Genomic DNA, 248,656 nt, shown 5'->3' with positions numbered 1-248,656 from the left:
TCTCAAGTTGGGTATAGCTGAAATGCACCTCAGCATAATACAGAGCATATCTGAGAAGCCCACAACTAATATCATACTCAATGGTGAAAAGCTGAAAACTTTTCCTTTAAGATCAGGAATAAGAAAAGGATGCCTACGTTCACCATTTCTATTCAATATATGGAAGTTATAGCGGGAGGAATTACACAAGAAAAAAATAAAAGATATCCTAATCTGAAAGGAACATGTAAAATTGTTATTTGCAGATGATATGATCTTATATGTAGAAAATCCTAAAGGCTCAACTAAAAAACCTTTGGAATTAGTAAATGAATTCAGTAAAATTGCAGGATATGAAATCATTAAACAAAAACTAGTTGCATTTCTATACACTAACAATGAACTAGAAAAGAGAAATTAAAACAATCCCATCTATAACAGAATCAAAAAGAATAAATATTTAGGAATAAATTTTCTCAAATAAGTGAAAGATCTGTACACTGAAAAGTATAAAACATTGAGAAAAGAAATCAAAGACACAATTGAATGGAAAGATGTTTTCTATCATGGATTGCAAGAATGTATAATGTTAAAATGTCCATACTATCCAAAGCAGTCTACAGATTCAATGCAATCCCTCTAAAAATTTCAATGGCTCTTTTTCATGGAAATAGAAAAAGCAATCCTAAAATTTCTATGGATCCACAAAAGACCCTGAATTGCTATAGCAATCATAAACACAAAGAGTAAAGGTGGAGGCATCACACTTCCTGATTTCAACTATATTATAAAGCTATAGTAATCAAAACATTATGGTATTGGCATAAAAACAGACACAAGGACAAATGGAACAGAATCAAAGCCCGGAAATTAACCCATGAAGATATGGTCCATTAATTTTTGACAGAGGTACCAAAAATACACAATGGGGAAAGGATAGTCTCTTCAACAAATTGTGTGAAAACTCAAAATCCACATTCAAAAGAATGAAATTGGACCTCTATCTTACACCATACACAAAAATCAACTTGAAATGTATTAAAGACTTGAATGCAAGATCTGAAATCATAAAACTTCTAAAATAAAATATATGGGATGGTTCCTTGACATTTTTCTTGGCAATGATTTTTTTGGATATGACACCCAAAGCACAGGCAACAAAAGCAAAAGTAAACAAATGGAACTTACCAAACTAAAAAAGTTCTGTACAGTAAAGGAAACCATCAGCAAAGTACAAAGGCAACCTATGAAATGGGAGAAAATGTTTGCAAACTACATAATCAACATGAGATTAATATCCTAAATATTTCAGGAACTCAAGAGCAAAAACACCAAATAACTCAATTTAAAAAGGGGCAAAACCTGAAAAGACATTTTTCTAAAGATGACATACAGATGGCCAACAGGTATATGAAAAGATACTCAATGTCACTAATCACCATGGCAACGCAAATCAAAACTATAAAGAGATATCACCTAACCTGTTAGAATAACTATTATCAAAAAGCTAAGAAATAACAAGTGTTCGTGAGGATGTAGAGCAAGGGAGCCCTTGTACACTGTTAGTGGGAATGTAAACTGGTACAGCCACTATGGGAAACAGTATGAAGATTCCTCAAAAAATTAGAAATGAAACTACCATATGATCCAGCAATACCACTACTGAGTATATATCCAAAGGAAAGAAAACCACTAGCTTGAAGACATATCTGCACTCCCATGTTCCTTACAGCATTTTCACAAAAGCCAAGGTATACACTTAAAACAACTAGAGAAAGAAGAACAAACAAAACCTAAAGTCAGTGGAAGGAAAGAAATCATAAAGATCAGAGCAGAAATAAATGAAATACAAACGAAGAAAACAATGGCAAAGATCAGTAAAACTAAAAGCTGGTTCTTTGGGAAAATAAACAAAAGTGATAAACCCTTAGCCAGACTCATCAAGAAAAAAAGGGAGAGGACACAAATCAATAAAATTAGAAATGAAAAAGAAGTTACAGCAGACACCACAGAAATACAAAGCATCCTAAGAGACTACTACAAGCACCTCTATGCCAATAAAATGGACAACCACGAAGAAATGGACAAATTCTTGGAAAGGTACAATTTTCCAAGAGTGAACCAGGAAGAATTAGAAAATATAAACAGACCTATCACAAGTAATGAAATTGAAACCATAATTAAAAATCTTCCAACAAACAAAATCCCAGGACCAGATGGCTTCACAGGCAAATTCTATCAAACATCTAGAGAAGAGCTAACACCGATCCTTCTCAAACTCGTCCAATAAATTGCAGGGGAAGAAACACTCCCAAATTCATTCTATGAAGCCACCATCACCCTGATACCAAAACCACAAAAGATATCACAAAAAAAGAAAATTATAGGTCAATATCACTGATGAACACAGACGCAAAAATCCTGAACTAAATACTAGCAAACAGAATCCAATAGCACATTAAAAGGATCATACACCTTGATCAAGTGGGATTTATCCCAGGGATGCAAGCATTCTTCAATATACACAAATCAATCAATGTGATACACCACATTAACAAATTAAGGAATAAAACCCATATGATCATCTCAATAGATGCAGAAAAAACTTCTGACAAAATTCAACACCTATTTATGATAAAAACTCTCCAGAAAATGGGCATAGAGGGAACCTACCTCAACATAATAAAGGCCATATATGACAAACCCACAGCAAGCATCATACTCAGTGGTGAAAAACTGAAAGCATTTCTGCTAAGATCAGGAACAAGACTCTCACCCTCTTATTCAACATAGTTTTGGAAGTCCTAGCCACAGCAATCCAAGAAGAAAAAGAAATAAAAGGAATACAAATTGGAAAAGAAGTAAAACTGTCACTGTTTGCCAATGACATGTTACTATACATAGAAAATCCTAAAGATGCCACCAGAAATCTACTAGAACTAATCAGTGAATTTGGTAAGGTTGTAGGATACAAAATTAATGCACAGAAATCTCTTGCATTCCTATACACTAATGATGAAATTTCTGAAAGTGAAATTAAGGAAACACTCCCATCTACCATTGCAACAAAAAGAATAAAATACCTAGGAATAAACCTAAGGAGATGAAAGACTTGTACTCAGGAAACCATAAACACTGATGAAAGAAATCAAAGATGACATAAACAATGGAGAAATATACCATGTTCTTGGATGGGAAGAATCAATATTGTAAAAATGACTATACTACCCAAAGCAATCTACAGAATCAATGCAATCCCTTTCAAACTACCAATGGCATTCTTCACAGAATTAGAAAAAAAATTACAATTCATATGGAAACACAAAAGACCCCGAATAGCCAAAGCAATCTTGAGAAAGAAAAATGGAGTTGGAGGAATCAGACTCCCCAACCTCAAACTATACCACAAAGCTACAGTAATCAAGACAGTATGTTACTGGCACTAAAACAGAAATATAGATCAATGGTACAGGATAGAATGCCCAGAGATAAACCCACGCACATATGGGCACCTAATTTACGACAAAGGATGCAAGAACATACAATGGAGAAAAGACAGCCTCTTCAATAAGTGGTGCTGAGAAAACTGGACAGCTGCATGTAAAATAATGAAATTAGAACACTACCTAACACCATACACAAAAATAAACTCCAAATGGATTAAAGACTTAAATGTAAGACCAGACATTATAAAACTCTTAGAGGAAAACATAGGAAAAACACTCTTTGACATAAACCCCAGCAAGATCTTTTTTGACCCACCTCTAGAGTAATGGAAATAAAAACTAAAATAAACAAATGGGACTTAAAAGCATTTGCACAGCAAAGGAAACGGTAAACAAGACAACAAAAAGACAACTCTCAGAATGGGAGAAGATATTTGCAAATGAAACAATGGACAAAGGATTAATCTCCAAAATATACAAACAGCTCATGGAGCTCAATATCAAAAAAAACAAACAATCCAGTTAAAAAATGGGCTGAAGACTTAAATAGACATTTCACCAAGGACGATATACAGATGGCCAAGAGGCACATGAAAAAATGCTCAACATCACTAATTATTAGAGAAATGCAAATCAAAACTACAATGAGATATCACCTCACACTGGTCAGAATGGCAATTATCAACAAATCTAGAAACAATAAATGCTGGAAAGGGTATGGTGAAAAGGGCACCCTCTTGCAGTGTTGGTGGGAATGTAAATTGATACAACCTCTATGAAAAACAGTATGGAGATTCCTTAAAAAACTAAAAATAGAACTACCATATGACCCAGCAATCCCACTACTGGGCATATACCCTGAGAAAACCATAATTCAAAAAGAGATATGTACCACAATGTTCATTGCAGCACTATTTACAATAGCCAGGACATGGAAGCAACCTAAGTGTCCATCGACAGATGAATGGATAAAGAAGATGTGGCACATATATACAATGGAATATTACTCAGCCATAAAAAGAAACGAAATTGAGTTATTTGTAGTGAGGTGGATGGACCTAGAAACTGTCATACAGAGTGAAATAAGTCAGAAAGAGAAAAATAAATACCATATGCTAACACATATATATCTAATCTAAAAAATAAAATGGTACTGATGAACCTAGTTGCCAGGCAGGAATAAAAAGATAGACATAGAAAATGGACTTGAGGACATGGGGTGGGAGGGTGAAGCTGAGGCAAAGTGAGAGTAGCATCGACATACACGCACTACCGAATGTAAAATAGTTGGCTGGTGGGAAGCAGCAGCGTACCACAGGGAGATCGGCTTGGTGCTTTACGATGACCTAGAGGGGTGGGATAAGGAGGATGGGAGGAAGGCTCAAGAGGGAGGGGATATGGGGACATGTGTATGCATATGGCTGATTTGCTTTGTTGTGCAACAGAAACTAACACAGTATTGTGAAGCAATTATACTCCAATAAAAATCTGTTTAAAAAAAATAAGGACTGGCAGCTTCTGCTTCCTACCTCTTGAACAAACTTGCTTTTGGGAGCCTCTATTACCCTATAAGAAGTCTAGATCACTTGTTGGAGACACCAAATGAACAGACCACGTGGAGAAGCCATGAAATGAAGAGAGAATCTGAAACTACTTGGAGAGGGACAGAGGACCAGCTTTCCCAACAGTCAGTTGAGCCTCCTGATGACTCTGGCTACAGTCACTGTCTAACTGTAAACTCACTAGAGACCCCAAATGAAGCCAGCAGTAAAACCACCCAGCTGTGCCCAGTCAACCTACAGAATCATGAGAAATAATAAATTAGTGGTTGTTTTAAGCACTAAGTTTTGGAGTGGTTTGTTCCACTAAAATAGATAGCGTCACCCTATCTATTTTGATGTCACCCTAGCGTCACTCTCCCCTGTGACTTAGAGGATACCAGAAGGCTTCTCAGTCTCACAATGTCTGTAAAATTATTAGATGCCAAGTTCCCAGGGAAGGGAGTGCTTGAAAGGGGAAGGGAGAGGTGGGGGCTGGGACCATAAAGAGAAAGGCACTGAGAGAGAATTTCAACTGTTTGCCACTTTGGCCAGGGGCCAGTTCTAGCAAGAACAGCTGCATTTGGGCCAAGGGTTCCAACGCTCTGTATTACAGGTATTCACTTTCCTGTAGGTGAGCCTGTGTTTTGAAACAGTGTGCCATGTACTACCAGCTAGAATGAAGCCAAGGTTACATGTTCACCCATCCCATGGTTATTTTAGATCTGTTCTATTAATGATCCCTAACCCTGAACATCAATATATGCAATCAGTTCCAAGGGAGACCAGGCCAGATTCACAAGTCCAGCGGGACCACTGAAAACATGCTTACTTGTATCTTTACTCGTGGAGGGTCAGAAAAATCATTATCATGTCAGTAAGGTAGGGTATTTTAAGCACGTGTCATTTCACATAGCAAGACTTTTTCTCTCCACTGTCAAGAAAAACAAACCATTGAGAAATACTGTTTGTTTCCTATACTCTTAAATCATAGTTTTTTAAAAGAAAAATATAGGAATGAAAGTTATCTGGGTTTATAATGGTTTAAAAGAGTAATATCTCTTTTATTAATGTGTATAGGGTTTGAGAACTATAATGAAGAATGTGAACTACATGAATATTACTTTATATAGAATTTTTAATCAGTGAAAGATAAGCCTTTTCTTGTTGGTTCTTGATATTTTCCCATCTATACTCAAATTATTGCAGAGATAATAGTCATCATCTTACTTAGTGGTTATAAGAAGTTATAAAGGTTTCACATATAAAATTTTATTCTCTAATAGAAAAAAGAGAAATAGTGGAAAAATTTTAATATTTAAAATAGCTCTAAAATACATTGTCCACTCTAAATGGTTTGATATCTTTGAGTCCCTCCTATCTTTTAGAATTATCAATTCTGTTAAATATCACAGCCAAAGAGTTCCAGGCGAAGTGCAATGCTTTGATTCCATGTTTTAGGAATGATGCGTATAAACCTGGAAATGATTGGTGGGTTGAAAAAGTTCTTCGCATGTCCGTTGATATTATTATTTCCTTCAAAAATCTGAAAGCAAAATATGAGAAAATCTTTAAGGATGGCATAATGGGCATAAAATTCTTATACCTGAAAGTAACATAATATTGTATATCAACTGTATTTCAATTTTAAAAACATAATTTTTTATCCTTTTAGTTCAAACTGTGGGCATTAATGAACACATACAACATTATCACAAAGATGATCCTCAATCAATTATGAGCTCACACTCCAGACATACCTCTTTAGTGATATCACCTCATCAGTGATCTGAGTTGAAACAGGGAAAAATAAAGAAATCTGATATGGTGCTGTGGGGCAGCCGCAAAAGCATATCTGCCTTTAGCCCCTTTGTAGCTATGTGACTTTGAGCAAATTACTTATAGTCTCTGATTATCCATTTCCTTATTGGCAAAATGGGGATAATAAATTTTACCTCAGAGAAGTTGTTGTAAAGATTTTAAAGAGTATGTAAACATATGACAAGTCTTTATTAAGTGCCAGATAATGGGCACCAATAAATGGTTAGCTATTACTAACTTTTAAAATAAAATGCATCATGTATTTTTATTTATCCTTTTTGTCATATGCCCTATATCATCAACTAAATTGTGTTTTAGGTGTGTTTCTGTCATCCCCAGCAAGTTCCCCAAGATTTACACACATCAGAAGCTAAGTCACTATTTGTTTATAAAAATTATTTTTGCCCTACTATGAGGATATCTTGATACAGTGAGAAATAAACCAAACCAAACCTAACAAATAAACAACCCAGGGGTTTAGAGAGAAAGAGATTAAAATCCATTAACTGAGATTAAGTGCTGAGCCCATGATGAGCATAAATGTCCATCCCCTTCTCCTGTGTTGCCCCTCCTACTGGTTTCAGCCCAATTCCCATTCCTGGAATATTAGGTTCATCTCCTTAGCTTTGCCTCTGGTAGTATTTTAAAACCGTATAACTAAGGAATTTAGGAGTATAATGGAATAGTTCATCTTGCAGGAAATTAGTCTCCTCATCAGGAAGGATAACAATTGTTTGAATAACAATATGACACAGAAAGGTATATGGCCATGGGTATGTGATCAGCCATGAATAACAAGTACATCCAAGCTAATGCTAATATGGTAGAAGGTTTTCTAGACCCCTGTTACAGACTGTATGTTTGTATCCTTCCAAAATTCATATGTTCAAACCCTAATCCTCAATGGGATGATATGAGGAGGTGGGTCCTTTGGGAGATGATTAGGGCTAGGATTGGGGTAGGGCCCTCATGGCGTCTCTGTGTGTGCACGCACCAAGGAAGGCCATATGAAAGCACAACCAGGAAGACTGCCCTCACCAAAAACCCAACCACGCTGGCACCCTCATCTAGGATTCTAGCCTCCAGAACTGTGACAAATATGTGTTTTTTGTTTGTCACCCAGTCTATGGTAATTTGTAATACAGTCCAAGCAGGCTGAGACAACCCTTTTACCATCTTTCTCAATCAGAGCTAATTAAACTTCACACCACCCCCTGCTGTTTTGTCCTCATTCTTTTATAGGTGGCTCAGTCAAAGCAGAAAGATAGTGTGCATGGTCCCTGTCCCAAGACCAGCCACTTACAGAGCCAGGACTTAGAAGACTCAAAGAGTGACGCATGTCAGTGCATGCTTATTAAATACAAAGAACTATTTGCAAATTTGAGGTTCTGTTCTCATCATAGCAGTTTTCAAATTGTTTTCTTTTTGCCAAGATACCCCTGTACCTTGTCCACCAACGAGGATTTCTCTCTGTAAGGTTTCCATTCAACTCCCTGGTCACTGTACTGGATGGTGTAGCTCTTCACATACATTTCAGAGGACAGAGACTTGCAACCCTGTGTTACAATCGCTGTTATCTTCTTGATTTTGAGCAGATCAATTTGTAACCACTGATTGTTGTTGTTTGCCTATGAAAATGATTAGAACAATGCTTTTTTAGACCAAGATACTCAGAAATGCACTGAGCTGGAAGGATTTCTTTTCTGTCTCATCCCTGAGGATTCCCTTTCTCCTAGAATCCTTCCCTGTTCCTTCTTGTTTATTGTCAGCAGGTTTATAAACTTTTGGAATATTTCACACATTGTGCAACAGTTATTTGTTTACCTGTGTTCCTTACTCTTTGAGGGCAGGGACTTAGTTTTGTTTTCAGGTGTTCACCATGATGTATGGCACACAGAAGGTGCTCAACAAATAAATACATTTTATTTGAGAAAAAGTATTAAATTGCTAAATTACTAAATTAATTAATTAATTTAATACTAAACTATTAAATTGCTAAATTTTAAATATTTTTCTCTTAAGCAAGTTTATTTAAATGCTATGGTGATATTACTGAAGAGTTATCTGAGAAAGAATTAGATAGTATCCTCTCTCAATTTAACTTATTTTAGAAAAACCCCACTTTTCTTTCCATTGCTAATGTCCAATAGGGGAAGTAGTCCAATTTCTTCTTTTCTGATATTTCAAATAAATGTAATATCTGAGAGACCTAATAAAGCTACACCCAGGGCTGGGTATGGCATAGTAGTTGTCCTGTCTCTGGCCTAACAAAATGCCTAATTTGATGATAGGCTCTTGGAGAAAGAGGATCAGAAAGACTAATTGAGTTTTAGAGTAATCTGAGATTAATTTTCATCTTTGGGAGGTTTATCATGCCCCATAGTCTCATTCAATTCATATGAAATAATGAATATTGATATATTTTCTCAACATCACTTATATGTGCATGTCTGTATGTGTATACACATATGTATGTATATGTGTATACACATATGTATGTATATGTGTAGTCACATATGTATGTATATGTGTAGTCACATATGTATGTGAATTATAATGATCGTATTAGATAATTTTGGTTAATTTTATAACACCCTCTAGTGACATCTGGTGGTGTTTTAGTGTGTCTTCAAATCAAGGTTGTACGAGTGATACAGAATGCATATAGATAGCTAGGGGAGCTTTGTAGGTATAAATTTTTTTTGGAGGCATCAAAGAGGTAGAGGCACTTCAGTCCGTGTGCATACCTGCATATGTCTGGCTTAGATCTTCCACCTCTCTAAAGAAACCCTGTACATGACATTTCATACTATTGAAGGTTAAGTGAAACAAACAGTTTTGACCTAAAATTCCAGATTTAAAATGACAGCTTTAAAAATTAAAGTTAGACTTTTATCTTTGCAGCCTTTACTATATCACAAAACTAAGAGCAAATTATATATAGAGAAAAATTGTTTTAAAGGCTGTAAAATGGAGGGTTGGATGACAAGGTTACACCATGAACAGGTCTAAAGGGGCATCTGGGAAAGAACTGGTTGATACCCTCTAACTTTTTATTTTTGGCCGTGCTGCATGGCTTGAAGATCTTAGTTCCCCCACCAGGGATCAAACCCAGGAAACTGGCAGTGGAAGCGGAGTCCTAACCACTGGAACTCCAGGAAAATCCCTTTATTTTAGTTATATTTATTTTATTGTATTTATATTATAGAAATTAAATCAATATAATGTTACACAACATTATTACTTTTATTACTTTAACTTCTGTGGGTCTCAGTTCCCCCCTTTGCAAAATTGCAAAATGAGGTGCTTGGGTTGCTTCAAATGGTGCAAGGAGCATAGATTTGTCTATCGGGAAAGTGGGATCCCTGATTCCGCCACCAGGCTAACTAAAATTATTTAAGCTCTTTTGCGTTTGGACTTAAAAGGAAAATCTGGACCAGATGCTTTGTAAAACGCTTTGCCTTTCTAACATTCTGTGATTCTGTGTTTCTGTGATGGTCCAGAAATGAGTCTCAAGGCACAGACATAGTTGCCCAAGACTCTCTGTATTGGGCCCAGATAGTCTCTTCTATTTGCTCCCCTTGCATCACACCATTCCCTCCTCCTTTATCTGGTGGCCTGATTTAAGATTAGGACGTGGGATTCTATACAGAGTCCAGGGAATTGGAGTGTAGCTTCCTTAAGGGAGGGAGTTAGGAGGACAGAAAATAGGGAACCTGGATTAAGTTGATTGACTGGACTGTTCTGATTTCTGATGCCGTTCAGATTTTTCAGGTCAGTCAAATAATGAAATAAATATGAGTCAATTATTAACAGTTACCCTAGAACTAAGTTACCTTAATTACTCAATGGGCTAATATCAAGGGCAATATAACTCTCTGAGAGATGTTTACAAAACTTAGATCACAGATTTATAAACCTGGTTTTGCAGCATCTTATCAGGCTGCCAATAATCTAAAGGAATGTTACAAAGTTCTGAAAAAATGAGAACAAAAAACTTTAAATGACACTCTTAAGAAAATGAAAAATATTGCTAAATTCTGGAGAGAACAAAAAGAAGACAAGATGTTGCAAATCTAAGTCATTTATCCCTAATGGAAGTTGTCTCGATCAGGAGTTGGCAAACTACAGCCCAAGGCCAAACCTGGCCTACTGCCTGTTTTTGTAAATAAGGTTTTATTGGAACACAGCCATATTCATGCATTTACGTATTGTTGACGGCTGCTTCCCTGCAACAATGGCAGAGTTGAGTAGTTACGACAGAGAATGATGGCTCACAAAGGCTAAAATATTATCTGGCCCTTTGCAGAAAAATTTTGCCCACCCCTAGTCTAAATCAAGACCAAAGAGATGATAACTTCTCTCTGAGCCAAAGTTCAAGCTAAAGCTATCAAGACAACACACATCCTAGTTCTCAGACCTAGGATCATAATCTGCAGAAGCAGGAGATGATACTCTGGCTTCCCAGGGCCCCCATGTTCCCTGTAGTGAGGGCCTATGCTTTCTTCTGAAAGGCTGAGAGAATTCCATTTGCAGGGGACATTTCACCTTGGCTTGCCAGGCATTCACACGGCCCTGGGCATTAAGACGGGCACGGAAGGGTTCCCAGTAATCTCCCCACCAAGAGTTTTTAAGTGAGGAAGCTGTGATTTGCTTGTTTTCTATCTTTCCACTTTCCATACCCAGCGGTGTGGAGCATCCTGTCAAGAAAAAAGTAATGTGATTAGTTATATACCACTGATATTCCTTGCATGGCATTTTGTACTTCAGAGGAGACAAGAAATAATATTACTGCTAAGTAATGACAAAAACAACCATCACAGCAATGAACATTTATTGTCCAAGTGCTAAACCCTGTTTTCAGGCTTCACATGTATTACTTAATGCTCTTAAATATCTCCATTTTACAAACGAGAAAACAAAAGCACAGCAAGAAAAAGTAACTTGACTAAAATAACACTGCTAGAAGAATCAGAAACTAGCTTTGAGCCCAGGCAGTCTGACATCAAATACCATGTTCTAAACATCTAAACTCATTTCCCTCCTTCAGTGAGTCATGGAACCTCTGTTCTTTGCTTTGAGGTAGACAATACTCCTAAAGTATCTATGTATATAAAAACATACTCTATTTCTTCTAAGAAAAGCTACAAAGAAGAAGTTATAGGGGACCTTGGTAGTCACATTTAATATTTCATTTCCAACCCTTTGAGGGCGATTCATGTGATACACCCTTTAGAATTTTGCCAAGGTATGAATTTGAATGTCACAGGCAACAAAGCTGATCTGTGAGTGTAAGAAACATATCTAGTGAGTGAGCCCAGCTGACTGCCCATCCTCATCATCTTTGTGACACTTTGTTCTTGCTAGCAAATCATGCAGACATTTTCTTGAAGTGATACCTTACTTTCTTCATGAAAAAAAGGCTTCAAAGAAGAAAGCTTACTGCTAATACTAATTATATAAACATCAAGAAAGTGAAGAGATCTTAAAAAGTAATACTTCTTGTATAGAAAATAGAGGTTTTAAATAGACTAACATTGTTGAATGTCACATTTTAGGGTAGCTTGACTCTATGACCTGAACAAACTACCAGTTACATCACATACCATATGGAAAGAAAAACAATAATGACTTATAGAGCTGTTTCAAGTTTTCCTGCCTGATCAAAATTTGTAATTTATTTTTTGATGTGGACCATTTTTTTTTTTTGCATTGACTTTCTCCAAATTTTTTTTTTTTGGTGTTTATTGTGTTGATCTCTTTTTTTTTTTTTTTTTTTTTTTTTTAGTTTCTGCTTTATAACAAAGTGAATCAGTTATACATATACATCTGTTCCCATATCCCTTCCCTCTTGCGTCTCCCTCCCTCCCACCCTCCCTGATGTGGACCATTTTTAAAGTCTTTATTGAATTTGTTACCATACTGCTTCTGTTTTATGTTTTGGTTTTTTGGCCATGAGGCATGTGGGATCTTAACTCCCCACCAGGGATCGAACATGCACCCCCTGCATTGGAAGGCGAAGTCTTAACCACTGGACTGCCAGAGAAATCCCCCAAATTTGCATTTTATGTGGATGATGTTATATAGCATTGCTATCTGAACATTGGCAAAATGCCCATTTCCATATCCCTCATGAATATCAAGAGTTTATTGTACTGTTATCTGCTTACAAGTTTCTTATCAGCTGATAAGAAACTTACTCCAAGGTTCAGCTTTCTCCACTGTAAGCTGTGGTTTCTTCCTTCTACCCTGAGAGAAGGCACTGTAGCTCCCCAACAGATGTGCCACAGCAAGTTTTAGGTGTGCCTGTATGTGTGTGTGTGTGTGTGTGTGTGTATGTATATATATACACATACATACATACATATATACATATATATTGCTTAAATATGTCTTTATTATGCCTTCCTTGTTGAAGAATATTTTTGCTGGACAGGTGTGTCTGTATATTGATCTCCCTCCCCCCTCAGCCCTTGAGCAGCTAGGTGGTGCCTAGATCAGCCAAGCTCACGGTGGATTGCTTCATTCCTTTACCCCAGACTGTGAGACAGATATTATATTTTACATGTGCTTTGAAGTGAAAAAAATTGGAAAGCACCACTTTAAGAGTCAGAGAAGAAGAATAGTTGATAAAATCCTTAAGCATTTTGTTATATATAGTAGAATTTTATTATGGCCATTTATGATTATCTAGATTTATTTATACCACAGGTCACATTACATCCCCTGAAAAATAGAAGCTTACATAGAAAAGGCTTGGATACCTACATAAAGTGTGAAACAGAATACAGAGTTCAAGCAAGGTTTCAGAAAGTTGGGCGGCAGATTTATGTTTCAAAAACATTCACTGAACACCTAATATATGCCAGTAATGTTGCTAGATACTTTTATTACATTAAAGTCTGAGTGACCTGGCTGGAAGACTTTGGAAGAGTCAGACGTAGTTTGACTCTCAGTTCTTATTGAAAATGGGCTGATGGAGGTCATTCTTCGCTAGGGCCCCTCCTTAGAGGGTCAAGGCAGTATCCATATGATCCAGGAGTTCTTCAGAGAGCCTGCCCTCTGGCTGGTAGAACCAGTCTCAGTCTAGATCACAATGAGAGTTTACCTGAGTGGAACCTCTGTTTCACAAAGGTTTTTCTAGGAGCCTAAGTGAAGAGAACTAAAAATTCTACCCATTCTCCCATACCTCCCGAATCTTGATTTTCTGAGTGGCAGCTAGAAAACAATGCATCTATGTTCCTTACCGTTAACCTCGCAACCTTGCAGCTCCAGTCGAAGGGCAGGTTTGTTATAGGATTTAGTTGGAGAGATTCTAATATATCTAGCCACAACAGGTGGGTCAAACTGATTCTCTTTTATTGTAGAGGCATCTGAATTGCCATTAAAATACTAGAGGAAGAGAGGAAAATTTAGTTATATAACAATTCTCTATAAAGTGATTTTATAATAAAATTTTCATCCAATTTAATATTGTAATATTAAGTTTTCATGTAGCCTGAATCAAATTAATTTGGTCTTAAAAGATAACTGGGAATACTTCCTCTTCAGGAAGATGGTATAAGTACAACTGAAAACATAAAAAGACTCTGAAAAGTGGAGAAAAGGCAGACTAGCTAGGGTTCTCAGGACCCAAGGAACAATACAGTGGTGAGTCCCCTGGGTTTTCTTTTTACTGCATATACAGACTTATAAGTAAAGAAGCCAGGAACCAGAAAACATGAATAGGTGCAGACAAAAAAAAAAAAAAAAAAAGCCAGCAAAAGCCTTCTTTCTCTAGCCTCAGGACCAGAAAAGAGCAGTCTAACAAGACAGAAAACTTTTAGATAACAATTTTTCTACTTCAAGCCAAACATCATAGAATAGAAAACACTGTGGCCCCTTCCCTACCCACAGCAACAAAGGCCAACTGGGGAGCCTAGACTTCCATGCTCATGAGACTGTAAGGAGGCACCCCAACACCCTGACTGGGGTTGTGTCAGAGAAAGCCAAATAGAGACCCAGGATCTTCATCTCTTCCAGCTTCTAATAAGGCTCCCACTCCTGCAGGGTCAGTGGATACCATCCCATCCCCACCCCCAGCAGCAAAGAGGAGGGGTCCCAGCTCAGGTATCAACAGAGGAGGCCAAGTAGGGAATGGAATTTGACCTCTACCTGGCAGTAAAGAGGCTGTGCCCCATCCCATTTCCCTGCCAGAACAGTGTCAGGAAGAGCCAACTAAAACAAAAGAGTGGACATCACGAATATTGAAAACAGAAAAGCAATAGATAACAACAGTGAAACAAAGGGCTAGTTATTCGAAAAGATTTTTAAAAATTGGCAAATCTCTAGCAAGACTGACAAAGCAAAAAGAGAAGAGATGCAAAATATCAATATCATAAATGAAATAGGAAATATCACTACAGACCCTGCAGACATCAAAAGGATAATAAGAGAATACTACAAACAACCCTTACACATAAATTTAACAACTTAGAGGAAATGGACCAATTGACTGAAAAAACACAAACTATCCAAATTCACCCCATATGAAATAGGTAATTTGAAGAGCCTGTAACTATTAAAGAAATTGAATTTGTAATTTTAAAATTCCCAGAAAACAAATCTCCAGGTCCACCTGGTTTTGCTGGTGAATTATACCAAATGTTTAAAGAATTAACACCAATACTAGATTATCTCTTCCAGAAAACAGAATAGAAGAGCACACTACCTAATTTATTTTATGAAGCTAGTATTACTCTGATATTAAAACAAAAAAGACAGTATAAACAAATAAAACTACACACAAATATCCCTCATGAACATAGATGCAAAAATCTTTAAGCTATGGACTTGAACTGCAATTTGTGTACTGTCTCCAATACTGATTGGTAAGAACCATAATTTAAGATTTTCATGGTCTATTCTAAGGTATAGTGCAAATAATTTATTATTAGAAATAGCTAAATGATAATATTGAAGATAGTAACATAGTAAATGATTTACAGAAAAAATGAAACTGATTCAAGGTTATCAGTGTAATAATGGTGGGCTGACTCCTTGCATTCAGATAGCTTTCTTTGAAGAGGGGGGTGAGGGAGAAGGGGAAGAATTAGGGCTGGTATAATTGGGTCATTGGGAATAAACAGGCTGAGCCCCTGGACAATCCAACAGGGGAAAGTCACTCCTCAGGCATGACAGCAAAAAAAAAAAAATGTGAGAATCACACTGCCTCAGAGCATTACTGGTATTAACACTACTATCTCCTTCAGTTACACTGAAATAAAGAACAAAATAAAATGTAAGAGTTAGTAAAATCAAAACTCTTGGTGGACAGTTTTTAGCATGAGTTCTTTAAGGCACAAGACCAGATATTCTACCCTACTGCATATCATCTGCCAATCTGAGAAGTCTGGGTATTTAGTTTGATTATAAAGAGATTTTTTTTTCAAGTTTTATGAAGTTTTGAAATTTCAGAAGTCAAGCTTATCCCTTTAATTTGTAATATATAGACACGTCATTTTACCACTTTCCTCCATAAGACACTAAGAAAGCCATTTGTATTTATAACACCCAGAAAGGTATTTTTAAAAAAGATATAGTAACCCTAGGCTGTGGAAGAGACAACAATGCACACAGACCATCACGTTCCTAGTGCTGTTCCCTTTGAAGATCCGCCAGTTTGTCCGGTCAGAGCTGTAAGCCACGAAGAACTCGGTGGTGTAGTAAGGCTTCAGGTAGTGTTTGGCACCTTGGGTCTGGATCCCTGTGAACAGGACTTCCCTTCGCATGTCTACCTGCAATATAGAAAAGCCATTAAGCAGAACCATCCTTGTCAACAAGTCACACACTGCCTTAATTCATTGTACAACTAACCTTCTTTAGAAAAAAGAACCAACACCTAACAAACTAATAAAATGGCTAGGGGCAATCCGTATTTGAGCACAGGGTACCTGAACTTGAATCCAAACTCAACCACTAACTAGTGTATGTGACATTGGGAAGTTAGTTAATCCCTCTGTGCATTAGGGTTTTTTTTATCTGTAAAATGGGATATTACTAGAAATAACTTCATAGGGTTCATTTTGAGTATGGAAAGTACTTAGAATGGTGCCTAGCACCTAGTAATTTTCATTTCCCCTAACAACATTGCAAGAACAACAAGAAGAAATTATTAAATCACTGTCATTTTTATTATTACAGGGAATCCCCTGGCAGGCCAATGGTTAAGACTCTGCACTTGCACTACTGAGGGCCTGGGTTCAATCCCTGGTCAGGGAACTAATATCCCACAAGCCGTGCAGCGCTGCCAAAAAACAAAAACCAAAACAAAACCCCCCACATTTTTACTATTACAGTAGCAGTAAATATTATCAGGTTAATATATCAGGTTAATAAGATATACCTGGATCCAAGGTTTAGGGTTAAATTCTGTTGAAAGTTTTTCTGCGATCCAAGCATTATATGATCCACCATTGTTTAGTCTTGCTAATTTGGGTTCCCAATAACCTAAATCCAAAGGAAGAAAAAAATTTATTCTGAATTAAAAAAAAACAAAACACCATACAGCTAGCAATTTCTCAAGTGAGTTTAGTCCCAGTGGAAAACCAGATTCCTAAAGGAACTTCTGTTGCAATTAGGGGACCAGGTAGTTGACACGGGCCTCAGCTACTAAATCAGTCCCTGATTATGAAATCTTGGTTTCAGGCCTGTGCTTGGACAGCTGTCAACTACCACCCACCCCCTTAACTGCATATAGGTCATATTTATTTTTTCTCAGTTATGTTGATGTGGTTTCTGCCTAGTGTGCCTGCCTAACAGAAAAACATGGGAGGAATTTATGGGAGCCTCATGATCCCTTACAATTGATCTTTTGATGTTGGGAAGAGTTTGAGGCAGAGAGAGGAAACTTAGGAGGAGTTCCTGACGCACAGTGGGTGAACAAAAAGTTTCTTGAACAGATGCATGGTTGGTGCAGCAAAGGGCTCTATTAATGGGGACTGTAATACCTGGCCTATAAGACCCTGTGAATCTGGCTAGAATATTTCACAGGTTAGTTCCACTGACATCTTACATTCTACAAAAAACAGAGTAGTGAGTAATTTCTGCTTAGAAAATACATATAACAAAGTAAAAGTTCCACGGTTAGAGATTATACCTCTAGTGGGTCAGTAATTAGATATTTTACTGCTGTTTTACTATGTTGTGGTAGAGAAAAGCCTAGAGAGGAGCAATGGCCCATGGATTCAATAGGCAGCGTTGTCATGTACAGTTTTGCAGGCCGTATACAGCACAATTGTGGGAGGCGTCTTTTACAGGCTGTGATGCTACTACTTACCCCAAAACTCAGAAGCCTTGATCTGTGAGTCAGCTATGAGACCAGTGCTTAGTCCCATTGGCATTTTACAGTCTACAAAAAAATAGAACAATAAATAATTTTTGCTTAGAAAGTACATATAATAAAGTAAAATCTCTATGGCTATAGATTATACATCTAGTGGGTCAGTAATTAGATGTTTTCACCTACCTGTGTGGCACTGACTTAAATATGTCTGAATATAAAATCGTAAATGTACTAGCAAGAACTGGTTCTTTAATAGAAATTAAAATTAGTGACGCCCTAGTGGAAAACAACTTATCCTGAAGTGCAAATACTTTTTAAATTGATTTCCATCTGTTTGTATCTTAAAATAAGCCATTTTACAATATTAAGTAATATCCCTCATAAGACTATGTTCTCAAAAGTTGACCTGAAAGTTACAATGTTATTTATATACTGATCAAAGAAGGGAATACTAGCCACTGAACTATCTGGATGTTGACACAGTGCTTGGTACTCAACAGATGCTTAATAAATGCTGGCTGGCTGGCTGGTTGGATGGACAGACGGATGGACAGATGGAAACTGTGTTTCTCGAATACTGAAATGCCAAGTTCAGTGACTATCTCGGTCACAGTTGAATTCCTGGTTTCTCTCCCCTCCTCTACTCTGGGAGTCTGGAGAATTTCTTACGTTCACTTCCCCATGGATCACAGATCATGAAGGAGGATGCTTTATATTGGTTCCTCAAATGAGAGGAATGCCTTTGGTTTGAACCATTTGGCTTAAAACTGATGTTTGCAGTATAGTCAGACTATAGGTCAGAATAAAAGAAATTACTGCTACAGATTATGCCTCTGTTATGTCAGAGTTCTCAGAGTTGAATATTTCCAATCTAAAAATTGGTAATACTCTAGGGACAGGCACTCTCCCGCTAAAACAATAATGTGGCTCTTGGATGATACCTCTGTCTGTGATGAGAAATGGTGTTTGCATCCCTGCTCTCTGGTTTTCTCCAACTTCTGTGTCTAGGAGCCACCAGCCAGGTTTTGATGCCTTCATTTCAAGAGTTTTAAATGAACCTAAAAGAGGGAGTAAAGGACAACATTGCATACACAAAGATTAACAGGTTAACATTGGTTGACCACTACCAAAGAATCCTAAAATCCCTGAATTGCAAGTGGTTTAGAATATAACTTAAGAGTTACCCATTTCTCTTTAGGCAGGACTACAGGTGTAACAAAGAGATCAAAACAACAATGACAACACACACACAAACTTACTAAAAATAAATTGCCCTGGGACTTTAAAAAATCTCCAACACCCCTTACTAGAAAGAAACTTTCATTTATCTAAATATAATGTTACAAGTTAACCCATATATAATACAGCTTATCAAAGCAACCTTGAATGATGTCGTTGGGCCTCAAAAATACTGTACATGTTTCCTTTCTCTTTCTTCATTTCTCTAGTTTTTCTTTTTTATCTGAGAAAATTAAAATAAAACATCCTTCCCCCATGTTTCAATTTTTCTATAAAGTTTACATTTTAGAGTGAGATGTACAAAAATTGTTTCAGAAAATCACTGAAAGAATGAGATTTCTGAAACATCTGATTATCCATTCTGGTATTTAACATTACCTACCACCAGTTAATACTTAAATTCTGCTGACTATAATACGTGACCATTTCCTAGATTGTGAGTAAAAAGTAATAGCTGATGGTCATCCTCCTCAAACACGCTAAAAAAGACCTCCAGCTTTCTACTCTCTAATGCAGATATTAGGTATAAAGATTTAGGTGGGTCAGTGAACCCCAGCTTCTCGCACGCAGGCTCATGGAAAGGATGGCTCATCTGGTAACACTTGGTGAAAAGTTAGGAGTGAGTTTGACCTAATCCTTTCTGCCCCTGATTTTAACAGAGCGTGTCTTTATAGCTTTGTTAATGAGAAACTGGTATGTTTCAAACAAACGGACCCTCTTTACCCCATCCTTAACTAAATCGGGCCTGGGTGCCTACATCTGAGGCTGATTCACACAGCAACCTCCCCACCCAAAGTCCTGTCAAAGGACTGCCCTGACTAGCTTCTCAGATAGCATTTATGGAAGGTAGGCTGCTTGTTAAAAATGCAAAAATATGTTAAAAATCCTGGGCCCCTGCCCAAGTTCTATCAGATCAAAGTCTCTGAGAGCAAAATCTCCCCTTAGCATCTGCGTTTTAACCAGCTTTGTAAATTTGTATCATGCCCACTGCAGTTTGAGGATCAATGCCATCTAGCACTTACACCTCCACTCACACACCTACAATACACACCTACAAACAATTCACCGGCACATAAAAATCCTTTTTGATGATTGTAGTTTGTTTAAACCTTATCATTATTTTGCATATGAAAAGCTTTAAATATCTTTATTATTCTTTAGCTTTTATAATCATTAAAAAATATATTTTTCCCCTCATGAGTCAGTTTAAGATTCAGATTCCTACAGTCACTTGCCCAAAGATATCAGGGTGATAGAGTGAGGAGTAGAATTCAAGAACCCCGAAATCCTGGTAAGTTTCTGATCTCCACCCAACAGAAAGCTTTAGCTGCCTGAACCTCATGGGATTCATTTTGTAATCTGCTTTAGACCTGGCCTGCGTGACACATCATGGCTTGGAAGAATCTGCACTCGACAGAGCATCTCTATAGAAGAAAGCTGGGCTGCACATTTAGTCTGTGTGGTGCTACAAACCGTGCAGACATTTAGCTGACTCTTCTTTATTCTGCATGCAGGTTTAGAATATGGCTTTGCCCAGGATCCATGCCAGAGCCCATGCTTTAACCCCTTTGGAAGGAGATACACAAGGAGGGAATGAGGAAGAGTTACAGATGCTAAGATTGTCTGCTCTCGCCAGACAAAAGAGGTCCCTGCTCTCAGGGACCTCTTTTCATTGCTGAGATCTTTACCAGGCAGAAGAGGCCAGACCCCTAACTGGTGCTGTTGAGTGCCATTTTCCAGCAAGGTCTGGCCATGAAAGTGAACCACGTGAATGTCCCGGGAGCCGCCTACATTCAGCAGGTGCAACCTCACCCACTCTTGCTCGTACATTCTCAAGCCAGGCAAGTTGTAGATCATCCCATTAATGGCTGAAAGGACAGAGAGTTGGAATCAATCAAAAATCTGTGTACATCAGGAAAGAGGAAATATGAGGCCTCCCACTCACCACCCATCTTCTTTATTACTCTGCATGCCCAATCCCACCCAGACATAGTAAGGGGCCCCCCTATATGTCATAATATCAGTAAGAGGCTGAAACAGAGCCACCTTTTCCTTCTCACACCAGCCTACTGCAGAAGTGTAGGTGAGTACCCTTTCCAAGCAGTTTATCACTCTTTTCCCCAGATTTACACTTTTCCTGTTCTGTGCTTTATCCATTTATTCTTTATATTTATAGTATGAATTTTCCTAGGCTACAAAAAGGGTAAGGACTAATGTGGGAAGATAAATGAACTCTAGTCTTTAGAGGAAAGAGGGTAAGTGAGGGGATATGCAGTGTATCACCCTAAGGCCTCCTAAATTCAGAGATAGTTCCAGGCAAAATTAGGAAGTCGGTCTCTTTTTTAAAAAATAATAAGTTTATTTATTTATTTATTCTTGGCTGCATTGGGTCTTCATTGTTGGGTCTTCATTGCTGCACGCGGGCTTTCTCTAGTTGTGGCGAGCAGGGGCTACTCTTCATTGTGGTGCGTGGGCTTCTCATTGCAGTGGCTTCTCTTGTTGCAGAGCTCGGGCTCTAGGCGCGCAGGCTTCAGTAGTTGTGGCACGCAGCCTCAGTAGTTGTGGCGCATGGGCTTAGTTGCTCTGCGGCATGGGGGATCTTCCTGGACCATGGCTCGAATCCGTGTCCCCTGCATTGGCAGGCGGATTCTTAACCACTGCACCACCAGGGAAGCCCAGGAAGTTGGTCTTTATCTTTGTTATACCCACCAGCCTTAGACATTCATGTTTATTCTCTCGTTTGTCTGATTGCTCCTCTGACCCCTTCCCAGCTTGGATGTCTAGGGTTCTCAGACTTTATCAACTCTCTCCTTACTGAAATATGTGTGTTTTGAGCATCTGATAAACTTGATCACCTTAACAAATGAATACATTCAAAAATTTAATGATAAAGCTTAATGCTACCACCCACTTAATTGGGACTGAAGTGAGGGAAGTTTTGGTGGGGGTGGTGGCTGTTGTTTATTCTTCTAAAGTTAAAGGGACTCCTGTGGATTTTCAGGAACCAGGCAAGTGAATTTTTGGAGGGAGAAGAGTTGAGATCATTTTGGCTCTCTTAAAATTATATCAGATATGAAAGCACCTGTCTACGTACTCATAACACCAGCCTCACCTCCTCATCTTAGTTTCTGTGTAAGAAATAGATCTCCTAAAAGTAAAAGGTATCTCCAGTGGTTATTAGGTCAGCATTGCTAAACCATTACATCAGGATACAAAAGTGAAGACGCTCAACAGAGTAGGCACTCAGTAAACATTAGATAAATTGAGCTGAGTGAATAAAATTCATTCATTTGTTTACTAATCCAACACATATTTACTCAGTGCATACTGCAGAGGCCAGGCATAGGTGGTCTGCTTATCAAATACCCTGATAAGTTCTACAGTGGAAGATTACCAAATTACAGAGATTTAGACGACAGTACATTTAAAACTAAAACTATACTGGATGCATTTTACACTTTCTTTGAAGAATCAGGAAGCAGGGCCTCGAGGGTACTCAGCAAATAAAGGGCATAGCTAAGAAATGAGCCTGTGTGTTTCTGCAGTCTGTACTTCCCACTAGGTTGAGAGATTTTCAGAGGATGTGCTTCCTACCCCTGAGACCAAACACCCTGGGCTGAAAGGCCTAGAGATTATAGAAGAGAAAAGACAGCTCTGCTTGGAGTCTGTGGGGCAGCTCTCAATTGACTCTATTCCAGACTGCTTAATAGAATTTCTTAACCTTGTGTGATAAGCAGAGTCCAGAGGGTGGGGTTTTGGAGCAGACTGTAAATCATATTGTTTCCTTTCCTCTAGGCCAAAGTGTTTTTACAGGTGAGATCAGATTGTATTCCACACTTACAGAAGTTTAATAAGGAAAATAAGCTAAAAAAGGGTAGCCTGAGTATATAAGTGGGGTGGGAGAGGGAGCATAGACCGACTTAGCCTTGATGGACTGGCTGGGGAGAGGAGGTGGCAGTGAACTGGATATTGCTTATAATGTCTTTTTTTTTTTTTTTTTTTTTTTTTTTTTTATTCCTGAAGCCATAGCAGCTTTCTGCTTTCCTATTACACTGAATGACTGACCTATCACCCAAAGCACAGGATCTTCCTGATCAGAAGTCTCATAGAAATCACCTCCATTTATCAAACTCTGAAAACAGGGTCTTCATTTGTCTTCTGATCCCTAAGTCATTCTATTTGTTGTTCACCAAATCCTAAATTCTGCCTTTCTCTAAAACTGTAGTTCCGTTGCCAATTTACAGACAAAGTTCCTGAATGGACTTCAGAGGTGATATGCTTTCCCCTCTTTTCCCACCCAAATGCTTTCTCGGCACTCTTCTTCCATTAGCTGGCTACACAGTTTCCTGTATCATTTTCTCCACATATGCTTTGGGTGCCACCTGGGAACTGCTGAGAGCTACAAATATTACAGTCATTCTTATTTTGAAAGTACGTGTGGGCGATCACTTCTACATAAATAATTGATCTTTTAGAGATCAAGAAACAGTTTTATTAACTGTTTAAGTTACAGAATAACGCTAATTCCTTTCCAATTTTTGTTACCAACTGAAGCACACTGGCTTTTTTGTTGGTTTGCTTGGGTTGATTTTGCAGCAGCTTTTAGATTTCAGACTTTGTATACTCTATTTCACCTGCAGTGTCACCTGCCAGGTTACATCAGCCCTCTTAGACATTTAAGGACCTGGTGTCAGTTAGAGCTCCTGGTTCCACAGAAGCATCTCATGTCTAATTTTGGGAAGACCTATGGGCAGGAATCACTATCACCCAGTGATTAGGTTCAGAGACTAGATCAAAGTCAGAGGAAAATACCATGAAACTCATGGGAGTTTTTTACTTCTGAGGATGTGCGTCTCCAAGACCTCGTGGGCTTCTTTTCATAGTACCAGCTCTTCTTTTCATCAAAGACCATAAAAAGTAGGACAAATTCTCTCATGTCCACAGGCATGTTGGTCTCCTTATGAAGTGTTCCTTTTCGGCAGATCAGAAGGGGTCCTATCAAGCCTGAATGAATATCTTTTTCCTGGAAGACAGTAAGAGCAAATTGCATGTATTATCTCTTTCTCAAGATTTTCTTTGCCCTTCTGACAATCACTGATCATATTGAAAAGGAGATCTTCTCAGAGGCTCTGAATTTGAAGATTATAAATGAATAGCTTAATAAGCCTGGATATTGATCATCTAATTCTGTGATGCTCATAGTCCCTTCCTCTGATTAATCCTTTGTTTTGACATGGTAGTAATGATAATAATGATGATAATAATAGTGATACTATTATAAATACTATTTATTGAGCATCTACTATGTTAAATATTTTGCCTATAGTATCTTATTTAATTCTGACAACAATCCTATATGGTAAAAAATAAATTCATTTATTGAACAAATATTACCAAGTGCCTACTATATATGCTATATACTGTTACCACATTTTTAACTTTGGAAACTGAGGCTGAGAGAGCTCAAGTAACTTTCCTCAGGCTACACAGTCAGTGACAGGATAGGAATTGAAATCTAAGTCTATGCTCTCTACCATGCTCAAAATGAGGGACTCTTGATTTTGTAGTTCTTTTATTAAAAAAAAAGAAAAAGAAAAAAAAGGCAAAAGAAAGCTAGTACTTGTTCAAGGAAATTGCAGATAAACATCTTCTTCTGTAAAGGTAGTCACTCTAACTAGGGCCAACCTTTTAAGTATTCCTCTGAATACTTTACACTGAACAAATGCTTCTCACTGTCATCTGAAGCTCTGCATGGAGAGTCCCTGATTACGGTAGCTGTCGACTGTTGACCATGATCCTTACACATTCCTCATGGAAAGACAGATATTTACTGAGAAATAATTGTGACACTTCCATTTGATGGACGCAGTTTAAAAGTTTGAGGAAATGACAAAAACTTTCGATGGCTATGCTTACCGGGTTCACTGCCGAGTAGTAGGCCCAAGCCCGACAGGCAGAGCCAGGATTTTCTGGCCCTGATCGCTCAGTGGCGTGCCATACATATGTATAAGTGCTGTTGGGCTGAACAGCATTGTCTTCCTTAAACCATTCAGGAGAGTCATCTTCATAAGTCTTTCCCTCTGATGATTTTTCATAGGAAAGCCCATGGGCATGAAGAGAATATGGTCTGGATGCTAAGTTTTTAAAACGAACCTAAAAAAAAGAATGATTCACAAATGTATTTAAGTTTAATAAAGCCCAAAAAATGTCAGCATTATGGGTCAAAGTGGATGGCTATTAAATTGAACCTAAGATATATTGAATGCTTAGAATTGCAAAGTAACTTTCGTATATTACTTCATCTAACTTCACAACCATCCTATGAGATAGGACCTAAATAGTTTACTCCAGAAACACCAAAACAGGTTTGTTTTTAGGCTCAAAGCAAAAATGTTGACATTATCTACAAATGAAATGATACAGATTTGAAAATGAATGAGGCTTGGGTTTTACTCACAATAAGGTTTCAACCTACTGGCGTATAGAGAGACTGCACATGTGAATGCAAGTTAAAAATCTGGAGACAAAAGGTGCTGTAAACAAAGTATGAATGGGATTAGGTGGGAATGCCTGGGAGAAGCAATTCAGTTGAATGTTTAGGAGAGGTTGGGGGAATTAAAGAAAGTTTCTTAGGAGAAATGGAATTGGCCCGTATAGAATGAACAGGAGCTTAGCAGAAGGAGAAATAAAATTATGAGATCTTTTTTTTTTTCCTTGAAGAGTGGCAGATTACTTGGTAAGCAGTCTTTGAAAAGAAATGTAGTTATTTGTTAATTTTGAAAAGTAAATAAGCCACCATAGCTCTCTTGCCACTTTCATCTCTACAACCCTCTGGTGCTTGTGGAAATTCCTCTGATGATCTTAACAATGATCAAAAGATGACTTACTTGGATAACATCATCCACTTCAGCTCTAATGATAGGACCAAGTATGCCAAGATGCTCTTCATACTCTCCCCGAGGATCAAGCTTGTTAAAAGTGCTATCAAGGTACTTTCGAAAAACTACTTTCTTGTATATGGTGTCCTTTGAAACATCATCAGTGTCTTCACTGAAATGATACCAATAGCATTTGTTTAAAAGAACAAGTTAAAGACCATTCAAGAATTTAGGAAATTATCTCTGTTTCTGAATATAGTATATAGAGAAGATATTTGATAAATATTTGATGAACAAATGAATTAAAATATAAATAACTAAAACCACAAGCCAGTAAATATCCTTCAACTCCCAGCTCATACATCATTTCTTGGTATCTCCTCCTATGATCCTTCAGACTGGGTCAAATCTCTAGCATTCCTTACATTTCTATACTATTACTATAGTATATATAGTAAATCCCTGTAGTATTCTTATAATATTTCTATAGTATATATAGTAAATTATATATCATTTATTCATGAGATTATCTATTAATATCTGACTCTACCACTAGAGTGAAAGCCCCGTGAGGTTAGGGATTGTGCCTAGTTTGCTTATAATTTTTATTTCTAGTGCCTAGCAAGTTATCTGGCACATAGTAAGCAGATATTTATTTAATGTATTAATGAATGATAAATATAATCATATATTAACATAGCAGATTTTAATATCAAAAGCAGACAAAGCCATGTGATGGGACAGTGCCAGGACAGACAGATGATAAGAGTCGGTTGATTTAGAGGGCCACCCCTGTAAAGGTCACTGGATGGATGAGTGTTTTATACTCTGAAAGTAGCCACTCTTCCCACATTTGCTTTTGCTAAATCATAGTATTCCTCATGTAGTTCACCAGCTCAGTCTGGAGCTAGAGCACATCATATTTTCCTACTGACTCTTAAATTTCCCAGGAGTCTGGGAAACAGGCCAAAAGCTCATCCCTCAGTCTCACAGTATTTGCTACACAACATGAGCCATCCACAGAGAATCCCATTCTGCCTTCCTTCTAGCCTGTCTACCGGATTAACCCCATTCTTCCAGACTCTAAACATAACATACAGTCTCACAGAACACATGGGGAGGAGCAAAACAACTTTGCCATAAAAATGGGTTGCATATCTGGAATGGGACATAGGATTTTGAAGGAACTAGTTCCATCCCTTTACACTCTGGAAAACCTTATTCCCTCAGTAACTTGCTTAGAAATCCCTAGATAAACTATTTATTCTCATATAGTAATGGGTACTACATCTAAATAGGAAGTCAAGGGAGAAAGTCTCTTAAACTAACAGAATTCTAATATGGAAATGTCAGGCATCAGATTAATGAAATAACTTCTGTAAGTCACGCCATGCATTGTGTTTGTTTACTCTAGTAGCACTTTGGTTTTAACTTTAGTAGTGTAACAGTTAGCTTTTGTAAAAGCTGTGGGCTATATTTGGACACTTTACACATGGTCCCCATGATATCCCTGAGGATCTGTAGTTGCTTCTTGTCCCCCTTTCTCTATATTGTCATCCCAGAATATAGAACCCAGACCAATATGGCTTTCCACACTTGAGCAAAATTAAATTAAAAATTATCTTTTAAAAATGCATGTGGCTCCCTTAAAAACTCTCTGTTGTAAGTCAGGCCACTTACAAAATTGCATCAATTCATTCAACTCTATGGTTGAAGAGTGGCTGGAACCCTAAAATATTAGAGCTGCAGCAGATCTTGGGGGCCACTTCGTGTAACTCCTTCATTAAAAAGACTGCAAGTAACAAGGTTCGGGAAAGGAACTGACATATTCCAGTAAACTAGGAATGGCTTAAAGCTTTTGAAGGGTTTCTCATTGCTCTTTGAAAAACATCAAAATTCTTCCCAGGGCTCACAAAGCCTAGTGGCATCTGATCTCTGCAGAGCTAGCCAAACACTTTCCTAGCACCCACCCTCTTCTTGAGTTCCAGGTACAGGTCTTCAGCTTCAGGACTTCCTCCTTCCTCAGGGCCTTCATCATGCTGTTCTCTCTGTCTAGAATGCTCTGCCCTCTCTACCTCCTGTTCATCTTCAGATCTCAGCTCAAATGCCGCTTCTCCAGAGCCAGACTCCCCAGTTCTCATATCTCCATGTATCACCTTTCCTTATTGGTCTTTATCATGGTTAATTTTTACACTTATTTATGTGAGCACTTGGTTCATATCTTCCTGCCCAACTAGACATAAGTTCCATCAGGGCAGGAGTCCTGTGTTTATATTCTCTTTTATAGTCTCAGCACTTAGCACAATGCCTAGGAGAGAATAAGTACTCATTAAAGAGTTATTGACTGAGTGAGTCTATAAACCAAGTTAAAACAAAAGTTTAAATCAAGATAAATCATTATGTAATGAATGGCTCAGTTGAGGGTATAAACTTGCTTTTTGTTTCTAAGCTACATTATACCCTTGGCCTCTGCTACTGGAATCTTATGGAATTTGAATTAATCTTCACCAATATGCTATATACTTTATATCGATCAGTAAACAATTTAAAATGTCTTTGTTAAATAAGTAATTGCAAAAGGAGATTCTACATCACAAATTTGGATTTGAAGCCAACTTCAATGAAATCATATTGATTAGCCTATAGCTATGGATAGGTTGGGCTCTGCATTGGAGCAAGTAGGGGAGGTAGGAACATGTGTGATGAGAAAAGAAGAGAGAGGAGGGGGCTAATTTAACTACAAAATATCATAGACTTCTTAGAGTGATCGCTCTTATATTGTCCAGATGTCACCTAAAGTAGAGAAGCTAATCTTGGAATTAAAGGAAACAGTATAGGCCAAGTTGCAATAGGGAAACTAAATGATACTTAGTATAAGTTACACTTAGTATAATTTGCCCAGAATCATCTCCTTAGACTGCTGTAATTACTTTTTTTAGCAGTAGTGGAAAAGTGAGAATATAAAAGGAGAGAACTGGCCAAACCTTTGTGCAAATTTTGAATAATCCCAGGATAGTTCTTCAGCAGCAATGTAATAATTTTTTCTGTTTCCATTGTTGCTGCGAAGGTACCATGCTGCAATGTTGTCAGGATTTCTGGAGGAGTTGATGTCTGTCCTAAGATCAGTTTGGTAAGGGTCATCATAGGCCACAAAATCAAATTCACCATAGTCTTCTTCACTGCTCTCTTCCTTCTGCCTTGGAATAATTTCAACGTAATCTCCATCATCTCTACTGAGGCCTACTACGACCAGTGGATTAAATTCTCTTGGTATAAAAGTGTTATTTAGTGGAGAGTGTGGTGGAGGAGATGGCATCTGACCAAGATCTGCATAAGGGAAAGTCTGACCAAATTCTGGGAGAGGCAATGACTGACTAGATTCAGAAGTGTGGGATGTCTGATCGAGATCTAGAGGAGGTGATGTCTGCCTGAGATCAAGAGGAAGGGATGTCTGACTGATGTCTGGAGAGACAGTTGCCTGGTTGAGGTCTGGGGAAAGTGGCATCTGACTGAGGTTTGGGGGAAGAGTTGTCTGGCCAAGGTCTGGGGAAAGTGTTGTCTGGCCAAGGTCTGGAGAAAGGGTTGTCTGGCTGAGGTCTGGAGAGAGAATCTCCTGGCTGAGGTCTGGGGAAAGAACTGTCTGGCTGATGTCTGGAGAGAGAGCCTGGCTGAGGTCTGGGGAAAGCGTTGTCTGGCTGAGGTCTGGACAGAGAGTCTCCTGGCCAACGTCTGGGGAAAGGGCCATCAGGCTGAGGTCTGGAGAGAGAGTCTCCTGGCTGAGGTCTGGGGAAAGTGTTGTCTGGCTGAGGTCTGGAGAGAGAGTCTCCTGGCTGAGGTCTGGGGAAAGTGTTGTCTGGCTGAGGTCTGGAGAGACAGTCTCCTGGCCAAGGTCTGGGGAAAGAGCCATCTGGTCAGGGTCTGTAGAGAGAGTCTCCTGGCTGAGGTCTGGGGAAAGCATTGTCTGGCTGAGGTCTGGAGAGAGAGTCTCCTGGCCAACGTCTGGGGAAAGGGACATCAGGCTGAGGTCTGGAGAGAGAGTCTCCTGGCTAAGATATGGGGAAAGTGTTGTCTGGCCGAGGTCTGGAGAGAGAGTCTCCTGGCTAAGGTCTGGGGAAAGCGTTGTCTGGCTGAGGTCTGGAGAGAGAATCTCCTGGCTAAGGTCTGGGGAAAGAGCCATCTGGTCAAGGTCTGTAGAGAGAGTCTCCTGGCTGAGGTCTGGGGAAAGTGTTGTCTGGCTGAGGTCTGGAGAGACAGTCTCCTGGCCAAGGTCTGGGGAAAGAGCCATCTGGTCAGGGTCTGTAGAGAGAGTCTCCTGGCTGAGGTCTGGGGAAAGCGTTGTCTGGCTGAGGTCTGGAGAGAGAGTCTCCTGGCCAACGTCTGGGGAAAGGGACATCAGGCTGAGGTCTGGAGAGAGAGTCTCCTGGCTAAGATATGGGGAAAGTGTTGTCTGGCTGAGGTCTGGAGAGAGAGTCTCCTGGCTAAGGTCTGGGGAAAGCGTTGTCTGGCTGAGGTCTGGAGAGAGAATCTCCTGGCTAAGGTCTGGGGAAAGAGCCATCTGGTCAAGGTCTGTAGAGAGAGTCTCCTGGCTGAGGTCTGGGGAAAGTGTTGTCTGGCTGAGGTCTGGAGAGACAGTCTCCTGGCCAAGGTCTGGGGAAAGAGCCATCTGGTCAGGGTCTGTAGAGAGAGTCTCCTGGCTGAGGTCTGGGGAAAGCGTTGTCTGGCTGAGGACTGGAGAGAGAGTCTCCTGGCCAACGTCTGGGGAAAGGGCCATCAGGCTGAGGTCTGGAGAGAGAGTCTCCTGGCTAAGATATGGGGAAAGTGTTGTCTGGCTGAGGTCTGGAGAGAGAGTCTCCTGTCCAGGGTCTGGAGAAAGGGTGGTCTGGCTGAGATCTGGATGGAGGGATGGCTGACTGAGGTCTAGGGAGGTGGTTGTCTGCCAGACTTCAAGTTCCAAGGAAGGGAACGTTTGACTAACATCAGTAGGGAAGGCCTTGTTTCTTAGGTCATAGTCGGGTATCTGGCTGGGCTCTGGAGGAGGAGATCTGTGACTGGGGACTGTAGTGGAGTGCATTGGATCAGAGTCTTGAATAGGGAATGTTTGATAGTGTTCCTCTGGGCTCACTGTCTGATAAAGATCTGGAGGGGAGCTTGTCTGACTGGTGTCATTTGGGGGGTTTTGATCACCATCAGGAAGTGAGGCTATGAGGCTAAGTTTCATAGAGGGGAATGTCTGATTGAGGTCTGCGGGAAGAGATGTTTCACTGGATGTGTGGAGTAACAATGAATGATTATGTCTCCTGTCTGAAAATAGGGTGTTGGCCTCTACTCTCAGAGGGTGAAAACTCCTTGGAGATAGAGGAACATGGTGTGCAGGCTTCTCTTCCTTTTTCTTTCTTCGTGTCCTAATTAAAAAAGGGCCTTTCTTCAATCTACTATTTCCTCCATCTTGTCTTCCTTGTAGAGGTTTATGTCTAGTTACAAAAAACGTTGGGTGGCCACTCTGCTTTCCATGCTTGTTTTTAAAAGGGATGTTTTCTCCCCAAGTCCTTGAGTCATTCTGGGGGCTGTTTGGCAGCTTATCTTCATCAGTATCAGTATCTTGGATTATTTCATAACTGCCTTTCTCAGAAACCAAATGCCATTCCCCATTCAGAATCTTAGATGGATCCTTTTGTTGTAAGAGTAACAGATCACTGGGAAGGTTCTCCCAGGGCCGTATTCTGGAAGAAGAAGAGTTGCCATGGCTTAAATGTCTACCAGTTTTATGTGCTGGGAATTCCATCTGGGAGAACCTATGCTTTGCTGCTTGGCCTCTTCCTGCCTTGAATCTTTTACGTTTAGCACGTTCTTGATTTCTGAATTCTTCTGTACCAAATGGAAGCAGGCTTATCCCTGTGACATCTGAGTATAGAGGATCTTCTATAGGGTCTTCAGAATAAGGGCTGGAATGCTCTGCTGTGGGTGGGTTGAGAACTGAGTTCTTATCTAAGCTGGTGTGTCCTAGCGGGGGACCAGCTGTGGTGGCTTCTGGGTGAGGAAAAATTTTCAGAAGTTGTGAAAAGTTATTGGCAATAAGCCTGCTAATGTTACCTGGGGAAGAAGAATTTGAACCAACAGTTCTGTTGGTACTTGGAGGAATGAATTCAGAGTTGTTCTCCAGAGCCAGGGCGGTAAGATTGAACTCATCTTCCTCCTGATTTGATGATGAATTTCTGAATGACCTGATTCCTAATGATAAAGCCAGTTTGTTCTGGTAATCATAGTCAGCATCATTATTTTTATCTTTGATTTCTGAAGAATCACGCATTTTCCTTGTAGTTAGGGATGTAGATCCTGAAAGTTCGTATGTAATCTCATATAAGTCATCATCATAATCCCGGATACACTTAACATCCCTGAATCTCAGCCACAGTTTTTTGCTTCTTGGATTGGAATTCATGGTAGTTAACATCCAAGTTCCTACAAAATAGAGACAGAGAGAACAGAGAGCTCTGAGTACAGAAAAAGGTATAAAAACCCTATGGTCCATTGTGGCAGATAATTTCCAGTGAACTTTCATCAGGGATACTGTGGTCTATGGACCACAATTGATCTGTGAACTGTTGGTTACTGTTGCACAGTGACATAAGGAAAGAAATCAAGAGTAAAGTGTATAGGAAACCTTTTAGTAATTTGACATTTTCTATGGCATCCAATCATGTGATCAGCATACTTATCTCATTTAACAGAATATAGACCCAAAGTATTGGTCAGTGAAAATTAGAGAGAAAAAAACTTTCAGCACAGATAGTTTGAGAGTCACTATTTTAGAATATATTTTTAAAGGGATGAATCAAGAATGAAATGGACTTTGAATATCATAAGCATCTTGTGAGTTGCACATTTTGTTAGAGAGCTGGAGTTAGGGGGAAGATGATGATGTTTACCCCCACAAATAAGAGACATATAGATGTTTCTAAGTAATAAATAATTCAGGTGGGCCTAGGGCAGTTTTGAGTTTCTTTGAAATGGTATGATTTGCTGGCACTGAAGATTTCCTGGAAAGTCTTCAATAGTTACCACATGTTGATTGTCTACTGAGTCCTAGGCACTTGGCACATATAACAATTAATGGTCAAAGCAACTCTGTAAGGTATTATTATTCTGTTTTTCAGATGAATAAACTGAGGCCTAGTGAGGTGGAGTAATTTGTCCAAGGCTACACAGATATCAAGTGGCAAAGCAGGATTTGAACCCAGGTCTGATGAATTCCAAAGCCCATGTGCTTTCCATGACACTGCTGTCCCTGAAGCCAGCCTCTAAGGCACTATATTGGATGATCACTAACCCTAGGGTGGGATGGCTGTCTTATAAAGCTGAAAAAGGCATTTTGATAAAAGAAATGCTCTTTTGTGGCTCAATGCTCACGCTTTCTTCTCAAAGTCATGCCTTATCTTTTTACTGTTGTATCTTTACTTCTCACTTAGCCCAGAGAAGGATAAATGGAACGCACATAAAGGACTGGACCCATTTAAGTAATTAATTCCCCAAATAGAAATCATGAGTAGTCCTGAAAAGAAAGCCTGCAAGGGATCAGAGAGAGAAGCCCAGGAACCATGGTAGTCCGGAGAGCTGCAGCAGACCGGGTAGATCAGAGAGTCCCCTTTAAGTGTCCAAGCTCTTACCAACATTATCCATTGTGACAGTCACAGATTCCCCACGCATAGGGAAGAGGGTCAAGGTGTCCTCATGTTTCTTTCCATAGATGAATGAGTGCCCAGTGAAGTGAATGGTCAAAATGTCATTCTGGGTTCCCATACTGCAGAAGTGCCACTGGACGGTGTCATCAAAGCAGAATCCTAGTATGGGTATGCTCTCAGGCACATAGCCATTGATAGCTGAAAGAGTGAAATTTGTTGAAACATCAGGCCTATGCCAACAAAAGGGAATGTGTCTAACTATACTTACCGTAAATATCCCAATGGTAATTTGGTTTCATCTAAGCAGTGATTATCTGAGATAAGCTTTACCAAATCTAACATGTAACTGGAAGATCAAACTCAGACTTTTCAAATGAGAGCTTATTCTCCTAAGTTAGCCAAGGGAGAAATGTCAGGATAAAGACAAAACCTTTTCATTCACATTGATTTATTTAATCATTTGTTAAGTGTATATTAAATATTTTGTACTCTAGGTTCTGCTTTTAAAGATATTCCGAAGGTAACTTAGAATTTTGTCTAGAGTAATTTTACCCGGAGAAAAAGCATAATATAAGAAATACAGATTCTTGACGCATTAGTTATTTTTTTCTTTTTCTTTTAACATCTTTATTGGAGTATAATTGCTTTACAATGGTGTGTTAGTTTCTGCTTTATAACAAAGTGAATCAGTTATACATATACATATGTTCCCATATCTCTTCCCTCTTGCGTCTCCCACCCTCCCTATCCCACCCCTCCAGGCGGTCACAAAGCACTGAGCTGATCTCCCTGTGCTATGCTGCTGCTTCCCACTAGCTATCTATTTTATGTTTGGTAGTGTATATATGTCCATGCCACTCTCTCACTTTGTCCCAGCTTACCCTTCCCCCTCCCCGTATCCTCAACACATTAGGTATCAAATGCAAAGTAATGTCCCTAAAAATCAAGCATATTTAGCACATTTTGCAATTTTAATTGCTCTGTCTTAGCATTTATATAATCTCTAGTTTGCACTCAACTATCAAGTTCAGACATTTTCATTCTCTTCCCAAGGGATACAGTTTTAGTCAGTATCATTGTCTACTTATATACTAAGCATGGTAATAAAATCACAGATATGATTTCTATAAGGGCAGGGTCCATGTCTGCCTAGGTTACCACTATAGTCCTAATCTTAGTACAATGCCTAGAACTAGTGAGAACTTAAATATTTATCGAATAGCTGACACAATGTATTTTTAGTTTGTACCTCATTCAGGAAGCTTTTCTAAATGGTCTATAGCTGCGCTAATTTGGTAGCCACTAGCCACCAGTGACTATTGGGCACTCAAAATATGGGTAATCTGGATTGAGATGTGCTGTGAGTATAAAGTACACACTGGATTTCAATGATTTAGTAAGAAAGTAAATTTCATTAATTTTAATGTTGATTATATGTTGAAATGATAATGTTTATGATATATTAAATTAAACATTATTAAATACATTTCATATATTTCTCTTTAATTTTTAATATGCCTATTAGAAAATTTTAAATTATATTTGTGGCTCATATATAATTTCTAACGGACAGCACTAGTCTAGAACTATGACAGATTCATTGCCAAAATGAAATTAAGTACAGAAAGCTGAGGCTAACTCCCTATTTCAAATTATTTTCCTGGCACCTGCCAGTTCTGAGAATCCCCAATTGTTAGTTGCCTGAAGTTATATGAACAGACCATGGAGAAACCATCCTCGTACCTGTGGTTACTTATCAGAGAAAGTGATAATAGTGACTCTCAACTCTGAGGAAGGGGACAGAGTTGTGGAGAAGTTTGCTTCCAGCTGGCTCAGTGAAATCTCTCCCAGACTTCCCATGCCAGTGGCTTTGGGCACTGACTTTAAAACTGTAGCAAAAGCCTGAACCTTGGCTCAGGGAATTCTTTCTGTTCTGAACTTCTTACTGTGTACTTAAAACTTCTTTATGGATTGACTTTCCAAGACTCATGTCTCCCCATATGCATTTTGCCTTAGTTTGATTTGACAATCCAGTTTTGGATTATTTACCCTGTTTCTGCCCTGGCAGAAATAAGAAATAGACAAGACAAAAAAGTAACTAAAGGAATAAGCATTGTTACATTCATGCTAAAGAGGACTACTTAATATTTCTGCCCTGGACATAAAGAGTATGCACCTTGCACCCATTCTAAAATCCCCAGATACCTCTGACCAAGGCCTCTTCCCTCACCATCCATCCCACACCCTGTTCTTACCTGCTCAGAGCAAGTGCACATGCACACGTGTGCATGCATGCACACACACACACACACACATTTGGAGCAGGAGACCAAGAAGACTTCTAAGAATAACAAGCTTTTTACCTCATGCTGTAAAAAGATTTCTATAATATCACCCAGTAATTTCATCACCAAATCCCTATACTGGAAGTGAGGGTAAGGAGTGAGTGGATTCTAATCCATGTGTCTTCCTCTAGGAAAATCACACTTCAACCACAGGAGTGAAAAACTGATGGACAAAAAGAGTGCTCCGACTTACTGCTCATGATGTTTGACTCATAAAACCTGGGGTCATCACGTTTCACCTTCTCAGGATTTTCACAAAACTTGTAGATGTTGTCCTCAATGTACCAGCTCTTGTTCTCATCAAACACAACAAACACAGCCTGCTGCTCAATGTCTGCTGCCCTCTGGAGGGTAAAAGGGCTGTGTTCAGTGATTAACGTCCTAGCAGATTGATTAACTACAACCCTGAGTTCTCAGAAACCAAAGGGGTACAGGTCTTGGATCCAATGAAGCCATTAATTCAGACATCTGTGAGAGCCCATTGTGTACAAAGCCCTTGTTAGAGCCAAAGGTAGCATGTCAAGGCAAACAGAGCAGATCAGAAAATTCAGAGACTAAAATATCCTAATAGAAAAATCCCATTTCAACGTAGCAACTGTAATTCTGTTTATCTCTGTTATCACCTTTCAACTCGAATGATTGATTGGATGTGCTCCAAATAGTTGCAAAGGATAAAAAAGAAGGGGGCAGTAGGAAAGTTTTATATCTCTCCCTACCTGTTTCCTTTCCTAGCTCAATAAATTAGGGTCTTCCAAATGTCTCTTTCTGCATTTTCTAGGCATATATTTATTTTATATGCCTTGGGATGAGACTTCTTTGATTATAGCTTAGCCTAATTGGGAATTTTAAGTTAATGATATGAGGCTTTTATTCTTCAATGAAGATAAAGTCAGAAGATCCATATCTTTGTTCACATTCTTCTGTATAAATTGGTCTTGCTAGAGATAGACCATTGTCTGGGTTCAACTTCATGAGAAACTACGTCTGCAAGCTATGTCTGCCTGTATCTCTCCTTTCTCTCCCTATTGCAGGTCTCTAAAAATAACGAGGACTGGTACAGAGCTTTACACTTTTACCAGATGGTATCTCATTGAGCCATGAAACAACCCTATAAAATTTTTAGGAGGGGTAATACCCTTTTGATGAAAGGAAGAAATTAAGAGAAACTAAGTGACTTGCTCATCACATAGCACAGGACAGATCTGGAATTTGAAACAAGCAAACAAAATACAGTATCACACTGTAGACTTGCCTTTTCCAGTGGAAGTCCATACGGAAATAGACAAGACAAAAAAGTAACTAAAGGAATAAGCATTGTTACATTCACACTAAAGAGGACTACTTAATATTTTCTGGTTCTCTAGAAGCAAAAGCCCCATTATTTAACAAGGAGAACTAATCTGTTCCAGTCAGAAGAAATTCCTGGAATTTCTGAAAGGTTACTTCAAGGACAAAATACCTGTATGCCTCGCTTATCCAAGGATCTGCTCTTACAAATTAGAAGTAGCCCTATCAGCCCAGAGGCAATGTCCCTTGTGATGTCCACATTACTGTAGTATGGTCTTGTTAAGCACTGAGCATCATTTTCCATGGGTTCATCAGACTCTAGGATGTTCCACTTATAAGTATAGGTTTCCCCTGGTTGAACTGCTTTGATCATGGTGTTACTGCCTGAAAGAAAATATAGTCAAAATTGTTTTCGATTTTCAAAATTATTTCATGGAAATAAATTAAATAAACAAATAAGTAAATAATAAATGAATGAATAATTTAAAATAATTGAGCTCTTGTTAGAATCAATGTTGGGAAAGGAATATTATTTTTATATTAAGTTCCACTTGATAGAACTCTGGATAGCATGTAGCTATTACATATTCGTCCACTAGAGGCCACTTATGGCACTAACCAAGGACACCATAGTTTGTAATCATTAGGGTAAAAAAATCCCTGAAGTGAGCAGTGTTTGGTTGTGACTTTGAGGATACCCCTATACGTATACTACCTGACTGTATAAGTTATACTGCTGGGCAAGGAAGAACATGGCAACATCTCAGAAGTCAATAGTTTCATTCAGTAGAAGTGAAAGGTTCGAACCTGAGGTGGAGGAAGAGTTGACTTCATCTTCATAAGGAGAGAAGGTCACACCATGAGGGTAAATGCTGTAGCTGCGGCTGGCCATATTTTTGAACATGATCTACAAAATTAACTCAAATTCATTATTTCAGGATTTAAGGTCCATCATGAGAACAGAGGATGCTAAGCTTTGCATATTTACTTGTGGGATAGCATGTGTGTGTGAGTGTGTGTGTGTGTGTGTGTGTGTATGTCAATGCAAACTAATGTTGTTTATCTGAGTGGCAACCTCTCCCCATCACCTGACAGACGCATCTGAGAGAGTTCCACTCACATAGTAAGGTGGAAAATGGAAAAGAAGTCTAACCTTAGAAGTGACATTTTCTTCACAGTATATCACTCTCTCCAAGTTGGTCGCCATCCCCTGTCCCCTCTCCTTTCAGCTTGGACCACATCTGCCTTTGAACCTGCTCCTTCTCTTCTCTTAGACCATGATCACCTTCTCGAGCCTGCCACATCCCCCAGAACCCTGTCATCAAGTCATCTTCTTGATGGGGCACAGAAAATAGCCAGATCCTGAATTGCCAATGAGGCATATTTCCACTTTCTAAGAGTACCTAAAAGGGATCAGAAATGAGGGAAGGGAAAGAGAACAGAGAAAGGCTGCTTTCTGCCCTTTTGTTATTTTTTAAATGAACAGAATTGGCCTTGTCTGTTGATATCCTCTTGGTTCATTCCCATGAAGAGGTGAAGGGAGGAGCTTTATGCACACAGGAGTCCTAGTTAACCTGCTTAATCTTCAGAAGAGAATTTTAATCTTATCTTCTACTTGCTTGCCAAAGCATCTGGATCATCCTTAATCTGCAGGTTATCTGCATTCTAGAATCTTGCCAAAGATTGCAGCTTTCAATTCTCTGCCGTCTAGTTCTTATCAGAAGATAAGGTGATGATGTGACACAGCATTTAAGGAAAACTGTCTGAAGAACACTTAGTGTTCTTGAAACATATCAAAATTTACCTTCATCAGAGACCAATCATCAGAGAACTACATACCTAGACCACATTGATGAATTGTTTTCATTCAGTTGGGTTATGTTCTCAGCTATAATGAGAAACATTATTTTAAAAAGCTTTGTAACTTTTAAATTTATAAATTTATTTTATAAATTTATAAATTTATGGTACCAGTAGGAATTTATCAAGGATTCCATCTACTACATCACACAGCGTGCTCTTTTTTAAGGATCCATGGGAGAAATTCCTCTTAAGTCTCAGTAGCAGGGGAAACTGTGCTTCTTTTATGACTATTGTGACTCCTGCCCTGACCTAGTTCCCTTTTCACTTTGGCTGCTAGAAAGCTTAGGACAAAATTTGTTGACAACATTACAGGAGCATATGGTATGTGTTTCATTATACTTATCTTATCCTTGGCTTTATTTTCTTTGTCTCCATATTATCCTTCACCCCAATTACATTGGCTCCTTGTTTTATTCCTTTATAATTTGATAAACTGTCTCAGATTGTTTGTATTATGAGATAGGCTACAATAAGTGCAAATACTAAATAAAAATTAAAGCTGCATCTTAATTTAAAATTATATGGACACATTAAAAAAATAACCAGTACTTATAATCTTGTTTTCACTATTTAATTTCTTCCATGGTTCTATATTTCTGTTACTTACTTTAAGTGTGTCTCTGACCTGGGCTCTGATAATAGGGCCCAAGATCCCATCTTTGATATCGGGATTCTCCAGGCGTTTGGTGAAGGATGCATCTTGATACTGTTTGTAGACAACCTTCTTATAATGTTTTCCAATTTGGTTTGAGAAATTATCCAAATGCAGAGATCTGTACTTTCTTAAAGTGAAATAAAATTTAAAAGATTAAATCATTTTCTCAAGTAGAGACCCCAGTATGATAGGGAAACCCTTATGCTTAGAAGTTCTGCTGTTGAATTAGCTAAAATGCTAGTTTCCTTAAGGAAAACAAACAAACAAACCTTAATGTGGCTTGCAAAGTCCTGATACCTTCTCTCTAGTTGGAAAACGTGAAACCTCTGATCTGTCTCCTCCACGATTGATAGAGTCTTAATCATGGTTAGAACCAGCTACTTATATCTTCCTGTCACTATGGTTTCTAGAGTAGACCTTCACTATCTCTGAAAGGTCTACTTGGATGAAAGGATAAGATATACTATGAATTTTTCTTAAGTATTTCTTATCACTTAACTTATGATATCCTTATTGGCTTTCCAGGTATTTCTCAATCTCTAAAAGCACATTCCCACTCTAGGAAGCTTCTGCTGTCTTTATTAAACATAAGTTCTGTGCTGTTGGGCTATCTCTTCTACCATCTACCCAATCCTGGTGCCATCTGAAAACCAACTGCCTTCACCCATCTTCTGTAACTACTGCAATAAATGATTTGGGGGAAGCAACATGAACCACTTTCCCCCTTGGTCCTTTTTATAGCCTTAGTTTGAAAAAGCAGAGCTCCATGGTAGAGTTTATCCATTTTATGTGTTTACTTTACACAATAAATATCACTGACTACTGCTAGAGAGTTCTGGATTCTTATCTCAACCCCACTTCCCTAACTCTTCCTGCATTTTCTAAATATTCACTTATATTAATTTCATGTGTATAATTCCATAGCATCTTTATGCAAATATGACTTGCAAATATAAATATTCTTATCCTTTCACTCCTTGAAAAAAGGCAGCTATTTATATATTCCATACTATACCTTGAAGTTTTTTTGCATTTTTCCAGCTTTACTGAGGTATAATTGACAAATGTATGTATTTAAGGTGTACAACATAATAATTTATATATGAATATATGCGACTACCACAGTCAAGCTAATTACCACTTCCATCACCTCACCTAGTTACTAATTTTTTAAAATTTTGAGAACACTTAAGATATACTGTCTTAACAAATTTCAAGTGTACAATACAGTGTTATTAACTATAGTGTTACTAACTATAACAGGTCTCCAGAACTTATTTATTTTGAAACAGAAGGTTTGTATACTTTGATCAACGTCTCTGCATTCCCCCTCACCTCCCAACCCCTGGCAACCACCATTATACTCCCTGCGTCTTTGAGTTTGACTTTTTCAGATTCCACATATAAGTGAGATCATACAATATTTGTAATTCTGTGTCTGGAATAGTTCACTTAGCCTAATGTCCTGCAGGTTTATCCATGTTGTTACAAATGGCAGGGTCTCCTTCTTTTTTAAGGCTGAATGATATTCCATTGTATATATAAACCATATTTCTAAAAATTCATTTATCCATTGATAGACATTCAGGTTGTTTCCATATGTAGGCTATCATGAATAAACTGCAATGAACATGGGAGTGCAAATATCTCCTTGATATACTGACTTCATTTCCTTTAGATATATACCCAGAAGTGGTAGTTCTATTTTTAATTTTTTGAGGAAGCTCCTTACTGTTTTCCATAAAGGCTGCACCAATTTACATTCTCATCAACAGTGTACAAGGATTCCATTTTCTCCACACCCTCATCAACAGTTGTTACCTCTTTTTCATCCTAGTTATCCTCATAGGTATGAGGTGATATCTCATCATGGATATGATTTGCATTTCCCTCATGATTAGTGATGCTGAACACCTTTTCATATGCCTATTGGCCATTTGTATGTTTTCTTTTATTTTACCACAGTTGACAATTTTTATTTTCTAATTTTTTACATTTATTTATTTATTTATTGGCTGTATTTGGTCTTCATTGCTGTGTGCGGGCTTTCCCTAGTTGTGGCAAGCGGGGGCTACTCTTTCGTTGCAGTGCACAGGCTTCTCATTTCAGTGGCTTCTCTTGTTGCAGGGCATGGGCTCTAGATGTGCAGGCTCAGTAGTTGTGGTGCACGGGCTCAGTTGCTCCATGGCATGTGGGATCTTCCCGGACCAGGGATCGAACCCATGTCTCCTTCATTGGCAGGCAGATTCTTAACCACTACACCACCAGGGAAGTCCCTGTACGTTTTCTTTAGAAAGATGTCAATTTAGATACTTTGCCCATTTTTTTAATTAGGCTATTTTTGTTTGTTTGTTTGTTTTGCCATTGAGTTACATGAGTTCCTTTTATATTTTGGATATTAACCTCTTATCAGATATATGGTTTGCAAATATTTTCTCCCATTCTGTAGGTTATATTTTTATTTTGTTGATTGTTTCTTTTGCTGTGCAGAAGTTTTTCAGCTTGATGTAGCCCCACTTGTTTATTTTTCCTTTTGTTACTTATGCTTTTGGTGTCATACCCAAAAAAATCATTGCCAAGACCAATGTTTTATGGTTTCAGGTATTACATTTAAGTTTTTAATTTATTTTGAGTTAATTTTTGTCTATGCTGTAAGTTAAGGGTCTAATTTTACTTTTTTGCATATGGATATCCAGTTTTTCCACCATCATTTATTGAAGAGACTGTCCTTTCCTCATTGTGTATTCTTAGTGCCTTTGTCAAAGATTAGTTGACCATATATGCATGGGTTTATTTCTGGGCCCTTACTTCTGTTTATTTGGTATATGTGTCTGTTTTTATGCCATTATTATACTGTTCAATTACTATAGCTTTGTAATATAGTTTGAAATCAGGAAGTGTGATGCCACAAGCTTTGCTCTTCTTGCTCAAGATTGCTTTGGATATTTAAGGTCTTCTGTGGTTTCATCTGAATTTTAGAATTGTTTCTTTTTTTTCTATTTCTTTGAAAAATGCCATTGGAATTTAATAGGGGTTGCATTGAATCTGTAGATCACTTTGGGTAATGTGGGCATTTTAACAAAGTTAATTCTTCTAATCCATAAACACAGGACATCTTTGTATTTGATTGTATCTTCTTCAGTTTCTTTCATTGCTGTCTTATAGTTTTCAGTGTAGATCTTTCACCACCTTGGTTAAATTTCCTAAGTATTTTATTCTTTTAAAAAAATTCTATTGTAAATGGAAGTATTTTCTTAATTTCTATTTGGATTGTTGATTGTTAGTGTATATAAATTCAACTGATTTTTATTATGTTCATTTTCTATCCTGCAACTACTGAATTTCTTTATTCTAATAGATTTTTGGTAGAGTCTCAAGTGTTTTTCTATATATAATATCACATTATCTGCAAATAGAGACAATTTTACTTCTTCCTTTCTGATTAGGATGCCTATTTTTTTTCCTTGCCTGATTGCTCTGGCTAGAATTTCCAGTATTATGCTGAATAAAAGTGACAAGAATGGGCATCCTTGTCTTGTTCCTAATCTTAGAGGAAAAGCTCTCAGATTTTCACCACTGAGTATTATGTTAGCTTTGGGTTTGTCATATATGACCTTTATTGTGTTGAAGCACATTCATTCTATACCTAACTTGTTGAGAGTTTTTTATAATGAAAGGATGTTGAATTTTGTTAAATGCCTGTTTTTTGCTTCTATTGAGATAGCGATATTTTTATTATTCATTTTTAATGTGGTACTTCTCATTTATTGATTTGCATACGTTGAACCATCCTTGAATCACAGGAATAAATCTCACTCAATCATCATTTATGATAATTTTAATGTGCTGTTGAATTCAGTTTACTAATCTTTTGATAATGTTTTTGACATCTATGTTCATTAGGGATATTGGCCTGTAATTTTTTTCTTGTATTGTTCTTATCCAGCTTTGGTATGAGAATAATGCTAGGCTTATAAAATAAGTTTGGAAGTGTTCCCTACTCTTTAATATTTGGGAAGAGTTTGAGGATTAGTGTGCAATATACCTGTGAAGTCATCTGGTCCTGGGCTTCTATGTTTGGAGGTTTTGGATTACTGATTCAGTCTTCTTACTTGTTATTCATCTGTTCAGATTTTCTATTTCTTTTTGATTCAGTCGTGGTAGGATATATGTTTCTAGGAACTTTTTCCTTTCTTCTACTTATCCAATTTGTTGGCATATAATTGTTCATAGTAGTGTCTTATGATCCTTTGCACTTCTGTGGTATCAGATGTAATGTCTCCTCTTTTAGTTATAATCTTATTTATTTGAGTCCTCTCTCTTCGTTGCTTAGCTAAAGGTTTGTCAATTTTGTTTATCATTTCAAAAGACTAACTCTTGGTTATGTTTATCTTTTCTGTTGTCTTTCTATACACCATTTATTTTTTCTCTAATTTTTATTTACTTCTTTCGGCTACCTTTGGGCTTAGTTTGCTAGTTACTTGAGGTATAAAGTTAAGATTCTTTCTTTCTTCCTTCCTTTCTTTCTTTCTTTCTCTCTCTCTTTCTTCCTTTCTTCTTTCTTTCCTTCTCCCTTCCTTCCTTCCTTCCTCCCTCCCTTCCTTTTCTTTCTCTTTCTTTCTTTCTTTCTTTCTTTCTCTTTCTTTCTCCCTCTCCCACCCTCCCTCCCTCCCTTTCTCCCTCTTTCTTTCTTTCTTGTTTTTTAAGTGTTTTTATTTTTGTCTTTTCAGATTATAAAATAAAATTTATTAATTATTGAATGTGAACTAAATACAAGGTGCTTTTTTTACATTTATTTCTTTATTTTGAATTTTATTTTATTTATTTTTTATAGAGCAGGTTCTTATTATTTATCTATTTTATATGTATTAGTGTATATATGTAAATCCCAATCTCCCCCACCACCACCACTGCTTCCCTGCCGTGGTGTCCATATGTTTGTTCTCTACATCTGTGTCTCTATTTCTGCCTTGCAAACTGGTTCATCTGTACCATTTTTCTAGATTCCACATATATGCATTAATATACGATATTTGCTTTTCTCCTTCTGACTTACTTCACTCTGTATGACAGTGTCTAGGTCCATCCATGTCTCTACAAATGACCCAATTTCATTCCTTTTTATGGCTTGAGTATACTCCATTGTATATATGTACCACATCTTCTTTATCCATTCATCTGTCGATGGGCATTTAGGTTGCTTCCATGACCTGATTATTGTAAATAGTGCTGCAATGAACATTGGGGTGCAGGCGTCTGGTTGAATTATGGTTTTCTCAGGGTATATGCCCAATAGTGGGATTGCTGGGTCTTATGGTAATTCTATTTTTAGTTTTTTAAGGAACCTTCATGCCGTTCTCCATAGTGGCTGTATCAATTTACATTCCCACCAACAGTGCAAGAGGGTTCCCTTTTCTCCACACCCTCTCCAGCATTTGTGGTTTGTAGATTTTCTGATGATGCCCATTCTAACTGGTGTGAAGTGATACCTCATTGTAGTTTTGATTTGCATTTCTCTCATAATTAGTGATGTTGAGCAGCTTTTCATGTGCTTCTTGGCCATCTGTATGTCTTCTTTGAAGAAATGTCTATTTAGGTCTTCTGCCCATTTTTGGATTGGGTTGTTTGTTTTTTTGATATTGAGCTGCATGAGGTGTTTATATATTTTGGAGATTAATGCTTTGTCTGTTGATTCAAATATTTGAAAAATATGCAAATATTTTCTCCCATTCTGAGTGTTGTCTTTTCATCTTGTTTGTAGTTTCCTTTGCTGTGCAAAAACTTTTAAGTTTCATTAGGCCCTATTTGTTTATTTTTGTTTTTATTTCCATTACTTCAGGAGGTGGGTCAAAAAAGATCTTACTGTGATTTATGTCAAAGAGTGTTCTTCTTATGTTTTCTTCTAAGAGTTTTATAGTGTTCGGTCTTACATTTAGGTCTCTAATCCATTTTGAGTGTATTTTTGTATACGGTGTCAGGGAGTGTTCTAATTTCGTTCTTTTACAAGGGCTGTTCATTTTTCCCAACACCACTTATTGAAGAGACTGTCTTTTCTCCGTTCTGTATCCTTGCCTCATTTGACATAGATTGGTTGACTATAGGTGCACGGGTTTATCTCTGGCCTTTCTATCCTGTTCCATTGATCTATATTTCTGTTTTTGGGCCAATACCATATTGTCTTGATTACTGTAGCTTTGTAGTATAGTCTGAAGTCAGGGAGTGTGATTCCTCCAGCTCTGTTTTTTTCCCTCAAGACTGCTTTGGCTATTCGGGCTCTTTTGTGTCTCCATACAAATTTTAAGATTTTTTGTTTTAGTTCTGTAAAAAAAAAAAAATGCCATTGGTAATTTGATAGGGATTGCATTGAATCTGTAGATTGCTTTGGGTAGCATAGTCAGTTTTACAATACTGATTCTTCCAATCCATGAACGTGATATATCTCTCGATCAGTTTGTGTCATCTTTGATTTCTTTCATCAGTGTTTTATAGTTTTCTGAGTACAGGTCTTTTACATCCTTAGGTAGGTAGATGCCTAGGTATTTTATTCTTTTTGTTGCAATGGTGAATGGGATTATTTCCTCAATTTCTCTTTCTGATCTTTCATTGTTAGTGTATAGGAATGCAAGAGATTTCTGTGCATTTTTTTGGTATTGTGCAACTTTACTAAATTCATTGATTAGCTCTAGTAGTTTTCTGGTGGCCTTTTTAGGATTACCTATGTATAGTACGATGTCATCTGCAAACAGTGACAGTTTTACGTCTTCTTTTCCAATTTGTATTCCTTTTATTTCTTTTCCTTCTCTGATTGCCATGGCTAGGACTTCCAAAACTATGTTGAATAATAGTGGCAAGAGTGGACATCCTTGTCTTTTTCCTAATCTTAGAGGAAATGCTTTCAGTTTTTCACCATTGAGAATGATGTTTGCTGTGGGTTTGTCATATATGGCCTTTATTATGTTGAGGTAGGTTCCCTCTATGCCCACTTTCTGGAGAGTTTTTATCGGAAATGGGTGTTGAATTTTGTCAAAAGCTTTTTCTGCATCTATTGAGATGATCATATGGTTTTTATTCTTCAATTTGTTAATGTGTATCATACTGATTGATTTGCATATATTGAAGAACCTTGCATCCCTGGGATAAATCCCACTTGATCATTGTGTATGATCCTTTTAATGTGTTCTTGGATTCTGTTTGGTGGTATTTTGTTGAGGATTTCTGCATCTATATTCTTCAGTGATATTGGTCTGTAATTTTCTTTTTTTGTAGAATCTTTGTCTGGTTTGGGTATCAACGTGATGGTGGCCTTACAGAATGAGTTTGGGAGTGTTCCTTCCTCTGCCATTTTTTGGAAGAGTTTGAGAAGGATGGGTGTTAGCTCCTCTCTAAATGTTTCATAGGATTCACCTGTGAAGCCATCTGGTTCTGGATGAAGAGTTTTAATGACAGTTTCAAGTTCATTATTTGTGATTGGTCTGTTCATATTTTCTATTTTTTCCTGGTTCAGTCTTGGAAGGTTATACCTTTCTAAGAATTTGTCCATTTCTTCCAGGTTGTCCATTTTATTGGCATAGAGCTGCTTGTAGTAGTCTCATATGATGCTTTCTATTTCTGTGGTGTCCTTTTAACTTCTCCTTTTTTACTTCTAATTTTATTGATTTGAGTCCTCTCCTTCTTTTTCTTGATTGGTCTGGCTAAACCTTTATCAATTTTGTTTATCTTCTCAAAGAACCAGCTTCTAGTTTTATTGACCTTTGCTGTTGTTCTCTTTGTTTCTATTTCATTTATTTCTGCTCAGATATTTATGATCTCTTTCCTTCTACTAACTTTGGGTTTTGTTTGTCCTCTTTTCTCTAGTTCCTTTCGGTGTAAGGTTAGATTGTTTATTTGAGATTTTACTTGTTTCTTGAGGTAGGACTGTATTGCTCTAAACTTCCCTCTTAGAACTGCTTTTACTACATCCCACAGGTTTTGGATCATCATGTTTTCATTGTCATTTGTCTCTAGGTATTTTTTGATTTCTTCAGTGATCTCTTGGTTATTTAGTAACGTTTGATTAGCCTCCATGTGTTTGTGGTTTTTTTTTTTTTTTTTTTGCTGTATGCGGGCCTCTCACTGCTGTGGCCTCTCCCGTTGCGGAGCACAGGCTCCGGACACACAGGCCCCGCGGCCATGGCTCGTGGGCCCAGCCGCTCCGCGGCATGTGGGATCCTCCGGGATCGGGGCACCAACCCGTGTCCCCTGCATCGGCAGGCGGACTCCCAACCACTGCGCCACCAGGGAGGCCCGTGTTTGTGTTTTTTATGTTTTTTTTCCCTGTAATTTATTTCTAATCTCATAGCATTGTGGTCGGCAAAGATGCTTGATATGATTTCAGTTTTCTTAAATTTACCAGGGCTTGATTTGTGACCCAAGATCTATCTATCCTAGACAGTGTTCCATGTGCACTTGAGAAGAAAGTGTAATCTGCTGTTTTCGGATAGAATGTCCTATAAATATCAATTAAATCTATCTGGTCTGTTGTGTCATTTAAAGGTCATATTTCCTTATTAATTTTCTGTCTGGATGATCTGTCCATTGGTGTAAGTGAGGTGTTAAAGTCCCCCAATATTATTGTGTTACTGTCAATTTCCTCTTTTATAGCTATTAGCATTTGCCTTATGTATTGAAGTATTCCTGTGTTGGTTGAATATGTATTTATAATTGTTATATCTTCTTCTTGGATTGATCCCATGATCATTATGTAGTATCCTTTCTTGTCTCTTGTAACATTCTTTATTTTAAAGTCTATTTTATCTGATGTGAGTATTGCTACTCCAGGTTTCTTTTGATTTCCATTTGCATGGAATATCTTTTTCCATCCCTTCACGTTCAGTCTGTATGTGTCCCTAGGTCTGAAGTGGGTCTCTTTTAGACAGCATATATATGGGTCTTCTTTTTGTATTCATTCAGTGAGCCTGTGTCTTTTGGTTACGGCATTTAATCCATTCACATGTAAGGTAATTATCGATATGTATGTTCCTATTACCATTTTCTTAATTGTTTTGGGTTTGTTTTTGTAAGTCTTTTTGTTTTCTTGTGTTTCCCACTTAGAGAAGTTCCTTTAGCATTTGTTGTAGAGCTGGTTTGGTGGTGCTGATTTCTATTAGCTTTTCCTTGTCTGTAAAGCTTTTGATTTCTCCGTCGAATCTGAATGAGATCCTTGCTGGGTAGAGTAATCTTGGTTGTAGGTTCTTTCCTTTCATCACTTTAAATATATTATGCCACTCCCTTCTGGCTTGTAGAGTTTCTGCTGAGAAATCAGCTGTTAACCTTATGGGAGTTCCCTTGTATTTTATTTGTCATTTTTCCCTTGTTGCTTTCAATAATTTTTCTTTGTCTTTAATTTTTGTCAATTTGATTACTATGTGTCTCGGCATGTTTCTCCTTGGGTTTATCCTGATGAGACTCTCTGCGCTTCCTGGACTTAGGTGTCTATTTCCTTTCCCATGTTAGGGAAGTTTTCGACTATAATCTCTTCAAATATTTTCTTGGGTCCTTTCTCTCTCTCTTCTCCTTCTGGGACCCCTATAATGCGAATGTTGTTATGTTTAATGTTGACCCAGAGGTCTCTTAGGCTGTCTTCATTTCTTTTCATTCTTTTTTCTTTATTCTGTTCCACAGCAGTGAATTCCACCATTCTGTCTTCCAGGTCACTTATCCATTCTTCTGCCTCAGTTATTCTACTAATGATTCCTCTGGTGTATTTTTCATTTCAGTTATTGTATTGTTCATCTCTGTTTCTTTGTTCTTTAATTCTTCTAGGTGTATGTTCTTTACTTCTTCTATGTCTTTGTTAAACATTTCTTGCACCTTCTTGATCTTTGCCTCCATTCTTTTTCTGAGGTCCTGGATCATCTTCACTATCATTATTCTGAACTCTTTTTCTGGAAGGTTGCCTATCTCCACTTCATTTGGTTGTTTTTCTAGGCTTTTATCTTGTTCCTTCATCTGGTACATAGTCCTCTGCCTTTTCATTTTGTATATCTTTCTGTGAATGTGGTTTTTGTTCCACAGGCTGCAGGATTGTAGTTCTTCTTGCTTCTGCTGTATGCTCTCTGGTGCATGAGGCTCTCTTTCTTCTGTTTTAAATGTAGGCATTTATTACTATAGACTTCCCTCTTACAACTGCTTTTGCTATATTTTATAAATTTTGGTATGTTGTATTTCTGTTTTCATTTGTCTCAAGATATATTTTGATTTCCTATTTGATTTCTTCTTTGATTCATTGGTTGTTCAGGAGACTATTATTTAATCCACATATTTGTGATTTTTTTCAGTTTTCTTCTGTTACTGATTTGTAGTTTCATACCATTATGATGAGAAAAGATACTTGATATTATTTTAATATTCTGAAATTGTTAAAACTTGTTTTGTGGACTAATATGTTATGAAGAATCCTAGAGAATATTCCATGTGCACTTGAGAAGAATATGTATTCTGCTGTTGTTCAACGGAATGTTCTTTATTTGTATGTAATGTTCTTTATATGTCTGTTAGGTACACTTGTTCTACAGTGCTATTCAATTCCACTGCTTCCATATTGATTTTATGTCTGGATCATTTATCCATTGATTAAAGTGTGGTATTAAAGTCCCCTACTATTATTGTATTGCTGTCTATGTTTCCCTGTAGGTCTGTTAATATTTGCTTCATATATTTAGGTTCTCTACTCTTGGGTGCATATATATTTATAATTGTTATAGTATCTTGATTAATTGACCCCTCTATCATTATATAGTGACCTTGTCTTTTTTATCCCTTCACTTTTTATTATAACTTTTTATTTTATGTTGGAGTATAGCTGATTAACAATATTGCAATAGCTTCAGGTGCACAGCAAATCGACTCAGCCATACATATACATGTATCCATTAATCTATAGGTATCCTTAAAGCTAAAGTGATAAGTCTGCTATTGAAGCTCTCTATTGAATATTTGCAGTTCTGTTATTGCATTCTTCAGCTCTAGGATTTCTGTTTGGTTATTTTTTTATGGTTTCTCTTTCTTTATTAAATTTCTTATTTTGTTCATTTATTGTTTTCCTGATTTCATTTGATTACCTATCTGTGTTATCTTGTACCTCACTGAGCTTCTTTAAGATGATTATTTTAAATTCTTTGTCAGGCAATTTATAGATCTCTATTTCTTTCACACTGGTTACTGGAGCTTTATTAGTTTCTTTTGGTGGTGTCATATTGCCTGATTCTTTGTGATTTGTGTAGCTTTGTGTTGGTGTTTGTGCATTTGAAGGTGCAAACACCCCCTTCCAATCTTTACAGACAGGTTTTGGCAGGTAAAAACCTCTTGTCAAGTCTGCAGGCTGATGGAATTGCCTCTGGGATCACCGTTGAGTGAGGTTGGAACCAGGTCATTTGGTTGCTGCTGGGCCTGCAGCAGCATCTGTGTTGGAAGGCCTTTTACCAGGGGCTCAGGTGGGCATAGACCCTGTCTGGTCCCTGGGAAAATGGAACTGCCTTCAGGCTCTTGGTCAGTAGAGCTGGCACTGGGATAACAGTCTACTTCAAGGTCCACAATTGGGTTTGCAAATGGTAGGCCTGTTATCAAGTGTGTAGATGGGTGTGGCTCCCATCAGGCCCTTTGGAGGGCTCCCAGTGGGTCATTGGGTGGATACCTGAGTGGGCAGAACTGCTCCTGAACTACAGTTTTGAGGTATGGAACTAGGTAACAGGGCCATTTCAAGTTCTGTAGTGGGACCAAGGTCTGGAGGCCAGCCACCAGGGGCATGAGTAGATGTGACTCCCAGCAGGTTCCTGGGCAGGCAAGACTACTCCTGGATCATGGCTGAGAGAAGGATGGAATTAGTTACAGGGCTGCTTCAAGATCCACTGTCAAACTGAGGTCTGCAGGTCAGCCTCCAGGGTCATGGACAGGCGTGACTCCTCCTGGGTTCCTTATCAAATGGTGCTGGTGGCAGGACCAAGGTTAAGTGGGGATGTAGCTGAGTCCATAAGGGGAGGAGGCTATTTCCAGGTTTGTAACTGAATTACAGTTAGTGAACCAACCATTTGAGCATGGACTTGCCTTCTCAAAACAGTCCTCCTTGGTCTTGACTTCCAGTGGAATTTTGCAAGTTCCTACTTTGATCCCAAAGCTCTCACAAAGGCACTTCTGTTTGTGGATGGCTGCCAAATTATCGTTGCTGTGGGGGAATACAAGTGGGGGAATCTGCTATTCTACCTTCTTGCTCCCTTGACTTTTTAATTTAAAAATATCTCTTGGAGAACTTTTTATATTAGTATATAGAGAGTTTTTGCATCCTCTTTAAAACAGATGCATAGTGTTCCATTGAATGGATGTACCATAACTTATTAATTTCCTTGATGGATATTATGGATTGTTTCCAATCTTTTGCTACAACAGTGCAACAGTGAACATCCTGTACACATACCATTTCACCTGTAAACAAGTATATCTATATAGTAAATTCCCAGAGTGAGATTGCTGGATCAAAAAATATATGCATTTATAATTTTAATACACATTGCCGAATTATCCTCTAGAATGGACTTTCCAATTTACTCTTCCACCAGCAATACATGATAGAGCTTGTTTCCCGCAGCCTTGCCAATACATTATGTCATCTAAACTTGTGAGTCTGATAGGTGAAAAATAGTATTTGAGAGAAGTTTAATTTACATATTTCTCTTACTGTGAGTGAGCTTGAGTATTTTTCAAGTGTTTAAGAGCTATTTGAATTTCCAGTTTTCTTAATCCCACTCTCCCATTTCCTAATTTACAAAATAAGTAAAAGCTGTTTCTAACTTGTGGCATTAAAGCAAAGCTCTTAGAAAGGTTTAACACAGTGCTTGGCAATAGGAAGCATTCAAGAAGTGGTAGCTGCTATTATTATTGCTGTTGTTACTACTACTATTATTATTTTTTTTCTGAGTTCCCTTGGTGAATTTGGAGTAATTTCAGATTGTTTTGGAAAAGAAAACCTGAATGAAATCCAATACATTGCATTACCATGAAAGCTGTCAACTCATGACATTTTACCCCATGCATCTAGGACCCTATGGAAAATGTCTTGAATCTGCACAGTAGTAAGAACCCCTCAAACTCACTTGTCCATGTTTGCTGGTATTATAGGTGCATAGTCCCAAATGACTTCCTCTGCAGCAATGAAGTATTCCCATCTCTTAACGTGCCGCCTCTGGTCTCGAGTTAGTTTCTTAGGATTCCTGGTTTTCTTTGCACAGTTTTTAATGTCTATGTAAGCCTGCATCCCAGCTGAGTTAGGACATAAAGACAATGAAAGAATTTGAGAGAAGAAATAAAGGCTAATAAAATATACATCTTTTAAATAAATTTGTGGAAGTTTTCAATAATAACAATGAAAGTAATGCTCAGGCAACTTTTGAACATTTTGGCTTGAAGTTCTTTTAATACACAGCAGAAGGAGCAAGAATAAAAAGCGAGGGAAAGAGAGGATGGGTTAGGGGAAAAACTTGGAAAGCTATCCTTTGTTTCTTACTGGGGAGGAAAATTTCTTGAAATTTCCAGATCCTTAAAACCCTATGACTTAGGTCATGTTGATTTCTCATATTTCCTATAACCTCTTCCTTTTGTTTGTAAGATGAAGATATTACTAGTATGTACTACATGAAATTGTTCTTAAAATTAAATAAGATAATACAGAAAGCACTTAACCTCAATAATGTTAGTTTTGCTGTTGTTTCATTAGTATTTGGGGCTCTATCTTCCAGGGATATTGTGACAATTTCATTACTTCAAATATAATTTTGACTGCTTAGTGTGAACAAAAAATGAAATGATCCCATAAAGTGTCTCCTTTTTATATTTCTTGCTTTTATACACATTATTTTGGTAACACAATGATTTCCTGTGGTGATATTTACTTATATTTACAGGAACCCTCCTCCTAACTGTTTTAAAGCAACAATGTGTAATAGACCATCAGTTATTTTGTTTACCTGATACCATATAACAACCTAGGCTGATTTTTTCCCCCACTAGAATTCACTGATGTTCTTTAAAGCTCACTCCTCAGCTCGTTAGATACAGTGTTTTTTCTATTCAACACACATCCACTGAGTTCCTCTTTGGGCCAGGCTCTGTGCTCATCTTGTTATGAAAGACAATATTTTCATGTTAAAACTTTTACACTTTCTGTAATTTGGTGCTTCTATAAATTTACAGAAGTTTGACGGGTTCCAACACCTAGTTCTTTTCCTTTAGCTGCATATTAAATAGCTCAAGAAAGAATATCTCTATGTATGTTTTTGTTTCCTTCCTCCTTTCTCCTTTTAAGGAAGTAGAGACCTCTTCAGCTTTTGCATCACTTTAAAAAATCTTTGTCAATTTCTCTACTTCCTCCATCCCCAACTAACGAGCTATAAGTCTAAGAGCAAAGTATCTAAATTCTGTTCTCAAGGACAAAGGAATGTATGTCTGGAGTGTGGTTGGCTTGCAAGAGCAAAGGAAAATGATGGATTTAGTGCCTAGGACGAAAGGATCCTACATTTGTACGCAAGACTGTTGAAAGAATTTCTTGCCTTGAAAATGTTTTGGGATGAGCGAAGATATGATCCACCTTCCCTCTAGGCTCACAGTCATGTTTGCAGTTGTGGATGTAGCACTGACGAGAGTGATGGCTGAGATCTTATGATGGTTCTGCTCCAGGACCTGGCCGTTGAAATGAATGGAGAACAGTTCTGGCCCAGAGCTCATTCCAATCAGATGCCAACTGATGTGGTCATGGGCACAAACTGTTATATCTGAGAGAGAGAGAGATGGGGGCCAAAACAGGCAGTTAGCAGTCTGTGATAAGAAATTCACTCACCAGATACGTATTGAGCACCTGCTTTGCATCAGGCATTGTGCAAGGTTCTGGGGGTATAGACAGTCCCATTTTCATTCCTGCCCTAGAAAAGCAGACATCCGAGTGGTGGGCAAACAAGCAGTCACAACTCATTGCAATAAGTGGTACTACAGAGCCCAGAGAGGGTGGACATTAGTTTAGAAACACAGGGATTGCTAAGACCAAGGAGAGAAGAAAGTAGGTGACCAACCATCCTGGTTTACTGAGGACTGAGGGGTTTCCCAGGAGGCAGGATTTTCAGTGTTAGAACTGAGAAAGTCCTGGGCAGGCCTGAGTAGTTGGTCACTCTAGTACCAATCTGGACTTAGCTGGAGTGAGTTGCCAGAACCTCCAACAGGGCTGAGTTTAAGGGCCTAAGCCTCTAATCCTAAAAGGGCTTGATCCTAACAGGAAGAAGATGTGAAGATGCTTTAAGGATTTTATACTGTTTCTTTGCCCACTGGTTGATTGTTTTAATGACAAGGCAGTGAGTTATGTGTGGGTTATAGGATCTCCTTAAAATGCAGTGGATAAATCCTCAGTATACTGGGTCACTGGGAGCGTTTCATGGATGGAGTAATGAGAACTGAGTACAAAAGCTGTTTGGCTCCTTCTTGCTCCCACAGTGACTCAGAAAATGCTGATTTGCTCTATGGGAGATTCCAACCTCTGGCTTCTATCCTTGGCTTGGGTTTTAAATTTCAGATCTATAATCACTTGATACTAGATCATGGGGCCATGAATCAGTCCCTTACCCAAAGAGGGGCTAAGGGCTTGTCTTGTTTAGACCATTGTAACAAGACCAATTCCTAGTATCACAGGTGAGAACAAGAAGCTGGAAGGTAGGAGGCTTTGGTGGAAGAATTTGTCTGCCTCCGATCAATGCTTATATTGGGTTGAGCATTTCATAAATCTGTATTAGCATTTATTACATTTATTCAATTTATACTGCCCCATAAGGCCGTTTTACAAGCATTAACTTTTCTCAGTTTCTACTACCAGCTACTTTCTACCCCAGCTACTCTGTCTTTTTCAACTATAAATTCATAAATTCTATGCCCTGATAGAGTTATTAACTTTTATTTTTTCATATGGGTTATTTTGGCTTCTCCTTCTTATATTTAGACAGATGGTTTACTTTGCCAGGACACAGATACAATTTCTCTTTTGACCACTCCCCTCTAAGGCCTGTAGTACTAGACATGCTATGTTATCTGTAAAAAAACTTCTTAAACACCCTCTGCACCAGGATAGATGATTAACCCATTTTTTTACAAAAGCACGTTGAGACAACTAACTGCTAAAAGCCACACTAAGGTAGAGAAGTAAGCAAGGTGTGAACTCAGATGTGCTAACTCATTTAACTAAGTTTTTAAACTCTGAATCAAAACCCAGGGTCGGGCCTCCCTGGTGGCGCAGTGGTTGAGAGTCCGCCTGCCGATGCAGGGGATACGGGTTCGTGCCCCGGTCTGGGAGGATCCCATATGCCGCGGAGCAGCTGGGCCCGTGAGCCATGGCCGCTGGGCCTGCGCATCCGGAGCCTGTGCTCCGCAGCGGGAGAGGCCACAGCAGTGAGAGGCCCGCATACCGCAAAAAGAAAAAAAAAAAAACCCAGGTCATCTTAGTATATTTGTAATGACCCAGGTGGGAAGATAGAATCAAATGAAATGGAATACAATTTAAAAGCAATGTCCAGACCTCAACTCTTGACAAGTTTTATTTTTAGTAAGAGAAGCCATTTGTGATTTTCAGATATAGAAAACAGCCTCTGAGAAACTTAGTGTTTTGAAGCGTAGTTTATTTAATAAAGTAGTATTTTCATTTTTCCCGTTTTTCCCCCACAGGATCTTTGGTTCTAGGTCATTTCTATCAGAGAGAAGTAGAAGTGGTTTAGGTGGGGATCAGTTTTTTTTTTTCTCTTAAACAATTGTTATGATTTTGCTTTTTCACAAGAGTCTACATGTAAATGAAAAGAGAAAAACATATCATATGACTCATCCATCATCTTTTGAAATGCTAGTAGTATTTTTGTATGTTGGATATTTCTCCTAATCTCCTGTTCATCTTCACTATAAGTGTCTTCATTTCATTCTTCCTGCTGACCCTTCCTGCTGAGGACTGGCCTTGAACTCTGTTTTGTAGGGCTTCCTCTCTGGAAGAAAACATGGTCACCATGCAGTAGGGACCACACAACTCACTGAAGGAGACTAAGCTGATATCCTGGAGATGTAGGCCAAAGTGAAGATGTAGGCCAAAGTGAAACCTGCTCAGAGCACTACATGTAATAAGACTGCACACTCCTTCTCTGAGGTAGCTTCTAGTTTGTCTGTTGTGCTTGCTAGTTAAAAAAAAGAAAAAAAAAAGATTAAATCTTGCGAACCACTGAACTAGATTACGTTACCTTTCAGATTAGGAGTTAAAAAATAGTGAGTATGGTCAACTACCCTAGTGCCTTTAGGAAAACAATGGGATCAATGCTTCAACTATTTTTGAATAGTACACAGCCCACGTGTTACCTGGCATTGTCCCATTCACATAGCCATTGACTGTGTACATTAGGGATGATGTCTGGTTCCAGCTTTTACTTTCATCAAACACAGCAAACATCAGTACATGTTGCTTGTCAAACATCTTCTGTATCCCATCCTCAGTTAGGGTGCCTGTGAAAAAAGACATACTTTTAATAGCATCCCAGATAGAAGGCTCTCATTAGCTATTCCTAGATAACAGAGTTTAAGATAAGCAGCCAATCATAATGATGTCAACTGTAAAGTGTTCTTATAAAAATAGCATCTATCAAGTAATAATGATTGAAGGCTTATTAAAATCCTGGTGCCACCTTGTTTTTTCTGGCACCTGATAGCCTTGAGGAATGGAGCTTTAAAAGTAACTGATCTGGCACAGAGAGAAAACATTTGGTGACTGTCAAGGCTTTAGTAAAAGTATCCATTTCTTCCAGTGTCAGTAAGTCAATGCAGGGACTTCCCTGGTGGTGCAGTGATTAAGAATCCACCTGCTGATGCAGGGGACACGGGTTCAAGCCCTGGTCCGGGAAGATCCCACATGTCGTGGAGCAACTAAGCCCATGCACCACAACTGCTGAGCCTGCACTCGAGCCTGGGCACCACAATGAAGAGTAGCCCCCACTCGCCACCAACTAGAAAAAGCCTGTGCATAGCAACAAAGACCCAACACAGCCATAAATAAATAAATAAATAAATAAATAAATAAATTTATATTAAAGAAAATAAGTTAATGCATAGGTACCGTAGCTCATTTGGTAAACGCATCACACTCCAAGTTTAATATAGCCATCTTGCTAGTACATGTAATGGGACACTAGAGAATTGGTTGAGAGGGTCAAGATTAATCCACTCTCATGAGTAAAAAATGCACCTGATAGTAAAATGAAAGAAGAGACTTTTATAATTTTAAATTTTTTTCAGTGTCATCACAGTATCTTCTATACCAAACAATGAAAATATGTATTTGTGTAGTGAATAAATGAATTAGGAATGTATGTAGGTATGGTATGCGTGTATGTATAGACAGATGGTGAATCCATCACATTATCTCCCACAGTGCAGTTTGTTGTGGTTGTTTGTTTTAATGAAAGATGGGATGAATTTGTTTGGGGTAAAATAAAAGTCCAAGCTTGCTCCTAAGAAGCCCAGCCATTGAAATTTCTTATAAAGTCAGTTGAGTGTGTTTGAAACCTACCACTCAAAGTGTTCAGCTTGTTTACAAGAAAGGAACCTGGAGTTTTGTGTGTTTATAGACCAAATTACCGACCCAAACCTCAGATATATTACTCAAAGTTCTTTCCAAGTACTCTCAGCAGAGTACGGACTGCTGTATACTTTTTTTTTTTATTAGTTTCTGCTTTATAACAAAGTGAATCAGTCATACATATACATCTGTTCCCACATCCCTTCCCTCATGCATCTCCCTCCCTCCCACCCTCCCCATCCCACCCCTCCAGGACTGCTGTATACTTTCAAAAAGACTTGGCCTTGAGGTAAATGTTACGGATCATATGGGCATGGCAGCAGAACATACTCTCAGACAGAGATTTACTTGGGAGAGACTCCCAGGACCGAGATGAAGGAGGGGTTGAAGATTGCAGGAAGACTGCAAATCCTCAAATATCAGTGTCAAACGATGATCTGGTTTCTGCACCCTTCTCTGCTTGATTTACGAAAAGATACCAAGACACTTCCAAGCCTCATTCCATTATAGTATCTTTACCAATCCAACATCTTTGCCGTTTTGATTTTTTTTTTTACCTTTCTTACAAATAAGCAGAGGTCCAATCAGTCCAGAGTTGAAGTCGTATACCAGATTTTCATAGGAGTAATAGATATATGTGAGGCATGGAGGGTCATCGTGGGTGGGCCCACTGTCCTCACTGATATTCCACTCATAGGTATATTCTTGGCCCGGAGCTACAGAATCATCCATCCTCTCCACAGGGAATGTGTGGTCAGGGTAAGAAGCACCTGGAGATGTAAAAGCCGTGAAAACATCTGGATAGTTTCTGAGAACAACTTTTTCATCACTCTCAAGTCTGGGGGAACGTAAGTTCTCTATGAAGATATATATGCCTTTCTATAGAAAGCCTTCATTATTTGGAAAGATTCACATATATCCACTTCTATGTCTATGTAATTATAAAGGCTTTGATCCATGGTGATCTAAAGTGAACAAGAAATGTTACTAGTACATTATTTAAAGTTTAGCAAGTTAATTTTCCAGAGTATCTAAATTATTATTTAAATATAATCAGATAAGTGAATCACCTTTGACCAGAAATTCATCTCAGAATATGAAGATGGGTTATATCTTCTCTGTGATGTATGACAAGACATTTTTTTTAATTTTTAAATTTTTTATTGAAGTACAGTTGATTTACAGTGTTGTGTTAGTTTCTGATATACAGCAAAGTGATTCAATTATATAGCTATATCGATATCTTCTTTTATATATTATTTTCCATTATCATTTATTACAGGATATTGAATATAGTTCCCTGTGCTATACAGTAGGAGCTTGTTGCTTATCTATTTTATATATAGCAGTTTGTATCTGCTAATCCCAAAGACCTAATTTATCCCTCTCCCCTCCCCTTTCCCCTTTGGTAACCATAAGTTTGCTTTCTATGTCTGTGATCTGTTTCTGTTTTGTAAATAAGTTCATTTGTATCATATTTCATATTCCACATATAAGTTATATCATACAATATTTGTCTTTCTCTGTCTGACTTACTTCACTTAGTATGATAATCTCTAGGTCCATCCATGTTGCTGCAAATGGCATTATTTCATTCTTTTTATGGCTGAGTAGTATTCCATTGTATATATATACCACGTCTTCTTTATCCATTCATCTGTCAATGGACATTTAGGTTGCTTCCATGTCTTGGCTATTGTAAATAATGCTGGTATGAACATTGGGGTATATGTATCTTTTCAGATTAGAGTTTTGTCCAGATATATGCCCAGGAGTGGGATTGCTGGATCATATGGCAACTCTATTTTTAGTTTTTTGAGGAACCTCCATTCTGTTTCCATAGTGGTTGCACCAATTTATGTTCCCACCAACAGTGTAGGAGGGTTCCCTTTTCTCCACACCCTGTCCAGCATTTGTTATTTGTAGGCTTTTAAATGATGCCATTCTGACTGGTGTGAGTTGATATCTCATTGTAGTTTTGATTTGCATTTCTCTAATAATTAGCAGTGTTGAGCATCTTTTCATGTGCCTATTGACCATCTTGTATGTCTTCTTTGGAATAGAAGTGTCTATTCAGGTCTTCTGTCCATTTTTTGATTGGGTTGTTTGGTTTTTTTTGTTCTTGTTGTTGCTGTTATTGAGTTGTATGAGCTGTTTGCCCATTTTGGAGATTAAGTCCTTGTTGGCCACATCGTTTGCAAATATTTTCTCCCAGTCTGTAGGTAAGATATCTTATACTTAATCGCCTGTTAGCATGGGTTTAAGTGGTTGTAAGTACACTCAGATCTGTTTATATATGGTTTTGCTCTGCGTTTCATGTCTTCTTTCCAACTGATGCCACCCTTAGCCCTGTTTTATCAGTTTATCACATCTCCACCATCTGATTATCCCAACTCTTTCCCCAGAGTCTTAGAGTCTATCCTATATGCAATATCTAATTGTCCTTGTATAAAATATATCTACCGTCTGAAGTTTACATGCCTTACTTTGGTCCTTTGTGTACCCAAAGGCCCACTAGTAACACTTTCATGTGCATTCAACTTTCCCTACTGGTGAGAGACGGGGGAGGATATAGAAATGGTCTTCCTTATTGAAAAAAGGGAACTGTGATGCTGAAGAGTAAAAGCAGTGCAGAGGGTTGGGAGGGGCTTTCAACAACAAAGAGAAGATGTGGCTAGAGATGGAGCAAGTGAGTTCAGGAAGGGCAGAGGTCGTTGTCATAGATAGCACGTGGGAAGGACAGTTACTTCTGAGGCATTCCTCATTTAATTAGGTGAAAGTTTCACATCACTCGCCGGTGCCAGAATTTCTCTTTAGGATACAGTTATCTTTGTTTAGTACAACAGTCAATAAATTTCTTGAGGTGGAAGGTAACACCATCAGACTGTAGATGTGGGTAGAAAATAAGGATCAGAAAAAAGAGCTAAAATGTCTTACATAATGGAGTAAAGGGCCAGTGGAAACTACTCTTACTAAAGTGACTGTCCTTTTTGAAAACAAATGGTTAGTTTCTTTTCTTCCCTTCCCTCCTCCCTGTTCCTTTTCTTCTCCTCTTTATTCCTCCCCACTTCTTTCTCTCTCTCACTCGGTCCCCCTTCCTTTCATCATCTTTATTAAGGTATAAATTACAAACAACACAATTCACCAATTTTAAGTACAATATTTGCTGAATTTTGACAGATAAGTACAGTTCTATAGCTACCATCACTATTGAGGTACAGAAGATTTCCATCACTCCAGAAAGTTTCCATGTGCCATTTGTAGCCATACCTTTGCCTACACATGCAACCGCTGATTTACTGGACACATGCAACTGCTGATTTACTTTCTGTCACTATGTTTTACTTTCCTATATTGTCATATAAATGGAATGACACATCGATTGTGTTTGATTATAGTTAGTATGGTATACCTTCAATCCTTTACTTTTTATCTTTGTCTTTAAAGTGGATTCCTTGAGTTCAGCTTAAAGTTGGGTGTTGCTTTTTATTCAATCTTAAAATCTCTTAGTTGTCGTGTTCTTCCCATTTGCTTTTAATATAATTATTGATATGGTTGGGTTTAAATCTATACCATTCTGCTATTGTTTTCTATTTGTCCATCTGGCTTTTATTCATTATTTTCTTTCCTACTTTCTTTTGGATTAATTGAGTATTTTCTATGTTTCCTTTTTATCTCCACTATTGGTTTATTAGCTTTGCTTTGTTTTATTGGCGATGCCCTTCAGCTTACAAAATACAACTTTAGCTTATCATGGTCTACCTTCAAAGAATCTTATACCATTTTACTTATATTATAAGAAACTTGCAATAGTATATTTCCATCTTCCCCCTCCTAGCCTTTGTGCTATGGTTGTCATCCATTTCACTTCTACATATATAATATACCCCATAATAAACTGTCGTTATTTTTTGCTTTCCAGTTTAGATAATCAGTTCTCTTTTGCAGGATTAAAAATGAAGGGCCTCCCTGGTGGCGCAGTGGTTGAGAGTCCGCCTGCCGATGCAGGGGACACGGGTTCGTGCCCCGATCCCGGAGGATCCCACATGCCACGGAGCGGCTGGGCCCGCGAGCCATGGCCGCGGGGCCTGTGTGTCCGGAGCCTGTGCTCCGCAACGGGAGAGGCCACAGCAGTGAGAGGCCCGCGTACAGCAAAAAAAAAAAAAAAAAAGAAAAAAATTACTCCATACTTAACCATTTCTGGAATTTTTATCCCTTCTTGTGGCCCCAAATATCTCTCTGATATAGTCTTTTTCTGCCTAAAGTACTTCTTTTAACATTTATTTTTCCTGGCCTGCTAATGAGAAATTGTTCCTGCTTTGTATGTCTAAAACAGTCTTTATTTTGCCTTCATTTTAAAAGGATATTTTTCCTTGGTGTAGAATGTCAAGTGGACAGATTGTCCCCATCCCCCCACACCCAGTACTTTAAAGATGTCCCTAACTATCTTCTGGCTCTCATTGTTTCTAATGATATCTGCTATCATTCTATTTTTTTCCTCTGTGACTTTATTTTTAAATTAATTAATTAAATATATTTTTTGGCTGCATTGGGTCTTCATTGCTGCATGCAGGCTTTCTCTAGTTGCAATGAGCAGGGGCTACTCTTTGTTGTGGTGTGTGGGCTTCTCATTGCAGTGGCGCCTGTTGTTGTGGCATACGGGCTTAGCTGCTCCACGGCATGTGGGATCTTCCCGGACCAGGGCTTGAACCCGTGTCCCCTGCATTGGCAGGCGGATTCTTAACCACTGTGCCACCAGGGAAGCCCCCTCTCTGTGACTTATTTCCTCTGACTGTTTTTAACATTTTCTCTTCATCACTGGTTTTCAGCAATTTGATTATGATGTGCCTTGGTGTGCTTTTATTCACGTTTCTTCTTCTTGGTTTTGTCAAGTCCCCTGACTTTGTAGGTTTATAGTTTTCATCACAGTTTGAAACTTTTCAACCACTATTTCTTTGAATATTTTTTTCTGTCCCTTACTTTTCTAGGATTCTAATTACAGTTTACCCTTGAACAACATGGTTTAAACTGTGCAGGTACACTTATATGTGGTTTTTTTCAACAAATATGTACTACACCATCCATGGTCGTTTGAATCTGCAGATGCAGAACCACAGATATAGAGGACAGACTAAAGTTACACATGGATTTTCGACTGTGTGGAGGGTTGGTGCCCCAGTCCTCACGTTGTTTAAGGGTTAGTTGTACACATATGTCAGATCACTTGATATTGTCCCATAGTTCACTGAAGCTCTGTTCATTTTGTTCAGTCATTGTATTTGCATGTTTTATTTTGGATAGTTTCTATCGCTATGTATTAATGTTCTCCAATATTTCTTCTCCAGTGTCTAATGTGCTGTTAATCTCATCCAGTGTACTTACCATTTCAGCTATTGTATTTATCTATAGAAGTTCCATTTATGTTTTTTTTTTAACATTCCATCTCTCTCCTCATCATGCTCACACTCTTCTCTACCTTCTAGAACATATGGAGAATATGTATAAGGGCTATCTTAATGTCTTTGCTTGCTAGTACTATCATTTCTTTTTTTAATTTAAATTTTATTTTAATATAGTTGATTCACAATGTTGTGCTAGTTTCAGGTGTGCAGCAGAGTGATTCAGTTATACATATACATATATTCATTCTTTTTTAGATTCTTTTCTCATACAGGTTATCTCAGAATATTGAGTAGAATTCCCTGTGCTATACAGTAGGTCCTTGTTGGTAATCTATCTTATATATAGTAGTGTGTGTATGTTCTTTTTCTGGATCTGTTTTTCTGGATTGATTTTTTTCTTGATTACAAGTAATGATTCTCCTGATTTTTTGAACACATTAATTTTTATTAACAGTGTGAGTTTTACATGTTGGTTTTGGGATTTTATTGCATTCTTGTAATAAGTATTGGATTTTATGCTGACACATAGTTCAGATGCTTGGAATCAATTTTATACTTTCAAGTCTTATTTTTAAAGCTTTGTTATCTCCTGAGCAGCCTATAGTCTAGACTAATTTTGTCCAACTTCTGTTCCTTCTGGTGATTCTACCCAGTACCCATTTATTAGGAGGTCTTTCCACTTTTGATGGTGGGAACATACACTATTCCTGACCCTGTGTGTGGTCTAGGGATTGTTCTGTCTGTTTCTTTTTGATGGTATTTACCTTACCATTAATACTTTCCTCACATACATGTGCATATTAGTACTTAGTTGAAGACTTGACAGGGCCTCTCACTGGATTTGCAAGAGCTCTTTCTCTGTGGCTGTACAATTCTCTCTAGGACTCTGCCCTACAAATCACAGGTTCCAGATACTATGGCCTACCCAGAGTCTAAACTCTATTTCTTCAACTCAAGGAGATTGCTGGGCTCTGTTTGGGTTCACCCTCATTGTGCTGTGCCCTGGAAACTCTCTCCAGGCAGAGGGCTCACCTCATTTGTTGTTATTCCCTCATGGATCATTCTCTTGCATTGTCTATTTTTCAGTGTCTGAAAACTGTTTAGTGTTATTTTGTCTGCCTGTCTAATTGTTAAGCAAAAGGGTAAATATGGTCCCTCATGTCCAAAAGCCAGACTCTGAGATGCTGAATTTCTATAAGAAATAGTTTATGCTGTAGCAGTGTCAGCTACCCTTGTCTAATTGCACATCATCAGGAAAATCTATTCCACTCGGAAACACTCATGTGAATTTGCATGTCATCAGCATACATTTGGGCTCTCCAGATGGGAGTGGGAAACAAGGAATATGCATCCATCAGCAATGGGGCATTTAGGCACTGCAGCAACGTGCATTGCTGTACCACATGAGGTTCTGAGTATGGAAGTCATAAGATAGAAGATTTGAATAGGTACCTCTAGATTCACTGACATGTTCTCCATAGGACACCATTCTATGTATGGAAGAGAATACAACCAAACTTGAAGTAAAATTGTAGTCATGATTTCATTTGCTTTAGAGATAGGAAACAAAGATGGACTTTAATACCCTCAGAAGCTGTCAATTTATTGTAGATGATTAAGCTTAGAGCATAGGGGAACAAAAAGACTAGTTATGGATGGACCATAAAGTCTTTACTGAAGACAGGAGACTGAATCAGGTTACTATTAGGTCAACACAAATCCAACTGTGTCAACTCATTCCATCAAACTTTTGTCTTACCCACAGGATAAAGACTAAGTTTGTTACTGTGGCAGCTGAAGTTATTCATGAGTTTGCCCAGTCTATCTATCCATTATCATCTCCATTTGTATCTCTATGTCATGCATATTTTGTACTGCACAGCAATTTACTATGTCTAAAATATATTCCAAGTTTGCACTCCTCTCTGTATCTCTATAGGCATCACTCTAGGACAAGCCTAGACTCCAGAATTAGCCTTTTAACTGGTCACTGGGATTCTGCCATAAGAGGACCTTCATAATCTATTTCCCAGCCTGTAGACAGAATGATCCTGTAAAACCCCATATCTTACTTTGCCATTTTCCTGCTTAAAATCCTGACAATGGCCTCTTATTTCTCAAAATCCTTAACATTGACCACAGGTCCATTTATGATCTACCCCTACTTCTCTCTCCATTCTCAACATGTGTGACTTTTCCCCTTGTTTACTATGTATCATTCACACTTGGGTCTCCTTTTAGTTTCCCAGAAATGCCAAGTTACATCCTAGCTCAGGGTCTTTGTAGACATTATTCCCTCTGCCTAGAGTGTTCTTCCTCCTTTTCTTCCTTTGGATAAATGTGTGCTCATCCTTCAGATGTCAAGTGTAGGCTTATTTCTTCCCCGATCTATGACTGTGCTATTTTTTTCTTCTTTTATAGCACTCACCACAATTTATAATTAAGTATTGATACATGTGAGATTATATGATTAATTTTATTTCTTCCTACTAGATAATAATCATTTGTACCATGCACATTTCTGTCACTAGAATATGAGCGACTCAAAGACAGGTGCTGGATTGTATTTGTCTTAGTATCTCTGGTGCCTTTCATAGTACCTAGCATGGAGAAGGTGCTCAATGAATGTTTATTGAACTCTTAAGATTTAAGGTCCTGTGGTCTAGAAGCAAGGTCATAAAGTCTAAACTCATGTGTATGTTTGTTAGAATTGCATAGTATTAAAACATATTAAATGCCAACATTAACAATATGGAGATATTAAATAAGAATCTGGTTGCTGGTTTCTCTTAAAGAATAACAACAAAAACAAATAAAAACCTGGAGATCTGGTGACACGGGATCAAATTCCTGCATAGAATTTGGCTGGATCTGAGTTCTGGCTGCCCCCTTCAGATAGGACACTAGCTATCTGATCACCAGTCCCTACTGGACTAAATTTTTCATTGAATTACCCTCCTGGCTTCTGTAGGCATCTAAGTTTAAGCTTAACACGGGACTCTGTTGTATCTTTTTTTCCCCCACAAAAGATATCCTTTTGACACTGATAACCAATATTTAATAGGCTGAACTTTTACTCCTTTGGTAAAAAGGATTTGAGTGTTAAAATTATCAGGAGCTGAGAAATGTTAAAAGCTGAAATAACTTCCTGTGAATAATAATATTATTCCAGTCTAAGTCAAAAAGAAAAAAGAGTTTATGAGGAAGAATCTCTGCTAATAAACACAATGAATTATCTCTGGAAAGTTGCAAAATAGCTTTGGTAGCAAAGCACAAACAGGACTGATAAGGAGATCTGCCCTCTCAGATTAAACCTTTTCTGTTGACTGGAATTCTCATGGCAAGTTGTTGACGAAAGCTATGTTGAATCAAGCATGATGACCCTTATCAATGCTTCATGCTTTGTGATCTCATGAAGTTAAAAAATGATGTTTCTGGACATAATACTTCCACTGTTCCAACTGTGATTCTACTATAGGAAATTCCTATAGTAGCAAATGGAATTCATAAGCTCTCAAAAGGACAAAATGTGATATTCTTTGTAGGGTGAGAGAGAACTTTTGAAGTTCTTCCTCTTTCTCTGGATAAACATATCCTATAGGTCAGTTTACTCATTCCCTGACCTCTGATATATATCATATAATTTCACAAATATTTAATTAAAAATTGTGATGATACTATAATTAAAATATTTGTGAAATTATATGATTAATGATACTTTCTCCTGCTAGGCTGTGGGAGAAAGTACATGAGTTTGCGGGCAAGAATTGAAATTTCTTGGTTTTACCACTTGCTAACTGTGTGAATTTGCGAAAATTTCTTAACCTCCCTTTCAGCCTCAATTTTCTCATTCATAACTTAAGATAATATAATCATTTTCTAGCAACAATATTATCATTTTGATGGGTTTTGAGGACTGAAAAATATAGGTAAAATGTCTGGCACCTAACCAATGCTATGGCAACCTGTGCTAATATACTTTAGTATTTTGGCTATTTCCTTTCCAAGCCATTTTTAAATTAATATAACCTCTTTCATTTATGAAGAAATGAACTTCATACTTCTGATATGATTTATCTTGTGTTCTTAATTTCTCTTAATACATGTGAGAAAGACTGAATCTATTCTAAAGAGGGTAAGAACTAGTAGTAAGATCAGGTAACTGCTCACAATCACTGGCAAAATTAATACGTTTCAGAGCAGGTGGAAAATAACACATGGTCTCTACTTTACAATCTGGTCCTCAGTCCCTCAGTTTAGTTCAGTAATGATTGTCATCATCATCATCTATGTTCCAGGCTCTGGGCTAGGTGCCAGGGCACAAATGTAAGGAAGACAGCCTGAGACCTTGAGGGGCTCACAGACCAGTTAATAGTAGATTACATGCTGGTGCACTGGTTGTGATGGATTTCACTTCTAGATTTCTTCTAGGGCCACTTCAATGGAGAAGCCATAATCAGAACACATTGTTCAACTGTAATGACAGCAACCAATATAATTTTCTAAGAATCACGTAAGAGGCTCTAACACATGCTAGATATAGCAGTGTAACCAATTATCCAACAATATCAAATTTAATTTTAAATGATGTTACATATCCAGGTTTATTTGAACATATAGTGGTCTTTAATATCTACCTCATTGACCAGAGTAAATTACTGAGAATTTCACATTCACATGTTAGTTAAACATAAGATAAAGAGACAGCAGAAGCAAGAGGAACTACAATCCTGCAGCCTGTGGAACAAAAACCACATTCACAGAAAGATAGACAAGATGAAAAGGCAGAGGGCTATGTACCAGATGAAGGAACAAGATAAAACCCCAGAAAAACAACCAACTGAAGTGGAGATAGGCAACCTTCCAGAAAAAGAATTCAGAATAATGATAGTGAAGATGATCCAGAACCTTGGAAAAAGAATGGAGGCAAAGACCGAGAAGATGCTAGAAATGTTTAACAAAGACCTAGAAGAATTAAAGAACAAACAAACAGAGATGAACAATACAATAATTGAAATGAAAACTACACTAGAAGGAATCATTAGCAGAATAACTGAGGCAGAAGAACAGATAAGTGACCTGGAAGACAGAATGGTGGAATTCACTGCTGCAGACCAGAATAAAGAAAAAAGAATGAAAAGAAATGAAGACAGCCTAAGAGACTTCAGGGACAACATTAAACACAACAACATTCGCATTATAGTGGTCCCAGAAGGATAAGAGAGAGAGAAAGGACCCAATAAAATATTTGAAGAGATTATAGTCAAAAACTTCCCTAACATGGGAAAGGAAATAGCCACCCAAGTCCAGGAAGCACAGAAAGTCCCATACAGGATAAACCCAAGGAGGAACATGCCGAGACACATAGTAATCAAATTGACAAAAATTAAAGACAAAGAAAAACTATTGAAAGCAGCAAGGGAAAAATGACAAATAAAATACAAGGGAGGGCTTCCCTGGTGGTGCAGTGGTTGAGAGTCTGCCTGCCGATGCAGGGGAGGCGGGTTCATGTCCCAGTCCAGAAAGATCCCACATGCCGCAGAGTGGCTGGGCCCGTGAGCCATGGCCACTGGGGCTGCGTGTCCGGAGCCTGTGCTCCGCAACGGGAGAGGCCACAACAGTGAGAGGCCCATGTACCACAAAAAAAAAAAAACAAGGGAACTCCCATAAGGTTAACAGCTGATTTCTCAGCAGAAACTCTATAAGCCAGAAGGGAGTGGCATGGTATACTTAAAGTGATGAAAGGGAAGAACCTACAACCAATATTACTCTACCTGGCAAGGATCTCATTCAGATTCAATGGAAAAATCAAAAGCTTTACAGACAAGGAAAAGCAAAGAGAATTCAGCACCACCAAACCAGCTCTACAACACATGCTAAAGGAACTTCTCTAAGTGGGAAACACAAGAGAAGAAAAGGACCTACAACTACAAACCCAAAACAATTAAGAAAATGGCAATAGGAACATACATATCAATAATTACCTTAACATGAATGGATTAAATGCTCCAACCAAAAGACACAGGCTTGCTGAATGGATGCAAAAACAAGACCCATGTATATGCTGTCTACAAGAGACCCACTTCAGTCCTAAGGACACATACAGACAGAAAGTCAGGGGATGGAAGAAGATATTCCATGCAAATGGAAATCAAAAGAAAGCTGGCATAGCAATACTCATATCAGATAAAATAGACTTTAAAATAAAGAATGTTAAAAAGAAACAAGGAAAGACACTACACAATGATCAAGGGATCAAACCAAGAAGAAGATATAACAATTATAAATATATATGTACCCAAAATAGGAGCACCTCAGTAAATAAGGCAACTGCTAAGAGCTATAAAAGAGGAAATCAACAATAACACAATAATAGTGGGGGACTTTAACACCTCACTTAAACCAATGGACAGATCAACCAAAATGAAAATAAATAAGGGAACAGAAGCTTTAAATGACACGATAGACCAGATAGATTTAATTGATATTTATAGGACATTCCATCCAAAAACAGCAGATTACACTTTCTTCTCAAGTGCACATGAAACATTCTCTAGGATAGATCACATCTTGGGTCACAAATCAAGCCTCAGTAAATTTAAGAAAGTTGAAGTCATATCAAGAATCTTTTTTGACCACAACGTTATGAGATTAGAAATAAATTACAGGGAAAAAAAAAATAAAAAACGCAAACACATGGAGGCTAAAGAATACATTACTAAATAACCAAGAGATCACTGAGGAAATCAAAGAGGAAATCAAAAACTACCTAGAGACAAATGACAATGAAAACATGATGATCCAAAACCTATGGGATGCAGCAAAGCAGTTCTAAGAGGGAAGTTTATAGCTCTACAAGCCTACCTCAAGAAACAAGAAAAATCTCAAATAAACAATCTAACCTTACACCTAAAGGAACTAGAGAAAGAAGAACAAACAAAATCCAAAGTTAGCAGAAGGAAAGAAATCATAAAGATCAGAGCAGAAATAGATGAAATAGAAACAAAGAAAACAATAGCAAAGATAAATTAAACTAAAAGCTGGTTCCTTGAGAAGATAAACAAAATTGATAAACCGTTAGCCATACTCATCAAGAAAAAGAGGGAGAGGATTTAAATCAATAAAATTAGAAATGAAAAAGAAGTTACAACAGACACTGCAGAAATACAAAGCATCCTAAGAGACTACTACAAGCAGCTCTATGCCAATAAAATGGACAACCTGGAAGAAATGGACAAATTCTTAGAAAGGTATAACCTTCCAAGACTGAATGAGGAGGAAACAGAAAATATGAACAGGCCAATCACAAGTAATGAACTTGAAACTGTGACTAAAAATCTTCCAACAAACAAAAGTCCAGGACTGGATGGCTTCACAGGTGAATTCAATCAAACATTTAGAGGAGAGCTAACACCCATCCTTCTCAAACTCTTCCACAAAATTGCAGAGGAAGGAACACTCCCAAACTCATTCTGTGAGGCCACCATCACCCTGATAGCAAAACCAGACAAAGATACTACAAAAAAAGAAAATTACAGACCAATATCACTGATGAATATAGATGCAAAAGTCCTCAACAAAATACTAGCAAACAGAATCCAACAACACATTAAAAGGATCATACACCATGATCAAGTGGGATTTATCCCAGGGATGCAAGGATTCTTCAATATATGCAAATCAATCAATGTGATACACCATATTAACAAGTTGAAGAAGAAAAATCATAGGAACATCTCAATAGATGCAGAAAAGGCTTTTGACAAAATTCAACACCCATTTATGATAAAAACTCTCCGGAAAGTGGGCATAGAGGAAACCTACATCAACATAATATGACACGTACAACAAACCCACAGCAAACATCATACTCAATGGTGAAAAACTGAAAGTATTTACTCTAAGATCAAGAACAAGACCAGGATGTCCACTCTCACCACTATTATTCAACATAGTTTTGGAAGTCCTAGCTATGAAAATCAGAGAAGAAAAAGAAATAAAAGGAATACATATTGGAAAAGAAGAAGTAAAACTGTCACTGTTTGCAGATGACATGATACTATATACAGAGTATCCTAAAGATGCCACCAGAAAACTACTAGAGCTAATCAATGCATTTGGTAAAGTTGCAGGATACAAAATTAATGCACAGAAATCTCTTGCGTTCCTGTACACTAATGATGAAAAATCTGAAAGAGAAATTAAGGAAACACTCCCATTTACCATTGCAACAAAAAGAATAAAATACCTAGGAATATACCTACCTAGGGAGACAAAAGACCTGTATGCAGAAAACTATAATATACTGATGAAAGAAATTAAAGATGATACCAACAGATGGAGCGATATACCATGTTCTTGGATTGGAAGAATCAATATTGTGAAAATGACTATACTACCCAAAGCAATCTACAGATTCAATGCAATCCCTATAAAATTACCAATGGCATTTTTTATGGAACTACAACAAAAAACTCTTAAAATTTGTATGGAGACACAAAAGACCCCGAATAGCCAAAGCAGTCTTGAGGGGAAAAAACGGAGCTAGAGGAATTAGACTCCCTGACATCAGACTATACTATAAAGCTACAGTAATCAAGACAATATGTTACTGGCACTAAAACAGAAACATAGATCAATGGAACAAGATAGAAAGCCCAGAGATAAACCCACACACCTGTGGTCAACTAATCTGTGACAAAGGAGGCAAGGATATACAATGGAGAAAAGACAGTCTGTTCAATAAGCGGTGCTGGGACAACTGGACAGCTACATGTAAAAGAATGAAATTAGAACATTCCCTAGCACCATACACAAAAATAAATTCAAAATGTATTAGAGACCTAAATGTAAGATCGGACATACTAAAACTCTTAGAGGAAAACATAGGAAGAACACTCTTTGACATAAATTACAGCAAGATCTTTTTTGATCCACCTCCTAGAGTAATGGAAATATAAATTAACAAATGGCATCTAATGAAACTTCAAAGCTTTTGCACAGCAAAGGAAACCATAAACAATATGAAAAGACAATCCTTAGAATGTGAGAAAATATTTGCAAACGAATCAACAGCCAAAGGATTAATCTCCAAAATATATAAACAGCTCATGCAGCTCAATATTAAAAAAACAAACAACCCAATCCAAAAATGGGCAGAAGACCTAAATAGATGTTTCTCCAAAGAAGACATACAGATGGCCAAGAGGCACATGAAAAGCTGCTCAATATCACTAATTATTAGAGAAATGCAAATCAAAACTCCAGTGAGGTATCACCTCACACCAGTTAGAATGGGCATCATCAGAAAATCTACAAACAGCAAATGCTGGAGAGGGTGTGGAGAAAAGGGAACCCTCTTACACTATTGGTGGGAATGTAAATTGATACAGCCACTGTGGAGAACAGTATGGAGGTTCCTTAAAAAACTAAAAGTAGAATTACCATATGATCCAGCAATCCCACTACAGGGCATATACCCAGAGAAAACCATAGTTAAAAAAGAGACATGCGGGACTTCTCTGGTGGCGCAGTGGTTAAGAATCCACCTGCCAATGCAGGGGACACGGGTTTGAGCCCTGGTCAGGGAAGATCCCACATGTCGTGGAGCAACTAAGCCCGTGTGCCACAACTACTGAGCCTGCGTGCCACAAGTACTGAAGCCCGTGTGCCTAGAGCCTGTGCTCCACAGCAAGAGAAGCCACTGCAATGAGGAGCCTGTGCACTGCAGCGAAGAGTAGCCCCCATTCACCACAACTAAGAAAGCCTGTGCACAACAACGAAGACCCATAAATAAATAAATAAATAAATTTACAGAATAAAGTTGAAAAAAAAAAAAGACACATGCACCCCAATGTTCATTGCAGCACTGTTTACAATAACCATGTCATGGAAGCAACCTAAATGCCCATCAACAGACAAATGGATAAAGAAGATGCGGTAAATACATATAATGGAATATTACTCAGCCATAAAAAGAAACGAAATTGGGTCATTTGTTGAGACGTGGATGGATCTAGAGACTGTCTTACAGAGTGAAGCAAGTCAGAAAGAGAAAAACAAATATCGTATATTAATGCATATATGTGGAACCTAGAAAAATGGTACAGATGAACCGGTTAGCAGTGCAGAAATTCAGACCAGATGTAGAGAACATACGTATGAACACCAAGGAGGGAAAGCGGCAGGGGGGTTGTGGTGGTGGTGTGATGAATTGGGAGATTGGGATTGACATGTACACACTGATGTGTATAAAATGGATGACTAATAAGAACCTGCTGTATAACAAAATACATAAAATATAATTCAAAAATTTAAAAAGAGAATTATAAGTGGAATATATATAAAAACACATGAGATAAATTTCAAATAATTGAATGAATGATTTTAATTGTTACTATACTACTAAAAGATTAATTGTGAACATATTGAAACAAATAAATTTGCGTATGGAGATAGATTCTGTAATTATACTGAGTGAGGATTACTAATGAGACAATTTGGGGATAATTTTTCAATGCTTTAATTCTTTTCATTCCAAAGTATTTTCTTTTACCTTTCATCTACAATAAAACAGGCATGTTGTATATTTGATTTTGCAACCTATATAACATGAGGTATGAAATATAAATAGCTATTTCGAGGAAGCATTTATGAAATACATTTTTGGCAAATCTGATTTTGACTTTGTAATCAAAACAAAAAGTTTAAAACTCTTAACCAAAAAGATGAGAAATAGACAGGAAAGACTATTATGCTAGAGCACAAAAAGTCCTTGTTTAGCTTCTCACTAGAATAAATTCTTTATACAAGGGCAGCCCTTTATTTCATATTTTTTCAATTCTGTTCATTTCCTGCTTAGTCCATAGTCAGCTTTGTGATTTGTTTACCCTTGTCATGATGAACTAATTATTTGCCAAGAGGCTCTGAGTGTTTTTTTTTCAAATGTAAAATGGTGCGTACAAGCTTTGGAAAAGTTACATAAAGAGCCACTTTGGTCACCCATTAGGGTGCTTGTTCATGAAATCCTGCCTTGTTATTTATTTTTTTGGACAGCTCTTTTCCTCTCCATTTAATAAATTTAGTGAACAGTTCAGTGTGCATTTAAAGATTCAGAACATTCTTTTAGAAGCTATAATTTAGGCGGTGGGCAAATTAGAGTGCTGATGTTTTGTAAAGAGCCTCGTTTCATTGCACAGGGAGTGCAAGTCTCTTTCATAGGAGAGTTCATAGTTTTTAGATTTACAAGAATTATTATATTAGCCCTTACAATTTGTTTCAGGTATTTATCACATACTCAAAGAAGTATCTATATAAGCCCAAAATATCCAGATGCAAAGTGAAAAATGTAATTGACTACATGATGTCAAGCATTGGAATGTTTTGAAAAAATATTTTTTCATATAGAGAATTTGGCAACACTTAGATGCAAAGAACAATCTCTGGTGGAAAAGTTATTCATTTACTTGCTTGTTTATTTATTTATTACTTGGAGAGTTGGCTTACCAGCAGACAGCTGGATATTATAGAACTCATTTTGTTGTATAGTACTCATAATGCAACTCACACATTTAAATTGTGAGAATATAAATCAAGAATAATATTAAGATTCCCTCTGAAACAAACTTTTAAAGGTAATGGACCAAAACAGCTTCAGAAATCTTACTGGACAATAGAATTTGCTCAAATCAAACAGTTCAGCATGTACTGGCTATAGAGTTTCTGAAATTTTAGCCTCAAATTGAAATTCTTTTAGTGATAAAAAGTTTTAAAATGATTAAGTACAGCTGCAGATATTTTATTTACTGGTTTAAAAACATATTCCTATTAAATACATTTCTAAAAGGAATGTTCTGTAAGCATTTTTATTAATCACAATTTGTCTATCCTGCCAAAAGGGTTACCCATCATTGTCCTACGTAACACTGTACACCTGGGGATGGGGTGTAACTGGGAGTAATTTGGAAACACCATGCTACAACTTGGCATTTATGTCAGTTGCTTCCAATTTATGGATGAAAGGCTATCATGAGACTTCCACACTAAATACAGTAACATCTTTCCTTGCCAGGACTCAGATTTCCAATTATCTCCTAGCTAAAGCATAGCCAAGTATTTAAAAAGCAACAAGGTTCCTGGACAACCAAAATAAATGTTACATAATCCATGAATGAATGCTCAGGGTCTTTACCTGTAGACAATACCAGAGACTCTTTACCTGTAGACAATACCAGAGACAGTAATGTAGTTTGTTTACTCTTAGACTGCACACAGTTCTAACATTTGTGGATCTTTGTAAAATCTCAAAGTAGAGTGGAAGTAATGGTTTAGAAAGGGATTCGAATTTTCCTCCTTACTCTTCTGTTTTAAAAAAAAGTCTGGGAAAGTATAACATTTAGAAAGATTTGCATCCAAAGTGATTAAAGGAAAGTATCTTACACTTAAAGAAGGAAACCTCAAACTATCTGGAAAACATTCTTATCCGGAACAACTCATTCATTATGTCCTCCTGGACAACTGAAGTTTTCTATGCAATTTTAGTTCATTTTGTCGTCTAAATTCCATCGTGGAGTTTTATTTCATTTGAGTGGAAATAAAATGACAAGCACTATATAAAGCCAAGGTCTTCATTCAATCTAAGCTTCTGGAAACCAAATTTAATGCCTGCAATATAAACAGCCATGAAAGAACCACAGCAATTACACTCTGCTTATTGTGTGCAACTATGTGCCAAAAACCTTAACATATATTATGACCAACCCTTGCAATAACTTTAGATGGGAGGAATTGCTATCCCCATTTTATAGATATAAAACTGAGAGTTAGAGGTAAAGGAAATTTTCTAGGTAAACTTAGGGTTCAAACCCAGGTCATTCTGGCTCTAAAGCCAGCATTCCTTCCATGGCTACCTTTTTCTTCTAGCTGCTGACAGTAGGTCTCCAAATCTTTAGTGGGGCTCAAGGATTAATTCACAGATAAGGAAGATTGCTGTCTAGGTTGGATCATTCACTGATTAGATCAAGCAGCCACACAGGCAAGAATTGAGTCCTCTCTCAAGCCACTTATATTGTTTCAACCTCTCACCATTCATCTCTCGAATATCTACCTCTGAGATAAAGGAATCTGGATTCTCTTGTAGCTGACTCAGCATGTAGTTAATTTCTTTCCACTCCTGAAAAAATAGTTCAAACCATAGAAGGAGGCTATGGGTGAGGGTGAGTGTCAGACATGAACGAGGAGGAGATGTTTGTTTTATTCTCAGAGAGGGCATGATAAAATGAATAGAAGCCTTGTCTTATTTTTTATTTTTATTTTTCACCGCAAAGGACACTTTTTAGCTGTTTACTAGATTTGCATCTCATTTCTAAGATAACATTTGACTTTCCCCATCAATCTGTGCTTACCTTTCTCAGACTCATGAAACCAGGGGCAATAACCAAGTGACCAATGGAAGTGGTGGGACCATTTTAAACAATTGCTCCTAAGTGATTCTGGCCATAGGGGAGTGTTGGGACAAATAAACAGTAAAGGAAGGGGGATACTGTTGCAAGGTTCATTCCCTGTGCAGACAGCTTAGCTGGAATACAAAGTCCACAACGCTTACCTCCTCCCACACCTGAAACAGAACCTGCATGGGACATTCTGAGGGTTCTCCCCTCGTGCATTGTGTTGCTGAATTCCTGTTGCAGTCATCTGGAATCCTTATAAGTAGGTGATTCTTCACTATGTCACTGTGCCATTGCATGCTACCTCACCCAGAGTCTTGCCAAAGTGCCTTTTTAAGATGCCTGAAATTACAGTTAATGCTTCATTGTTTTTCCTCAAGCCAAATATTGAGTGATAATACTAATAGTCCTGGGGAGGTTAGTTCATTGACTTATTATCAGTCATTTATATGTTGTCAGAATGAGTTTGATAACAATTTACATAGGAAACAATAAATATAAAAGTCAGTTTCTAATCCCTATATTGTCAAATAAATATTAAATTATTTGAGCATATTTTAAAATTTTTAATTGAGATATAATTGACATATAACATTATAATTTGAACACATTTTGATTGAAGAATTACCTTTACCATCATAGCTAATATTTATCAAGTGCTTATTATATGCCACGCATTGTTCTAATATTTTATGACAACAAACCTATATGAAGTAAGTGTAATTACTACCCCCATTTTATAGATGAGAAAGATGAGGCACAGAGAGGTTAAGTAACTTTTCAAAAGTCACCTAGCTAATAAGTGTCTCAGCCAGGATTTGCACCAGGCATCTAGTTCCAGAACCTACATTGTAAACCACTCTCCTACTCAGTTCTTCTCTTCAAAGGTATATTGACTGGAACACATGGGAAAAAGAAGATTTGTGAATCATGAAGTGTTAAAATTTATTTTTAAATGTTATTATACCAATATCTATTACAATATGGATAATTTTCTTATATTAGTTCCTAACAAAACTCTGCTGTGCTTAATGTGGTCTGAACATCAACATAATGGAAATAATCAGAACAATATCAACATGGGTATTTACCATCCTGTGGCTGATGTAGTCACTTTTATCACCACCATCTTCATGATCTTCACCATCACTGTTATCATCATCATCATTGTCATTATTTATTGAGGGCTTACCAGGTTCCAGGAACCATGTTTAGTTTGTTACCTAAGTGATCTCATTTGATCCTCAAAGTAATCTTATGGAATGGGTATAATCATTCTCATTTTATAGACGAGAAAACTGAGGCTCAGAGATGCTAAGGTCATAGAACCAGAAATTGTAAAGTTGGAATTTGAATTTAAGTCTGCCTTCAAAGCTTATGTTCTTAAGTACTTCACTATGTCCAAAATTTTAATACTACTTCTACTACCACCGTCACCACCAAATATCACTTATTAAGTGCCATCTATGTGCCAGGCTAGTCCTATGTTGCTATTTCTAACTATGTCTCATGAGCCAAATCCAGTCAACTGCCTGTTTTTGTAAATAAAGTTTTATTGGGACACAGCCATGTGCATCCATTTACATATCATCTATGGCTGCTTTTGTACTAAAGAGTAGAGTTGAGTAGTTGCAACAGAGATTCCATAGGTCACATAGCCCAAAATATTTACTGGCTCTTCACAGAAAAGTATGCAGACCCCTGCCTTAACCCATCTTGCAATATATGTATTATTATTCTCATTTTGCAGAGGAACATATTGGAGTTCATAAAGATTAGGTAACTTGCCCATCCAACTATTAAAAAACAAGAACCTACCAAAAAACTGAGGTCCAGATGACCCCAGAACTTTTTCATTTTCCTCTCTGAAATCTACAAAGGCAACAACTTTTATAATTACCAGTTGCAGGAAAGGAGATTTCTCTAACTTGGTCAAGAATACGGCTTAAAATGTTTGACACAGGTAGTAAAGAGTTGTAAGTTTTCCCTTGTCAGAGGGATGTTAAATTCCTCTTACCTTCTGAGAATTTACTGTACTTAATTCCTTGAGGATGGATGCTTAAGGGCTTGTCTGCCTTATTCTTAAAGTGAACTTTCATGATGTCTCCAACTTCAGCATATAAAGTAGGCCCAAGAAGTCCTATGAAAACAGATTTAAAATGTTTGTGTTCAGGATTACCAAGACAGAGCTGCTAAGCAAGAACAACATGCAGAAAACCCCACGGGTGATTGCCATCATTCCTCTCAGTCCTGAGGTTGACCTGCTTATCTTCAACCTAGAAGGCTTTGCCAGCTCATTAACTCTATATTACATGCAGGCAGATAAGGATGGGAAGGTAGAAACACTTGGCTTGGGCCCAAAGCTAGTTAAGAGAGTAGAAGAAATAGTTCTGACCATATCCACCCCATTCTGATCCATTGTCATTCCTGGGGAGACTACCATCTTGGGTCGAGAAAGATGTTCATTTTCACTTATAATGTAGGAAGGGTGACTGGCTACTTTAGATCTCTCTGAAGGGGAGACCTCAGAGACCTAAATGAAGTCAGGGAGCAAATCAGACTGTTCTCTGGTCCTGAGGCAAATTCAAAGTCCCTGAGGCAGGAGCTTGATGTATCCAAAGAACAGTCAGACAAACAGTGTGGCCAGAGTGAGAAAAGTTGGGGGTGGAGGGGGCAGATCACCCCCTATGGGCCATGGTAAAGGCTCTGGATTTTCTTCTAAGTGAAATGGGAAATCACTGGAGCTTTGTGCAACAGAGAGACATGGTATGATATGTTTTAAAAGTTCAACCTACTGGGCATATGCCCAGGGAAAAACATAATTCAAAAAGACACATGCACCCCAATGTTCAGCACTATTTACAATAGCCAGGACATGGAAACAACCTAAATGTCCATCGACAGATGAATGGATAAAGAAGATGTGGTACATATATACAATGGAATATTACTCAGCCGTAAAAAGGAATGAAATTGGGTCATTTGTAGAGACATGGATGGACCTAGAGACTGTCATACAGAGTAAGTCAGAAAGAGAAAAACAAACATCATATATTAACGCATATATGTGGAATCTAGAAAAACGGTACCGATGAACCCATTTGCAGGGCAGAAATAGAGACACAGATGTAGAGAACAAACATATGGACACCAAGGGGGGAAAGCGGGGTGTGTGTGTGTGTGTGTGATGAATTGGGAGATTGAGATTGACATATATACACTAATATGTATAAAATAGATAACTAATAAGAACCCGCTGTATAAATAAATAAATAAATAAATAAATATTTTTAAGAAGTTCATCCTAGCTGCTGTGTAGAAAACATTCTGTGAAGTGACAAGAGTGGAAGCAGAACAGGTGGTGTAAATGAGAGACAAGAGTGTATTGGGCCAGCATGTGTAGCAATGAAGTGGGGAGAAGAGGTTGGATTCTGGACATTTCAACAGTAGAGCCAGCAAATTTGCTGAGAAGTTGGATGTGGCACTTGAGAGAGAGAAGTCAAGGATGACACCAAGGTTTTTGATCTGAGCAACTGGATAAATAATGTTATCAGTTACTTTGATGGGGACACAGCGGGGAGAGCAGGTTAGGGTGCAGAAATCAAGAGTGAGGTTTCACTTACTACATCCCAGGCACTGTGCTAGGCTCTGGGGCCACATGGATAAATAAGGCACTGTCCCTGTCCTTCAGGAGATCACAAGCTCGTTTAGAGATAGACATTCGGTAGGAGCTACTGCTGAGATACGGGCCAAGTGCTATGGAGCAGAGAGGATGAAGGACCAATTCTGTCTGCGGAGTTGATATTTGAGTCAGATTTTTGAAGAATTGTATATTAGAATTTCCCAAAGTGTAGTCCTTGGATGCTCTGCATCAGAATCAGTGAATAACTAAAAGGCAGACTCCCAAGTAAATACTGTCTCAACATCAATGAACCTGAGTCTCTGGAGGTGGGGTTTGGGAACCTGCATTTTAGATGTGTGTTCCTGAGTGATTCTGATGTCCTCTAAAGCTTGAGAACCTGTCACCAAAAGCCCTCTTTCAGACAATTGACTGTTCTGACTTCCAAGCCATCCATAAGCTCTCATGGGGTTGGCTTCTGCCCATTAGGAATCACAGGAGCAGGAAAGGGAAGTTACAGTAGTCATGGAGTTCAACTGGCATTTGTTCACAGTGGCGATAATTATCAACATCCCTCTTGATATATTTGAGCACCCTAAGTCCTTACATTAAACCTCCCAATACATCTTTAAGGTAGATATTAAGATCTTTATTTTATAGATGAGGAAACTAAGCCTCAGAGAATTTAAATATCTTGCCCAATATTATACAGCTAATTAGAGGCAAAGCCATGATTTAAACTTAAAGCTGTGTGATTCTAGATACTGAGCTTTTAACCACCTCTTTGTATTGCAGCCCCCCACCTTGTAGTTATTTATTCATTCAACAAATATTGAGTGCTCACATTATCCTAGGTGTTAGAATTGCAATGGTGAGTAAAATAGATGTACCCCCTGCCTTCATAGAGCTTAGAAAATAGAAGGAAAGACAGATTTTAACAAATGATCACACAAATATTGAATTACAAACTGTGGTTCATATTATGAAAGAAAAGTACAGGATTCTCTTAAGAGCATTTGACAGAGGCATCTAGTCTAATCTTAGAGGCAGGGAGGGAATCAGGGTTGGGAAATGCTTCCCTGAGGAAGTGATGCATTAACTGAAGTCCAAAGGCAAAGAGGCAAAGGGATAGACAGGGGCATTCCAGGGAGTGGGATTAGCATGTGCGAAGACCCTGAGGTGCCAGAAAACTTGGCCTATTCAGAAAACTGACAGCCATGGGAAGGTAGAGCTTAGTAGGTAAGAGGGATAGGCAGAAAGTGAAGCCAAAGGCATGATCAGAGGTCCAGTCACATAGGACCTTGTAGACCTCTTAGACTTTTGCTTTTTAACCTAAGAGTATGTGGAAGCAGGGATGTGACATGAACCACATATTGGTTTTTAAACCTCTGGCTGCATTTGTGGAGTGTGATCTGGGGAGAAACCAGAGTGAATGTTGAGAGAATAGATGGAAGGCTCCAGGAGAGAGATGTTGGTGACTTGACTTAGTTTAAAGTTAGGGCAATGGAGATAATAAGGAGAGAACATATTAAAGAGCTATTTAGGAAATCAAATTGTCAGGACTTGATGGGTTGAACGGGGAGTGGAGGATGAGGGAGATCAAGTTTTCATGGATGGCTGATGAGGTTCTGGCTTGGAGGGCTGGGTGGATGAGGGTGCCATTCTTTGAAATGGACGATGTTGTGGGAGGGTTTTGTTTGGTGGGTGTGGTAGGCAGGATAATGGCCTCCCAGAGATGTCCCTGTCCTAATCCCTGGGACCCATGAATATGCTACCTTATATGGCAAAATGGATTCTGTGGATGTGATCAAGTTAAAGATCATTGATAATCTAGTTTCCTAGATTATCCAGGTGGGCCCAATGTAATCATAAAATCTCTCATAAAAGGAATGCAGGAGTATCTGAGTTAGCAATTGGAAGGTGCTACCTGCTGGCTTTGAAGATGGAGGAAGGGGCCATGAGCCCATGAGTGCAGGTGGCTTCTAGTAACTGGAAGAGGCAAGGGAACGATTCTCCCCTAGAGCCTCCAGAAGAAATAGAGCTCTACGAACACCTTGATTTTAACCCAGTGAAACTCATTTTGGATTTCTGGCCTCAAGAGCTCTAAGATAATAAATTTGTGTTGTTTTATGCCCCTAAATTTGTGGTGATGTGTTGCAGCAATAGAAAACTAATTTCCTATTAGCATTGATAAAATGTGATCTCTGAGATAGAGGTCCTATCTTTCCCCAACTCCTATCTTTCCACACACTTATTCCTTTCACTGAACTCCAGTCCTAGAGTTTATATTGACCTTGTGCCTGAAGCTTTTTGTTTGTGTGTTTTTATGTTAGTTCTGCACAGGGCCATGGAGGCCACATAGTTTAATCCTCATTTTAGAGATGGTTACAAAGCCTGGGAAGTGGGTGCAGAGAGTGACTGGGTGGCATTGCTGGGTGTAGAACTCAGTTCTCTGGACTCTTGAACCAAAGCTTTCTTTAGTACCTTCTTCAGGGCAGGTCAGATCCCCCACTTTCCTGGAACAGTCCCAACGTCCACACCATTTTTTACTCCTGGCCACGTATGACTTCACTGGCTGACCCCTCTCTTCTGGCTGCTACCCTCAGTCCTAGCTCCCAGCAGAAGTCCCCACTGGCTACGCCCACCTCCCAGAATGCCCCTGAGCCCAATCAGGTGCTGACTGCTGTCCCATGGTCCACTGCATTTTGATGCCGTGGTTGCCTTGCACAGTTGATTGGTTTGTTGGCATCACATGGCTGCAAATGCCAGATGCCCAGAATAAGTCTTCTAAGTTATTTAACCTCTTACTGCAATGAGTTCTTTGGAATATTTATTTAGCCTCCCTATCTGCTTCTTCAGAATTAATGCAAAACAAAGGGATGTTTTTATAAATACAAACCAAATACCTTCATGCATGTAGGCAAACACATGGCTGAATGTTGTTTGAGCTGCTGTTTAGTTCCTCTATTAGCCAGATGGCCTAAGACCTTTTCCACCCTCTCCTCAGTGCCCAAAGCCAAATTGGGGGAAGGAGTGGCCTATCTTGAGATCCCAGGAAGTTAGCATAGCATGTACCCAATTTCTTGCAGTTTTGGAGTTGGAAAGGACTGCAGGAGGTCAGCTAATGCAATCCCCTGCTCTCAGGTGAATAATGTGTTGCAGAATACAGGGCAGCCCATTGTTGCTGTTAATATAAAACTCCTTTGGGGACAAACATTTCACAATCTTCCTGGAAAATACACAGAGACTCAAAACTAGCCATTTTAGAGCCCAAGATAGGATTTCTGAAAATGAGCCTGGCCCCTCCACCTGTCCACATGTCCACAAACCTCACTGAACAGGTGTCTCATCAGACCTCCAGTCCTGTAGCCTTAGCCCCACCTGTAATTACAATAACTTCTGGGCTCATGCTGCAGAAATGGGGCACATGGCTAGAATCATACCCACCAGATGGGTGGAGCAGGAAATAAGCTTAAGGTACAAAGAACACAGAACTAGGCAATGGAATGAGGAAGGCCACATAGTCAGTGGCAGTGTTCACACCAGATCTTATTAAAAATCTGAGACTTTTCCTTTACATCAGGTTTGCCTCCTAGTATCAATTATTATAGGGTTACAGAGATGAATGAGACACCACCCCTGTGCTCCAAGGGTTCATAATTAAGCAACTTTGGGAGTTCAGGAAGAGGTTGCACGAAAATGAATGTTAAAATGCCTCAGAGTTCACATAAAACAAATATGTTATGAGATACACTGGGGTTGACAGAAAGGTAATATGTTAAGTGTACCAGGCTTAAACATAAATCAACTATCAAGGTCTACTTCTAGCTTATGAGGTTGAATCAGGAAATCACTACAAAATTAATCATCTCCAAGGATTTTGGTCACAGTCTTCTCCTCTTCAAAAATGAGCACAGGGAACTCTACCTAATAAACTGTGGTAACCTAAATGGGAGGGAAGTCCAAAAGGGAGGGGCTTTGGACTATATGTATATGGCTGATTCATCTAGTTGTGCAGTGGAGGCTAACACAACATTGTAAAGCAACCATACTCCAATAAAAATTAATTTTAAAAAATGTTTGATGCCTCTGTATCACCTGAAACAGCAGTCCCCAACCATTTTAGTACCAGGGTCCGGTTTTGTCAAAGACAGTTTTTCCACAGACCAGGGCAGGGGATGGTTTGGGGATGATTCAAGCGCATTACATTTATTGTGCACTTTATTTCTATTATTATTACACTGTAATATATAATGAAATAATTATACAACTCACCATAATGCAGAATCAGTGGGAGCCCTGCACTTGTTTTCCTGCAACTAGATGGTCCCATCTGGGGGTGTTGGGAGACAGTGACACCCGAAGTGTGTTGCTTATGTCCGGTCTACTCTGTAAGATGCAGCTTAGTTGTCACTTGCCACTCACTGATAGGGTTTTGATATGAGTCTGCAAGCAATTGATTTATTATGGTCTCTGTGCAGTCAGACCTCTCTGCTAATGATAATCTGTATTTGCAGCCGCTCCCCAGCGCTAGCATCACTGCCTCAGCTCCACCTCAGATCATCAGGCATTAGACTCTCATAAGGAGCGCGCAACCTATATCCCTCACATGCACAGTTCACAGTAGGGTCCTATGAGAATCTAGTGATCTGACAGGAGGCGGAGCTCAGGCGGTAATATGAGCAATGGGGAGCGGCTGTAAATACAGATGAAGCTTCTCTGGCTCCCTGCTCACCTCTTGCTGTGCAGCCCGGTTCCTAACAGGCCACAGACTGGTACCAGTCTGTAGCCCGGGGGTTGGGGACGCCTGACCTAAAAGGCAGTCTGCAGCCTGGCACTGGTCCTTCTATCCCTTACTGCACTCAGCACAATGGCTGACACAGCACATTCAAATTCAGTGAACTTGGCAAAAGTCACAAAAAGGAGAGCTCTGAATCTCTGCCCAATTCCTCTTTTCCCAGGCCTAATGAATATGTTTCCCAGCTCGTCTTCCCTTTACCCACTTACAACTTAATTTAATTAAATAGTTCTTAAATATCTACCGTACATACTAAGCTTGAAGCTGGATCTATAAAAATGAATAGACTACAGAGTCTGTAGAAGACAGGAGATCCTTTAATTTCCTGACCAAAATGACAAACTTAATTTTATTAGTAACCTTCTTAATAAAAGGTTACTCACCTGGTCCCTTGCCAGGCTCCCCACCCAGCCCCCCATGAAGGTTAGTATCTCTTCCACCTCAGGCTGATCCAACCCAGCTTTGAGTCACATCACTTCCTGTTTCTTCTGAGTCTGGCTCCATCAGTTATTCTCCCTCAGATGTTTTTTATCCTCTCCTTTTCTATTGGATTCTTCCCTTGAGCACTTAGATATTTTAAGTCACTGTCATTCTTTTTTAAACAAAACTCTTAAAATATCCTTAAACCCCTCATTCCCTCCCAGAACTACCCTATTTCTCCTCCCATTTGGAGCCAAGTTTCAGGAAAGAGTTATCTATGTAAGTTCCTCCTACTTACATTTCCTCACCTTCCATTCACTTCCATTCCATCTCCGTTAGCAGGGGAAGTGGCACCAGGGAAACGAGGTAAAGAGAGAGTTTCAAGAAGGGGGAGCATTACATGTCCTAGTAATGTCAAGTGGGAAAGTAACTGGAAAGAAACCATTGGTCTGGCATCTAAGAGGTCATGGGGCCCCTTTTTGGAGAGTAATTTGATATGATAGAGAATGAAATGCACCAATCACACAGGAAATTGGTAGTGAAGGAAAGGGGAGAAAAGGCAGAGTCAAGGGGAGATTTTTTTTTGAGATGGGATGTTAATTTGAACATAAGTTGTGTTCTGTTTTATTGTTGAGGATTTTTGACAGAAGGGAAGTCTCCAGTTAAGGAAAGATTGAAGATAAAGGGAGATCCGAGGAGGAGGCAGAACAAGATGGAATGAATAAAAGAGATAGAAGGACGAGTCTGGGGAAGATGACAGGTCTTCACCTGGTTGGGGGGAAGGATGAGTGAATTACTGACTAGGGGACCTAACTGCAGGAAGCTCTCTCTTAATGGCCTTTATCAGTTCTGTGAACTATGTTACCATATTTACCATATTTACAATCCCAGAAACCCATTCAGCCTACTTTCCTTAATTAAAAAGGAGGTGAGGAAAAAAAGAGGAGATTTTTCTCTAAAAATTATAGCTGTTATATACATCACACTAAATAAAACAGAAGAGATGGGAAAGATAGATGCAAAAGAATCAGCCATATACAGTTCCTTTAAATGAGTCTTGGGACCCAGCTAATGATCATTTGCTAAGGCTCATCTGTGCTCATTAAACTAGACCATAAGCTCCAGGAAGGCAGGAGATGTGTCTCTCTTGTCCAGTGTGGCATCCATAGTGCCTAGTTCATTCATAGTGCCTAGTTCAATGTCCACTGTGGCATACATAGTGCCTAGTTCAATTGAGTACCCACAGCAGGTGTTCAATAATAGTTTGTTAGATGAATGAATAAAAATTCAAACACTTAGAAGTTTTGTTTAGCTTTTTTTAAAATCACAGTTAAAAACAGCTGGCTTCATGGGCATGAGATCCATGAAATTACACAGGGCCCCACGCTCAGAAGGGCCCCTAGTTTGGCTTAATGCTTTGCTTTTCTCAATTCTCAATACTATGAATAAGAGCTCTACCAATTACCTAGCCAAAATAACAAAAACACATTTCTATAAAATATCGCTAAATGAATACTTTAGATATATATCAATATCAAATTATCCATAGAGCTTTATCTTTAAAATTGAAAAATATATTTCAGGCTTACCTGAAGTTCTGGATTGTGGTTTTTCTTTCTGAAAATATGCTTCATACTCTCTATAGACAATTTTCTTAAAGGAGGTTGCAAAAGTATTCGAACTGGAAATAAAATAAATTTGAAAGGCTTACATGACATCTACTTTGCACATTACAACAAAATATATCTCTCATGTCCTCAGACTTTTACTAGAAATAACAGTATTTTTAACTGCAGTTCAGAAGCCCAAGGTCTTATAAATATGAACAATAAGCGAAGTTAATAAAATAATTATTGGTGTCTTCAAGAATATTCTGTTGTGATAACCATTCTTTCACAAATTTAGTCTGCCCTAACCAATCCTGTTACTCAGAATCAATTTTCTAAAATACAACCCAAGATGATAGTGTGAACCCAAACTTTAGGCTTAGATTTTAAATGATTAAAGACATGACCAAATCCCTTATGAATAAATATGTGAGCTGTTTTTCAACTCATCAGTCAAATACAGTCTTATGTGACTGGGGAACATTGTAAAGAACTATTGATTTGGTGGACTCTATTTCTCACTGAGAAGCTGAAGATAGCTAATGGAGTCAAGGCCCTGAGATTCATATAGGAAACAAACAAATGAAAAACCTAAGTCTCGGAAAGTTTAAGTAACTTGCCCAAGGAGAATCAGTGGATAATGGCAAAGCCAGGATTCAAAAACCATTGTACAGTCATCCCTTGGTATCTGTGGGAGGTTGGTTCCAGGATGACCCTGGATGCCAAAATCTGTAGATGTTCAAGTCCCTTATATAAAACAGACTAGTACAGTTATCCCTCTGTATCTGCGGGTTCCATATCCACAGATACCAAGGGATGACTGTTTTCATGGTTAAAAATTCAGAGAGGGCAGTAGGGAGAGTACTGGGATACTTTCCCATCTTTTTCTTCAGTGTCTCTAAAGATGGGCACATGATTCCTATCCTTGTCTTAAACTCAAAGATGAAGGAAAGATAATTAGGGGAAATTTCTTACCAATGTCTAAACCAGTTGCCCATATTGGCTTTGTTATGCTTCCTAATCCAGAGAGTGGCCCCACTATAATTAGGGCGTAACAGAGAGGGATACTAATCACATTTGCCATGATGTCTATGTAGCACAGAAGCTAAGAGAACTGGTTGTAGATTCAGAATGTCTGGGTTTGAATCCTGTGTCTACTCCTTGTTAACTATATAACCTTGAAAAGTTTATTTAATCAATTTGTGCCTCTGTTTCTGTAATTGTGAGCTGGGACTAATAGTAAAATCTCCCTCACAGAACTGTTACAAGTTTTAGGTAAGTTAATACCTACAAAAGGTTTAGAGCTGGCACACTGTAAATATTCAATGCATGTTAGCTAGTAGTATTTTAAAAATATAATGAAAATTGGATTTTAGCTTTCAGGTTTTCCCGGTGAGCAGAAAAAATCTGTAATTATAGTCATTCTCATAATTTTAAAATGTAAGATACAAGAACTGTGTTAATATTTGGAAGCAGAATTAAAGGAGGCATGAGTATTTTTGGAATGGCTAGCTATTGAAGGTGGTGGGTTCTCAGTCACTGGAAGCATTCAAGTAGAAAGTAGACAACTATTTGCTAGGGGTATTTGTGCTTTGGGTGTGGGGAAAAGTAAGAAGTTAAAACATGAAAGTTGAAAATGAGTTAAACAACCTCATAGAGTTTTTAGAGCCCAAGAACCCTAGGATTCTGTATGTTAGTTTGTGTCCCTAGTGTGGAGGTCCATTTTTATTTATCTGTGGTGGTAATTTTGTGTGTTTAGTTTTATGTACAATTGAAACGTAGCTCCCATCCCTAACCCTAGATCTTTAAATACAGGAGTATAGGTGGCAGTATAAAATTTTTACTAAGAAAAATTAGTCTTTTATGTGGAGTAATTTTAATAGAGGTGTGTTTCCTAATATGTTTCCCTGTGTATATTATGTGTGTATACTGAGGTATATTTATTTTAATTTGAACAATTGAATTGCTATTGGAAAATAAATTGTCTGAAAGTTAAAGATGACATGAATTCAAACAATATGCATGATGAATTTTCCATTTATGAGGACTATTTAAGGATGCTTTATTCATATTAAAATCATATAAAGCTAGAACACTTGAGGAAAAATACATATGTACTTTTTTCAATATCTGTTACTGTATACATGTGACTGAACATGTTTCCTTAGGGAAATTTTCAAAAACATTCACTTCAGCCCCAGAGCAAGAATAAAAGATATATTTCACCTCTAAAAGGCACTGTCCTGCCAATATTACATGAAATAAGGAAAGATCTTTGCTTTGTGCTAAAATACACTTTAGCAAAGGATGGAGTTGTCTATGTTGATTTCTTTATAGTGAGTATCATTAGCTCTAGGTGTAGGGCAATTTAGAACAAGTTCTTAGTTTAAGCAGCCAGATACAAGGTTAGATTTTTCACATAAAAGTACTAGAAAGAAGTGACATGATTTGAGGTTCAAAAATATGGACAGTTGGTCTGGATTATCACTGTATGATTTTGACTCAGTAATTGATACAAGAGGAACAACTCTTCCCAGAATTCTGGAAATTCAGCCACAGAGAGGATAAGATGACCAATCATGGCTTCCTATGTGAATTCACCATATGAATCAGGGTTTTGCCCTATGTGATTCTGCCTCCAAAATTCTGCTTGTTATTCTTGTTAATTACAGAAGAAAGAACAAACTCCAAAGCATAAGCACAGTGTGACACAGGAAAGCCAGCAACCAAGTGAATGTTCTACCCAAGAGCAGGACAATTAATGTTGGAAAGACTGCTACTTCCTTTGGGGTTTTAGTTAGCAGCAGTTCTCTAAGGGTGTGGGTGTGACCTAGGTTATCACCTTGAAATACAATACTTTAAATGTATTTAAATGTACAATATTTAAATAAGAAGTCCCTCTTTTTTTATATATAAAAAAAGAGGGACTTATTATTATTACAAGACCAAGATGCAATGTCCTCCAAAATAACCCAATTACAAAGAAAAGGTTTTGAAAGGGTAAAGTTATACACTAAAAGGCTTAAAACATTACAATATTTTCTTGGCAGATTGCTTTGGTTTCGAAACTGTAAAAGAGGAACATCTTTCACAATCGCTTAAACTGTGATGTTAAGTTAAAAAAAAAAGTCACACTAAGAGGTTTACCATTAAAAGAAATAAAAACATAACTAACTGGAAATATTGAGTAGAACCTATGATTTGTTTAATTTCTATGAAGTCTTATTTTTAACCTTCCAATTAGGAAAAATAATTTGCAACTCAAATACAGTTTTATTATTTAACCCCCCTCTAAGTCACATATGCCTTTTAATAGTGACTCTATCAAAATAGCCAGAGTAGACCATATCCCAGGGAGTGATTAAGAATGAGAGAAAAATGAAGTCACACGAAGCAGAAAAAAGGTAAAAAACAACAATGTTGCATTTTTATGAACTGAGGATGTTTTGAAAGTCATTTATAAGAAAACAACAAAATTATGGCAGTTGTTATCGAATAACCTGCTTATAATAAAGTACACAGTGTACACCTTTAGTTTTAGAAGATGAAGTTATGTGGACATGGAATAAATAATATGTAACTAGAAGTTTAATAATATACTAGACTACTAAAAATCTGGAACAGGAGTGAAGAGGTAGGTACCTGGTGCTTTTGAATCAATCAATATATTAAATCAACAATGAATCATACTAACAAAACTGTATTAACAGCAAACTTGAAATAGCATCTAGCCAGTCAAACAATATTTTCTATATCCTCAGAATGATAAACTTGTATTATTGGAGGCAAAATGAGCATCCACCAAGCTTATTTTATTCATTATACTCTACTATTAATTGTATTTACCTACGTGAAGTTTAAAAAAAAATTTAAAAAAGTAATGGAATTGCAAAGGGAATGCTTTCTAAAAGAAATAGATTGTCCTCCCTAAAGAAGCCCACCGGTCGCCATGCCTGCCTTACCTAAGGTTTGTGGACTCGGGGCGATAGTTCCAGCTGATGCTCTGAGCAGCCACGTAGAACTGCCTTAGCCGCGCTGCTTCAGCCCCTAGGCTCCCCCAGCCTGCCCAGCTGGAGCCCAGGACCACGAGGACCCAGAGGCAAGGGCAAGCTGGGAACATGGTTCCTTTCCTGCCTCTGCCTCAGCCGATTGCGCCCGGCTCGGCCGGGCTTGGCCGCTGCCGGGACTGCAGTGAGCGCCGCGAGGCTGCGGGTGGCAGTGTCCTCCTCCTCTTCAGCTCCCCCAGGCGTCGCGGCAGCTGCAGCCCGCGCTGTCCCCACCTCCTGGGGCCTTTCCAGGCTGGGGTTGACTAGGTCACTGCTCCAGGTATTAGGGAGAGCAACCAGGTTGGTGACTGTTTTACTACCGGTGGAGAAAGGGCAGCAATCAGCGGCTCTAGCAGGCAGGGCAGTGCTCAGGGATTCGTGAGACGGGGCAACACTGTCCTCCCAGCTTCCATCTGCTCAGTAGCCCCTCATCAGAGCCCGCCACCATAAACAGTGCCTGGGGCAGAGTTCACACTTACCAGGCGCTCTGCAATTCCCAGGGCAGTGGGACCCAAATCCCTTTACCACACTGCTCTCCTTCTGATGTGAGGAAGAGGGCCCTATGCCCTGTTACTGGCACAGAAATATTGTATTTGCAGGTGGTGAGGAAGCAAGGGGATGGTCACGTGAATGAGGCCTGCTGGCCTGGCCCACTTTACTGACTTCTACCCATGCACAGTTCTGTCTTTTAAAAAATATATATGTATATTGAGATATAGTTGATTCAGTGTTGTGTTAGTTTCAGTTATACAGCAAAGTGATTCATATATATATATATATATAATATATAAACATATAATTTTTAGATTATTTTCCACTATAGGTTATTATAAAAGATTGAGTAGGGCCTCCCTGGTGGCGCAAGTGGTTGAGAGTCCGCCTGCCGATGCAGGGGATACGGGTTCGTGCCCCGGTCTGGGAGGATCCCATATGCCGCGGAGCGGCTGGGCCCGTGAGCCATGGCCGCTGAGCCTGCGCGTCCGGAGCCTGCGCGTCCGGAGCCTGTGCTCCGCGACGGGGGAGGCCACAACAGTGAGAGGCCCGCATACCGCAAAAAAAAGGAAAAAAAAAAAAAAAAAAAAAAGATTGAGTAGAGTTCCCTGTGCTATACAATAGGTCCTTGTTGTTTACCTATTTTATATATAGTAGTGTGTATAGTTTAATCCCAAACTCCTAACTTATTGCTCCCCCCTTTCCCCTTTGGTAACCACAAGTTTGTTTTCTATGTCTGTGAGTCTATTTTTGTTTTGTAAGTAAGGTCATTTGTATCATTTTTTTAGATTCCACATATAAGCAATATATGATATCTGTCTTTCTCTGTTGCACAGTTCTGTCTTGATAAGGGCCTGTGGCCACCTAAGGCAGTGACAGAGGAGAGGGCTTAAAGAGCTTCACTGAGAGAATCAGACCAGATTTCAATCCCACTTTACTAGCTGTGTTCTCTTGGATAAGTTACACAACCTCTCTGGATCTCAATTTTGACACCTGCAAAACAGGGATGATAATAATAGTTTTTTCTGATAGGGTGGTTGGGAGGATAAAAGAACACTGTGAAGTATATAATTCCTAGCAGTTGGAAAGCACACAGCATGTGTTGATTACTATGATTATATTTTTCCTGCCTCCAGGGCCCTTTATGTATCTCGGAGGATCTGGCTGTTTCACGTGGCCTTAAGATATGATTTTGCTATTTATAGAGAATCTGAAAATTATCTTGTCTGAAGCATCCTTATGACTTATCCCAGGTCCCCTGAATCTACATGCCTCCAAGCTTCTATGATTTGTCTCAACAGATTCAATAAATTGTAATTTAGCACCTCACATGAGATCTCTATGATGTCTTTAGTCTCCTCAACATATGGTCTCTGTCTTTGCTTCTTGACTGATATTATTTGATCAACTCAGACTGTCCACTCTCTAAAGTCCAATCAGAGTTCTATCTCCTTGATTCTGGGCCAAATTGACTTTTCCATTTTATGAATTCCTACCACACTCTTCAAATAACATACTGATGTTGATTACTCTCTATCACTTTGTATTGGTGTCTATTGGGTCCCCAACTAGATTATAAGCTATTCGAGAACAGGAACGGTGAATGCCTTATCCTTCTGTATCTATATCAGTGGTTCGCAAAGCTGATAAACCATCAGAATTCCCTGGGACGATTTTACAAAAGGCAGATTCTGACTCAGGAGACAGGGTGATAATCATCATCCTATAACACAGAGCCTAGTGACTGGCATAAAGTAAGCAGTCAGAGATGCTATGTACAGTATATGAGTGAAACTTTTTTTTTTTTTTTTTGCGGTACGCGGGCCTCTACTGTTGTGGCCTCTCCCGTTGTGGAGCACAGGCTCCGGACGCGCAGGCTCAGCGGCCATGGTTCACGGGCCCAGCAGCTCCGCGGCATGTGGGATCTTCCCGGACCAGGGCACGAACCCGTGTCCCCTGCGTCGGCAGGCGGACTCTCAACCACTGCGCCACCAGGGAAGCCCCCTGAGTGAAACTTTTTAAAAGCAATGTGTCCCTAAATCCCAAGGTTACTACCAAAATTCTTGCAAAATCTTGTAACCTTTAGTTACACTTTCACCATTTTTATTTGCGTGTTTTATTTGCATTTTTATTTGCATGTTTACCTAGTCTGTGTGGCATGTTCATTGCCTCACATTTCACAGAGAGGACAATTATATTGTTTGGCTCTATATATTTTGTATCAGTTTCAGACAACTACTGTGTAACTTTCAATAACCTATTTATTAAGCATGTGAATTAAAGAACGTGTAAAACACACTCAGGTGATGAAGGCACTTTTCTGCTTCTCTGATTTTCTTGTGTGTTTATGGTGGTGGTAAGATACATATTTGCTCACTGACGGGTTGAGCTTGTAATGGGACTACTGTGATTGTGCATTACATTCATGTATGCAAAGTGAAGGACACAGATCTTATTCAACAAAGTGTCAAATAATAGAACATGGCATTTGGGGGAATCCTTTTAATTAGACATTTGAGTATTGGTCTTTGGGTCCTCTGGGGGAGAATGACCGGTAGAGGGAGGTCTACAGTGACATGTACCTTCCTGTCTTGATTTTTAGTCTTCTGCAGCCTCTGGTGCCATCCAGAGGCTTCTCTTGAAGCCTCACAGCAGAGGTCTAAAAGCCTTCACAAACAGCAAGCAGTGAAGACCCAGGAAATCCTACAGAAATTCCCTCAAGTCAGAGATGCCTCCTGCCTTCCAGCAATGTAGAGGATGATTTCCTCCAATCCAAAAATAGAGAGGCATTCTTATTTTTCTGCAGTCTGGTCTTCTGGTGAGTCAGATGCTCCAGGCTCTAGTTAATTAGTATCTCAAGTGACAGCTGGGGGCAAAGGCCACAGACCACGGCAGAAACATTCAGTCCCAGCTTCTGAGGCTTGTGTTGGAGGAAGAGGAACTGGAGCAGGAAGGGGTGGTGGGTGGAGAGTTGGGGTTTGTGGTACAGTCCTTCTGCTCTGGTCCAGAGCTAATCTAAAGGAAATTCCACGCCCTTTATTCACAAGTATTTACAGAAAACTGCGGCAGATAAGCTACAGTTATAGTCAAGTCTGTCGGGAAGGCTGATGTTCAAAAATAGGATCCTGTGGACGTTGAGTGAGGTGACCAAGAGAAGGACGAGTCTCTGAAAATGAGACAAAAAAATTAAAATAATTACATTTTCCCGAAAAAGATAAAAGAAAGCTCTCATCATATGTACCTCCTAAGGCTTAGTATAATCTTTTTCTAGATTCCAGATATTCTGCCATCTAGGCTACTTCTCTTAGGAAACTCAACCCTTCACTGAGCTTTTTGGGAGAGAGAAGTTATCATATTACTTTTGTTTTCCTAGAAGGTCGCATAGGGAATTGGCTCCATAAAGTCTGTAAAATTTTTCTAGCACTCGTGACTTCTGGTGATCAAGCAAAGCTGCAGTATCAGTACTACCTAACAGCCAGTAATTGAATGTCATACATCCTGACATAAGTTATGTCTAATTAGAACATTTCTATCCTGGAGGAAAAGGAAATCTTCTTATGAACTCACTTTCTATTGTCACTCTACTGCTATACCCGTCCCCAACTGCCAACACAATTTCCTGCATGGTTTGAACATTTAATACATGGTTAACATGTGACTCATGATTGTATAAAGAAAAGTCAAGCTTTATATTCTTCCTTTTTCTCCTACTGTTCTATTTTCTTCAAAAATACTTTCACAGATAACTTACCTTAAGGGCTTGGGTCAAATGCAGCATTTGTAAAAACTCCGTATGTTCCTAGGTGGCTAAATAAGAGAAACACAAAGATGACCTGTGATATTATGCTTTGTCCTTGACCCCAGTCCTGCACATAGTTCCTCCAGAGACCATGGATTACCATCCCACCCCTGGAATTCTCTGCTTTTAGTGGGAAAGAAGAATAAAACCAAAGAGATTTTCAAGATCCCACTTAACAGCTCTGGGTAATTTGTATTGCACTTTATACCCATGTTATTGTTGATGCTTTAGGTACTGAATACTTGCTATGCCCCTGCTGCAGCTTCTTCTTGGTGAATTATAAAATTCCAGCCTTGATACTTGATCACGTGGCAATAGTTTTCAAAGAATGGTAGTACTGCTCCCTATAGGCATTTTTTGATTTTCATAATGATCAAGACTTACTATTGACATTTAAGCAGGGGCCATGGGTGCTGGATGTCCTAATATGCCTGGGGTGCAAAAGAATTGTCTTACACACTCCACATAACTTTAGAATAGCTACTCAACGTTCATGGAGGTGAAAAATCTCTGAGCCTGCAACTTAACTGCTTTACATATAAATATTAAATTTTTTGTGCATCTTTTAAAATGTAATTGCCATGTGAATTAAGGGAAGATAATAACAGATTTTCCAACTCTTAACCAGAGTTGTTCATCATTTTAAAAAATCAGGTTGGTGTTGGCAACAGTTCTGATACTGTTTGAATCACTAACAGAATATTCCTCTCAGTTGACCTTTATGCTGTTGCCTTCACAGTGATTCTATTTGAATGAAGGTACAAGCCTCTGATGACACCATAGCCTCTGCTAGTGTAGTGCTTCAGCTCTAGCATTTTATTTCCAAGTCACTTTCCCTTGTATTGCTCCTTTATATTATCATTAGGGCACCTATTGATTTTTAAAAACATTATGTAGGGCTTCCCTGGTGGCACAGTGGTTGAGAGTCTGCCTGCCAACGCAGGGGACGCGGGTTCATGCCCTGGTCCGGGAAGATCCCACATGCCGCGGAGCGGCTGGGCCCGTGAGCCATGGCCACTGAGCCTGCACGTCCGGAGCCTGTGCTCCGCAATGGCAGAGGCCGCAACAGTGAGAGGCCCACGTACCGTAAAAAACAAAACAAGACAAAAAACATTATGTATTACTAGGACCTATTATCTGTATATTTTCAGAACTAGTCAAGGGGACATTGCCAAAGATTTGTTTCATAAAGGGGTCATCTGTATAATCATTCTGACATACTACAGTGGATTAAAAAGTCAAACTAGAAAAACGTAATCATAAAACATTTCCATCTTACCTTTGAGGGTTCAAGGGGCTTTTTCCTTCATCTGAAATAAGCAAGAAGACACAGAAGATTGGTTTAAGAGTAAAAAATGTGATGAGGGAGAAAGGTCATCAGTGATAAGGATTATTGGGGAGAGTCAGCAGACCGATTTCCAGATGGGCTCATTATGAGACACGTGTAGGGAATATCCCTCCCTAAGAGGTGGGACCTGTTTTAGGCTAAATTAAACGTTCAACGATATGTAACTCCAGAGTCCGCTCATCTTTCTCCTCTTCCCTTTTAGTAACAACCTCTCCTCCTGCCTCTGGTCCCTGCCTTCATCTTCTTCACTACTCTTGGTTGTTGTTGAGACCATTGGCTCTCGAAACTCATTTCTTTGGCACTGGAGGCCCTCTATCTCTGCATCCTTTGTCACACTCCCTCAGTCGTGATTTGGGCAAGCTAAGCGAGTAAACAAATCCAAACCAACATAACAGTGAATGTTTTTCTCCCCTGATCACATATGTGATTGGGGGCCTCCTGTCTTAATTCAAACAATGGACTCTGATAGTGGAAACTTTAAACATGGCAGCAGGTCTGTCAATCATCCCATGGGTAGATAAAAAAGGAAAAGCATCTCATGCCTAAATACATTTAGAAAATATTAAGTGACATGAAGATGAACAAGTATACTTATTACAGGGCATGACTGAGCCTTCAGTGTAATAATGAATGTGCACTTTGAATTTGCAGGGGAGGGACACAGTATGCAGCATTTTCCTAGTATTTGACCATAGAATCCTAGAAAGTTTAAAATCAAATTGGGACAGGTCAAGGGAAAATTCCCCATCTCCACAAATGAATTTATTTATTATAAAGAGATTGGAGGATGGGTGGCTGCTGGTCCCTCTCCACGGTTCAGAGGGTTCCCTGGAAATGTCTCAAAACTAAAGAAAGAACTTGTGGAAAATGCAGGAATACGGTGATTCCTACATGGTAATGGAGATAAGGATTCAGGTCTTAGGAGCTCTCACCTCTGCCTTCTGGATTTGGTTAACCAGACACAGATGTTGCTTGGAGGGACTGGTTGTAGCTTTTTGGTCTTTAAGTAGTGTTATTGTTTGTCTATTGTCCTATTTACTCCCTCACAGAAGAGTATATGAAGGAACATTAGAAAACCAGCCTAATGCGATGGTGGCTTTGTGAGGGGAGAGAGCATGAGAATAGGAAACAAGGGGTTCTTCCTCTGAGCAGTTAAAAATAGGGAGGGAGACATAAGAGGGAAGAGATATGGGGATATATGTATACGTATAACGGATTCACTTTCTTATAAAGCAGAAACTAACACACCATTGTAAAGCAGTTATACTCCAGTAAAGATGTTAAAAAAAAATAGGTGTGGAAATCTCAATTCCATGAGAATGCTGGCAGGTACTTTTAACATAGCCACTTTCTGTTCCTGGATTTGAGCATCCCTGACCCCTCTGATACCCCCACTTACTTTCCATGAGGAAAGATGAGGAGACCCATTAGCTTATTAGAAGAGGATTGGCTTATTATTGGCTTCTCTTGTTGCAGAACACAGGCTTCAGTAGTTGTGGCATATGGGCTCAGTAGTTGTGGCATGCGGGCTCTAGAGCACATGCTCAGTAGTTGTGGTGCGTGGGCTTAGTTGCTCCATGGCATGGGGATCTTCCCGGACCAGGACTCGAACCTGTGCCCCCTGCACTGGCAGGCGGATACTTAACTGCGGATTCTGTGTCATCAGGGAAGCCCCTTGTTTTCTTTTAATGCCAGTGTTTTCAGACATGAACTACTGAGGTTGTTGTTTCACTGCCCTGCCCCAAATCACATGAAAGAAGAAAATAAGGAGAATATTCTTTCCTATTTACCTTTTTGTCTGCAATGCTTTCTTAGCAGAGCCAGGAGTAGCCCACCCGTCACTAAACCTGTTGTAGAAGCGACTGCTCCACCAAAGTAAGTCAAGGCTTCCTGGATAGTCAATGGCCTCGCTGCAAAATAAACACATGCACACATGCAAGACATAGGAAGGGTATTGTGCAGAAGACTATCAGTCCCCCAGGAGGTCCCCAAGAACTCTAAAATATGAGATTAAGTAAGTCATCAAAGGTCCTGGCAGTGCTAACGACCCAGCACAAAAAGATCTGGAAGTCATAAACCACTGCAACAGAATGGGATGCCCGCAGGGCTTGATTTTCTTCCTAATGCTTAAATATCAAACATAATTTCCAAAGGAGTCAGGGTAAGGACTTAATAAAAGGAATTAGATGATTAAATGGTAGACACAATAAATGGAAGTTTGGATAAACAAAGTAAACTGTGGGTAATTGGGGGGGGGCAATTGAAGATTTTTATGTGATGAAAAGTAGTTACAACAAACTGCTAGAGAAAAGAAATGAAAAAAAGGGAGGGGGATGAAATAAACCTTACAAACAGATGGAGCTTAATTAAGGAAGATATATTATATTTTTGGAGGTATATGTTAAACAAAGATCTTCTGAGATAATAAATTAGGATTCTGCATTAAATAACCTTCAGTTTAAAACATTTTGAAACTTCAAGATGTACTACACACAGATTATAAAGAAATGAGAGTATTCATTTCACAAACTGGAGCTTTGAAAAAGGAGTGGTGATTGTTTACACAGTCACTGAATTTGATTCCCACTGCTCTGCATGAGGTACAGAGACGCTGTCTGATTCATTGTGAAACAATTATTAATGCAGGAGAAACCCAGTGATGGAAAGCAACCACTGTCAGAAATACTCAGAGGAGAAACACTGATTTCATTATTTTCCATATCAAAGCGACTTCCTAACCCATATGAGAAATAAACCTTGGCACGCTGGCATGATAGCTGACCACTGGCCATTCTCTTGGCACACTGTTCTCGCTGAGCCACTAAGTAAACGACCCTCTGGGCAATGGAAGCTGCAGGTTGATCCATAGCTGAAATTTCCCCAAGGGTTGGAGCAGTTCATCACTATTGGCTCAGTAACGTGTAGCTTGGAGCATTTGACAGCTGCAGAAAAAAAGAATGCAGGAAAAACAAACATATAGAATGAACATAAAAGAAATTATGGATTCATTTGAAACCTGGCTAGCGTTGCCATTAGATGAGGTAGAATACAAAAGATCAGAAAGGAAATGAGCTACTTTTGACATTCCCACTAGCCCTTCCAACATCACATGTCCTAAGATATCCACTCAAAGAATGATAGCCAAAGAACTAGAAGGGGCACATAGTGGCAATTCAATAAATACCTGCCAGTGGATTGGTCGATCTTACCTACCAAAATACTATTTACAAAATTTTGCTTCTCAAAAACACTGTTGTCCTAAATGTCATTATTACTACCATTGGCAATAAGCTGGCATGTCAGCACATATTTCTTAAAATAACAAGTGTTCAGCATAGCTGGCCTCTGGACGTTGGAAAGAGGCAGGGACTTCCATACTCATTAAACTATTTGTCAGGGAATTTCAGGCTATTCTCCTAAATTTGTGGATAGAAAACTAAATATAACTCAAATTTAACTCAACTCAGGAAACTGAATTTAACTCAGACAAATGTTATTGAGCAACAGTGACATTTGCAAAGCACTGTGCTGTGCTTCCTAGGGAATACAGTGATGAAGGAGACACAGTGCTTCGTGCACAGGGCGATAGGTCTTCAAGAGGTATCAGTCACGACTTATCTTTTTATTTAGCTTCCAATTATGAAAATACGGAATATTTACACTGCCACATCATTAACAGAATTGTAACTTATATTTCACAATTCATATAGCTGGTTTCATGTTTAGCGTGTGTATTGTTCTAACACGTTTTGGACATTTACAAATGTTTCCTCCTTTAGGTCTTTGAGTACCAGGGCATTACCTTGTGACATAAGGAAAGGGAAAAGTTGGTATGCCTGTTGCACATTGCTTCTAATTGGGATTGGTGTGGATTTCATGGAGGAGCTGACACTTGAAGTGGTCACGTGGTCATTGGGGTTGGATGGGATTTCGACAGGCATGTACAGTGACTAGCTTGCTGGAAGATTGCATCAGAACTGCCTGTTCCTTTTCACATTACCTCTGCATGCTGGAGCTACTGCTGTCCATTGTCCAGAAGGTCTGCATCGGAGAGCACTATCTCCCATGAGTGTGAATCCAGCTTTGCATCCAAAGTGGCAAGTGGTATTCAAACCAAAGTTTCCCAGATGATGCTGACAGGACATTGTTCCTTGCTTTGGAGTGACGAGAGATGGGCATTGCACCTCTACAGTAGGAGCTGATACTATGTCTGTTGTGAGAAAATGTTTCAATTTAGAGAACTCCCAATTAGAAGGAGCACAACAGAGTTAAGACTGACATGGGGGGCTTCCCTGGTGGGGCAGTGGTTGAGAGTCCGCCTGCCGATGCAGGGGATACGGGTTCGTGCCCCGGTCTGGGAAGATCCCACATGCTGCAGAACGGCTGGTCCCGTGAGCCATGGCCGCTGAGCCTGCGCGTCCAGAGCCTGTGCTCCGCAACAGGAGAGGCCACAACAGTGAGAGGCCCGCGTACCGCAAAAAAAAAAAAAAAAAAAAAAAGACTGACGTGGAATAACTGCCTTCCACTCCTTTCATAATCAGGGAGGTTCTAGCAATAGCTCCTTAAGGAAGTTAAGGAAAACTATTAAAATCAGGTATGGAAAACCAGATGAGAAAAATGATCTAAAATTGTCCTTGGAGAGATGATTCTCCTGGCCAGAAGAAGAAATTGGAGGTGTGTGTGTGGGGGGGGGCGTGGATACTAAAAACAAAACAAAACAAAACCAGAGTAATTGGTGCAGAAATATAAGAGTTCAGTAGAAAGAGAAATATGCAGAGGCCAATTGCTTGCTCAGTGCTGCTTTATTGGGAGGTGGTATTGTCCTCTGGCCAAAGGTCAGCATGAAATGTGAGGCATGGATATTGCCACTGGCTGTCACTAACTTGCCACGTGGCAGAAAGATGGCAGTTGACCCCTCTCTGTTTCAGTTCCTTGATTTGGAACACTGGACCGGTGACTACACCCCTAGTGTTCTCTCCTGGCGATGAAGCAATGGAAACCACTCAATCAACTCAACAAAGCTCTTTGAGACAAAGAGGCCACAATTACAAAAGAAAATCTGTGCTTAAGAATTGGTGTTATCTTTTATTCACAAATGTGAAAAAGTCCTGTCACTCCTTATACATTTTTTAATCCAGGCTGTGTTTCCTAGACCCCAGTAGATAACCCACTTCATGACAAGAAGTGGAGCTTTCACAGTAATAATGTCATGTGTACCTGTCACATACTAAGAGTGTATGTAAGTGTTTGTTATTTTTGTTGAGGAAATTTCCAGAAGAAGAGCTGTCCCGGCAAGTGTATCCTGTTTTACCGTCACAGGTCGGTCGGGGTGCTGTCCATCTTCCAGAAGCTGTGCATTCAACATGGTTGGACCCCTCCAGCTTAAAGCCCTCGTTACAGGAGAAATAGCAGGTGGAGCCAGCAGTGAATACTCCATGAGTGTCAGGACAATCCAGGCTTCCCTGCTGTGGGGCAGATAGTTCTGGACACTTGATAGCTGGAGAATCAAATCAAGAATGTCACAATCTCCAAATTGATTTGGAAGCCCTGTTTTGCACCAAATTTATTCATTCACATTTTCAGCAAATATTAACTACTTATTGAGCTCCCGCTGTGTCAGGTGTTTTGCTAGGTAGCAGGCATTTCACAATGAGCACAGCAGGTCATGAAGTACAAAGGGCAGGGGGAGGGACGGTGGGCTTGCCGAGAGGAGTATAGGAAGAAGTCACAACAACAAAGAAGTCAAGGATTTAGGCAGTCATCCTCAAGAATTCACAACTTCATCCTCTTCTCTCTACGCCTGCTGCTTTAGAGACCTCATAGCCTCCCCCCAGCTCTCACTGTCCTATCTGTATAAATGCAGTCCAGGTTTTCACTTCTGTCCTTCCTCCTGCCTGAGACTACTTCCAGTTAGATATCCTGCTGTCTCCACAAATTCAACACGTCTAAACCTGCAATGATCATCTTGGGTCCTAAACGACTGTTTCTTCCATTTGGATCCCCAGGCTTTTTTTTTTTTTTTTTTTTAAACCACAGTTTCATAGCACAGGAAATCTCAAAACCTCCTGGTGAAGCTCGATTAGTTCCTGGGAAGTCCCTGAACTGACCTTGTGTGTTCTTGCCTCTGGTTCTTGGCTCGCACTGCCCTAAATTTCTTTCAATTTTTACTGAATAAAATCCCACCCATCCTCTAGGATCCAAATGAACACAGCCTCTCTAACGCCTCTGCTGATCACTGCAACCTGAAGTCTTCTTCTCTGAGCGCATCAGTTTTTTCTTTGAACTCATATGCTGTCATATCACATGTCATCTCTTCCCTCTTCTCCTGGATAGAAAGCTCCTAAAACCCAAGAACCATAAATCTTTGTGTCTCCCACAATTCACACTGCAGGATGTCAAGAGGTGGTGCTCAACCACAGTATGCCAAATGGATGAGCAAATGAATTTTTAATTTACTATTTCCCTCAAAAACTGTTTTGATAAGTTATTGCAGTTACTTGTTTCTCTTAGGATCATGTCTTTCTCCCCACGAAGGTCTCTGACATAAGACTGTTATTTATCAACAAATATTGGATTATTGACAAACTGAGGGACTATTCTTTCTTTAAATCCAAGACTATCTGAAAGCAATGCCTTGATCAGATAAGGCTCATTTTGCTTAGCTATTTTGCTTTTTTAAAAAAATCTCTTGAAGTCCTATGTAATGCCTCATGGAAAAGTGATGTATTGGCTTTTACATATTGATGGGCCCATGTGCTTTTTGGTGGCAGGCTATTCACTGAAGGATTGTGGCTCCTTACTGTGTGAATCCATTCAAGTAGCCAAAGTAACATACTGAATTTTGGTTTAGAACTCTCAAATTTTTGAGTAATTAATAAATCCATGCCTGGCAGATCAATTCCATTTATCAAACATTTATTAAACATATCTATTGGTGTAAGTCATAGACATTAAATCATTTATCAACATTTTCACTAAAATAACTTTTTCAATATCTCCAAGAGTTTTATATTTAAACCCAAGAAAATACATAATGTCAATTGCATGAGAGCAGGGACCTTGTCAGCTCTTTTCAACACTGTATCCCAGGCAACAGTGCCTGGCACAAAGTAGGGGGTCCAAAAATATTTGTCAAGTGAACAAATAAGTTAGCACAATTTAATTTGGACACATTCTAACAAGTATTTTTACATGGTGTGAAAAGAAACAAGAGGAGTTACTATTTTAAAAAATTGATTTAAGTGACCCCTCGTATACAAAGAGAATTACTACAGCATTAAATCTACTTGGAGGATATTGCTTTGGTCTCAGTCTTGTCAGTCTTTTTCTGACAAGGTTATAGATATGGCCTTTTGTAGCTAGGAAAGTCTCTAATCCTTCTTCTGTAAACATGAACCTTGTTGAATCTAAGGACGAACTTGTGTAAGGAAGCATGTTTTCCTGTCTGAGGGGCAGCTTTGGTGAGGTTCATGGAAGCCTAACCAGAACGGGCAAGTGGTGGGCGCTCAGCAAACACGGGCTGAATTAAATTTGTGGAGTTGTCAAGGAAGTTGTTGGAGTGAAGGGGCCTAGTGCAGATGTAGAGGAAGAGATTTTTACTAAGGAATGACCTCTGTGGGTGACTTTAAAGAGTAGTCATATTCTTGAGCCTACTCTAAAACTTTACCAAAACCTGAGTCATTACAAGAAGAATAGAAAATGGATAAGGGTTGCTTTTATCACCATACTTAATGCTCTATATTTGTGGACTTAAAGGCAGTGCTGCCTACTGGAAAGGTCTTCATTGATATTTTTCTGTAATCCATGAAGTAGCTGTACATGATTGCCTGTGACTTCATGAATTATTGGCATCACCGGCACTCTATTATTATCTTATGACATATTTAGTTAATTCTCTGTTTCTTTGTATTATCTCTTTTTACTTGAGTTGGATACAGTTTTGTCAAGAATTTTTTGGAAAGAAGATATATTATAAATAATAAATTTAATTGAGTTGGCTGTTCTAAACTCAAATTTTTAAAATAAAGGCTAGGAATCTTCATGGAGTCAGAGGAATGCTGGGGGAGTGGAGAGATAAAACAGATGTGAGCGAGCCAGGCCAGAGCTTAGAGGGCACCAGTTTGCTATATTTTAGAACTTGGATGAGCAAGGATGTGGCAGAAGGGCAGAGCTAGGACTGGGATTTGAAACCAGGACCCATCCCTCCCCATCAAGGTGAGGTTAGTCATTACGAGTTGGGTCCAGCAGCCAAACATGGTCTCCAGAGGGCCAATGACAAAGTGATTGGGAAAACAGTCATCTGTGTCAGGATAGTGGCTCAACAGGTGGTGACATGGGGGACACAGAAACCGGATATAAGCAATTCAGCACTGCTTAGGTTCAGGGAAAGGAATTCAGGTCCTGGGGTGGGGCAAAGGCTGGGAGGAGACTGGAAAATACAGGCAGAGCTCAGGTCCTAGAGAGACCAGGAAACTGGCGTTCTAACTAAAAGGGAAATATCTGTGGACCTACTCAAAAAATGGAACCTCACATTGTGCTGTGAAGCAGGCGACTCAGCATTGCACCTGCCACACCACCCCTCCTTACTTGGTGGCCCTCAAGCCTCTTTGATATAGCCCGGGACTCTGAAAAACACTATGTGAAAAATCAAGGTTCAGTGCTGAAGGGTTAAAAATTCATGGACTCAGACATATGGGAAAAGAAGAGGAACTATCTGCCTAAATCTAGAGAATAAATTTAGAGAATGAGGTAGAAACACAGGTACAAAAGCCAGAGCTAATGATCAGGTGCACACAGGGTTGACAATTCCAAAGCCCATAGTTGACTAAAGCTGCTGCCCCTGGTCAAGTTTGGTTCTAGACACTGGGTAGGGCTAGGCCTGAAGGGTGGTGGGCAAATGCCACCTCGTGTGGAGAAAAGGAGGTGGAAAGGAGTGAGGGGAATGAGGGCTTCAGAGATTACAGATTTAATAACCATGTTGATTGCATATATGATTTAAACTTTAGTGAGATATTTCTTAGGGATTTTTTATTCTTTAGCTTTAAAACAGAATGTGGAAAAACAGAGCTTATGATAAATGCCCATGGAATAAACAAACGAGTGATTGAGAAATAAGTGATGAAGCCTTAATGATATCAGTCATAAATGTTCTAGATTCCTCCGGTGGCTTGTAGTATATCTTTTTAACAGCAGGTGATAGCATTTTGTCCTTTAGTCTACAGAATTCGTGTCCAGGGAAGAGACCTCAGAGTTGTTGTTGTTGTTTTTTTACATCATTATTGGAGTATAATTGCTTTAAAATGTTGTGTTAGTTTCTGCTATACAAAGTGAATAAGCTGTTTGTGTACATATATCCCCATACCCTCTCCCTCTTGCGTCTCCCTCCCACCCTCCCTATCCCACCCCTCTAAGTGGACACAAAGCACCGAGCTGATCTCCCTGTGCTATGCGGCTGCTTCCCACTAGCTATCTATTTTACATTTGGTAGTGTATCTATGTCCATGCCACTCTCTCACCTCATCACAGCTTCCCCTCCCCGCCGTGTCCACAAGTCCCTTCTGTACGTCTGAGGCTTTATTCCGGTCCTGTCCCTCGGTTCATTAGAACCACTTTTTTTTTAGATTCCATTTATATGTGTTAGCATACGGAGACCTCAGAGTTGATCTTGCTCACTCCTCTCCTTTTGGAATCGAGAAAATCAAGGGTGTGACATGATTTACATGGTCCATGACTCCATGGAAGAGCAATACAGGTCTTTGGATATTAATCTAGTGCTCATTCCACGAGAAGGAATACGTATTTAGCTCTTTTCACTAATAGATTTCTATCAACATATTGTCTCATTTGATCACTCATTTCGGCAACTAGACAAGAGCAGTGGAAAAGAGTAAATTTACAAGTGACTGACCCGGGATTTAGAAACCTGCCACTGTGTGGCAGTGTAGTGTAGTGTAGTGGTAAAAGCTCTGGCCCGGTAATCAGGCTAGACCTGGGTTTGAATCCTAACTCCTTACTTCCTATCTATTAGATCTTTGCCAGCTATTTATCTTCCATTTCCTCATCTTTAAAACGGGGAGAGTGATAACCATGCTGAGGATTGTTGTGTGGATTGAATGCAAAAAATGCATATGAAATAGCTGGTAGTTATTTACACAAGCAATAAAAATTAGCTATTACTGCTGGTATAGTACACAGAACAATAGAACAATGGCAACTTTTTTTTTTTTTTTTTTTGCCGTACGCGGGCCTCTCACTGTTGTGGCCTCTCCCGTTGCGGAGCACAGGCTCCGGACGCGCAGGCTCAGCGGCCATGGCTCAGGGACCCAGCCGCTCCGCGGCATGTGGGATCTTCCCGGACCGGGGCATGAACCCGTGTCCCCTGCATCGGCAGGCGGACTCCCAACCACTGAGCCACCAGGGAAGCCCCAATGGCAACTTTTGAAAGTAAACATGAGCTATAAATTAATCAATTCATACACTTCTATTTTAGAGCATACTATATACTAGGTAGGTGTCAGTCAGATGTTTCGGGAGAATCAAAGACAGATAAGATCTGGCCCTTGCCTTTGAGAATCTACTAATTCATTGTCAATAGGGCTTGAGCTTGAATAAATTTAACCAGTAAATGATAAGCTTCAATTCAACAGATACTTGTCACACACCTACTTTTTTTTCTGTCTAGTTGCTGCAGGAAATACAAAGGTGAATGCGGCACAGTTCCTGCCCTCAAGGAGCTCATAATCCATATAGAAGTTGAGCAAGGAGAAACATACACAAATAGATAAACTGTGACATCCTTGAGGGGTTGGGTTGAAATCACATCCATCCCTGAGTAAGCTCAGTGTCTGGGGCTTAGTAGTGCTCAGCGAAGGTGGATGTGGGAATGAATGAGTAAGAGTGTAGTAGAAAAATTCTTTATAATGAAGTAAAAGTCCCAGTAACATAGCTGAACTTCATCACTTACTAATAGTGTGAATTTCGACAAGTTACATAATCTCCGAGCCTCTATTTTCTCATCTGTAAAATAGAGACAATACTGCCTGTCCTCATTATTTTAGAATTGTAATAAACATCAAATGTCACAGTGACATTAAAGCACATTATAAAACTATGAAATGTTTAGGGCCTCCCTGGTGGCGCAAGTGGTTGAGAGTCCGCCTGCCGATGCAGGGGATACGGGTTCGTGCCCCGGTCTGGGAGGATCCCATATGCCGCGGAGCGGCTGGGCCCGTGAGCCATGGCCGCTGAGCCTGCGCATCCGGAGCCTGCGCGTCCGGAGCCTGTGCTCCGCAACGGGGGAGGCCACAACAGTGAGAGGCCCGCATACCGCAAAAAAAAAAAAAAAAAAACTATGAAATGTTTAAAGTTATTATTATAAGACTATTCAGAGAAGACTTCCCTGGTGGCACGGTGGTTAAGAATCCACGTGCCAATGTAGGGGACATGGGTTCAAGCCCTGGTCTGGGAAGATCCCACATGCTGCAGAGCAACTAAGCCCATGTGCCACAACTACTGTCTGAGCTCTAGAGCCCGTGAGCCACAACTACTAAAGCCCGTGCACCTAGAGCCCACGCTCTGCAACAAGAGAAGCCACTGCAATGAGAAGCCCGCACACCACAACGAACAGTAGCCCCCATTCGCCATGACTAAAGAATGCCCGTGCGCAGCAATAAAAACCCAATGCAGCAAATAAATAAATAAATTTTTTTTAAAAAGAATATTCAGAGAGAGAGAGAGAAAAGCTTTTGGTCTAGATGGTTATGCTTTGTGGAGAAAGCTTCCTTTAGCTTAAGAACAGGTTTACATGAATTCCTGATGATCCTCCATTCTATACTGTTACTTGAGAAGCTGTAAGAGAGGATAGACCCATGGTCCTACCGTCGCATGTTGGTGGGGAATCTGTCCAGTGTCCAGATGGAGTACAGTCCAATCTTTCTGGTCCAGATAAAGAGAATCCCTCATCACAGGTGAACTGGCATGTGGTCTTATAACTGGAATCTCCAAGAGGCTGGACACAGGTCTTTGTTCCATTCTGAGGGTTCGGGAGAGGTGCGCAGGTAACGGCTACCGTGGGCGTGGCCAAGGAGGAGAGAGGAGGTTGTTTTAGAACACAGCAACTTAAGTCAGTGTGTGTGTGTGTGTGTGTCCTTAACATACCAGGGCAGCATGGGGTTAGAAATGATTGTTTGAATTTCATGGTGCTTTGTCACCAGGTAGAAGTCTTGTACATGTGAAATAGCAGCAGTTGACAGTGGATTGGTATCCTGAAATGCTCACCCCCAAAGAGCTTTAGAGGTGATTTAAAAGGGAGCTGGTGCTTTGTTGGGAAAGATAGTGATGCAGCTCATGTTAGTTGCTCCTGGACAGGAGAAGGACTGGCTGCTTCCTTGATACCTTCTTCAGAGATAGACCTAATCACCTTGCCATAAAACAATGACAAGTGATTTGAAATAGGGAAATGGAGTAAAATACTTTTTCCCCTTCCAGAAGTTCCTTCCCCCAACCAAGTGGTGGAAAGAATCTGGGTCCAACGCCTGCCTCTGTTACTTACTAGCAATGTATCTCTGGACAATAAGCTTTCTGAATCTCAGTTGCTTCATCTATGAAATGGGAGATAAAACAATCCTTGCCTTGCAGGGATCCTCAGTTATATAAAATAATAAGTTAACTAAATCATAGGCAAAAATTAAATATAAAAATATTTTAACAATCATGACACAAAGTAGGCACATAATGTAACTGGCCATCTGCAGATGCTCTTCCCACCAGTCTCATCCTACAATGACCAGCCCCAGATGACACTACTTGTTCACCTACAAAAAACAGTAAATAAGGTCTCATGGTTCTTTGCCACAGCTTATCCATGTGGAGTTTGTGGTGCTGGAGGACTTGATTTGGTTGGAGATCATGCTCTGTGACTTTTGGTAAGTCACTTAACCCCTCTGAGCCTCAATATGTTCACCTTTAAAATGTGGAGAATAGCATTAAATAGCTCTCAGGATTTTTACAAGGCTAAAAAGTGAAAACACTCTGTATGCAAATGTTAATGGCTGCCAAGATATCCCTCAGCCAATTAGTGAAATAAAACTCAGATTAAACATATTGGCATTAAAAAATGAAGGCTAAGAGAACACATGGTTTAGGGTGTTTCTTCTTCACTGTTTGGCCTGATTGGGTAGTGTATGGCTTTAGACCAGAGACAGTGGTGGAGTGGATGAACATAGGGCCATTTCCACTGATTTGAACTGCTTGAGGTCTTGAGAGCATTTTCTGTTTCTCTTTCTCTCTCTTCCCTTCCTCCCTTCTCCTTTCCAGCTACATTTCACCCCCAACCCCCAATCTCATCCCTTTGTCGAAAGGCCTAGTTATTTTCTGCCACTTGAAAAGTCTTTCTGTATTCAGTGTGGGAGTGGTGGGTAAGGGAGAGTAGGCAAGTCAAGAAGCCTATAAACTGTAAGGACAAATTGGGAGGGTGTTGGTACCATGAGTCAGTTTGCAGCTCTTTTGTGGCCTTGCCTTCTGATAGCTCGGGTGGGGATACAGGGGCAAGGGGGACCTTGGAAAGGGAAATTGAGAACACCCTCTCAAGAGCATTACAACAGCTTGTGAGTGCAAGCCTCGTGGTACCTTCCTGTGCAGACCACATTTGGGTATTTCACTTGATGCTCGCCCAGCAACAAGAGGAGAAAGTTCAGTCAGAGTAAACAGAACTAAAAGCGGAAGGGAAGTGGAAGGTCACAGGAAGCCATGGTGAGTGTGAGCCTCCTTGCTGTGAAACACCCACAGGTGGGCCAGTGTGGGGCAATGAACTGCAATCTGTGCCCTGAACAGCCCAGGGTTGTTTGGAAGGGTGCTAAGCATTGTAACACCCCCCTCAGGGGGTGTTCTTCCCCAAAGCTCTTCCCCAAAGCTGTGTGGACTTTGTAGCATATCCAGCCTTCAGTGTAGCCCAGGTGACAGCTGAAGAGCCAAGGTCACAAGCCTCACCTTGGTCTCTGCAGACCCAGCTCAGAAGGTGTGCCCATCCCTAGCCCCTGTGGCTTGCCATACTCTCTTGTGCCTGGGGCTAAAGGATATGTAGTTCTATTGAGTTGGTCAGCCTCTTTGTTCGTTCGTTTGTTCATTCATTCACTCACTGTTGACCTAACTTAACAGTAGTGAGTATGTGTGTGTGCATGTGTGTGCTTGTGTGGGACCTGAAATAGCAAGTGGTTTCCTTTTTATTAAAAACATGTTTCTGCCTGCTTTCACTCATGTTGGAAGTGGGTACGAAGTGAAAAGCAAAGGCAAACAATGCAGAATTGGCTAGTATTTTACCTACCTAATTTTATTATTAAAATTGTATATATATAAAAAATACTAATCATAAAATCATATGGAGGAAAAAGTGGGAAAATATTGGAAGAATTCATACAAGAATGGAGAAACATAACCAGTGTCTGTTTTAGGGTTGGGTATTTGGGGGAGGTATTTAAGAGGATTTTTTTGTTTCTATATTTCCTTATTTTTCTGTAGCTTTTATAAATAAAAATTTTATTGTTTAAAAGCAGTATTGGGCTTCCCTGGAGGCGCAGTGGTTGAGAGTCCGCCTGCCGATGCAGGGGACACGGGTTTGTGCCCTGGTCCGGGAAGATCACACATGCTGCGGAGGGGCTGGGCCCGTGATCCATGGCCGCTTAGCCTGCGCGTCCAGAGCCTGTGCTCCGCAACGGGAGAGGCCACAACAGTGAGAGGCCCGCGTGCCACAAAAACAAAACAAAACAAAACAAAAAGCAGTATTTGCCATAAATATAAGTAAATAATTGGATACACTGAGTAGAAAAAGGAATGAGGAGTATAAAAAGCGTACATCTGTCCTTCAGTTCCTAAACACAGATGATTAGAACCAGTTCTATTCCGTACAATAACTGCCTTTACTTTATATCAAGTGTAATGCAGACTAATATGCTTATGCTGAACATATATATACTTTTTTTCTTCTGAGAATCCTGTTGACCTTGCATGTACAGATTTAGTTTCTTCCTCTTTTCATCAGTCTTCACTTTATCCTAAGTGGATTTCTCCAGTCTTAACACAGATCTTGGAGGATGTTTGCAGCCAGGCACCTGTAAATTCTGCCCCTCCCATTCCACTATTAAACCCGGGAGTTATCCCCCATTCCACCATTGACTCCGTGGTTCCTAGGAGCAAAGTGCCAGATCAGTCTTGGAACAACCATCTTGAGGCTAGTTCTTCCCTCTGGCCTTCTTTCCAGATACTGTCTTCAGCCAAGTGAGAACAGTCCACCTGGTTCATGATAGGAGCCTTCATGCCCTGGGAAAGGCCCCAGGACAGAGCTGGCACCAGGCCACCACCATACCCCCCTGCCACCTTCCTGTTGCCAGACATCCTGTCGCTTGTGGTACCTGCCTAGCCCCTGAAGGCATTTGCATTTTGGATCCCTGGGTTACGTGATGACAGTGTTTATTCATTTTCCAGTCCATTTCAAGTTTCTGTCCCCTAGACAGTTACCACCTTTAAAATACAGCTTTGTAAAATAAGCCTACAGTTTATTTCCAAGACACTGGAAATAATTCATTTTACCTTGGCATTCTGGAAAAGGAGCATTCCAGTTCCCCGTATCCAAGCATTGCAGCACACTTGCTCCCACCAGGAGAAAGCCTTCATCACAGGTGAAGCTGCAGGTCGACTGGTACCTAAAGGCGCCAAAGGGATGGGAGCAGTTCACCTGGGCCTTGTTTGAGGCTGGCAGATACTGGCACTGCAGCGCTAAGGAGTGAGGAAGTGAGAAAGTAAGGGAGTGAGGAAAGTAATAAACAAGTACTCATTGATTTCCACCCCTTAACTCTTTCTAGTGCCAACAAGAGGGATTTCTGAATTGGGCACGTTTAACCTGGAGGACGAGAAAAGTGTCATGTAATCCCAATGCCAAATGAAGGACTTTATGAGGAAATATTGAGCCATCATTAATCATTTGGCAATATGTATTCATAGTTTTAAAAATATCGCACTTTTGGACCCAAGAATCTATGCTAAGTATGTAACAAGATTCATATCAAACATCAGTTCAGAGAATTTTGATCATGATATTATTTGTGAGAGGAAAATATTGAAAATGAACATAAATGCCACTAATTAGAGGCCAAAAATTAACTATCGTGGATCCATGAAGGGAATGTGATATATTTCACCTTGGAAAGATATGGGAGGTATCTCAATGCACAACGTCAAGTGAAAAAGCAGGATAAAAATTATATACACACCATGATCTCAATCATATAATGCAGATGGCCATGAATGGAGAGAACACATGTATTCTATATATATTAAGTCTTTTCTCATCTTTAAAAGGGGAGCAATAGTTTTAACTGCCTCATGGAGTTCGACTAAAATGCTCAATAAATATTATCTATTATTATTATTACTAATAGTAGTAGTAGCAGCAGCAGTAGTAGCAATAGTCTTAAAATCATTATAGCTATGCATCAGATGCAGACCTTGAATGTCAGAGTGGAAAATGCTAGGAAGGCCTACCAGGGGAGTTATTGAAACCACATATCTAGATGCTTAAGAGAATGGTCAATTCTCTCTTTTGGATGATTAGACATTGACCTGACTGGAGACAAGAATGTCTCCAGTGACCCCTTAAGACCCTCTCCTTTTAAGCATGTCAAAGGGCTCTCTGTGTCTTTGTCTCTCAGACAGTACATTCCCCGTACATCCCACTCCCCTCGCTAAGCCTCACCATCATGTTGTTTGATGATCTATTCCTCTACTGCCTCACTTTTTTTTCCAATTTTTTAAGTGTAGTAAAATACACATAGCATAGCATAAAACTTATCTTTTACCACTTAACCATTTCTAAGTGTACATTGCAGTGGGATTAAGTACATTCATATTTTTGTGCAACTATCACCACCATCCATCTTCAGAACATTTAACAGCAACTACCTATTCCTCCTCTAGGCCCCAGCAACAACCATTCCACTTTCTGTCTCAGTGATTCTGACTTCTCTAAGTACCTCCTATATGTGGAATCATTCAGTACTTGTCTTTTTGTGATTGGCTTACTATACTCAGCATAACGTCCTTGAGATTCATCCATGTTGTAGCATATGTCAGAATTTCCTTCCTTTTTAAGGCTGAATAATACTCCATTGTATGTATGGATATACCACATTTTTCTTATCCATTCGTCTATGATGGACACTTGGGTTGCTTCCACATTTTAACTGTTATGAAAAATGCTGCTATGAACGTGGGCATATCCATCTCTCTTCAAGACCCGACTTTCAAACCACTGCCTCATTTTAAAATCAAGTATACTTAGACCCAAGGGTTCACATAAATTGCTTGGGATCTCACATGAAGTGCCAATATTTTCATTTCTGGGACATAAATTCTGTGTGGGGTACCTCTTGTAAAAAAAATAATCTTTGTGACTTCCCCATGCCTCAGTTCTTCAAGAACAAAATATTGAGAACATGAACTGTTAAAGGAGATCACTTTGTAAAATCAGATCAGAGACATATGATTTACAAGGTAATGTTATGATCATTATTTTACCTACATTTGTAAAGCTCATAGCAGTTTTTTTAAATAAATTTATTTATTTTATTTTATTTATTTTTGGCTGCGTTGGGCCTTCGTTGCTGTGCACAGGCTTTCTCTAGTTGCAACGAGCGGGGGCTACTCTTTGTTGTGGAGCACGGGCTCTAGGCGCCCAGGCTTCAGTAGTTGTGGTGCTCAGGCTCAGTAGTTGTGGCTCACAGACTTAGTTACTCTGTGGCATGTGAGATCTTCCAGGACCAGAAATGGAACCTGTGCCCTGCATTGGCAGATGGACTCTTAACCACTGTGCCACAAGGGAAGTCCCTCGTAGCATTTTCAAGCTTGCATTTACACTCATTAATCCACAACCACTAGTGAGGTGGGTAACGGAGATAACAGTACTCTTATTTTGCAGGTGACACTGAGTTTCAGAGAGACCAAAAGCTTGTTGCCAGGAAATGACAGAACTGGACTAAATGTCTTGTCATTACCCTTCCACTGTTCCATGCTGTTCCTCATGCATAATTCTTTCCTCCCAGCCCCCCCCCCCTTCATGCCAACTCACGACATCCATGTCAGTCCATGCAGCCCTCGCCTTGCGTTTCAGGATACTGTAATGAACACATGCCTAAGACTGCCCTCACTCACCACTTCATCCCGAGTGCCCACACAAAGGGCCTGGCACATAACAGAGTCTTAGTGAATGTTTGAACAATAAATGAATGATAGAGCTAAATGCACATGCTGATGCCTTTCATAAGCTGAGAGGCAGGGAAGCAACGTTATGCTATCACAGTACCTTGACAGACTGGGGCTGGCGCTGTCCACTGTCCCAGATCAGCACATCGAACTGTGTCAGCTCCTCTCAGTGTGAAACCCTTAGCACAGTGAAAGCTACAGTTGCTGTTGTACTGAAACGCTCTCGAAGACAGGGAGCAATCCATGGTTCCGTGGACAGGACTCTCCAGAGGCTCACAGGCAATGGCTAAATGGAAAAAGTGATTGTCTGATACTGGGCAGTAGAAAGGCTCAATTCTTTCTCAGAAGAGCCCCTTGAGAGATGCCCCATCTTTTCGACCCACACTGTCAGTATATGCAGAGCCCTAAATCCTCCTTTGTCGAAAAGAGGTATGTGCCGGGAATACCTTGCCATGTCCCTCTTTACCTGGATCACTCACCTGCCCTTCAAGTCTCAGCTTAGACTTCACTTTCCTTAAGAAGCCTTCCCTGCCCACCCCAGCTCGGGCTAGAAGCTCTTCCAGTGTGCTCCCTGTTCTTGAGCTGTTCATGCATTATTGTAATTCTGCCCCTTAGACCACAGTCTCCTTGAGGCTGGTGTCATTCATCCAGAGCTGTATTCCCAGAGCCTGGCAGTGTTTTGGACATTGAAGGTGCTCTTTAAATATTTACTGGCAATATCTGTGAAATTGGATCTGGAAGGAGGAGATATAGAGCAGGCTGGACTTTTAAGGAAAAGGCTGGAACAACATAGCTTATTGTTGGCACTCTAATACCGAGCACTATTAAATGATCCTGAAAGAGCCTTGTCTCTTGAACTCAGGATGTCATCCTAATCAGACTGCAATTGCCAAGTGAGTGCAGCCCAAGGTCGGTTCCTGAGCACAATTAAGCCCCGAGTGACCTCATCTCTGATAAAGACTGGCTTCCTCCTGCTCTTCCTTGACAAAGCATTTCATCTCCAGGATACTCCTGGAGTTTATCAGAGTATAAAGACTACCTGTACACTGTGACCTTAGAGCTCTCTTTTTTACAGAATCAGGGCATTTAAGAACCAAAGACCCTCTAGTGTTTCTTTCTTACTTGGCAGATGAGAAAAGTGAGGTTCAGAAATTTTAAGTGACATCCCTAAGGTCTTACATGTAGAGAGTAGTAGAGCTGGGTTTATAATCCAGGTCTCCCGGGAATTCCCTAACCCAACATTTAATTTCCCCCATCCTAGTCCCCATTTTTGCTTTAGAAGATGAAGGTGTGAGGCAATTACACAGCATTCAGTTTTGTGGTATTAGCTAACTGCCTAGAATTGTGTCACACCCTCTTTTTCAATGCAGTGTTCCTTTGATCCTTTGTCAAAGGCTACCACTGAGGGCTATGATGAGCAATCTCTCTCTGTGTCCTAATAGCCACTGTTCTGACTCCATCTGAAGTGTAGGAAGGACACTGACCCACAGCTTCTATACACCAATGAGGCAGGGAGGGAAAAAAGAGGCAGAGACAAAGGCTCTCTGCGAGGTACGTTATACAAGCTATTTAATTGTATACTTTTAATATACTTCATTGAAGCTCCTTGCAATTCGTAGCTCATTTCATGGAGGAGAAAACCATGCCTCCCAGATGCTGAACAACCTGTTTCAGTGCCAGAGCCTGGAGGAGGTCACCCTGATGTTAAGAGCCCTTGATCTTTCCACTGTGCTGTGACTCCTTCCTGGTGCACTGGGGGCTGCTAATGAAAAATCCTACCCTCGAAGGCTGGCAAGGGTGCAGTCCCCCAGCCAGGGCCAGTGCAGCAGAGTGTGTCCCAGCCCCTCACTCGATGGTCAGGTTCACATTCAAATTTGTAGCTGGAGCCATTGCAAAGGCAGTGAGGGGATGGACACAGTCCAGGGTTCCTTTGCTAGGGGCTTCCGGGAGCTGACACTGCGTAGCTGGAGAGAACAACCAAGGACAGAGAGAAAGGTACTGAGGAAGGAGAAAAACCATGCCCACAGCTAGAGAGCAATGGTGAATCCACCTCTGGAAATCCAGGTGGCGCTAGGAATCTGTAAGGTTCAGGAGACCCTAGTGATGTTTGTCCAGACTTGTATGTAGTACCAGGCTTCAGGGGGACCTAAACCTCTTTAAAATAAAAGACTCCTTCAAGCTTTTTCTAATGTCCTTTATTCCCTTTACTGCTATAAACCTGTCCTGGTAGGTCTTCTAGTGTCTACTTACAGATGTAGATGCTACCCTTTCCCTCTTACGTGAAATTTATGAATGAGGTCGTTCTGAAATTGCTTGAGGACAGTGAGTTTTGGGGAAAGGAGGACTTTTAAATGTTGTTTTAAATAAGTAGTAAAATCAGCATCTTTTTTTTTTTTTTCTAGAGCCTGACACTCTTTTCCTATCCCAGATGAACACAATCTAGCTGAGTGGTAGGTAAAAGGAGAGTCAAGTTGTGGTGATTCAGGCCAGTTTCTCCATAAGCTAGCCAGTTTCATCTGTGCTCCCATCAAGAACCAGGTGCAGTGGACATTATACATCCCCAACTGCCTGAAACTCACCTTGACACACTGGAGCTGGGGCTGTCCACACCCCCGAGGCTGTGCACTGCACCACCTTTGGCCCAACTAATGCAAATCCCTCTTCGCAGCTGAAGCTGCAGCTGGACTGGTGCTGGAATGCTTTTGCAGAGTGGAAACAGGTCATGCTTCCTTGCTCAGGAGACTTCAGGGGTGGGCACTGGACAGCTAGAAACAACCACAGAACAATGGCATGAGACCTTAGATTATGCCTAGCACCTTGGAAGCCTTGAGATGCCGCAACAGCTGTCTGCATCTTCCCAAAGTGTCAGGCAGGTGATGAACTTTGGTGATTAAATGGTACTTTCAATAGCTGTTTGGAAAGATCCAAGCATCCTTTTGTTGTTTACTTTTTAAAGAAGCAAGGTAAAATTATCAAATTAATAATACCCAACCCCTAAATCATTATGGTACTCTGTTCACTTTGCAATTAATGAAGGGAGAAGGACCCTTTTGTATTGCTTTTGCCTGAGAATCAAGAGCTAAACTGACTACCTCACTCCACAGATACAAAATCATGAAAGTTAAAATTAGTGTTACTCGGGTTGACGGGTAATAGTCATCAGCAGAATTTCCCATCTAATGTAGATCCTCATCATTTCCCTTGTCTTTGAAATGGGGGAAGCTTGTTCTCCCCTCTGAAATTCTAGTTGTGAGTGAAGATGGGAAGCACTGGGTCTACGTACCTACACACTGTGGGGGCGTATTCGTCCAGATTCCAGAAGCCAAACATTCCAGCTCACTGGGTCCATTCAGTGTGTACCCTTCAGCGCAGTGGAAGCTGCACTGTGTGTTGAAAGGGAAGTTTCCCAGAGGGTGACTGCAGTTCATGAGCATGTGCTGAGGGAGGTCAAATTCGCTGCACTCTGTGACTGTGGGGACGAAATATTGATTTCTTTCTTTGCGGGTGGAAAGACAATGTCAGGTTTGCTAAAAACTGAGCTGTTTGTATAACCCACCCAAACCAATCTCCCTGGACTTCTAACCCAACCTGTTCATCTTTAGCTTTGTATTGGTTGCATCTTGGGAAATAATCATTCTTTCACTGGTTTTTATTCCCAACAAGCAAAATTAGCCTGAAAGAGTTCTCTTTGTTTTACTGCCTTTTCATTTCCCCTTTACCTTTGGAGATTTGGGGAGGAAATGCTCTCTCTAAGAATAAAGTGTTTTAACCCAGAGTGTGTGTCTCTGACAACTCGAGTGAGGCAGACTGACAGATGGTAGAGAGAGGCCCTGGGACTAGCCTTTACTCACGGGAGCAACTCCAACATGATTTTCTTCCTGGCATCGCCTCTAGCACAAGACCAATGACCACGATACTCTCAACAAAATAGTGGCCTCACCATATTCACATTCTGGTCCATAGAATCCAGGGTAACAGGAGCAGGTGTAGTTTCCGATGGTCTCAATGCACTCTCCTTGCTTGCTGCAGGACATATCCTGGCAGGAGGCTGCATGGGTACAGAAGGGTCAGAATCATGGGCGTTCCAAGGAGGTGTGAAGAAAAGCTGGACTCATTCCAAGTCACAGACTTAGTCCCACTTGGGTAAGCTTGATCTAGCCAGACAACAGAAAAACCACAGCACCCCCTGGAGAGCCAGCTTGTTCCCTGTGAAGGACACTGTGGGAGCCTGCTGGAGCATTCCCTGGCTTCTATTTTAGGCTGCGTTTAGTGTTGCCTGAAGAGGGGTTGCCATGTGTGGACACAGAGGGACAAATGGAGCCACCAATACATGTGTAGACAGTGAAACTCCTCTGTGTGGTACAAAATAGTTGTGGCTTTTAACTAAGAGCGTTCATAGAGTTGTATTTTTATGGAAACTCCTATGATAAATATCACAGCATGGAGGTTAGGAACCAGGGGTGGCCGGGGTCCTGCATACATAGTCAGAATCCATGCTCCACTCCCTAATATTATGTGACCTCAGGCAAGTTACTTCTTTGAGCCCAACCTGCCCACTGTTAGGGCCAGATTTCTTCCATCTTTGGTCTAAGTCTATGCCTGACACCACGTGGCGGAGGTGGCTGAATGAGCAGCTGAATGAGATGTTTAAGACCTACTCATGGTCAAGGACAAATGACCTTATGGGGAACTGTGTCACAAGTCTAAATATGCCAGATTTAGATGGTACAGAGATGACTGGCCTGCCAGGCCCTCCTCACTAAGTCTATGCCACTTGGGTGACAGCACAGAGGAGGGGCAGAATTTCTTTCCTGTAAGAGACTTGTTGAGGGTGTATGTACTATGCCCTTGGTGGTAGATTAGTATTAGAATTGATACCATGAAAGCACTGAGAGTGTTTTTATTGATGAGGTCACAGCTGGGAGCAAGGTCTGTGGCTGGACTCTTTTCTGGTGGTGTTACCTAAGCCCAGCCAACCATTGGTCTACATTGGGGTCTATCACAAGAGGAAATCCATATGTCACATAGCGGGTTGTGCTATTTGGTCTCTATATTCCCTCTTAACCCTGAGATGCTGTAGCTCTATAAGCCATGCAGTGTTCTACAGCAGGAAGTTCTGATGGCAGCCAGTGAGTTTGGTGAAGCTGCACTGAACCACTGGGAAGGGTTCCAGGTAAAGAGAAGATGCAGGAAGCAACAGGAGCTCCTAAATAGAAGTTTGGTCCATGTCTTCCACCCTATTCACCTTGACCCACCAGTGCCTTATAGTAATACCTGCCTGCCCTATGCTCTCGGAGAATAAAAATTTTGTTCTGACTGTAGCTTCCTCAGGATCTCAGATCTCTAGGAATGGAAAAACAGCCAATGTTCTGTATTCTATTCCATTTCAGGTTAATAACTTATCTATTTCTTGGATCTCCAGGAAAGAACAAAATGGTGATTCAATGAATCAATCTTTTTTTTTTCCTTGACACCTTGTTCTGAGGTCTACAAAATCCTGACATTTAGGGAATTATTCCAGCTTAGTTTTTTAGTTGCAGTGTAGTGTACCTATCTATTTCTCATCTATCTCCCACAGAGAACTGATCGTTCCCTACATTCTTTACATCTTGGACAGCAAAATGGCAATCCATGCCTAGAGTATTGTATTAGTGGAGGTGGAAGCCAACTGTGTTACGGTGAAATTGTACCAATTAGTGATGCCTGCCATTGTTGCAGCCTAGAGGGGTGGCCTTGTTCATTATCATTCATGCCAGTAATTTGCAATCTCTTTTCTTCCTTGCAAACTTTATTGAGGAAGACTATCTTGCAGATATGGAGGCTGAAGTTTGAGTGGGGAGGGGAAGCAGTGGCATATTGGAACCTCTCGTGGCAGCCAAGATAATCTGATCAGGACAGTTGTAGGGAGGCACAGCCCAGGAAGGGTAGGGAGCTGACTAAGAGAGCAGTAGGATGAGCTAACACTCTGGTAATGTCTGTCCTGGCCTATAAAGAACAGGTCATTATTTTATTTATTAAATATGATAATAAGTTATTTGTAAAACGAGATCTGACTACATGACAATGTGTGTATGGATATGTTTCCCCTCAGCTAGGAGGCTGTATGAGGAGAGGGAGAAAGTACAGGGAATACTCTATACTCTGTATTCTGTTCCATTGTTGTTGAGGGCTTCTGAGGGGAGGTGTTTATAATCTAACAAATTTAGAACATATATAGCAGAGTGTGGCATCTGTAAGATGATTTATTGAAGAAGAAGCTTCAGAGTATTCAGGACTCTCTTGTCCAGGGCAATCCATACTCTCCCTAGCTACAGTGTTTGTATGCTACCCAGGGCAAGGTGGGCTCCTCTGGATGGGAAGCCACATCAGAAAGATGGAATCAGTTCTGGCACGAGGTGCCTGACCACAGGAAGACCAAGCTTTCACGCAGGTCTGCTTACTCTGGAATCTGGAGAGTGGAGAATCAAATATACTCACAGGATCTCACCTTCAGTTACCTCTTCCCTTTCCTCACCCCTCATCCCCTACCGAAGCCCAATGGACCTGGAGATACGTTGCTGTTGAAGGGAATCTGTAAAGCACTGTCATCCTTGGTCATGTTCTCAAATTGCCTCCTGAGAATGTTGAGCAAAGAGTGTGGTTGCATATGTGGCTAAAAATACCACCTTTGGAGTAAACATGAATTTGAAACTGGCTCCATCATCAAGGAGCTTAGAATCTTGGGCAGGTTCTTGAACAGCTCTGAACCTTTCCCTCATCAGCAAAATGAGGGCAGTAGAAGGAGCTGATTGATGAGGTTCTCATGAGGACTAAATGCAACTAATACTAAATAGACTAACGACACATGAACTAATAGTAATGCCGGGAACATACTGATGGTTCGATAGGTATTCGTTACAACTGTATCTCCTAGAGGCAAGGCCAAGTTCCCTCTCAACTTACACAGTCTCTTATTCTAGGGCACAGTGGTACAAAAAAGCTCTGGACATAAATTTTAGGAGACAAATCTCCTGAGCATCTATTTCATCAATTATAAATTAGAAGGGTGGACCAGATGATATTAAAATTTCCTTCTGGCTTCAAAAGGCCAGTTTTCTCTAACCCTGAACTTCAAGGTGCTCAATAATGCTGATTGATTGACAGTTTACTCTTTGTTTTCATGTCCCTGACTTTGAGACTCAAGGTTATTGACTCGGGGGCTATATTAATGAACCAGGGAAGGCATTTTTTATAAACAGTCAGATTTCAGAGCAGAGAAGGCCCTACCTGTATAGCACAGTGCCCGCTTTTTTTTCCCACAGGGCTCATCATTCCACTTGCCGGGGGCTGACAAACTCTTGATGTAGATCTCCACGCAGTCCTGGTTGTTCTTCTTGTTGTTGGGCTCGTTGTCAGCCCAGTTCTCAGCCTCCTTGGTGAGAGTCTTTTTGGTTCCCACCCAGGTCCATTGATTGTTGATCTTTCGGATCCCAATCCAGTAGTAAGAACTGTAGTAAGGTATGGCCTCATTGAGGTAAGCAATCTCATTTTTATTCTGGATAGCTACTAAATCCGTGTAGTACTTCTGGCAGAACGCCCGGGAATAATTCCATGAATATGATTTGTTGCTGTAGTGATAGGTCCACGCTGCCACTTCTTTCTGGTTAATTAGCTCTAAGTAAAGGAAAGTGTGGGTCAGGTTAGCACCCCTAATGAGAAGGAGATTGTGAGCATAAGTACACTTCTGTGTAGTCAGATGAGTTTGACTAGAAGACAAACACCAAAAACATGACCTTTTTATGTCTCATCTAGTTGTTTTAAGGAAAAAGAGTGGTTTCCATCTTTTACTTGAAAGTATACATTAAGTCGGAATAAGAAAATGTCCTCTTCTGAGGATCCTTGGTATTCAAGAGCTGGAATCATAAGATACCAGAGTTGGAAGGGACCGTAGAGGTCATCTAATCTTCTCCTTTTATAAATGGGGGAGACATTACATAATTTGCCCAAGCCAAAAGTAAATGACATGTAAAATGTCTCAATGGCTGCCTCATATCTCCAGGTGCTACCTCTTCACAGGGAAAGTAAGATGCTTTATGATCTGGCACCTACCTGCTGGTCCAGCCTCATCACCCACCATATTTACTTTTTTAGCAAAACGTTAAGTCCCACTTCCATGCCTTTGCACGTGCTCTTGCTGCTCTTCTGGCTGCCCTGCCCACTTTGGCATGGTAACTTTCCTCCCTTACTTTCCTGACTTCTCCAGGTGGGCTTGGTATTCAGCTCCCACTGCACCCTTCTCTGTCTCCATCTCCCTTACTGCCAGGTATTGCAGCATCTGTCTATATGACATGGGTCGCAAGTGCTAGATTTTGAATCCTGATGGTGGTCTCCTTTTACCTCTGGATTCTTAACACCAAGCACAGAGCCTGGCACTTAACAGGCATTCGCTGCATACTTGTTGGGTGAAACACAACAGGTTTGTGGCAGAGGCTCATTGTCCCTGCCGGTTTGCAATCTTACACTCATCCCACTGCTCTGGGCTGTTTCCCTTTGATAAATTACTCTACTTCCTCCATCTCTGCTTACTCACTTGTTAAAATAGGGCTTAAAACAGGCCTTTTAAAGAGATGTTTGTGAACTCAAGTGAAATAAAGAATGTGCCCCTTAAAGGTATAAAGGGCACTATGGTGCGAGGTATTGTTATCCTAGCAGGTGGGAGCTCACCCCAGCCAGAAGAGGCCAGTTCCCATGTGAAGAGGTGTACAATGTAAGCAATCAAACCTGGAAATGGCTCTATTTCCTGTTTATAAAGTCTCGTTCCTATTCAACCTTCTTCTTTGCTGCCCACAAGAGGGTCGTTTCCGTTGGTCCCTCCCTCACAGGCACCTCTGTGGCATTTTTTTGCCTGAAGACTTTATTCTGATGTCACCAGGGCTGCATACTGGCTTGCATGGACTCTAGGCAGTTTTGCCTTTGGAGTTCCCTTCCTCGATAATAAAATATTAAACACTGTATTTTATAACTGCATTGGTATAAAGATGAACATATTAGTATTATACACTAAAACATTGGTGGGGGCCTAGAAGGAAATGATTTTTAAAGAAATTAAGGCATTTTTATGGGTCCCTAAACGTAACGTGGGCCTGTGTCTATTGAGTCTAATGGATACGTTGGCCCTGGGTATATCTGTTTACGTTCTTCCTGAAGCCTTTTCTACCAATAGGATGGTGTCGGGTACATTTTTCCTCCAGGAATCTGGGCTTGAACTGTTTTCTAATACCTCATAACAACCGGCTGCCATCCTTAACTTCTCCCACTTGAAGTTACCCTAACCACTGAGGGCCAGGTGAAGGGTTAGCATAAACTTTACCAGAGATCAGGGCACTGAAGCAAAAGAGTTGGGTGGTTCTGAAGACCACTCTCTGAAATCTCCAGTTCCAGATGGCTTTTAGGCAGCTGGCCTGTAATAAGAAAAGAAAACTTCCTTTTAGTATCCATGTGCAATCACTGTGGCCAAAAACTTCTGGTTAATATCCATGGTATTGAGTTACAATCCTGCCTGTTTCCATTAGGGGGTGGCTCAAGCCTTCTGCTCCCTTTTTATTTCTCACTGCTCTGGTTGAGTCCTACCCCAGTTGGACACTGCATCAAGGCTCAGGACAAAATTCATTTCTACATTCATTCCACAAATATTTATTGAGGAACTACTTTGTGCCACTAGTATTTGCTTTTCTGACATAGTTTGTAATATTTATGTAAATAAACACTGTCATTATTATTATGCAATAATCTCCCTTTAAGAACTGGTATGCCATACCCAAGAGTGCTAAGAAGTCACACAGAAACTCCATGATCCGTACGGTTGTCTGACCTATACTTGTATGTACAGAGCATCAACTAATTGTGCTGTGCTATGTCGTCTATCCTGTATTATTGATCTATGTTTTCTTTTCTTGCTTTATCATTTCAGCATATATCTATAATATTATCCAATGCTTAATGTATACATGTATATATACATATATATTTAATTTTATTAATATATGAATAATAAACTTATTCCCCTTGGATCTATAGCAAGTATGATTTCTCATGAGCTCCCTTCTGTTGGGATTTCATCAAATCTATTAACATTTTTAAAGTGTTTTTAGACAAATAAGTTCTGTAAATGTTCATCCAACACCCTCATGTTACACATGAAAATACTGAAGGTTGAAGAGTCTAAAGTAACATTCAAAAGGACAGAAGCAGAGCCTGACTTTGAAACAAGAGCTTTTTCCACTTTACTTTTTTACTTTTGTAAACCTCCAGGCTTTCAAATCCATGCTGCGTTGTTGTCAATGAGAGAATATGTGACATGACCAAGCCTAGCTGCTGCATCTGTACTCATCCAGAGCTACCCCAATATAACCACCAACATAAAAATTGTGCGTTTGCTTTGCAACTGAAGCTTTATTGCTCTTCCAGCCAGATTGCTACCCCAAACCCTTCCCATATAGAAATTCTCAATTGCCACAGCTGGGCTCCAGAGATGGATGATGTAGGCTGTATGGGGAGGGTGGGTGGTGGTAGTGTGTGTGTGCACGTGCACAGTGCATATACACTGTTGACTACAGCCAGACCAGACAGTGAGGTGGATACAACACAGATCAGTGCAAGTCTCCCAGATAGTGGCGTTATCTTTGTATAAGAAGCCTGGCACTTTTCCATCTAGGAGTTTCTGAATATTGGCTTTAATAAGCAGGCACATTTTGTGTTCTTATGAACTAGGACACTGATCAACCGGCCTCTGCAGTTGAGGCCTCTGGCCTCAAACACTGGGAGTATCATAATGTTACGATTTATGGTGCTGTTTATTTGCACAGGAAGTATGGTGATAATCCCTTAGTGGAAACTTAATCCCATGGAGTTCTCTGTGGATTGTATTATATCACCAGCTATTATTAGTACCATATTTCTATTCAGTACCCAAAGAGTACCATGCCAGGTTCTACAGCAGAAATCTTTAAACCAGAATGAGCCTGGCTTCCCAAGGGGTACACAGACAAGGAGGATTTAAGTAAATCTGTGTTCAGGTTCTCAACTCCAACATGTGCAGTTTCCTAAAACCAATCTGCCTACAAATGTGTCCTTCTCCCATTTTATAAAAGAAATCATACCTTTTATAACTTGACTCTTATTTATCATTAGGCCTTGCCTCTGTATGTGAAAAACATCAGTGGGTGTGCCAAACAGAGACCATCCAAAATATTGGTTTAGATCTTGACAACTTGAATGCTTCAAATGATAGTGTAACAAGTCTGTTTCAAGTCCAGTGGTTTCCATTTCTCTCTTTTCATCAGCTTTGATGAAGACCCACTTAAGTTGTCAGATGCTAGACCATTGACTAAATGTTGATAATACATCACTATGTAACTTGGGACATGAAATTTGGAAGGAATTCAAAGAATTGAGAGACATTGCTATAATAAGCTTCCATTTCCATTTACTTAGTCATATGAATAAAAGTCCTTAATGCTTAAAAATCCTCAAAAAATGAAATTTAGGAATAGAATTGATGCTGAACTTGTTTGATTGTATCAATAAATAATATTCATACAAGGTTACATGAATAGGGAAAAAGCCCCTCTTCTCATGTAGAGATGCATCTTCAACAGCATTTTAAATAGGGAAGTTTCAATTACTTATCAAAATTTGTAGTATGTTTATGCTATTTTATTTAATTGTGTACTAAAAGTAATTGTCAAGCTAACTCAATCAAAAAGGTGAAAAATTTAGCAGAGATGTATGGTTTCAGAAAATTGCATCTTTTACATTTCAACTTAATTATGTTTTTATTTGTGTAAAGAAGTATGATATAGTGATCAATAAAATACTTTAACCTTAAAAATGAATTAGATTTAAATTCTGTAGAGGAAGTGAAATAGAAATAGGTATTAAAGAAGAGAAAATGAATAATATAAAATTCCCTATTATTAGAAACTAGTTTATGTTTTTTTTAAGTGATAAGTGTTATCAGATCACTATGGTATTTTATTCCATTGGATAAATCCTAGGGAATGATGTTATATTTATTTACTGTAAAAGGCCAATCTTTATAATGTACTGGAAATTCCATCTTTTATTTAAAAACTTATGATGAAAAATTTTAGCTCTCCACTTAGAAAGGTTCAAGAGGTTATTTAGTTTTTCAGAATTTTTTTGGAGGCACAGAAGCAAAACTATTGCTGGTGAAGAGGACAGTAGTGTAGCCTAATGAAGGGGACCTCAATATTTGCCTTTGAAACTCTACTGCGTTTCTTCTTGGGTAGATTGGAGGAGGATCGCAGTGTTTTTAATCTAGTGGTGCTCTCCCTGTGCCCTTAGAAAGTGGTTTTCTTCCTGTAGAGAGTATTTCTAGGGGTTTCTCTGGCTTTGGGACCAGCTCAAGGAAGTGTGTTGGGACAGTGACCAGGTGAGGCTCCTATTCCCTATCTCCATTCCCAACTCCTCCCACTGTCCCAACAGAGCTGTTTTATGTTTTAACTTGTTTGTTTAAACTTTTCAGTATGGTTTGGTTTAAACAAAATATATATAGAGAGAAACAGAGTGCTAGTTTTGAACATTTTAAGGTTTTAGAGGACTGGTAAGTGCTTCTGATCAAGACATAATAGCTAAGAAAGGAAAATGCAAGTCATTGTGTGTCCCCTGCTTTAATCTGACCATACTTTCCTGTTTTTTAAAATCAAATACCAAGGATCACCTCTCATAGAATGTTTGAGAGCTGTAGGAAACCGTAAAGATAACTCCAGATCAATTAGGCATTTCTCCAGCATTCTTCAGTGGGTCTTTTGGACCATGGATGCTCAAGATGGGACCACCATCACTGCCTATCACTGAGACTCAGCGAATTTAGATGATTTGCCGAAGCTTCCGTACCAGAATGTATGTTGGGTTAAGACAGTGATTCTTATTTTCACAGAACTCGTGTACTCCTTTGAAAGTCTGATAAAACCCATAGTCAGGATTCTTTTTTAAAAAATTGCAGACTTGCAACTTTTTAGACAATTTCAGAAGGTTCATGGACTCCAAGTTCAAATCTCTGTTAACTGTAAAGCAGCACCTTGACTCATTGGCAACTGACAAGGGTTTTGTGTGTGGGTGTGGAGGATGAATGATGCTTAAACATCTTCATTCGAGTAATAATTTCCCTCTGAAACTTGCTTGGGGTGGGTAAGCCTTTTCACATCTGTCCCTGCTCTCACTGTCATCTTTAGGACAGGGGTCTACATTGGTGAACAGTTAAGGACTCTGTCCTGGTGTTTGTTACTGAACAAGTTAAGTGTTGAAACACCAGGAAATGCCTCTCTAGGAGGAGCAGCCCATGTGCTCTGCTAATTTTCACTTTAATGTTCTTTGGCAACCTGCTTCAAACTGGAAGTCACTGGGAAGGAGTCTGAGATGGGGTCATTAGAATAACATCCTGTGCCTGTGTAAACCTTCATGAAGGCTGCTTTGCACCGTGGTAATCTTTAATTTTACTTTTCAAATAACTAAAAGTGATTGCAGGGTGAAGAGAGAGGCAGAGACAAACTAGAAGGAACCAGAAGTGTTTCTCCCTCGACCTTTGCATAGAAAGAGGTAGTAAATGCCAGTAGGAATCCCATGGCTGCCAGCATTCTGGGTGGCTTATAAAGTTGGCAGGAATGGTACCATAGAAAGGCGATTGTGGGACGGGGGCGGAGTCAAGATGGCATACTATGAGGATGTGGAATTCGCATCTCTGCACAACTAGGGCACCTACCAGGCACCGGTGTGGGACCACGGACACCTAAGGGGACGGGAGGAACCCCCAGCAACCGGGTAGGACATGGCGCATTGCGGGGAGTGAGGGGGGAGGAGAAGGGGGGCGGGACAGGACTCGTGCCCCTGAGGGGCGGCTGGGGGAGGGGAAGGGATCCCACACCTAAAGGGGGAAATTGGGGGACCATTGGGAGGGCAGAGGATCAAAGGGGAGCATGGCCAGTTTTCCCCTGCCCACTTGGGCCCCGGGAGCCTGCTGAGGTCCCGGGCCTGATCCTCTGCCCACCAAGGCCCCCTCCAGCCGCGCGGGGCCTGAGGGAGTGGGAGGGAGGGAAGGGGGAGCAAAAGTAAAGGCCGGATCTCCGGGACCCGGACCCCTGAGGGGTGACAGGGGGAGGGGAGGAGTTCCTACACCCAGCGGGACCCACCCATGGTTAGGGGTCCAGCGGCGATGGGGGAGACCCTGGGGGAGATGGTGGGGGAGGGGCGCGGAGGGACAGAAGGGAACACAGCTAGCGCTTTCCCTGTCCGCTTAGGCACGGGGAGCCTGTTGGGCTCCAAGGCCTAATCCTCTGTCCTCGGAGCCTCCCGCAGAGCCCAAGACCCGCACCTACACCCCCCACCCAGGGCCCTACCTCTACACTTGGAGACCCCTTCTGAGACGCCCTCCAAGGTGCTGGGCCTAAACCCCACCCACACGCCCTCACCCAGGACCTTGCCGCCAAACTGGGCAACTCCACACTCCCAGTGCTGTCTCTCCCCTTCCGCACAGGTCCTAAGCAGAGGCCCCGCCCCGTGCTTGAACTCGCCCTGCTTAGGCCCTGCCCCCAGGGCCTTTTCTGGCTGCATGGGTCCTGAGCCTAGGCCCCGCCCACCCCTAAGGGGTGCTACTGGCACAAAAACAGAAATATAGGTCAATGGAACAAGATAGAAAGCCCAGAGATAAACCCACGCACATTTGGTCACCACCTTATCTTTGACAAAGGAGGCAAGAATATACAGTAGAGAAAAGACAGCCTCTTCGATAAGTGGTGCTGGAAAAAATGGACAGCTACATGTAAAAGAATGAAATTAGAACATACCCTAACACCATACACAAAAATATACTCAAAATTGATTAAAGACCTAAATGTAAGGCCAGACACTATCAATCTCTTAGAGGAAAACATAGGCAGAACACTTCATGACATAAATCACAGCAAGATCCTTTTTGACCCACCTCCTAGAGTAATGGAAATAACAACAAAAATAAACAAATGGGACCTAATTAAAAGCTTTTACACAGCAAAGGAAACCACAAACAAGACCAAAAGACAACCCTCTGAATGGGAGAAAATATTTGCAAATGAAACAATGGACAAAGGATTAATCTCCAAAATGTACAAGCAGCTCATGCAGCTCAATATCACGAAAACAAACAACCCAATCCAAAAATGGGCAGAAGACCTAAATAGACATTTCTCCAAAGAAAACATACAGATGGCCAACAAATGCACGAAAAGATGCTCAACATCACTAATCATTAGAGAAATGCAAATCAAAACCACAATGGGGTATCACCTCACACTGGTCAGAATGGCTATCATCAAAAAATCTACAAACGATAAATGCTGGAGAGGGTGTGGAGAAAAGGGAACCCTCCTGCACTGTTGGTGGGAATGTAAATTGATACAGCCAGTATGGAGAACAGTATGGAGGTTCCTTAAACTACAAATAGAACTACCATATGACCCAGTAATCTCACTACTGGTCATATACCCTGAGAAAACCATCATTCAAAAAGGTATATGTACCACAATGTTCATTACAGCACTATTTACAACAGCCAGGACATGGAACCAACCTACATATCTATCAACAGATGAATGGATAAAGAAGATGTGGCACATATATACAATGGAATATTACTTCAGCCAGAAAAATGAATGAAATTGAGTTATTTGTAGTGAGGTGGATGGACCTAGAGACTGTCAGACAGAGTGAAGTAAGTCAGTCAAAGAGAAAAACAAATACTGTATGCTAACGCATATATATGGAATTTTAAAAAGCGGTACTGATGAACCTAGTGGCAGGGCAGGAATAAAGACGCAGATGTAGAGAACAGACTTGATGGAGCAGGGTGACGGGGAAGCTGGGATGAAGTGAGAGAGTAACATTGACATATATACACTACCAAATGTAAAACGGATGGCTAGTGGGAAGCAGCCGCATAGCACAGGGAGATCAGCTCGGTACTTTGTGTCCACCTAGAGGGGTGGGATAGGGAGGGTGGGAGGGAGGCTCAAGAGGGAGGGGATATGGGGATATATATATGCATATAGCTGATTCACTTTGTTGTACAGCAGAAAGTAACACAACATTGTAAAGCATTTGTACTCCAATAAAGATGTGAAAAAAATTTTTTTAAAGAAAGAAAGAAAGGTGATTCTGTTCTCCTGTCTATGTTGTAGACCACAGCCTTGCACTTTTAGAGGCACAACCTACAATGTCCCTCCCTAGACCCTCTGTCTTCTGCCTAGGTCCTGTCTGATTTCTCGCCTTCCTTTACAGTTCAGTTTTCTTAATTTCCTTGCCTCCCCTTTCCTCTGCAGCCCCCAGTCCCACCAGACTACAAAATTGCTCCTGCTGACTTTACCCCTGACATCCGAATTACCAAACCCAATGAAGTCTTTCCATCATTATCTTCTTTGACCTTTCTGCAGCAATAAATATTACTATTTCCTTTTGCTTAAAATGCTTCCCTTGGTTCTTCTCTTGATTCTTTCTGACATCTGGAGCAACTGTTCTGAGTCTTCTCCTGAATCCACGTCAACCCTCTTGCAGAGGTAGAGATAGAGATTCCCCTGGGTTCCTACCTCCCTGGCCCTATTCTCTTATCACTCTTCTGCTTTCCTAGGGCCTCTTTATGGTCATCTGTTTGCCAGTGGCTCTCCATCAGCATCTCCATCCCTGACTTTCCTCCTGAGCATGATGTCTGCAATCCACATGCAAAACAAACATATGAGCACACACAGCTGGAGGCAGCTGCTGGCAGAGGTTTCTCAGGGCAAGGGATATGACTTACTCATGTCTGAATCCCAGCCATAGTACAGAGCAGATGCTTAATCCTTAATAAATATGTTATAGATGAATGAATGAATAAGTGAAAAATGGCAAGGGAATGACTAAAAGTAAGATAGAGGCGTGCTGAATGGGAAAATGTTGGAGAAATATGTGATAATTAGAACTAAGTACAATATGGTTACAGCAGCGATCGTATCAAATGTAAAGGTGTATTATTAGGTAGAAGAGTATAATACGGCTGTGCAAAAAAAAAATATGTTCTCGGCACTTGGTCTCATTCTCTTTGAGTATGAGAGAAACAAGGGGCATGATGGCTTGCATCCCATGTGAGAGAACGACGGAGAAGGACTCACTCACTTAAACTCCATGCGGGTGGCAGATGGGGATAAGTGGAAGAGAAGTGGGGGAATCAGGACCTACCATAGCTGGTGTGTCTCAGGAAAGCCTGGAGAAGCATCAAATAGCGGCAGCTCTTAGAAGAGGGAGAGGTGAAGGCAAATTCCATGTAACTCTCTGGAGTGGGTGTGTCCCTTTGAAAGGCTCCAGCACTGAAGAAGGCTCATATAAGGGATGCATGTTCTTATGAACAGACAGGATCACTGACCCGAGCTCCATAACCTACCTGCCCACAGAGACCCTGAAGTCCTCCATCAGGTGGGACCAGGGAGGGAACACCGAGGATCCCTTCACATCAATCTGCCATCAAATCCTATTGACTTTACCTTCTGATGAGATACCTGGCCATTCTCCAGATTTCCACTTTATTGCTGCAGCACTAATTCAGACATTATCATTTCCTTCCTGGACCAGAGAAATCATCTTCTCACTGGTCACTTCTTCTCAAGATTACCCATCTCCAGTTCTTTATCTCTAATGCTGTCTGAATAATATTCCTAACACAAAATCTGATCATATTGCTTCACTACTTAAAATCCATCAGCTGTTCCTACTCCCTGAGCAGTACATACCAGCTCCTTAAGATGACACTGTGAGACTCTTCAAGATGAGGCTTCTTCCTATTTGTCTAGTCCCATCTCCTGCCATTACACCTCAATTACACCCTGCCCCCACCACAATTCTACGGTGCATTTATAACACGACATCTTGTACTTTCCAGAATGCACGGTATATTCCCCATGTTCTTTTTATGCCCAGAGCGCCCTCTCCTTCTGTGGATGCCTAGCTCTAAAAGTCCAAGAGTCTCCTCCTCAAAGGAGCCTTCCCTATTACCAATCCCTTCCTCCCCACCCCAAGATAGGCACGCCCTTGTTATTTCCTGTGTCCTTTCCCATTATTTATTTCAATAACTGTCGATTTATTAAGTGCCTACAATGTGTCAGGCACTGTTATAGGCACTGGCAATTAAAATGATAAAAGAAGACACGATTCCTTTCCTCATGAAATGTACATTCTGTGGAAGACAGACAATGAAACAAACACCAATATATACACAACAGTACTGAACGAGTAAACATAAAAAATAGAAGACAGTGATAAGTGCTTGGTAGAGAATTAATGCCAGGTTATGTGATAGAGTGACGGGGTGCTTACATTAGACAGGGAGGGAGGTCAGGGAAGACCTCTCTAAAAAGGTGGCATTTAAGCTGAGAGCAGAATGACCAGAAGAAAGCAGTGAGAAGCAGGAGGAAAAGCATTAAAGACAGAAGGAAATGCTAATGTGAAGGCTTTAAGGTGGAAGGAAAATGTGGAGTGTTCAAAGAACATGAAAACATCAGTGTCGCTGGAATGCAGTGAGCAAGGGTAGAAGAGTATGAGATGAAGCTGGGGACAGATCACTCTGGGCTTTAGGAACTAAAACAAGGGGGTGAGGTTTTTGTTCTAAGTGCAAGACAAATGGAGCAGCAAGTAGATTTTAAGAGAGGTAGTGATGTGGTCTGATTGCTGCTGAAAATTGGGAAGTCCTAGAGGTTAGTTGAAAAGAAGTTGGTCTGGAGTCAGATCTTGTGAGTTTGAAATGACGGTTGCAGAAGGGATCCAATTGCCAGGGTTTTGAACAGAGAAGCTTCCTGAATAGATGCATCTAACGATGGTGTTTCTTTTTTGTAATTTGAGGTAATATTTATAATCTGTAGTCTTTCAAATTAAAAAGCAGCAAGTCTACAGGTGGTTTTAAACAAATGATTTCTCTTCAACATTTATTTACATATACTTCTAGCACACTGCTAGGTGCATGGTGGGGCACCGAATAAATATTTGCAAATGTTGGATATTATAATATCTACAAAATCAGTTTGTTTTATCTTAGAAATTTCTTATGGGAAAGAAAGGAAATTAAAGAGAGTCAATGAGAATACAAAGGGGGAAGGCAGATAGGAGAGTCATTGAAGAGACAGAACTATACAACTTGTCGGTGGCAGAGTCTAGATTTTCAAGGCAGTACAACTGATTTCATATTATTTCCCTTAAGTTTATGGGTGATGGTGGTAATATAGCACAGATATCAGTGGCCTCAGCCTAAAGGCAGAAAATGAAACAGTGAAACAAAGAGGTCTATAAGCCAAATGGCAAATAGAAATAAAGACAGGAAGAGGAGCCCAGTACAACATCAACACTAAGAATCAAAGTATACATACATATATATATATATATATATATATATATATATATATATATACACACACACACATATATATGTATTTAGACTCCTGATCACCGTTATTTAGGACGAAATATTAGCATTAAATATAAAGTAGCATATTAAAAGAATTTTTAAGCCATTTGGACCATGGCTGAGCTATATCTCTACAAATATAAAGGATTCATTTTGTGTATTTGACTTTATAAAATTTCTGTTTTGCTTTTCAAACAGAGAAATGAGTCACTTAGAAGACAATGTAATAATAAATTCCACTTATGAAACATCATGTGCCTACCCTCTAAGGTCAGGTCCAGAGTCTTTTCCCAGTACTGCCTGTTATGTAGTAAGTCACTCTGATGTTTGAGGGTTTGATTAATAAGCTTCCACTTACAAAATTCTGAAACTGCACTTTCTAAGAGCTAGCAGCCAGCCCAGGAGAGCGGGAACAACTTAATTACATTTTGAAAAATAGGTAATGGAAGGAAGAGTAAGAACTAAAATCAACAGACCTAAGATGGTTAAAAGGTATAAATGGAAATGAATCCAGACCTGCTTCTTAAGTCTACTCACACCCTGACTAACATTGGCATAATTTAACTGTAAGTTCCCCGTCTAGTGCTCCCCCACTCTGAGATCCGACTGATTGAAAACACCCCGCCAGAGAAACCTTAACATCTTTCCTCAGGTCCTAGGGTTAATTGAAGCCACTCTGAACTTGAAGTTGAATTTTCACACAGAGTTTGAGGTTCCGGAATCCCAAGAGACAAATGTGCTCAAGGGCAAAGGAAGAGGTCTTGTCACGGAAATATTCAAAACAATTCCAGGGCTGGAGTTCTTAGCACTTCATTGCAGAGTTCCAGCCTAGTTTCAGGATGCCAGTGGAGGAACTTCTGAGCTTAAAGCATAGGAGGCGAAAGGGTGGGGATCTTAACTGGGGACCCACGTGGAGGTCTGGGGACTCCCTGCAGTTATACATAAAGCTCAGTGTTTATGTGGATGTCTGCATTTTCATCTGTGAAAAGGAGTTGTACCTTTTGTCAGAATCTCAAAGAACTCCATGATTCAATCTGGTAACATTCCTCTAAAATAGAGGAGGATCCCAAAGAGAATAGACGGAAGAAAGAAATAACTGTTCATTCATTTAAGTTGACCAATACAGGAAAATTATGCAAGAGATAAGACAAAAGTAAACCACATTCTTACATCATTGGAGTTCAAACTCAGGACAGACTCAGACTCCTTCCTCTTCTTTTCATCGTCCTTTTATCCCTATTCTCCCCAACCTGGAAAATTCTCATTACAAGTATTTGAAAATTGTACTATAATAAAGCAAAGAGATGGAGTGAATTGGGTATAAGTGCTCCTTTCTTCTGGTATCCCATAGAAAGGGGCTCAAAAACAGGGACAGTCTGGCTCCTCTCTAGCCACAGACTGCAGGATTGTAGACTCTAGGACTGTATGAGATATGCCTCGTAAGTCGAGGGTAAAACTCTGTGTGTGTCTTATCTAGGGTAATGTTAATGAGTTCAAGAAAGCCTTTTTCCTTGGATCTTCCCTGGATCCCAAATCCCACTAAACCCCAAGAATTTTCTCTTTTTCGTAACAATAACAGCTAACATTTACTAATCCACAACTATGTGCCAGGCTCAGACCTAAATGCTTTTCAGTGTAAACTTAGTTAATCCTCACAATGATGCTACAAAGTAGAGTACTATTATTCTTTCCATTTTATAGATGAGGAAACTGAGTCACTAACAAGACTGAGAGCTGAAGCAGAAATGGGAACTGTGTGAATACTCCACATTAGTCCCAGCAGACTCTTAGGGCTCAGAGAAAGAAATAGGCGAGCTGGGGATGAGAAAACATTTAACTGTAGTCTTGTCCCAGGGCACTTGCTCAGCCTTGCATTCAACCCAGACAGAAGAGCAATCCTGGAGAAGGGGGTTGAGGGTTAACCAAGGTTTGCTCCAAGAGAGTCCCTGTAAGCCCTGCTAGGAAAAACAGCAGCTGTAGAGTCAGAGGACGGAAGTTCAGATCCAGACAACATCAAGCCTAACAGTGTACCTTAGGTAAAACACCTAGCCTCTCTGTAAGACACGGCAGCTTCATTTGTAACATGGACATAGCAATTCACAAGCATGTGGGGAGGGTCAAAGTGGATAGCAGGTTTTGAAATGCTTACAAACTCTGAAGGGCTACTCAACATAAAGCTCCATGATTACTGCTCTTCCTCATTTTCGGAAGCTTTACCTGCCTGACTTAGCTCCAAACCGCTTCAACTCAACCACTTTCCATAGCAAAGAGAAATGAACTTACCATCTCCTCTGTGACACAGCCAGCTTACTGCCGTCTGTGCAGCCCAGACTTCTTATAGTCTTGCTGCCTCCCCTCAGCTGTCAGGCTGTTTAGAAAAACAACTTCCTATTCACTTTCCTGAAAGTCACCACAGCCCTTCCCATGAAGTTAGAATGTAGATAATACAGGAGCAGTGTTGGCAGCTTAGTAATAACAGTCACCGAGGAGGCGGGCCGGGGGGGTTTTCCGACTTCCATGGGAGGTGGTCCACAGACAGGGGTGAGTGCGAATCACTCCTGGACATTCCAGGCTGAGTAGGGTAGGAATCGTACCCACACCCGCAATGGTCAGGTTTCCTTTGACGATAATATGAGCTCCAATTTAAGGTCATATATTGGAAAATTCACTTTGTCTTCATCATAATGTCTTAGTGTAAGTTTTCCAGTTACTGTGAAGTCTCAGTGAATGTTTTCTATTCCAGCAGGCTTCTGACGGATAAGGGACAAATATAGTAACAAAAAATAATTAGGTGGGAAAGGGAAAGCCACTGAGGGTTTTCTGACAGTTGGAGGGGTTGTTGGAAGGACTTTGGGAGTGAAAATATAAAACAGACATGGGTCATTATTAGAAAGGGACCTCTGCTTCTTAAATCAGAAAAAAGATGTAAAAATGGTTAGTGTGGGGAAGTAAAAGGCTGTGTGGCACAGTGGTTTAGAGACCCCACTTGGCTCCATGTATGGCTCTCCTTTAGCCAAACTACTTAAACTCTCTACACCTTTTTTTTTTTTAACTGTGAAATAGAATGATTATAGCAGAACTTCTCTTACAGGGCTGTTATATGATTAAATGAATTGATATGTGGAGAGTGCTTGAAACAATATCTGGTCCAGAGTTAGCACTCAACAAATGTAGGCTATTATTATTACTTTTCAGATTTGCCATCAGACAGCAAAATCAAGTATCAAGCATTTAGTGTCAAGTCAGAAAACCGTAACTCCAATTTATCCCCTTGGAATTCTAGTTGTGCAGTAGTGGGTGTTTTCTTCATTCACTCCATGATTATCATAGCTTGTAAACAGGCATCTCATGGATCGATTAAAAATGGGATAAAATGGAAAAATCTGGAAGTCCAAAGATAAAGATGATTTAAAGAGCTTGGGCCTGCATTTGCACTTGGGAATTTGGGACAAAGAGGAAAGGATTAATACGTGGTAGAAATAGAAAGCCTGGTGAAGGAGGCGGTGATAGAGGAATGGTAGCAGGAGGACAAGGGATGCTGAGAGAGGGGAAAGCACAGGGGACTCTGGGCAGCATGATGCAGAGGTTTAGAGCCAGACTGCCTGCCTCCACCGCCTACAAGCTGTGTGACCTTGCAAGTTACTATCCTCCTGTGACTCAGTTCCCTCAGCTATGTTAACAAATAAGGATAATAGTCATCAGTTATCACCACATGGAAATGTTTGGACAGTTATATGGATATACGTGTGAAGTGCTCAGAACACTCCCTGGGACACTGCAAGTGCCGTGGATGTGCTAGCTATTATTTTTCTAAGACTTGCCTCCACTTCCTCCTGTTCTTATTTTCACTCTCCAGATCCTCTTCTTTACATTGCCTTATTTAAAAAAAAAATTTCTCAGATGGATATGAGGGAAGGTGCTATGTAGATCCTAGGTTCTACCAACAATGTGTTTTAAGTGGGATAATGTTAAATTTTAGGGAATGTGAGGGGAGTAGAAAAGGATTCCAAGGAATAGGAATGGAAGGAAAATACCATTGACTTTGTTTAAAGGCTGTTCAGGCTGAATACCATTTGCTTGAATGGATTTAGTCTATGTAGAAAATCTATATTGTTTCTAATTATGTGGCCACTAAAAACAGGATGATTCTAATATAATGTAATTAGTAGTGTTACTTCTCTGTTTCATATCATGTTTTCTCATCTCTTCATATTGTACTAGAAATTCCCAAAGGGCAGGGCCCCTTTTTATATTAGTCTTGCTTTTCCTGTAATATCTAGCAGAGGGTAAATAGACACTCAACAAATACTTGTTGATTCATTTATTAGATGGATGGCTCTGGGTAGACACAATAAAAGTGTCCCCTCCCATCTTCCTCTCTGAATTCTATTTATATTATTTCAGTGGCGCATTCATATACACAGGAAATATTTAAGCTCCTTCAAGGCTTCAGGCATTGTGCTAACACTAGAGATTCAATAATGAGCAACACCTTTGTGGAGCTCAGAGTTGTTTTATTTAGAGGTGGGGCGTTGGATATTAGATTAAAATCACACAATTAAATGCAAGAAGAAAAAAAAATGATGTGGGGAAACTTTCTAGGCCAGTTGAGGCTTGGAGTAGCCCAGGAGCTACCAGATAGCCACAGTGGCTGGAGGGTTGGGAAGGAAGCTGGGTTAGGGAGCACCCAGACCATGTCGGGTCCCACAGGCCATGTTAAGGTTGTACCTTCATGTGTAGCATCTGTCATCTAGTCAAATAGAAGGCAGTTAATTCTAAGGGAAGTTCCACCTGCACAGCTGGTCCTCTACCCATAGAAGACTAGGGAACTTTCTACAGAATAGTCTGTAGGATGACAAGTTAGAACTTCAAAAAAAGAACATATAGCTTTCCCCCCTCACTGTTAATGTAATACATGTTTGTTGTAAAGAAAAGAAAAACATAGAGTAGGGAAAAAATTATCCAAAGTACTGTCACCAATGGAATTGGAATCACGTTGTATATTCAGCACAAAGCTTTTGTCATTTGATAATATATCATAAACCTTTCTGATACAATATTTCTGCTCTAGTTACAGCGAAAAAAAAAAAACGCTAAGTGTCTGTCACTCCCCTGATGGCTGACATAGTCATGGACAAAGACGTCAGCTCTCCCCACATAGCTTTTGGAAGATACCCTACACAAATTTCATGAACTGCTAACTCTTCCCACTGAAATTCTATTTAAATTGGTCTGTGGTATTATACTCAAGCATTTTGTTTCTCTATCTTTGCTCTGCAGTTTTGAAAGGGAAGGAAAGGCAAGGGAATCAGTCATTGGCCAAGGTCTCAAACAGTAAACATGAACCTTCACAAAACTATCTACAAACATAACCTTAAATAGAAATTAGATTCTCAGGACACATTCCATATTACCCCATTTATGCCCACTTAGCCCCAACCAGAGTTTCATTTATTTGTCCTACACATTTTTGTTATGGCCCATTCTGCGCTATCTTCTAAGCTACTCTCTGAAGACACACAGGTGAATAAGACGCAGTCCCGGCCCTGACGTAGCTCAAAGACAAGTGAAGAGATGGGTAGAGAAACATAATTGTAACAATATGGAGGACACAGTGTATACACACACGTTCTTGTGTGAGCTCCACGAAAAGATATCTGACTCAGTCTGATGACGGCAGTGGAGAGGTGGTTGGAAAGGATGCTTAGAGGAGGTGACCACTGAGCTGAATAGAATAAGTTAGATTCTTTTGTGCAAGCTCAGTGGTTGGACATGCACATACAGAAAATGCTCTAAACTCAGCAGATGAATTAGGAAGTGGTTTTTGTATTAAAAGTATTTTTATCCTTCCAAGAACATATTGTGTCTGGGGCCCTTTGATCACCATAAGTCTGTGATAACCACAAAAGGGTTATCACCCACAGCTGAACGCTAGAAAGACAATTAAATTGGTGACCTGTTTGTACATGAACACCACTCATAGACTCTTTCAAAGTCGCTGAGGAAGTGAAACAGAGATAGTGTTACATTTTTGAGTTACTATAATAGAGCCCCTATTCTTGGGCCAGACCCTATGCTAAGCATTTTAAAAGCTGTATCTCATTGAATCCTCACAACAGCCTTACGGGTTAGTTCCAATCTGCACAGCTGGCTCATCTACTCAGAGATTATTATGATACACATTTTATTAAAAAGTAAATTACAGGGCTTCCCTGGTGGCACAGTGGTTGAGAGTCTGCCTGCCGATGCAGGGGACGCGGGTTCGTGCCCCGGTCCGGGAAGATCCCACATGCTGCGGAGCGGCTGGGCCCATGAGCCACGGCCGCTGAGCCTGCGCGTCCGGAGCCTGTGCTCCGCAATGGGAGAGGCCACAACCGTGAGAGGCCCGCGTACCGCAAAAAATAAAAAATAAAAATAAATAAAAAGTAAATTATAGCTTGGAGGGTTAAATGTCTTGCTCAACATGACAGAGCTAATAAATGGAAAAGATGGGATTCAAATTCAAGTCCAGCTGAAATGACACTACACTAAAATGTGAGTTTTTCATTAAACTCTTTAAAAAGCACTTCAAATAATTCTATGCTCCTGGCTCCTAAAAGGGAATTGTCTTACCAAGATGTATGATAGCCTCCTAGGGATTTGCTCTCCTTTAACAATGAAGAGATGGGAAAAGGCGTCATTTGAGATTTTAATTTGGTGACTCAGTTGTACTTAAACTGTGCTTAATAAGTGTTCTTCTCTTTCTATAGCTGGAGCTTGCTGTTTTACTCTTTGTTATTACAATAAAACTATACTTTTTTAGTTCATCTGTCAATGTAATTAATAAAACAGTTTCCACAGGAAAATAGTCTTTTGCTAAAATGAAAATATAAAAGTAATGTATTATTTTATAAAAGATCCATACCATACAGAAAGACAAAAAAAAAAAGTGAAAATCATCCATTATATCACCCTACCCAAAGATAACCACTGTTAACTTGGTAGGCTTTCAGAATTTTTTAATTCATATATTCACAAAAAGTTTTTCAACAAAAATAGATTTAAGTTTTATTTTTTATATTTTGGTTCTTAAAAGTAAACCATATACTAAGGACATCTTTTCATGTTAATAAATATATACCTACCTCAGCCTTTATAAGGGCTGTATAATATTCCATTTATAATGCACCATAACTTATTTAAAATATCCCATATTGATGAAAATCTTACTATTATAAACAACACTGCAAAACATCTTAGGATATTTATCTTTGCCTACATTTGTCCTATAACTTCTCTAGGAAAATTTCTAGAAGTGGATTTACTAGGCCAAAGTATATTTGCACTTAAAGTGATGACAAATATTATTTCATTATCCTCCAGATAAAAGTATTAATTTGAACTCTCACGAGTAGTATATGAAAGCGTCCATTTCCTCACTTTTTCTCTAATACTCACTTTATCAGTTTTAAAAAACTTGGCCAAGCTCGTAAACAGCTACAACAAAAATCTCATTTTTCTACTTTTTAGGACTTAGATTACTATGGAACTTACCCAATCTGTAATGTTTTGAGAAAGTAACACAAAACATTGGGGCACTGCATAAAGATGCCTTGGATGTCACCTCCTGCCACTTTGCAAGCTTGGGGACTTTGGTGCAGTCACTGGCAGTGAAGCATGAATGGTGGCAGGTTCAACAGAGGTGAAAAACAAATGAAAAGATAGATGTCCAAAACACAAACATGGATTACTCTCTGGGTTTCGTGGCTGCTGCTTTTGTGGTTGTTCAGCTTCTGCTTGCCTGCCTTTTACAGGATTGGTCAGTTGGCTCACTTTTAGAAAATTAGGTTATTTTATTACTGAGTTCTGGGGACTACATTGCTAGAAAATGGTTAAACTCAAAGAGGAGAATTCTGGTAAACATGAACCTGAATAATAAAAACTCCATATGTACTCTGGAACACTTGGCACCCAAATATCTTGGTTATCAAAATGGGTCATTGAATGAAATACATATAAACTCCAGCTGTGACATTAAACAATAGATCATAATATAATAAAGAAGTAGAAAATCAGCAACTGTATAAAGTCATTTAGCTGGAAGTAATCAAATCAAGTCTGAGTTATTGATCCTCAAGTAATTCTGTGATCCTAGCCCTTGATAAGAGGGAATTGTTTTTCTCAGAGATTTAATAGCCTCACTGAGGATTTACTTATGAGATGATGGGGACCCTGAATGACCCTAAATGAAATGTTGGGGTCCCACTGCTGCAAGGCAAGTTTAGTTCTAGATGTTATTATCCAAGGGGCAGAGTGGTTCTTTCTGAATGGAGTGGTCTGCTGGTAATTGCTAAACACCTTTTGGGTTGAATCCATTTTATCCATTCTACCTTACTCGGAACTTCAAAGTTTCAGTAGTCTGCTTTTTATAAATACTTGGGCTGTGTGGCCTTGGACAAGTGGCTCGACTTCCCTTAGTTCAGTTTTCCCTTCGTGACCTATTGTAAACAATGAAGAGGTTGCATAATGCACCATGACCAACTGGGATTTACTCCAGGAAGACAAAACTGTTTTAACATTAGAAAATCAATTATGTAGTTCTTCATATTAACAGATTAAAGAAGAAAAAATGTAACCTTCTCAATACACAAAAAAATGTTCAGTGAAATTCAACATCCATTTATTTTAAAAAATTAGAATGTTAGGAAACTTCCGTAATGTGATAAATGTTATCTACAAAGAAAATCTATAGTAAGCATTATACTGAATGGTGAAACACTGTAAACATTCCCTTTAAGATCAGTAACAAGACAGGATCCCATTATTTCCACTTCTATTCAATATAGTTCTATATGTCTTAGACAAGAAATAAAAAACAAAGAATAGAGAATGTTCTAATTTCATTCTTTTACATGTAGCCATCCAGTTTTCCCAGCACCACTTATTGAAGAGACTGTCTTTTCTCCATTGTATATTCTTGCCTTCTTTGTTGCAGATTAATTGACCATAAGTACATGAGTTTACTTCTGGCTTTCTATTCTGTTCTATTGATTTATGTGTCTGTTTTTGTGTCAGTACGATACTGCTTTGGTCACTATAGTTTTGTAGTATAGTCTGAAGTCAGGAAGAGTGATTCCTCCAGCTCTGTTCTTCTTTCTCAAGATTGTTTTGGCTATTCAGGGTCTATTGTGTTTCTACACAAATTTTGAAATTATTTGTTCTAGTTCTTTGAAAAATGCCATTGGTCTTTTGATAGGGATTGCATTTAATCTGTAGATTGCCTTGGGTAGTATGGTCATTTTAATGATATTAATTCTTCCAATCCAAGAACATGGTATCTTTCCATCTGTGTTGTCTTCAATTTCTTTCAACAGTGTCTTATAGTTTTCCTAGTATAGGTCTTTTACCTCTTTGGGTAGGTTTATTCCTAGATATTTTATTCTTTTTGATGAGATGGTAAATAGTATTTTTTTTAAATTTCTCTTTCTGATATATTGTTGTTAGTGTATAGAAATGGAACAGATTTATGTATATTAATTTTGTATCCTCAACTTTACTGAATTCATTGATGAGTTCTAGTAGTCTTCTGGTGGCATCTTTAGGATTTTCTATGTATAGTATCATGCCATCTGCAAACAGTGACAGTTTTACTTCTTTTCCAATTTGGATTCCTTTTTATTTCTTTTCCTTCTCTGATGCTGTGGCTAGGACTTCCAAAACTATGTTGAATAAAAGTTGTGAGAGTGGACATCCTTGACTTGTTCCTGATCTTAGAGGAAATGCTTTCAGCTTTTCACCATTGAGTATGATATTAGCTGTGAGTTTGTCATATATGGCCTTTCTTATGTTGAGGTATGTTCCCTCTATGTCCACTTCCTGGAGAGTTTTTATCAGAAATGGATGTTTGATTTTATCAAAAGCTTTTTCTGCATCTATTGAGGTGATTATGTGGTTTTTGTTCTTCAGTTTGTTAATGTGTTCTGCCATTTGCAAAAACATGGATGGACTTGGAGGGTATTATGCTAAGTGAAATAAGTCAGACAGAGAAAGACAAATACTGTATGATATCACTTATGTGTGGAATCTAAAAAGTACAAGAACTGGTGAATATAACAAAAAAGAAACAGACTCACAGATATAGAGAACAGTCTAGTGGTTACCAGTAGGGAGAGGGAAGTGGGGAGGGGCAATATAAGGGTAGGGGATTAAGAAGCACAAACTATTATGTATCAAATAAGCTACAAGGATATATTGTACAACACAGGGAATATAGGCAATATTTTATACAACTATAAATGGAGTATAATCTTTAAAAATTGTGAATTACTATATTGTACACCTGAAACATATAATATTGTACACTAACTATACTTCAATTAAAAAAAAAGACAAGGAATAAAAGGAAAAAAGATGTAAGGACTGGAGAATAAGAAATAAAATAATCTTTATTTGCAAATGATGTAATTGTCTGGTAGAAAACCTCAGTGAATCTACAGATAAATTATTAGAACTAGTAACAAAACTTTAAAATGTGACTTAATAAAGAAATAATATACAAAGTTAAGTTGTAATTCTAAGCATCAACCCCAAGAATTAGAAAATCTGGTGTTTTTATAAGAAGACTTTTACAGTGTTATAAAAACTTCACATACCTGGGGATAAACCTAACAAAACATGTGTGAGCCTTTGTAGCAAAAAAAGATAAAACCTTAGTGAAAACATTACAGAAACAAAAAGATATATTATGTTTATGAATCATAAAAATATATATACTCCTAAAATTAATCTAATTCTATATAATCCCAATTCTAATAAAAATCCCAGTAGATATTTTTTTGTTATAGAGTTTCTTATTAACTTAATAACTGTTTATTGATCACCTAGTTCTTGCCTGATGGTGTACTAGGCATGGTAGAATGTAGCAATGAGCAAGACATATCCTTCTCCTTATGGACCTTAGTCTAGAGGGGGAAACTGACTTAAAATCAGCAATACTAGTATGCGATGTTGATTATAGGATGTGTGAGTGACATTGTGCAGATGATAAAATTGAAACTTAAGCAAGTTAGTTGCCTTGTCCAGGACTGCAGAGCTAATACTAGAACTACTTCTTAAATCCAAGGTCGTGAAGTCTGACTTCAAAGCCCCTGTTCTTCCCATGTCACCATGCAGGTTTCCAAGACCCCATTTGGCCAAAAGTTCAGCCACTGCACATTCCTCTGTGTACCTGTATGGAGCCACAAATGCTTCTGAAATATCCACAAAGTATATATGACTTGGACACAAAGCTATACAAGTTAAGAGCTGCAGCAGCAACAAAGTGCATGTAGAGTGTTCACTTACGCCAGCACCACCGGGCTCTGTGTTTAGGCAAAGGTGGCAGTTGCTGTGATGTGATTTCAGGGATGCTTCTCTAAAAAACTCTCCTTCCTGGACCAGCACAGTTTCTAAAAAACTCCATGATTGGACGGTCAGGTTGCAGGATTCCTAGGAAGATTGTGCAATAAAAGAAAATGTCAGCAATCTCCTTGTCTCCAACGCCATTACTTCAGTGGGTTTTTTTTTTCCAGTAACTATAGTAATAATGACACAAAGGCTCAACCCTATATCACAAGTGAGTAAGATTTTGCCACAGTCTGGCTTTCTCCTCTTGCCTAACCTCAGTACCCAGATGCATCATGGAGGGAACATCTATGTACAGCCATGCCTCAGAAATGGGATCTGAGATCTGTACCCCTAGTCCTAGCTAATGAAACCTGCAGCTCATCTGGCAGGAGTTCTGGGCTTCCACTCCATCTAGCCTGCTACCTTGTCCTTGCCCTAGGAAGCTTCAGTAAGTAATTTAAGACCAATGCTTGAAACTATCTTTTCAGGTTTGTGAATGACAATGAACATCAATAAATCAAAATCATGGAGACTAGAGACTTCCTTGGCAGTCCAGTGGTTAAGACTCCACACTTCCAGTGTAGGGGGTGTGGGTTCAATCCCTGGTCGGGGAACTAAGACCCCACATGCTGCATGCTGCAGCCAAAAAAAAAAGATTTAAAAAAATCATGGAGACTAAATAGGAAGGATAAGAAATGCTTCATAATAAACAGGAACCAAGCCAGGAGCTGAGAAAAGCCTTTCTCTAGAAAGTATTTTACTTTATGAACCTGAAAAATCAGGAGACTATTTTATACAACTGGCTATTTGCTATGTGCAATGAGACAAAAGAGAATATGGCATCAGGGACAGGTGTGAGGAAAAACAAGTTCGATGCAATATGTGACAGAGCAAAGAAAATAGTGGCAGGAAGCAGTAAAAAGCAGAATTGTTACAGCAGAGAAGTAAATGCACAATCCAAAAGAAAGTGTCTATGTTGTAATGATTGAGAACTTGGCTCTTCGATCAGACAGACTTGGCTGTAATTGAATTACAATTCTGCCACTTATCAGCTGTCTGACCTTCAGAAATTTACTAGAGCTCAATGCTTCAGTCATAAAATGAGGATAATAAGAGGATTAAACAAGATAATGCATTTATCATGCTTCACATAGTACCCAGCACATAGCAAATGCTCTAGAAACTAATGTCTATTATTTTTTTTTTTATTCTAACCAATAAACTTGACACTTATTCTTTGGATTTAGATTTAGGGCATTCAGGATCCTCTGCTAAAGTGCCAACATCCCTGGGAAAGGTAGACATTATTATTGTTGTTGATAATCTGCTTTGTACAAGGCAAGTTTATTAAACAACTACCTAACTAAAAAGGGGGAAGAGACAACCAGTATTTTGAAGAGTGAGGTAAGGTGTGTTTCCCCATTGTGACCATGATAACACCAGATCAAGGGAGACACAGAGGGGAGCACCAGATTTCTGGCTCTTCCCATTTCCATGCACATGACTGACCTCACCATTCTAGAAGAATGCTGAATGGTATTAGCAGACCCCATTCTTTAGTGTGGAATGACAAATTGTTTTCCATTGCCTGTAAAAGATTCATATGCTCACTAGGGTCTCCTATATCTTCCTAGGTTTGTCAACACATATTCCTCTCCTTAGGAGACACTTGATCTCCAAGTATCTCTGACATAAAGACACAATTACATACAAAAGATCGTAGCATGGTCTAGGGAAATTGCCTTATTCAAACTATCTCTAAAATCCCAACTGAGTTGATAGGAGGTGGTGAAATAATGGAAAACTACTGAGTTAAGTCATTTCTAGGTGGTGTGTATCTACTCATGAAGAAGACCATAATCACAGACTTGTTAGTGAGCCATAGGCGATTGAAGATGGTGATAAGGAGGATGGGGCAGCACCAGAGACCAATTTAAACCACGTCACACCTGGGCCTGGCTCCAGCTTTGGTTTGGGCACTTCTACAGGAGCAACGAGACGGAAGCGTCTTTTCCTGTCTTCAACTGCCTCGGGAACTACACGGGAAGTCAGTTACACTGGCCTGGTAAACTTGGATGACAAACAGTGGATGTCTTCCCCAGGCAGCATTACACTTCCCCTGTTAATACCTCCCATTGTGGAAAAATCTAAACAAGGCAGAATTAATGGGAATCCAACATTTTCCTTTCTATAGTGAAAAGTTTCCTTGACTAACTCCTTTAGGAAACTACATGTTGGGGGGTTAGGAAATTGGAGAAAGAAAGCCTTAACACCAGTGCATAATTATTTTTAACTCTATGTGTTGAAAATAAATATCTGATCAAAAAATGTTACACATACAACAGGTTGCTCTAAAGCAATGATGATGAACAGTCTATACACAACAATATGGATGAGTCTCATAGATGAAATGCTGAGTGAAAAAAGAAAACAGACAAAAAAAGAGAACATGCTGAAAGATTCTGTAGATAAAGTTCAAAAACAGGTTGGACCAACCTGTGCTGTTGGAAATCAGGAAAGGTGTTACCCTTGACTGAAAAAAGTAGTGAGGGAAGCTGCTCGGGTGTGGTAACGATCGGTTTCTTGATCTGGGTGCTGATTACGCAGATGTGTTCAGCTGGTGAAAATTCATCAAGCTGTACATTCTTGACCTATACCCTTTTTCATGTGTACTTTATACTTTGAAAAAGTGCAAACAGTAATTAGCAATCAAGACTAGCTATGTTAGCCTCAGCATTCTGGCTTGATAATGGTTTCATCTTTCTAGAAAAGAAGCCGTCAATCATTTTAAGATGGGGCAAATTTAGGGGAAATCTGAAGTTAAAAAATTCAGAACTTAGGTTTATTGGGTCATTTACTGAGCCATTAGGTTTACTAGGTTTATAGGTTTCTTTTCCACAGGTTACAGCAACAGAGGTTTATTCCTTGATTCCAGCCCTTGAGGAGTCAGAGCACTTTGTCTTTTTCTTCTAAAAAGACAACCTCCACCTCCAGCACCTGAAACATACACTTAACCACACTGGGTAACCATGGAAAGGTATTGGTAGGAGAAATTTGGTTCTATGTCCTATCAGATACAGAAAGTATTTAAAACTTTCCAGGGGAAGAGAGTCTGAAAACAAATAAATGTATGTTACAGATGGACATTCTAGACTTCTCTTTCTTTTTTCTCAAGATCTGTTCCCTATGTCCCTAGAGACTGACCCATCTGCTGCTGCTGCTTCATCCCTCACCCCCAGAGCCAGCCCTGAAAGAGCAGGCTAGGGCCAGGGAGGGCTTCCCAGAAAAGCACAGATGGAAGTCACCTTAATAAGGAGACATTTTTAAAACTCACTTGAAATCCTAACACCCAGAGATAATAGTAGCAGAGTTAGATATATAAATAAGCACATATATATACACACATGTATATACATATATCATTCTAGACTTCTTTTTCTTACTAGCACTGAGTGTTGCTTATAACACATTTCACTAAAAAAGGCAGGGGTTGAAATACTTTATGGTATGAACCTGAGCATTCATATTAAAACAAAATGTTTACTTTATTAGAGAAATTATGACTTATTGAGCAAAAGCCAGGTACCCTATGTAGATGATATTTAATCTCACGGTGGACTTTAATCTCATAACAAACCTGCAGCACTGACATATCCTCTGTTTTATACACAAATGTGGAAATTGAGCCTCAGAGAGATTAAATAAGTGGGGCAAATTCATTTAATTCAGAAGTGGAAGAGTCAGGATTTGGACCCAGTTCTGAATGATTTAGAAGGCTTTGGTCTTTCCTTATAACATACCTCTCATGAAGAGTAGGCCCTTACTGGTATTTATCTTATTTGATTTAAATCTAAATTTTGAATTAAAAACTTTGAGTATAGTGTGAGATCTTCTGAAGCCGAAGGACTCTTATTCAATATTTAGTTGAAATATTTAGTGGTTTTTATTTATTTTCACCACAGAGGTGAATCATGGAAAGAGTCATTGTGACTTTTTTTCCTTTGAATATCAGTTTTCCCTCCCTCAGCCCCACTAAATGATAATTTCTTAATCAAAATCCAGTTTTTATAGCATTTTCCCAAGATTAAAAGGACTCTATCATTTTTTGTAATGATAAAATTAATAGGTTATTCTTGTTTTTAAAAATTGGATATTACAAAAAAATCATAAATAATAAAAATTTTAAAATTGCTTGAACTCCTAGAAAATAGTGATTAAGAATTTGATATAAAATACACACACACAGGGCTTCCCTGGTGGCGCGGTGGTTGGGAGTCCGCCTGCCGATGCAGGGGACACGGGTTCGTGCCCCGGTCCGGGAGGATCCCACATGCCGCAGAGCGGCTGGGACCGTGGGCCATGGCCGCCAGGCCTGCGCGTCCGGAGCCTGTGCTCCGCAGCGGGAGAGGCCACAACAGTGAGAGGCCCGTGTACCGCAAAAAAAAAAAAAACACACACACAGGACTTCCCTGGTGGTACAGTGGTTAAGAATCCACCTGCCAATGCAGGGGTCATGGGTTTGAGCCCTGGTCCAGGAAGATCCCATATGCCGTGGAGCAACTAAGCCCACGCGCCACAACTACTGAGCCTGTGCTGTAGAGCCCGCGAGCCACAACTACTGAGCCCGTGCACCTAGAGCCCATGCTCCACAACAAAGACAAGCCACCGCAATGAGAAGCCCGCGACCAGCAACGAAGAGTAGCCCCCTCTCGCCGCAACTAGAGAAAGCCCGTGCGCAGCAATGAAGACCCAACACAGCCAAAAAATATAAATAAATAAATAAGTGTTTAAAGTCCTTAAAAAAAAAATGCCCACACGCATATTCCTAAACTTCTTTCTCTTTATAAATGCATGTATGGATTTTAATAAAAACTGAGACTAATGCCCTTTGAATAAAAATAAATAAATCCAATATTACATGCTTTCACACCATGCCTTTACTTTATAGCCTTTACTACAGTAGTCGGGAAATAATGATTTACATCATCGTTAGTATTGCTAGTAGTTAAGTGCCCTTTGGGGCTAGACTCCCTGGTCTTTAATCCCAGATCTGTCATTGACCAGCTATGCAATCCTGGGCAAGCCATCCTTCTTCCTCAGCTTCTTCATCTGCAAAACAGAAAAATAATATCTACCTCACAGGGTTGGTGTGAGGATTAAATGAATATATGTAAAACAGGTAGAACAACATATGTCACATATTAAACCCAAATGTATTAGCTATTGTCTTAGTTGCCTAATGTTTCTCTTTCCAGTAAGCTCCACGCATGCAGGGACAAAGTTGGTCTTGTTCCCAATTGTGTCCTCAGCCTGGTACATAGTGTGTGGTCAGTAGTTGTTGACTGTTATTATTAACAACATTCAATAAGCATCTGTTGAATGGATGAGGGAATACCCTTTTACTGCTAAGATATTTGATATTGATAGAGTAGTAGGAAAAGCCCACATTTTAGAATCAGACAAACAGATTTCAAAGCCTTATTCCTCATCCTTAACTATTTACTTTCTTAGGGGGAAAGAGAGGTCAACACATTGAACTTTTCTGACCCTGATTTCCATTTGTAAAATGGAGATAACAGTTCCTTCTTACAACATTGTTACGTGGATTTGAGACAATTGTGTTAGTTTATCAATAAAGAGTAACTATTTCTTGTACAAATATCACATTATAGTATCCAGAGTATTATGTAACCCTAAGGGGTGTGATTCACGTGGAATACAACATAAACGGTGTCCCCTGGAATAGTCACTGCAGGAGCTTTGAGGGTATCCACATTACATTTATAAAAATGACAAAGTAGCCCTGTATTAGAGTCTCTCGGTTTGGATGTTTTGAGGGTCCATAAGAGCAATTTAGGAGCAACATTAGCTGCAGAGACCTTCTGCAGGTGATATTTTCATTTTAAAGCCATGGAAAATAAGACATAGCTATATACTCAGGACCTGGGGTTAAACTCAAGCCTTTTGAATTCCAAGTTCACTATTCTCTAAAGCCCAATAAATACAGGGGCAGAGAAAGAAGGGTAAAGCAAACTCTGATGAACTAGTGTCAGTGTTTGTGCTAACTGCTCAGTTATCATTCAGCATCTACCCGATGCTCCAGAGCTAAGGAACATCAACTCCATTCTGCACCCCATCTCTGTCCTGCATCCTGGGGTGGATTCTGTTCAACTGGTATCCACAGTCAGGACGGAGTCTCAGAATACAAAGGGAACCCCCTCTCCAATCAAATGAACAGGATATTTGGCAATAACAAGTTGCTTCTGAGGAAAAGTGAGTTTCTTGGCATGTTCCTTGTCAGCATTACAAAGCTGAAAGTTAAATTTATCTTCACTTATGGCAGCACACCCTGCTGCCCAAATGTCTTGTTTGTTTGCCTCTGCTATTGTTGGTGGGGTGCATGAGTCAGAACCCCAGCCCACAGGTTTTCCCAGGACTTTCTTATGGGCATGATCCGAAAGTGTTTGATAGGTAGTCATAGGCTGACACACAAAAGAGCCAACCCGGGGGCTGGCTAGGGCTTGGCCAGGGAGGCAAGCTTGGGCGTTACATTCAATAGAGCAGGAAGGGGAAGTGGTGGCCTATAACCTCAGGGAATATTTCCACATGACCCACCGAATCTCTCTCCTGCTTTGAGGAGGTGGCCTAGCCTAGAACAGCACCAGCCGTGGGAGAAATGCAAACCCTAACCAGGAGAAGCAGACCCTTACCCAGAGGGGAATAGTTCAGGGCCACCACCAGATTCTGTTACAATTTTTAAAAGCACTCAAGTGTTGGTAAAAATAAAATCTTGGGTTAACTGTAACTAGAATATTGGCTTTCTCTTTGTGGAAGAGTTGGTCAGTCATACTTGTCTGTACCAGTTCCCCCAAAGAACAGAAAATATACTGAGGTCGTAGCAAGAGGAATTTAAGCTAGATGTAAAGAAGAACTTCCTGAATGCTAGTTTAATTACATGTTGGACCCTTTTTTTTTTTTTTTTTTTTTCAGGGAAGAACTGTTCAGAGTCCTTCCTGCAAAAGGAAAGCTAAAATGATCTTGTAGCTTAACCAGACCTCTGCAGGGTTTGGATCCGTGCTGACATTTATTCTGTTATCCCTGAGATGAAGTGTGTTGGAATAAGTGAAAATGTTTTGTATTAGTATTTTTTAAATTTTTATTTGCAACCCATAAATAGATGCATTAGGTTTTTTTTAAAATTGAAGTATAGTTGACTTACAATGTTGTATTAGTTTCAGGTGTACAGCAAAGTGATTCAGTTTTCAGATTCTTTTCCACTCTAGGTTATTACAAGATATTGAATATAGTTCCCTGTACTACATAGTAGGTCCTTGTTGTTTACCTAGTTATGTATAATAGTTTGTATCTCTTAATCCCAAACTCCTCATTTATCCCTCCCCCACCCCTTTCCCCTTTAGTAACCATAAGTTTGTTTTCAATGTCTGTGAGTCTATTTCTGTTTTGTAAATAAGTTGATTTGTTATCATTTTTTAGATTTAACATATAAGTGATATCATATGGTATTTGTCTTTGTCTGACTTACTTCACTTACTATGATAATCTCTAGGTCCATCCATGTTGCTGTAAATGGCATTATTTCATTTTTTTATTATATATATATCTTTATAGATGGATTAGGTTTTGATCTTGATAATTCTAACATTTATGAGCACAGTTGCAAGCAATTTTCAGGAGTTAATTATCTAGCCGTGGCCAATTTCAGGAGTTAATTACCTAGTAGAAGAATCATACACATAAATAGGATATGTATGACACAATGGGAATTCACAGACTTCTGTTGAATTTTAGTAGAGGAAAAGATTACTCCAATTTAGAAATTTAGGAAAAATCCCCTTTTGTGAGCTGGGTCTTATAGGATGGGCTAGACTTAAATGAATGGAGAATGGGGAAAGTGGAGGTAATGGCTCAAGTAAAGATTCGGAAACAGAAAAGCACAGAGTGAATTCAAGGAAAAGCAACTACTCTAGTGTGTCTAGAACCTCAAGGAAAAGCAACTACTCTAGTGTGTCTAGAACCTAAGTTGAGGTTCAGAGACTGCACTGGCCAGACCTCCAGTGCACAGTGCAGTGCCGAATAGAAGTAGTTGTGGCTAGTGTGTGGTTAGTGTGTCAGTACAGGTTCTCCAAGAAATAGGCACTTAGATGAGTAGACGTTCAAGAGCTGTGTTGAACATTAAGTTGTTCTTAGTATTTTCTTTAAAAGAAACACCTGTGAAGGATAAAGGGAACAGAGCAGAAGTAGATAGGAAGAGCCTTCAGGATGGGGTACAAGCATGGCACCTATAAAAAGAAGAGAAAGGAAGAAGTGAGTAGGAAGGATTTCAGACTGTAGCACAGCCCTGAGACAGCTTCAGCCAGGCCAAAAGGGAATCCTTGCGGCAAGGTTGCCCATTAGAGGAGTCCACACCCATATGATGGGCTCAAGCTATATCAGAAATTTTGTCAGTCACTGACTGAGAGCAGCCTGAATGATGTGTAGCCTCGGCATGAAAGTGGTGGTGGATCCAGAGGGGTAGCAGCTAGGAACGTCAGTCAACTTGGCTCCCTAGACAGGAGATCTGAGTGGTGAATTTCACGGCTACTACAGTTGGTCAGTAGCATTGGCTGACCCCCAATTAAAGAGGCACAGCTTCTAACAATTCACCATTAAGGATGATGTTTGTCTCAGTGTTTACTAGGAATCCCTTTTTTTTCGTTAAGGAAATTCCCTCTTCTAGCTTGCTAAAAGCTTTTCTTTTCCTTTTTAAAAATCATGAATTCTTTTTTTTTTGCAATACTGATTGAGTTGATTATGGGTTTTTTTCTCCACTAAGCTATTAAGAGGGTGATCATGGTTAGAAATTTTCTAATGCAAATTCTACCCTTATAGTTCAGAAATAAATTGAGCATGAAGTTATATTTTTTTATTTTCTGCTATATTTGACTTGCTAATACTGTGTTTAAGATTTTTTCACATATATTCATAAGTGAGATTGGACTGTAATTTCTTTTTCTTGCAAAGTCTTTATCTGGTTTTTAAATCGAGGATATTTTGGCCCCCATAAAATAATTGGGGGATAGTTCTTTTCATATCTCTAGAAAATGTTGGATATATTTGGAAAAAATCTGGGTAGTTTTTTTTTTTTTTAGTTGGTAGAACTCACCTGTAAAACTATCTGAGCCTGATGTTTACTTTGTGGGAAGAGTTTTAACTCCAGTTTCAAATTCTTTTTTGATTATAGGAGACCATTCAGGCTTTTTATTTCTTCAGGAGTAAATAGTAAATTTGGCAAGTACATTTTTTTTCAGCAAATTTGTTTATTTTGACTATTACCAAATATATTTTTATTAAGTTGTTCTTAATGTTTTAATTAAAGAAAAATCATCTGTGATATCATTAGCTGTATCTTTTCTATACTCCTAATTTTGTATATTTATACCATTTTTCTTTATTTCCTTGATCAGTCTGTCTACTTTTTGATCCTTTTTGATTCTCTGTTTTTTTCTATATATTAATTTCTGCTCTTAAATTTATTATTTCCCTCTTTTTTTACTTTCTTATGGTTTATTCTATCATTTTTGTCCTCTAACTTCTTAAGTGGGGTGTTTCATTTTTTGTTTTTTTGCTTTTCTAATATAAGCATTAAAATGATAAAATTTCCTTGATATTTCTTTTGCTGTACTCCACAATTACCAAATGTAGTATCTTAAATATTATTCAATTATAATCAAATTTTTGTGATTTTTTTGACTTAGGAGTTATTTAAATATTTTAAAATTATTAAGCATATTGGGCTTTTCAAAAGTTTATTTTTTTTAATTAACTTATAACAGAGGAGGCTTTGATCTGTATGATTCTGGTTCTTTTTTTTTTTTTTTTTTTTTTTTATTTTACAAATTTAATCAGTTATACATATACATATGTTCCCATATCCCCTCCCTTTTGCGTCTCCCTCCCACCCTCCCTATCCCACCCCTCCAGGCGGTCACAAAGAACCGAGCTGATCTCCCTGTGCTATGCGGCTGCTTCCCACTAGCTCTCTACCTTACATCTGGTAGTGTATATATGTCCATGCCGCTCTTTCACTTTGTCACAGCTTACCCTTCCCCCTCCCCATATCCCCAAGTCCATGCTCTAGTAGGTCTGTGTCTTTATTCCTGTCCTACCCCCATGTTCTTGATGACATTTTTTCTTAAATTCCATATATATGTGTCAGCATACAGTATTTGTCTTTCTCTTTCTGACTTACTTCACTCTGTATGACAGACTCTAGGTCCATCCACCTCATTACAAATAGCTCAATTTCATTTCTTTTTATGGCTGAGTAATATTCCATTGTATATATGTGCCACATCTTCTTTATCCATTCATCCGATGATGGACACTTAGGTTGTTTCCATCTCCGGGCTATTGTAAATAGGGCTGCTATGAACATTTTGGTACATGTCTCTTTTTGAATTATGGTTTTCTCAGGGTATATGCCCAGTAGTGGGATTGCTGGGTCATATGGTAGTTCTATTTGCAGTTTTTTAAGGAACCTCCATACTGTTCTCCATAGTGGCTGAACCAATTCACATTCCCACCAGCAGTGCAAGAGTGTTCCCTTTTTTCCACACCCTCTCCAGCATTTATTGTTTCTAGATTTTTTGATGATGGCCATTCTGACTGGTGTGAGATGATATCTCATTGTAGTTTTGATTTGCATTTCTCTAATGAGTAAAGATGTTGAGCATCCTTTCATGTGTTTGTTGGCTGTCTGTATATCTTCTGTGGAGAAATGTCTATTTAGGTCTTCTGCCCATTTTTGGATTGGGTTGTTTGTTTTTTTGCTATTGAGCTGCATGAGCTGCTTATAAATTTTGGAGATTAATCCTTTGTCAGTTGCTTCATTTGCAAATATTTTCTCCCATTCTGAGGGTTGTCTTTAAAACTTACTGACACCTGCTTTATAGTCTGTTATATGATCTATTTCTGTACATGTTCCATGTGTAATAGAACTGATTAATTGTTGTGTTCTATACACCTCCATGAAATCAGACATAGACGTTTTTGCATGAGGATTGCAGTTGAATATATTCTTTGATGAAGGTGAGAGGCCTGATATCTATAAAGCTGGGCTCTTTAAACATATTGCAGTGTAGCCACAAGCAGTAGTTTCTAATCTCTGGGCCTTAACTTCCCTCTGGGTAAAGAGCTTTTATTTTTAGCATCCATATATAATCTGTATTTTCTCAATTAGTGGGTAATAAAAATAACTACTATCCTGTAATTTTTAAACTTTAATGAGTATTCTTCATAACAGAAAAGTTCAGAAACTACTCTGGTGAGTATATACTTTCTAAAGAAATACTGATTTCTCTAGAACATTCACACAGTGCTTCAGAAGTAACTAGCACAATTGTGCATGTCATGGGTATCATCAAACATGCCTCCTGTCTGTTAACTCTAAATCTGCCTGAAACTGGCCACATAATCAAAAATGAGCCCAATGGACAGGTCCCAGCACACTGAGACAGGGGAGGCCAGTTTGCATGAGGGTTTCTGTCAAAACTGGACTGGACTTTGGAAATTAAACTCAGATTGCTTTCATTTAAGGGTCAGAATTGATTCAAACCCACATCTTTAAAATCCCTTAGTTTGGGAACTTTTTCCATCCTCAGTCTCTTCCACCACTTGTCTTCGTGAATCCAAAGCCATTTTGACATATCCTTGACTCAATCCAATATTAAGAATAAATGAGATATGTTCAAGCGAGGAAATATAACAAAGGAGGGACTTTCCTACAAGATCTTTGTAAAAGAAAAAAAAAGAACATTTGCATAAACCATTTTTAACCAGAGTCATTGTTTTGTGTCTTTCCTTTCTGAATGCTTTGTTACACTCCCTTGCAGTCCCCCTCCCTGTCTCTGGACCCCAACCAGTCAGAGACCAAAGCCTTGATCATGTTTCACTTTGGAATCTTCCTGGCTCCAGCGTAGTCATCATGCTTGAATGATTACATTTACTGACCAGTCTCCCTGCTTCCTCTTCTTTCCATTCCTAAACCCCTAGACGTGCTGATCTTCCCAGAATATCACTGTGATCCTGTCCCTCTCTTGCTCAAGTTTTCCCAGAAACTACTGAGTAAACTTCACCAGTGTTAGTCTGGTGTTTAAAGCTATTCTGTACCTTTTTCATTGCTGGTTCTCTGCTAAGCTTATAAACCTGTCTGACGTCTCTGACTTCAACACCTTTGTCTTGGATACTTAACTTACCTTCTGGTTCCTAAGTAGACCTCCCTCAGAATCTACTTTAGCTATAAATTCTGTTGCCCTTTGACAAGTGGCCCCTGTCTACTCTGGGCCGTGGTGTCTCTGAGCTTACACACCCAGCATGCCATAGTACACACTGCCTCCACTTGCAGTTAGAGGTGTTTTCTTCCCTCCACCTCCAGATGCTGGGTCCCTCAGGGCATGACTCAGCCCCTGTGTCTTCCAGCCTCTGGTAACATTTCTTATAATAGGGAGTTTTCAGTAGATGTTTAATTGGTTAGTTGAAAACCACTATCCCATGCCGTCAGCCCCTCTTCACACTAAACATGCCCATGTAATTTAACATTCAGTAACCATTTTGAGCATCTATTGACCTCCATATATAGAGATGTGTTCTAAGGATGCTGAGATCAAGAAACACAGCCTGGGGCTTCCCTGGTGGCGCAGTGGTTGAGAGTCCGCCTCCCGATGCAGGGGACACGGGTTTGTGCCCCGGTCTGGGAAGATCCCACATGCCGCGCAGCAACTGGGCCTGTGAGCCATGGCCACTGAGCCTGCGCGTCCGGAGCCTGTGCTCCACCGCAACGGGAGAGGCCACAACAGTGAGAGGCCCGCGTATCGCAAAAAAAAAAAAAGAAACACAGCCTGTTCCCTCAAGGTCACTTTCTTGGATGATTTTGGTGTGAACTGGAGAATGGACACATTCTTTTCACCTGCTCAAGGAGCCCAGCATTAGTATTTGAAATCAAATCCGGGACTTCCCTGGTGGCTCAGTGTTTAAGAACCCCCCTGCCAATGCAGGGGACGTGGGTTCGAGCCCTGGTCCGGGAAGATCTCACATGCCGCGGAGAAACTAAGCCCATACACCACAACTACTGAGCCTGTGCTCTAGAGCCTGCCTGCCACAACTACTGAGGGCACGTGCCTAGAGCCCATGATTCACAACAAGAGAAGCCACCGCCATGAGAAGCCTGTGCACTGCAAAGAAGAATAGCCCCTGCTCGTCACAACTAGAGAAAGCCCACACACAGCAACGAAGACCAAAGTGCGGTCAAAAAAATTAAAAATTATAAATAAATAAATAAATAAATAAAATAAAATCTACTTTGCGTGATTTTTTTAATTCCCTTTTCTCTTCAGCATTAGACACATAGCTCCTTTTATTTTATTTTTAATTTATTTATTTTTAAATTTTATTTTATTTTTTAATGTATTAGTTTAATGTGTTTATTTTATTTTTGATTTTATTTATTTATTAATTTAAAATGTGTTAGTATCTGCTGCACAGCAAAGTGATTCAGTTATACATATATATTCTTTTTCATATTTTTTCATTATAAGATATTGAATATAGTTCCCTGTGCTATACAGTAGGACCTTGTTGTTTATCTATTTTATATATAGTAGTTTGTATCTGCTAATCCCAAACACCTAATTTATCCCTCCCTACCACCTTTCCCCTTTGGTAAACATAAGTTTGTTTTCTTTGTCTACAAGTCTGTTTCTGTTTTGTAAATATGTCCATTTGTGCCATATTTTAAATTCTACATATAAGTGATATCATATGATATTTGTCTTTCTCTGTCTGACTTCACTTAATATGATAATCTCTAGGTCCATCCATGTTGCTAATGGCATTATTTCATTCTTTTTTATGGCTGAGTAATATTCCACTGTGTATATATATCACATCTTCTTTATCTATTCATCCGTTGATGGACATTTATGTTGCTTCCATGTCTTGGCTATTGTAAATAGTGCTACTATAAACATTCGGATGCATGCATCTTTTCAAATTAGAGTTTTCTTTGGATATATGCTCAGCATCATATGTAGCTCTATTTTTAAAGTAGCCTCCATACTGTTCTCCATAGTGGCTGCACCAATTTACATTCCCATCAACAGTGTAGGAGGGTTCTCTTTTCTCCACATTCTCTCCAGTATTTACTGTTTGTGGACTTTTTAATGATGGCCTTTCTGACTGATGTGGGGTGATACCTCGTTGTAGTTTTGATTTACGTTTCTCTGATAATTAGTGACGTTGAGCATCTTTTCATGGGCCTGTGGACCATCTGTATGTCTTCTTCAGAAAAATGTCTATTTAAGTCTTCTGCCCATTTTCTGATTGGGTTGTTTGTTTTTTGGTATTGAGCTGTATGAGCTGTTCGTATATTTTGGAAATTAAACCCTTGTCACACACAGCTCTTTTTAATATCACCTTTCCTTACTTGTTAAACAGATACTTACTAACCATGTGGACTTAAGTTATTTAATGTCTCTGAGCCTCAGTTTCCTAAAATTTGAAATGGGGATAATAATACCTGTGGCCAAGGATTAAATTCTATGAGGAATGTAACCCAGATGTCAGGTAGGGTCTCTCTGCCCCTTAAAATCCAGATTAGTAATGAATTTTGTGGATTATTATTAATAGATTATACAATGCATTACACTACTGATCATTATGGAAGCCCAAAACCCTCTCTAAGAGTTCTCAAAATTCCCAGACAGCTTAATTTTCATGGTCACTTTGGTACTGATTTTCTTCTAAATATTTTGTTTCTGCCAAAATATTTTGTTCCAACTTTGCTTTTTGTGGCTGTTCTTTCATATCTGCTGTTTTCCCAAACTAAGGAAGCAGTCTCTTTACTTTAAACTCTTCCTTCAAAGCAACCTGAATACGGGTCTGTGTTTGTAGTAGAATATTTACAGGTTTGTGCTTGCAGAGAATAGGAACTTTGAATGGGAAGAGCATAAATGTCCAAAGGATAACTTAATTAATTTTTCACAGTGTGGTTTGGATCTAAAGCCTCTTTCTTGCTTCATCTCTTCTCATTAAATTATTATGGAGTTAGGTCTGTTTCAGACATGTGTCAAAGAACAGAGCAGTCTTAGGGGTGAAAACTAGGGCCACGCATGGGAAGCAGGTAACATTCAGGGGACAGATTTTTCTTATCAGAGCTAAAGTCATAAGATTAAATCATAATTTAATAAACTATTTCTCAAGGAAACTAAAATAATATAGCCCAGATCAACTGAGCTCTGGCAAACAAATCCAGAGGAATGGATCATTCTGTGTCCCTTGGATTCTGTTGATTTCACAAAGGCTGGTATTCCGGGTTATGGGAGAAAGGGGTTATTTCATTTAATCTGGAGCATAACTGTGTAAGGAAGATAATGGTATCCCTATTTCATAAATAAATCTGGAATTCAGAGAGTTTAATGACTTACAGGTTCACCCCATAGAGGCAGAGACAGGATCCCAACCAAGTGGGTCTGATTCCCCAAACCATTCCCTTCCATCTCACCCCAGCAAGGGCACAGGTAGCAGAGCTGACCTTCTGCGGTGAAAATCTGAGCACTGGGTTGCAATTTGAAGGACACTCTCTAGTTTCTAATCTCAGGAGAAGGCCTCAGACCTGCTTCTGTTCAAGACCTTGCATAAGACCCAGAATCCTACACTAAGAAAGCACGAAAGACAAGATTTGGGTGGGGAAAAAAAATCTACATTTAAGGTTCAGTTCGCAAAGCAATTTCATACCCAACTCAGTCATTGCAATAACCCTGTGAGGTAAACAAGGCATATTTCATTCTTACGACTAAGTCTCAGGAAGGTTAAACCCAAGGTCTTTGAGAAATTTATTTTATGAATATTTATTTATTTATTTATGAATCTTATGAATCTTTATTTAAGGAATGTGGCATGACATAATTCCTAAGATCATATAGTAGCCTTAGGGCTTACGCTTAGGACTGTGTTTTTAAGTCTGTATACATCTTACCCCCAAGAAGTAGCCTCCCCTTGTGTTCTTTGATCCTGATGTCTTAGTTGAATAAGCTCTTGCAATCAGGGCTGCCATGGGAGTCCATGCAGGCTGTGCACTGTATAACTCTGACGGATGCATTCTAAGCTACATGAATGTGAATGGCACATCCTCAATTTATGGTGCACAGCATGGAGAATCTTTTGCAACAGCCCTTGGTGTTGTGCAAAATCTGAGATGACTTTGAGAAAGGAACATGTAATCATTACAAAAAAAAATCATTCTCATAAAATGTAGAAGTTTATATGAAAGCTGTATTGGCCATGGCGCAAGGAGGTACTTCCAACTACTTTTCACACAGGGCCCTATTCTCTTATAAGAATTCAGCCCTTGACATTAGCTGAGTATCTGTATGGGTTATCACATGCCATGGAGAGGGAGTTCGCAGCAAGTGATATCAACAGTACACTGTGTTCTCTTTCAGATTTATTGAATACACATTTACTTAAGTGTCAAGTAATGAATTAGACATTCCAGGGATGTGGCCCAGTTTCTGCCTTTAAGGGGATAGAATTTCACTGGGGAGAAAACACACATATCATAATTTTAAAAATAACAAACTAGGTAGCATTTTTTTTAAAAAAACTGTATTTAAGTACAAAATTGCATGTTACTGACTAACCTCGCAGTAGGACGCCAGGAAGGGGAGTTTGTCACAGGTTGGACTAATTAAGGACTTGTTATGAAAACAGTGGTAAGGGTGGGGGATGCCCGAGATGAATCATAAAGAGTAGATAGAACCTAGGTGGATACGTAAGAGGATTTGGGGGTGAGGAAGGACCCCCAATAACAAAAATGAGACATTAAAACCCAAGTCCCCCCAAAAAACCCCAACAGTGCAGGCTATCTTTCTCATCTCTCGTTTTGCTTGGTGGTCATGAGCTGCTCCGTGTGGAAGTCAGGCAACTGAGAAGGGGAGATGGCTGAAGAAGGCGGGAGCCTGGAGGCAGTTAAATAGGATGGCCTCCATTTATAGAAGCTGGGGCTGCAGCGCAAACAGGACTTTTCCTAGTTGGAGCAGATCCCCATTACTCTGCTGGAGCTGGAAAGCAAGGGTAACATCAATTTTATAAACTTTCTATAGGAATATGTCTCCACAGTACACTGGAGGGCTGGGGAGGTAAAATGTGATCTGTAACAAAACTGAGCCTGTAGTTGCCTATGTATCAAATTTTCGCTATATTTCAAAGTAAATGTCATCATGTACGGCTCAGAATTGAAGCTGGAAGCCAGAGTCGAGAAAGAGAGTGAAATTGGCATATTTATATTCCACAGTAATCCTTTTCCCATGGTCTTGTTTGTCCATGGAAAAAAGAATAAAATACTGAGCTATAAAACCCACAACTGTGCACTGAAACTTGGGGGGAGGGTAGGGGTGATGGGGCAAAATGGAAACAGAAGGAGCAGCTGGTTGTATTGAAAATTTTCAGATGCACTGAAATAGACACACTTCATCTTCAGTGTAGAAGATGCCACCAGGCAAAACTTTGCATGGAGGAGGATTCGAAGGATCCAGTGACACTTCAGTTTCCCAAGAATTTTCTTTCACAGCAGGTCATTTAATATGGCTCATCCATGCTGAATGATAAACAAGAGAAAATAAATTACACTCAGGAGCCTAAAAATTGCAAAAATTTAAGGGTTGGTAGTAAAGGTAAATAGTCACTAAAGGTCAGAAGAGTAAAGGAACTCTTTCAGATGAGTTACAAGATGCAGGACATTCACTAAGGCACAGGAATGAGAAGAAAACCCTAAAGCAATGCTTCTCATCCTTTCAGGTGCTTACCACCTAGACACGGTGGTAAAACACAGACCCGGATTCAGGTCTGGGTGGGCCTGAGATTCTGCATTTCTAACAAGCTCCCTGGTAGTGCTCAAGTGGCTAGTCCTCAGAACACACTGAGAGAAATTTTGGCGGTACAGGCTTTGTCTTCAGGTCTAATGAATATGAAGGGCATTTTGATAGATTTTGAACAGTGGAAAGTCAGAAAAGTAAAATAAGACATATTTAAACGGAAAGAGAAATTAGAGAACATCAAAACTCGTGAAAGGTACGGTAGTGGTTCTGCACGCCTGATTCTGATGGGATATGATTTAAGGAGATGATGACAAATTTAGTTTTGTGAAAAGAAAAATGACACTTGTGTGTGTAAAACAATTCATTCTTGGAGAGAGCAAGGGAGAACCAAATAGGGTATGTCTGAATAACACCTTTCAAAGGGAGAACCAGATTCTGAGACTCTGCTGTCATGGTGAACTGCCAGGGTAAACCACAGTTCAGCAGCTGCAAGCATGCTTGCCAATTACAGAGATAAAAATGTTTCTGAAAACAAAATTTCATATATACCTCCTCTCTGAGGTTGGCATTGTATCTTCCTGTGTATCTTGGGTGTAGCTTTTACCCAGGCAGAATTTAGACTCTAGAAACCAAATGAGGTGATAAACAGAACCAGTTTGCAGAAGAGTCAAAATAACCCAGCAAGAATTGAAACCACAAATGCACTAGGAGTCAGTTATTCACGAACCAAATGCTAATAGGAATCAGCACAAAGGACTATGAGTGTTGGCTCAAGGGCTTAAAAAAAACTGATACATGGTGTTGAGTGTGATACCTTTGGCTTGTTTTAGAAACACACCCTACTTCTTCCACTCCACCCTTCCTCAGTGCCATCACACAATGGTTTCAGTGCAAAAAAATGGCAATACTGGAGGAGGAGGGTGTCTGGGACTTACACCTCCAACCTGGGTTCTAGAAGCATAAACGTTAAGAACATGATCTTTGGATCTAGATGGATGCAAATCTCAGCTTTGCCATTTATTCAGTGACCTCAGGTAGTTAATTAAGTTCATCGTTCCTTCACCTTACAATGGAAATATTAATAGTACCTACATCCACAGGCTTGTAGGCAACCTTTAATGATTTAAGACATTCAAGACACTCAGAACAGTGCACGGCATGGAATTAACATTTGATAAATGTTTGTTACTATTGTAACTAACTCTGTCACTAGCTCAGGCACCATAGGAAAGTTATTTAATCAGCTCAATTATCAAGAGAGTTTGAATGCCAAGATCCTTTCCAGAACTAAAATTCTATGATTCTATGGTCACTTTGGCCAGTAAATTTGAAGTATCCCAAGGCAGCTGGGCAAATCATTCTTCTTTGCTACATCCTTCTAGAATGTCTGGTGAAGTGTGCAAGACCTGTGTTGATGGGGCAAGGCTTCTCTTCCAACTTCTGGTCACAGCTCCTCAATACACCATGGGCTCTAGGTAGTTCTACTCACTGGCCCCTGAATGTTTTCAGAGTCCCAGTACCATACCATTTACATCATTTCCCTCTTCCAGACTGCCCTCCCTGCTTCTGTCCATACACCTAAATCCTATCCATCCTTAGAAAACCAACCCAGGTTCCATCTTCTTTGTAAGGTTTTCTGCGGTCACCAAACATCTTCTGTACTGAAGAAGTCTGGTCTTCAATACAGAATTCATTGACCATTACCATATTCTGCCTTTATTTTTCTGAAGTTTTTTTCTATATTTCTGTCTTAACTTCCCAACATCAGATAATAATCTCCCTGAGGTCTGGCACAAGGATTTACTTCTCTTGGTGTCTCAGTCAAGCTTAACATTTTTCCAAAAAAAGGTGTTAATAAACAGCTATTGATTGGTTCATTGTAAAAATCAGTCCGTTAAACTTAACATGGCAATTAGCTTAATATGGTACTTAATCCTAATGCTCTTCCTGCCAGCATCTCTTCCTGTCCCCCAAGGACATCTGAAAAATTGATCTGCTTCCATCTAGTGGCAATTAAAACACAGGTGGTTCCTGTGGCCAGAAAACAGCTCTGGGTAGATTGTGCCAGAAAAGACTTTCACTCAGTGGGTGTGAGCATGAAAGAAATCTTTGTATCTTGTGGATTTCCTGCCCACAGAGATAGGGAGTTCAGCCTAGAGAAGAGTCAGGGACCCCATCTACACTCTCTAATGGAAGATAGGGCAATAAAAGAACATAGAATAAAAGAAACTTCACTGAACCTATGTCCTCATCCAGTTACCCCTCCTGACTCTTTCATCTCCTTCCAGCCAAGTTTTATGAAAAAGATAATGTATACGTTCTGCCTCTATGTTCTCATCCCCACTGATTCCTCGACCCCTGGCTACAGGACTTCTGTCATGACCTCAGCATTGAAAACAATTTCCCTACTGATACCCTTATTATATCCAGTGGATCGTGGCAGTATTTGAAATAGTTTCCATTTCCCTTTTTCCTTAGGATCATGACCCCGTACTTTCCTCATTTTCCTTCTACATCTCTGGGAACCTCTTCCCATTCGCCTTCACCTTAGCTGACTTGTTTGATATTGACCTTCCTCTGGCTCCTACCCTCTCTCCCACACCCTCTTCCATTCTCACACTGCACATACTCCCTGAGTGATTGTACCTGCTCCTGAGATACAATTACCTCCTATAATGTGAGAACCTACAAATCCATTTCTTCTGCCCCAAGGTAGCCCTTCTGCTACAGATAGAATCAACGGATTACGGTTGAACCACAGACACCTAAATTTTAACAGGTACAAAACTGAACCCATGATTGCCACCTCCAAAACTTCTCATTCTTTCGTGTTCCCTTCTCAGTAAATAATACAGTAGAGATGGTAACCACCCACCAGTTCCCAGATCAGAACCACGGCAACTTACTTGATTCTTCTCCCTCTCTCTTAGCCAATTAATAATCATATTCAGTTGATTCTACCACCAGTTATCTCATGAACTCATCCTCATTGCTATTGCCCTAGACAGGCATCATCGGCTTTAACCTAATAACTTCAAATACCTCCAAAGCAGTTCTTTGCCCCCAGAGACATTCATCTCCCATGTTTGCATACTTTTATGCAGAGTGATCCTCCCAAGATGCAAATTTCAGCATGACATTCACCTGCTTCAACCCCTGTTACTAATACCCCAAAGACCTCAAGATTAAGTCCATACTCCTTCATACGGCTTATAAATTACTTTATAATTGTCCTCTGTTGCCTTCTGTCTCTCCACTTTTTCTTTTGTACTTTAAAGTACAACTCACTAAACTACTAAGGACTTGTCAATAACAATCTGTGGTTGGTAGGATGGTTGCCTGAACAAGAAACCAACCTCCTCAGGCACCATCTTGCTTCATTTCCTCCAGCATTTGGAAAGGTACCCAGCTGTCTAGCTGGGTAGTCTGTCACCAAAGTCTCGTCTCCATTGTTCATTTGACTTATACTTTCCTTCTTAATATTTCAAAGCAAGTCACTAAACCCTGAAACTGAGAAGTGTTTTGCTATCTTCATTTCTGCCCGGTGGGCCTTGTATTTTCACATGTATGTGTTTCTGCAATTGAAGAAATCTGAGGGTCAAGAACAAGCCAAAAAACTTCCCCCTCTTTGGGGGAAGCTGCAAGTAGAATTCAGGCTCCCCACATTTCTGAAGGTCAATGCCTATCAGAGGTCATTTGCCATCTTGTGCTAGGTGCTGAGGGCCTGGTGTCTGGAATTATACCTTGTTCTTAGAGCCTGGGATTCATTAGTTTTTCAATAAATCCTTGTTGACTTGAATGTTTCCTGAATACTGTATTTAGCATTGCCCCCATGTTCAGCCAGAATAAGAAGAAATAAACCATAATGCTTCCAATCCTCAAAGAAAATTCAGAAGCAATCAGAAAAAACTGTCTTTACATAAACTACCCCTTCTTAATAGGGCATTACTTGTTCATTCATTCATTCATTCAGCTCCTCTAACACTAAAAAAGCTGACAGCTTTTAAGGAAGGTTAGTAGATTTATTACTTTATCTGGAAACTTCATTTGGATGAGACCCCATGTAAATAACTATTAAGGAGTTAATGTGTCTAGCTATAACAGGAAGTATTAAGATACTTAATACTTACCCTCTGTAAGAAGAGGGTAGAGAAGACATCAACAGATATCAAAACTTCTTGCTGATAAAACTTACCTTCTCCGAGACTTTTTGCCTAAAAATAGAAGAGAAAAATGGCATCAGAAAAAAGTAGACAATTTCAATTTTTTATACTTAGGGAGCAGGGAGATTCCCTCTCTCAAAACTGTTTCTTGAAGTGTATTTTGTATTTGTTAGGTGGACCGCATGGTGTGCAAGGGGATTTGAGGTACTGTCTTAATGTTCTAATTCGAACAGTGGTAGATACTTATTCAGAACAGACTCATTCATGCAGATGCTTCTCAGAGCACTGTTTCATCCACTGTACTGCTCATAAAGACAAGTCCAGCCTGAACTATCCGATGATCAGGCCCTATGTACCCATTCTTGTGTTTACACATCACGATCTGCCATCTCATCCTACCTGCAGATTCTTCCCTAAGAGATTCAGCTGCTAATACTGTAAGAATATGTATCATTACACTGCACGCCATCTTCTCTGTGAAAATCCACAAGAGAAATTACACTCAGGTCTCAGTGGTAGGAACTACATGCCTCATCTGGGTAACCACTGTGTTCTTATCTTACAAACACAGTGAGTATCATTACTGGTTATGTTTCCTTCTTTGACTGGCTACAAGGAAACTCAGCCAGATCTGAAATCCTCTTCTATCCTAACTTTACCCCTGGCTCTGACTTATTTTTGGTATTCTAAATTTTGGCCTTGTTTTTCTTACTTTTAAACTAATTTTAATTTGCTGTGTTGATAGTTGTAAACTATCTTACATTCTGTTTGAAAAAAGCAGACTATAAATAAGTACATGAATGAACTGCAGGGCTAGGCTCCAGAGGAAATAAAAGCAAAAAATGTTTTTTGAGGAGAAAAAAATCACTGGGAGGCAATATATTTCTGTGTCTATAAAGCAGAGCTCCAGATCATCCAGTCTGGGTCCAGGTTCTTTTTTGCCAACTGTAGGGTGTCTTTGAATAGCTACTCATTCTCTCTAAGCTACCATTTCTTCATCTGTGAAAGGGGCATGATAATTATATTTTCCTCACTGAGTTGATAAAATGTATTCAAAGTATTTAGGCCAGGGCCTAGAGCATAGATAGTGCTCAATTCTTGTTTTAAACCTTTAAAATGTTAGAAATTACTACTTTAATTATTTCTTCCAAAATTTAGCCTGCTGGTGACATGAGCCAAAAGCACTTGAGCAGGGAGAATTAAATCTGAATGAATTTCAGATTCCATTCATTTTCATATGAATATATTTTTCTTTTAGGAACAGTGAAGCACATACATGAGCAAGAATCTGTTCCTATTGAGAAAGTTTCTTTTTCAAGAAAAAGGGAACTAAGAGGCCTGTGTTCAGTTTTGTGCCCTGTTCTCACCCTGTGTGTTGGTTCAGGTAAACAGTTCTTCTGTGGGTAAAAAAATAGAGCCTTATTAATCTGAAGACCAGTGGTTTTAGGGAGCATATCTGGATGGGAGTCTGATCTCTGACTCTGGCCCCTGCTGATATGGAATTTCAGAGATTTGGCCTAAAACATCATTGCTTCAGTTTCCTCATTTACTGAACAGGGCCAGTAATGATGACTAATCAGAGAATGATGGTGCTAGGAGTAAAAAAATATTTCTAGACAAGCCCATGCACAGGGAGGCATGTTTCTAGAGCCCACCCTTATTCCTTTCTCCGAAAAAAGGAGCTGAAGTCTGGGTATTAAGACAACTAGGGCAGGGGCCAAAGTACAGGTTCAGAAGATCCATCTGAGGACAGGACAAGGGTCAAGAGTCTGGTCATTTCATTGGCTACTGTGCTCTAAATATTTGCTTGTCCCCTTTTTCCAGCTTTTGGAACACCAAAAGCCTATAAAATTATCAGATTGATGAATACTGTATACATGCAGATTTATTGTATTAGAAAAGCTCTAGGGGGTTAGCCTGGGAACCTATCCATCATTTCTAATAATTGTCTCTATAGGAAAAATATTCTTCGTGTTTCAAAGAACTAACTTACAACTAAAAGTTTTGGAAGGCAAAGTCACTTGAAAGTTGGAGCTATCAGAAGATGTTTCACAAATGAAGACTATTTAGTGTGTGATTAAAAATACCCCGACTTTCCTACAAAGTCAGTGATCTTTTGGGGTTTCTGTTCTCTTGTGCTCTTTGTTGGCATAATTGTAACTAGCCTAAGTGCCCGTTATCTGTTTCCTGTTTGCCCCACACTGATTCCCCCAGTAGGGGCATGCAGTTTTCAAGTTATCAGTTTGAGATCTTGTACAGAAATGACTCCAAGGTAAAAAAATTGCAAAACAAACCCACTGCTTTTCTCACCACTGCTTATAGTACAGCCTTAGGCAGCATCCCACCTCCTGCACCCCACCACTAAATACACATGACTTCAATTCTATTATTTTTATTCTACTAACATTTATTAAAAGATTTTGGAATTTGAGAATATCTCCTTACTAAGGTGACTCCCAGCCCCAAAGTCCTTAATGGTTACTTAGATAATAGCCCTCTTATCCCAGAGGGTGGAGTGTAAATTACCCACTCTATTCTCAACCCCCTCACTTCTGCCAAGGTCACTCAAGGCAGGAGGAAAGAAAGGATGATTGGGGGCAGTCTTTAAGTCTCAATGGAAAGGATAATCAACGGTGGGAGAAAAATCTCATTCTTTTTTTGCCTTAATGCCATATTTAAGTAAATAGCATAGTACTCTAAGACAATGGAAGTTCCAAGAGCAGGAACAGAGACATTTTAACTGCTCAGGGCTCTTACTTTACAGTTACTGAAGTTCTTGCACATCAACAGCACCCCCGTCCACTGTGTTTCTGGGTTGGTTATAAAACTACTCTAGTACCCTTAGTCTTAAATTTGGAATGAAAGATCAGGTCATAGCGGAAGACCATTAGGGATTGGTAGATAATATTCCTGCAGTTGCCAGTAAGAATAGGTGGTGGGACAGCCTTTACATACCATATTCATGGAATAGAATAGATACTAATTAATTTGATGGAACTGAAATTAAAATGGCCCCACAGAGGCAACACAGAGCAGTTGTTTAGCAGTTGATTTGAGGTCATTGATGGCCCCTGAACTTGAAGCAGGGTTATCTTTAAAGCTACCTAATATCCATACATGTCATAATCTTGAATGTGTCTGTCTGATGACTTTGGCCAAATGTGGCAGCACATACCCAAGGCCTGCCTGACTATGGGCCTGTAACTGGAAGGTTTGTCCCACTTGAGGGTTTGGACACACTCAGGAGGGAGGTGGGGGCAGTGATGCTGTTGTTCTTCTCCAGTGGTGTTTCATCTACTATTCCAAGCAGCAGATACTAGTTTCTTGAGGCAGCCCTCCTTAATCCCTCTTCTCTAGTCCAGAGTGGATGGAAAGCATGAGTATGGGGTACATTTGGTTAAAGCTGTAACCTTGGTGAATAGACACTGGGGAGAAAATGTGGGGATTTCCCTAAGGGACAATACAACTCCCACATGTCAGGAGCCAGACAGGTATCTGACTCTTGACAAGGCTAGGTATTTGGGAGGAGTGCTTTGAAAACCTTATGGGACATTAGATTCACTTCCTAGTGGAATTGCACTGAAATCAAAAACATGTAGGCTCTTATAGGACAAGATCACATATCCTTTTTTTTGTTTTTTAGAATTAAATAATAGCAAAGAACCACTACAATTTCTCATTTGTCTGTTAACACCCTAGCAACGGTGTTAGCAAGGTACCTTGAAGACAGTAGGCATTTTTAGAAGATTTGTCAGAATGAAAAGCAAAAATCAGCCAACTTGTTTTGATGAAAGTGTGTTCTGGGCTGCTTCACACACCTCCAGAGACTGATGTCTATAGAACCCAGAGCTTGGTATCCTGCTTTAGCTGAGGCTCTCTTACTTAATTTCCTGTGGGTTTCTATGTTTTTTTCCACTTTAAAGTTGTATTATTTTTGTATGAAGGTAAACTCACATACCTTTTTTTAATCTCCTTGCCAGCCAAATGATAAATGCCAACCCAGAGAATGTGGTAACCATGACTGCCACCGGAATGAAGAGGGGGTTATAGTCACTCTCCTTGACTATTGAGAAATTCCTGTCCACTTCTGCAAGAGAAATCAGTAAGGCATGTAGTATGAGGCCACAAGCATTATTTCCTTAGTGCCTTCTCATGACATTAAACTTTCTTCCTTCTTACATCTTCTAATAATTGTCCATTTGATGCTATTTGACAGATGAGGAAATCGGCATGGGGAAGCCCATGATGAGTCTATAGCAGAGAAAAGACTAGACCAGCTTTTCTAGCTCAACACCTATAGAATCTCAATACACAGATCTGTGATTCATGGAATTCCTGAGAGATGTACCTAAATATTTTGGCAAAAAGTGGTCATCATTGTATTTAGCTCCATGGCCTTGTTCAGTGGCTGGGACTCAAACACAGAGAAGAGCTAAAAAGTTAAGTACAACTTCAGGAAAAATAAAAGCCAGTGATCTGAACCAGGCAACTTATCAATAAAAGGAATCTATTCTCTGTCCTGGCTATTGTAAATAGAGCTGCAATGGGGATATACATATATGTATAGCTGATTCACTTTTTTATAAAGCAGAAACTAACACACCATTGTAAAGCAATTATACTCCAGTAAAGATGTTAAAAAAAAAGGAATCTATTAATGCTTTGAAGCAGCTGTGCAGACATATGCACATGCTGTTACATGCCAAGGACCTGCACTAATCTGTCTTTCAAATGATGTAGTCCTACCTTTTCCCTCACAAATAAGTAAAAGGATACATCTATATATCCTCTTATAAGTATGAACTAAGTTCATGTGGGGACCTTTACTGAAAAAATACTGGTATGAAAAAACCTATCTTCTGATACCACCAATTGAAGAAACTTACTTTTGTATATTGGCACAGCATCTGACTGTCCCTTATTCTTCACATTACTTTGATGAACCCTTTCAAGGTGCTTCCATCCCCACACCGAAATGTATAATGGAAAGGAGGTGCAAGTTCCCAGAGGATCCAAACAAAGGACACCTATGGGCTGCGTGAGGATGAGGAAACGGACACTAGTCCAGCCTTAAAAGGAAATGCCCCATAAGCCTGATGTACAATCCTCCCCTAAAGACCCCATGCCATGTCCCCAGTTCTCTACCTCACTTCCTGGCCCCGGGCCACAGAGAGATCAGCTTCTACAAATCCTACCATTTAAAGACTTCTGTCACTGGTATAGATAGTCTCCAGAGAAAACATGGGTAGCTATTCTTTCACATGCTAATTTAATGTGGATTAATTTAGCATCTGTTTCCAGGTGCTGTGTCAGGTGGAGGGTATATAGAGATGAGGAAGACACATCCTCTTATGCACAGACAGATTTGGGAGGCATCAGCTTAGTGATAATTGAGAAGTATCCATTACTTTGGGAATTAGGTGGTCATTGGTGACTTTTGTAGAGACATTTTAGTAGACTAACAGAGAAGTGAGATTGTAGTGGAATAGAAAAATGGATAAGAAATAAGTCAGTATAGACAGTGAGTTTAGATGTTAAGGGTTAAGATAGAAGGAGTTGAGAATTGGCTGAAAAAAAAGGGAAATCACTGTCATTGAAGGAAGAGGCAAGAGCAGCCAAGGATTTTATGGTAAATTAATGTGTACAAATGTTTTTAAGCGACATACATTTAGCAAAATAAACTTAAAAGTTTAATCTATCTTTCCCCACCATCTGCTTATCAATCAGCTACCTCTTTAAGTCTTTAATATATTGAGGCAAACTTACTCACTTTGACATATTGGACTAGGGCTGGACCAATTTCCAGATGATCCACAAACAGTTTTCTTTTCCCCAATTAACTCAGCTCCTTCTGAGCAGCTGAAGGTACACATGGAGGTAAAGCTGAAGTTGACCAGGGGGTGATTACAGTCCATGGTTCCAAAATCGGGTGCTGTTAGAGGCTCACAATGAATCACTTCAGTGAAAAAGAAAAAATCAGTATTTCTGAGCAGAGACCCTCCCATGACAAACAGTTTTTAGGCAAACTGCCTAACTCAACTGTGGAGCCATTGACATGAATCTAACATTTCTAATTTCTAGAAATTACTTCTGATGATGCTTCCAGAGTTTATTTTCTTGAGAATGATGGAGAGTGGTGAGTCAGAGGTGAAGCCAGGAGAACACAGAAAGCCCTGGCTGGGCAGGGGGGCATTGGGGAGAGGAGGGGAGGGTTGGCTTTTTCAGATTGCTGCCCCAGCCCTGGTAACACTCCATCTGCTGGAAGTGCCATGCTACGTGGCCTTGGCCTCAAGAGCTCTTATGGTGCATTATCAATGAATGTAGAGAATTTCCACTCTTTCACCTCTTCTAAAGTCTACCCAAGCAGTTTTGAAAAACATCCCCATTCTCTGAAGCAAGTCCCTCAACTTTTATAAAATTCAGCAGGTTGGTCAATTAGTTCTATGATTTCAAAAAATGATTTGGATAGTTCTTTTGAGAATTCAGCCACTTAAACTAGTGAGTCAAAAGCATAAATGTAGAAAATGTAACCAAAACTTCACAAGTTTAGACACCACCAGTTCTTCCCCTAAAGGGATAATCTTCTTGACAGTAAACAAGAAAAAACCAAAGAACACCATATTTCAAATGAAAAAAAAAATCAAGAGATTGTGTTTTTGTTTTTCACAGAATTTGCTATTCTCCTGAGAGTTCATGGAGGAGGAAATCTAAAAAATGATTTTAAGAATAAACCAAATAAAACAATCAAAAAAGACCTCTAGCCCCCCGACTCCAAAAAAGGAAATTGCTTGCTGTTAAGTAGGACACCACATAAAATAGGTGTTATTGAAAGGAGAGAACAACAAAAATTCAACTGCAGTTCAGCAAGACTGATGATTTATGCCATAGCAATGAGAAAATAAAAATAAAATAAAATAAAAATGCAGTACAGGGTTTCCCTGGTGGCGCAGTGGTTGAGAGTCTGCCTGCCAATGCAGGGGACACGGGTTCGAGCCCTGGTCTGGGAAGATCCCACATGCCGTGGAGCGACTGGGCCCATGAGCCACAATTACTGAGCCTGTGCGTCTGGAGCCTGTGCACCGCAACAAGAGAGGCCGCGATAGTGAGAGGCCCACGCACCGCGATGAAGAGTGACCCTCGCACAGAAACGAAGACCCAACACAGCCATAAAAAAAAAAAAAACAGTATAACCACACTGTATTGCTGAAAATTATATATATATTCTGTGACGTAGTCTCAGAGATATTTGGTTGTTATTTTTTGTTTGTGGTTTTTCTGTTTAATTAGTAAAAATAACCTCTTTGAAAATCATCACAGTATAATCTAAGTTAGGTTAAATTATGCTTCAAAAGAGGATACAGACTTCTTAGCAAGACTCTACTACATTTTCTCAGTCTATAAACACAGGATTGCCATGACAAAACCTCTAGTCTGAACAGTTACTCACCTTGACATGTTGGCTTTGGAGATGACCAGTTTCCAAATGGTCCACAAGTGGTTTCTTCAATCCCAACTATGTCTGTTCCCTCAAAGCAGTTGAAGGCACACTGTGATGTGAAGCTGAAGTTTCCCAAAGGGTGAATACAGGCCATGGTACCCAGCTCTGGGGCCTCCAAAGGCTCACACTGAGTCACTTCAATAAGAAAAAAAAAACACTGGGCAGTGTTCCAGGGACCTGATGACTGGGTTTGAATCTTAGCTCTGATACTTGATAAACAAGTGCCTTTAAGCATGGTGACTTAACCCTTCAGCTTAGCTTCTTTATCTCTGAAAGAGGGATAATGATAATTGTATTGACTTCCTAAAGTTGGTGTGGGAATTAAGTAATTTAATGCAAGTCAAGGACTTAGAGCCTGGCTCATAGGAAGCTTTAATTAAACATTAGGTAATCTTATTATCTTTGGCATTACCTGGGGAGAGAGCCTTTAAATATAGATAGGTTTAAGTGGGAATGACCAGCTCAGTTTGGAAATAACTGTCACATCAAAGCCCCTGAGTATACTAGACTGTTGAAAATAGGAAGTTCGGAGAAAGACTGGGTGTCCATAACTGGTCTTCTTTAAAAGGGGAGAAGATAAAAGCTTTAGGAAGCATCTTAGCCTGGATTCTGTCTTCCCCATCTCTAGCTCAGTTCCAGAACTTTAGTTCTTTTGATTTTGCCAGTCCTCTCCAGAAAGTATGTCTACTTCCTTGCCTGATTGGTGGTGTAATAGATCAAATTAAGACTTGGAATTCAATCTTCATGTTTTAGACCCTGCCATGTCATTTAGGCAAATATTGCAACTCTTGTGTCTTATTCCTTATCAAATTTAAGCCATCATTTTAAACTTCTTCTTGAAAGTTCAATGAAGAATGAATTCAAGAAATTAGAAGAATTTTAATATTTTCCATATACAGTACAAGTCCAAATGAAAGTAACTTATGTTGTCCCATACAGTTCATGCCCACAAGCAAGTGTCTAGTCTCAATCTTACAGATGCAGTGATTAATAAGATGCTGACTGATCTCAAGTTGCTGTCAGTCTACTGGGGAATACAGACAAGAAAATCGATGACTTCAACAAATGTGGGATAAATAAGAAAGAAATATATGGAGCTATTGGAACACAGAACAGGGATGCTTAGCCTGTCTTGGCATCCAAAGAAAGCTTCCTGAGAGAAATGGTCCCTGAACTGTTATCTTCCAGATGAACGGTGTGTTAGTCATGTGCAAAATGAGAAAGCCCTGAGCAAGTCAATGATTGATATACAAAGCAATATGGTAAGTGTGGAGAACTACAAGCATTTTGATGTTACTAGAAGGAAAGAGGAGGCAAGGGGTGATGTGAGATGAGATTAGGGAGAAAGATAGGAGCTAAGACAAAATGCCTTTATCTTTTTCCATTGGTTTAATGAGTATCTACTATATATCAAACATTACTCTATGCCTTGAGGAGTTTAGATTTTATTCTATAGGACGAATGGTAGGTAGAAACTAAAGGGTGGATGGTCACATATGTGTGATGTTTACTTAATATTTAAAATTGATCAGATTGCCTATAGTATGAATAATATATTTGAGAGGAGCTAATTTAAAGATGTGGAACTCAGCTCAGAAATGACTGCAATAATCTAGGAGGAAGGTAATGAAGGCAATAGTGTAGAGTTAATGAGTAGAAGACAAATTGGAGAAACAGTAAGTTATAAAAATGAGTAGTAACCTTCCAAGACTGAACCAGGAAGAAATAGAAAATATGAACAGACCAGTCACAAGCACTGAAATTGAAATTGTGATTAAAAACCTTCCAGCAAAAAAAAAGCCCAGGACCAGATGGCTTCACAGGCGAATTCTATCACACATTTAGAGAAGAGCTAACACCTATCCTTCTCAAACTCTTCAAAGATATAGCAGAAGGAGGAACACTCCCAAACTCATTCTACGAGGCCACCATCACCTTGATACCAAAACAAGACAAGGATGTCACAAAGAAAGAAAACTACAGGCCAATAACACTGATGAACATAGATGCAAAAATCCTCAACAAAATACTAGCAAACAGAATCCAACAGCACATTAAAAGGATCATACACCATGATGAAGTGGGGCTTATCCCAGGAATGCAAGGATTCTTCAATATATGCAAATCAATCAATGTGATACACCATATTAACAAATTGAAGAAGAAAAAACATATGATCATCTCAGTAGATGCAGAAAAAGCTTTTGACAAAATTCAACACCCATTTATGATAAAAACCCTCCAGAAAATAGGCATAGAGGGAACTTACCTCAACATAATAAAGGCCATATACGACAACCCCACAGCCAACATCATCCGCAATGGTGATAAACTGAAACCATTTCCACTAAGATCAGGAACAAGACAAGGTTGCCCACTCTCACCACTCTTATTCAACATAGTTTTGGAAGTTTTAGCCACAGCAATCAGAGAAGAAAAAGAAATAAAAGGAATCCAAATCGGAACAGAAGAAGTAAAACTGTCACTCTTTGCAGATGACATGATGCTATACATAGAGAATCCGAAAGATGCTACCAGAAAACTACTAGAGCTAATCAATGAATTTGGTAAAGTTGCAGGATACAAAATTAATGCACAGAAATCTCTTGCATTCCTATACACTAATGATGAAATTTCTGAAAGTGAAATTAAGGAAACACTCCCATTTACCATTGCAACAAAAAGAATAAAATACCTAGGAATAAACCTACCTAAGGAGACAAAAGACCTGTATGCAGAAAACTATAAGACACTGATGAAAGAATTGAAAGATGATGCAAACAGGTGGAGAGATATACCATGTTCTTGGATTGGAAGAATCAATATTGTGAAAATGACTATACTACCCAAAGCAATCTACAGATTGATTGCAATCCCTATCAAACTACCAATGGCATTTTTCACAGAACTAGAACAAAAAATTTCACAATTTGTATGGAAACACAAAAGACCACTAATAGCCGAAGCAATCTTGAGAAAGAAATGCGGAGCTGGAGGAATCAGGTTCCCAAGCTTCGGGCTGTACTACAAAGCTACAGTAATCAAGACAGTATGGTACTGGCACAAAAACAGAAAGATAGATCAATGGAACAGAATAGAAAGCCCAGAGATAAGCCCACACACCTATGGTCACCTTGTTTTTGATAAAGGAGGCAAGAATATACAATGGAGAAAAGACAGCCTCTTCAATAAGTGGTGCTGGGAAAACTGGACAGCTACATGTAAAAGAATGAAATTAGAACACTCCCTAACACCATACACAAAAGTAAACTCAAAATGGATTAAAGACCTAAATGTAAGGCCAGACACTATCAAACTCTTAGAGGAAAACATAGGCAGAACACTCTGTGACATAAATCACAGCAATATCCTTTTTGACCCACCTCCTAGAGAAATGGAAATAAAAACAAAAATAAACAAATGGGACCTAATGAAACTTCAAAGCTTTTGCACAGCAAAAGAAACCATAAACAAGATGAAAAGATGACCCGCAGAATTGGAGAAAATATTTGCAAATGAAGCAACTGACAGAGGATTAATCTCCAAAATTTACAAGCATTTCATGCAGCTCAATATCAAAAAAACAAACAACCCAATCCAAAAATGGGCAGAAGACCTAAAGAGACATTTCTCCAAAGAAGATATACAGATTGCCAAAAAACACATGAAGGAATGCTCAGCATCACTAATCATTAGAGAAATACAAATCAAAACTATAATGAGGTATCACCTCACACCAGTCAGAATGGCCATCATCAAAAAGTCTACAAACAAAAAATTCTGGAGAGGGTGTGGGGAAAAGGGAACCCTCTTGCACTGTTGGTGGGAATGTAAATTGATACAGCCACTATGGAGAACAGTATGGAGGTTCCTTAAAAAACTAAAAATAGAACTACCATACGACCCAGCAATCCCACTACTGGACATATACCCTGAGAAAACCATAATTCAAAAAGGGTCATGTACCACAATATTCATTGCAGCTCTATTTACAATAGCCAAGACATGGAAGCAACCTAAGTGTCCATCGACAGATGATTGGATAAAGAAGATGTGGCACATATATACAATGGAATATTACTCAAACGAAATTGAGTTATTTGTAGTGGGGTGGATGGACCTAGAGTCTGTCATACAGAATGAAGTAAGTCAGAAGAGAAAAACAAATACCATATGCTAACACATATATATGGAATCTTAAAAAATGGAAAGTGGTCATGAAGAACCTAGGGGCAGGGTGGGAATAAAGATGCAGACCTACTAGAGAATGGACTTGAGGACACGGGGAGGAGGAAGGGTAAGCTGGGACAAAGTGAGAGAGTGGCATGTACATATATACACTATCAAATATAAAACCGATAGCTAGTGAGAAGCAGCTGCATAGCACAGGGAGATGAGCTCGGTGCTCTCCTAGAGAGGTGAGATAGGGAGGGTGGGAGGGAGGCTCAAGAGCGAGGTGATATAGGGATATATGCATATATATATAGCTGATTCACTTTGTTATAAAGCAGAAACTAACACACCATTGTTAAGATTATACTCCAATAAAGGTGTTTAAAAAAAAAAAGAGTAGTGTGTTACTTTGCATAAATGTAAGGGGAGGTGAGAGAGTTTTATACCAGAGTACCCATATAAATCGTGGAACCACACACTGAGATAAGGAATACAAAAAGGAAAGCTGGCTGGGGACAATTGATTTTTCAGTCTTTTGGGCATCCCTAAGGTTATGCTTAGCGTATTTGGAGTTCGGGGCTGGATACATATTTGTCAGTCCAAAGTTCATGTAGATTTGTGAGTACACATAAGTTGCTAGGTTTGACCAAAGGGGGCACATAAAGTTAGAAGAGCAATGGACAAAAGACGTAAGGTGAGATATAATAATAAGTGTATGGGCTTGGATAAGTGTCCATGAAGAAACCCAAGGAGAAACGATCATAGGTAGAAAGAAAACCAGGAAAGACTGATATGATGGAAACCAAGACAAAAACAGAGTAAAATCTTCAAAAAGGAGTGAAATGGGCATGCCAATGACATAAGAATTTTTTTAAATTTAGAAATCGAGTGAAAGTAAAGTATTGGTAGAAGTCATGGCTCAGGAATTGACTGAAATGAGTCAGATCTGTTCCAGTTGGTTGATCATTTACATTTATTTTGGCTTTAATTCTTTATCTATTCATTGCAAGCACTGCTTTTTTTCTTATTATAATTTTCTATTTTATGCACCAGATACTTCAAACATAGTTCTGAAACTCAACCAGTATCAATCGAAAGACGTGAAGTTTCTTTCAGTAGTGAGTTGACTAGGTCAAAGACTCCATGTCTTTGAATCTACGAATTCTTTCCTTTCTGTTCCTACCACCATGACTCTGAATGACTTCAATAGACCCCTGATGATGCTCTCCAGCATCTCTCTTTTTGTTCAATCCATCTTATGTACCACTTCTAGGGTAATGGCCCTAAATGAAGGTGTTTAGATACTAAGTGGCCTCTCATTGTCAAATAAAGGGCAGATTCCTTCATTAGGCAGCTTTCAGTCTCCACAGGCTTACTCCAGCGTATCTGGCTTTCCATCACATTAAATTATAAGCATGTATAATTTCCACTACTTAACTGTAAATCCTTTAAGGTCAGGGTCTGTAATAGATTTATCCTTGTACCCCCTGAAATGCCAGCCCAAGTAAATGCATTGGATTTATTATTATATTTTCCAACAGATACTGTATATCATGATGTGAACTTTTCTTGTTGGCCTTGCCCTGTCATGATCTTGAGGATGACGTGAAAAAGCAAGATTACCTTCTGGGTAACTCACCCTCCTAATGATAAATGTTATTGTTTCTTTCAGTTTCAGAGTTCTAATGAATCCAGCAAGCTTACTTGATTATGAAGTCCTACCAAACCTGATTCATTATTGTAATCCTTACAGCTTTTATCCCAAAGCAATATTCTTTGTATCACTCAAAAAGACTTTTTGAGAAGTGAATTGAAACTTCATGCTGACTTATGAAATCTTTACGGAAAGGTAACAATATTGTGCAAGCATAGCCTACTGATCAAAACTTCTCATTTCTCAGAATGGCTAGTATGATTTTCCTTCAACCAACTTTCGTAAACTACAATACTTTACATAGGAAGAAACAAAGGAACAAAAGTGACTTACCGAACTGACACTGGGGCCCGTAGTACCCCAAATCACAGTTGCAGGTGTAATTATTGATGATTTCCATACATTGTCCGTGGCCGCTGCATGACCAGGGTCGACAAGAAGCTTTAAGGGGGTGAGAAATTATATTAAGATGAATACTTTTATAGTACTCCTAGTCATTTCTTTAGACATAGATAGCTTTGGGGCTGTGACTACTTTAATAAACAGGAAAATTTTATTTGTACATTAATAGCATTTTTTGCATAAAAATCATATGCTAAAATTTTTATTTATGTAATATACTTGTCATACAGCCATAGGCATTTTTTTAAGAATGAATTTACTAATGCTAATACTCTATAACGTTTGAAGGAACTTACTGACTACATTGAAACTCTTGAAATTTCTTTGATTTTAAGGTAGTAAGTGGATTAAACTATGACCTGACCCCAATCGTTTCTGCAGTATGTTTGGCAATCCCTCTCTTTATAGAAAGTACTGAATAGAGATTAGAAAATCTGAACCTGCTACATTACTAGAGAGTCCAATTTACAAGAAACCAAATGAACTATGTTTCACTGTTAAAAATGACTTGGAAAAAATGTTGATTGCTTTGGAACTGTCATCATGGTCTCTACAGAAGTTTTCATACACCACAGATAATGAAACACTGCAAAGTTTCATTATATAGAATTAAATAAGATTAGGCCAAGAAGGAAACATGGCACCAAGCCGTCTACTTTACGAGGAGGAAATAGGTGACGTGAGCCTCAGCTCTTGGCTGGTTCCATCTCTCTGCTTCCACTTGCCTTATTATCAGCCACACTGGTTGTCTAGCTCTTCCTCCTTACTTTCCACATATATTTATCATCTTGATGTAAAAGTGATTCAGGGGTATAGACTTTGGGTATAGGGACGAGCCTCCCACACCAAAAATGCTCAGAAGTGACCTGACTCAAGCTTATTTAGAGGACTGGACTTATTTCAGAATGCCCTGGCAACTGCTCTGCCCCACCAGGTTTCCATGGGGTTAGTGCCATCATTCTCAGAGAAGCAGTCTGCTCCCTCCTACCTGTGTAGCAGAGGGCTGTCTTTGCTTTGTGGCAGGCGTCGTCATTCCATTTCCCTGCGTCTTTTTCCCTCTTGATGTAGATCTCCACACAGTCTTCTTTACTCTTCTTGTTGTTGGGCTCCCCATCACCCCAGTTCTCCGCTTCTTGGGTGAGAGATTTGTTGGTCCCTACCCAGGTCCATGCCCCTCCTACCTTCCGGATTCCTATCCAGTAGTATTTAGGACTGAAGGGAAGCGTCTTGTTCAGGTACTCAATCTCCCTCTTGTTTTGTATGGCAACTAAATCCGTGTAATTTTTTCTGCAGAACATTCTAGCCTTTTCCCAGGTCATGGGTCTTTTAGAATAATGGTAAGTCCAGCAATCGGTTCCATGATGTGAGAAGAAATCTGAAAGACATCAGTGTGAACTATGTAGCCTCGTGGTTATAGCTGAAAAGAGCCCAGATCTAATCCGGGCTGAGGCTGCCAGAGACAAGGAAGCTGACACCTCAAGAGGGTAAGTTACCCTCTTGAGGTGATGGAATTAGTCATTTGCAGATTTGAAGTAGAACCTAGAAGTTCTAGTCTTAATCACTTTTCACCATGATATAGAATACTTTTGCTCATAGCTCTATTTTAGATGAATTTGGTGGCTTTTTAGATTTATTTTCATAAAACAGTTTTTTCTCAAAATTCTTTCAAGTAAAATTTAACCAACATTTTTTAGAAATTCATATTTCTTTTTCTTAGCAGCTGTCAATCATTTAAGTTTAATTTAAGTGTAATATCATATAGCCCTAAAATTTACTGTCCACTCTTTTATTTTGGGATAATTTCCTAAAGGCCAATATTTGTGTTTCTAAGGGAGAAGTAAAATAAGAACAGGAATAATGGCATACTTTTAAGTAATCTCTTTTATATCAAAAAGATAATGTTTTACCATAGGAGGAGCTTCTTCTGGGGAAAGCACACAGTCCAAGCCTTATATATCTAACTACATAATAAAAGGAACAATTGACAAAACCAAATGATGTAGGATTATGAAACTGATTTAGATTATGTTATGCACACAAAGATACTCAACTGATGGTGTATGATAATCATATGGGTGCTTCAAATATGAGGGCTTTGAAGAAACCAAAACAAACACATAATTACACAATGATACCATAATAATATATGCCATTCTAAGCATGGTATGATCTATGTGAAACACTGTTATACCATAAGGTAAAGGTTTTCACAGCCATCACCATTTGTTGAGTTTTCACTGTGTAGAGCAAATACTATGGAGAAATACCAAAGAAAACACAGATCCAATTTTTATACTTTCCTAAGGATTCTGAACAAGGAATAACAGATGCAAAGAAAACATAATTAATCTTGATCAACTTAAACATATCAAAAATGTACAGAGAACTAGGAGACAGTTATGATTAATGAGTAAAGAATGTCATAAAATAAACCCTACAGCAAAGGGTGGGACAAGGTTAGGAGTTTTCTGGGGAAGTGAGAGGAAGAAAAGGGATGTTTGTAGAAAGGGTAGCTATCTACCTAATAATTTTACCTGTGAATATGTACACCCAGTGGACATTTACCAAAAAATGAACATAAATTTTTTAAAAAGCTTAGTAATATATAAATATCATAACATACCACAACAGAGCACAGTCCAGGCCCACAGCTCAAAAACATTCCATAAGCCCCTCTGAGCACTCTGACATTTCCATGGAAATTTCTGCAAATAAAATACAAAATTATACTCAGACTTATGCTCTAAATCACAATTTTATAGCAACTTGAGGAGGTGCCTACAACTTCTCAAAGTTCAAAGTATAACACTTATGCCTACTAAACCTGTCTGAGGCAAGAGATTTCTCAGACATGGGTGAAAAACTAGAATTAAATTTGCCTGAAAACTGATGCATAGTTGATGTTATTGTTTTTTTCATATTTTAGCCTCAAGTTGCTGATTGTTACTGTTCTGATTTTTTCCACATTTTAGTAATTTTTTTGTATCTACTTATCTGCTGAGCTGTCAGATGAAACTATTTGATATTTAGTATGTGTATTTTTAAAGTGTTCTTCGGTCTTTAATGAACTATTGATGTCTAGATTTAATGTTAAAATCTCACACTTGGGGGCTTCCCTGGTGGTGCAGTGGTTGAGAGTCTGCCTGCTGATGCAGGGGACACGGGTTCGTGCCCTGGTCCGGGAGGATCCCACATGCCGTGGAGAAGCTGGGCCCGTGAGCCATGGCCACCCGGCCTGCACGTCCGGAGCCTTTGCTCCGCAACGGGAGAGGCCACAACAGTGAGAGGCCCGCATACCGCAAAAAAAAAAAAAATCTCACACTTGACTATGATGGGTCAATACTTCAAATACCTAAAAGAATTAGGTAACCAAACAGACACTACTAAAAAAAAGGAGTTCATTTATTTTTCAACTAGAAAGAAACATTTTGAGCAACTCAAATGACAAAACCACAAATTTTCTTCACACCTTAACACCATCTTTTCTGAAGTGTATCAATTCTCAGGTAGCGCCAATCTTTAGTCACAAGAGTGCTAATTTCAACCAGATAGTAGTACTTCTTCAAGAACCTCACCAGAGACAAGTCAAGGAGAAGAAATCAGCACATCTGAGAAAGATTCTAGGAGCACTTTTTAAATTAGACTCAGCATTTTTAGTTTTGGCTTTTTTAAAACCAAAAAGGAAATGAGTTGCTTCTTTTCCTTTGCTACTTGCCTCTGCATCCCAAGAAGAGGTTCTATCTGAGCATCTGGAAATCTTTTAGGCTGAAAACTTACCATGGCTTTGCTCCGTCCTTCTCTGGTTCTTCTGTAGCACTTCAGCCTCTGGGCTCAGCACCAGAGGTCTCTGGGTCCTTGCCCAAGGATGGATGTACAGGGAGATTGCACTCACTGTCCCCAGAAAGGCTTACTTTCTTTTATTTCTCTAACCAAGGTTCACATCCTCCCCCTCCCCGATCCCTCCCCTTCCCCCACCTCTTCTGTTCCTCTTTCCCCACCCCTTTCGTAGTCTGGCCTCTAACACCTACCCTGAGAAAAAAAGAGCTGCTGACCAAGGACATTATTGTTAGATTCTCCCTTCTTCCTTTCCTATTTCCTTCCTCACTTCCTTCCTTCCTCCCTTCATTCCTTCCATCCTTCCAATCTCCTCCTTCTCCTCCTCCCCTTCTTCTTCTTCCTCTTCTCCCTCTTCCTCTTCTCCCTCTCCTTCTTCTTCTCCTTCTTCTTCTTCTCCTCCTCCTCCTCCTCCCCCTCCTCCCCCTCCCCTCCCCTCCTCCTCCTCCTCCTCCTCCTTCTTCTTCTTCTTCTTCTCCTTCTTCTCCTTCTCGTTCTCCTCCTCCTCCTCCTCCTCCTTCTTCTTCTTCTTCTTCTTCTTCTTCTTCTTCTTCTTCTTCTTCTTCTTCTTCTTTCTTCTCCTTCTTCTCCTTCTCCTTCTCCTTCTCCTCCTTCTCCTTCTCCTTCTTCTCCTTCTCCTTCTCCTTCTTCTCCTTCTTCTTCTTCTTCTTCTTCTTCTTCTTCTTCTTCTTCTTCTTCTTCTTCTTCTTCTCCTTCTTCTCCTTCTTCTCCTCCTTCTCCTCCTTCTCCTCCTTCTCCTCCTTCTCCTCCTTCTCCTTCTCCTTCTTCTCCTTCTTCTCCTCCTTCTCCTCCTTCTCCTCCTTCTCCTCCTTCTCCTTCTTCTCCTTCTTCTCCTTCTTCTTCTTCTTCTTCTTCTTCTTCTTCTTCTTCTTCTTCTTTCTTCTTTCTTCTCCTTCTTCTTTCTTCTCCTTCTTCTCCTTCTCGTTCTCCTCCTTCTCCTTCTCCTCCTTCTTCTTCTTCTTCCTCTTCTTCTTCTCCTCTCAGTCTCTGTCTCTCTCTGTCTCTCTCCTTTCTTTTTATAAACATTAGACTAACTCCTGGTTATCCATGGTAGAGCGCCCCTGATAATTGCAAGCACCACACAATCAAAATATTATTTTGAGAGACACAAGTGTAGAGAACAAATGTATGGACACCAAGGGGGGAGAGTGGGGAGGGGGTGGTGGTGGTGTGATGAATTGGGAGATTGGGATTGACATGTATACACTAATATGTATAAAATAGATAACTAATAAGAACCTGCTGTATAAAAAACAAATTAAATTAAATTAAATTTTAAAAAAAGAAAGAATGGGAAAAGAACATTATTTCAGACAAATTTATAGTGTGTTAAACTTCAGTAGAGCTAACCCAAAAGACTGGATTAATTTCAGCTTTCTCCTCCTTCTTTCCTTGCTCACCCTCTAGTGGACATTCTTGTTAATGGCACCTCCTAAAGGTAAGTCCTGAAGAGAGCAAAGCAGCTCTAGCTTTTTGCCCTAGCAGGTTTCAGGGCCTACAGGTACATTTACATTTCTGGAGGCTAAGATGTAAAGGAGATAGTCTGCATATAAAATTAGGACATGTATGATGGAGGGTAATAGAAAGGAAGAGTCACTGACATAATCGGATTAGCATTTTTAAAAAGACAATAACAATAGCTGTAGAGCTCAACACTCCATATTTATTACCTTATTTAACCTTTATAAAACTTAAATATTACTGCTCCCCAGTGGATACCATTATTATCCCCATTTTTAAAAGTCTCAGAGAGGTTAAGAAAGTTGCCTTAGTCACAGAGCTAGTAAGAGACACGGCTGGGGTTTTGAACCAGGGCCAGTCGGTTCTGGAAACTATGCTCTTGATGGTTAAGCTGCAGTGCTAGAAGGAGCTCGGAAGACATGTTGAAGTGGGGACCAACCTGGAGCCAAGAAGACCCAGAAGTGCCAGTACTCCTGCTACACCCCAAAGACACGTCTAGACCTGTGTTTCTAAGTCCTTTCCTTCAATTCTCTCAACCCTTGTCCAATCAGGCTTCCAACCACACCTGAGACTGCTCTTGCCAAGGTCTTCCACTTCAATGAAGCCAGAAGCCAGTTATCTGTCCTCATCTTATTTGACCAATCAGCTCCTAGATTTCCTCCTACTTCCCTGACTAGTCCTTCTCTGTTTCATTTGTTGATTCTCCCTCATCTGTCCAACCACAAAATCTTTGGAGTGCTCCAGTGCCCACTGCTTTTCTCTTCTTATTTACCTTCACAAACTTGATGATCCAATCCAGTCTCTTCACTTTGATTACCAGCTAAATGCTGATGACTTTCAAATTTATGTTTCCATCCAGCCCATCCCCCTGCCCTGGGAATGTTCCCCATTCTCAGCCAAATGCCTACCTCATATTTCCATTTAGTTCCTTTATAAGCCTCTCAAATTGTACATATATCGAACTGAACTTCTGAATTTCCTCCAAATCTGGTGGGCTCTTCCCACAGCCTTTCCCATCTCAGGAAATTATAACCCCATCCTTCCAGTTACTTAAGCCAAAGATTTGGAGTTAACTGGGACTCCTCTCTTCTTCTCACAACTCATAGCCAATATGTCAGCAATTTTTTGGCTTTATCAAAATATTTTCAGCATTCACTCACTTCTATTTTATTGCACCTCCAAACCACCATCATCTCTCATCTATGTTATTGCTGCAAAAGCCTCCCACCTGGACTCCATGTTTCTACTCTTTTCCTCTTATAGCCTGTTTCCAACAAAATAAGTTAAGTGATTCAGCTAAAATGTGTATCATTCAGGGGCCCATCCAGAAACAAAATTGACCCCAGATGGGTGAATTCTTCACCCACTTAAGAGCCTTTAATGGAGGGGCCACTTACAACAGATTAACAACAAAGTTAAGAGAACAAACAAAAGAAAATGAGCTATCCAGGGACTGGCAATATAGGAAGCTGATGCATGTCTGGGACTAAAAATTCAAGGGGAGGAGATAGTGTATCATGACCCAGTGAGGACTGGGACCCTAGAGGAGAAGTCATAGTGGAGGAAGGATGCAGCTGCTTCCAGAAAGAGCACCAAAGCGGGAAAAGAATGGGTGAGAAACACCCTGACCACTGTCTCTTCTCATTCTCTAGTCTCCTTTAGGAGCCCCTAATTAGTTAAACCAATTGGAAACCAGCCCACCAGTGACTTGGTGATGCAATCTGCAGAGGTCAGCCCCCGCCCCCCAGGACACTGAGCAGGGAATGGTGGGAATGGATGCTAGATGACAGTTGGACAGGGGGAGAAGATAACAAGCACAAAAGAACACAAGTCAGACCACTTCACTCCCCTGTTCAAAACCCTCCAACGGCTTCTCATCCCACTCAGAGTAAAATCTAAAGCCCTTACGTTGGCTTACAAAGTCTTGGATGGTCAGGTCCCTGCTCCCTAGTCATTTTTGTCCTCTGAGATTTCCATTGTTTTTTGTAAGCTCAGCTATTCACTTAAAGCAAGCTGTTGTAATCCACCTAGCAATTGTTAATATTATACTGGTAGGGGTTTTCAGAATATTAATCCTCCATATTTCCAGAAGGAGAAGGTCCAGCATTCAGTAAATATCAGTTAAACAAAAGGATGGATAAATGGATAAACAAACCCCTTCCTGGTCATAAACTATAAATGACATTTTTTTAAAAGGGAAGACTTTACCTTTTCTTCTTAGTCATTATTTTTCTGGATATCTTTGTTACTCTATTAGTTTTCTGGACATTTCTGTTCTTCTTTAAAAATTGTAGAAATAGCCAGAGCTTTCTTCAGAAAGCTAGTTTTGGTCTTCTGGCACCCAGCCAAAATTATATCATGCCCCAGGGTTGCATGATGTCTACATGGTATCCCAACACTTGAGGCCCTTGTCAGAGAGAAGGAGCAACCTTAGGTCCCATCCAAAGTTTTCTTTCTTCCTTTCTTTCTTCCTTCCTTCCTTCCTTCCTTCCTTCCTTTCTTTCTTTCTTTCTTTCTTTCTTTCTTTCTTTCTTTCTTTCTTTCTTTCCTTATTTATTTATGGTGTGTGTGGGAGCTATGTAGTGACCATTGTCAAATATGCATGCAATCCATTCACTTTTTCATACATTTAAAATTCTGCTCTTATATCAAGGTAGATTTCTAGAAGACTTGCACCACATCAGCTTAGCCTCTCACTAAATTCCTCTCACTGAGTTCACCAATGCTGGGGTTTTTTGACTTTTATCAAAGCTTTTTTTCATATGGATGTCTTTGAATCATATGGATGGATCTTACATTTGTTGAAAACATTTTTGGGGGGAATACAGTGAGAAATTTGCTTTAAATTTAATACAGATTTACCTATGCTATGGAATATGACTCAGCCATAAAAAGGAATGAAATCCTGATATATGCTGTAAAACAGATGAATCTTGAAAACATTATGCTAAGTGAAAGATGCCAGTCACAAAAGGACAAATATTGTGTGATTCCATTTATATGAAATATCTAGAATAAATAAGTTCATAGAGACAGAAAGCAAAGTGATGATCGCCAGGTGCTAGGGGGAGGGGAGAGAGGGACTGACTGCTTAATGGGTACCGGATTTTCTTTTGATGAAAATATTTTCAACTAGATAGGGGTGAAGTTTGCATAATATTGTGAATGTACTAAATAGTATTCTGAATTGTACACTTTAAAATGGTTGCTTTTATGTTGTATAAATTTTGCCTAAATTAAAAAATAATAGTGCACATTCAGCCTAAAGAGAATATTTGGGATAAGAAAGTCACAGGGACATGGTAGCAGTGACTTAAAGGATGGTCAGGGGCCTCCCTGGTGGCGCAAGTGGTTGAGAGTCCGCCTGCCGATGCAGGGGATACGGGTTCGTGCCCCGGTCTGGGAGGATCCCATATGCCGCGGAGCGGCTGGGCCCGTGAGCCATGGCCGCTGAGCCTGCGCGTCCGGAGCCTGCGCGTCCGGAGCCTGTGCTCCGCAACGGGGGAGGCCACAACAGTGAGAGGCCCGCATACCGCAAAAAAAAAAAAAAAAAAAAAAAAAAAAAAAGGATGGTCAGGAGAAGAGTAATTATTAGGCTATGGTCCCCAAGGGGCAGAACTAGATTGAGTAGGTGAGCACTATAAAACCATCACAAAATCAGAGAGATTGGAATACCGAAGGACCATTTGCTCACCATGAGATAGTTGAGGGAAGGGTCATCGAACGCCATTGAAAGCAGCAGCCTACATCCATAAAAATGACCAATGCCCAACGCTTCCCTAGCCTACACTCCCAACGAAGATGACCACAAGGTTGACTTGTTCACTGCTGCCAGCCAAGGCTGCATTCACTGCAGTTGCCAACATTAGTTTATCATGGATAGAAGGAATGCACAGCCCCACGCAACAACCAGTAGACCTCACTCCAGGCCAGAGTTAGACCTAAATGTCCATCCTCCTCCACAATCCTTTCAAGACCAAATCCACCACAGCTGCCTATTTTCCTTACACTTGGAGTGTAAGCCCCTCTGATCACCTTCCATTTCCTAGACAATTCACCCAAGTTGCTGTCTCCTGACCTGACCTTTCTTTTCTTCCCAAACTCTTCCTTGCCATCCTCTGTAATTCCTGTTTTACAATCAACAAACTCCGATATATCCTCCAGTTCCTCTCCAAAACTTTCTTCTACCTCCTGCTTTAATAGAACCTGACCTCCCAAGAACATCACTTCCCCTGCAGATCTCTCAAGGTCATAATGTTCTCTCACACTCCGCACACCTCAGGGTTGGAAAGCAGAGTTGATTGTCCTCCTTTATGATGAATGCCTCTTACCAATCTTTGTTCTTCCAGCCCCTTGTAAAAAAAAGAAAAAGAAAGAAAAGAAAAGAAGAAATAAAATAACCCTGCTTCTTTGAAGCTCATGACATTGAGATATATGATCTTCTCACTGTTTTCATTGCAGCAACCTACCAGCCCCTCATACACTGATGACTTTGGCACCTAGCTCCTGGACTTCCTTCCTCTTTAAGCAACTCCTGTAATCCCATATGATATCACTATCCAGGTGCACTACCCATCCCAGAGCTTGGATTCCCAGTTCTACAATAGCATGCTCCTCCACTCAGCTTGAGCTACCTTCTCTCCTGGACATAGCCAGAACCTTGACATCACCCTTAAATGTTATCAACTCAAAAAATCATATAATCAAGCATCCCACTCTTTAATCACAGTCTCCTATTCTTGTAATTTATTACTCAAGTATCTCATTGCATTGCCTCTTCACTCTACCTCACTGAACCTCTAGGCCATTAACTAGTTCCTTTATTTCTAGCCATCAGTTTGCTCCTTCTTTATTTCCATTCCATGCTGTACTGTTGTGAAACATATTTTGCTATATAACTGGCTTTAAAATTTTTGCCTTCTGAGACAACTCATTCCATTTGTGAAAAGCAGTCCTGCTCCTTAGGATGAGCCCAAATCTGCTTTCATTTGTCTGCTTATTTATTCATTGATTCAATAAATATTTGTTGAGTATCTACTATGTGTCAGGAATATGCCAGTTTCTAGATATATAGCAATGAATAAGGTAATTTGTTCCTACTCCTGAGAAACTTAAAATCCAGTGGGAAAGACAGATATTCAACAAATAACTACACATATAATTATTTAATCACAATTAAAGGAAGGAAGAATATGGGCTGTGAGAGAATTAAAGAGGTGCCGTTCTGAGAGCTATCAGTGGGAATCAGTTGATGAAAGTTACTAAAGGGATTATTGATAGGATTTGGCACCATTGGGAGATCAAGGAGAGGGAAAAATATCTCCTTGATTTTGACCAAAACTCTGTTGTGGTTTTATTAATTGATTGATTGATTGATTGATTGATTGATTGGCAAGACAGGAGGCTCATCTTATTGCTACATGCCCCTTAGCAGTAAAATGATTTTATAAACCAGAAGCATGAATATATATATGTGTAAATGAAGAGAGAAATATTTTAATTTCTCTTGGCTTAGAATCTTTTGGGAGAGAGAACCTAAAATTTTGAGGTAGAATCTATATTTATTATTTCAAATTGAAAGAACAAAAGCTTTCTGTTTAGGTAGATGTTTGTTTTCTTTCATTAAAAAGTTCTTTTCTAATCTTTTAATCTGCTGATGCCAAGAATTGTTCTACTTTGCACTTCTGTGCTTTCTACTTGCCTATGTCCATTTGACTTGGGCACCTGTTTTCCTTCTGAATACATTTAATTTGTTCAATTTACTCTCTTTTTTTAGACCTGGAAAAGCTAACATTCCTGCTTTCTCTGCACTTCAAGCTGATGTCTCAAGTGTGTACCCATTTCAGTCCTACATGAAAACAGCCCTAATTAGCAGAATCTATCCTTGTTTTTCATTTTTTTCTTTAATTTTCTCTTAAGTAATACTTTGAGCTAAGAAGAAGTATAAAATCAAAGTGAAAACAACCATAGTCTGTAACAGTGTTATAACCACATTTCTTCTTTTTCAGTCTGGATAACCAAGCCAAAAGTTAAACCATGTTTTCTTAGGAAATTCAGGTATTCGGATTCTTTGATAGTGATGAGATTCTCGAGGTGGTTTTTAGTTTGGTACACACCAGGCTTTGTGCATTGACATTATTCTAGAAAAGAGAAGACACATATTTTGGGTGGGAAAAAACAGCTCTGTCTCTAATCCTGGAGAATAAGTGAGTCTGCAGAATAAATCAAGATGAATTGGTTGACTTGAGCAGCCTAGAATTGAGACTGGCATGATGCAGACTCCAGGAGTCTTTGTTTCATTGAGCTTAATGACTGTTTTCAGATTATGAATACTTTTTCAGACAACTGTAGAGTATTGATGCAAAAGCCCATATGTATACTACTTCATACCCATTAGGGTGGTGATAATCAAAATGACAGACAGTAACAAGTACTGAATGGAATATGGAGAAATAGGAACTTTCATACATTGCTGGGGGGGTTGTGAAATGGTGCTACCCTTCTGGGAAACAATTTGGCAGTTCCTCAAAAAGTAAAACGTGAAGTTACCATATGACCCAACAATTCCATTTCTGGGTATATGTCCAAGAGAACTGAAAACATAAGTCTACTCAAAAACTTGTGCATGGGGGCCTCCCTGGTGGCGCAGTGGTTGAGAGTCCGCCTGCCGATGCAGGGGATACGGGTTCGTGCCCCAGTCTGGGAGGATCCCATATGCCGCGGAGCGGCTGGGCCCATGAGCCATGGCCGCTGAGCCTGCGCATCCGGAGCCTGTGCTCCGCAACGGGAGAGGCCACAACAGTGAGAGGCCCGCGTACCGCAAAAAAAAAAAACTTGTGCATGAATGTTCATAGCAGCATTATTCACAATAGCCAAAAAGCAGAAACAGTCCAAATGTCCATCAGTTGATGAATGGAAAAAGAAAATGTGCCATATTCATACAATAGAGAATTATTCAGTTTATAAAAAGGAATGGAGTACTGATACATGGTACAAAATGGCTGAACCTTGAAAACATTATGTCAAATGAAAGATGCTAGACACAACAGGCCATGTACTGTATGATTCTATTTGTATGAAATGTCCACAATAGGTAAATTTATAGAGGCAAAAAGTAGATTAGTAGTTACCAGTGGCTGGGGAAGATGGAGAGTGACTTCTAATGGGTCCTGGGTCTCTTTTTGTGGAGATAGAAGTGTTCCAGAGTTAGATAGCAGTGATGGTCACAGGATCTTATAAATATACTAAAAGCTGTTGGATTGTACACTTAAAAAGGGTGAATTTTATGGTATCTTTTATCTAAGTAAAACAGAATTTTTAAGAAAGAACCTGGAGCTTCCCTGGTGGCGCAGTGGTTGAGAGTCCGCCTGCCGATCCAGGGGACACGTGTTCATGCCCCGGTCTGGGAAGATCCCACATGCCATGGAGCGGCTGGGCCCGTGAGCCATGGCCGCTGAGCCTGCGCGTCTGGAGCCTGTGCTCTGCAACGGGAGAGGCCACAACAGGGAGAGGCCCGCGTACCGCAAAAAAAAAAAAAAAAAAAAAAAGAAGAAAAGAAAGAGCCTGTACACAGGGCTAAATATAACCATGTTTATTATAAAACTTCATAATGCCATGTCAAATACAATAGGTATGACATAAGCTTAAATAAATACATACTTAAAACATTTTAAATCATAATTTAAAATACTTTATAAAACCCACAGACCACATTTATATTTCACACAGCTATTTCCAATGCAATATATACAAATATTTACAACATTTGAACAATTTCAAAGAAAACAATAATTCATTCCATATGTAGCATGCTCATAATACTTGTTTTTTTTTTTCCTCTCTCTCCTTTATTTCCCAGAGTTCTTTTGCCCCTTAAAAACCTCTGCTGTTCTGGTCCTTATCATATCTCTCTGTTTCCTTTTGGTTTTGTCTTTGCCAGTGTGCAGCTGGCACTTCTCTGAAATTTTGCTTTTTCAACACATCCTAAGTTAATGAAAGGGTGGGAGAATTTTGATTCTTATACTATCCTGCAAGGTTGGAGCAGCTTTGGCAATTACTGGCCCAGTATCTCTTATGGCCAGTGATCAACCAATAACTAGGGATTCCTTAGGAATTTTAAACTCTCTTATAAATAAATACATATACTTGCTCATTCAGGCTTTCCTCTCTTTAAGAACACCTGAACAGACAGAATAAGACAATTAGGGAATACTTATTAGACATCTTTACTTTTAAAAAATCCACTGGACAGATCCATTACATGGTATGTTTCTAGCATGGATTTAAAATCTTATGTAATATACAAGAATTGTATGTTGACACATCACATCTGACAAACATCTTTGTAGGAATGCAAAACACATTTATATATCTATATGTTTTTTTCCAAGAAAGACATTCACAAAACTGTACCTTCGTTTGTTTGCATTTATGCTTTTATCAAATCAGAACATTTAACCTCATGGAAGTTTTTCATCATAGAAACCATATAGCTATGAAAAAATACCTGACAGCGTACAAGTGCGTGCCATGCGGATTTTGCTCTCCTGAGACTACTCATGTTTTTTAAAGAAACTGTAGTCAAACATTCAGAACTTTATACTGGTTTATGCATTGCTAGGGCTCAGTATTTGCTCTTTTTGAAATACATTTACTACAGATGAAACTTTAGAATTTGTTAATAAAGATCTGGGATAAGCAACTTTTACCCTATTATAGTCCTAATATTTACATATTTTAAAGTCCCTACCACACTTGTACTGAATTAAGACTTATGGACTTTATACTATAGTCGATGCAAGTAAAAAGAACACACAGCCTCTAAAAATACTTTAAAAAGCACTGAATCCCACAGGGATAAAAGTGATTGAGACTGTGTTTGCACTCCCACAGAGTGCTAAATAGAATTTCCACCATTAACAACGCTTCCAATGTCGTCACCCCATGGCGTTAAAAATTTGTCATTTTTTTCCAGGTCTGTTAGTAGACTATCTTTGACCAATTTGTTTCCTCTAAACTCTTGACAAGTATTATTCATCCCAATGACAGCAACTACATAAGCAGCAGTTGAAACACTGTGAGGGACAAAAGAAAGAAACAGTGCCACAAAATAGTGTGTTGCACCACAAGATTTTACAGTGAGTGAAGGGTGAGTTAGAAAAGGAATTCTGAGATTGCAGAGCCTTAGTCTCTTCACTCTTGCATGGAAGCGAATATTCTTTCCTTCCAGTAGCCAGCACTGGAAAGGAGAAAACTGAGTCTTTTTGGTGGCAGGCTGGACTTGCCCACTGGATTTTAGTCCGTTGAAGTCCTTGTAGGTACGATAGTCCCAGCTATAAAGGCAGCCAGCGGGTGTAGTAGGTGAGAAGGGCCAGAGACCCAAGCAGACCTCTCTGTCTCTGCCGTCTTCAGGGTATCGTTCTAGTTCCCTAATGTGCCTGTGCTCCTGCAATGATAAGAGTGCATGCAGTCAGGACATTTAATATTTTGCATACTAACAGCAGCGACAAAATTCCCCTTCTAGCACAGACAACTGTGTGCACTCTCACAAGGCTAGTCCAAATACAAATCGCAAAATCCTATATAGCTGGGATAGTGAAACTATTGTGTATGATACTGTAATGGCAGATACATGTCATTATACATTTGTCAAAACCCATGGAATACACAAAACCAGAAGTGAACCCTACTGTAAACTGTGGGATTTAGTTAATCATAATGTATCAATACTGGCCCATTGATTTTAACAAAATACCATACAAATGTAAGATGTCAATAATAGAGGAGGGCTTCCCTGGTGGCACAGTGGTTGAGAATCCACCTGCCAATGCAGGGGACACGGGTTCGAGCCCTGGTCCAGGAAGACCCCACGTGCCGTGGAGCAACTAAGCCCATGCACCACAACTACTGAGCCTGCGCTCTAAAGCCCGCGAGCCACAACTACTGAAGCCCGCGCGCCTAGAGCCCCTGCTCCGAAACAAGAGAAGCCACCGCAGTGAGAAGCCTGCACACCACAACAAGGGGAGTCCCCACTTGCCGCAACTAGAGAAAGCCCACGGGCAGCAATGAAGACCCAACACAGCCGAAAATAAAAAATAAATAAATAATTTAAAAATAATAGAGGAAATTGGAGGGCATGAGGGGATATGCTGGAACTCTGTACTTTCTACTGAATTTTCTGTAAACCTGAAACTGCACCCACAAAAATGTCTATTAATTAAAAAAAATCTATTCAGAGGGGACTTGAGCCTTCCAAATTCTCACAAAGCAGAGCAGAGTGGTTAAGAATACACATTTTAGAGCCAGACTGCCTGGGTGTGAATCCTGGCTACTATACCACTTACTGGTTTTTGAGATTTTAGGCATTAAGTTCTCTGTGCCTCATTTTCTTCATCTATATAATAATAAATACAATGGCCCTTATCTCATATAATTCCTAGCTTAGAAGGTTCCTAGAACATAGTAAGTGCCATATAAGGGTTAGCTATTATTATTATTCATGTTCATAAACGAAATGACTCCATAAAGGCCAGATCCTTGTTCCTTTCCTCTCCTCCTACCAAAAAATGAAACAACTTTCCCTAAAATAACATGAAGGTGGTGATATCCTCCCTAGACCTGCAGGTTCAGAAGGTTCCAGGAGCAACAGAACATGTAGAGAAGATATCTTCTTTCAAAACCATATGTGATTTTCAAGTCTTACCTGATTCCTCTGGACTTAAATTAACTCGGAAAGCGTTTGGTAAGATCCATCTGATTGAAGGCTTTGGCAGCTGCTGTGGAATACATGAGAACACTAAGTAAAGCACTGGTTTCCAGCATGAAGAGAGAAAAATGTGTAAAATGTTCAATGGCATGCTTTATATAAGAGTGCAGCTTACCTGGCAGGAACAAATTTTTTTGCTGCAAGAGAAAGAAAACCATCATTTGGACTAAATGACTTTTAAGGATACATTAAGTCCTGAAACAACATGACTCTTTTCATCAGGGGTTGCAAACTCAGTACGTACACGGCCCCTGTAACTATCAGAGCCCAGACACGGCTTGGTGGCAACAAGGGGGCAGGGCAGGGGATGCAAAGTGCACACTCATGCAAAGGACACAGCAGCTTCCTAATGCAAGCGGATAGCAACATGCTCTGCTTGCCAGGTTCGGCTGTCTTCCAATTTGCCATGAGAAATCTCAGATCTGGATTAGATGTGAAATTTCTTATTCTGTAAATGTCAGAACTTAATTCAAAAAATGTTAAAGACTCTGTAGGTCAAACAAACCAGGAGTGTGGCTAGATGTGTTTGCATATCCCCTGAGATACTCCCATATTTAAGCCTGTATTCCAAATAAAATTTTTGGAAACATTTTATTGATTTTCCCAGGACTGCTAATTATGGCAGCCTCATTGCAACAACTCCCAGGGGGACCACAGCATTCAATGTGAATAGCATCCCCTGGAGTTGTACAGTGTTAGCACACTAACATTTGTATTTCCTGAAACTCTTTCCCAAAGACTTCTGCTTAATTACCCTGCAGTTTATTAGTGTTTAATGACTAGTGACTAGATTCTAATTACTTTTTAAATCTGTGAGAGATAACATGACTCATCAATGAGAAAATAATGTTTTTCAAAAACCTTTTTGGAGTACGTTCATAAATGCCCTTACCTTTCTTCTGAAGGCGTTTCAGAAGCCAGAGGAGAAATGATGCTAATGTCATGAGGGAGATCCCAGCAGCAGAAAGTCCAACTGCCAAGGGAGTCTGGGACTCAGAAGGAGCTAAGGAAACAGAGGGGGGTAAACTGTCATGAGAAGGAATTAAATTCAAAGTCTTTCTGTTCTGTCCATTTGCCCTTTTCTTTGTGCACTGATTACAGTGTACAAAGCAGAAGAGTCATCTAGTTCAATACATGAGGCAGAGACATGGTACTAAAGGCCTTAGAGATCAGCCCCAAACCACCTTTTGTGAGCTTATCTCCCAGCGTGGCTAGGCAGAGCTCTAACTTACCAAGCTTTCACAGCACACCTTGGTTAACCTCTCTCTCTTTCTCTCTCTCTCTCTCTCTTTTTCTCACTCTCTCTCTCGTTTCCCTTCCCACCCCCCCAACTTTTCCCACTAGCTCTCCTTTTTCCAATTATCAAAATTCCATTGACATGTCACTTCTTCTGTTTTCTCTTTATCCCCATAAAATGAAATGTCCATCCATTAATGTTAACCTGGGTAACCTTTCTGACCTTTCTGGTTTGGATATACTGGGTAGTTCATTACTGTAGCCAGATAGCTTCCTTTCTTAGCTCCCTTTCTTCTCTCTGGTCCCCCAGACAACCACCATCAATCAATGCTTCACCTTCACAGGTAGGCAGCATCCCAGACCAGTGTCCTGTGGCACCACATGTCAGAGCTGCAGGGCCATTGAGTGTCCATCCTTCAGGACATGCAAATGTACACTCGGTGCCAAACACAGGCTCCCCACTGCAGTTTATGTCGATCTTTCTGGGAACCTCCAAACTTGAACATTGTACCACTGCAAATGATAGGACATAGGTAGAGGTTAAGAAAAATCTACTGGAAAAATTTTAAAACTGGCAGAAAAGTCACCAATAAGTGTAACTTATAAGCACTACTTAGTTTTCAGCATGTAGGAAATTAGGATCAAGTCCCTTGGGGCAGTCTAGGTTCAGAAATGTTTTAAGGTACTTGACCTATACTCCTTTAAAGATTGAATTCAGTCCTACCTTGGCAGGAGGGGACCTCCTGTGTCCACTGTCCCTGAGATGTGCACTCAAGTTGAGCTGATCCATGTAATTCAAAGCCTTCCTCACAGCTGATGGCACAGGAGGACTTGTAGGTAAACTCTCCAGTGGGGGAATGGGTACAGTTCACTGAACCGCTTCTGGGCTGAGGGACAGCATCACATTTCACAGCTGGAAGACATGAGTGAGCACATTAGAAGTTTGTTTTTATCGGGCAGCAACAGGTTTCCCAAGGTAACCAAGTCCCTAGCTCTTCAATAGTGCTCACAGGAAAACTCACCCATGGACCCACTTTGGAAACTTTCAGAAGGACTAGAAGCACTAGACTAGTTGTCTTTCAGAAGACAACTCATGTAGCCTCTCTCTGGGCTGGACAAAGCTTTCACGGGAAAACTGAGCTACCAAAATTATGGTCAGAAAATAATGTAGTGGAACTGGATAGTACTTGGCATTTGACGACTGAACCCAGATCACTTTGGACAAAGGAACACTCAGAGAATTCAAGACTCTTCATTAGTCCCTGGACAAGTGGGAAGATGGCTGTGTTTTCTTTGAATTCCAGTCCCTTCATTGACAGGGGTACTAATTAAAGGACAGCCTTTAACAGGACCAGTGGTTCCTGAGCTCTGTTCTGATGTGTGAAAGAAGTCAGGGTTAGGAGAAAGATTTTATGTAGTCAGGGAGCAACTTATGGGTCCTGGATGCTTACAGATGAGGCCAAAAAGAAAGGAGGATAAGAAGGCAGCCACATAAAATTTGTATGCTTTGCAGTTTTGTTTTTGTCTTGTATTTTTTTGCCACTGTAAATCATTCTGTGCTGTATTTGGCTACAAAAATGCCCGTACCTGATAGTGAAAACTGCTTGCTTCCAATGTTCTTGCTCTTGCTTTATTAAATTAAATTAAACTAAATTTTAGTACTTATGTATATATTAAGGGTGTCTCTATATCTGACACCACACTTGAAACATTTTCATCACTGCTAGCTATGAGCAATTTCAGAAGAAAGGCATGACAAGTATTTTGGAATCAAGTCATGTTCTCATAATCCTACTTTGTAAATTTTCTAATGTGGTTTCCCTTCAGATTAAGATTTCTGCTTACTCCATGCCAATGTCTATAAAGTTATATTAGTCCAGTACAGTTAAGAAACCAGCAAAGCATCCACTCTTACTACATACAATCCTTTCCCTGGACAGTTCTTTTATATGCATCTCACAAATATAAGATGAATGTTGCCCATCAGATCTGATTACTATAGTTAAAGTAGGCATCAGATTTCATTTTCAGTGCTTCACATTTGAAGACTGCTGCTCTTTGAGAAAGGGAGAGTGTAAAGGAGACTCTCAGGCTTACCTTCACAAACTGGGACCTGCTGTGTCCATTGCCCCTGGGTAGTGCATTCAACCTGGGCTGGCCCCCGCAATACGAAGCCTTCTGCACAGGCGAAGTGGCAGGATGACTTATAGGTGAACTCTCCAGCAGGGGAGTGGCTACAGCTCACAGTGCCATTCTGAGGATGGCTGATGGCATCACATGTCACAGCTGTAACACATGTCCCAATTTACATTAGCAGGTCTGGCTTACCCATTTGGAGTATAGGTTGAGAAAAAAGAATATTTACAATATAAACCCTGATGTAGAACCACTGTACCTTTACATGTTGGTTTCTTGTTGTCCCAAATCCCAGAGGAGAGACACTGCAGGTGCTGGGGTCCAGTGAGTTTATATCCTTCATTGCACTCAAATTCACAGGTGGTGTTCCACAGGAAGCTTCCGTGGCTTTGGAAACATTTCACAGCTCCATTGACAGGATTTGTCAAAGCTTCACACTTAGCCACTGGGGATTTGAAAGAACACCATGAATTTTACAGAAGAGTGACATATTCACTTCTTATTGAACTGGAATTTATAATACAGTAAGATAGATCAGAGGGTAGATTCCCAAAGCCCTGCGTGCGTCCTTGGGGACATGTGCACACCCAATAAAGTTTTTATACTTTTTTCTTGATATTTTCATCTTCTCTGATTGACTCGGACTATGCTAAGTGGTTTCTGATCTATTTTATCAGATCTCTCATCAGGTCTCTGGTCTATTTTACATAAGGCAAAAACAAACAAAAATAACAGGTTCTAGATTAGGATTTGTGACTAGTGATAAAAAAAACAATCCCAACGTACATAGAACATTCATTTACTTTAACCCAGCATGACCTGGAGGAAAGAAATTTTTGTCTTTGGCCTAGAAAGATAAGACAGAGAGAAAAGGGTATACTGAGGCTACTTGATTATCATGCTCTTAAATTGGTGCAGTTGCATGGGTGAGCTTAAACAGAGAAAGGGGAAAGTCATTAAGATGTTAAGAGTATGGTTCCACTGTTTTATGTGTTTTCTTACAAATCACCGGAGCCTCAGAAACACTTATGTCAAACATAGGATCCAAACCTCTCTCAAAGCCAGCTGGTACCATATTGGCCATACATATTGGCCATACATATTGGCCAAGAGAACAAGTTTAATTAGAACTTGTTTAATTAGGACAAGTTTAAAGGAACTTTCCCTGATGTGCTGAAAATGGTATAAATTGGATAAAAAGTAAGGCAATGAGGGATGAGTTAGAGAATGTTCTGTGCCTTCTGAGAGAGACTTACTATTGCAGGCTGGAAGAGGAGCACTCCATTCTCCAGAGGAAGTGCACTGTGTGGCCTCTGTGCTGCTTGGGAGATAGCCCTCCCCACAGCTGACAGAGCAGGAAGAATTGTAGCTGAAGTTCCCCAAAGGGTCGTTGCACACCAGGCTTCCATGCTCAGGGGCTTCCTGTGCCTGACAGGTCACAACTGAAAAGGGAAACCAAATCAATTCTTCTCCTCTCTCGCCTTATCAGGTGGGAAGAACCCTGGAAACTATAACTACTGTTTATTGAATAGCAGGCACTATGAAAATGTGTCTGCATTTGTTCACATCATCCAAACCATAAGCCCGTGAAGTTGGTACTATATTGTCCTCATTTTACAATGAGAAAACTGGGGCTCAGAGAGTTTTACTATGTTGTCAAGGTGCCGTAATTAATAAGTGGTGAATCTGGGATTCAAAGCCAGGAGGGTCTGACTTCATAGCCTCACCTCTTAACCACCTTCTGAAACCATATGCCCTAGGGAAGGGAAGGCATGCAGACCTGACTCTGAAGCCAGCTGGGACACGAAATCCTCCTACCATCTCTAGCGAAGGAAAAGGTGAGACCAAGCCTTACCTTGCTCACACTTGAGTCCCTTGAAGCCAGGGTGGCACTGACAAGTGTAGCTGTTGATGGTCTCTCTACAGTCACCATGGCCGCTGCAGGATGTCGGGGTACAGGCAGCTGTGGAAAAGACAGTCCGTGGTGATGATTGTTATTGTGCTTCAGATGAGTTTCTTTAGGAATTCAGGGTCAACAGTGTGTAACAGGGATGTCACCAATGATACAGAGTGCCAGAGATTTTTAACAGAAGTGCTTGAGGAAATGCCAAAGCTGAGTTTTAGGCTCAACCATTTTAAACCTTGATGTTAATGTCAGGGGTACAGCTGTAACTGACTCCCCAAATAGAAAATTCCCTTTATCGCAAACTCTAAAGAAAGTTCCCCTACGGCACATAAACAACAAGTAGCTAAAAATGTATCGTGTGTGTACACACACTGTATATAAGTATAGACCTACATATATGCATATATGTATACATAAATACATACATTCTTGTCTACATTCACACAAAGAAGCAAAAACACATTCTGTTTTAAAACATCAAACAGCATGTTTTAAAACCGTATCTTTTAGAACATAAAATTCCCACCATAGAAACCAGTTTTTGCACACAGTCCACAATCTGTCAAGATGCTCACACACTGAATCTCCCTCCCACCGCTGCCACAAACTCCCTACCTGTATAGCACAAGGCTAGCTTCTTTTTGCTGCATCTCTCATCGTTCCACTTGCCCGAGTCCTTTTCTCTCTTGATGTAGATCTCTACACAATCCTCCTTGCTTTGCTTATTGTTTGGTTCACCTGGAGCCCAGTTGGTGGCCTCTTCAGTCAAAGGCTTCTGGGTCCCCATCCAGGTCCATGTATTGTTGACCTTTCTGATTCCGATCCAGTAATAACTTGGTGAATAGCTGAGTGTGGAGTTCAGGTGTTTAATCTCTTCCTGGTTTTGAATTGCAACCAGATGTGTGTACCTTTGCTGGCAATAAGCACTGGCCTCGTCAAAAGTCATGGTTTCCGTGGAGGCGTTGTAAGACCAGGCTCTACTTTCTTTAAACAGGAGAAGCACTAAGGGGGAAAATGTGAAAGGAATGGGAAAGTTTAGTCCTGCTATTGTTTGACTCTGTTAACTGGACCTTTTGTTGTCCTTTTTTTGGCATCTAGTGGCCTTTGGCTTGACTCAACCTTTTTTCACCTTTTCCAAAGTAAGAATGGGTACGAATGGAGAAACTACCATTTACTGTGTATCTCTTTTGTGGTTGCCCTTCTACTTGGTGCTTCACCCACCATAACCTACCCAATATACCTACCTAATAGTAGAATAATAATCAGAATTTTTTGGGCACTAAATATGCACTGTCGGAGGCACTTTACACGAACCACGATACTGGATCCTCAAAATGCCTCTGGGAAATAGGTTATTTATGATCAACTCTTTATATGTAAGGAAGCTGAGACACAATGAGGTAAATTGCTCCTAGCCCAGGGCACGACACATTGTGAGGAGAGGCCAGGGATGCTGCTAAACAACCTACAATGCACAGGGCAGCCCCCACAAGGAAGACTTATCTGGTCCAAAATGTCAGTAGTGCCAAGGATAAGAAACCCTTGTCTAACTACAGGCACTGACTTACCGAAAGTGAGAGCAGAGAGAAACAGTGAAGCAATCATGACTTCAAGACTTCTTTTGATCCCAAGATTAGACTTGAAATGCTTTTCTGGGGGGAAAAGTACAAAATTAATTATAGAATGAAATCCCAGGCTACCAGTTACTCAAATCATTCTACAATGTTGAGTATAGCAACATCATAAGATTTTCAGATAAAGGATTGAAATCTTTTGCCACCATCTTCATTTCAAAGACATTTACCCAAATGAATACATATAAAAGTTAAGATTCTCATCATTTAGGTCAAAGAGAAAAGCCAGGTTTTAACTTGTCTGAATACAATAAGAGCTTGCACAGATCTTTTATCGAAGGCTTCTTGCCTATCTGTTCATATTAATAATCTGTGTTTCATGGCCAGATTAGTTAAGTGAAAGACTTCTTGCACTTACCTGTTCGGTGAAGCAGTTGTTTCAGTGTCAGATTCCTCCCGAGTTGCTGCTGCTTCTGTCTCTCGCCACTCTTGCAGTTCTGATGCGAGGTCAGCCAAGAACAGTGGAGCACTACTCCTGCTGGAGCTGCTTTATAGAACGACGCTTCCTGTGAGTAATAGGAGGATATGTCCAAACCCAGTAAAGAGGAATTCTCCGGCAGCATCCAAAAAGTTTCCAGGAATATCTATAATGCGAAAAATTACAGTGATGTCAAAATGAATTTTTACATAACTTTTAATTTTACATGAATTCTATTGATATGACACAAATACATGGTTTTAATCCCCAAAACATGAAATCTATGTCTTTAAATTTTTTTTTAACTTTGCTTATTAGTAGTCCCTCTCCTGAAATTGTGGTAGCAATCAGAATTTCATCACCCTAAGCAAACTAAGAATAGTTGTGTCATCTATGGACTATTACCCTCAATTTTCCTACCCCATACCAGTCAATTATGTCATCCCTCACTTTCTTTCTCTTTCTCACCTACCAACTCAATCCATTTTAAGGTACAGTACCTCATTGGAATGAATCATGAAGTAAATGTTAATCCTCAGATTCTGTGCATAGTTAGGCTAAATTACTAGAAACAATATCTCCCACTTTAATGTCTGAAATAATGCCTTGTTTCTTAATATAAGAAAAATGGGAAACAGACTTAGATATTCCTGTCGGGAAAACATTCATGATTTGTTCAGTGAGAAAATAAAGATGAAAACTATATATACTTGTGTTTAATTTACCCAAATTTGGTTTAAAAACTTTTAATGTGAATTGCAAAAACATAAAAGATGTATCAAAATGTTAACAATGGATTTCTAGATGGCAGGATTCAGGGGTTATTTTTATAACTTTCATGATTATTTTCAGTTTTTCCCAGTTTTTGCAATGACCCTCTATTACTTTTATAGTAAAAAGAACACAGTTTAAAGAATTCTGTGTCTAAATGCAACTGAAGGGTATATATATATATATATATATATATATATATATATATATATATATATATATATATATATATATATATATATATATATATATATATATATATATATATATATATATAATATCACTGATTCCTGCTCTTTATACTGGCATTTCTTTTGGGCAGTTATATACAATCACCATTCTCCATCTCTGCATCTTGTTTAATTCAAACAGTAGAGAAAGTAAATGGGAATCTTTTACTCTCCATGTTCTGTAGAGATCAAGTGAAGCTAATATTCTATAATTACAGTTTTTTAGAATAGGACATCTAAGAATGTAATCTAAGCAGACATGAAGTAGTAGTGGCAGGGGAATGAGGGGGGAAATAACAGGTTAATTTGTCTCATTACACATGTTAGCCCTGGCTCTTTCTATGAACATAAAGACCTAAGCCAAACAGGCAAAGAGAAGAAAACTTCCAATGAGTACAACTGATTTTAAAAATTAAATAAATAACCCAGTTAGCTAATTTAACTCCTAAAACTGCCCTGCTCTGAACAGAGACGTTATCATCCACCTCCCGCTCTTTTATATTTTCTAGATACTGACATTATTTTTTTAAATCAGACTTTACTTATGTAATGTGGTCGTTATGGCTCAGTAAATGTGGAAGAGCAGTCAGTCACAAGTGTTTATTTAGATTTTAGAGAAGGATGTGAAGCTGGGTTAATACGTAATCTGTATATATTTTATTTTTTAATAAGCTGCGAACATATCATTTGCCATTAAAAAATGAGTACTGTAGGCAGATCTTAAAATTTATCTGACACACTAATAAAGTACCTAATAATTATTTTGAAGATGGAAATTAGTCATAAACAGCCCTAGATAACTACATTTACTATTATGATTTTTCATAACTAAATTAAGTTTATAGTTTGTCTCTTTCCCTTCACAAATATCTAAAAATAGCCCCAATGGTGGTACAGTCCCTATTTCATTTACAAATATATGTCCTGGACACCACCCCCCCATACCCAGTTATAATCTGTAGCATCTACTGAGCGCTTACTACGTGTCAGGCCCTGTTCTAAGCTTTTTTGCATATTTATCTAGATGATTATTTAACTCTTACAACAGCCTATGAAATAGGCACTCTTATCATCCCCATGATACAGATGAGGAAATTGAGGAACCAAGGATTATACCTATCTCATCCAAAAGCACAGAGCTAAGGAGTTGAAACTCAGGCAGTCAGTCTCCAGAGCCAGCTTCCTTAACTGCTATCCCAAACCACAGTTTCTCTTGTTATTTTGCCCCACGATGAGCCTCCCTGTTCTTCCCAAGTCCCCAGTCTCTCTCTTCTTCCCAAGAGCAATGTGATCATCCCAGCTGTCCACCAAGAGGGCTGTGTCCTGGTTTCCAAGACATAAAGGCAGGAAGGGAACCAAGGGGCAGTAAGCAGTAGACAGACAATGCAGTGAAAAAGAACCCTGGGTTCTCAGCTATGGGGGGAAAGTGGATGAAGATACAAGCAAGGCAGGCTGAGCTATACCTAGGAAAAGTTTTGATCCCTAGGTCACACTTTCCAGGAGATCCTGATTCAAAAGCAGATTCTCCCTATGGCTAAAGGGTAAAATGTTTTAAATGTACACTGAGAGAACTTCAGGGACAGAACCCAATACCAAAACAGAAGGATAAGAGAAATAAGGAGTCGAAGAGATTGTGAGTAAAGGTAATTTATTATTATTGTTGTTTTGTTGTCACTACCAGAGATGTAACATTCCAAACTCACTCACCCTTATAGTTATCCTACATTCTCCCAGAATATTTTCCACATCCCTGCCACCTGAGGTTGGGACCACAAATCATGTACCTGGCTGCTAGGAGCTGAGGGGCTTTCTTCAGGCTCCAGGGTTGCTGAAGAGGTCATAGACAGACCTAGTTTGCCTTTCATAGAGAGACGCCAGCACTGTGAGGGGCTGACAGCTGGACTGTAGCTTCTTCACCTGCTTTTTCTGATCTGATGAGGGGCACCCTCATTTTGGGGATGGAAGAATGAGTTGAAGAGGAAATTAGGTGAGTGTTGAATAACTGGGGGTGTTGAATATTATCTCCTCTTCCTCAAATAAACCTAATGTCCCAAGGAGCAGGCTGATTAGAGGTCCCTCAAGGCCCTATTGAGTCTCCCAAGCTCAGAAGATGTAGTCCCTGGACTGCTCCATTTTCAACCCTGGCCTCATATGGACACCCGTTACAATCTCCAACTTGGAGAGGCAAAGAGAAAAGGAAAGAAGATGGTGCAAACACAGGCACACGCCAGGCTCCACCACCAGGGCTATTTTGTCTCTGAGATGCCACCCTTCCTGGCTTTATCATCCCTTTTCCTGGAAGTGCCCTGGCCTCTCCTCCACGTCCTGTAATGGGGCACCAAGGACTTTAACCGCTTTTTCTTCTGTGCCCAGGCCAACTCATTCTCACCTTTATGGTGATGGGACATCCCTGAGGGAGTAAGGGAAAGCCAGAAAGAGAAGGTTAGGGTTCCCAAGGCAAATGTTACAGTGTTACTCAAGGCCATCCTGTTCATCTTCCATATATAGGGACAAATAAAAGCCATGGATAGGAGATTATTGGATTTAATGGGAAGTAGCACTGGCCATAAGCACATGTGGCAAGACCATCTATTAAAGTGTGAATTTAGCTTTGGTTCCTCAGTGCTGCAGGGAACTATGAAGCATGGACAGTGGCCTTCCTGAGGTTCTTGGTTCCCTCATCTCTGGGCAGTGTCGCTAGGTGCTTATTTTTGAAAGCTTTGGTAACTTTCCCCCAAATTCGACTCTGCTAACATCTAAAGTACTTCTGTAGAGTCTAAGGTAGGGAGACAAAATCCCAATAAAGATTCAATACTATTTGCAGGATACAAATATGATATTTCTTACAGACCCAAAATTGTGAAATAAAATTAATAACAGTATGCCATCATGGTGTAGAATGGCATTTCTTGCTTGACTGAAACATAAGCATATTTGATAGAAAATTAGTCTGGTTCCCTCTAAAGTCATTCTCCAGAAAGGCATATTCATTTCTTTGGATGCGTAGCTATCTCAGAACACCTGGGTCAAGTAGGAGACCTGGGCTCTCTGTCTGCACTCCCACACCCAGGGACCAGGAATCCGTACTTTAAATGAATATTCAGGTAATTCTGATACAGATGCCCAAATCCTACCACACTTTGAGATATATTGGCCCAGGGTCACCTAATTTGGGAGAGAATATCAAGAAGACTCCATGGCTGGTGCTCAGCTCTAAGTACAATTATGACCAAAATGTCACTACAGTTACTGACACCCTCTCTACTGGAAGACTGGAGGCACCATTTGTAACAGTGTTGGGCAAATACAGAAAATATTTAGGATGAGTCGATGTTTTGACTTCTCGTACATGGAAAGTAAATGGTTTTTAACCAAAGAAAGAGAATAGCTCTAAAGAAGTACCATAAGTCGATATATATTAAGTTAGTCTCCTTTCTTGTCTGATTCAAGAGGACTCTGTAATTTCCACTAATTTCCCCTTTTAAACTTCTGGCATTATTCTGAGATTTCAATTCTAATGTGCTTCCTTGCTTCCTGCTTCGCAGCACCTTATCTTGAAACTTCTATTTTCTGTTTTGGAATCCAAGAACTAACAGTGGGAATATCTTCAAAATGAGCCAACTCCAGCGGTGAATTACCAAGCAGAAGAAATAATTGCAGATGGGCTGGTTAATTGACACAGCCCTTCCTGAATGTAGCCAGACTGCTTGCCGTCAGTTGTTAACAGAGAGGGGAAAATACCCCTGGATTTTAGAAAAGTTTCCTTGCTTGTTTTCCTTGGCCATCATGCTGCTTGTTTTGTAATCAGAAGTTTCCTAAAGGATTATTATTAGCTTTGCTCTCAGTGTCTTATATCAGGAGAAAAATCTGGCCTCGTCACTTTTTGAATAAAAAGATCTGCCTTTTCCCTTGTATATTGTTTTAATTTTTGAACTTGTGAATGTACTATCAAAAAAATCTTCAGTTTAACATCAACACTGTGAATTGGAGCAAGCTTCTTGGCCTCTTTAAGTCTCAGATCTCCCATCTAGAACTAAAGGTGTTTGACTACAGTCCCTGCCGGCTGTAACATACTGTGGCATAACATATAAATACAGGAAGAGACTAATTTAAATCCAAGTGTTCTGTATTTTTCCTTGCTGTGACACTTTTAGCTAATAATTAATAATGATACCATATATATTATTGGTATATATGTGTGCCTACTGTGTGTGCACTTTACATGCATTACTTATACAAATTTCACAAAATGAAAGGTAGATATTATTAATTCCATTTTCCAGAGGATGAAACACAGACCTCAAAAGGTTAAGTAACTTGCCTATGTTTTTTCAGTTAATACATGGTCAAGCAGAGATTCAAATCCATGCCTGTGTTATTCTAAAGCCTGTGTCCTTTGTGTTGATTCCATGCCTTCTCAGATTGAAACCTCAGAAGGTAGATATACCTTAGTTTTTACATTAAAAAAAATGTTATAGCAACCTGCTTGGCTTCCTTTACCTCCAGCCAGCTCATAAGTGCAGTGTCTTAGGTTGAGTTCCTTCTGAAGTGGACCCGGAGACAAGGACATAGGTGCAAGTCATTTATGTGGGAGGTGATCCCAGGAAGCACTAGTAAGGGAGTAAGGAAGTGAGACAGGGAAAGGGACAAATCTAGTAAAGGGTGTGCTAATCAGCAGCTTACCACTGTGGGAACCAAGACTCAGTCCCACAAGAGAACCCTGGGAGACACCTCAGAGTATCCCCAAGGAGTGGTGAGGGAGATGGGGGATGCATCTACCAATTCCAGTCCGTCATTGGCTAGGGGCTGATCCTAGGAGGGCATGGTTAATTCTCCTGCTCTTCCAAGTGGATTCCTGAGGCCAGAGAAAGCCCTCCACCAAGAGATGCAGGTGCTTATGGTTGGAAATAACATGATTTGACCTGGGTGGTTTTTTTTGTTTTTTGTTTTTTGGGTTTTTTTTTTTGTTTTTTGCGGTGCGTGGGCCTCTCACTGTTGTGGCCTCTCCGGTTGCGGAGCACAGGCTCCGGACGCACAGGCTCAGTGGCCATGGCTCATGGGCCCAGCTGCTCCGTGGCATGTGGGATCTTCCCGGACCGGGGCATGAACCCGTGTCCCCTGCATCAGCAGGCGAGCTCTCAACCACTGCGCCACCAGGGAAGCCCTGACCTGGGTTTTTAAAGGATGATCTGTATGCTGTATTGGGACAAAATAGGCATGTTAGTTTTCTATCGCTGCTGTAACAAATTACTACAAATCTGATGGTTGAAAACAACTCAGATTTATTATTTCATTGTTTCTGTAGGTCAGAAGTACAGGTTGGGTCAACTGGTTTCTCTGCTCTGGGTTTCACATTCCCAAAGTCAAGATGTCAGCCAGTTGGGCTCTTCTTGGGAGAGTCTGGGAAAAATCTACTTCCAAGGTCATCCAAATTGTTGGTAGACTCCAGTTCCTTGTGGTTGTCAGACTGGGGTCCCTATTTCCTTGCTGGCTGTCAGCCAGGAGTCATTTTCATCCTCTTCAGGCCATTTTCATTCCCTGGCTTATGGCTCTCTTCGCTGTCCAAAATGGTAGTTTGAGTCCCTCTCCTCAAATCTCTCCAACTTCCCCTTCTGCATCATCGTTCGTTGGCCTACGACTTCTGCCACATCTCTCTGCCTTACTCTGCTGCCTCCAATTCTACTACTAAGGGCTCATGTGATTACACTGGACTCATTCAGATTATCCAGGATAATCTCCCTATTTTAAGGTCGATTCATTAATAACTGAATTCCATCAGCAAAATCCCTTCCCAGCAGTACCTAGATTAGTGTTTGATTGGATAATCAAAGAGGAGATGGGAAGTTGTAGGGGTTGAGGAGGACACATTTAGCATTTTGCCTACCAGAGTAGGCACTTGGTCACAGAGATGCAATCCAGGACCTAGTTGCATGGCTAGCCTAAATTAGTGCTGGTGTGCTAAGGCCAATTCTGTTGTGATGTGCTTTCTGACTTGGTGCTTATTATATCTCCTCTGCTTAGAAGTGGGACTAATTCCCTGAATCCAAGGATGTTCCAGACCTTTAAGTGGGGATTAAATATAAGTGGGGATTAAATGTATACATTATATACATCGTCCCACCTGTACCCCGTGGGCAGTCCTCTTTCCTGAATAACCCAACCCTGTTAGTTTTTATATCACACTTGCTCCTTCACTCTGTGAACTGATATTCCACACATAGACACTTCATTTTGTCAATCCTACTACTTGAATAAAATTATTATTATTAATCTACCAACTATCATTAATTGGCCATTTCACACCAGAGGCAATACTAAGAACTTTAAATATACCATGTCATTTGATCATCATAACAGCGTTAGGAACTAGGTGTTACTATCCCCATTTTACAGATGAGAACCCTGAGGTTTAGAGAGTTTAAATAACTTGCCTGAGATCTCATAGCCTGTAAGAGGTAGAACTAGGACCTAACTGACTTCAAAGTCTATGTTCTTGGCTACCACACTGCCTCTGCTATAACTAACTGAACAACTGAACAATTTTAATCCACTGCATGGAATCACTGGCATGCCCCATGATGTCAGGCACAGCCATAGTCACCAGGTGCAAGATCACCACCAAGGATTTGAAGGAGAAAAAGGACATTGTGGAGAGGGGGAGAATAAAGGAGCCACACTTGCTAGTGGGAATGCTAATGAGAAAAATAGGAAGCAAGATGTAGGTGAAGAAGAGGAAGAAAGTGATGAGGAAGAGGAAGAGGAGGAGGATGAATGACATGGTGAAGAAGAGAATAGAGAGGAAGATGAAGAGGCTGAGGCAGCTACATGCAAATGGGCAGTTGAAGATGATGAGGATGACAATGCTGATACTAAGAGCAGAAGACTGATGAGGAGGACTACACAGCAAAAAAGGAAAAGTTAAACTAAAAATTTAAAAAATTGGGCTTCCCTGGTTGCACAGTGGTTAAGAATCCGCCTGCCAATGCAGGGGACAGAGGTTCGAGCCCTGGTCCAGGAAGATCCCACATGTCGCAGAGCAACTAAGCCTGCGCGCCACAGCTACTGAACCTGTGCTCTAGAGCCTGTGAGCCACAACTACTGAAGCCCACGTGCCTAGAGCCTGTGCTCTGAAACAAGAGAAGCCACCACAATGAGAAGCCTGTGCACCGCAACAAAGAGTAGCCCCCACTGGCTGCAACTAGAGAAAGCCCACATGCAGCAACAAAGACCCAACGCAGCCAAAAATAAATAAATAAAAATAAAATAAAATAAATAAATTTATTTTTTAAAAAATGAACAAATACAATTCAATACAATACAAAAAAAGCCACTGTGACCTATTCATCATTCTGTGTCAGAATCTAAACATGGTCACCGTTGGACAGAGTCCCGCCAGTCAGCCCACCTTGGGCAACACACCCATTGATGACACTTCTTGTCCATTACCTGACCAAAACCGTAACATGAATTTGAAACAGGGAAGGAAAAAAGAACCAACATTTCTAAGGCCCTGCTTTTTTTTCTTCTTTTTATTTAAATTGAAATATAGTTGACTGTAAAATATTGTGTTAGTTTCAGGTGTACAACATGGTGATCCAACAATTAAATACATTATGAAATGATCACCACAAATCCAGTAACTATCTGTCACCATACAAAATCATTACAGTATTAACTCTCTTCCTTATGGTACATATTACACCTCTGTAACTTACTCATTTCATAACTTGAAGTTTGTATCTCTTAATCCTCTTCACCTATTTCACTCAACCCCCTGCCTCCTTCTCCTCTGGCAACCACCAATTTGCTCTATGTATCTATAAGTCTGTTTCTTACTATTCTTAAGTTTTGTTTTCTTTGTTCATTTGTTTTGTTTTTTAGATTCCAGGTATAAATGAAATCATATAGTATTTGTCTTTCTCTGACTTATTTCACTTAGCATAATACCCTCTAGGCCCATCCATGCTGTCACAAATGGCAAGCTTTCATTCTTTTTCATGGGTGAGTAATATTCCTGTGTGTGTGTGTGTGTGTGTGTGTGTGTGTGTGTGTGTGTATACTAGGCTTTATCCATTCATCTATCCACAGACATTTAGGTTCCTTTTATATCTTGGCTGCTATAAATAATGCTGCAGTGAACATAGGGGTGCATATATCTTTTTAAATTATTGTTTTTGTTTTCTTTGGGTAAATACCCAGAAGTGAAATTGTTGGATCATATGATTTTTCTAATGATATTTTTAATTTTTTGAGAAACCTCCATACTGTTTTCTGTAATGGTTGCACCAATTTATATTCCTAACAACAGTGTATGAGCGTTTCCTTTTCTCCACATCCTTGCCAACATTTGCTATTTGTTTGCTGCCTTTTTGACAATAGCCATTCTGACAGGTGTGAGGTTATGTCTCATTGTGGTTTTGATTTACATTTCCCTGATGATTAATGATGTTGAACATCTTTTCATGTGTCTGTTGGCCATCTGTATGTCTTCTTTGGAAAAATGTCTATTCAAGTCCTCTGCCCATTTTTAATTGGATTTTTAAATATTTAGTTGTGTGATTTCTTTATATAATTTGGATATTAACCCCTTATCAAATATATCATTTGCAAATATTGTCTTCCATTCAGTAGGCTGCCTTCTCGTTTTGTTGAAGGTTTCTTTCACTGTGCAAAAGTTTTTTAGTTTAATGTAGTTCCATTTGTTTATTTTTGTTTTTGTTGCCCTTGCCTGAGACAGATCCAAAAAACACTATTGCTAGGATCAATGTCAAGGAGCATACTGTGTATGTTTCCTTCTAGGGGTCTAATGGTTTCAAGTCTTACATTTAAGTCTTTAATCCATTTTGAGTTTTTTTGTATATGTAGTAGGAAAATGGTCTAGTTTGATTCTTTTGCATGTAGCTGTCCAGTTTTCCAGACACCATTTATCAAAGAGGCTGTCTTTCCCCCATTGTATATTCTTGCCTCCCTTGTCAAAGATTAATTGACCATATTAGCATGGGTTTATTTATGGACTTCCAGTACTGTTCCATTGATCTACATGTCTGTTTTTGTGCCTGCTTATTTTCTTGAAAGCACTTCAAAATGTGTTTGTAAATTTTATTTACATTTTATATTTTTGTACATATTGTTAGGGGTCAGCCATTTCTAACGATCTCAGATGACCAAACCAACCTTCAGAGTGTTTTCTGCCCTACCTCTGACTTTACTTATGGTGTGCCCATCTTCGTTCTAATCTCAAATGAGAAAAAAAATACACTCGTAAAAAGAGCAAAAACAACAAAAAATCTTATTCCAAGCGCTTAGTAACATCTTTTGTGTTTATATTTAGCTGTACAATAAGTACTTGGTTTGTATAAGATGATTTAAAAGGCCAAAGGTAAAAGCTTCTTTTTTTTTTTTTCCTTTTTTTGGTCTGTGAGGTTGCTGTTTATTTTTTGGCCCATGTGATGTATGTGTAAAACACTGTTGTCCAACAATAAATTGGAATTTTATTTCACTGAGTTGTTCTTAAGAAAGAGAAAGAGATGGAATGGCCAATTCACTGTATGAAGTCATTTTCCAGTACATGATGTTTTCTATAATCCAGTTTTACTTACTGTCCATTAGTTGCTGGTGTCCAAATTTGTACTGAAAAATGGGGTTAATTTTGGAAATCATAATGATGTCCTTCTCATAGAGTGTTTTTTTAGTCGTCACATCCCCAGCTTCCGACTCAGCCTGGCTTTTAGTAAACAATCACAGATACTTGTTGAATGAAAAAATGAATGAAGCCACTTGAAACATGTAAAACATTTGTTAATGTGTCCTAATCATAGGTTTTAGAAAGGTTGGCATCCTAAAAAAAGTGTGTACACTCTTCTTTCCACTTTAATTTTTCACAATGTAAAGACAGAAAAGCATCTGGGAAAAGCTGCCAGCCTCAGTATCTCCTAATAATAAATTGAGTGCCAACTTTGAGAAGCTAAGTGAGAGGGTTGATGAGGCTTACCCACACCCCTCACTGTGCTGAGAGCCCTGTGGGTAGTCAGATCACAGGAGAGCAGGGAGCACCCCTCTAGGGGCACATTTCCACACTGAAAATAATGAGGCTCAAATATCAGATGCATCGCTAAAATATTTTTTATGTTTAAAGGCATAAAGAAGATATCTCAGTAAAGAATCACTCTGATTTACAGCATCTGCAAACCCTTTTTAAAATATCTAAAATTTTACTGGAATATATTGAACCTTCCCAACAAATTCTAGGAAGTTATAACCTTCCTATCAAAACTGGACAGTGCAAGCGCAAAAGTAAGAAACCAGTCTTTTGACATCTAGAAAAAAGAGTCCCAATCTGGAAACCCCACCTGAGTCAGCCACCCTGGCATTGCCTCTGTGTATCTTGTCTACACACGACAGTCATCTGTGTAAGACACAGGAGTCAGGGTAATAAGCCACATCCCCTTCATCTGGTTTGCCAGTGTTACAGATTGAAAAGTTAATGTTTCTGTAGGGCAGAGCATCCATGGTTATGAAATGATAAATCTGACAATGGGGAGCTTGCATGCATTGTCCAGAAAAGAGACTGGAAGAAGAGTTGGGGCTGACTTTCAAAATGGAATTTCCTTGCTCTGTGGGTGTTGTCTTCCTTGGCGTTTGATGTTTAGAGGTTCCTTTCCTTGTTCAACAATGTTGATTTTGGAGAGAAAACAGAGTTCAAAACCCCAGGGGTCATGTTCTAGGGAGTGTTACAGGAATACAGAGGGAAGTTTCACGAAGCCGACAAGGCTTCATCTCTGCTTTTAATAGATAGAAAGAGAGGAAGAGATGAACAATACATTTTTAAGAAGCTCAGCTTTATCTCATAAAAAGATGCCTCCAGTCAGTCTGGATAAAGGTAATTGGCATGGGAGCGTCTTTATGATTCTAAAGAGTGGAATGTTTCCCTTAATTAAGAGAGCCTTGTCTGACTCAAGGGAAATGAAACGCTTTCTCAGATATGAGTGGACCATAATCCCCACTAATAAAACACAAATAAGGCGATTGTCTGGAGTGTCAGAAATGAGTCTTTTCCCCCTCTTGAAATATTCAGAAAATTGAAGCAAAGCTATATATTTTTTGCATTTTCTTTGTCTAACAGATAATTTTTTTGGTTTATAAAATATAATTTAATTTTATGTTACTCTGCTGTTACATAGGGCATAACATTTTTGCAAGGCTTTTTTGGAACTACGGTCAATGATTAGCAACACACAGTAGTGGTCAAGCTCTCTAAACAATAATCACTAGACCACTGGACAACCTCTCACATGTGCACAAATCTGCATGGAAAAGTACTAAAGTTTTAGACTCAGACTTGTGTACTTTAGCTTATTTCCCCCTTTTAGTGTATTAGGAAATGACATGCACTTCAATTTGCCAAAAGCAATGCTTGTATTCTGAAAGCAACACGTTACTTCTGTTGTATGGTACAGTGAATACCAGGACTCCAAAGGCAGCAGGCATAAGTGAATTTTTCTTGGGAAGGGAAGCTGTCAACTTAAACAGCAGCAAATGAAGAGCAAATAAGGAAACTCTGTTGTTATAGATACACAAGACCTCCATCATGTATGATACAAGAGGCATCTCAGTTTGTGACTCTCAGCCCAGAAATGTGAAATGCTTTTTCATTCAATCTAATACTTCTGGATTCCTACCGAAAAGGAATACATTAAGAGCATGGAAAGTTGCTTACTGAAAGGAAACCCTTGAAGAAGAGTAAGGGAGGAAATGTAGAAATTAAGAAGTTATGTAGAACACTCTTTATATTGTAGTTAATTACATTTTCATATCTTCACAGTAATGCAAAACACAGTCACTTACAGAACTGGTTCAGATTACTTAAATACCAGATACATTTTTAGTCCTCTACATAAGCGTTTGGAAGTTATGTTTATATGAAATGAAGCTATTAATACTTTCTACAGCAGTAACTGCACACCAGGAAGGCCAAGACAAACACAAATCAAAGAGTTTTCCCAAAGCTGCAATGTGAAAAGACTACAGACAATTGATTCCACACACATGAATGGGCTTCTTTGCTATAGGAAATCCAAATGAAATAAGGAGATGAGTACAGTAAGTCCCCTACATACAAATGAGTTCCGTTCCAAGAGCGCATTCATAAGTCCAATTATAAGTCCAGCAAAGTTAGCCTAGGTACCCAACTAACACAATCGGCTGTATAGTCCTGTACTATAATAGGTTTGTAATACTTTTCACACAAATAATACATAAAAAACAAACACAAAAAATAAAGAAAACATTTTTAATCTTACAGTATAGTACCTTGAAAAGTACAGTAGTTCAGTACAACAGCTAGCATACAAGGGCTGGCATCGAGTGACCAGGCAAGAAGAGTTACTGACTGGAGGAGGGGGAAGAGGTGGGAGATGATAGAGCTGAAGGATCGTCAGCAACAGGAGATGGAGGGCAAGGTGCAATTTCACTCACACCTGATGTTGATGGCACAGGTTCTGGTTCCTTGCTGGATTCAATTCCATCTACCCTCTTGAAAAAATGATCCAGTGATGTCTGAGAAGTAGCTCTTTTTTTCTCATCATAGATGACACAGTAGCACTGGATTGCATTCTGAACGGCTGCTGTAACCTTCGTGTACCGTTCTGCATTCAGGTCCTGTGCCTCAAAAACTAACAGTGCCTCCTCAAATAAAGAAAAACCCCTTGCCATGTCCTGCATCGTGAATCTCTTCACTTCTTCACTTACTTCTTCCTGTTGTCTCTCTTCATCCTTCCTCTGGGCCTCCAGTTCCATCAGGTCTTCATTAGTAAGCTCCTCATGTTGCACAGCAAGGAAGTTCAATGAAGTGGTCCTTTTGCAGATCTAGCTCTAGCAATGTTTCCATCGTTATCGCTTGGCTCTTCTCAGCAGTACCAGCTACCATAACCACTGCTTTTACGCTTGCTTCCAGACATCCCGGGCTTGAAATAAAGATACCGTACTACTGTACTCTATACAATACTATACAGTAGAGTACACAAAAGCACAACCACGTGTAGAGTACGCAGGCACGTCACAATGTACGCCAGGCACGTGAACTAACTTAACGTGACTGGAGATGCAAACCATGTTCACATCTTTGAAGGCTCGCAACTTGAAGGTTCGTATGTAAGGGACTTACTGTAAAACGGTTTCTTGAGAGGAAGAAGGCTGACACCCTACATGTACTTAGTTTTCTGCCCCTGCTGCCACGTCACATTCTTCTCCTGCACTGTCTGATGTCCATAAAGTTGTCTCTAAGAAACGGCATGTTGAAGGCACTGTCTTTACACGCCTCGTCTTCGTTCAGTGTATCAAGTTCTTCAGTGACCACATCAAAAGCCATTTTAGCCAGTGTGCAGGCACGTTCTGGGTTATTAAGGATCTCATAGTAAAATACAGAGAAGTTAAGAGCCAGCCCCAGGCAGATGGGGTGTGTGGGATGTATCTCTTTCTTGCTTAAGCCTCTTGGTAAGCTCCTAGGGAATTATCTATCATTTATTTCTGATCATCACCACATGAAACTTCAGCAAGGCACTGGAAGTAATCTCCCTTCATTTTCAGATAGAAGATCTTACTCTCTGGATTAGGTGCAATGGCTATTAAATGCTTGTCCAACAAATCCAGGACTGTGGCGCAGGTGGACCTCAGTTCGGACTCCACCATCCCTCGACAGTCCTTAATCAGCTGCAACTTCTGGTCAGAGGTGTAAGTTTTCTGCTGGATGTTCAAGATGACCCTCCAGGTGGACCTGCGGCCCCTGACCACATTTGTGTAGGCCAGGGACAGGAGGTTGCGCTCCGGCTTTAACGGCATGGCGCCCGCGGTCCATCACGGCCTTCAGTGCTGGTGACCATATCGTCATAGCGCTCGGCCAGCTCTGCCTTCTGGATCAGCTCTGTCTTCTCCATGGGGCGGGGGAGAGGAGAGCTAGGGCGACCACCCACCCACCTGGATCAGGAGGAAGCTGAGGAGGGCCTTCTCGTCTCAGTGGCACGAGTCTCACCACTTTGATCTGCTTTGGCTTTAGCCGAGGACCCTCTGGTCTCAGCTCAGCCCACCCCACCCCGGTGCCTGCAGAGGGAAGGTCTGCCACTCCAACAGATAATTGGCTAAGGTCTCCGCTTTGCTAAATAACTGGGAAGCAGCATGAAATAAAATAAAAATTTGGTCAAATCAGCAAAACAAACAATTCTGGGTATTGCCAGGAACTGGCTGTGTGAACTTGAGTAAGGCATGTCTCTCTGAACTTCAGGTTCATCATCTGTAAAGCAGTATGGTATCTGTAAAATGGGAATTCTTTCTATACTGTAAAGCTGTGGGTTTCCTTTTTTTAAAGTAAAAATAGATGACATAAAAGGAATAAAACACTTGGCGGATATAGTCACTCGATAAATAGTACCATGTAAAATACTATTAGAAATGCTAATTTTAGACTTAGCTATTCAGAGATGATCAGCCAAAGCTGGCTATGACGGATAGCAACTAAGAATTTGCCTGGTCTTTAGAATGGAAATAAATAATTGTTAGCAATGTCTCAATCCTAAAAAAGAGCCTATCAGCCTGGACAGGTGGGAAATTTCCAGGCTAGTGTCATGAAACCCATTCCTTGAGAAATAGATCCTGGATTGAGTGAAGGAAAATAAATAGGAAATGCTGCCCATAGCAAAGCAATAAGGCCCCCCAGAGGCTCTGGAGTAGGTAGATTACATTCTGGAAAATGAAGAAGAGCAGCCACTTGACCTTCCTCTGAAATGGGTACCAAGATTTTACAGACTTCCTAATTGTATAAATGCCACCACAGCACTGGTTTACAAAATATGTTCTATGGAACACTACTTTCCAGAGATGTGAAAAGAATATCATAAATACATTTGAAAACACTGCATAATATAGTTCTCTTCTTAAAGAATCTTAATGCAGGTTAGCATGTTAAAGGCTCTGAGAAGTCCTTCAGAGTAGAACTATGTTCCACATCTGTCTAAGTTGGTATTTTCCCAGTCTACTTGATTATGGATACCTTTTTCCCCTACAATACCATTCTCTGATATATCTCTAACAGTATGAAAATAATATATGCACAAGGTTATTCATTATGGTATAATTTTTAATAGAAAATATTGGGAACAATCTAAATATAAATGCACAGCATTTACCTTTTCTCTATAAACTATGTGCACATAATTAAGACTTACAGAGCCCTAGAGAAAATGACTCACTCCCTGGGGAGCATTCTAACCAACATATATTTGCCTTTCTGTGTGCTGTGTATACAATTTAAATTTCAGTCTCAGAAAAACTGCAAATTACAAAATGTGTGCCAAGGACTGACTGTGTAGACAAGTGTTTCTATAAGCACTGGTTCTTCTCTAATGAAAATAGTCCTGTTGATAAAAATAATGAAAACATTTTGTGCAAGTATAAGTTTCTCCCAGCCTCCTACCTATATAAGCAGAAATGTAAGCTGTTTTCCTGTCATCTTTCACATCTATCTTCCAAACTTTGGTGCTGGCTTGGACATTCATTTTCCCTTTTGCAAGTAATCTTGTAAAAGTTCAAGGTAGGAAGAAATTGTATTGAGATTTGTTTTGCTGAGTGATCGGTTCCAAAAGAAATTTGGCTTTGCTTTTGTGAAGTTCAGCATGATATAGTGTGAATGTTTCATAGCTCACTATTTTTAGGAATGTTTTTATTTGTTTAGATGTTCTAAGAATATGAAGCAGAACCTCCCTATCTTAGAACAGACTCATTGCAAGTAAGCAGCCTCTCTGAAAATGTTGTAAATGTAAAAATTCCGAGGCAAATATGACATACTCCTAGTCTGCTCTGTTTCTGGAGACTTAACAGAATCAAAGAAAGTCCTGACAAGGCAAAATAAACTATAAAGTTTATGAGTGGTGGGAGCAAGGAAGAGAATAGAGACCATACGAGGACAAACCATGTAAAAGGGGGTCTCTTCAAAAGCTTGACAGCATACTCTTTTGGTGAGGCTGAAGGGAAGCATTCACTTCCATACCTTGCTGGTGTGGATGTGAAACAGTACCCCACTTATAGAAAGGAATTCAGCAATATCTAGCAAAACTACACATGCATTTATTCTTTGACCAAGCAATCCAATTTCTAGGAATTTGTGGTGAAGATACACTCCAACAATATAAATATATATATGCACAAGATTATTCATTATACTCTACTTTTAGTAATAAAATATTGGGAACAATCTAAATGGACAAAATAGGAGATATTGAAGAAACTATGGACCCTCTGTACAGTGGAGTGCTATTCAATTACATTGTTAAAAAATCAAGGTGCTTATTTTATTTTATATTTAAAAAAATTTTTTTACAACTTTATTGGAGTATAATTGCTTCACAATGGTGTGTTAGTTTCTGCTTTATAACAAAATGAATCAGTTATACATATACATCTGTTCCCATATCCCTTCCCTCTTGCATCTCCCTCCCTCCCACTCAAGGTGCTTATTTTAAAATAAACAGATGCATACCTTATTTATCTTATTTCCCTTTTTTTAATACTAAAGGAAGCGTACTATATAATCCTTGAGTATGCTACCTTTAGTATAAAAATAGGGAAATTAAGTAACTATGTATGCATCTGCTTATTTTGCAATAATAAGCACAAGAAGGATAAATCAGAAATTAATGAATTTGATTTTCTCCTGGTGTTAGTGGGAATAGAGTGGAAGAGAATGTGGCTTCTTTGACTATATAACTATATATTGTTTTGACTCTTGAGCTATATTCGTGTTTACACACTAAAATAAAAATAAAATAAAATAAAAAATAAAAATAAACTAACATGAGTAGAAAAAACAAAAATGTAAAATTGAATGCAAACAGGAAATAATTGACCCTAACGGTATTGATAACATAAACTCAGAGGAGAAAAAAAGAGCCAATCCAAGTACCAGTGGAGCATAGTACTCTAACTGTACATGCTCAGCAGATATATTCTAAGGACAAAAAGAAATGCCAAACATTTATTGAATGTTAGCTTGTAGGGTTTTATTGGTAGTGAAATTGATATACTAATCCTGAAATTGTTTTTCATGTGTTATAGGATTGAGTAAATGAATAAATATATTGATGTTATTGGGAACTAAGATCATCAGTATGGGAAAAGGGAAATTAAAATATGGATTTGACAACCCTTATATGGTGAGATATCCATATAAGCTCATTACTTAAGAAAATATATCTCCTAGCTCTGTCTGACAGGGCCTAGATTCAGTGGCAATCCTAGTAGAAATATGCACACCTATTGTCAGAACTTAATTTCTCATTACTATTCTCCACTAAAAGGGCAAAGGTCTCCTTGGGGAAATGACTGACCCCAGGTCTGGAGCAGGAAAAGCACAAAGTGAGCCTGGAATTTCTTGCTGTGCCAGAAATAAGCAAATGCTCAAAAACTTATGGGAACATATCTAAAGGACATATGGGGTAGCTTGAAATAATCCTCACTGGCCAAATATGGGGCAATTTGTACATGAGAAAAATATTGAGAATAATGAATTATAACATGTTGATTACAAAAGAATCCATGAGCCCATAGAGAAAGAAGGAAGGGGAAGCCCTTATTTACAGAAGAATATCAAAATAAATAAAGAGGAAGTGACAGAACAGGAGAAAATTGTTTTCCAAAAATGATTGTAATAGTCAATTCAGGCAAGTATTATTTTTAAGCATTTTGAATACATATAAAAAACTTTTTATCATAAAAAATAGGTTATGCTACATACCAGGGTTTTTTTGTTTTTTGTTTTTTTTGATGGGAAACCTTATTATTATATCTAGTGATAGATCTGGTTGACCACATTTTTACCTATTGATTGACAATCAGACATTATGTGCCTCTTGACGTGATACAGTAGGAAATATACAGAATCATGTATGAAATATCCTTGCCTAGATAAATGAACCTGAATCTATAGCAAACGTCTAAATCTGTCAGTTTATAGGAAATACAATCCCATACTCATTAAAGTGATAAAAGTTGGTAAGTCTGACCTTAGCAAGTTTGGTGAAGATGTGGATCATTGGAAATTCACACCTAGCTGGTGGGAGTGCAAATTGGCTCAAGCAGTTTGAATTTGACAGTACTTAAATGATGGGGAAAAAATCACCTTCTTTCAGGCAAGTGTTATTAATGGATGTATAATATTACTATTGGGTAAAGATGGTTGGAGAACAAGGTATTTATACAGTTTCAAGGTAACACCCTAAAGATAACTTATTCATTACAAGTGGGTAAAGATGCCTTTACAATGGAGAAATCTGACAGATACCACCTTAATCTAGTGATCAAACTTAATGTCACCAATAATGTATCAAATTGAATCATGTGTTTCTTAATATGATACAAGTATCATACTAAGAAAGGATACAAATCATCAATGTGGTATTCTTCTGTGTTGAGCAGTACCCAAGGTAAAGGAGAGCTTTAGTACTTACTTTCCAGGGTTGTTGGTTTTAATCCATTTTGAGGATCTTAGATTCTGTATTTTCTTGTCAGTTCAGTAATTAATTTAAGAAAATGGCTTTTATATTTTATTCAATATCTTGGTTGTTTTAATGCAGAGAGTCTTTCAAGGTTCCTAACTCATCAAATTGCCAGGAATGGAAAACAGCATGGTTTCTTTTGAAAATATCTAACTCTGCACTTACTTATGTGTGCCACTTAGATTAATAGAGCCCTTTTGCCTAGTAATGTGGTACCATGTGGGAAGGGCTATAAAAAATGTTTATACCCTTTTATTCAATAATATGGCTCTTGAGAATTTATTCTAAGGAAATAATTTAACAGTAACAAAATGCTTAGCACAAAACATAATTTGATTTGGACAACCAAATACTGGAAACAACCTAAATGTCCATGGGGAAAATCACTTACTCTGCAACCACTAAAATGCTCATTATGAAGATTGTGATAACATGGAAGATGGTTCTGATGCTAAATTTTAAAAGTGAACATAAAATTTGCATACATGTAGATTGCAAATTCTAGGAAAATGTATGCACATAATAAGACAGTACACCAGAGATAGTTGTGTTAGATTGGTGGAATTTTTGATTTTGCTGTTTTAATTTTTTCTTTAACATTTGATGCATCATTTTAATTTTAATATGCAAAGGAATCTGCCACTCGTCTTTGCCACTTCAAGATAAAAAGAGACATGTTTGACTATTCTGTTCTTACTGGAGTCTTGACATGTAAAGTACATTGACATGAATGTACAAAGTCTTGTACATTCCTGACATGTAAGATGGGCATAATAAGTCCAGTTTAGATTAGATAATATTAAAGAATCTAGTCCAGTAATTGGCACGTAGAAGCTAGTTAATAAATGGTCATTGAGGTTTTTCTCTCATACTTAATCATGGTCAGGTGAGGGGTGGGAGGAATAAGTGCTCCCCTAGAGGTCCAGTGTTGAGGTGGCAGCGTCAATCCCTGCGAGAGAAGATCTTAGGAAGGATGGTGGTTCCAGAGCAGACAGCAAGGTGAGAATTCAGGAGCAGATACCTATGTAAGAAATAACTGTCTACCAACCTTTTCCCATGCAAGGTACCCCTTTCCACTGTACTTTGCTTACTCTTACATGAATGAAGGCAGGGGAAAGGAAGCCAAGTTTACTCTTAACTATTCACTGTGCTATGTAATCTGCCTCAGTCTTTCTTGTGAGCTCAAACTGGAATGTAGGTCTGAGTTTAAGTCCCTGTTTGGCCACTTACAATGTGACCCTGGGCAAGACACTTGTGTTCTCTGAAACTCAGTTTCTTCATGTTTTAAATGGGGATATTAATCCACAGCCCACTTGTCTTTCAAGTGTTTTGTAAGGTCTCTAATCTAAACATAGACAAGTTTTTATTATCATTATGTTGGTAAACTATTTTGAAATATGATACCAGAAGTGTTTGGTTTAGCTCCACTGGCATGTTTCAGTTCAGAATATGGAATTAAAAGGCTTTATCCTCAAAAATGACTTCCATCCTACTTTTATATCCCCATTCTCTGCCACCAAGCCCTCAGGAAATGGAAAACTTTTCATGGTTAAAAATAAATCTTGTTGAGTGTTTGACATCCACATGTTCGAACCATATATTGAAAAACTGGATATATTTCTGTTATCTATATAGAAATTGGGGACATATTGTTGAAGAGAGAGAGGACAACACATTTATCAGCAAATATTGCATCCTTTACAGAATGTCCCAGACAGTAGACAATCCCTAGGGATTGGTGTCTACAAAGAGTATTAAGATGTGGATGAATGAGGCAGTCAAAATGGAGCCTCTACAAGTTTGCATGAGGACAGGTGGATGGTCCAAATGAAAAGATAGGAGGTTGTGAAAAATTGGTGGGTGTAAAAATTGTTACAACGTATTCTGGAGGAAATTTTGTCAATAGTTATCAGCCTTTTACCCATTGACCCAGCAATGACATTTCTTTCTTCAGAAATATCCATGTAACTCCCTCTTGCGAGAGCACAGGAATCACAACTAACTGCTGAACAATCACTGACAGGAAGACACTGGAACTCACCAAAAAAGATACCCCACATCTAAAGACAAAGGAGAAGCCACAATGAGATGGTAGGAGGGGCGCAATCACAATAAAATCAAATCCCATAACTGCTAGGTGGGTGACTCACAAACTGGAGAACACGTATACCACAGAAGTCCACCCACTGGAGTGAAGGTTCTGAGCCCCATGTCAGGCTTCCCAACCTGGGGGTCTGGCAACGGGAGGAGGAATTCCTAGAGAATCAGACTTTGAAGGCTAGTGAGATTTGACTGCAGGACTTTGACAGGACTGGGGGAAACAGAGACTCCACTCTTGGTGGGCACACACAAAGTAGTGTGTGCATCAGGACCCAGGGGAAGGAGCAGTGATCCCATAGGAGACTGAACCAGACCTACCTGCTAGTGTCGGAGGGTCTCTTGCAGAGGCAAGGGTTGGCTGTGGCTCACCATGAGGACAAGGACACTGGTGGCAGAAGTTCTGGAAAGTACTCCTTTGCATGAGCCCTCCCAGAGTCCGCCATTAGCCCCACCAAAGAGCCAGGTAGGCTCCACTGTTGGGTCACCTCAGCCAAACAACAAACAGGGAGGGGACACAGCCCCACCCATCAGCAGACAAGTGGATTAAAGTTTTACTGAGCTCTGCCCACCAGAGCAACACCCAGCTCTACCCACAACCAGTCCCTCCCATCAGTGCACAATCCTCTTGGATAGCCTCATCCACCAGAGGGCAGAGAGCAGAAGCAAGAAGAACTACAATCCTGCAGGCTGTGGAAAAAAACCAACATTCACAGAAAGATAGACAAGATGAAAAGGCAGAGGGCTATGTACCAGATGAAGGAACAAGATAAAACCCCAGAAAAACAACTAAAGGAAGTGGAGATAGGCAACCTTCCAGAAAAAGAATTCAGAATAATGATAGTGAAGATGATACAGGACCTCAAAAAAGAATGGAGGCAAAAATCGAGAAAATGCAAGAAATGTTTAACAAACACCTAGAAGAATTCAAGAGCAAACACCTAGAAGAATTAGAGAACAAAGAAACAGAGATAAACAATACAATAACTGAAATGAAAAATACACTAGAAGGAATCAATAGCAGAATAACTGAGGCAGAAGAATGGGTAAGTGACCTGGAAGACAGAAAGGTGGAATTCACTGCCGCAGAACAGAATAAAGAAAAAAGAATGAAAAGAAATGAAGACAGCCTAAGAGAACTCTGGGACAACATTAAACATAACAACATTCGCATTATAGGGGTCCCAGAAGGAGAAGAGAGAGAGAAAGGACCAGAGAAAATACTTGAAGAGATTAGAGTCAAAAACTTCCCTAACATGGGAAAGGAAATAGCCACCCAAGTCCAGGAAGCGCAGAGAGTCCCATACAGGATAAACCCAAGGAGAAACACACTGAGACACATAGTAATCAAATTGACAAAAATTAAAGACAAAGAAAAATTATTGAAAGCAACAAGGGAAAAATGACAAATAACATACAAGGGAACTCCCATAAGGTTAACAGCTTATTTCCCAGCAGAAACTCTACAAGCCAGAAGGGAGTGGCATGACATATTTAAAGTGATGAAATGGAAGAACCTACAACGAAGATTACTCTACCTGGCAAGGATCTCATTCAGATTCGATGGAGAAATCAAAAGCTTTACAGACAAGCAAAAGCTAAGAGAATTCAGCACCACCAAACCAGCTCTACAACAAATGCTAAAGGATCTTCTCTAAGTGTGAAACACAAGAGAAGAAAAGGACCTACAAAAACAAACCCAAAACAATAAAGAAAATGGTAACAGGAACATACATATCCATAATTATCTTAAATGTGAATGGATTAAATGGTCCAACCAAAAGACACAGGCTTGCTGAATGGATACAAAAACAAGACCCATATATATGCTGTCTACAAGAGACCCACTTCAGACCTAGGGACACATACAGACTGAAAGCAAAGGGATGGAAAAAGATATTCCATGCAAATGGAAATCAAAAGAAAACTGGAGTAGCAATACTCATATCAGACAAATTAGACTTTAAAATAAAGACTATTACAAGAGACAAAAAGGACACTACATAGGGGATCAATCCAAGAAGAAGATATAACAATTGTAAATATATATGCACCCAACATAGGAGCACCTCAATACTTAAGGCAGCTGCTAACAGCTATAAAAGAGGAAATCTACAGTAACACAATAATAGTGGGGGACTTTAACACCTCACTTACACCAATGGACAGATCATCCAGGCAGAAAATTAATAAGGAAACACAAGCTTTAAATTACACAATAGACCAGATAGATTTAATTGATATTTATAGGACATTCCATTCAAAAACAGTAGATTACACTTTCTTCTCAAGTGCTCATTGAACATTTTCCAGGATAGATCATATCTTGGGTCACAAATCAAGCCTTGGTAAATTTGAGAAAATTGAAATCTTCTCCGACCACAATGCTATGAGATTAGATATCAATTACAGGAAAAAAATCTGTAAAAAATACAAACACATGGAGGCTAAACAATACATTACTAAATAACCAGGAGATCACTGAAGAAATCAAAAAGGAAATGAAAAAATACCTAGAGACAAATGCCAACAAAAACACAATGATCCAAAAACCTATGGGATTCAGCAAAAGCAGTTCTAAGAGGGAAGTTTATAGCAAGACAAGCCTACCTCAAGAAACAAGAAAAATTTCAAATAAACAATTTTACCTCACACCTAAAGGAACTAGAGAAAGAAGAACAAACAAAACCCAAAGTTAGTAGAAGGAAAGAAAGCATAAAGATCAGAACATAAATAAATGAAATAGAAACAAAGAAAACAATAGCAAAGATCAATAAAACTAAAAGCTGGTTCTTTGAGAAGATAAACAAGATTGATAAACCATTAGCCAGACTCATCAAGAAAAAAGGGGGAGAGGACTCAAATCAATAAAATTAGAAATGAAAACGGAGAAGTTACAACAGACACTGCAGAAACACAAAGCATCCTAAGCGACTACTACAAGCAACTCTATGCCAATAAAATGGACAACCTGGAAGAAATGGACAAATTCTGAGAAAGGTATAACCTTCCAAGACTGAACCAGCAAGATATACAAAGTACGAACAGACCAATCACAAGTAATGAAATTGAAACTGTGATTTAAAATCTTCCAACAGGGCCTCCCTGGTGGCGCGGTGGTTGAGAGTCCGCCTGCCGATGCAGGGGATATGGGTTCGTGCCCCGGTCCGGGAGGATCCCATATGCTGCGGAGCGGCTGGGCCCGTGAGCCATGGCTGCTGAGCCTGCACGTCTGGAGCCTGTGCTCCGCAACGGGAGAGGCCACAACAGTGAGAGGCCCGCGTACCGCAAAAAAAAAAAAATCTTCCAACAAACAAAAGTCCAGGACTGGATGGCTTCACAGGTAAATTCTATCAAACATTTAGAGAAGAGCTAACACCCATCCTTCTCAAACTCTTCTAAAAAATTGCAGAGGAAGGTATGCTCCCAAACTCATTCTATGAGGTCACCATCACCCTGATACCAAAACCAGACAAAAGATACTACAAAAAAAGAAAATTACAGACCAATATCACTGATGAATATAGATGCAAAAATCCTCAACAAAATACTAGCAAACAGAATCCAACAACACATTAAAAGGATCATACACCACGATCAAGTGTGATTTATCCCAGGGATGCAAGGATTCTTCAATATACACAAATCAATCAATGTGATACACCATATTAACAAATTGAAGAATAAAAACCATAAGATCATCTCAATAGGTGCAGAAAAAGCTTTTGACAAAATTCAACACCTATTTGTGATAAAAAGTCTCCAGAAAGTGGGCACAGAGGGATCCTACCTCAACATAATAAAGGCCATATACGACAAACCCACAGCAAACATCATTCTCAATGGTGAAAAACTGAAACCATTTCCTCTAAGATCAGGAACAAGACAAGGATGTCCACTCTCACCACTAGTATTCAACATAGTTTTGGAAGTCCTAGCTACGGCAATCAGAGAAGGACAAGAAATAAAAGGAATACAACTTGGAAAAGAAGAAGTAAAACTGTCACTGTTTGCAGATGCCATGATACTATAGACAGAGAATCCTAAAGATGCCACCAGAAAACTACTAGAGCTAATCAATGAATTTGGTAAAGTTGCAGGATACAACATTAATGCACAGAAATCTCTTGCATTCCTGTACACTAATGATGAAAAATCTGAAAGAGAAATTAAGGAAACACTCCCATTTACCATTGCAAGAAAAAGAATAAAATACCTAGGAATAAACCTACCTAGGGAGAAAAAAAACCTGTATGCAGAAAACTATAAGCCACTGATGAAAGCAATTAAAGATGATACAAGCAAATAGAGAGATATACCATGTTCTTGGATTGGAAGAATCAGTATTGTGAAAAGGACTATACTACCCAAAGCAATCTACAGATTCAGTGCAATCCCTATCAAATTACCAATGGCATTTTTTACAGAACTAGAACAAAAAATCTTAAAAGTTGTATGGAGACACGAAAGACCCTGAATAGCCAAAGCAGTCTTGAGGGGAAAAAAACAGAGCTGGAGGAATCAGACTCCCAGACTTCAGGCTATATTACAAAGCTACAGTAATCAAGACAGTATGGTACTGACACAAAAACAGAAATATAGATCAATGGAACAGGATAGAAAGCTGAGAGATAAACCCAAGCACCTATGGTCAACTAATCTGACAAAGGAGGCAAGGATATACAGTGGAGAAAAGACAGTCTCTTCAATAAGTGGTGCTGAGAAAACTGGCCAGCTACATTTAAAAGAATGAAATTAGAACACTCCCTAACACCATACACAAAATAAATGCAAAATGGATTAGAGACCTAAATGTAAGACCAGACACTATAAAACTCTTAGAGGAAAACATAGGCAGAAGACTCTATGACAAAAATCACAGCAAGATCTTTTTTGACCCACCTCCTAGAGTAATGGAAATAAAAACAAAAATAAACAAATGGGACCTAATGAAACTTCAAAGCTTTCTCACAGCAAAGGAAACCATAAACAAGATGAAAAGACAATCCTTAGAATGTGAGAAAATATTTGCAAACTAAGCAACGGACAAAGGATTAATCTCCAAAATATATAAACAGCTCATGCAGCTCAATATTAAAAAAACAAACAACCCAAATAAAAATGGGCAGAAGACCTAAATAGACATTTCTTCAAAGAAGACATACAGATGGCCAAGAAGCACATGAAAAGCTGCTCAACATCACTAATTATTAAAGAAATGTAAATCAAACCTACAATGAGGTATCACCTCACACCAGTTAGAATGGGCATCGTCAGAAAATCTACAAACAACAAATGCTGCAGAGGATGTGGAGAAAAGGGAACCCTCTTGCACTGTTGGTGGGAATGTAAATTGATACAGCACTATGGAGAACAGTATGGAGGTTCCTTAGAAAACTAAAACTAGAATTACCATATGACCCAGCAATCCCACTACTGGGCATATACCCAGAGAAAACCATAATTCAAAAAGACACGTGCACCCCATGTTCATTGCAGCACTATTTACAATTGCCAGGACATGGAAGCAACCTAAATGCCCATTAACAGATGAATTGATAAAGAAGATGTGGTACATATATACAATGGAATATTACTCTGCCATAAAAAAGAATGAAATTGGGTCCTTTGTAGAGACGTGGATGGATCTAGAGACTGTTATACAGAGTGAAGGAGTCAGAAAGAGAAAAACAAATATCATATATTAAGTCATATATGTGGAACCTAGATAAATGGTACAGCTGAACAGGTTTGCAGGGCAGAAATAGAGACACAGATGTAGAAATCAAATATATGGACACCAAGGGGGGAAAGTGTCCAGGGGAAGTGGTAATGTGATAAATTGGGAGATTGGGATTAACACATATACACTAACATGTATAAAATGGATAACTAATAAGAACCTGCTGTAGGGCTTCCCTGGCGGCGCAGTGGTTGAGAGTCCACGTGCCGATGCAGGGGACACGGATTCTTGCCCCGGTCCGGGAAGATCCCACATGCCGCGGAGCAGCTGGGCCCGTGAGCCATGGCCGCTGAGCCTGCGCGTCCAGAGCCTGTGCTCCGCAACGGGAGAGGCCACAACAGTGAGAGGCCCGTGTACTGCAAAAAAAAAAAAAAAGAACCTGCTGTATATTAAAAAAATAAAATTTAAAACTTCCAAAAAATAAAAAAGATATACATATAAAAATTTGCTCATTGCAGTACTATTAGTAACAGCAAAAAGAAAAAATCAGAAACAACCTAAACTATGGTACATATACGTCATCAAAATACTATACCACCACTAAAAATGTTAATATAGACATACAATTTGGTGAACTTGGCTTACGTCTCCAGCAACTGACTTCTTAATGTTGCACCTAGAACTGGACTTACCCACTTCGTCTCTGACCTCACATGTTCAACACAAGTCTTGTCCTGCAAGGACAACACCTTATACCACATATCACAGAGTAGGACACAAGTTCTCTGTGGGCAAGCAGGTCCCAAAGAGAAGGGAGGGAGGGACTGAAACACTGTGGGGTCAACTCCTTCTCCTGATCTCTCCAGTGTAAGGAGGTGGACAGTTGCTGAAAGAATTACTCCAGTGAACCTCTCATCATAATAATACAATAGCCTTTTGCCTGCATCTCTAGTGTAGCACTCATTTTATGCCCTTTCAAGAATAATATCCATTTCATCTATTTTCTACAGCAATTAGCACAGTGGCTGATACAAGGAAAAAAGGCTCCATAACAGCTGGGTGAATTAACTAATCAAAACCATTGGAGATGGGACTAGCAGGCCTCACAGAAAGAAAACTATAGCCAAATATTGACATCATCCTGAAAGCAGATTTAGTATATGCAGATAGCATGTATTTAGAATGTAGGAAATGTGGGTTTTATGATCAGTAAGAAAACATCTTTGTATTATCTTACCCAACCACATTATCAGTTCCACATGTCACTGAACCTTTTTTTCTTTTTCTTTCTTCTTTTTTTTTTTGCTGTATGCAATCTTTCTGTTCTTCAGATTGAGTAATGCTTATTTAGCTAACTTGAAGTTCAATAATTCTATTTGGTCATCACCAATCTACCGTTAAGTCCACCCAGTGAATTTAAAAATTTTAGACACTATATATTTTAGTTCTAGAATTTCCACACTTTTATGTAGTTTCCATTTCTCTGCTGAGATTTCCTATTTGAACATTAATTATGACCATATTTTCATTTACATTTTTGAGCATAATTATAATAGCTGATCTAAAATCTTTGTCTCTGGGCCTCCCTGGTGGCGCAGTGGTTGAGAGTCCGCCTGCCGATGCAGGGGATACGGGTTCGTGCCCCGGTCTGGGAGGATCCCATATGCCGCGGAGCGGCTGGGCCCGTGAGCCATGGCCGCTGGGCCTGCGCATCCGGAGCCTGTGCTCTGCAACGGGAGAGGCCACAACAGTGAGAGGCCCGCATACAGCAAAAAATAAATAAATAAATAAAAATAAAAATAAAAAAATAAATAAATAAAATCTTTGTCTCAGTTTCCAACACCTGAGTTATTTTGGGGTCAGTCTCTATTACATTGCCTTTTTTTAAAGTGTGGGTCACATTTTCTTGTTTATTTATATGTATAATAATTTTTTGTTGCCACCTGGACATTTTGAACTGCTCATTGTGGAGTTGCTGGAATCCCTGAAGATTATGGAATATTTTTTCTACCAGGCAGGTAACTCAACTGAACTCAAACTCCAAACTCTAACTCCTTCATAATGGACAGCAGCAGAAATCTTTGTTCAATTCTTTGAGCCTTAGCCATATGCTTGACCTCTACCATCCACACAGCAGTTCGTGAGCAGCTAGAGATTTGGGTACATTATATGCACAATTTGGGACTCCCTTTCCCTGGAGTTTTCCTTTTCTAGATTTTTTCCCTCTAGCTGCTATGGTTGCCCTGAACTTTGCCTTCTGACTCTTCAGGTCAGTAAGATTTTGGATTTTCTATCTAAGTTTTAGCCTTGTCTGAGGCAAAAATTTGACAAAAATGGGAAAAATTTTCATCTTGGTGCTATTCCCTTCTTCCAAGTGTAGATGACCCCCCTCCCCAATGTCTACCTGCTTTGGGTTGCTCTCTGGAGTCCAGCGTTTATGCTTGTTTTCTCTTGGAGAGTTGGTTTGATAGGGACTACTTCCCTGTAACTGGAAGTTGGAATCTTCCAGATATAATTGGCCTCTGAACAGCATTCTTCTCTGGAAAGGACTTTTAGCTACTTCCTGTGCACCTCCTTATTTTCCATTTTTCTCAGCCATAATCTTTTTATTTCCTTACTTCTTAGGTATTTTTTCTGCTTGAAGATTCAGTGATTGTTATCATGTCCTCCATATTGTTAAATATAATGCCCCCCCTTGTATTTATAAAAAGGAATATGTATTGTTGTTTATTAGTGAAAATGATATAATAAAAAAAGTACAGGTCTTTGCAGCCAGGGAATCAAGGTTAACATCTCAGATTCTCACTTATTAGCTGAATGACCTTGACAAACTCATTTATTCTGGACAAAAACCAGTTTTCTAATTTGTAGAATAAAGTTAATAACACCTATTTTACGGATTGCTGTGAGGACAAGAAATAGCTAACATAGCCTGGCCTGGTATCTGGCACAAATAGGTGCTCAGAAAATAGTAGCAATAGCATTTTTAAAAATAGGGTTTATTTTAGAGCAGTTTTAGGTTCATAGGAAATTTGAGCAGCATGTACAGAGCTCCCATATAACTCCTTACCCCTCCTCATGCATAGCCTACCCCATTATCCACAGGCCCCACCACTCAGGGGTACATTTGTTACAACTGATGACCCTGCATTGACACATCATTATCACCCAAAGTCCATAATTTACCTTAGAGTTCGCTCTTGGTGTCATACAATCTATGGGTTTGGATAAATTTCTAATGAGAATGGACTTGAGGATATGGGGAGGGGGAAGGGTAAGCTGGGAGAAAGTGAGAGAGTGGCATGGACATATATACACTACCAAACGTAAAATAGATAGCAAGTGGGAAGCAGCCGCATAGCACAGGGAGATCAGCTTGGTGCTTTGTGACCACCTAGAGGAGTGGGATAGGGAGGGTGGGAGGGAGGGAGACGCAAGAGGGAAGAGATATGGGGACATATGTATATGTATAACTGATTCACTTTGTTATATTACAGAAACTAACACACCATTGTAAAGCAATTATACTCCAATAAAGATGTTAAAAATTTTTTTTAAATTCCTAATGATATATATCCACCTTTGTAGTATTATACACAATAGTTTCACTGCCCCAAAAAGCCTCCGTGCCTCCAAACCCATGGCAACCACTGAAATTTTTCTGTCTCCATAGCTGTGATTTTTCCAGAATGTCATGTGGTTGGAATCATACAATATGTAATTTTTTTAAGGGAACTTTATTATTATTTATTTATTTATTCTTGGCTGCGTTCAGTCTTCGTTGCTGCATGGGCTTTCTCTAGTTGCTGTGAACGGGGGCTACTCTTCATTGCGGTGCATGGGCTTCTCACTGCGGTGGCTTCTCTTGTTGTGGAGCACGGGCTCTAGGCACGCAGGCTTCAGTAGTTGTGGCATGTGGGCTCAGTAGTTGTGGCTCGCTGGCTCCAGAGCGCAGGCTCAGTAGTTGTGGTGCATGGGTTTAGTTGCTCCGCAGCATGTGGGATCTTTCCGGACCTGGGATCGAACCCATGTCCCCAGCATTGGCAGACGGATTCTTGACCACTGCACCACCAGGGAAGTCCCGGTCCCTGATTTCTTGTTTGCTGTCAGCTGAGGGCTCTTCCCAGTTTCTTGAAGTTACTCACATTCCTAGGTTTGTGGCCCCCTTCCTCCATCTTCAAAGGCAGCAATAGTGGGTAAACCCATTCTCTCACTTTGAATCTCTTCTCTTTTTTCCTCTATCTCATCCTTTTATAACCTAACCAGGAAAGGTTTTCTGCCTTTAAGGTCTCATGTGATTAGACTGGGCCCACATGGGTAATCCAGGATAATCTCACAATCTCAAGGTCTGTACCCTTAATTACATCAGGAAATTCCTTCTCGCCATGTCATGCAACATAATCACAAGTTCCAGGAATTAGAGTTTGGGCATTTTGGGAGGTCCATTACTGTGCCTACTAAATTATCTAAAGGTAAAAAGTCATTCATTGACTTATTCATTTATTCATTTTTTTCAACAAATATTTATTTAGTGCCTACTGTATACCATAAAATTTACGAGGCATTGGATGTTGTCCTACTTCACTTGTGAACTGTGAGAGGTGATAAAGAATTTGTGCATTGAGCAAATTTATCTGCTGAATTTTCTCTTGTGCCACATATTGTCTACAAGGAGAAGAGGCCTGGGAGGGAACTGACAACATAGAAGACTCTCAGACAACCATAATTGTGGTGCATGGTCATCCATCTCTAACTCTTATGCTGATTCAGTTCACTTTTCACAGATCAGGGGCTGGGTGTGAAATGAGGAATTAATGATGTAGATGTACTACTGTGGAAGTTATCTTTTGGATGTACTACTGTGGGAGTTATCTTTAATTCAGAAAGAATCAATTCCTGTAACAATACATAAAGGCTTATGATGTGTGCTATGGTGTCACACTAGCATTCATAAATACAGGTTTTTCCCTACAAGAGCTTACAATTTAATTCAGGAGATATGGCACTTCAAATAGTTTGATAACAATGCAATATTGCATTTCATTAAAGCAAAAGTCATACTTCACTTACAGGGAGCTCAAGAAGGGCACAACCAGTGCAAGCTTGAGATGTAGGAAAACTTCCTTTCCTTCTTGTGTATGTCACCAGCAGGGGTGGTGGTGGAGGTGTGAGAGAAGGATCAGAGTTCTCAATACCAACTGTGGCCAGAGCATCTCATTAATTGATGGACTACAAATAAAAGATAGCATTGTCATTATATATCCTTTCTCTGTTATCTTCCTTGAAAAAGAAAATCTAGGAAAAATTACACAAAATATAATACTCAAACACTGACAATACCAAATGCTGGTGAGGACGTGGAGTAAGAGGAACTCATTCATTGCTGGTGGGAATGCAAAATGGTACAACCACGTTGGAAGACAGTTTGGTAGTTCCTTACAAAACTAAATATACCCTTACAATATGATCCAGCAATCCTGCCTGTTGGTGTTTACCGAAATGAATTGAAAACTTATGTCCACCTAAAAACCTGCACACAGATGTTTATAGCAGCTTTATTCATATTTATCAAAACCTGGAAATGATCAACATGTTCTTCAGTAGGTGAATGGATGAATAAACGGTGGTGCACTTAGAAAATGGAAACGTGCTAAAAAGAAATGAGCTATCAAACCATGAAAAGATATGAAGAAAACTTGAATGTATATTACTAAGTGAAAGAAGCCATCTTTCAAAATTACATATTGTGGGCTTCCCTGGTGGCACAGTGGTTAAGAATCCACCTCCCAGTGCAGGGGACACGGGATCGAGTCCTGGTCTGGGAAGATCCCACGTGCCACGGAGCAACTAAGCCCGTGTGCCATAACTACCGAGCCTGCGCTCTAGAGCCTGCCTGCCACAACTACTGAAGCCCGTGTGCCTAGAGCCCGTGCTCCACAACAAGAGAAGCCCCCACAATGAGAAGCCCATGCACCGCAACAAAGAGTAACCCCCCGCTCACCACAACTAGAGAAAGCCCACGTGCAGCAACGAAGACCCCAACACAGCCAAAAATCAATCAATCAATCAATTAATTAATTAATTATAAAAAGAAATCAGGGACCTTAGTCCTAAAACCACAAGGAACTGAATTCTGTCAACAACTCAGATGATGGACTTCCCTGGTGATGCAGTGGGTAAGACTCTGTGCTCCCAATGCAGGGGGCCTGGGTTTGATCCTTGGTCAGGGAACTAGATCCCACACGCATGCCACAACTAAGAGTTCACATGTTACAACTAAGGAGCCCGCCTGCCACAACTAAGTAGCCCACATGCTGCAACCAAGACCTGGCACAGGGCCTCCCTGGTGGCGCAGTGGTTGAGAGTCCGCCTGCCGATGCAGGGGACGCGGGTTCGTGCCCCGATCCCGGAGGATCCCGCGTGCCGCGGAGCGGCTGGGCCCGCGAGCCATGGCCGCGGAGCCTGTGTGTCCGGAGCCTGTGCTCCGCAGCGGGAGAGGCCACAGCAGTGAGAGGCCCGCGTACAGCAAAAAAAAAAAAAAAAAAAAAAAAAAAAAAAAAAAAAAAGACCTGGCACAACCAAATAAATAAATAAATATTTAAAAAATAATAATAATAATACTCAAATGAGCAAGGAAGTGAATCTTCCCCTAGAGCCTTCAGAAAGGAATGCAGCCCTATGACACCTTGATTTTAGCCGGGTGAGACCTGTGTCAGACTTCTGACCTACAGAATTGTAAGATAATACATTTGTGATAATTTATTACTGCATCAATGAAAAGCTAATACAGAAAGACGTAAGCAAGAGAGAGTGAGCTCTTCCCTGAAAACTTTGCAGGTATATGGGCCTACACTGGACAAACTTCTCAGAAGATTAACTGATTCTATTGTAAACTATTATGTCTAGTCCTCCAGCCTCACTTTCGTAGACTGACTGTATGTCCAGTATATCCATAGGAAAGTCCAAGCTGGACCCTGCGTAGCTGGAAGAAAAGATAGGGATTGGAAATGAGCTGTGCTCCAAGTGACAAGACAAACGGTCAGAGTCTGGCCTCTCTTCCTCATGTCTAAGGCTGAAGTCTTGTGAGTGTCTCCCCGTCGCGACTGTTGTTGACAGTCCAGTAACCTGATGGAACTTGGAGCATATGAAGGATATGACAGCGATAATTGCTCTGACTTCCAAGGATTCCAATGTCCCATAGCACTCATTGAACAAATCTGGTTGGAAATGAGCTTAAATGGGGAATTTCCTGAACATACTCCCTATTGTTACAAAGCCACGTTCGCTTCCTCACCTACAATTATGCCAAGCAGTCACTACACAGTCTCTAGGGACATGCTATTAGTGATTCCTTTCAAACTACCAACTTCTTTTTTTTCTTTTTCCTGTGGTACGTGGGCCTCTCACTGCTGTGGCCCCTCCCGTTGTGGAGCACAGGCTCTGGACGCACAGGCCCAGCGGCCATGGCTCACGGGCCCAGCCGCTCCGCGGCACGTGGGATCCTCCTGGACTGGGGCACGAACCCGCATCCCCTGCATCGGCAGGCGGACGCTCAACCACTGCGCCACCAGGGAAGCCCCCAACTTCTTAATAGACATTTATACTAAATGCAAAAGAGTCGATGGCTTTTCCACCAGAAGTGGAATTGGCTACCCAACTGGAAAAGAAGACAGGGTAATCTCCAAGAAGCCCCTAAATGGATTGGCACCTGACTCTGCATTGTACATTTCCTTACTTTACTTCTCAGCACTGACAGGGCCTTTATTTCAGAATATCAATTTGATGAGTATTAAGTCATACCTCTGAGAATTTGATCCAAGGAAAATTTGTTCCTTGGACAAGAAAGACTAGTTTGGGGTCTGGAGTCATGTGGTTGACCTAACTCGATAAGTATAGTTAGTAACAGCAATGAGTTATGACTCTTAAATTCTGTTGAATGGCCAGAGTGCTGACCAGAAACAAGTGTGCTCTGGCCCATCTCACAAACAACTTGAAAATTTCCTTCAAAAATTTTAAATGTAGACACTTAGTAGCTAAGTCATCAAGGCACAGTTACTATTAAATAGACTCCTCGGTGACTTTCACAGACTTTTACATATTATTATAACTAACAGTGGATCCAAGCCAGCAGACTATGCCATATATGATTGACAGTCTCCACACTGCTAAAAACTTGTTTCATAAATACAGTAGAACTCATTTGCAGTTTTGACCCAGATGTTGGGCTAGAACTCTGCCCCAAATAAATCTGTTTTCTAATCTGCTACTACATAGAGGGATTTGAGTTCACTTGTCAATTTAGACCTGCTTATATGTGACCTGCTAATCTATTTCACTTCTCCATGCCTTAAGCATTAATGTACCAACCAACTCTAAAATACCTGCTCTTAACTTGACAAAAAAGTACCCCAAGCTAGGACATCATTATGCGAATGCTTAGATAGTTATAATTCTTGGTGGATGATAATGATCTGTCTTCTCTGTTTGAGAGATACGAGATAAAATGGGCCTATCCAAGTGATGGATTTAATGTGGGAATAGGTGAGAGAGAGGAATCTAAGGTGGCTCTCAGTGTCTGGATTGGGTAATAAATGGTTATATTAGTGAAGACAGAAAATAAAGGAGGATTACTGGTGTGTAGGAGAAGATAATGAACTCACATTTTAGCATACTGAGTTCCAGGATGTGAGACATCCAGGGCAATTCACCCAGCAAACAATTGGAATCAGAGGTCTGAAGCATAACCTAAAGCTGGTGGCATTGTAAAATGGAATAGACACTCTGGAAAATAGTTTGGCAGCTTCTTAAACTAAACATGTACTCACCATATAACCCAGGAATTGAAGTCTTGAGCACTTATTTATTCACTGAACGTTTTTTATTCATAAAAAACTGGAAGAAATCCAAATGTCCTTTAGTGGGTGAATAGTTAAGCACATATGGTATATCCATTCAGTATATACCATGGAATATTTACTCAACCTTACTTTAAAAAAGGAATGAAATTTTGCCATTTGCAACAACATGGATGGACTTGGAGGGCATTACACTTAGTGAAATAAGTCAGACAGAGAAAGACAAATGCTATATGTTATTACTTACATGTGGAATCTAAAAAATAAAACAATTGAATGGATATAACAAAACAGAAACAGATACAGTGTACCTGTACACAGGTACAGTGGGGAGAGGGAAGGAGGAGGGGAAGATAGGGGTAAGAAATTAAGAGGTACAACCTACTATGTATAAAATAAATAAGTTACAAGGATATATTGTACAGCACAGGGAATATAGCCAATATTATTTAATAACTTTAAATGGAGTTTAAAGTTCTTTCACAGATGAAGAAACTGAGTCACCAAAAGGTTAGGTAATTTGCCCAAGATCACACAACCAGTAACTGGTAGAGTTGGGTTTCTCAGGAGCCAGGAAAAACTGGACTCAGCCCCTCTCGCTGTCTACCAGCTGTGTGACTCAGAGAGTCCTCAGTTTGCTCATTTGTAACATGGGGACAATAATCCCACTGTGAGCACTAATGACAGACTGGCAACAAAAGCTATGAGTGCTGTACCAGTGTGCCCAGGACTGCTGCTCCTAAAACCCCTCTTGATGATATATGTGTGGGCTGTCCCCCATACCCCCTCAGAATGCAGTGGAAATGTCTTTTGGCCCCTTTTCTGTACTGTGGATGCTTGGGTGCCCATTCTCATCCCCATCTCCTAGAGCCAACAGCAAAAACCATTTATCGAGTGCCCACTTATGTGCCAGGCACTGTGCTGAGTCCTTTACTCACATTATCTCAACTTGGTCCTCACAACAGCTCTATGGGGTCTTGTCTGACTATAGACCTGGTACCAAGGTTGAGCCCCTTTGGGTTCCTTGGCTCTCAGCAGAACCTTGTGTCTTTCCACATGTGGAGTAACAGACCCAGCAAAAGGAAATGAACTGCCCAAGGACACCTAGCAGGTAATGGCAGAACCAGAATTCTGCAGATCTTCCGACTCGGTCTGCTGACTTTTCCACAGCACTAGCTTGTGGTTATCCTTCCTTGGCTCACAAAACTTGCCAAGGATGAGCAGAGGGAAGTGGTGCCTGAGAGGCTGCCTTCTCCATCTTCCTCTCCAGTGCCTGGAACCTCCCCCTCCCCAGCCCACCCCATTCCACTCCCACTCTCCTCCCAAATGTGAATAAAAGGAAGTCACAAAGTGTCAAAAAAAACTATAAAAATATTGAATCACTATGTTGTATACCTGAAACTAATATAATATGTAAATCAACTGTACTTCAATTTTTTTAAAAAAAGAAATGAATTGTAGTTATGAACTATAACTTGATTAATACACGTAAGAACATGGATGATCTTAAGGTCATTCTCAAAATGGTACGTGTTGTATGATTTCATTTATATAACATTTTCAAATAACAAAATCATGGAAATAGAGAACAGATTGGTGGTTACCTGTGATTCAGGATGGGGAGTGGGAAAAGTGTGGGTGTAACTATAAAGCGGTAGCAAAAGAGAGCCTTGTGGTTGAAGAGTTCTGTATCTTGGTTGAGGTGGTACTTCTATGAATCTACACTAGAACAAAATTACATAGAACTACTCACACACACATGCATGTAAAACTGGTGAAATCTGAATAAGCTCTGTGTATTATACCAATGTCAACATCCTAGTTTTGATATTGGACTATAATTATACAAAATCAGTTGATTTTAAGTAAAGGAGATTACTTTCAATGATGTAAATGAACCTCATCCGGTAAGTTGAAGGTCTAACTTAAGAGGAAAAACTGTGGTTTCCCAGAGAGGAAGAAGTTCTGCCTCAAGAGCAGCATCAAATCCTGCCTGAGTTTCCAGCCCACTGGGCTGCCCTACAGATTTCAGACTTGCCAGCCCCCATGCACACATGAGCCAATTCCTTAACATAAATCTCTTTGTACATGCTGGTACAGTGAGGATTATAACAGCTTCATTTGTAATAGCCACAAACTGGAAACAACCCAAATGTCCACCAATAAGTGAATGCATAAACAAATTGTGGTTATCCATAAAATGAAATGCTACTCAGTAATAAAAAGAATTAAATTATTGATACACATGGCAAGGATGGATCTCAAAACAATAACAAAGGTAAATGAGAAAGAATGCATACTGTATGATGCCATGAATATGAAACTCTAGAAAATGGAAACTAATCGATAGTGACAAAAAGCAAAACAGTTGTTGTCTAGGTGGGGATAGGAGTGAGGTTTGCAGAATTTGTGAGGAGGGAAGATGGATTAAAAAGGGGGCACAAGAAACTTTGGGGGTGATGGATGTGCTCATGATCTTGTTTGTGATGAGGTTTCGTGGCTGTACACATGTGAAAACTTACCAAATTGCAGACTTTAAATTAAAATATTCAGTTTGTCATATATCTGTTCTTCTGTAAAGTTGTTGGAAGGAAAGAAAGAAGGAAGGAAAGAAGGAAGGGAGGGAGGAAGGGAGGAAATTCCTAATCTTAAGAATTTTAGAGTCTTGATTTAGAATTGATGAAGGGCGTTGAGACTTGGTACGTATAAAGTATATAGGGAGAAGAGTCCACAAAGGCACCAGAAGTCCAGCACATTTACTCTTTTAAGGAAAGGACTTATGGACCATCTCCTCCCTAATGTGTTGCATCACCACCGTTGGTGGCTATCCTCCTCTGAATACTTTTTTCTAAGCCACTTGCCTAATCTAAGCCTTCCCCTTACTACTACTTACTACTACTACATGAGAGACTCCCAGCTAGTTTCTTTCTTCTTTTTTTTTTTTTTTTTGCGGTATGCGGGCCTCTCACTGTTGTGGCCTCTGCTGTTGCGGAGCACAGGCTCTGGACGCGCAGGCTCAGTAGTTGTGGCTCACGGGCCCAGCCGCTCTGCGGCATGTGGGATCTTCCCGGACCGGGGCACAAACCCGTGTCACCTGCATCGGCAGGTGGACTCTCAACCACTGCACCACCAGGGAAGCCCAATCAGATAGTTTCTTTACCTCCAGTTCCTCCTCCTTCCAATACACCCTGCATTCCATGACAAGATAAATTTACCTTAAATTGAATTTGCAGTATATTACTTGTACAGTTAAAGATGTTTAACGTTTTCCCACTATCTGTGGGTAAAAGGCTCTGACCCCTTAGCCTGGGCATCAGAGCTCTCCCTAAGCAGATCTCAAGCTGATTTCATGGCCCTCATTCCACCGCAGTACTTGTCCACTCACTGGTCCTGTGCCTCTTGCTTAAGTTTGCTCTGCCACTGACTGTTCTAGAGTAGTGTCCTTTCTCCATCTGGGTTACGCAACTGTATTCAACCTCCAAAGCCATTTTCTTACCCCACCTCCTACAAAGCCTCCCTTGACTACTTCTGCCTACAGTGATTTTTACCTGAGCTTCGGGACATTCTTCTGACTCTTTAATTCACCTTTACCCATAGATGATCTTATGATATTCCATGTTGACCTGTTTAGTTTCAATTTTCATTCAATAACCCATACATTCAACAAATTCAACAAGTATGTATTAAATTCCAAGTCAGAATAAGATTACTGCCTTTAAGTAGATTACAGACATGTTTGAGATTTTATTTGCTAACTGACAAGTAGAAAAATAATTATAATGTAGTAAGTTTTGTGATAGAAGTATTAATGCACAGAGCAGGGGAAACGATCCAGTCTGGAAGTTGAAGATACTTGTACGATTAGAGTGCACTGGTATATATGATAATATTTGCTTGTTTTTTCCTCCTCAGTTGTCTTCCCTGAAGAGATGTCCCATTCTTAAGTTCAAGGATATTTCCTGGTTTAAATTAATCATATGTCTGACTTTGACTTAGAAATATGCTCATGAAACTTGGCAATTAATGACCAATTCCTGAAAACGACCACTCCTTAGAAAACATGCAGTGAACAGCAAAGGGGCCCAAGGGCAGAGGGCTATGGAATTAAAACCCATCAATTTGCATAGGAAACAACTTGCTCAACCTAACCTTCAAAACTTTTATTGCTATATTAGTCACTACAACTATTTTCTGATTGCTATGGTAATAGACTATTTAAAACAAGCCTTCATTAAGAATTGTTACAACAGGCTTCCCTGGTGGTGCAGTGGTTAAGAATCCGCCTGCCAATGCAGGGGACACGGGTTCAAGCCCTGGTCCAGGAAGATCCCACATGCCGTGGAGTAACTAAGCCCGTGCACCACAACTACTGAGCCTGTGATCTAGAGCCTGTGAGCCACAACTACTGAGCCCACGTGCCACAACTACGGAAGCCCATGTGCCTAGAACCCATGCTCCACAACAAGAGAAGCCACTGCATTGAGAAGCCCACGCACTGCAACGAAGAGCAGCCCCCACTCGCCACAACTAGAGAAAGCCCATGCACAGCAACAAAGACCCAACACAGACAAAAATAAATAAATTTATTTAAAAAAAGAAAGAATTGTCACATCATTGTCTCAGTCAAAACTATCAACCTTTTTCTTGTTATTGACATTTTTGGAAGTATTCAATTCCAAGAAGACAAGGAGACCTCTGAACTTTCTAAATGAGGACTCCAAGCTTTCTGGTCTGAATAGGAAGCAGTTTGGCAAGCTTATCAACCACTGTCACTAAGGAAATGACCTCTAAGCTAAGAGTTAAAAGGTAAGTAGAAATGAGTCAGGCAAAGATGAATATAGAGGGGGAAGAGCATCCAAGGAAAGAGAACAATGTATGTGAAAGTCCAGAATTGGTGAATAGTTGACAGTACATGGTCAAAGTCAAGAAGAGTTCAGAGAATCTGGGTAGTGAAAGATAAGACTAGATAAGGAAGCAGGGACCAGCTTGTAAACCCTGTGAAGTATCCTCAACCTAATCCTAAATGCCATAGGTAGCAGCTGAAGAGTTTCAGTCAGTTGTTCAACAAATATTTATTGAGAGCCTTTTATGTGCAGGCACCCTCCTAAGCACTGAGGATATAGCCATGAATAGGACAGATAAAGTCCCAGATCTCACGAAACTGACATTCTGAAGAGGGAGAGTAAGACAACAAATAAGTAAACATATAATTGAACAAGGTGATTTCAGGCAATGATATCTATTGTGAAGAATATAAAACAAGGCTATGGACAATGAGAAGGTGAGGGAAGGAAAGCTACCTATCTTTGGATAGTTAGAATAGGTCTCTCTGAGAAGATGACCACATTTGAACTGAGACCCGAAGGATATCAAGAAGCTATGTGCAAAGATGTGCGACAGACATTTAGAGTGAATAGTTAAGTGCAAATGCCCTGAGGTGGGAGCAAGCTTGGCCTGCTCAAGGAATAAAAAGAAGGTCAGAGTGCCTGTAATGTAGTGAGCTAGGAGGGAAAAAAAAGGATGCAATTATTTGCTTAGAATTTCAAAAAGTGATCATTGATATTAACACGTTTCTGGTGGAAAAGTTTTGGTGTTTCATTGGTTGTGGTTAATATCTTGCAAAGTTGTTTCCTGTTCAGGATAAAAAGATGGAAGTCCCATTTGGAAAGTCCCAAGGTTCACCCGGGTCCTTAGGATTAACTGTTTCCAAAACTCTGTCAGTAACAAGAAAATCGTTGATATACTTGACTAGTATAGACAATAGATAATTCTCAAACAAGATTTGTTTTAAGAAGACATTTTCCATAGCAATCAGACAATAGTCCTCAGTGACTAATATGGTAAAACAAAGGGTGTTAGCTGTTTCCCCCAACCTCTTGGCTTGCTGTATCTTACTTTTCCACCCTTTGTTCCTGAAATTGTCAAATCCATAAACTTACCAAGGGTTGACTAGCCTCTGGGGAATTGCTGTACCTTCAGCAAACTGACAATGGACAGATTTATACACCATGGTGATAACTAATAGGAAATAGCTTGAACGGAAAATAAGAGTTTTTCATTTACAAATGGGTTCCTTTTCTCAGAGCAACTACTGGAGAAACTATCATGTAAGCAAAATTAATCTTTGGAGTCCCCTTTCCCTTTTTCTGTGTGTGTCTTCCCTTTCTATAGGCACCAGAAGTATTGTGGTCACTGAATCTCACCTTTACAGAAAAAAAGGTGATTTGATAAAATAATTTACATGAAAGTATTATTGTTCTGATGTAATTGTATTTTCAAAGGGATCTCAAGGAGAGAGATAATCTAAGTGTCCATCAATAGATGAATGGATAAAGAAAATGTGGTACACACGTGCATGCACACACACACACACACACACACACACTGCAATACTACACAGCCATGAAAAATAAAGGAAATCCTGCCATTTGAGACAACATAGATAAACTATGAAGGCATTATACAAAGTAAAGTAAGTCAGGCAGAGAGAGACAAATACTGTATGATCTCACTTATATGTGGAATCTTAAAAAAAAATCTCATAGAAAAAGAAATCAGATTTGTGGTTGCCAGAGGCAGGGGTGGTGGGGCGGGTGGGAGAA

General features: G+C 39.6%; 4 protein-coding genes and 1 pseudogene across 4 annotated transcripts; all 5 read right to left on the bottom strand.

Moving 5' to 3' along the window:
- Nucleotides 1-6,365: 6,365 nt before the first annotated feature.
- Nucleotides 6,366-92,074, bottom strand: F5 (coagulation factor V). Its single transcript, XM_060078663.1, has 27 exons — nucleotides 91,917-92,074; nucleotides 87,937-88,028; nucleotides 79,528-79,650; nucleotides 59,221-59,433; nucleotides 57,451-57,594; nucleotides 54,630-54,851; nucleotides 53,178-53,343; nucleotides 40,006-40,180; nucleotides 38,343-38,442; nucleotides 37,708-37,919; nucleotides 36,442-36,592; nucleotides 33,889-34,101; nucleotides 31,156-32,683; nucleotides 30,399-30,750; nucleotides 29,209-30,101; nucleotides 26,234-26,396; nucleotides 25,263-25,499; nucleotides 24,159-24,369; nucleotides 21,035-21,214; nucleotides 19,049-19,165; nucleotides 18,102-18,173; nucleotides 17,169-17,272; nucleotides 16,405-16,560; nucleotides 14,032-14,176; nucleotides 11,333-11,484; nucleotides 8,230-8,412; nucleotides 6,366-6,509 (listed from the first exon to the last, which is right to left on the bottom strand). The coding sequence occupies exons 1-27, from the start codon at nucleotides 92,072-92,074 to the stop codon at nucleotides 6,366-6,368; spliced, it is 6,606 nt and encodes a 2,201-aa protein (XP_059934646.1).
- Nucleotides 92,075-96,244: 4,170 nt separating this feature from the next.
- On the bottom strand, nucleotides 96,245-126,192 carry SELP (selectin P). The gene is given in 17 exon segments (XM_060078653.1): nucleotides 96,245-96,299; nucleotides 97,571-97,601; nucleotides 99,430-99,549; nucleotides 100,396-100,581; nucleotides 101,640-101,849; nucleotides 102,951-103,136; nucleotides 109,517-109,702; nucleotides 113,222-113,407; nucleotides 115,989-116,174; nucleotides 117,668-117,778; nucleotides 117,781-117,852; nucleotides 118,468-118,653; nucleotides 119,172-119,357; nucleotides 119,829-119,936; nucleotides 123,155-123,541; nucleotides 125,238-125,328; nucleotides 126,163-126,192. Coding segments are annotated over 17 exon segments (2,517 nt in total).
- Nucleotides 126,193-164,339: 38,147 nt separating this feature from the next.
- On the bottom strand, nucleotides 164,340-186,284 carry SELL (selectin L). The gene is made up of 9 exons (XM_060088588.1): nucleotides 186,246-186,284; nucleotides 185,092-185,173; nucleotides 183,457-183,843; nucleotides 182,400-182,507; nucleotides 176,189-176,374; nucleotides 174,512-174,697; nucleotides 172,700-172,828; nucleotides 168,774-168,792; nucleotides 164,340-164,358 (listed from the first exon to the last, which is right to left on the bottom strand). Exons 1-9 carry the CDS (start codon nucleotides 186,246-186,248, stop codon nucleotides 164,340-164,342), a joined length of 1,119 nt encoding a protein of 372 aa, XP_059944571.1. The 5' UTR covers nucleotides 186,249-186,284.
- Nucleotides 186,285-198,501: 12,217 nt separating this feature from the next.
- Nucleotides 198,502-205,432, bottom strand: SELE (selectin E). Its single transcript, XM_060088586.1, is given in 12 exon segments — nucleotides 198,502-198,559; nucleotides 198,665-198,686; nucleotides 199,442-199,552; nucleotides 200,122-200,298; nucleotides 200,510-200,712; nucleotides 200,714-200,920; nucleotides 201,879-202,071; nucleotides 202,181-202,366; nucleotides 203,178-203,363; nucleotides 203,777-203,884; nucleotides 204,443-204,829; nucleotides 205,396-205,432. Coding segments are annotated over 12 exon segments (1,875 nt in total).
- Nucleotides 205,433-220,089: 14,657 nt separating this feature from the next.
- On the bottom strand, nucleotides 220,090-220,811 carry LOC132483304 (14-3-3 protein theta-like; annotated as a pseudogene).
- Between the last annotated feature and the right edge of the window lie 27,845 nt (nucleotides 220,812-248,656).

Source organism: Mesoplodon densirostris, chromosome 2, assembly GCF_025265405.1.
Source record: "Mesoplodon densirostris isolate mMesDen1 chromosome 2, mMesDen1 primary haplotype, whole genome shotgun sequence".
Classification (NCBI taxonomy): domain Eukaryota; kingdom Metazoa; phylum Chordata; class Mammalia; order Artiodactyla; family Ziphiidae; genus Mesoplodon; species Mesoplodon densirostris.
Note: the sequence above shows the minus strand (reverse complement) of the source record. Positions and strands in the feature narration are given on the sequence as shown.

Bases quoted from the DNA above. Each gene is read 5' to 3' on its own strand.
- F5 (XM_060078663.1), bottom strand. From the start codon at position 92,074: ATGTTCCCAGCTTGCCCTTGCCTCTGGGTCCTCGTGGTCCTGGGCTCC. The intron at 57,595-59,220 runs GTAAAAAAAAAA...CTTTTTTCACAG, and splicing joins TCTGCTTATTTGTAAGAAAG to GCACCCTAACTGAGGATGGG. The intron at 6,510-8,229 runs GTACAGGGGTAT...TTTTGCTTTCAG, and splicing joins AATCCTCGTTGGTGGACAAG to ATTTTTGAAGGAAATAATAA.
- SELL (XM_060088588.1), bottom strand. The intron at 174,698-176,188 runs GTGAGTAACTGT...TTTTCACTGAAG, and splicing joins TCCAAAGCCAACATGTCAAG to TGATTCATTGTGAGCCTCTA. The intron at 172,829-174,511 runs GTGAGTAAGTTT...TTTCTCTTGCAG, and splicing joins CCCTAGTCCAATATGTCAAA to AAGTGGACAGGAATTTCTCA.